This window comes from Corythoichthys intestinalis, chromosome 7 (genome assembly GCF_030265065.1).
Source record: "Corythoichthys intestinalis isolate RoL2023-P3 chromosome 7, ASM3026506v1, whole genome shotgun sequence".
Classification (NCBI taxonomy): Eukaryota; Metazoa; Chordata; class Actinopteri; order Syngnathiformes; family Syngnathidae; genus Corythoichthys; species Corythoichthys intestinalis.
In genome coordinates this window covers 58769141-59023829 of record NC_080401.1, presented here as the reverse complement: position 1 = coordinate 59023829, position 254689 = coordinate 58769141, and the positions used below count along the sequence as shown (strand labels likewise).

The window sequence follows — 254689 nt, the reverse complement described above, 5'->3', positions numbered from 1 at the left end:
ATAAATTGCAATTGTTATTACAATATGATTAACACCCACCCACACACCCACACAAATCTATAAAAAGACACACAGAACACTTTAAAAGAAACTTCTTTTTTTTTCACCTTGACCTATAACCTTACTCACCTTGTCTTCACTGATGCGAAAGCATCTACAGTGGGGCAAATAAGTATTTAGTCAACCACTAATTGTGCAAGTTCTCCCACTTGAAAATATTATCGAGGCCTGTAATTGTCAACATGGGTAAACCTCAACCATGAGAGACAGAATTTGGAGGGAAAAAAATCACCCAAAAAATCAACATTGTTTAATTTTTAAAGAATTTATTTGCAAATCATGGTAGAAAATAAGTATTTGGTCAACACCAAAGGTTCATCTTAATACTTTGTTTTGTACCATTTGTTGGCAATAACGGAGGCCAAACGTTTTCTGTAACTCTTCACAAGATTTTCACACACTGTTGCTGCTATTTTGGCCCATTCCTCCATGCAGATCTCCTCTAGAGCAGTGATGTTTTGGGGCTGTCGTTGGGAAACACGGACTTCCAACTCCCTCCAGAGATTTTCTATGGAGTTGAGATCTGGAGAGTTGCTAGGCCACTCCAGGACCTTGATATGCTTCTTACGAAGCCACCCTGGCTGTGTGTTTGGGATTATTGTCATGTTGAAAGACCCAGCCACGTCTCATCTTCAATGCCCTTGCTGACAGAAGGAGATTTTCACTCAAAATCTCTTGATACATGGCCCCATTCATTCTTTCCTTTACACAGATCAGTCGTCCTGGTCCCTTTGCAGAAAAACAGCCCCAAAGCATGATGTTTCCACCCCCATGCTTCACAGTGGGTATGGTGTTCTTTGGATGCAATTGAGTATTCTTTTTCCTCCAAACACGAGAACCTGTGTTTCTACCAAAAAGTTCTATTTTGGTTTCCTCTGACCATAACACATTCTCCCAGTCCTCTTCTGGATCATCCAAATGCTGGCTTCAGCAGGGGGACATGTCTGGCAGTGCAGGATTTGAGTCCTTGGCGGCGCATTGTGTTACTTATAGTAGCCTTTGTTACTGTGGTCCCAGCGTGTGTGGCTGTGGGATTTTTGCTCACCGTTCTTGTTATGATTTTGATGCCTCGGGTTGAGATCTTTGCATGGAGCCCGAGATCGAGGGAGATTATCAGTGGTCTTGTATGTCTTCCATTTTCTAATAATTGCTCCCACCGAGCGTTTTACCTATTGCAGATTCAGTCTTCCCAGCCTGGTGCAGGTTTACAATTTTGTCTCTGGTGTCCTTCGACAGCTCTTTGGTCTTGCCCATAGTGCAGTTTGGAGTGTGACTGACTGAGGTTGTGGACAAGTGTCTTTTATGCCGGTAATGAGTTAAAACAGGTGCCATTATTACAGGTAACGAGTGGAGCCTCGTTAGACCTCTTCGACAGCCAGAAATTATGCTTGTTTGTAGGTGACCAAATACGTATTTTCCACTCTAATTTGGAAATAAATTCTTTAAAAATCAAACAATGTGATTTTTTTAATGTATTTTTTTTTCACATTCTGTCTCTCATGGTTGAGGTTTACCCACGTTGACAATTACAGGCCTCTCTAATCTTTTCAAGTAGGAGAACTTGCACAATTGGTGGTTGACTAAATACATATTTGCCCCAATGTATCGCACTTTCATATGACAGTTACTTTCCTGGACTTGGTGGGCTTGGACTTGGTGCTGATGTGGATAAGTTGGCTGTAAAAGATGACCCAGGATGTACAGAGGTAGAAGGAAAATATTTCAGAAGAGCATCTATAAAGAGAAGAAAGTGGAATGTTACATTATATTAATCAAATAGCTGTTGTGAAACTAGCATGACATAACCATAATAGCGCCTAAATTCTTGCAGCCTACTGTACCTGTCTATTGGATCCGGCCACCATCTTTGATGGGTGTAGTTAAAAGAATATAAATTCTTGAAGCACTGCAACTACACAGGACTATCCAATAACAATGAATTAAATAATATATGATAGCAAAAAAAAAAAGACTATTTTTTTACATGAACGTGATCGCCATTTTAACGAATTAATGACAGAGATTAATCTATGCCACAGTATGAATCACCATTCATAGAGATTCACAGAAAATGAATCGGGGGATATTCAGATTAATTGTGTGAGAGTGCATCAGTTGATTGCAATCATTCTACTTTTTCAATTTAAAAGTTTATTTAGCAATTTTCTACGATCCTACAGAAATGAGGACGATGCACGATTAAAAAAAAATTTCAAGGTGAAGTCATTTGAGGACACGCAGACTTGTTTCTGCAGGTGACGTGAAGAGGGCGTGCGCAGTGACTCACGGCGCGGCTAACCTAGCGTGCTAAGTGCAATTTCCTTCAAGTGACGGCCAAGGACAAACAGACAAGACAGATACATTTACGCCAAAGAATTTCGGCTCACGGCGCGTTTGTGCGGCTCACCGCAAACACTTTAGTACACACTCACAGACAAAAGCGCCGACACGTTCTCGCACATAAAGGACGGAAAAAAAAAAACCGAAGGGTTTTCGCTTGTTCGTTTGTTTGTCCTTGTTCAAAAATGCTTTGCTTATTTTGTTTGTATTTTAATTCAAATGGGATGCTTTTATTTTGGGTCAGACTTCTTTGGCAATTTTGTTAAAATTCATTTTCGGGGGCCTGGGGGGGGGTGGCTGTCATTTTATCAGATTTTTAAAATGTGTCAATTTAAAATTGTCAAATTTTAAAATCAAACATGAAAAGGAACATTTCATTGAATTTCATCAGCTCTTCCCAAAACTTTTTTTAAAGTTTTACCAGATATTTTCAGATTTTCAAAGTTTTAGTAATTTGTTTGAAATAATTTAAAACTAAAATTTTCAGATCTTATTTGACCAGATATTTACAAATTTTTTTTTTTTTTTAATAAATGAAAATGTTTTCTATCATTTTGCCTGATATTTGTTGATTGTTTTTTTTTTGTTTGTTTTTTTTTGTACAGTTTCACATTTCCTTATTTTACTCTGCTGGATTTTTTTTTTAGTTTCACAATTTTTTTTTTTTTTTAAATGATTTTTTTTTTATTTGCCAGGTCTTTGTTGGATTCTCTAATGGTTTCACAATTTCTCCATTTTTAAAATACAGTAGATGGAAAAACAAAATTATGCCTGATTTTTGTCTTCTTTTTTTTATCATTTCACAAATTCTCAATTTAAAAAAAAAAACTTAAAAAAAAAAAATCAACGATATTTGGCTGATATTTGTTGATTTTATTTTTCACAATTTCTCTCACAATTTTTAACATAAATGGGGAAAAGTTTTTCGCCTGATATTTGACTTTTTTCACTGTTTCATGATTTCTCTTTTTTTTTTTTTTTTTTTTTAATAAATGGACAAAAATTGTTTTGTTTGAATTTTTCAATTTTTAAGTAAATGGGGGGAAAAAATCTAAAAAAAATTCCTGATATTTGTTGGATTTTTTTTTTTTTTTTTGGGACGTGTTTCATGTTTTCACAAATTTTTAAGATAAAAAATTTTTGGTTGGTATTAGTGGAATTTTTTAAAAACGGTTTCACGATTTGAAAAATATTTGCTGGATTTATTTTTTTGAGGGTTTTACAATTTTTTTTTGATTAATGAAAATTTTTTTTAAAAAAGTGATATTTGTTGGATTTTTTAGATGGTGTGACAATTTTTCAATTTTTAAAATAGATTGCTGATTTTAGTCAGATTTTTTTTTTTGTTTCTGTTTTTTTTAATAAATATGTCTATTTTCTATAAATGATGGTGATTCATTTTGCCAGATATTTGTTGATTTTTTTTTTTAAACGGTGTCACGATTTCCTTATTTATTTATTTTTTTTACTCTGCTGGATTTTTTTTTAGTTTCACAATTATTTATTTAAAAAATAAATGATTTAATGTTTCCAAAAAATTGCCTGATATTTGTTGGATTTTCTTATGGTTTCGCAATTTCGCCATTTTTACAATAGATGGAAAAACAAAATTTTGCCTGCTTTTTGTCGGATTTTTATGTTTTTTTTTTTTCACAATTTCTCAATTTAAAAAAATGGAAAAAGCGATATTTGGCTGATACATGATGATTTTTGTTCACAATTTCTCAATTTTTTATGTAAACAGGGAAAATCTTTTTTTACGGTTTCATGATTTCTCATTTTTTTAAATAAATGTACAAAAAATTGTTTTCCTTGGACTTTTTTTTTTTTTTTTTTTTTGTCGGTTTCACGATTTCTTAATTTTTTAAGTAAATTGGGGGGGAAATTCTAAAAATTTTGCCTGATATTTTTGGGATTATTTTTGGGACTGTTCACATTTTTTAAAAAATGTTTTTGGTTGGTATTTGTTTTGTTTTGTTTTTTTGTTTTTTTTACGGTTTCATGATTTGAAAAATATTTGCTGGATTTATTTTTTGAGAGTTTTACATTTTTTAAATAAATGAAAAAAGCATTTTAAAAAAGTGATATTTGTTGGATTTTTTTGATTTTGAAAATACATGCCTGTTTTTTGTGGGTTTTTTTTTTTTTTTTTTTTTTTTTTTAAATTAAATCAAATGGAAAACAATCTAAAAATGTTGCCAGATTTTTTTTTTGTGTGTGATGGTTTTACAATTTCTCAATTTTTAAAATAAATAAACAAAAATGGGCGTCCATCAAAATGTCTAGCGAACTCCCACGGGAACCCGGTCGACCGCTAACATTCCACACGGCGTGTTTGACATAAGGTTCTGATTTGGTAATGTGACTCACCTGTGAGCTTTGATCTCTTTCTACATTGAAGTTGTGGCGGCAGCGGCGTCCTCGCATGAACTTCCATTAAAGGACAATGCGGTCGGGAACCTAAATTCCGTATGATTACATAATTGTGCATCTTTTATTTTGTAACTGTTTCTGTGCCATTGGCGAAGATAAATGTTCAGTCAAATTCAACAAATGTTTTCACAATTGAGTTTGGTTATATTTTATTATTATTTTCATATTTGTCAAAATTACAGAAGAGCTGAATTGAAAAATTGAAATAAAAAAAAATTAAAAAATTCTCTAAATCTTAGTTCAATTTTTTTTTTTTAATTATTATCATTATTTTTAATTTAACAAAATCTTAGAACACGTTTGGTATTTCCCCCTTTTTTTTTTTTTTTTTTAAATATTTTTTCTTAATTTTCCTATTAAAAAATAATTTAAATAAAAAAAATTTTCTTAGGACAAAATGTTTTGGGAATATATTTTTTAAATTAATTTTCCTAAATCTTGGAACAAGTTTGGGATTTCCTTTTTTTTTTTTTTTTTTTTTTAACAAAATGTTTTTTCTTAATTTTCCTAAGTCTGAGGACAGTAAATTTTGTATTTACCTTTTTAAAAAATTGTTTTTCCCCCCTTAATTTTTCAAAATTTTGTATTAACCCCTTTTTAAAAACATAAAAATACATTTAAAATTTTCTTAGCATAACATTTTTATGTATTTTTTTAAATTTTCCTAAATCTTAGAACAAGTTTGGTATTTTTTTTTTTAACAAAATATTTTTTCTTAATTTCCCCAAGTCTGAGGAGAGTAAATTTTATATTTACCTTTTTTATTTAAAATGTGTTTTTCCCCCTTAATTTTTCTAAATTGTGTATTAACCCTTTTTAAAAAAAAAATAAAAACAAATAATAATAATTTTTTTCTTAGGACATTTTTTTTTTTTTTTATTAATTTTCGTAAATCTTAGAGTAAGTATGGTATTTCCCTTTTTCTTTTTATAAACTAAATATTTTTTCTTGATTTTCTTAAGTCTGAGTACAGTAAATTTTGTATTTACCTTTTTTAAAATGTATTTGTTTTTTCCCCCCTTAATTTTTCTAAATCTTATGACAGTAAATTTTGTATGTATCTTTTTCTTAAATTGTATTTTTCCCTTAATTTTTTCTAAATCTGAGAACAGTAAATTTGTATTTATCTTTTTTACTGTCCCTCTCACCCTTAATTTTCCTAAATCTTAAAATAACTAATTTGGTATTTACCTTTTGTTTTCTTTCTTTTTTTTTTTTTTTTAATTTTTTTCTAAATCTTACAATGGTAAATTTCGTATATCCTTTTTTTTTTTTTTTTTACTGCCCCCCCCCCCCTTAATTTTTCTAAATCAGAGAACTGTAAATTTTGTATTTTATCCCCCCCCCACCCCTTAACTTTCTTAAATCTTAGGACAACTAATTTGATATTTGCCTAATTTTTTTAAATGATCTTTCCCCTTAATTTTTGTTGTTTTTGTTTTATTTATCTTTATTAATATTTTTTCAATCTAAATTTTACTAAATCTTGGGACAAGTTTGGCATTTACTTTTTTTTTCTCCAAATTTTAGGACAGTTTTTTTTTTTCTTCTAAATGTTCCAAAATCTTTCTTTTTTTTTTCTCTCTCTCTAAATTTTCCTTAATCATAGAACATTAAATTTGGTATCTACCAATTACCGTATTGGCCCGAATATAAGATGGCCCTGATTATAAGACGACCCCCCTCTTTTTCAAGACTCAAGTTTAAAAAAAAAAAACTTTTTGAACACCAAATTAATTTTTATACAGAAAACAATTACAGTACATCCGAAACAAATGATTATAACAATATATTTGAGAGAAAAACATGTTAATTTGCCTCATTCAAATCTTAAAATCTGAACATTTAAATACCTAAACTAAAGTGCAATCACATTTGTAAATGAATAGCTTCTGGTTTTTGAAACGTAAATAAACCAATCTATTGCGATAAAACAACAAAATTGCAATAACTTCATTAAATAAAGTGAAGTCTAACTGTAACTAGTCTTGAAACAAATCTGAATAAGAAAAAACATTGCATTAAAATAATGCAAACTGGTTAAACTTCAGAGAAGCTGAGATCTGTCATGACAGAACATCGCTTCAATGAATTCTGGCGCCATCTAGCGTCGTGAATGGGTATAATGTCTAGACCGCGAATATAAGACGACCCCTTTTTTCAATCTTATTTCAATGCAAAAAACACCGTCTTATACTGGGGCCAATACGGTATTATTTTTCTAATTGTACTAAATCTTAAGACAGTAAATTACAGTATTTACCTTTTTAAAAAAAGTATACTTAATAGAATAAGTATGCTTAAGTATACATCAATTTTTTAATGGAGTGAACATTTCCACAGACGCACGCTCAAATGTCAAAGGCCAGCCCTCAGCTATCGCCAGGGAGTATGTTATCCCGCTACCTGGGAGTGCCGCGATCAAACATTTTCCTTTGAGGCCCGGCTCGGTAGCGCCTCGGTAGCTTCTGCGCGCACCTGTGACAACTTCACTGGAATGCGCTTGTTTTCACTCCCACGCTCTCAAAGACGAAGCGCCTTCACGCACCGCCTTCACCTTGTTCGATGCTTAAAACCAGATCGACGTCCAGCGCTGTCAATGATTTCAAAAAACGAAATTTGCTCATCTTCCGGTTAAGATGCACCTTCCCACCAACATGTTTATCACTAGTGGATGTCTGATCCATTTGAAGTGGGAAGGTTGTCAGGGAACTTCAAAATGAATTGGACGTCTAAAGCCGTCAATGGCAGACACTGAATAAATAGCAGATGTTTTGACATTGATAATCGGTTGAGAAATGCAGTCCCTGACAAAAGTGGTAAAAAACTGGTATCTGAATCGGTGCAACTTTAGTTAAAAGGTCTGTACTTGATGGGTATGAACAAAAACCCAGGACCCACAGCGGCCCTCGAGGACCAGTTTGGAGACCCCTGGTATGCTATGGGGGACAGAAAGAGAAAAAGAAAAGGAGAGAGATAGAAAAAAGAACAAAGAACAACAAGGAATACAGTCCCTGACAAAAGTCCTGTCGCTTATCCATTTTGTAGAAACAATTGCTAATAACCTGACTTTTAATGGTTTCAGAAATGGCTCATATAAAAGCTAAGACCCTCCCAAATGATGTTGAATGTACAAAAAAATATTTGTTTCACTTAAAAAAGATATCATTTATTAAAGACATAAAAGTCAAATTCTGGCAAGACAAAAGTTTTGTCGCCTACGGAAAGTAGTGTGAAAATTGAACAAAAAATGTACTTCAAATACAAAAATATTAGGGCTGTCAAAATTATCGCGTTAACGGGCGGTAATCAATTTTTTAAATTATTCACGTTAAAATATAAATATTTGACGCAATTAACGCACATGCCCCGCTCAGATTAAAATAACAGCAGTGTAATGTCTGCTTGTTACCTGTTTTTTGTTGTTTGGCGCCCTCTGCTGGTGCTTGGGTCCAAATGATTTTATGGGTTTGGGGAGTGAGCATGGTGTAATGACATCAACAATGGCGAGCTACTAGTTTATTTTTTGATTGAAAATTTTACAAATTAAAAAAAAACCGAAAACATTAAGAGGGGTTTTAATATAAAATTTCTATAACATGAACTAACATTTATCTTTTAAGAACTACAAGTTTTTCTATCCATGGATTGCTTTAAAAGAATGTTAATAATGTTAAAGGCATCTTGTTGATTTATTGTTATAATAAACAAATACAGTACTTATGTACCGTATGTTGAATGTATATATCCGTCTTGTGTCTTATATTTTCATTCCAACAATAATTTACAGAAAAATATGGCATATTTTGGAGATGGTTTGAATTGCGATTAATTACGATGAATTAATTTTTAAGCTGTAAAAAACTTGATTAAAATTTTTTTATTGTTTGACAGCCCTAAAAAATATTTTACATAACATTAAGTAGTGGTGCTGTGAGATCCAAATGAAATATTTTGTATGACTTCCATGGGCATCGGCAAGGATTCATACAATTTATTGATGAAGTCATCAGGAACATCAAAGAAAGCAGTCTCCCAGAGTTCATCAACATTCTTGGGTTTCGTCTTCTATGCTTCCTCTTTTATCCTGTTCATGTCTGTTGACTTGGCTGGTCAGTCCTGGAGGATCTTGATCTTCTTTGCCTTGAGGAACTTTGAGGTAGATATTGACGTATGCGATGGAGCACCAGAATTTGTCCCTTTTTATTGTTAGCAATGTAAGAGGCAGTTAAGATTTGTTGATACTTCAGACTATTTATGTTGCCTTCCACCCTGCAGATCTTTTGCACACCCCATACTGGATGTAACCCCAGACCATGATTTTGCCACCACCAAACTTGACTGTTTTCTGAGTAAAACTCGGATCCATGCGGGCTCCAGTAGGTCTCCTGCAATATTTGCGGCGACTGTGGTGTAATTCAAAGGAAGATTAATCTGAAAAATCCCAACTTTTGCCACTTTTCCAGCATCCATCCTTTTGACAGGCTGTGGGCCTTGGCAAATGCCACACATTTTTTTAATTGTCTGCACCCTGAGAGAGAAATAGTCTGAAATATCAACAAATCTTAGCTACCTCTTACATTCCTTACCATAAAAAGGGACAAATTCTGCAGCAGGATGGTGCTCTACCACATACTTCAATCTCTACCTCAAAGTTCCTCAAGGCAAAGAAGATCAAGATCCTCCAGGACTGGCCAGCCCGGTCACCAGACATGAACAGGATGAAAGAGGAAGCATGGAAGACGAAACCCAAGAATGTTGATGAACTCTGGGAGACTGCTTTCTTTGATGTTCCTGATGACTTCAACAATAAATTGTATGAATCCTAGCCGAAGCCCATGGAAGTCATACAAAATATTCAATTTGGATCTCACAGCACCACTACTGATACTAATGTTATGGAACATATTTTTGAATTTGAAGTACATTTTTTGTTCAATTTTCACACTACTTTCTGTAACTTTTGTCTTGCCAAAATTTGACCTTTATGTCTTCACTGAATGATCAATCTTTTTTCAGTGAAACAAATATATTTTTGTACATTCAACATCATTTGCGAGGGTCTTGGCTTTCATATGAGCCATTTCTGAAACCATTAAAAGTCAGGTTATTAGCAATTGTTTCTACAAAATGGATAAGCGACAGGACTTTTGTCAGGGACTGTATTCCTTGTTGTTCTTTGTTCTTTTTTCTATCTCTCTCCTTTTCTTTTTCTCTTTCTGTCCCCCATAGCATACCAGGGGTCTCCAAACTGGTCCTCGAGGGCCGCTGTGGGTCCTGGGTTTTTGTTCATACCCATCAAGTACAGACCTTTTAACTAAAGTTGCACCGATTCAGATACCAGTATCGGCAGGGGGCGCCGATCCGGCCCGAATTGGTGGTATCGGTATCGACGAGTACCAACATTTAGGGCGCCGATACCATCTGCTTGCATCACTTGAGCGCAAATGAACTGTCCCCCCCCACGTGAGCTAACTTCCCAAATCACGATGCATGACATCTTTATGTCTTTGTCTCGAAATTATCAAACGAAAATATCACCTTTGTCTTCAATATTCAGGATGTTCACCACAACGCATATCCGCGATGTAACGCTATTTTTCTAACATGCCATTCACAAACAATTAGCATGCGTACGCTAACGCCCGCTGTTGGGGTACCGATGGGATCAGAAAGGTTAAGACCGTGAGAGACTAAGTAAACTCATGGTTTCATGATGAACAATGAGTGGCAAATTAAGAGCGGCGTACTTCAAACTCATCCTGTTTATGAAAGTCGATTGTCATATGCTGGTGTTGAGCAGTAATGAGCAGAAGTGACTTCTGTGGCCAGAAAACACTCAAGCGGCGCAGCGCGCATACTACTGTAGATATCATCAGATAGCAACCTAGATGTCCTATGTTAAATCCCATGCTAACTCTCGTGCGCACACACTAGATATCATCAAATAGCAACCAAGATGTGCTACATTAGATCCCATGCCATTAGCTGCGTGAGCCCAGAGCAACGCGTAGTCCATATACTACATTGATGAATTAGAAACCGCCATGACTGAATGGAAGTTAAGCAGGCCAAATCAATCCATACCAGTGACTATAGATAATGCTGCAAATACTGTTAATTCAGCACATGTTACAGATGGACTCGGACCACAAATAGGATGTTTTGCTTATATGCTAAATATAGCTGCTAAGAGAGCTGCAGCAATCAACAGTGTGCCCCACTTTACAAATGGTAAATGGTGTTATACTTACTGGACTGTCTCAGGAAATTAGAATACACAATATTCTAATTTTTTGAGACAGTCCTGTGTATATATACAGGACTGTCTCAGGAAATTAGAATACACAATATTCAAATTTCCTGACTGTCTCAGGAAATTAGAATGTTGTGTATTCTATATATACAGGACTGTCTCAGGAAATTAGAATACACAATATTCAAATTTCCTGACTGTCTCAGGAAATTAGAATGTTGTGTATTCTAATTTCCTGAGACAGTCCTGTATATATACACAGGACTGTCTCAAAAAATTAGAATATTGTGTATTCTAATTTTCTGAGACAGTCCAGTATATAGCGCTTTTCCACAGTAGATTGTTCTCAGCACTTATATACAAAATTTCTTCTGATCAGTAAGAAGTAAGCACATAAATATTATGCACTAAAATGCTTGTTTATATGATGGCACTGTTATTTTTGCTTGTTAGCAAAAAAATAATAAAATAATAATAACAGTTGTATTTTCTGTTTCAGAGCATGAAATGTATTGAATTGTATCTAAAATCATACCGAACCGTGACTTAACTGTATCGTTGCATCCCTTATACGTATATATATATATATATATATATATATATATATATATATATATATATATATATATATATTAAGAGTGGGAACCTCAGGGCACCTCACGATCACGATACGATTCGCGATACAAGGCTAACGATAACGATTATATCACGATACAGCGATTATCGATATATTGGTCAGAAATTGGATACATGACATTCTACGATACAACTGTTGAAACGGAAAAAAAAAAAATTAAAAATAGAAAAAATACTGTTTAAGTCATTTATTAAACAGTGACACCTTTTCTGTGCAACATCGCTGTAAAATATAAATCTCAATTCTTAGACAATTCTTGCATACAGCAAAGTCCTTGTTCACCTTACTTCCTTTCTTGTTGGTGTAAAATCTAAAGTGTGTCCCCATGTGTGATTTGTAGCAATATTTTTCTCATTTTTTCCTCCACCGCTCTCACGGAGCTTTATTTTTTCAACCCACTTGGAGCTTCCTCTCTTCTTCTCTAGACAACTTGTGTGCACTTTACCCTCACCGCCACTCCCGAGCGCCCCTAGTGGACCGCCAAGGAATTGCTCTACAAACATTGAGCAGTTTACAGCATCCATACTCCATTGTATGGCCAATATGTTAAATAAAAGTATCGATTCTTGGCGGGAGCATATCAATAACCCATCGGGTTGGAAAATATCGCGATATATCGCTGTATCGAGATATTGTCACACTCTTAATATATATATTTTTTTTTTTTTTTGCAAACAGAGTGGTATTGGAATGGTATCGGTATCGGCCGATACTGCACAGCCAGGTATCTGTATCGGTATCGGGCCCAAAACATGGTATCGGTGCAACACTACTTTTAACCAATGTGGTTTGTTATAAAACAAGCAGCACCTGACTGCAATCAACTGATTACACTTACAAACAGTGTAGTTGCTAACGGAATTACTTTTTGGGAGAAGTAATTTGTAACTGTAATGAGTTACTTTTATAAAATAAGATTAACAACACTGCTTACAAAACACCAGATTGGTGAAAAGGTCTGTTCTTGATCGGTATGAACAAAAACCAGGACCCACAGCGGCCCTATGTGGAATAGTTTGGAGACCACTGGATAACCCGTTCCTGCTCGCTGCTTTCTCCTAATAAACAAGGCACGTTGAATGATCACAATGGAAGTATGTGATACTCCCATGTGATACTTTAAAACTGTTCAGACCAATAGGACACTTGGATTCCTATTCTCCGTATCAAGCAGCTGAACAGGACTGGGTAATTGTAAACACCTCATTTGAAGTGGACTTGTCCAATCCCAACGTGTGGAATGCGCAGCCACACAAGCAGCGGCGGCGGGGCTGCGGTCAGGCGGGATCCAGCGGGGTTTCCCCGATCTCCCTCTGATGACTTCCACATGTTCTTCTCTCTTCTGACGTCCCGCTCGTCAGGAATCCGCACATTTTTCTTCTCCTTTCTGTTCCCACTTTGGGAGCTTGTCCGCTTTAAGCCAACAACTTACTTTCTTGTCTTTTAACCCTTAAAAGTGCTATGAAATGGTGAACCTGTCAAAAAAATGAAAATGACCGCGCTATCATTTTACATGGAGAAAATGAATTTGACACTCAAATCCAGCTGCAAACAAGCATTTTCTAGTTATTTCACCAAAAACAATGCAACTGGGAACGCCCACTTTTCTTCACCAATTCTGGTTATGACATCACACGCAGAATTGATGATTGTGTCACGCTTTCAAGTGCTGCGCTAGTTAGCTAGCCACTGTTGACGTGTTGCTCACACAGCAACGAGAGATATGGATAGCATGCTAGCAGCCAGTGTTGTTTTTGCCAGCCCTTTTTCATCTTTGTCTTTTGGACGTTAATAGTCATTTTTTAGTCATTCCAAAATGTATTTGTCTTTGTCTAGTTTTTGTTGACGAAAACTCTTACTAATTTCGTTTTAGTCGACGTTGACTGAATACTTTTGTCTGTAAAATTTGAAAAGTGTCACTCCAAAAATAAATGAAAAGTTTCCAACTGTTTCGAATTAACATTGACAATCACAGATGATAGTGTCTACAAGGTTAACGCCATGTTGGTGATAATACACACTCAGCAGAACATTATTTTCAATGAATTGTACCCACCTGGACGCCACGAACTGCATGCAAAAAAAAGTTGCCCGAGAGTTGAAGAGGACGCTCGCCGTTAGTAATAGCCTAATGCTAACGCGAACGTGAATGCTATGCTAATGCTATGAGTTACATTAAGTGTGTGATGATCACTCAGCACAGATCTTTCAAGCAACTTTGCATATTCTCTCTTGCCAAGATAAGAAGACAAATCTTACCGCGTGTGTGTCAAAACAAGCAATGGGGAGACTACAGTCCCTGACAAAAGTCTTGTCGCTTATCCATTTTGTAGAAACAATTGCTAATAATCTGACTTTTAATTATTCATTGGTTTCGTCTTCCATGCTTCCTCTTTCATCCTGTTCATGTCTGGTGACTGGGCTGGCCAGTCCTGGAGGATCTTGATCTTCTTTGCCTTGAGGAGATTTGAGGTAGAGATTGAAGTACCATCCTGCTGCAGAATTTGTCCCTTTTTATGGTTAGGATTAGGAATGCACAGTCCCTGACAAAAGTCTTGTCGCTTATCCATTTTGTAGAAACAATTGCTAATAACCTGACTTTTAATGGTTTCAGAAAGGGCTCATATGAAAGCTAAGACCCTCCCAAATGATGTTGAATGTACAAAAATATATTTTTCTCACTGAAAAACGATTAATCATTGAATGAAAACATAAAGGTCAAATTTTGGCAAGACAAAAGTTTTGTCGCCTACAGAAAGTAGTGTGAAAATTGAACAAAAAAACCTACTTCAAATACAAAAGTATGTTACATAACATTAAGTAGTGGTGCTGTGAGATCCAAATTGAATATTTTGTATGACTTCCACTGGCTTTGGCAAGGATTCATACAATTTATTGATGAAGTCATCAGGAACATCAAAGAAAGCAGTCTCCCAGAGTTCACCAACATTCTTGGGTTTCGTCTTCCATGCTTCCTCTTTCATTCTGTTCATCTCTGGTCACTGGGCTGGCCAGTCCTGGAGGATCTTAATCTTCTTTGCCTTGAGGAACTGTGAGGTAGAGATTGAAGTATGCGATGGAGCACCATCCTGCTGCAGAATTTGTCCCTTTTTATGGTTAGGAATTTAAGAGGCAGCTAAGATTTGTTGATATTTCAGACTATTTATGTTACTTTCCACCCTGCAGATCTCTCGCACACCCCACACTGGATGTAACTCTAGATCATGATTTTGCCACCACCAAACTTCAGTGTTTTCTGAGTGCATCTCGGATCCATGCGGGCTCCTGTAGGTCTCTTGCAATATTTGCGGCAACTGTGGTGTAATTCAATAGAAGATTCATCTGAAAAAATCCACCTTTTGCCACAAAACAGTGAAGTTTAATGGGGGCAAAATCATGGTCTGGGTTACATCTAGTATGGGGTCATAAGCGGAGTTTAAGGGGGGCCAGACGCCTCCCCACCCTCCCCCGGTGGCCAAAAAGTGTCATTGCATGTAATTGACTTTCCGATATATGATTTAAAAAAAACAAATCCTGTAAAATATTGTCTGTAAAAGTTGTAAAGCAATAAAACAAACAACAAAAATAAATGAAATCAACAAAAGAATTTTTTTTATAATGGGTCAAAATTACTTTCTGAGTGAATCTCGGATCCATGCGGGCTCCAGTAGGTCTCCTGCAATATTTGTGGCGACTGTGGTGTAATTCAATGGAAGATTTATCTGAAAAATCCACCTTTTGCCACAAAACAGTGAAGTTTGGTGGTGGCAAAATCATGGTCTGGGGTTACATCCAGTTTGGGGGTGTGCGAGAGATCTTCAGGGTGGAAGGCAACATAAATAGTCTGAAATATCAACAAATCTTAGTTGCATCTTACATTCCTAACCATAAAAAGGGACAAATGCTGCAGCAGGATGGTACTTCAATATCTACCTCAAAGTTCCTCAAGGCAAAGAAGATCAAGATCCTCCAGGACTGGCCAGCCCAGTCACCAGACATGAACAGGATGAAAGAGGAAGCATGGAAGACGAAACCCAAGAATGTTGATGAACTCCGGGAGACTGCTTTCTTTGATGTTCCTGATGACTTCATCAATAAATTGTATGAATCCTTGCTGAAGCCCATGGAAGTCATACAAAATATTCAATTTGGATCTCACAGCACCATTACTTAATGTTATGTAACATATTTTTGTATTTGAAGTACATTTTTAACACTGCATGTTATATGAGTGACAGAACTAGATACTGCTACAATGACGCTAACTGCACAAAAGTCACACATTGTGAACATGTGATGGAAACGATGCCACATTTTCGTCTCGCTCTCGTCTTGTCAGACAAAAACTGGCATTTGGCTCGTTATGTTTTAGTCACCCAAAACATGTTTTTTGCTTGTAATCGTCTCATTATTGTCATGAAAAGTGTTCGTTGACGAAATATTTTTGTTGTAGTTATCCTTGAGGAAAACAACACTGATTTTTATACAAATTTGTGCCAGATGGGGGGCTGATTTCAAGATATAGTCCAGAAATGATGTTTGTGTTTTCTAGTGCTAGCTAGCTAGTTAGCTAGCCCATGTTGATATGGGGCTCACACGGCAACAAGAGAATAGCCTGCCTATGGATAGCATGCTAGCAGCTCATTTTGTGTGTGACATCATCTTCTGATTTTTTTTAGTGGGCGGGGCCAAGGCAGCTGGGAAAGAAAGACTAATTAGGATCGAATTTCATTATTTTTGGATGGATTTGTGTCATTTTAGAGTCACTTTATAGCACTTTTAATGCAGTTCAAAGGATGATTAAGTAATTTAAAAAATAATTCACATTAATGTCATTTATTGTTTAATTTTATTGATATTTTAAAAGATGAACATTTGAATTCTAATTACATAATGACATATTTTTTTATTATTCAATATTATTCTATTTTGTCAGTTTTTATGGTTAATAAATCCATTTATAAACTATAAAATGCAATTTCTGGAGAAATTTGCAAAGCATCCCCACAATGAACAAAAATGTTGTTGCCTGTACAATAATACTTTGACTATTATAGTATATATTAATTAGGCTATTATTATTTTTGCTATGAAAAAATGTTTTATTTTTGCTACTAAATGAATAAAACCAGCTTATTTTCATTCTTATGTTCTTTCTGGATTTAATGAAAACAACTTGATGTCACAATGACGTATTTCACAACAATTTGGGAGCTGCTCGAAGAAAGCGTATCCGATTCCGGCACGTGTTGCCGCGGCAACCGGGCCTCAACACGTGAAAACACGAGCGATGACTTAACGAACGCAACATGGCGTGTCTGTCAAACTACTACGCGGACGGTGGGAGTAAGGAGGAGTCGACGACAACCCCTTTTGTGGCTGTGACATCATCCTTGAGATGCTTTGCATGTTTAACTCGTTGGCTGCCGTTGACGGCGATGGACGTCCAATCTACTTGAACTTGGAGGGTTGGCGGCGAATGAACATTCCTTCCAAAAATATGGCTGGAATATCCTACAAAGTGTTGCAAAATCAGGCAAAGGGAAAAAAAAGGGAAATCTGGGGGCAAAAAATATGAACCAAAGGCAAGGGCGTAGGTTTGGTCTTAACATTGGCCTTCTTAGGGAGGCTCTGTTGTAGAGAACCTTCCTAGCAAACCTAAGTATCTTTCTATCGAAAATACTCCTAAATCGGCAAAAAATGGGAGCTTTTAACGGTTGATTCAGGGTCAAGGGTAAATTAGGGTAAAGAATTGGGCTAGGGCCAATTGTCCCAAAAACCTTTTAAACTTCACTTAGCGTGAACCTATGTTTTTTTTTTTTTTGAGGAAAAAAAAACAAAACATGAAAATAATCACCAGTTACTTTGCCGAGTAACTAATTACTCTTACATTCTAGTAACTGAGTTACTAACGCAATTACTTTTTGGGAGAAGTAATTTGTAACTACAATTAATTACTTTATAAAAATAAGATTAACAACGCTGCAGTGGCTGCTGCTGGCCAAAAAAAAACTTCTTTCTCTTCTGTTCGAAGGGGCCGGAGGAGGCGGCATGTTGTCGACATCTGTGCGAGTGCGAGCGTGCATATGTGTCAGGGGCGGGTGAAATCATCAACCAATCAAACGTGTGTTTGAGGGGGGGTGGACCGGCGCATTCAGCTAGTGAAAAGAGGTCAATGTAAGTTTTAACATATTGTAAATAATTCACTTCATAATGGTACGCTCAATTCTTTTCTTGCAACATATCAAATGACAATCTAAATTACCTTTATAACTGAACCCATTATATAATGCATCCTGAAAAGTTGGTAGTGTTATGTCCCTACGATCCCTATGCAAATCTACGCCTTTGACCAAAGAAAACGTACCTGCACCTCAGAAACTTTCACCGTGAATTTTCAATTCTCCTGTAGACGTGTAATTCATTTTAAGTGATGGCAAAAGACTTTCACTACATTTGAACTGGGAGTGGCTGGCAGCAAATGATCATCGTCACGGTTATTGAGATTAATATACCAAAAGTTTGACTGATAATCAATTCATGAATTTATGAAAACTAAATGGCAAAATTCGTGTTTTATTCAATGTTCCTCGCACTTCAAATGGGTTGGACGTCACCTAGTGATAAACTCGTTCCACTTCATGTCAAATGATTGGACGCCTAGCACCGTCAATGGCACTGAAGGCGTATAGGGCAAAAACAATCAAGCAAAAATGAATCGAGCAGTAAAAAGCCCGCCGTCGCTCGCTCGGTGTTTTCCCAGATTGGACGCCGACGCTTTGGAGCCGCTCACAAATCGTCTCCTCGGTCATATCGAGCTTTTCACGCAAATTTCTTTGCAACAAAACACACATCAAAAGTCCGCTCGGCACGTGTCGTCCTTTGGGCGAGCTCCGATGTTACTACTCTCGCCATGGAATGTTAGGGTTACCGTGGCGACGCCGAGACGCATCCAGCCGCGGGTGCCGGGCGGTCCGGACCGCCGCGTCGGCTTTATAGCGGAGAAGCGGCGTCTAGCGGGCCCACGCGCATTCCTCCAAGCCGCCGGCGCGGGCCGGCGTCCAAGTGGATTGGCGAGCGCCCACGCTGCCGCTGATAAATAAAGCGGGAAGAAAGTTCAGAGTCTGAGTGGAGGACACTGTCAAAAAAAATGCTCTCAACAGTCTGTAAAACAGTTGTTACTGTGAAGTACAATTTAACCTATCATTCAACTTTTTGGGTAGTCATTTAGACATATACAACCCCTAGCAAAAAGTATAAAAAACACCAGTCTTGGACGAGCACTCACAATGAAAAGTTCAAAAGTGCAACTCCTTGGCATTCAGGAAAACACTAAAAGAAATGAATCAAAAACATTGTGGTGGTCAGTAAATGTTTCTTTTATAGAGCAAGTGCAGGGAAATACAGTGGGGCAAATAAGTATTTAGTCAACCACCAATTGTGCAAGTTCTCCTACTTGAAAAGATTAGAGAGGCCTGTAATTGTCAACATGGGTAAACCTCAGCCATGAAAGACAGAATGTAGAAAAAAAAAAAAAAACAGAAAATCACATTGTTTGATTTTTAAAGAATCAAAGAAAAACGTAACTATGTAAAACACTATAACGGTCATGTAAAAATGATAATTTTCATGTAAAATCATAATTATCATGTAGAAATGAGAAAATTATGTAAAACATGATAATTATGTAAAAACAATGTAAAAAAATTGATCGAAATTGATTGAAAGGATCATGTAAAAATGTGAAAATCATGTAAAAACGTGTTAATTATCATGTCAAAACATAATTATGTAAAAAAGTGATAATGATCATGGGAAAACATGATAATTATAAATGTGAAAATTATGTAAAATTTTAAAACGTGTAGAAATGTGATGATTACAATATAAATTGTGAAAACTTTCATGTGAAAATGTAATGATTATGAAGTAAAACAATTTTTGTAAAAACGTGAAAACTATTTTGTAAAAACTATCATTATGTGAAAAAATGATAACGATCATGTAAAAGCGTAACAACTTCCATGTAAAAACATGATAATTATCATGTAAAAATGTGGTAATTACATGTCAAAACATGATCGTTATCGTGTGAAAATGTAATATTGTAAAAATGTGATGATGTTCATGTAAAGACATAATTATGTAAAAATGTTAAAATTATCATGCAAAAAAGTCAGAACTATCATGTAAAAACGTAAAAAAAACCATTTCAATATGATAATGATATGAAAAATGTGTTAATTTTCATGTAACGACATGATAATGATGAAAAAACGTAATTATCATGTTATCATGTAAAAATGTGATATCTTGTAAAAACAATGTAAAAACATGATATTACGTACAACGTGTTAATTACCATGTCAAAATGTGATGATTATCAAGTAAAACTATTTTTGTAAAAACGTGAAAACTATTATGTAAAAACATTATGTGAAAAAATGATAATGATCATGTAAAAGCGTGACAATTTCCATGTAAAAACATGATCATTATCATGTAGAAATGTGGTAATTACCATGTCAAAACATGATCGTTATCATGTGAAAATGTAATATTGTAAAAATGTGATAATGCTCATGTAAAAACATGATAATTATGTAAAAATGTTAAAATTATCATGCAAAAAAGTAAGAACTATCATGTAAAAACGTAAAAAAAAAGTGTCGTGATAACGATTATGAAAAATGTGTTAATTTTCATGTAAAGACATGATAATTATCATGAAAAAACGCAATTATCATGTTATCATCTAAAAATGTGATAATTATCTTGTAAAAACAATGTAAAAACATGATCATTATTACGTACAACGTGTTAATTACCATGTCAAAATGTGATGATTATCAAGTAAAACAATTTTTGTAAAAACGTGAAAACTATTATGTAAAAACATTATGTGAAAAAATGATAACGATCATGTAAAAGCGTGACAATTTCCATGTAAAAACATGATAGTTATCATGTAAAAACGTGGTAATTACCATGTCAAAACATGATCGTTTTCATGTGAAAATGTAATATTGTAAAAATGTGATAATGTTCATGTAAAAACATGATAATTATGTAAAAATGTTAAAATTGTCATGCAAAAAAGTAAACACTATCATGTAAAAATGTGGGAAAAAAACATGTCAACGTGATAACGATTATGAAAAATGATAATTTTCATGTAAAGACATGATCATTATCATGAAAAAAACGTAATTATCATGTTATCATGTAAAAATGTGATAATTATCTTGTAAAAACAATGTAAAAACATGATCGTTATTACGTAAAACGTGGTAATTACCATGTCAAAACATGATCGTTACCATGTAAAAATGTCATTATGTAAAAATGTGACAATGTTCATGTAAAAACATGATAATTATGTAAAAATGTGAAAGTGTCATGCAAAAAAGTAAAAACTCATGTAAAAACGTGAAAAATATGTCAACGTGATAACGATTCTGAAAAATGATAATTTTCATGTAAAGACATCATTATCATGAAAAAAAACGTAATTATCATGTTATCATGAAAAAAAATGCTAATTATCCTGTAAAAACAATGTAACAACGTGATAATAATCATGTAAAAATGAAAACTATCGTGTTAAAACTTGAAAACTATTTGAATTATTCTTATTTTTTTGCTGTTCACATGCGAATGCAAGGATGTTAGTTCTAAGTTCAAGTTTTTAGTTGCAACTTGTTGCTTTTTTTTGTGTGTGATACAGTGACACCTTTTTAAAACGATATATCGATTCTTGGCCGGAAAGTATCGATAACATTTTGATATACCTTTTTGCGATCTATCCCTGTGCCCTAACCCAATAGGGTTAGGGTTGGAGTTAGGGTTTAGGTTAGGGTTCCAGGAGGGCAGTCAATGACCCAAAATGTGATGTCACAGTATGAATGTGGACGCCATGGGGTTAATCATTATGTGCAAAAATAGTCACCAGCCCTTTAAACGGTTGGTTTTGCAGAGCGACACGTGCAGAAGCACAATAACAATACCACGTGTCCACACGCTATCAAGAGGAAACACCTTCGGCAGAAACAGGAAGCGCGGCGCTGCGATTGGCTGAGCGTGATTTGTCCACGGGCCAATGGAGTGTCTCTTATTTCGGGGCGACTATAAAAGGAGCAGCTGTTTATCGTCATCCGCTACACGACAGCACACAAATTCAGGTGGCAACTTGACGTCATGTTTTTCGTTTTTTTGTCATTTTGCAAATCAAGGGACCAAATGTCCTCATTTGTAGTCGTTTTCTGGTCATGGTCTTTTTTTTTTGTGTGTGTGTTCAGATTTGGTCAGACTTTTGTCTCATTTCGATAAGATGCTAGCATGATGTTGCTGTTCTATGGATGAACTTATTTTTCCTTGTTCTTTTGTATGCTTTAAAAGTGTTTTTGCTTTATTTTGTTGTATCTATTATTTGATTTCAGTGTTTGTTTTTTTTTGGTCCGATTTCAGTGAGAATTTCAGTTCAACTAAATTTTTCAACTTTGACAAATTTAGTTTTTTTCTTTGACAAGTTTTTGCTTTTTTTTCCCCAATGACATTTTATAAGACTTTTACGTGTCGATGTAATTACAAATATTTAACATTTTAAACATTTTTTTAATCCAATTTGACCAAAATTTGCACCAATGCATTTTTCTTTTTATTTGATTTTATTTTTTAATTGACCTGGACGCCAAGAACTGTATGTAAAATAAGACAAATTATTATTTTTTTTAATTGATATTAATTAAATTAATTAATACTTTATAAAAATATTTATTATTGTTTTATTATTATTATTATTATTTTAATTATTATTATGTTAATTATTTAGAATTACAATTAATCATTTTAAAAATGACAATTTTTTGATAGTTTAAGACAATGCTCGCCACACTAATTGCTAATGCTAAGGCAAATGCAATGCTAACGCTACGAGTTACAATTACTGTGTGATGATCACTCTTTACAAATTTAAAAAAATGACTAATCACTGAGTTCAAGATGACGCTCGCCATGCTAAATGCTAATGCTAACGTGAATTCAATGCTAACGCTACGAGTTACAATTACTGTGTGATGATCACTCCTTACAGATTCAAAAAATAAGTAATTCCTGAGAGTTTAAGATGCTCACCACGCTAAATGCGAATGCAAATGCAATGCTAACGCTAGGAGTTACATTTATTGTGTGATGATCATTCTTTACAGATTCAAAAAATAACTAAATCCTGAGAGTTTAAGATGACGCTCGCCATGCTAAATGCTTATGCTAACGTGAATGCTATGCTAATGCTACGAGTTACATTTATTGCGTGATGATCACTGTTTACAGATTTTAAAAAATGAATAAATCCTGAGAGTTTAAGACGATGCTCACCATCCTAAATGCTTATGCTAACATGAATGCAATGCTAACGCTACAAGTTACATTTATTGTGTGATGATCACTCATTGCAGATTTAAAAAATGATTATCTCCTAAGAGTTTAAAAAGACGCTCGCCACGCTAAATGCTAATGCTAACGTGAATGCTATGCTAATGCTACCAGTTACATTTATTGTGTGACGATCACTCAAAAAATGACTATTTCCTAAGAGTTTAAAAAGACGCTCACCACGCTAAATGCTAATGCTAACGTGAATGCTATGTTAATGCTACCAGTTACATTTATTGTGTGATGATCACTCTTTACAGATTTAAAAAATGATTATCTCCTAAGAGTTTAAGACAACGTTCGCCATGCTAAATGCTTATGCTAACGTGTATGCAATGCTAACGCTACGAGTTACATTTATTTCAAGATGGTCACTCTCTACAGAGTTAAAAAATGACTAATTCCTGAGCGTTTAAGACGATGCTCGCCACGCTAAATGCTAATGCTAACACAAATGCAATGCTAATGCTACGAGTTACATTTATTGTGTGATGATCCCTCTTTACAGACCGTTACAGACAGCGTGGGGTTGGTGAGGGCCACCACATCAACAAAAGCAAATGTACTGAGAGCATAATTCCTCGTGGCGAACCGTAATGCTAAAGCCAAGAAACCTTTCACGACTGGGGAAGAACTTATCATGCCTGTGACCTGTGAAAAAAAAGGCCAACCTCACACAGGTCAGTGGTGCAACAAAGGTTGGGGACCACTGGTATGAGGCACAGACAAAGTGGTGTGATGGCAAGAACCGCTATGCTACATTGGCTGCAGATGTTAGCTTGTCCAATCGTAATGCATCCACACATGAGCAGACAGTCAGCTGTCAGCAGACAGTAATTACACTTAGCGCCAGCAGGGGGTATCAAAACACCTGAAACACAGGCAGGCAATAAGTGGATATGACAGCGACGCCAATATGCATATTGGCCCAAAACAATGAAAAACCAATGCCGATATCATCTGATATCATTTTAAAATTGGGTAGCCGATAATATCTTACCGTGTGTTTTAAAACAAGCAAGTCTGGAGAGGACACTGGTGAGTTGATCAGTTTTGTGCTTTTCACAACTTCTCCATTTTGAAAATCAATGAAAATGTATGTGAATTTCAGACCTATTTTGAGCAGAGCTCGTATGTTTGTAGTTGTGCTTTTGGTAGGACGTTTCCCTCGTTTCCCACACTTGTGTTGCTCGCTGCGGCGCTGTGTTACATCATTTGGAGGGGCGCACTAACACATACGCACACATGCAGCTGACGAGGCCAAGCTAGCTGAGCTCATGCTCTCTAATGGTCTCGCTGGCCGTTTGATTGACAGCGGGAATGTTTGCGTTTCCCCTTCCGCCAGATTAAAAAAAAAATGAAACGACGCATACTCAACGTCCAGCACGGACTCCCTCAGCACTACATAAGAGGAGGAAACCAAAGCCAACCATGGACGGCAATAGATGTTTAAAACAGAAGGAACTAGGAAGAAAAAGTGCAACTTTTCTGCAATTGGCGTAATTTTCTGACTATAAACTGCTACTTTTTTCCTTGTATTTTGAATCCTGCAATTTATAGTCCAGTGCAGTTTATTTGTTGATTTATTTGGGTTAATAGGCAACACATCCCTCTTAGCATGCATTGCAGTGCTACAGATGTAAATAACCATCAAAATCCATGTTCTGTTCTAATTATTTATTCAGTTACTGTTCCAGTTGTTTCATTAATTGCTTGTTATGGTATTTGGTAACACTTTATTTGACAGCGGCGTCATAAGACTGTCATAAACCAGTCATAATTATGACATGACACTGCCATGAGCATTAATGAATGCTTATTACGGATGTCATTAATCTGGCAAATGATGTCACTAACTCCATTTACGGCCAGCTCGGATCTTTTACGTCCTTTCAAAAGTGATATCATTTGCTTTCATTAATGCTGATGACGGTGTCATGTCATAATCATGATTTGGGTACTATAAATAAATGGCATGAAACTTTGTTGCTCTTTTTTGCGCAATAGTAATAAATTTAGGGAATGTTTGCGGAAATGTGAGAATCCCTGGCTACGCTGTGTTATGGTGGAGGGGCCGACGGTCGTCACGGCAACCCGTGGGGAACCCCGCGCAGCTGTTTCTGATGCCTTCGGAAAAGCGCGGCGCTCTTGATGAAAACAAACGGCGAGCGAGCTATGAGCCAATGACGCCTAATCATTCGGATGGCGCGTGGACACAAAATATTCTTTTTGCTAACATGCTAATCAATAATCACATGTAGACATACCTGCTTCTATTGCTTTGGTACATCATCAAATAGATATATTAAAACCGTAGTGTAACATAGCAATAAAAGACATCTAAAATATGAGTGCATTAGAAGAATATGTGGACAGACAAACAAGACAAAAAAGACACCTACGCCATGTGATAACCGATGGACATAACTTTCTAAGCATTGTTTTAGTCAACAAGGACTATAAAGAAATATTTTGTCGACGAACAATTTTTTTCATGACAATGACGACACGATAACGAGCTAAGAATGTGTTTTGAAAGACTAAAACATTAACGACACGAATGCCAGTCTTCGTCTGACGAGACTAAAACGAGACGAAAATGTGCCATAGTTTCCGTCACGTTCACAATGACTGACATTTTATGTGTAGTTAGCCTATATCGTAGCACTGACTTGTTGTGTCACTCATGTGATGTGCTGCGTCACATATGAATAGAAGGTGCTTTGGTCAAATGAGACCAAGATTGAGCTTTATGGCAACAAACACTCTAAGTGGGTCTGGCGTGCCACAAAAGATGTGCATGCTGAAAAGCACCTCATACCCACTGTGAAGTATGGGGGTGGGTCAGTGATGTTGTGGGGCTGTTTCGCTTCCAAAGGCCCTGGGAACCAATGCTTTGAAATACCAGGACATTTGAATGCACTATTTGAATAAATGCACTTGTGTGGAAGGTTGGATTTTTCTCTTTTTTTCCATTAAGGTCCCATATTATTTGAATGAAAAAAAAAAAAAATTAGAAGCTAAAAAAACACATCTTTTTCAGGGGTGCCAATAATTATGGAGGGCACTGTAAATGTAAGATTTAAATGAAATATTTAGTTCTGGATTTAAACAATCAGGTCCAAAACTTCTTATTTAAAAATAAATATTTAAGTTGCTAAATAATGTTGTAAATGTGCAAAAAAAAGTGACTCTAAAAATTTCACACCACGTTTTAAACACACTGAGTAGTGCTAAATGTGAGAAAATGTTGTCGTAATTTTGAGCATGTGCTGCTTTACAAACGGCACCCCATAGAAGACAAACACATTTTGAAATGACTAAAATATGACTAAGAATAATAAGTATTATCGTCCAACAGACCAAGACTAAAAACTGTCCACCCTTTTACTTTTTAGGCTTGTACGTTTGTAAGATTTTCCTCTTTTTTAACCTGTTTTCAAGTCGTCGGATTCAGGAGGGGCTTTTGACGGCGCGAGGCGCGGCCAACCGGGTCCCCCGACTCCGGAGAGACGTACCGGGGGCGTGACTGCCGTCGGTATCGGGCTGCGTTTCGTCACGACGGAGGCTTTAACGCGAAGCAGATGTTCATGTATTGCGCGTATTGGTGATGTAAATACACACGGGAAACGTTGTACATTTCTTAAACATGATATTGCACTTGAACATCCACACGCACATAGTGGAAGTTGCCATGGCAGCAGAGAAATATTAGTTATTACAAGCTAGGTGTGTTGTATTGCATTTAAAAGAGTCACATCCAAATGAAGGTGTGGTCTCAATTCAGGTCGTTAGGTTATCGGCACCGCAACAAACACTTGTTTTCTAGTTGAAATCTGTATTTTTTTTTTTTTTTTTTTTGCTTCAAATTTATAGAACTAAACAATTTTAACTGACATATTATTTACTTTATTTATTTTTAAATAAAAAATATTGTATTTCAAATGATCAGGTTAATTTTTACTTAATTTAAAAAAGAGATATTAATTTAACTCAATTTTTGGTTCATATTTGTTGTATCATTAATGATTTTAATGATGAAATTATATCTCATATAATGGTATTTTATATACATTTTTTAATGTTTATTAATATTTTTTGCTCCATTTTTTTCCACGTCAAATGATCTGGTTAAATAGATTTTAATATGAAATAACAGTAGTTTTTGATCATATTTTTTATGTTACCCCCATAGACCTCGTCACCCCCCCCCAAAAAAAAGTATTGCATTTCAAATGCTCAGGTTAATTATTTAATTTAAAGAAAAAAAATTAGATTAATTTTAATATGGTATAAAGGTATTTTTTGGTATTCACATTTTTTATGTTATCCCCACCTTAAAAAAAATGGTATTGCATTTCAAATTCTCAGGTTAATTTTTGAATTAAAAAAATATTTAAAATGATAATTTTAATATAGTATAACTTTACTTTTTTAATTCACATTTTTTATGTTATCCCCCCAAAAATATATAGCACTTTAAATGCTCCGGTTAATTTTTTTATTAAAAAAATATATAAAATGTTAAATTGATTTTAATATGGTATAAAGGTAAAAATGTTTTTATATTCACTTTTTTTGTGTTATTAAAAAAAAAAAAAAAAAAAAAAAAAAAAAAAAAAAAAAGATGTATTGCATTTCAAATGCTCAGGTTAATTTCTTAATAAAAAAATATAAAATGTTAGATTTTAATATGGTATAACAGTTTTGATGTAACTGTTTTTGTTATGTCTGCTTCAAATCTGTATTTCTTTTTCACATTTTTTGTTTCATGTATAAAAATGACAGCAAATTAAAATTATTTTAATTCATATTCAAATAATTTTTCAAATTTATATATTTATTGGTGTTACATTTATATAAATATTCCATTATACAGTGTATATTTAAATATTATTATATTTTAATGAAAAAACACCAAAATTATCAAAATTGTTGACAGCAAACTAAATTTGTATTTAAATAATATTTAAATTTATTTAACAAAAAAATGTAAATGTTTATTTTTGTTTATGTAAATCTCTTATATATTTTTAACTTATATATTATTTATATTCATAGACATTTAATACAAAAAAAAAATGTCATAAAGCTGTATATATTACTATTTTCCAGTGGGAAAAAGCCATAAAGGTTAAAATGTTCAAATAATCTGATTATTTTTCAAAAAATGAGAAAATCTTTGTCACACTTAGTTTTGTCTTATTTTTGGTCAACGTGTTACTTTATTTGCCAATTTCGTCCCCCTTTTTTTGGGATATTTTTTGCTGTCATTTTACCAGATTAAAAAAAAGTATCTTTTTTTGCCATTGAACAGCCGTTTTCTTAAACCGGATAATTATTCCACTTGTAAAATATGTATTTGTGTGCGCGTAAACAAGGAAGTTGTTTAGTTGGTGATGTCAACAATGAGGATGTTTTTGCACTATCAAAGGGCACTATAAATATAATCAACTATTGTTTTGGCATCATAATTATAATCATTAATGATCGTTACTACTTAATGAGTACTTTGCACGACATGAGCGTGCAGGTGGGGCGAGGAGACTGGGATATTTTGGTCAAAAAAGTCAGGTGGCGATTATGTAAGGCCGGTTAGTTACGGGTAGTTATGGTGAGTTACGAACTGGAAGCTGGACATGATGTTGCATAATGTCGAGGTGATTTCATAATAAAAGTTGATTACGTGTTTGTATCAGGATATTGAGGGAAAATTTGTATTTGTAGTTCTTTTTTTTCTCCCTAAAATTGGTACAGTAAAATGCAGAGTTTTGAGTATGGGAGTAATTAGAGGTCCGCTACTAAGATTCACCATTCTTGTCCAGAACTTATTCAGAATTGTGTATTTACAGTTCCACAAAAATGAGAACTGTAACCTGTAACCTGATCGAAGTATATATGTAGGGCTTTTAATTCATTTTTTTTCTTCTAAAAATTGGTTCAGTAAAATGCAGTTTTGAGTATGGGAGTAATTAGAGGTCCACTACTAAGATTCACCATTCTTGTCCAGAACTTATTCAGAACTGTGTATTTACAGTTCCACAAAAATGAGAACTGTAACCTGTAACCAGATCAAGGTCCACATGAAGGAAATTTAATTCAAAATTTCAAAATATTGGCACAGTAAAAAGTAGTAGTTGTCAGAAAGGTCCACTACTTTACAGTACCACAAAAATGTGAATCAGAGTATACATGTAGGACTTCTAATTCATTTTTCAAAAATATTGGCATCGTAAAAAATGCATCATTTTGAGTTGATCAGTAGTCAGAGATGTCCACGACCAAAATAGGGCATCCTTGTCCAGAACCTATTCAGAGTTGTGGATTTACAGTACCACAAATATGAGAACAGTAACCAGATCAAAGTCCACATGTAGGACGATTAATTCAAATTTTCTAAAAATCGATACAGTAAAATGCATAGTTTTGAGAATGGGAATAATAAGAGGTCCACTACTAAGATTCACCATCCTTGTCCAGAACTTTTTCAAAGCTGTGGATTGACAGTCCCATAAAATGACAACTGAAACCTGTAACAGGAACAAAGTCCACATGTAGGAGGACATTTAATTCAAATTTTCTAAATATTGGCAGAGTAAAAAAAATGTAGTTTCAAGTGTGTGAGAGGTCTACTACTAAGAACTAACCTATATCAGAACTTATTCAGATTTGTGGATTTACAGTACCACAAAAATGAGAACTGTAACCCAATCAAATTATACATGTAGTACAATTAATTCAAATTTTCTAAATATTAGCACAGTAAAAAAATACTACTACTACTATTAACCTTGGCCAGTACTTGTTCAGATTTGTGGATTTACAGTGCCACAAAAATGAGAACTGTAACCTGTAACCAGATCAAAGTCCACATGTAGGACTTTTAATTCAAATTTTCTAAATATTGGTACAATAAAAATGCATAGTTTTATGTGTGTGAGTACTCAGAGAGGTCTAATACTAATATTCAACAACCTTGGCCAGTACTTATTCAGATTTGTGGATTTACATTACCACAAAAATGAGAACTGTAACCTGATTAAAGTTCACACGTAGGACTTTTAATTTATTTTTCCAAATATTGGCGCAGTAAAAATGCAGTGTTGAAGTAGTCTGCGAGGCCCACTACTAATAACCTTGGCCAGTACTTGTTCAGATTTGTAGATTTACAGTGCCACAAAAATGACAACAGTAACCTGATTAAATTTCACATGTAGGACTTTTAAGTCATTTTTCCAAATATTGGCACAGTAAAAATGCAGTTTTGAAGTCGTCAGAGACTAGTAATAACCTTGGCCAGTACGTATTCAGATTTATGGATTTACAGTACCACAAAAATGAGAACTGTAACCTGATCGACGTATACATGTTGGACTTTAAATTTTTTCTAAATATTGGTTGAGTAAAAATGCATAGTTTTGAATATGTGAGTAGTCAGTGAGTAGTCAGAGAAGCCTACTACTAATATTCACCATCCTTGTCCAGAACCTATTCAGATTTGTAGATTTACAGTCCCACAAAAATGCACAAACAAAAGCTTTTCCAGCACAAACGATTGACATCATTTTAGTTGACGCTAGCAAAAACAAGGCAAAACTGTCAAAAACAATGCCTTGAAAGAGTCACAACTCAAATGACTCATCTCAGCATATTTTCACATCATTTCATTTTGACGTCACGGCAAAGCAGCTCAGGTTTTCCCTCTCTGTCCGGCCTCGGAGGAGGTCCAAAGCGGGTCTCCCCTTCCCGCTTCCAAGTGGACTTCCTGAGGAAGCCCGCTCATACGGGGAAAGAGAAGCCAGGAGGCGGGCGTTCAAAAATAACCCGCCTATAAAAGCGCACGGCGCCGGCCCATTCGGCCGGCAGTCGCCACAAGCTCGCGCGTGGCTAAAAAGCTCCACAAAAAAAGTCAAGTCAAAGTGTCACAAGCGCCAAAATTCAACAGGATGTACCAGTTAGGAACACTGGAATGCGGTTAGAATCTTTGAAGAAGTCCCAAACGGGTTTTTCTTTTTTTACCTCATTGGCTGAAATTGAGAGCGACGGACGTCCAATCCGTTTGAAGTGGGAGGACGGCAGAAAATGACTAAAGATGAACTTATAATGAAATTCACATGAGAAGGATGAATGGCAGCAAATGAACGTTCATTTTTCTAATGGGGCGTTTCTTCCTGGCTAAAATGTCCTGCAATTAATCTTAATTTATCAACAGTTAATTATGCAACAGTTTGTTAGAACTTTTTTTAGGGGGGTAATTTAGAAGAAGGAAACTGGAAGTCATTTCTTTAGTCATGATTTCTCTACTAATCACAATTAATCTGTCATTCAACTTCTGGAGGAAGTCATTTAGAGATTTATTGTGAGAAAGAACCAGGAGGAAATGCAAATTTTCCCAAAATAAATCTCAATTAATCGCGATGAAGCCATCATTCAACTTTTTCAGGGGGTAATTTAGACGTTTATTGTAGAAGGAACTTTGAAGAAATGCAAATTTTTCCCAAAATGAATCTCATATAATCGCGATTAACCTACTCTGCAGGCCAAAAGTATTGGCACCCTTGCAATTCTGTCAGATAAGGCTCGCAATTTCTCCCAAAATGGGAGTAATGTCTTCAGTGATTTTCCTTGCAATGAAAAAACACAAAAGGGGCAGTTTTAAAATACTAAAGAGACAGAAGGGCAGTAATAAGTAAGAAAAAAAAATTATATATCATACAGTGCCTTGCAAAAGTATTCGGCCCCCTTGAACCTTGCAACCTTTCGCCACATTTCAGGCTTCAAACATAAAGATATAAAATTTCAATTTTTTGTCAAGAATCAACAACAAGTGGGACACAATCGTGAAGTGGAACAACATTTATTGGATAACTTAAACTTTTTTAACAAATAAAAAACTGAAAAGTGGGGCGTGCAATATTATTCGGCCCCCTTGCGTTAATACTTTGTGGCGCAACCTTTTGCTCCAATTACAGCTGCAAGTCGCTTGGGGTATGTTTCTATCAGTTTTGCACATGGAGAGACTGACATTCTTGCCCATTCTTCCTTGCAAAACAGCTCGAGCTCAGTGAGGTTGGATGGAGAGTGTTTGTGAACAGCAGTCTTCAGCTCTTTCCACAGATTCTCCATTGGATTCAGGTCTGGACTTTGACTTGACCATTCTAACACCTGGATACGTTTATTTTTGAACCATTCCATTGTAGATTTGGCTTTATGTTTTGGATCATTGTCCTGTTGGAAAATAAATCTCCGTCCCAGTCTCAGGTCTTGTGCAGATACCAACAGGTTTTCTTCCAGAATGTTCCTGTATTTGGCTGCATCCAACTTCCCGTCAATTTTAACCATCTTCCCTGTCCCTGCTGAAGAAAAGCAGGCCCAAACCATGATGCTGCCACCACCATGTTTGACAGTGGGGATGGTGTGTTCAGGGTGATGAGCTGTGTTGCTTTTACGCCAAACATATCGTTTTGCATTGTGGCCAAAAAGTTCCATTTTGGTTTCATCTGACCAGCGCACCTTCTTCCACATGTTTGGTGTGTCTCCCAGGTGGCTTGTGGCAAACTTTAAACGAGACATCTTTGAGAAATGGCTTTCTTCTTGCCACTCTTCCATAAAGGCCAGATTTGTGCAGTGTACGACTGATTGTTGTCCTATGGACAGACTCTCCCACCTCAGCTGTAGATCTCTGCAGTTCATCCAGAGTGATCATGGGCCTCTTGGATGCATCTCTGATCAGTTTTCTCCTTGTTTGAGAAGAAAGTTTGGAAGGACGGCCGGGTCTTGGTAGATTTGCAGTGGTCTGATGCTCCTTCCATTTCAATATGATGGCTTGCACAGTGCTCCTTGAGATGTTTAAAGCTTGGGAAATCCAAATCCGGCTTTAAACTTCTCCACAACAGTATCTCGGACCTGCCTGGTGTGTTCATAATGCTCTCTGCACTTTAAACAGAACCCTGAGACTATCACAGAGCAGGTGCATTTATACGGAGACTTGATTACACACAGGTGGATTGTATTTATCATCATCGGTCATTTAGGACAACATTGGATCATTCAGAGATCCTCACTGAACTTCTGGAGTGAGTTTGCTGCACTGAAAGTAGAGGGGCTGAATAATATTGCACGCCCCACTTTTCAGTTTTTTATTTTGTTAAAAAAGTTTAAATTATCCAATAAATGTTGTTCCACTTAACGATTGTGTCCCACTTGTTGTTGATTCTTGACAAAAAAAAAAATTAAATTTCATATCTTTATGTTTGAAGCCTGAAATGTGGCGAAAGGTTGCAAGATTCAAGGGGGCCGAATACTTTTGCAAGGCACTGTATATTATTATATATATGTTATATTCATTTCTTTAAAATTTTGAGAGGTCTTAAGACAAATGTTTATATTATTTGCATTCCTGGATAGTTAAGAGATTGTTAACAAGTTTGTATATTAATTGCTTATTTTAATATCATTTGAGTTATGTTCAAATATACAGTCCCTGACAAAAGTTTTTTCGCTTATTCATTTTGTAGAAACAATTGCTAACTAGACCTGCAAGCAGGACTGAATGGGCCCTTGCACTTTGGCGCAACTCGGACGTCACGCAGGTCGGGTGGTGGCAGACAGCCCCCCTCTAATCATCTAATGAGAACCTAACATGCTTTAAACTCGCTTCTTTTTTTGGGATGAGAAATTGTTTTGAGTTTTCGAGCATGCAATGGCCACAAATTCTGCTGCCACTAGTTGGCGCTACAGAGTCGATGCAAATGACCACTACTAACTAACTCCTTCTGTGACAAGGTCTCAAATGGGCACCCTGTTAATTGATAAAACATTTCACACTTGATCCAAAATACCCGATTTCCTGTTGGGTTTGGAATATGGGTTCAAGAGACATTTTGGAGCAGTTTTGCACAAGTTTCATTGCTCTACGTTAAAAAAACCTAATAGGAAACGCCTTTTTGAAAAATTCAAGGGGGCGCCACTGAGCCATTTTGTTACATTTTTTTGGTAACATGGCAAGATTATCGAAATCCACGCAAAGCCGCATGTATGTGCAAAATTTGGTGAGTTTTCGTGCATGTTCAGGCCTCCAAATGTAAACTATACTACAAATGGATAAAAATTTCACATTCGATCCAAAATACCCAATTTTCTGTTGGATTTGGAAAATGGGTGCAAGAGACTTTTTGGAACAGTTTGGCATAAGGTATGGACTCCCCAAATTTCATTGCACTATGTTGAAAAAACCCAATAGGAAAGGCCTTTTTTAAAACTCCTTTCTGTCGCCACTAGTTGGCACTGTAGAGTTGATGCAAATGACCCCTACAAGACCCTTCAGGGTATGACTCTCAACAAGCACGGGAAGTTTGGCGCAGATATGTTGTATAGCTGCCGAGTTATGACTGTTCGAAGTTTTTTGCGAGACAAATTGTTGACTGTCATTTTCACTTTCCTGTTTGGACACCTCCGCTTCAACGAAACCTCAATATTTTTCATCAGGCACCTGAACACAGGTCTTAACGCTCCGCTGATGCAGGTTTGAGGTCCACAGATTTTTTTCCCTTGGAGGAGGAACCTGTCTCGTTAAAAAAGGCATTTCCTGTTCTCACTATGGGGGGCTAGGTCTAATGGGTAATCTTTCAATGCACTCGTGTGAAGGGTGGGATACCGCACATACATGGCAGATATGAAAAAGATTGAACGTTGTGTTAATCATTTACTGAATTTGTCATTTTGCCGAAAAAATGGCCGACTTTGGCACCACGCCCAGGTCAGACCCGTGAATGAAAACACACCATTTTAGAAACTTAAGATCTCATATGTCTCCTGAACAGTCTCACCAATTTTAAAGATGATCCAACTAACTCCCTCGGCGAAAAGGTCTCAAATGTGCACCCTGTAAATCGTTAAAAATTTCATATTCGATCCAAAATAACCGATTTCCTGTTGGGTTTGGAATATGGGTGCCGATGCTTTTTTGGAGTGGTTTTGGACAAGGTATAGACTTAGAATTTCATTGATCTACGCTGACAGACCCTAATGTTATAGGCCAATTTTAAAATTTCAAGGGGGCGCCACTGAGCCATTTTGTTACATTTTTTTTTTTTTGCAACGTTGCAAAATGATGCAAATTTACAATTTTCCGCACGTATGTGCAAATTTTGGTGACTTTTCGTGCATGTTCAGGCAACCAAATTGGCCGTTTTCATTTGGCCTGAAAAAAATAAATAAAATCCTTTGCAAAACAATGGGGCCTTCGCACGCTTAGTGCTCGGGCCCTAATAACCTGACTTTTAATGACTCGATTGATTTCAGAAATGGCTCATAAGACCCTCCCAAATGATGTTGAATGTACAAAAATATATTTGTTTGACTGAAAAAATGATTTATCATTTAATGAAGACAAAGAGGTACATTTTTTGGCAAGACAAAAGTTTTGTCGCCTACAGAAAATAGTGTGAAAATTGAACAAAAAATGTACTTCAAATACAAAAATATGTTCCATAACATTAGTATCAGTAGTGGTGCTGTGAGATCCAAATTGAATATTTTGTATGACTTCCATGGGCTTCGGCAATGATTCATACAATTTGTTGATGAAGTCATCAAGAAATCAAAGAAAGCAGTCTCCCAGAGTTCATCAACATTCTTAGGTTTCGTCTTCCATGCTTCCTCTTTCATCCTGTTCATGTCTGGTGACTAGGCAGGCCAGTCCTGGAGGATCTTGATCTTCTTTGGCTTGAGGAACTTTGAGGTAGAGATTGAAGTATGTGATGGAGGTGCAGAATTTGTCCCTTTTTATGGTTAGGGATGTAAGAGGCAGCTAAGATTTGTTGATATTTCAGACTATTTACCAGTATGTTGCCTTCTACCCTGCAGATCTCTCGCACACCCCCATACTGGATGTAACCCCAGACCATGATTTTGCCACCATTAAACTTCAGTGTTTTCTGAGTGAATCTCAGATCCTTGCTAGCTCCAGTAGGTCTCCTGCAATATTTGCGGCGACTGTGGTGTAATTCAATGGAAGATTCATCTGAAAAATCCACCTTTCGCCACAAAACAGTGAGGTTTGGTGGTGGCAAAATCATGGTCTGGGGTTACATCCAGTATGGGGGTGTGCGAGAGGTCTGCAGAGTAGAAGGTAACATAAATAGTCTGAAATATCAACAAATCTTAGCTGCCTCTTACATTCCTAACCATAAAAAGGGACAAATTCTGCAGCAGGATGGTACTTCAATCTCTACCTCAAAGTTCCTCGAGGCAAAGAAGATCCAGATCATCCAGGACTGGTCAGCCCAGTCACCAGATATGAACAGGATGAAAGAGGAAGCATGGAAGACGAAAGCCAAGAATGTTGATCAACTCTGGGAGGCATGCAAGACTGCTTTCTTTGATCTTCCTGATGACTTCATCAATAAATTGTATGAATCCTTGCCGAACCGCATGGATGCAGTCCTTCAAGACAATGGAAGTCGTACAAAGTATTAAATTTGGATCTCACAGCACCACTACTTAATTGGCTTATGTTATGTAACATATTTTTGTAGTCAAAGTACACTTTTTATTCAATTTTCACACTACTTTCTGTAGGCGACATAACTTTTGACCTTTATGTCTTCATTTAATGATTCTGAAACCAATTGGATCATTAAAAGTCAGGTTATTAGCAATTGTTTGTACAAAATGGATGAGCGACAAGACTTGCCAGGGACTGTAGATTAAAAGTGCAAAAATAAATTTGACAATTTAATTGAGACATTTATTCTGGAAGTTTTAAAACGTTTTTTTAGTAGTTTTTTGGAGAAAAAAAAAAAAAAAAGTTGAATGGAACAGTGGTTAGGGTTAGGGTTAGGGTTAGCCAATAGATATGAGAGTTGGTAGAAGTCAATACGGATGTATTTTGCATTGATTATTTAGCCTATCAATTAAATAGGTTTATATTTGTGAGAAATGTAGCTTTGAAGAACACAAATTTTCCCAAATTAATCTCAATAAATGGTGATTAAGGTCTCGTTACATATATTTTGGGGGAAGTGTGTGTGTGTGTGTGTGTGTGTGTGGGGAGGGGGTATGTAAAAAAATGGTGAAAAAATGGGGGGTTGGGGGGAGTATTCAGACATTTATTGTGTAAGGAACCTGAAAAAATGTGAAATTTTTCAAAAATAATCTCTATTAATTGTGATTAAGGTCTTTTTTTCGGAGGGGGGGGGCGGGGGGTGATGAAATACACATTGCTCCAAAGTAAAATTTTTTTGGAGGGGTATTCAAACAGTAATTGCAAAACACACATTTTCCCAGATTAATCTCAGTTGTGATTTGTCTTTTGTGTGTGTGTGTGTGTGTGTGTGTGTGCAAGGGGGGGGGGGTCCGGTCTAGAAAAAAAAAAATCAGAATTAATCCATTATTATTTAATTAATTTATGGGGGTGGGGTGCAGACATTTATTGCTGAAGGAACCTGGAAAAAATGCAAAATTTTCAGAAATATTCTCAATTAATTGTGGTTAAGGTCTTTTTTTTGGGGGGGGGGGGGGGGTAAATAAATGCACAATTCTCCAAATAAATTTTTTTGGAGGGGTATTCAAACAGTAATTGCAAAACACACATTTTCCCAGATTAATCTCAATTGTGATTTGTCTTTTTTGTGTGTGTGGGTGTGTGTGTGCAAGGGGGGGGGGGTCCGGTCTAGAAAAAAAAAATTCAGAATTAATCTATTATTATTTAATTAATTTATGGGGGTGGGGTGCAGACATTTATTGCTGAAGGAACCTGGAAAAAATGCAAAATTTTCAGAAATATTCTCAATTAATTGTGGTTAAGGTTTTTTTTTTTTTTTGGGGGGGGGGGGGGGTAAATAAATGCACAATTCTCCAAATAAAATTTTTTGGGGGGGTGGGTCTAGAAAAAAAATGTTGAAAAAATGGGGGCGGGGGTGTATTCAGACATTTATTGTACAAGTAACCTGAAGGAAATGCATATTTTCCCAATCTCAATAAATAGTGATTAATCTATCATTCAATGTAGTTTATTTATTTATTTTTTTGGGTTCAGAAAAAAAATTCAGAATTAATCTTTTATTAATCTTATTTTATGAATGGGATGGGGAAGGGGGAAACATAATGTCAATTAATTGTGATTAAAGTCTTTCTTCCTGCCTCTTACATTCCTAACCATAAAAAGGGACAAATTCTGCAGCAGGATGGTGCTCCATCGCATACTTCAATCTCTACCTCAAAGTTCCTCAAGGCAAAGAAGAATCAAGATCCTACAGGACTGGCCGGCCCAGTCACCGGATGAAAGAGGAAGCATGGAAGACGAAACCCAAGAATGTTGATGAACTCTGGGAGGACTGCTTTCTTTGATTTCTTGATGACTTCATCAACAAATTGTATGAATCCTTGCCGAAGCCCATGGAAGTCATACAAAATATTCAATTTGGATCTCACAGCACCACTACTTAATTGGCTTATGTTATGTAACATATTTTTGTATTTGAAGTACATTTTTTGTTCAATTTTCACACTACTTTCTGTAGGCGACAAAACTTTTGTCTTGCCAAATTTGACCCTTATGTCTTCATTAAATGATCAATCATTTTTCAGTGAAGCAAATATATTTTTGTACATTCAACATCATTTGGGAGGGTCTTATGAACCATTTCTGAAACCAATTGAATCATTAAAAGTCAGCAATTGTTTCTACAAAATGGATAAGCGACAAGACTTTTGTCAGGGACTGTACACAAATTTTCCCTAAGATTAATCTCGACTAATTCCGATTAATCTATCATTCCATTTTTGTTTTTGTTGGTGGGCGGGATGTCATTTCAAACATTGCGTGTTTGTTTCAAATCTGCAGTTTGGGCGTTATAACGAGATCATCTTGGGTCAATGCTCAAAACGCTGTGAACTCATTGGCTGCTAGCCACTGACGCCTTAGACGTCTAATTTGCCTAAAAGGAAATCACTTTGCAAGTACCAGAGTGCTTTCTGGTCCAAGTACCCAATGTAGCCCTGCCAGCGAATGTAAGAATGGAAATCAGAAACAAGTACAGGTACTAGGCCTGGCATGCAAAAATGAGGACATGGCGCTCGTGTCAATGTCTTGAGTCACATAGCCCGAAGGCTCTCCTCGGAGCGGGTGCCAACGTCTGGTTGGCACGGTAGGGCGCGTGACGCACGGCCGCCGTTCTTGCTAGCCGAGCGATCCCATAATTAGCGACTTTCCTTAACAATCTAAGTACACGGCGTCCCCAGCCACATACGCCCAATTGCGTGTTGGACATTATCAGAAATGTAAACAAAGTGGAGAACAGGATTGTGACAACACCGAATCATTTTTTTCTTTCTTTTCTTGCATTATCCTGCAATAAATCGTGATTAATTTATCCGTAGATAGAATCAACCAGACTTTTTTTTTTTTTAATAGCAGGCAACAAGTTAACATAAGGCTAAATACTGAAATATTCTTATTTATTGAAATTATTTTAAAATTATTTATTTTTTTAACATTTATTTAGCTTAAATGTAAAAAAAAAAAGTAATATTATTATTTATTTAAAATTATATATTTAAATATATATATATTATATTATGAATACAAACAAAAAACATTAGATATTTAAAATGTCTTCTTGAATTAAATTTCTAAAAAAAAAAATGCAATGAATATTATTATTAATTTAAGATGCCTATTCATTTTTTAATTGTATAAAAAAAACAACATTAAGTTATATAGTATATATTTTCTTTTGTATTTTTTATGAACAAAATACCAATGAAAAAAAGGCAAATATTTTTACTTAATTTCTTTCAATTGTTAAATTTAAATTAAAAACAAAAACAGCAATTAATAATATTATCTATTTAAAATGTTCATTCATTTCTTATTTCATACTAAATATATAGTTAGTTTTTTTTCTTTACATTTCTTAATTAAAAAAAAAAATATTTTTATTTTTTAATTGTTAATTCAATTTAAAAAACTGCAATTCAGTTTTATTATGTTGTAAGTATTTATGTTTAGACATTTTTTTATTTTATAAATAAAGAGAATAGGAATTTAGATTTTTTAAAAAAAAAACATTTTTAATGAATAGAAATGAAAAAACAGTAAAAAAAAATTAAAATTTTTTAAATAGTTAAATTTCAAACACTGCAATTAATATCAGTTATTTAAATGTTTATTTTTTATTTTATAATTACAGATTATTTATAAAGTTAGTATACATATGTGTGTGTATATATATATATATATATTATATTTTTTATGAACAAAAAAGAAAAAGTAAATATTTCTATTTAGTTTCTTTTTGAATTGTTAAATTTTCAAAAAAAACTGCAATTATCCATCCATCCATTATCTTCCGCTTGTTCCAAACTGCAATTAATAATTTTATTTATTTGAAATGTTTCTTTTTTTCTTCATTTTATAATAAAAGAAAATATAAATTTAGAATTTAAAAAAAAATTTTTTTAGTGAATTAAAAAAAAACTAAATATTTTTATTTAATTTCTTTTTTAAATGGTTAAATGTCAAAACCTGCAATTAACATCAGTTATTTAAAATGTTTAATTTTTATTTTATAATTAAAGATTACTTATAAAGTTAGTATATTTTTTTCATTTTTTTTATGAACAAAAAAAGAAAAGTAAATATTTTTATTTTTATTGTTGAATTGAAAAAACTGCAATTAATATCATTTACTTAAAATGTTTGTTCATTTTTTATTCTATAATTAGAGAAATTATTCGTAAACTTATTATTATTTTTTTTTTTTATACATTTTTTAGGAACAAAAAACAAAATAAAAAAAGGGTGAATATTTTTATTTAATTTATTTTTTAAGTTGTTAAAAAAAACTGCAGTGTATATTTTTATTGCTTTAAAATGAATATTAATTTATTTTATAATTAAAGAGAATATAAAGTTAGTATACATTTTTTTTACATTTTTTAAATGAACCAAAAATAATAAAAAGGTAAATATCTTTATTTTATTTTAAAATAGTTACATTTAGAAAACTGTTTAATTTTTTTTAAAAATAAAATCAAAAGACGTAGTTTAAAAAAAAAGTTATTTATTATTAGTGCTATTTTATGCTATTTCTCAACTTTATAAGTGTTATTAAGGGTACAGCGTGTATATCTGTTTTCGTTCATTTTCATAACCATTTTGGACGTCTATCCCTGTCAATGGCGGGCAACGACAAATGATCTGAAACTGTGCAAGAGGAGCTTTTGATATTTAACTTGCTTGAAATGATTTATGTATTGATTATTGTATTGATTTAAATGTGATTTTTATGATCTTCATGTGATGTAAAGCACTTTGAATTGCCTTGTGCTATATAAATAAATGTGCCTTGCCTTGCCTTGAAAATCTTGTTTGGACATCTTTCAGCCTCAATTTGTGGCGCGGAGGAGGAGGGGCCGCAAAGGGGGCGCGGTCAAGGGGCGGAGTCAACCCGGCAAGGAGGAGAATAAAAGCAGCCGGTTGAAGACAGTTGTTCACATTCCACAGCTGCTCTCCATCTCGAAAGGAGCGAGCGGACGGCTCGCCATCGGCTAACTTTTTTGACAAGTTTTGCCTTTTAAGATAAAAGCAAATATGGCTGCAAGCGGAACCATTTTACCCTCCTTCTCCACTTTTTCCATGCATAAGGAAGATGTAAGTCATTCATTTTCCTTGACTCCATTATTTTGATAGTCTGTTAACTTGTTTCCTGCCATTGACAAGGACGGGATTTTTTTTTAAATGGCTGTGAATGATCATCTTTCAGAGACATTGATGGTAATTGCAATGGCAATTTATTTGGACTGGGAGGAAAAATGTGAAATATTCTCGTATCTAGTTATTTAGGTTTTTCAAATTTAATTAATAATAATTAATATTTGCATCTAATGATTATGTGCAGAACAAATTTTTGAATGATTATGAGGCATTTCCAGGTTACCTTCTTTTGATTTTTGGTCACTTTCTTAAGATTTTAGCCATTTCTGGGTACGTTTTGGGTCACTTTACTTTGAATTTTAGGGTACTGACAGGTCACTTCCTGTTGACTTTTGGGTCACTTGCTGATGATTTTGGTTAGTGGAATTATCAGGTTCCTTCCTGTACATTTTGGGGTCACTATATTTTGAATTTAAGGGTAGCTACGGATCACATCCTGTTGATTTTGGGTCACTTTCTGATGATTTTTGGGCTGAGGGATGCCCGGGTTTCTTCCTGTACTTTTTGGGTTACTTTATTGTGAATTTTAGCGTACTTACAGGTCTCTTTCTGATGACTTTGGGTCACTTCCTGTTGATTTTTGGTCATTTTCTGATGATTTTGGCGTAGGAGATTTCGGGGTACCTTCATGTACTTTTTAGGTTACTTTATTTTGAATTTTAGGGTGCTTACGGGTCGTTTCCTGTACATTTTGGGTCACTTCATTGTTAATTTTAGGGTACTTACAGGTCACTTGGTGTTGATTTTAGTTCACTTTCTGACGATTTTGGGCTGAGGGATGCACAGGTCTCTTCCTGTACATTTTGGGTCACTTCATCGTTAATTTTAGGGTACTTACAGGCCTCTTCCTGCAGACTTCGGGGCACTTCCTGATGATTTTTGGCTTGGGGGATTTCTAAGTACCTTCCTGTACATTTTGGGTCACTTCACTTTGAATTTTAGGGTAGTTACAGGTCACTTCTTTGTTGATTTTTGGTCATTTTCTGATCATTTTCACCTGGGGGGGATTAGCAGGTTCCTTCCTGTACATTTTGGGTCACTTCATTTTGAATTTTAGGGTAGCTACAGGTCACTTCCTGTTGATTTTTGGTCATTTTCTGATGATTTTGGCCTGTGGGGGTATCTGTGTCTCTTCCTGTACATTTTGGGTCACTTCGTAGTTAATTTGAGGGTACTTACAGGTCTCTTCCTGTTAACTTAGGGTCACTTCCTGTTGATTTTGGTCATTTTTTGGATGATTTTTGGCCTCTGGGATTTCTGGGTACCTTACTTTATTTTGAATTTTAGGGTACTTACAGATCACTTCCTGTTGATTTTTGGTCATTTTCTGTTGATTTTTGCCTGGGGGGATTTCTGGGTATCCTACTGTGCTTTTTGGGTTACTTTATTTAGTTTTAGGGTAGCTACGGGTCAGTTCATGTTGATTTTTGGGTCACTTCCTGTTCATTTCAGGTCACTTTCTAATGATTTTGGCCTGGGAGATTTCTGGGTACCTGACTGTACTTTTTAGGTTATTTTATTTAGAATTTTAGGGTACTTTCGGGTAGCTTCCTGTTGATTTTGGGTCACTTTCTGAGAAATTTAGCCTGGGGGATTCCCGGGTACCATCCTTTACATTTTGGGTCACTTTATTTTGAATTTGAGTGTACTTCCAGGTCACTTCCTTTTAATTTTGGCCTAAGGAACTCCTGTGTCACTTCCTGTAGATTTTGGGTCACTTCATTGTTCACTTTTGGGTACTTACGGGTCACTTCCTGATGATTTTGGGTCAATTTGTTTGAAAATTTTTGGGTACTTATGGGTTACTTCCTGTTGATTTTTGGTCTCTTTTGGAAGATTTTGGCTGAGGGGATTCCTTATACATTTTTTGTTCACTTCATTGTTAATTTTAGGCTACTTACAGGTCATTTCCTGTTGACGTTGGGTCACTTTTCTGATGATTTTGTTCTGGGGCATTCACGTGTCCCTTTCTGTACATTTTAGCTCACTTCATTGTTACTTTAAGGGTACTTATGTGTCACTTTGTATTGATTTTGGGTCACTTCATGTTGTGTTTGGGTCACTTTCAGAAGATTATATCCTGGGGCATTCCCGGGACCCTTTGAGTACATTTTGGGTCATTTCCTTTTGTATTCTAGTGTTCTTACAGGTGACTTCTTGTTGACTTCCTGTACATCTATGGTCATTTTCAGACGGTTTTAGGGCAATGCCAAGTAATTTCTTGTTCACTGGTTACTTCCTGTTGAGATTGACGTCCAAATTTTTTTCCCACAGGTGTGGAGGGGACCCGTAAAGGAGGACGAGGACATAGACACCTTCCTGGACTTTGACTTCATCCTGGCTCACAGCACAGATAACGTCGTCGACTCGTACCGGACGGCGGGTGTCGGGGCGCCCGGGTACCGAGGTCAAGACTTTGAGCCCTTGCCAGAGTTGGCCCCTCCCCCCGCGTGCCCCCCTCACCCCCCGCCGCCTTACAGCAGCCTGATGGCCGAGCTGCTGCGGTGCGACACGGACGTAGACGCGTACCAGTCCAGTGCTGTTCGGGGACGCTTCTTTGCGTGCCCCTCGGGAGCGTCCCCCAACCTGGGACGTTCCTTCCCGTGTGTCAAAATGGAGCCCGATGTCTACGGGCCGCCGCCGGGCGCCGTCCCGCAGATCTTCGAGGTGAAGCGGGAAGGCGGCGCGAGGTCTTGCGCTCTATCCAATCACCGACCCCAACCGACGAGCTCGCCGCACCTTGGCAGCGGACTCCCGACGCCGCCACTCAGCCCCGACGACGCGTTGACCTTCAACTGCCAGTTCCAGTTTCCCTTTCCGTGCCGCTATGCCACTTCATATGAGACGCCGCAGCCGCCAACACCGCCCTCGTCGCCGCTGGACGCCACGACCCGCAGAGGGCGGCGTTCCTGGCCCCGCAAACGCAACGCCACCCACTCGTGCACCTACGCCGGATGCGGAAAGACGTACACTAAGAGCTCACACCTCAAGGCGCACCTGAGAACGCATACAGGTAAGCTGGATTAAGCCAAGCCAAGCGGGACGGGCGTCGTCACTCGGCGGTCATTTTGAGACAGGGCTGTTCAATACACGTAGCATTATAGACAATGTTGTGTGTACTTTGAAATAGTTTGTATTTTAATAATTCTTCTATTCAAGTTAAAAGGCAGTAAATTTTTGTGCACTTAACTCACTCATTGCCATTGACAGCTATATGCGTCTAATCCATTTTGATTTATAGTCAGAAAATGCAAAAAATCCCCCAAAAATGTAGTTTTTTTGTTTTGTTAACTTACAACAATGTAATAAGGACTTTTTAAATTAAAAAAAAATGGAGAAAAATGTTTAACTCTTTGTTATGCAGTCATATTTAAAGAAATCTCTTGAACACATACACAAAAAATGGATTAAGAGAATGTTTTTAATTAAATTATTTTTTATTTATTTTATTCCTTTGCTTTTCTTTAAGATGTTTTAAAAAAATAACGAATGACAAGAATTTTCCCCCCCCTTGTTTGTATTTTTAATTTATAAAAAAATAAACGAGGTAATCATTACTATTATCGCAATCAATGCGTTTTTTTCTCCCAGTTTAAACAGATTGGACGTCTATCGCTGTCAATGGCAGCCATTGTGTACATCCATGAAATAACATTAAAACAGTTAAAAAATATATATATATATATGTTTATTCTTGGTTATATTTCTATGTGATATATTTATTCAATACAAGAAAACCCTTTTATATAAAAATATGTAATAGTTTTATAAATATGAATACTTTCCCGAAGTTTGAAAAAACTAACTATAAATTAGATTTTAAAAAAATATCTTAAATTTCTTCTCTAAAGGTTAAAAAAAAAACAATACCTTCTAAATATTTTTTAATGTGTAGTTTTGTTTAAAAAAATGTTTAAAGATAAATCTTGTGACCTTTCATTTTTTTCTTTTTAATCAATAATTTTATATAACTTATTTGTTGCCATTGATGGTGAAAGAAATGAGTTAAAAACATAGGAAATCATTGACTTAACCCATGCAGAGAAATCCTCTGTTGCAAGATGGCTGCCAATTAGTACATTTATGAAATAACATTACCGCTGTTAAAATATATATATATATATATATTTACTAATATTTTGAAGTTGTATTCCTATGAAATTTCCAGATTTTACAAGATTAAATCGAAATTATTTTTTATACAAAAAACCAGAATAAAATAATAAAGTTTCTTCTTTAATGGATAATTAAATTTTTGTGGTTACAAAAAAATCTGAATAATTGCAAAATCTGATTTTCCAAGATAAATCTTTTTCGCTTTGAGATTAAAAAAAAAAAAAAAAAAAATCCTTTTGGAACATGAGTTAAGAACGTACAAAACCACTCGCTTAACCCATGCGAAAAAGTCCTGTTGCAAGATGGCCGCCAATGAGTACATTAAAGCAGTTAAAAAAAAAAAAAAAAAACATTACAAATAATTTTATATTCCTGTGAGATTTCCAGATTATGGGGTTCAAGATTATAATTTTTAAACATATTTTCCCAGATTAAAAACAAATATTTCTAAATCATAAAAAAACATCTTTAAAGGATAGTGAGTGGTTAACTTTTCTAAATAATAATAATAAAAAAACAAAACCTTATTTGTTGCCATTGACTGTGATAGACGTCCAATTTATTTGGAATCTAGGTAAGAACGTTCAAAATCACTCACTTTACCCATGCTGTGAAGTTCTCTGTCGCAAGATGGCCGCCGATCACTTCTGCCGTCCGTACATGATACTTACGGGCTTTCTTTGGTTTGTTTTTCCTAGGAGAAAAGCCCTATCACTGCACGTGGGAAGGTTGCGGCTGGAAGTTCGCCCGCTCGGACGAGCTGACACGTCACTTCCGCAAGCACACCGGGCACCGCCCCTTCCAGTGTCACCTGTGCGAGCGCGCTTTCTCCCGCTCGGACCACCTGGCCTTGCACATGAAGAGACACATGTGAACCCGCGACTAGTGGCCGCTTCTTGACGACACAGGGAGCCGAGCCGCTACTTCACAAAGCCGAGAAGAAGACAAGCGTTGCACACCTGCTTCTCGTGCAGCGAGACGGCGCCCCCGCGTGGACAGGACAATAAAAACGACGTTTTGCTGCAAAACTGCTTTTCGTGACGGTGTCGAACATGAACTGAGAACATTTGTTTGTAAATACAAAGAGGAAAAATGTAAATAGTGCTATTTTTATGTGTGTAATTAAACATGAGACAACAAAGAGATTTTCGTTGAATTTTCTTGATGGGTTACATGACACATAATTGAAAGGACAAGACGATTATTAAAAGAGCCTTACATGCAATTATTATTATTATTTTTTTAGAGAACTGCACATTTCCCTAAATTAATATAATTCTTGATTAAGGTCTCCATTTTTTTTTTTTTTTTTACTGGAAAAGATGCACATTTCCAAAAATAAAAGTCGATCTATTATTTTTTTTTTAGGGGGGGGAGGTGTTCAGACATGTATTGTAGCGGTAACCTGAAGGAAATGCGAATTTTCCCAAAATTAATATCAATCATGATTAACAGCTCACTCAATTTTTCAGTTATTTTTGGATGGGGGGGCGGTCTGGAAGATTTCCCCAAATCAATATTAATCTATTATTCTTAGTTGTTTGTTTTGGGGTTCAGGGGGTTGGGGGTCTGGAAGAAATGCACATTTCTCCAAATTTATTATTAATTTTTTTTTGGGGGGGGGGGGGGGGTTCAGACTATTATTGTAGTGGAAATCTGGAGTAAATGCTTTTTTAAAAAATTTCTCTTGGGTGGAGGGCCGTCTGGAAGATTTCCCAAAATAATAACATCTATTATTGTTAGGTTTGTTTTGTTTTTGTTTTTTTTTTTGGGGGGGGGGCAGACAATTAATGTAGCGGTAAACTGGAGGGAATGCAAATTTTCCCTAAATTAATCTCAATCATGAGGGCTCACTCAGTTTTTCAATAATTTTGGATAGGGGGGCGGTTGTCTGGAAGATTTCCCCAAATTAATATTAATCTAATATTCTTATTTCTTTTTCATTGGGGGGGGGCATTCAGGCATCTATTGTGCCGGGAACCTGAAGGAAATGCAAATTTGTCCCAAATTAATTTCATCATGATTAAGGGTTTACTTTTTTTTTTTTTTTGTAAATTAGGGTTTTAAATTAATTACAGTTTAATTTTTTTTTCTGGAAGAAATGCACATTTCTCCAAATTATTTTATTATCAATCTTTTTTCTTTGGGGGGGGGGGTTCAGACAATTATTGTAGTGGGAACCTGGAGTAAATGCTTTTTTTTCCTTTTCTATTTCTCTTGGGTGGAGGGCCGTCTGGAAGATTTCCCAAAATTAATATTCATCTATTATTGTTAGGTTTTGTTGTGTTTTTTTTTTTTTTTTGGGGGGGGGGGGGGGGGGATCAGACAATTAATGTAGCGGTAAACTGGAGGGAATGCAAATTTTCCCTAAATTAATCTCAATCATGAGGGCTCACTCAATTTTTCAATAATTTAGGATGGGGGGGGGGCGGTTGTCTGGAAGATTTCCCCAAATTAATATTAATCTAATATTCTTATTTCTTTTTCATTGGGGTGGGGGGGGGCATTCAGGCATCTATTGTGCCGGGAACATGAAGGAAATGCAAATTTGTCCCAAATTAATTTCATCATGATTAAGGGTTTACTCTTTTTTTTAATTAGGGTTTTAAATTCATTAGTTGTTGTTTTTTTTTTTTTGGGGGGGGGGGGTCTGGAAGAAATGCACATATCTCCAAATTATTATTATTATTTTGGGCGGGGGGGGGGGGGGGGTCAGACAATTATTGTAGCGGAAACTTGGAGTAAATCCAATTTTTAAAAATTTTTATTTACTTTTGGGTGTAGGGCGGTCTGGAAGATTTCTTCAAATTAGCATTCACCTATTTTTGTTAGTTTTTTTTATTGGGGGGGGCGAAGAAATGCACATTTCACCACATTTTTTTTGAGAGGGGGGCTGGGGGTATTCAGACATTTATTGTAGAGGGAACCTGGAGGAAATGCAACATTTTCCCATAATTATTTTCAATTTATCATGATTAAGGGCTCACACTTTTTTGGGGGGTGGGTGGGGGGGTCTAGAAAGTTTCCCTAAACAAATACGAATCTATTAGGGTTTTTTTAGGGGGGGGGGGGTGTGAGAGAATTTACCGAAATTCTTTGCAATCTATTATTAATCTTTTTATTTTTGGGGTGTATTCAGACATTTATTGTAGAGGGAACCTGGAGGAAATGCAACATTTTCCCATAATAAATTTCAATTAATCATGATAAAGGGCTCACTCATTTTTTTGGGGGGGGTGAGGGTTTGGAGGATTTCCCCATATTGATATTATTCTATTATTCTTGGTGTTTTATTTGTTTTGTTTTTTGCTTGGGGGGGCATTTTTGGCAGAAGGAACATGGAGGAAATGCAAATTTCCCCCAAATAAATCTCAGTTTTATCGCATTTAATCTATCATTAGACTTTTTTTGGGTGATGATTTAGACATTTAGTGCAGGAGGAACATGTAAGAAATGCAAATATTCCCAAAATTAATCTCAATAAATTATGATTAAGGGCTCACTCATTGTCTTTTTAGGGTTGGGGGAGTTCTGAAAAATTTCCCCAAATTAATATGAATCTATTAGTTTTTTGCTTTTTTTTTCTCGGGTTGGGTGGTTATTCAGACATTTATTGCACACTCATCTGACCAAAGCACTCAGTCCGAGTTGAAGCCTGGGACCGTGTGTATTTTTGTGTGAGCCCAAGATTGAGCTTTTTGGCAACAAACACTAAGTGGGTCTGGCGTACCACGAAAGATGCGCATGCTGAAAAGCACCTCATACCCACTGTGAAGTATGGGGGTGGTGCTGTTTCGCTTCCAAAGGCCCTGGGAACCTTGTTAGGGTGCATGGCATCATGAATGCTTTGAAATACCAGGACATTTGAAATCAAAATCTGTTGCCCTCTGCCCTAAAGCTGAAGATGGGTCGTCACTGGGTCTTTCAGCAAGACAATGACCCCCAACATATGGCCAAATCTACACAGAAATGGTTCACCAGACACAAAATCAAGCTTGTGAAACATTATAGGAGAAGATTAGGTGCTGTTTTGTTGGCAAAACGGGGTTGTACAAAGTATTAACACCAGGGGTGCTAATAATTGTGAAACATTATTTGATGTCAAATTATTATTTCTTTATGTGGGATTTTTTTCCCCACTGAATAAATGCATTTGTATTGAAGGTTGGATTTTTCTCTTTTTTTTCCATTAAGGTCCTATATTATTTGAATTAAAAAAAAAAAATTAGAATCTAAAAAACACATCTTTTTCAGGGGTGCCAATAATTATGGAGGGCACTGTAAGCCACAGCTGTCGTCACTGTATTATGAGATATTTACACCAAAAGATATATCCGGTAACACTTCATTTGACAGCGGCAGCATATGACCAAATGAACCACCATGAACCTTTGAAGCGTCATTGCTTCAAGAAGCTTCATTTGGTCATCACTGCTCCCTTGGGAGAGACAATCAACCTCTGCTGCCACCTGCTGTCAACACTGTTGTTGTCCAGCATACCTCCTAGCATGCATTGCAGCGCTACCGATGTAAATAACAATTAAAATTTATGTTCTGTGCTAATTATTTCTTCAGTTACTGTTCCAGTTGTTACATTAATTACTAGTTATGGTATTTGGTAACACTTTATTTGACAGTGGCGCCATAAGACTGTCATTAGACAATTATAAGTATGACATAACACTGTCATAAGCAATAGTGAATGCCTATAATGGATGGAATTTAGCGTTATCTGGTAACTTAGCTCACTTTTGAATGGATGTAAAAGATCCGAACTGGAAATAAACGGAGTTAGTGACATAATTTGCCACATGACATCCGTCATAAGCATTCAGTAATGCCAATGATAGTGTCATATCACAATTATGACAGTCTTATAATGCCGCTGTCATATAAAGTGTTACCTATTAACCCCAAAAAATCAACAAATAAGCTGCATTGGACTATAAGCCGCAGGATTCAAAGTGACGGAAAAAAGTAGCGGCTAATAGTCCGGAATTTACGGTAGGTTTTTTTTTTCGGGATGGGTGGTTATCGACAGGATAGGAGCTGTAAATGCCCCAAAATTCAACAGGACGTGACATGAAATACCTCAAAATGAACTAATTGCCTGTTAACGGCTGCCATTGACGACCATAGACGTCCAATCCGTTTGAAGTGGGAGGGATGGCAGCGAATCAGAGAGTGACCTGTAAATGCCCTAAAATCAACAGGAAATGGCCTGTAAGTGACCTAAAATTAACAGAACGTGACGTGAAATGCGCCAAATTGAACATATTCCCTGACATTGGCTGCCACTGACGGCCATAGACGTTCAAAGGAAAAAAAATAAATAAAAGAGTCATATCATCAGGTTGAAGTTTTGTTTTCTTTCAACGCAAACGCCCATTGTTTGTCTACTCATTTGTTAGTGAAATTCAGCATCTGGATGGAGACAGCTCAGAAAAAAAACAAAAAAACCTTGAAATTCCACCCCTTAACACTGGTTAATATACTTAAACTGCAAGTGCATCAAAAGGGGATAATAAAAACATGAAGAAAAACATACATGACATCAAAATAAAACATCTATTGCACAAGGGGAGACAAATACAGCGTGAACGGTAAGGTCGCCGCTCAGAAAGCAGAATATACACGTTTCACAGTACCACATCGCCATTGACGGCTATAAACGTCCGTTTGAATTGAGGCTGTGAATGATTATGTTTCAGTGCCATTGACAACAATTGTTCAAAAGGGAAGCAGCTAGAAGAAATGCACTTTTTCCTGCATAAAATCAGTACATAAATGAACCGCGGTTCATTTCCTGGAATGAATTACAAATGAAATATCATAACTAAATGAGATTAATTTGTCATTGGATCAGCCGCAAAGATTTGACCCGTAGATTGATCGCGAACAAATTGTGATGAATCTACCCGTGATTGATATTATGTTTCTAATATTTTGTATTGTTTTTCCCTACATTTTTAATGATTTTTTTCCATATTAATCGCCCTTCATCACAATTAATCTATCCATAGATTAATCGCAATGAACTGAGATTCATTTCATGGAATGAATCACAGTAAACAATCACTAAATGCGAATAATCTGTGAATGGATCAACCGCAGAGACTCGATTCGCAGATTAAACGAGGACAAATTGCGATTAATCTAACTGTGGATTAATCGCAATTATTAATTTAGTGATTAATTGCTATTAGCCATGTATTTATTTCTCATAATTTGTAAAAAAATTTTTTTAAAAAAAATAATTCCAGATTAATCACCTTCAATCACAATCAATCTATCCATAGATTAATTGCAATGAACTGAGATTCATTTCCTGGAATGAATAACAGTTAAACAATCACTTAGTGCGATTAGTCTGTGAATGGATCAACCGCAGAGACTTGATTCGCAGATTAAACGAGGACAATTTGCACTCTACCCATAGATTAATCATAATTACTAATTCAGTGATTAATCGCTATTAGCCATTTATTTGTCATATTTTGTCAAAAAAAAATCCAGATTAATCACCTTTAATTGCAATTAATCTATCACTAGATTAATCTCAATGAACAGAGATTCATTTCCTGGAATGAATCACAATTAAACAATCACTAAATGCGATTAATCTCTAAATGGATCAACAGCAGAGACTCGATTTGAAGATTAATCGCAAATGCAATGAGATTAATTTACCTTTATTTCCAGATAAATCACTTTTTATCGCCATTAATCTTTCCATAGATGAATCACAATGAAATGAGATTAATTCCCTGGAATTAATCACAAGCAAACAATCACTAAATGCTATTAATCGGTCAATGAATAAACGTCAAGATTCAATCTGCAGATTACTCGCAGATAAAACTTTTGCACCTTAAGCGCAATGAATCTATCCAAAGATTAATCCCAATGAACCACGATTCCTTTCCTGGAATGAATCACAATTACACTACCACTGAAAGCGATTAATCTATCAATAGATCGAAACGCAGAGACTCGATTTCAGATTCTTCATGAACAAATTGAGATTAATCTACCCGTAGATTTATCAAAATGATTAATTTAGCGATTCATCGCTATTAACCATGTATTTGCTTCTAATTGTTGGTGTTGTTTTCCCCATTTTTTCCCCCAGATGAATCACCTAAAATCTCAATTAATCTATCCATTGATGAATCGCAATGAACAGAGATTCATTTCCTGGAATGAATCACAATTAAAAAAAAAAAAAAAACTAAATACGATGAATCTGTCAATTGATCAACCACAGAGACTCAATTTGCAAACAAATTAATCATGGTCAAATTGATCTTAATCTACCGTGGATTGATAGTAAATCTGAATTTAGTGATTAATCACTTTTAACCATGTATTTGTTGCTAATACCCCCCCCCCCCCAAAAAAAAAAAAAATCCATGTGGTTAACTTTAATCACAATTCATTTAGCCATAGATTAATCTAAATGAAGCGCGATTCATTTCCTGGAATGAATTACAAATAAACTATTAACCCCAGGAAATAAAATGTGGAAATCATTGGCTGCAACTGTCGGCAACAAACATCCAATCCTTTTGAAGACGGATGAGTCAGGCTAATCTCGATTAATCTATGAGTTAATATTTTTGGGTAACTTTAAACCAAAATTTATAACCGATTTACATCAAACCAACACCAAGAAATAAAGACTAAAAATATCAAATCATTGGCTGCCATTGTCGGCAATAGACGTCCAATCCATTTGAAGCGGGAGGAGTCAACCAAATCTCGATTAATCTATGATTTAACATTTTTTGGGGTAACTTTATACCAAAATTTAAAACATATCTTCGTCAAATCAAGACCAGGAAATGAAGACTAAAAATAGTAGACCAGGGGTTTTCAACCCAGTCCTCAAGGCACACTGTGGGTCCTGGTTTTTGTTCCAGCCGATCCAGCAGAGACAGTTGAACCAATGAGGCTTCTGCTAAAACAAGCCACACCTGACTGCAATCAACTGATTGCACTTGTAAAACACCAGATTGGGGAAAAAGTGTTGTCATCTTGTTTGGTAAGAATGAAATCCTGCACCCACAGTGTGCCTTAGTGGAATAGGTTGGGAACCCCTGTAGTAGACCATTGGCTGCCATTGACGGGAATAAGCGTCCAATCCGTTTGAAGTGGGAGGAGTCGGCCTAATCTCGATTAGTCTATGACTCATCATTTTTTGGATAACTTCACACCAAAATTTCAAACTGATTCATGTCAAATCAACTCTAAGAAATGAAGACTAAAAATAGGAAATCATTGGCTACCACTGACGGCAATTGACGTCTAATCCATTAGAAGTGGGAGGAGTCAGATTAATTTAGATTAACCTATGATTCAACTTTTTTTAGGGTAACTTTATACCAAAATTTATATACGCTTTACGTCAAATCAACACTAGGTATTGAAGATGAAAAATATGAAATAATTGGCTGCCATTGACGGGAATAGACGTCTAATCCATTTGAAGTGGGAGGAGTCAGATTAATCTCGATTAATCTATGATTCATCTTTTTTTTAAAGAGTAATTTTATACCAAAATTTATAACCGATTTACGTCAAATCAACACTAGGGAATGAAGACGAAAAGTATGAAATCATTGGCTGCCATTGACAGCAATGGACTTTCAATTTATTTGAAGCATGAGGAGTCAAAGTAATCTAGATTATTCTATGATTTAACATTTTTGGGCGTAACTTTACATGTGAAATTCAAAACGGATTCACACCAAGTAATGAAGATTTAAAATCGGATATCATTGGCTGCCGTTGACGGGAATAGACGTCCAATCCGTTTAAAGTGGGAGTTGTCGGCCTAATCTCGATGAATCAATGATTCAACTTTTTTTTTTTTTTTGGGGGGGGGGGTATCTCTACACCAAAATTTTCAAACTGATTTACGTCAAATCAACACCAGGAAACAAAGATGAAAAATATGAAACCAATGGCTGCCATTGACTTGAATGTACGTCTAATCCATTTGAAGTGGGAGGAGTCAGATTAATCTCGATTAATGTATGATTAAACTTTTTTTTAAGGGTACCTTTATACCAAAATTTATAACCGATTTACGTCAAATCAACACTAGGGAATGAAGACGAAAAATATGAAATCATTGGCTGCCATTGACAGCAATGGACGTCTAATTCATTTGAAGCAGGAGGAGTCAACGTAATCTAGATTAATCTATGATTTAAGATTTTTGGGCGTAACTTTACACGTGAAATTCAAAACGGATTCACATCAAATCGACACCAAGTAATGAAGATTTAAAATCGGATATCATTGGCTGCCGTTGAGGAGTCAGATTAATATATGATTCAATTTTTTTAAAAGGGTAACTTTATACCAAAATTTAAAACCGATTTACGTCAAATCAACACCAGGGAATGAAGAAGAAAAATACGAAATTATTGGCTGCCATTGACTGGAATAGACGTCAAATCCATTTGAAATGGGAGGAGTCAGATTAATATCGATTAAGCTATGATTCACCTTTTTTGAGGTTAAATTTATATCATAATTTATAACCGATTTAAATCAAATCAACGTCAAGAAATGAAAATTAAAAACATGAAATCAATGGCTGCCATTGACGGGAATAGACGTCCAATCCATTTGAAGTGGGAGTACCCGGCCTAATCTCGATGAATCAGTGATTCATTTTTTTTTTTTATTGGGGGTAAATCTACACCAAAATTTTCAAACCAATTTACGTCAAATCAACACCAAGAACTGAAAATTAAAAACATGAAATCAATGGCTGCCATTTACGGAAATATACGTCTAAACCATTTGAAGTGGGAGGAGTCAGATTAATCTATGATTTAATTTTTTTTAAAGGGTAACTTTATACCAAAATTTATAACCGATATACGTTAAATCAACCCTCGGGAATGACGACGAAAAATAAGAATAATTGTCTGTCATTGACAGCAATGGACGTCCAATTCATTTGAAGCGGGGGGAGTCAACGTGATCTAGATTAATCTATGATTTATCATTTTTGGGCGTAACTTTACACGTGAAATTCAAAACGGATTCACATCAAATCGACACCAATTATCAGTGATTCAACTTTTTTGGGGGGTTAACTACACACCAAAATTTTCAAACTGATTTACGTCAAATCAACACCAGGAAACAAAAATGGAAAAATATGAAATCATTGCCTGCCATTGTCGGCAATGGACGCCCCATCTTTCACAGGAACATTTGCATGAACTAAAATGAACAAAATATTTTGCTTGTTGTACAGTTCGTTACCTGTTTTGCAGGCGCATCCAGCAACCGACCAGCACCGTAATCACAGCATTAATATTTTTCTTTTAAAGTGGTTTTGATCTGCAACGTAAACCTTCCCGTCTGCAGGAATAAATACATTTTCAGAGAACGTGAATGACGGACAAAACAAATGTCCGCAATGTGTGTTCAGTCACGTCCATTCAGTCGCGGCTTCAAGTAAAATAAAATAAAATATGAAAACGTTGGCGAGTGGTTAGCAGGTTTCCAGTCGGACGAGATTGTCAGCTGCGTCGTCTCCCGAAAAATGGTTAGCTTAAAACACTCGTGTTAAAATACGATAACAAAGGATTCCCTCATCGACTCCTGAAAAGAATAAACGCGTTTTAATACTGCTTCGGTGCTTTTTTGCGGGAATGAATTGTGACTTGGGAGAGGTAGCTGTCAGTTTTTTTGCAGTCATACGTCAATTTCGTAGTTGGGATTTAATGTGTTAAGCATATTAGCTAAATACCGAGGACCAGGAACGCCAAAATCAAATTTATACATACATGATGAAATCACTTTGCCATAAATGAATGTTTTTAGTCAGTATTTATGTGTTAAATTCTTGCATATTTCAAAATTTATATATGTTTATTAGAATTATTTTTGTATTTCTAAACAATTTGTTTCCATTTGTATATTTTTCAACATTTATTGGAATCAATCTGTATGCATTTTTTGTCTTTTTTTTTTTTTTTTTATTATTTCAAATAATTTATTTCCAATTTGTATACATTTTTTATTTCAACACTTATTCATTTATTAAAATGTCTGTTTTTATTTTAGTATGGTTTTTTGGAATTTTTTTATTTGATTTATTTAAATTTTTATGATTTTAATTTTTTTTCATTTATAGTATTTAAACAATAATAAAAATTTTATACACTTAAAAATACTTATTGAATTATTTATTAATACATATAATTATATATATTAATATTATTTTATTATTAATGAATTCTTTTTTGTTTTCAAATTTTTAATTACTTAACAAAATTTAGTGTTATAGTTTAAGATTTATCTACATATTAAATATATATTTATTGAATATGACATTTTCTATAGTTATTTCAATTCATTTTTATTCAATTTATAGTCATTCATTTGTATTTATTTGAACATTTCATTTAATTTGTAGACATTTAAATTCTTTTAATTTTATCAATTTAAATGTTTCCATTTGTATTTTTCCCCAACATTTATTTAAATCAATTTGTACATATTTATTGTCATTTTTATCATTTAAATGTCAAGTATTTATCTCCATTTGTATTTTTTTTTTTAATTCCACATGAATTTATTAAAATGTGTTTTTTTAATCTAATATTTACGTATTTGTTTGTTTTATGTATTTATGAAGTTTAAAAAAATATATGTTTTCATTTACGTATTCATTTAATGATTTATTTAAACAAATTTTTTATACATTCGTTTTGATTATAAATTTATTTTTTATTTTAATTATTATTTTTTGCATTATCATTAATAACTAATTATTATTATTTGTTTTTGACAATTTATTTTCATTACTAATTTATTATTCAATTATTTAGTTTTTATATTGATTTATTTCATTTGTCATTGATGACATTTATTTAATATGTGTTTCATTTTTATTTATTCAAACATTCATTTTTATACGTCGATTGCAATTCCGTTTGTTTTTATTTCAACACATATATACAGCAGATTTATTTCCTTTATTAATTTGATTTAATATGTATACATAAATTTTAAGTTTTTAAAATTCAATTAACCTTCATTTGAATTCATTTTTAAAAAAATTATTTCCATTTGAATTAACCATTATTTTTCATTTCAAAAGTTATGCATTTTTTAAAAATTTCTATTGTGTGATAATGTATTAATTGTTTTTGGGTTTTTTTGGAGGTGGGGGTATATTTCAAGATTTATTTATATATTGTATAAACATATATTGACTTATTTCATTTATCAATTTTTTAAGACACTTATTCAACATTTCAATGGATTTTTATTCAATTTATATGAATTTGCATTTATTTGAACATTTTTGGATTCCATTTGTATACATTCAGTTCAATTCTTATTTATATGCATGCTATTATTTGCTTTTGGCGCTTCTGGTCCTTGTTATGAAATCCGTGAGTTAGCGTATCGTTGTTGAAGCGCTAACTCCCCATTTTATATCCTCCATTTTGTCAAATGGACAATTTAGTGTTCTCAATGAGGTATTTTTGGCCCCAGTAAAAAACCAACTCCACACAGATTGAAAAACCTGAAAAAGCGCCGCTAGCTAAACCGCACCGCAAATAAAAAAGCGTGTTAAAAGCTAGCCGGAGTCACGACGAGCTAACGTGTCCGCCTTCGGGGCGGAAAAAAAAAAAAAAGTTTTCCAACCTTTTCTTTTTTTTTGTCCTTTCGCATCAACGATGAAGATGATGAGCGCGTAATCCCGGTCGTTCCGGAGCGTTCTCTTGAAGCCACTGAGATCAAGTCGACGGGTTCCGCGCGAAAAAAAGTGGCTTTTGCGGTTGTGTTTCGTAGTCCGTCAGTGTTTGCGTTTTCACGCGTTGGACATCTCGGCTTTGCTGAGAGCGATGGCCAGCTCCAGGTCTTCCTGCTCCTGCTGCCGAAGACGCTTGAGGCGCTCCCGCTCGGCCCGCTCGCTCTCCCGCTTGGCCCATTCCAGCTGCTGCGCCTCGTTGTTGAACTGCCAAGAGCGAGCGAGCGAGCGCGACGTCAATGCTTATTTTTGCGTTCGAAGAGACGTCGGTGTCAAGTCGGACTCACCTTGACTTTGTCGGGTCCTGCCAAGGATGAGAGAACACATGTTAGCAACACACTGTCCAAATATGGCGACTGTTTTGCGCCATCAAGATGCACTTTAAACTCTTTGGATGCCATTGATGGCGCTAGATTTCCAATCTAATTAAAGTGAGAGGGTTAGCAGTAGGGATGTGATAATATATTAAAAGGTAAAACTTTGTAGCCCAAAAGTTTATCGATATTCTCCCGCCAAGAATCGATATATGGTTTAAAAAAAATCAAATAAAATTTAGAGCATTTAAAGGTTGCTTACTGTTCATTTGAGGACATTTACTGTTGATTTTGAGTCATTTCCCATTAATTTGGGGATATTTCTCAACAGGAAGTGACCCGTAAATAAAACAGGAAATGACGTGCTATGCCCCTGTAATGCAAAATCAACAGAGATTCCTTTTATAACATTACACCCACAGAAAGTGCACAACTATGGCAACAGCAGTGTGACATAAATACAGTATGTTACATCTGCAACACAAAAGAAGTTTTCTCTCAGAAAGTGGATTGACATTAAAGAAAGCCTTTGAAATAAGTGTGGCAATGGACATGCCTTCAAAGGAGGTTTGATTTCAATAGGCAGCTCAACAACTGAAAACAACGAGCAGCAGAAGTGACCCTTAAATACCCCAAAATCAACAGGAAGTGACCCATTGATGCTCAGAAAGCAACAAGAAGTGAGCTGTAAATGCCTCAAAATAAACAGGGAGTGACCTGTAAATCCCCCCAAAATAAACAGGAAGTGACCTGTAAATGCCCCAAAATCAACTAAAAGTGACCCAAAAATGCCCCAAAATCAAAAGGAAGTGACCAAAAATCAACAGGAAGTGATGTGAAATTCCCCAGTAACCCAAAATCAACAGGAAGCGACCTGTAAATCCCCGAAATTAACAGGAAGTGAGCCATAAATCCCCCAGAATAAACAGGAAGCAACCCATAAATGCCACAAAATCAAAAGAAAGTGACCCAAAAAAATGCCCCAAAATCAACCCAAAACAACAGGAAATGACCCAAAAATGCCCCATAATCAACAGGAAATTAAGTATAATTACCCAGTAAACCAAAATCTACAGGGAGTGACCTGTAAATGCCCCAAAATCAATAGGAAGTGACCAAAAATCAACAGGAAGTGACCTGAAATTCCCCAGTAACCCAAAATAAACAGGAAGCGACCTGTAAATCCCCCAAAATAAACAGGAAGTGACCCGTATATGCCCCAGAATAAAAAGGAAGTGACCTTTAGACGCCCCAAAATAAACAGGAAGTGACCAGAAATTTCCCAATAACCCATAATCAACAAAAAGTGACCTATAAATGCCCCAAATCAACAGGAAGTGACAGGAAATCAACAGGAAATCACGTCAAATGCTCTCGTAACCCAAAATCAACAGGAAGTGACCGAAAATCAACAGGAAGTGATGTGAATCCCCCAGTAACCCAAAATCTACAGGAAGTGACCTGTAAAATCCCCCAAAATAAACAAGAAGTGACCCATAAATGCCCCAAAATCTACAGGAAGTGACCTTTAAATGCCCCAAAATCAACCAGAAGTGACCCGTAAATGCCCCAAAATCAACAGGAAGTGACCAGAAATTTCCCAATAACCCAAAATCAACAAAAAGTGACCTATAAATGCCCAAAATCAACAGGAAGTGACAGGAAATCAACAGGAAATCACGCGAAATGCTCTAGTAACCCAAAATCAACAGAAAGTGACCGAAAATCAACAGGAAGTGATCTGAATCTCCCAGTAACCCAAAATCAACAGGGAGTGACCTATAAATGCCCCAAAATCTATAGAAAGTGACCCAAAATGCCCCAAAATCAACAGGAAGTGACCAGATATTTCCCAATAACACAAAATCAACAAAAAGTGACCTATAAATGCCCCAAATCAACAGAAAGTGACAGGAAATCAACAGGAAATCACGTCAAATGCTCTAGTAACCCAAAATCAACAGGAAGTGACCGAAAATCAACAGGAAGTGATGTGAATCCCCCAGTAGCCCAAAATCTACAGGAAGTGACCTGTAAAATCTCCCAATATAAACAAGAAGTGACCCGTAAATGCCCCAAAATCAACCGGAAGTGACCTTTAAATGCCCCAAAATCAACCGGAAGTGACCCAAAAATGCCCCAAAATCAACAGGAAGTGACCTATAAATGCCCCAAAATCGATAGAAAGTCACCCAAAATGCCCCTTAATCAACAGGAAGTGACCCATGAATGCCCCAAAATCAACAGGAATGCCCCAGTAACCCAAAAGAAACAGGAAGTGACCAGTAAATCCTCCAAAAGAAACAGGAAGTGACCCGTATATGCCCCAGAATAAAAAGGAAGTGCCCTTTAAATGCCCCATAATAAACAGGAAGTGACCTGTAAATGCCCCAAAATCAAAAGGAAGTGACCCGTCGATGCTCAAAAATCGACAAGAAGTGACCCGTAAATGCCCCAAAATCAACAGGAAGTGACTGAAAATCAACAGGAAGTTACTCATAGATGCTCCAAAATCAATAGGAAGTGACTGCAAAATGACCCATAATCAAGAGACCCAAAATCAACAGGAGGTGACCTTCAAATGCTCCATAATCAACAGAAGTGACCCGTAAATGCCCCAAAATCAACAGGAAATGACGTGAAATGCCCCAGTGACCCAAAACTAACAGGAGGTGACCTGTAAATGCCCCCAAATCAACAGGAAGTGACGCCAAAAATGCCCCAAAATTAACAGGAGGTGACAGAAAATAAAAAGGAAACAATGTGAAATGCACCAAAAATGAACTCATTGCCCGGCATTGGCTGCCACTGACGCCCATAGACGTCCAATGCGTTTGAAGTGGGAGGGACCAATGTTCATTCCATGCCACTTCAAATAGAATGGATGTCTACTAGTGATGAACACATTTGAATTCTTATTAAATGAATGATTGGATGCAGTGCCTTGCAAAAGTATTCGGCCCCCTTGAACCTTGCAACCTTTCGCCACATTTCAGGCTTCAAACATAAAGATATAAAATTTTAATTTTTTGTCAAGAATCAACAACAAGTGGAACACACTCGTGAAGTGGAACAAAATTTATTGGATCATTTAAACTTTTTTAACAAATAAAAAAACTGAAAAGTGGGGTGTGCAATATTATTCGCCCCCTTGCGTAAATACTTTGCAGCGCCACCTTTTGCTCCAATTACAGCTGCAAGTCACTTGGGGTATGTTTCTATCAGTTTTGCACATCGAGAGACTGACATTCTTGCCCATTCTTCCTTGCAAAACAGCTCGAGCTCAGTGAGGTTGGATGGAGAGTGTTTGTGAACAGCAGTCTTCAGCTCTTTCCACAGATTCTCCATTGGATTCAGGTCTGGACTGTGACTTGGCCATTCTAACACCTGGATACGTTTATTTTTCAACCATTCCATTGTAGATTTGGCTTTACGTTTTGGATCATTGTCCCGTTGGAAGATAAATCTCCGTCCCAGTCTCAGGTCTTGTGCAGATACCAACAGGTTTTCTTCCAGAATGTTCCTGCATCCATCTTCCCGTCAATTTTAACCATCTTCCCTGTCCCTGCTGAAGAAAAGCAGGCCCAAACCATGATGCTGCCACCACCATGTTTGACAGTGGGGATGGTGTGTTCAGGGTGATGATCTGTGTTGCTTTTACGCCAAACATATCGTTTTGCATTGTGGCCAAAAAGTTCAATTTTGGTTTCATCTGACCAGAGCACCTTCTTCCACATGTTTGGTGTGTCTCCCAGGTGGCTTGTAGCAAACTTTAAACGAGACTTTTTATGGATATTTTTGAGAAATGGCTTTCTTCTTGCCACTCTTCCATAAAGGCCAGATTTGTGCAGTGTACGACTGATTGTTGTCCTATGGACAGACTCTCCCACCTCAGCTGTAGATCTCTGCAGTTCATCCAGAGTGATCGTGGGCCTCTTGGCTGCATCTCTGATCAGTTTTCTCCTTGTTTGAGAAGAAAGTTTGGAAGGACGGCCGGGTCTTGGTAGATTTGCAGTGGTCTGATGCTCCTTCCATTTCAATATGATGGCTTGCACAGTGCTCCTTGAGATGTTTAAAGCTTGGGAAATCCAAATCCGGCTTTAAACTTCTCCACAACAGTATCTCGGACCTGTTCCTTGGTTTTCATAATGCTCTCTGCACTTTAAACAGAACCCTGAGACTATCACAGAGCAGGTGCATTTATACGGAGACTTGATTACACACAGGTGGATTCTATTTATCATCATCGGTCATTTAGGACAACATTGGATCATTCAGAGATCCTCACTTAACTTCTGGAGTGAGTTTGCTGCACTGAAAGTAAAGGGGCCGAATAATATTGCACGCCCCACTTTTCAGTTTTTTATTTGTTAAAAAAGTTTAAATTATCATATAAATGTTGTTTCACTTCACGATTGTGTCCCACTTGTTGTTGATTATTGACAAAAAAATTAAATTTCATATCTTTATGTTTGAAGCCTGAAATGTGGCGAAAGGTTGCAAGATTCAAGGGGGCCGAATACTTGTGCAAGGCACTGTATCTATCGTCGTCAATGGCTATGGAGGAGTTGGGGGTGAGTCTTACTGGGTGCTGAGGAAGGCGGAGCAAAGGGGTCCTTGCCGCTAAACGGGTCCCCTAGACCTTTTTTACTCTGGAAGGGGTCGACGGCGTCCCGGCCAAACGGTTGGAAAGGGTCGCACGGCTTGGTAGGTTCCGCCGTGTTCACTGGCGTCGTTTTACCTGCATGCATGCGAAATCTTTGTTTTTGCATTCATTTTTTATGACACAAGAATTCTTTTTTTTACATCTAAAAAAGGTAGAAAAAAAGTAGATCTCTTATTTGTTTATGAATATATTTTTTTCAATGTAACATATATATGGCGGAAAACAAAGACAAGACTGAAAAAGCAGTTTCTGCTCTTGCTTCCCTCTTTATAATAAACTGCTTGTATTTTAATCCAAAAGAACTGTTGTGTTTGACAGAACAATATGTCTATAGACCCCAATCATCAATTTTAATTTTTTCATATTTGAAATTAAAAAAGGGTATTTTTTTTAGAAAAAGAAATTGCCATAGTTTTCTTTTTTTAAACACCATTATGTTCAAAATGTTTTTTTTTTTTTTTTAACCTGTCCTGTTCAGCTGTTTGACACTGAGAATGGAAGTCTAAGGCTACGTTCATACTACAGGTCTTAATGCACGAATCCGATTTTTTGGTGTGCCCGTTCAGACTGCCTTTATCCATTGAGACCGTTCAAGTATTACGCATGCGCACTAATTCGCAGTCCGACACGCGCTAAGCAAGAAGACCCGCATGCGCAGAAGCATCAAAACAAATGACAGACGTCATCCGTCATACCAGGGATATCATATTTTGCTTTTCAAAAGGTGGACACAAATAACAGACATAAATAATCCCCGTTTAGGCTTATATTCAAAGTTTATATGGATCGATAGCATGCACGCACTGTCCGTGCACGTCACACACACATACGGGCAGTTTGTCCCGACTCTCGGCCGTGGAGGCAATGTTGAAATATTGCTCACTTGGAACAGAGAGAAAACTGAGCATTCTCAGGCTTATCCTCAACCCATTTTTATTTTTTATGACTGTTGTCAAGCTCAGCTCTTCCTCAAAAGCCGTGTTCACTGCAAGCTAGGCGCTAATAACGCACAGGTGCATCGCTACGGTAACGACTCTCTCGCTATTTGATGATGTAATTGCTGCATTAAATCCGATTTGCGGGACTGGACAGTACAGACCGCCGCGACAGTCTGGGAAAATGTGGCCCAGATCGGATTTAGACCACATACGAAAGTGACCCAGATCGGATTTGAAATGGTCCCGTTCTATGCGACTTGTCACGTTCAGACCGTCAAGTTAATGCCTCACTCGAGTCGGAAAAACACGAAAAAAATCGGATTCGTGCATTAAGACCTGTAGTATGAACGTAGCCTAAGTGCCCGGTTGGTGTGAACAGTTTTAATGTTTCACATTGAGAGTATGACATACAGTGGGGCAAAGAAGTATTTAGTCGACCACTAATTGCGCAATTTGAAAAGATTAAAGAGGCCTGTAATTGTCAACATGGGTAAACCTCAACCATGAGAGACAGAATGTGGGAAAAAAAAAAAAAACGGAAATCACATTGTTTGATTTTTAAAGAATTTATTTGCAAATCATCGTGCAAAATAAGTATTTGGTCAATAACAAAAGTTCATCTCAATACTTTGTTATGTACTCTTTGTTGGCAATAACTGAGCCCAAACGTTTTCTGTAACTCTTCACAAGCTTTTCATACACTGTTGCTGGTATTTTGGCGCATTCCTCCATGCAGATCTCCTCTAGAGCAGTGATGTTTTGGAGCTGTTGTTGGGCAACACGGACTTTCAACTCCTTCCACAGATTTTCTATGGGGTTGAGCTCTGGAGACTGGCTAGGCCACTCCAGGACCTTGAAAGGCTTCTTACGAAGCCACTCCTTTGTTGCCCTGGCTGTGTGTTTGGGATCATTGTCATGCTGAAGGACCCAGCCACACGTCTCATTATCAATGCCCTTGCTGACAGAAGGAGATTTTCACTCAAAATCTCTCGATACATGGCCCCATTCATTCTTTCCTTTACACAGATCAGTCGTCCTGGTCCCTTTGCAGAAAAACAGCCCCAAAGCATGAGGTTTCCACCCCCATGCTTCACAGTGGGTATGGTGTTCTTCGGATGCAATTAAGTATTCTTTCTCCTCCAAACATGAGAACCTGCGTTTCTACCAAAAAGTTCTATTTTGGTTTCATCTGACCATAACGCATTCTCCCAGTCCTCTTCTGGATCACCCAAATGCTCTCTAGCGAAACGCAGACGGGCCCGGACGTGTACTGGCTTCAGCAGGGGGACACGTCTGGCAGTGCAGGATTTGAGTCCCTGGCGGCGCATTGTGTTACTGATAGTAGCCTTTGTTACTGTGGTCCCAGCTCTCTGTAGGTCATTCATTAGGTCCCCCCGTGTGGTTCTGGGATTTTTGCTCACCGTTCTTGTTATCATTTTGACGCCACGGGGTGAGATCTTGCATGGAGCCCCAGATAGAGGGAGATTATCAGTGATCCTGTAAGTCTTCCATCTTCTAATAATTGCTCCCACAGTTGATTTCTTTACACCAAGCGTTTTAACTATTGCAGATTCAGTCTTTCCAGCCTGATGCAGGTCTACAATTTGTATCTGGTGTCCTTCGACAGCTCTTTGGCCTTGGCCATAGTGGAGTTTGGAGTGTGACTGACTGAATTTGTGGACAGGTGTCTTTTATACCGATAATGAGTTAAAACAGGTGCCATTAATACAGGTAACGAGTGGAGCCTCGTTAGACCTCTTTGACAGCCAGAAATCCTGCTTGTTTGTAGGTGACCAAATACTTATTTTCCACTCTAATTTGTAAATAAATTCTTTAAAAATCAAACAATGTGATTTTTTTTTCTTTTCCCACATTTTGTCTCTCATGGTTGAGGTTTACCCATTCTGACAATTACAGGCCTCTAATCTTTTCAAGTAGGAGAACTTGCACAATTGGTGGTTGACTAAATACTTATTTGCCCCACTGTACTCCCATTGTCAGCGCAGCCCATCCCTCCTCCCGCAGTCCAGCAAAGGAGCCATCGCCCCACCCCCATGATCCAGGGTAGTCCCCAGGGCAACCCACGCACCCATCAACCGGCCATCACGGATGGCAAGAGGGGACGCACTACCAGCCCCACGCCCAGCCCCGCCCGCCCACCAGGCTCACGAACCACAGCCGCAGCCCCCCAACCGCCACGGCATGCCCCGGGACCCCCAGCAGCCCGCCAAGCCCAGGGCAGTGCAGGGTCCCCCGCCGGAGCAGGCAATACACCGGCACCCAACCAGCCACCCGCGATGGAGCACAGGACGGATATCCAGTCAGAGAAGAGAGGGGAAGGCGGAGGCAGGAGGACGCCGAGGAGCCGCAACGGGGGGACGCGAGATCGGAGCCCCGACCTCCCCCCACTCCCGCGGCCGGCAGCCCAGGCAGAGGGGAGGCCACGCCCCAAGAGCCACGCCATAGAGAAAAAGTGTGGGACCCACCTACCACCCTATTACTGTGGCTGCCACGTATATATATATATTTTATATAAAGACACAAATAAAGACAAAAATTCTTTTTTTTTTTTTTTTTTTTTTACCTCTTAATAGAAAATATTGCCTTAGTTTTAATGTATTTCTTTTTTTTTTTTTTTTGAAAAAAAAAAAAATCTATATATATATATATTATGATTTCTTTAGTCATGGATGAAAGCAGATGAATGTATTATGAAAATATAAGATTACGGCAGCTCTGGTGTTGTTTTGTTTTTCACTGACGCTGATGATCTTTGTTGTTGATTTAAAATCATAGAGTAGAAGATGCGGTCGGAAGGTAAAATAACGAGGAAAAAAACAAACAAAACCAAACCAGCGCGACCGCTGTCAACGGTTTCCTGGTTGAAGAGCTGGTTTTGCTTTGTGGCCACAGCAGCACTCCGCAAACGTATTGTTGACGAGGAAAAAAAAAAAAAAAAAAAAAAAAAAAAAGCCTTATGCTCATAAATTAACGTTTTTTTCCAACACATTTCAAATACATTTAACTCATTCTCCGCCTTTGACAGGGATTATTGTGGCCATTTCGATGAAGCCATGCCGAGATTAATTGCATTTAAATATGATTCACCTAATTAATGTCAGAAACCATGGATAGATTCATTGAGATCAGTGGCAGAAAATATGCCTTCTGGTTGCTTCTGCAAATCTAGAACAAGTTTTGGTCTGAAGTTACACCCCACCCAAAAACAGAGAAGTAGGATCACCATCTAGAAATAGATTAATCGCAATTATTTTTTCATTAATTACACAAAATATGCATTCTTCCTGGTTCCTTCTGTAAATCTGTAACAAGAGTTGATCTAAAGCTATGGGGAAAAAAGTGGAATCACTATACATAGATGAGATTAATTACGATTAATTGAGATTAATTGCATAAAATATGAATTGTTTTTTTCTGTACATTTGGAGGGAGCGTTGGTCTGAAGTTGCCGCAAAAACCTGGAATCAAAATCCTATTGATGGATTGTGATTAAATGTGATTAATCTGCAGATTTGAGAAACCATGTAGATTAATTGAGATTAATGGCAGAAAATATGCCTTCTTTTGCGGTTGCTTCTGCAATTCTATACCAAGTGTTGGTTGGAAGTTGCCCCCCAAAAAACTGGAATCATAATCTATCACTTAAACGCGATTAATCTACAGATTTGAGAAACCATGGATGATTAATCGAGATTAATGGCAGAAAATTTGCCTTATTTCTGGTTCCTTTCGTAAATCTATAACAAGAGTTGATCTGAAGTTGTGAAAAAACAGTGGAATCACAATTTACAGATAGTGATTAAATGCGATTACTCTACAGATTTGAGAAACCATGGATAGATTTATTGAGATTAATGGTAGAAAATATGCCTTCTTTCCGGTTTCTTCTACAAATCTATCTACATTTTGGTCTGAAGCCCCCCCCCCAAAAAAAGTAGAATCCCAATCTAGGGATAGATTAATCACGATTATTTTTTCATTAATTACACAAAATATGCATTCTTCCTGGTTCCTTCTGTAAATCTGTAACAAGAGTTGATCTAAAGTTATGGGGAAAAAAGTGGAATCACTATACATAGATGAGATTAATTACGATTAATTGCATAAAATATGAATTCTTGTTTTTTTCTGTAAATCTGGAAGGAGCGTTGGTCTGAAGTTGCCGCAAAAAACTGAAATCAAAATCCTATTGATAGCTTGTGATTAAATGTGATTAATCTGCAGATTTGAGAAACCATGTAGATTAATTGAGATTAATGGCAGAAAATATGCCTTCTTTTGCGGTTGCTTCTGCAAATCTATACCAAGTGTTGGTTGGAAGCTGCCCCCCCCCAAAACTGGAATCATAATCTATCGCTTAAATGCGATTAATCTACAGATTTGAGAAACCATGGATGATTAATTGAGATTAATGGCAGAAAATATGCCTTATTTCTGGTTCCTTTCGTATATCTATAACAAGAGTTGGTCTGAAGTTGTGAAAAAACAGTGGAATCACAATTTACAGATAAATTGAGAAACCATGGATAGATTTATTGAGATTAATGGCAGAAAATATGCCTTCTTTCTGGTTTCTTCTGCAAATCTATCTAAATTTTGGTCTGAAGCCCCCCCACCCAAAAAAAAAAAAATGTAGAATCACAATCTAGGGATAGATTAATCGCGATTATTTTTTATTAATTACACAAAATATTAGGGCTGTCAAAATTATCGCGTTAACGGGCGGTAAATAATTGTTTAACTTAATCACGTTAAAATATTTGACGCATTTAACGCACATGCCCCGCTCAAACAGATTAAAATGACAGCACAGTGTAATGTCCACTTGTTACTTGTTTTTTTGGGTGTTTTGTCGCCCTCTGCTGGCACTTGGGTGCGACTGATTTTATGGGTTTCAGCACAATGAGCATTGTGTAATTATTGAGATCAACAATGGCGGGCTACTAGTTTATTTTTTGATTGAAAATTTTACAAATTTTATTAAAACGAAAACATTAAGAGGGGTTAAATATAAAATTTCTATAACTTGTACTAACATTTATCTTTTAAGAACTACAAGTCTTTCTATCCATGGATCGCTTTAACAGAATGTTAATCATGCTAATGCCATCTTGTTAATTTATTGTTATAATAAACAAATACAGTACTTATGTACTGTATGTTGAATGTATATATCCGTCTTGTGTCTTATCTTTCCATTCCAACAATAATTTACAGAAAATATGGCATATTTTATAGATGGTTTGAATTGCGATTAATTACGATTCATTATTTTTTAAGCTGTAATTAACTCGATTAAAATTTTAATATTTTGACAGCCCTACAAAATATGCATTCTTCCTGGTTCCTTCTGTAAATCTGTAACAAGAGTTGGTCTAAAGTTGTGGGGAAAAAAAGTGGAATCACTAAAAATAGATAAGATTAACTACGATTAATTGAGATTAATTGCATAAAATATGACTTCTTGTTCTTTCTGTAAATCTGGAAGAAGGGTTGGTCTGAAATTACCCCCAAAAAACTGGAATCATAATCTTTAGTGATAGATTCATTTAAATTTTTTTGGATAGTTATTTTGAGATTTGGGGGGGTATTTAGGGGTACTTAAAGGGTTAATTCCGATTTCCTCGGAAATTCAGGCTACGTCACCATTGTAGGAACGGAACTCGTTCGTAACCTGTATTCGCATTTAATGCTCTTCTGAACCTGCAATATTAGCATATTAATTATTAGCATTATTAGCATATTATACATACACACATATAATAATTATTATTATTAGCATAATAATTTATTCTGCAAAGCATGGAATGTTCCTAATCCAATTATGTATCCAATTAATTAAGTGAAAATCTGCCTTCATGCTAGGAGTGTTGGTCTGAAATTCCGACCACAAAAAACTGGACTCACAATCTATTGTGATAGATTAATTACGAATGAGATTAATCGCAAAAAAAAAAAAAAAAAAAAAAAAAAAAGCTCTTTTACTAATAGCGTTGGTCTGCATTTGCCAAAAAAAGTGGAATCACAATCTATGGATAGATTACATATAATTAAGATTAATTGCAGAAAACACGCCTTCTTTGAACATGACTAATTAGAATTAATAAATAATGAAATAGGAATTTAATATACACACAGAAGCCAACACAACACAACCCAACAGTTAAATTTAGCACTGATATCTAGCAAAGAAACATGACGTGGATGAAAATCATTAGCCAGGGCGTGCGTTACGCCGTGAACGATCCCGTGGGAAACTGTGTCGGCGCCGGGCTCCTCGACACGTGGAAAACCGCACCACCGGTCACGCCGCGTGCGAGGCCACTCGTCGAGAGAAGCGCAATCCGTATTCTTCCTCTTGAAGAATAGAACCGCGGGCGAGAAACCACAGTCATGCACTCCGCCCTGTTTTGCAAATGAGCAGCAACACATTTTGCACGGCTTGTTTTTCACCGCAAATTGCATGAAGCGGTTCAACCTGCTGACATCAAAGGTGACCCCAAACACCTGCTGCAGTGAAGGTTACAAAAACACCAGAAGAAAAATACTAACGATTCCTTCGAAGTCTCTGCCAGCGTGTCCTCACATTACTACTACTACTACTGAAAACAATTCGGGCAATGCAGCTCACCCCCTATTTAGCATTAAAGTGTAGTTAGTATTACTGTGACTCGCAATTATTTTGCAAAAAACAATAAAACATGACATACAGTAAATGACTTCAAAATGGCGGGCAATTTGTTAATAGAGATTAATCCATCAATAGGTTGTAAGTAAAGATCATCATATGAAACTTCACCGTCTGTCATTGATTTAAAGAAGGAACCAGGAGAAGGCATATTTTATGTAGGGTTAAGGTTAGAAAAACATTCATCCCTATTTTGTGATTTCATTTTTTATTTTAATTACAAAAAAATGCAAGTTTCAGAAAGAAACATGCATGCCTATGGACTGCAATTCATCTCAAATCATCTCAATTAATCTAACCATAGATTGCGATTCCACATTTTTGGGGCAACTTCTGACCAAAACCTGTTGCAGATTTCGAGAAGGAAGCAGGAAAAAGGCATATTTTCCACTAGGGTTGTTCCGATCATGTTTTTTTTGCTCCCGATCCGATCACGATCGTTTTAGTTTGAGTATCTGCCGATCCCGATATTTCCCGATACGACAGCTTTCTTTTTTTTGCTCCCGATTCAATTCCAATCATTCCCGAAATTTTTTCCCGATCATATACATTTTGGCAATGCATTAAGAAAAAAATGAATAAAACTCGGACGAATATATACATTCAAAATACAGTACATAAGTACTGTATTTGTTTATTATGACAATAAATCCGCAAGATGACATTTACATTATTAACATTCTTTCTGTGAGAGGGATCCACGGATAGAAAGACTTGTGACTTTGTATATCGTGACTAAATATTGCCATCTAGTGTATTTGTTGAGCTTTCAGAAAATGATACTGTAGCCATGCCCCAATGCATGATGGGAAGTGGAACCATGACTGTGCATAGTGCTACCAATTGATATATCTTCTCTGCGTTGGGAACTAAAATAAGGTGTTAAGAAAAAGATCAATTGCTACCTTCCCCACATTGCTTCCCATGATATTTCTAATCGCAGGGAGAGTGATTGTAAGGCTTTAGCCAATTAAAATAAGCCTCCAAAAGCTGCCAAAATTCACTCTATGCATTTTACGCTGCCTTTTATCTCTCTATATAGGTAAAATGGCGCCTTTACAGATTGAGCGCAACAATGCGTGAGTGGGTCGTGCAACGCATGCATTAATTGTGTTAAGTATTTTAACGTGACATATTTTTAAAAAAACTTATTACCGCAGTTATCGGGATAAATTTGATAACCCTACCTTAAGCCTAAACTAAAGACTCTGGATGAGGGTAACATATTATGTCTGTAACGTTAAATACAATTAGAAAACAATATATTTAAAAAATATATATACATTCAAAAAAGGCATGGCCGACATTTTTTTGCCGATTCCGATACTTTGAAAATGACGTGATCGGACCAGATCGATCGGGACATCTCTATTTTCCACTATTAAGCTCAATTAATTGTAATTAATCTATCCATATATTACAGGTCCCCTAAAGGGACATCGGCAGAAAGAAAAGAAATTTAAGCAATCTGGTGCGCACCAGATTGTTTCTAGTACGCACCAGAAACTATCTGGTAAACATTAGCATTATATAGGGTTTGAGACAGCGGACTTTTGCTGTGCAAGTGAGCCAGTTGTTGTACACATTAGCATTATATAGCATTTAAGATGACATACTTTTGCTATGCAAGTTAGCCAACTGTTGTAAACATTAGCGTTATACAGCATTTAAGCTAGCGGACATTCACTATACATTTTAGCCAACTGTTGTAAAAATTAGCATTATATAGCATTTAAACTAGCAGACTTTTGTGATGCAAGTTAGGCAATTGCTGTAAACATTAGCGTTATATAGGATTTAAGCTAGCAGACCTTTGCTATGCAAGTAAGCTGACTGTTGTAAACATTAGCATTATATAGCATTTAAGCAAGCGGACGTTCGCTACGCATGTTAGCCAACTGTTGTAAACATTAGCGTTATATGCAAGTTAGCCACTTTTTGGAAAGATTAGCATAAAGTTAGCCAATTTTTGTAAAGATTAGCATTATATAGCATTTAATCTAGCGGACTTTTGCTAATAAAGTTAGCCAATTGTTGCAAACATTAGCATTATGTGCCATTTAAACTAGCGGACTTTTGCTAATCAAGTTAATCAATTGTTGCAAACATTAGCATTATGTACCATTTAAGATCGCAGACTTTTACTAATCAAGTTAGCCAATTTGTTAAACATCAGCATTATTTAGCATTTGCGCTAGCGGACTTTTGCTAATCAAGTTAGACCATTTTTGTAAACATTCGCATTATATAACATTTAAGCTAGCGGACTTTTACTAACCAAGTTAGCCATTTTTTTAAACATTGGCATTATATAGCATTTAAGCTAGCAGACTAAAGCTATGCAAGTTAGCCAATTGTTGTAAACATTAGCATTATGTAGCAATTAAGCTAGCGGACAAAGCTATGCAAGTTAACCAATTGTTGTAAACATTAGCATTATGTAGCATTCAAGCTAGCGTACTTTTGCTATGCAAGTTAGCCAATTGTTGTCAACATTAGCATTATACAGCATTTAAGCTAGCGGACTTTTGCTATACAAATTAGTCAACTGTTGTAAACATTAGCATAAATAGCATTTAAGCTAGCAGACTTTTGCTTTGCAAGTTAGCCAATTGTTGTAAACATTAGCGGTATTTAGCATTTAAACTTGCGGACTTTTGCTATGCAAGTTAGCCATTTGTTGCGTTTTTGCAATTGCAACATCAGTTGGCTAACTTGCATACCAAAAGTTAGCTATCTTAAATGCTGTATAAAGCTAATATTTACCAGATAGTTTTTGGTGCGCACCAGATTGTTTTTTATTTATTTTTTTTAAATTTTATTTCTGTCGATGTCCCGTTAGGGGCTCCGTAATATATTTCATATATATATTTAGTATGTATGTGAGACAAATGCAAGTTACAGAAAGAAACCTGAAAAGTGCATATTTTCTGCAATTAATCTCAAATAATCTCAGTTAATCCATCCATCGATCTATCCTGAAAAAATGAATAAAAAGAGAATATTAACTGTTTTTTTTTTTAATCTTCAAAAATGTCCCTAAAGCAGAGATCTCAAACTTATGGCCCAGTGGGCGATTGAGGGACAATATTTTGCAGCCCATAATTTGACATTAAAAACGTGTTAGTATGGCATGCACGAATTTTGCCAAGGGCATTAAAAATAAGATGTCAATGACCGTCAACGGCAGCAAAAAAAAAAAAAAAAAAAAGTGTTACGCTTACCACTGGGGGGTTTGGGCCTGGGCGGAACCCCCTTTTTAGGCGGCAGGGCGGGCATGTCACTCTTCCTGCCGAACGGATCGTCCGCAAACGCGGCCTAGGAGCAAGGGAAAAACAACCAATGAGTCACCATCACTTTCCAACATTTTTTGTGTGTCCGAGCACCCCCTTCTGGTCGCTAGGCAACATTGCTTGTTGTGAAAGCCTAAGATGGGCAAGTTTTGTACAAAAAGTACTGTTTGTCTAAAGTGTCTAATATTAGTTAGCTTACGTTGCTAATGCTAAATTGTATGCGTTTTCAGTTTTACCATGGTCTAAACTAGGCAATGGACAGAGCGAGGACAGCATATCTGCGTATAAGTTGCATCTGCATATTGGAGTTTTTGAAGAAAATGTGAATAGTGTGACATGCAAGCCTCCTGCGCCGGCAAAGTTCCGCATTACCTTCTGGTAGTCCGGCATCCAGCTGGCGCGGCCTTCGAACGGGTCTCGAGACTTTGACATGTGGCTGAAGTCGGCGAAACCAGCGGAGGCACTGTTGGCGGCGCCGCCGAACGAGCCGCTGCCGAACGGATCCAGGGCGCCGAACAAATCTGCCCGAGACGGAAGGACGGCGTCAGGGGAAAAGCCAGAAATGGCAGACGGGAGACTCTTTACCTGCTCCTTTGGGTTTGGAGTTACTGGAGGCGAAAGGGTCGCTGCTTGTGAAATGACTCATTTGCTGCAGAAGAAACGACAAAAGTTTGACTTTCAAAATGTTTTAACTCATTGACGCTGCTAAAAAGTTACCCCCAAACCAAAAAAAGTGACCAAAAATTGACAGAGTCACATAGAAAGCCTCAAAATCAATAGGAAAGTGACGGATAGGTTCAAACAGTTAGGATGTCTATCACTGTCAGTGGCACTGAAGGAATAGATAAGTGAAGTTTCACCTTGGAGGGTAGCGTGGCACTCTTGCTGAAGGGGTCCGACATGGCGAAAGGGTCCGCCTTTGTAGTCTTCTTGAAGAAATCTTCAGAAGAGGCCTTGAACGGATCCGTCTCTTTGAAGGGGTCGGCGCCAAACGGATCTGAAAGTACAAATGATAGGATTAAGACTTCCAGCGTCTCTGGGTTTAAACGGATTGGACGTTGGACATTTATTCTCCCCGCCCTACACACACACACACACACACACACACACAATGCAACTACGTAACTTTCACTTTGAATAGGATTATACAAGAAGATGGTAGTTCCTGCTGGGGATTATTGCCTGTTGCACCTCTTCCGGTGCCCATTGGTCAGCTACAGGGTCATCAACCAGAAACCATTATACACCAGCGTTTCACTCCTTTAATTCTGGTACGTCTCCTGGTGGCGAAGCAGTGACAGGGACTGCAGCTGATGGGTGTTGTCCCCTGCGGCTGTTGTCTGGAGGTTACGTGTTCTTCCCCCAGGTTTTGTCCTTCCTCCTGAGCCAGAGCCAAAAGGTCCCCTTTTCAGCCTCTTCTGCCAGGTCCTTTATTGCTTTCCTGAGTCTTCTTCCTGGGAGTCCCACATCCTTCAGGAGGCATGTTGTTGACATCCCCACGCAGCCTCGGCATTTGACCTCCACTGGGTGAATGGTAGTCTTCCAGCCAGCCTCTCAGCACTCAGAAAGCAGCTCTGAGTACTTGGCCTTCTTACGTTTACAGACGGCCTCAATCCCCATCTCCATGGGAACTGTGACTCGATAAGGAACACTGCTCTTGCCTTGGCTGACCACACGACTACAGTATATCTGGCTGGAGATAGGTGATGGTGATCTCCCTGGGGAACTGCAGCTTCCTGCCAGGTCGACCCTCATACTCCACCTCTGATCAGGGGGAAAGGCCCTTGGTGTTGTCCTTGGCCTGGTGCTTCTCCTCACCCCTCTTTCTGCAACGAAGCTGGTGGGTCCTCTGCGGGTGTTTCTTCTTCCTGCCTTTGACCGGGCGGATGTGTTTCCTCCCTGCTCCTGCTATCTTCGTCAGTCTAGTCTGTTTGCTTTTTTTTGTATTTTTTCCTCTGTGGATAATCTGCTGCTGGTCTATCATACGAAAATGGATTTGATTAGTTGTTCTCTCAGCGCAATTGACAAGATTTTTTCAACAAGACACAGTGCACCAGGAGAGCAGTCTTGCCCAGGTGGGACCTTTGCCGCTTGCTACGTAAGAGATTCATAGGATCACTGGAAGCCAGTCTGTCTCACTGTCCTATCTGTGGAAGATATCGAGGATATTTGGCTGTTTGGCTTGATGGTTGTGGGGTTCCTTCTGCTTGGCTTAGGAGGTGCCCTGTTCTACCGGAAAGTTTCCAAGACTGCAGCTTTCAAGGAAATCAACAAATTGACGATGGATCAAACGGTGCGATTCGAGGCTTTGGAGGACCACGTCGAGGCTCTGATCGAGAACTGGCTCTGTGGACTCATGGTTCAGTCCGAGGAAGGATGGAGAATAGTGGATGCTACCTGGCGCCAGGTGGCGGAACTGTTGAGGCAGACCGCGACTATTGGCAATGACTTAAGGAACCTTACGTCTCACCTATGCCCTGAGGAGCGCAATTTTGACTGAAGACCAACTGTATTTGGACATATTAAATTACTTCTTCGGCTTAAATCGATTAAATTTTCCTTTTCCTTTCCCGAACACCCTTATCTCCCCCCTCAATTCTCCTGGAGAGAACTGCACAGATAGCTCTATCTGTTGCCTTTGATTCTCTTCCCAAGGCCGGTCACAGGCCCCTGCAACTCTTATTTTGTCTACAGACACGTACAAATACTAATGCACTTGTGCATACACACACTCACACACAACCTCCCCCCCTCCAGTCCGCTACCGCCTTTTCTTACCATCTATGGACACCCCCTTCCTCCAGCTATGACTGATAGTTTTACTTTCTTTCGTACAAAAAAATCCCTGCACATGACCCGTGCGTCGTGCCATATATCCCTGCTATGTTGTATGATATATGTGTGTACTGTAACTTCTGCAACTACTCTGTAATTCCTAAAGAGGAGAGAGTTAGTGGCGACGCGGTTAATCTGCAGCGGCTCGATGCTCACTCATTGGATTTCATCTCATTGTCACTTGTGTCAATGACAAATAAAGTTTATTGTTTTTTGTATCTTGTATAATCTGCTTCCCTGTTGACAGTCCTAAAGCACTTCAGCTAGCTTCCTCAGGACTTGGTCATGGCGCCACCTGTAGCGGCCCTGAGAGAGCGCGATCTTACAGCCTGACGAGATGTGCTGAAGACTTACGTTGGGAGCATTGCAGAGTGCAAACCATTCCTCCCCTCCTGAAGCACTGGTGGAGGTTCCGAGGGCAGGGAAGCGTGTCATAGGTTGCACGAATGAGGAAGCTGAGTCTTGCCTGTGGGATCTAACCAACTGATGTTCCTGTGTGTGATCCCTTCCCAGGTTGTCCAGCCTCTTTGCCGAACCTGCGACACAGATTTGATTTTGTAGCGGTCTTCTTCCAGCCTCGTCACCTCTGCTTCCACCATCTCCTTCCTTTACTTGCGGTTGGCCTAGGACCAGAAACGTTGTGTATCACCCCATCCTAATCCTACTCTCCCTATCAGGACTCTGCCCACGATCTCCTGGTGTTGTAATCCGCTGATGGCTTGGGCGACCACGGCTAGGGCATTCCACTTGCGGCCATTCAAAACCTTGGCATTAGCGTTCCGTACAGACTTTTCTGTGGACTCCCTAAACTCGAGGACCAACTTGGCCTTCTCTTGACATCAGTGGTAGCTGCAGTGTGTTTTTTTCAGAGAGGCCGACTTCAGAAAGGCAACGTGGAAGCCCCAACCACTTTCGGATGAATGAGTTGGTTTTCCCATCCATCTTGTTCACTGTCGATGAGATCTCACTCATTTTCAGGGGCCACATTATCCTCTGGTAGAGTGTAAATTGGTAGCACCAGACCTTGTATTTCCCAGGGAGGTGGCTTTGATCGATCCTTGCCAGGCCATTGCAGAGCTGTTTCATGACAGCTTTCCCCATCTGCTTGTCAGACAGCTCTGTGTTAACTGCCTCCACAGGCTTTTGATGGGCTGTTCTGCGAGAAGTGGAATCTTCTCCCACCTAACAACAAAGGTGGTGCTGTCATTCCCGACCCATCTCCTTAGTGGCAGGCTGCAAGAGGAGGGCTTGATCTTCTTTCTTGTCCATGACATCAAATCATCCATCCTCCTCAGCAGTCTTGATGTACATGCTGCTGTCTGGAGGAGGTTGGTGACGTCGTCCATATAGCTCCTTAGTGGGGAAAGCCTCTGGCCAGTTGGCTATTTCATCCCTCCTACCATTTACCTTGCACCAATGAGAGTAATCTCAAACGCTCTAACAAACAGTATTGGGGAAAGCACAACCCATCGCAATTCTGAATACATTAAAAATAAGCTACTTTTTAATTGGAGTAGATTTGTTCTCTAGTACTTTTACGTGGGTAAAAAAAAAAACAATCATCAGTGTAACAGTACTTTTACTTGAGTAGATGTTTTTGGTACTTTTTTTCCCCACCTCCTCTTCTCTGGAAAGTGTGAAAGTGGGTACCTGCAGGGGCTGCGGGCGGCTTCTCAAAGGGGTCGTTTTGGAAAGGGTCTCCTGCAGGAGGAACGCAAGATCAAAGCTTGAAAGGCATCAAAGCGAGCAAGCGATTCGGCGACGTTCGAAACCTTTGAAGGGGTCCGTCCTGAACGGGTCTTCTGAGTGGAAGGGGTCGGCGTGGAGCTCCTGAGGCTGACTGTTGAACACCGACGCTTTCACTTTAAAGGGGTCCTCCTGCCAAGAATATAATAATGAATGCTTTATTTTGGACATGAGAAAAAAATAAATAAGTAAAAAATCCAGCTAGTTACTACCAGTGACGACACGCATTCCATGAGTAACAACGCCCCCGTGTGGCAGGACACAGACAGGTACGATTGGAGGATTGAGCAATTTGAGCAAAGCGGGGGGCGCAACAATATTAACATTTTGTGTGGCCTTCATGACCCAAAATGTGATGTGCTAGCGCAAGGAACCGCGAACTAACAAAAGTGAGCGCAAGCTAGCTAGAGGGCCAATGATTTTTAAGCACGAGAACTAGCAGTGACGCCCAATGATTTTGCTAGCGGAAGCAGGCTAGTTCCTACCAGTCACACTGCGCATTCCATGAGCAGTAACATGCTCGTGTGGCAGGACGATATTAACATTTAGTGTGGCCTTCATGATCCAAAATGTGTTGTTGGCGCTACCTTGCGCTAGCACTAGCGCAAGCTAGCTAGTTGGCCAATAATTTTTAAGCACAAGAACTTGCAGTGACGCCCAAAGATTTTGCTAGCAGAAGCAGCTGATACTACCAGTAACGGTGCGCATTTCATGAGCAGCAACACCCCCATGTGACAGGATGCAGAGATTGCAGACAGATATGATTCCGATGACTGAGAAATTTAAGCTAAGTGAGCGACAATATTAACATTTAGTGTGAACTTCATGACCCAAAATGTGATGTGCTAGCACAGGGTAGCAAGAACTAGCACAAGCTAGCTAGTTGCCCAATAATTTTTAAGCACAAGAACAAGCAGTGACGCCCAATGATTTTGCTAGCAGAAACAAGCTAGATACTACCAGTGACGGCACGCATTCCATGAGTAGCAACGCCCCCATGTGGCAGATGCAGACAAAAATGATTGGACGACTGAGAAATTTAAACTGAGTGAGCGACAATATTAACATTTAGTGTGAACTTCATGACCCAAAATGTGATGTGCTAGCACATGGTAGCACGAACTAGCACAAGCTAGCTAGTTGGCCTATGATTTTTAAGTACGAGAGCTAGCAGTAACGCCCAATGATTTTGCTAGCAGAAGCAAGCTAGTTAGTGTGAACTTCATGACCCAAAATGTGATGTGCTAGCACAATGTAGCACAAACTAGCTAGTTGCCCAATATTATTTAAGCACGAGAACTAGCAGTGACGCCCAATGATTTTGCTAGCAGAAGCAGCTAGGTACTACCAGTGACGGCGCACATTCCATGAGTAGCAACGCCCCCATGTGGCAGGATGCAGACAAATATGATTGGATGACTGAGAAATTTAAACTGAGTGAGCGACAATATTAACATTTCGTGTGAACTTCATGACCCAAAATGTGATATGCTAGCACACAGGTGTCAAACCGATTCCAGAAAGGGCCTAGTGGGTGCAGGTTTGCTTTCCAACCAATGAAGAGGACACCTTTTCACCAATTAGATCTTTTACATGTGTAATCAGTTAAACTTTGTCAGGTGCTGCTTGTTTCAGCAGGAAGTTCATTGGTTAAACTCTCTGCGCATAATCGGTTGGAACAAAATCCAGCACCCACTAGGCCCTTTCTGGAATCGGTTTGACACCTGTGTGCTAGCACAAGGTAGCACAAACTAGCTAGTTGGCCAATAATTTTTAAGCACGAGAACTAGCATTGACGCTCACTGATTTTGCTAGCGGAAGAACGCTAATTACTACCAGTGATGCCATGCATTCCATCAGCAGCAACGCCCCCGTGTGGCAGGACGCAGACAGATACAATTGGGTAATTTAAGCTAAGCGAGTGACAATATTTAGTGTGGCCTTCATAACCCAAAGTGTGATGTGCTAGCGCAAGGTTACGCAAACTAACACAAGTGAGTGAAAGCTAGCTAGTTAACCAATGATTTTTAAGCACAAGAACTAGCAGTGACGCCTAATGATTTTGCTAGCGGAAGCAGGCTAGTTACGACCAGTCACACTGCGCATTCCATGAGCAGTAGCGCCCCCGTGTGGCAGGACAATATTAACATTTAGTGTGGCATTCATGACCCAAAATGTGTTGTGCTAGCGCAACGTAGCGTGAACTAGCACAAGCTGGCGCAAACTAGCTAGTTGGCAAATAATTTTTAAGCACAAGAATTACCCGTGACACCCAATGATTTTGCTAGCAGAAGCAAGCTGGTTGCTACCAGTGATGCCCCCGTGTGGGGGAACGCAGACAAATGCGATTGGCTGAATGAGCAATTTAAGCTAAGCGGGTAGCGGAGTCACCTCCTGGGCACGAGAGGGGAAGGCCCCGTTTTCAGTTCTGTCGCTGAAGCCCTCGCTCATGTCGGCTAGGTTGGTCATGCTTCCTCCGTGGGTCCCGTTGAGGGTGCTGTTGTACTGCTCGATGCTTTTGGACACTTCCTGCTGGCTGTCTTGGATCTGTGAGAGTTTACTGCGTGCCTAGCGAAAGACAAAGGCGTATCAAGCGAGTGCGGAAAAACGTAAGTGAGGCGCCCTCACCTGGTTGATTTCGTCCTGCGTGGCCTTGAGGGACTTGATGATGGTCTCCAGCTGGATCTTGCCAGCAGCCAGACTCTGCTCCAGTTGGTCCTCCTCCTGCTGAAGGCGGCCCAAGTCGGCCTTGGCCCGGCTGAGCTCCTCCTCCTGGTTCTGCAGGTCCGACTCCTGGGAGTGGATCTGGCTCTGCAGCGTTGAGATCTGGCGCAGCCACGAAAAGAAGAGATATTTGGCTTGCTATGAAACTCCATACATCAATCCATCTTCTATATTTGTTTTTTTCACTGTGAAATGTTAGCCTACTAAGGCCGTCGCGATATGAGTATCGAAATCAAAATGGCGGTCCTTGGAGTCATGATGCTGTCTCGTGGTGTAAGCACTTCTTCAAGCAAAGTAAAAGCCTTGCTGTTACGGTTGGTATATCGGGTAACTTCCTGTCGATTATGGGGCATTTCAGGTTCACTTCCTGTTGATTTTGAGGCAATTCACGGTCACTTCCAGTTGATTCTGAGCCATTTCGAGTTCACTTCCTGTTCATATTGGGACACTTCCTGTTGATATGGGGGGATTTCGGAGTCACTTCCTATTGACTTGTGGGCATTTCCGGGTTACTTCCTGTTGATATGGGGGGGGGGGGGGGGGGGGTTCGCGGGTTACTTCCTGTTAATTTGGAAGCAATCTCGGGGTCACTGCCTGTTGATATCAGGTCACTTCCTGTTGATTTGGAGGCAATTCAGGGAGACTTCTTGTTGATTTTGAGGCATTCTAGGGTCACTTCCTGTAGCTATTGGGTCACTTCCTGTTGATATGGAGGCATTTCAGTGTCACTTCCTGTTGATTTGGAGGCACTCCAGGGTCACTTCCTGTTGATATCGAATCATTTCCCGTTGATTTTGAGGCATTTCATGATCACTTCCTGTTTATTTGGAGGCACTCCAGAGTCACTTCCTGTTGATATCGGGTCACTTCTTGTTGATTTGGAGGCATTTCTGCGTAACTGTTGATTTTGGGGCATTTACAGGTCACTTCCTGTTGATTTGAAGGCATTTAGCGGTCACTTCCTGTTTATTTTGGGGCATTTTTTTAGGGAGGCAATCCATGGTCACTTCCTGTTGACCTTGAGCTATTACTTTGAGCTGTTCCTATTGGTTCACTTCCCATTGATATGGGGGGATTTCAGGGTCACTTCCTGTTGATTCAGGGGCATTTCAGGGTTACTTCCTGTTGATTTGGAGGTACTGTAGGGTCACTTCCTATTGATATCGGGTCTCTTCCTGTTGATTTGGCGGCATTTCAGGGTCACTTCCTGTTGATTTGGAGGCACTCTAGGCTAACTTCCTGTCGATATCGGGTCACTTCCTGTTGATATGGGGCATTTTGGGGTCACTTCCTGTAGATATTAGGTTACTTCCTGTTGATATTGAGGCATTTCAGGGTCAGTTCTTGTTGATTTGAAGGTATTCTAGGGTCACTTCCTGTTGCTACCGGGTCACTTCCTGTTCATTTTGAACCAATTTGGGTTCACTTATTGTCGATATTGGATCACTTGCTGTTGGTTTTTGGGCCTTTCAGGTTCACTTCCTTTTCATATTGGGTCACTTCCTATCGATAGGAGGGGGAGAAGGGGGAGGGGTCCCTTCAGGTTGATTTGGGGGCATTTCAGGGTCACTTCCCATTGATTTGTTTTCTTTCTAGGACTACTTCCTTTGGATATTCGGTCACTTCCTGTTGATTTAGGGGCATTTCAGGGTCACTTCCTGTTCCCTATTCGCCATTCATTTCAATAGCACAAACACTTACATTCACTCCTATTGATTTCCACCATCAATATCAAAGTTAAAGTCAAATCTTTTCACTTTCTTAAAAAATCGTTTTGTGTATTGAATCGCGGTTCAGGAATCGTGATACAAATTGGATCGTGATTTTTTTGTATCATTACAGTCGACTGTAAATGGAAATCCATTGAAAAATCGACCGATGTCTCACCATCTGCGACTCCTCCTGACACTTGAGACGGACCTCGTTGAGCATGTCCTCCAACTTGCGCTTCTGCTGGTCCATCTCGTCCAAGCGGTCCTGGGCGTCCTGCTTCTGTGCCTCCAGCTCCTGAAGGCAGGCCGCCTCCCGGTCCAACTCGTTCTGCATGTCCTGGAAAACCAAGGGACGGGTGAGGAAAGACTCCGGCGCCGCCCACAAGGGTCCACACCCGCTGACCTGCACTTCGCCGCTCTTGTGTCGGATAGCATCTTCTGCCTCCCTAATGTCCTGCTCCAAAGTGTACTTCTCCCTGTTGTTGCACACACACAAAGACAAAAAAACAACCGAAACACATCAAGAAATAAAAAACGGCAAGCCAGAACGTGAAGTTCTTCGGGGAAGACACTGGACTGGAATTCTACTAATGTCCATGAAAAGTAAGACCTCAGTTGGTGAGGAAATCTAATTAGCTCTGCCTCTGGTCTTCACCTTAGCTAGCTCAGCTAAGGCTACAATTTTCATCAGACCCAAACTATATTGAGTGATACTTGAAACTAGAGGCATGGGTGAGTTGATTCCGGATATATACTGTACGTTTTTCTTTTTTAATCAATGATTAGTCTTCACCTTAGCTAGCTCAGCTAAAACTACAATTTTCATTTGACCCAAACCATATCGAGTAATACCTCAAACTAGAGGCCTGGGTGAGTACATTTCAGATATTTATGTTTTTTTTAAAACAAGTATTTGTATTTGATACACTGCCAATGGGAAAACCCATTGGCAGTGTATCAAATACTTGTTTTCCCCACTGTATGCATGGTTTTCTTTTTTAAACAATGATTGGTCTTCACCTTAGCTAGCTCGGCTAAGGCTACAATATTCATCTGACCCAAACAATACCAAGTAATACCTCAAACTAGAGGCCTGGGTGACTACATTTCAGTTATGTTTTTTCTTTTTTAATCAATGATTGGTCTTCACCTTAGCAAGCTCGGCTAAAGCTACAATTTTCATCTGACCCAAACCATATCAAATAATACCTCAAACTAGAGGCCTGGGTGAGTACATTCCAGATATTTTAATAAATGATTGGTGTTCACCTTAGCTAGCTCGGCTAAAGCTACAATTTTCATCTGACCCAAACCATATCATGTAATACCTCAAACTAGAGGCCTGGGTGAGTACATTCCAGATGTTTTAATAAATGATTGGTCTTCACCTTAGCTAGCTCAGCTAAGGCTACAATTTTCATCTGACCAAACCATATCATGTAATACCTCAAACTAGAGGTCTGGGTGAGTACATTCCATAAATATACTTTTTTTTTTTTTTTTTTTTAAATCAATGATTGGTCTTCACCTTAGCTAGCGCGACAAACTACAATTTTCATCTGACCCAAACCATCTCGAGTAATACCTCAAACTACAGGCCTAGATTGAGTACTTTCCAGATATATACTTTTTTTTTTTTTAATCAACGATTGTTCTTCACCTTAGCTAGCTAAGGCTACACTTTTCATCTGATCCAAACCATATCGTGTAATACCTCAAACTCGAGGCCTGGGTGAGTACATTCCAGATATATATGTTTTTTTTGTTTTTTTTTAAATCAGTGATTGTTTTATCTTCGCTTGCTCAGCTAAGGCTACAATCTTCCTCTGACCCAAATCATATCGAGTAATACCTCAAACTAGAGGCCTGTGTGAGTACTTTCCAGATATGCAAGTTTTATATCAGACTGCCCGCATATGCTTAAGTAATGACCAAAATTATCATTATTTGAAATTCATGTCACAGATCATTGCTCACATTGTCAAATGTATGTGTGTTTGAATGCCAGTCCAGGTCTAGTGGGTGACTTGTGTGGTTTACCTGAGTGCATTCCACTGGGTAAAGGCAAGAGTGCTGACGCAGCATTATGGAGAGAATAGGTGATGAGCATAAACAAAATACACACACATTCAAGTGGTGTGTGCTTGCTTGGTGGCTGACGGACATATGAGAGGAAGCAGTGTGATGGGTAATAGGGGTGTACACCTCTGGGTAGCTCACGATACGATTTGCGATGCAAGGCTCACGATAACGATGATCTCAGGATATGGCGATACAAGTACTATTGATACATGGGTCAAGAACTCATTTGATGATATTCTGCAGCGTCAGTTCGTTGATATCCTGCCATCCCTCCCACATCAAACGTATTGGGTGTCAATTAGTTAATTTTTGAGCATTTCAGGTCATTTCCCGTTGATTTTCGGTTACATCCGGTCGATTTTTTTTTTTTAGGCAGTTCTAGGTCACTTCCTGTTGATTTTGGGTTACTGAACAGAAAGTGACCTGGGAATGCCGAAAATGTAAGTAAGTGACTCATTGTTGCCAGTTTGGGACCTGGCAGCCACAGAAATAGGGTGGTAGGTGGGTCCCACAGTTTTTATATGGCGGGGTTTCTTCATCAGGGCTGTTGGTTGCACGGGGTGCGGGGGTTGGGGCTCTGGTCCCGCACCGCCCCGCGGCAACTTCTGAGTTCTTCCGATTCGCCTTTCTCTCTCTTTTCTACCCGGGCATCCTCCTTGAACACTAGGGCTGATCGCTGGCTAGGCACTGATGGGGAGGTGGGGTGCCGCCCCCTCTGGATGGGTATCCTTTCCGGTCCCGGACTGGCCGTGCGGACCTGGCAGTGTGCGTCGGTTGAAGGGTTGCGGAAGTGGCTGGGTTATAGGTGGGCAGAGGTGGGGACGGGCGTGGGGGTCGGTGGCGCACCTGATTAATGGCGGTCGCCCTGAAGATAACGGTGACCCCTTTGCGCTCACTCCACCCCGATTGGCTGGGGTTTTGCCAAGACCCCAGGGGCGGACTCCGTGCAACTATCTAGGACTAAGACCCATCTGAGTGGGTTCACGCATGACTGGGCATAATGAGACACACTTAGGTATAGAGATTGTCGGTGACAAGACTAGCGATCAAGTAGCATAGAATAGGATGTCAACATAGCCACATTTACATGTCCATCCATCCATCATCTACCGCTTAATCCAGGGTTGTGTAGCGGGGGCAACAGCTTTAGCCGGGAAAGTCCAGACTTTCTCCCCAGTAACTTCAACCAGCTCCTCCCAGCAACTTCAACCAGCTCCTCCGGCAGGACCCCGAGGCGTTTCCAGGCCAGCCGAGAGACAGTCTCTCCAGAATGTCCTGGGTTGTCTCCGGGACCTCCCGCCAGTGGGACATGCCTGGAACACCTCTCCAGGGACGCGTCCAGTAGGCATTCGAACCAGATGCCCGATCCACCTAAACTGGCTCCTCTCAATGCAGAGGTAGTCCCTCCCGGATGAAGTAGCATCTCACCCTATTTCTAAGGGAGAGCCCGGCCACCCTGGGGAGGAAACTAATTTCGGTCGATTGTATCCGGGATCTTATTCTTGTGGTCTTGATCCACAGATCGTGACCACAGGTAAGGGTAGGAACCCTCGACTGGTAAATCGAGAGCTTCGCTTTTCGGCTCAGCTCCTTCTTCACCACTACAGACCCGTGCAAAGTCCGCTTCACTGCAGACGCTGCCCCGATCCCCCTGCTGATCTCCTGCTCCCTCCTACCCTCACTCATTAACAAGACCACAAGATACTTGAACTCCTCCACATGGGGCAGGATCTCATCCCCGACCCGGAGAGGGGACGCCACCCTCTTCTGACTGAGGACCACGGTCTTAAATTTGGTGGTGCTGATCTTCATCCCGACCATTTCAAACTCGGCTACGAACCGCTCCAGTGTGTGTTGGAAGTCACAGCTTGATGAAGCCAACAGCACCACATAATCTGGAAAAAGCAGAGATGCAATGCTGAGGCCCAAGAGTTAGCTTCTGTAGCTGGGGGTCGGACCACCGAGGCCCCGCCTTTGGCTGCCGCCCAACTCCCTACGCATCCGACCCCTTTGGTCGGTGAGCCCATGGGAATGGGGAGCCATGTTGCCTTTTCGGTCTGTTGCCGCCCGGGCCCCATGGGTACAGGCCCGGCCACCAGACTCTCACCTTCGAGCCCCACCTCCAGGCCTGGTTCTAGAGGGGGGACCTGGTAACCCGCGACCGGCAAGGGAAACCTGAGTCCATTATTTTTTTATTTACATGTCATTCAAATAATATTGGGTTCCACACCTCACATTGCTGATTTGTGTGCTCCAACCCGCTTAATCACGTCTCCTTTTGACCCCCCCCCCCTTTCTCCTCGGTTATCAGCCCGCTCCCCACACATAGTGTCCACAGGTAAATAGAATTCGCTAATGAAAGCACCACTATGTTTATAGATAGCATAGGCATATATTATGTATTTCTCATTGTTGTTTGTTCTTCTCCTCTTCTGTCCGCGTCCTTCTTTTCTATCCCCCATAATCCCTTCTTGCCCGCCAACCGCAATAACTTTGACAATCTTGGTCTAATACCATTGCAGCCAATGAGTTAGATGAGTGCCATATACAGTGAGGCAAATAAGTATTTAGTCAACCACCAATTGTGCAAGTTCTCCTACTTGAAAAGATTAGAGAGGCCTGTAATTGTCAACATGGCTAAAGCTCAACCATGACAGAATGTGGGAAAAAAAACAATCACATTGTTTGATTTTTAAAGAATTTTTTCCAAATTAGAGTGGAAAATAAGTATTTGGTCACCTACAAACAAGCAAGATTTCTGGCTGTCAAAGAGGTCTAACTTCTTCTAACGAGGTCTAACGTGGCTCCACTCATTACCTGTATTAATGGCACCTGTTTTAACTCATTATCAGTATAAAAGACACCTGTCCACAACCTCAGTCAGTCACACTCCAAACTCCACTATGGCTAAGACCAAAGAGCTGTCGAAGGACACCAGAGACAAAATTGTAGACCTGCACCAGGCTGGGAAGACTGAATTTGCAATAGGTAAAACGCTTGGTGTAAAGCAATCCACTGTGGGAGCATTTATTAGAAAATGGAAGACATCCAAGACCACTGATAATTTCCCTCGATATGGGGCTCCATGCAAGATCTCACCCCGTGGCATCAAAATGATAACAAGAACGGTGAGCAAAAATCCCAGAACCACACGTTGGACCTAGTGAATGACCTACAGAGAGCTGGGACCACAGTAACAAAGGCTACAATCAGTAACACAATGCGCTGCCAGGGACTCAAATCCTGCACTGCCAGACGTGTCCCCCTGCTGAAGCCAGTCTACGTCTGGGCCCGTCTGCGGTTCGCTAGAGAGCATTTGGATGATCCAAAAGAGGACTGGGAGAACGTGTTATGGTCAGATGAAACCAAAATAGAACTTTTTGGTAGAAACACAGGTTCTCGTGTTTGGAGGAGAACAAAAACTAAATTGCATCCGAAGAACACCATACCCACTGTGAAGCATGGGGGTGGAAACATCATGCTTTGGGGCTGTTTTTCTGCAAAGGGACCAGAACGACTGATCTGTGTAAAGAAAAGAATGAATGGGGCCATGTATCGAGAGATTTTGAGTGAAAATCTCCTTCCGTCAGCAAGGGCATTAAAGATGAGACGTGGCTGGATCTTTCAGCATGACAATGATCCCAAACACACAACCAGGGCAACAAAGGAGTGGCTTAGTAAGAAGCATTTCAAGGTCCTGGAGTGGCCTTGCCAGTCTCCAGATCTCAACCCCCATAGAAAATCTGCGGAGGGAGTTGAAAGTCCGTGTTGCCCAACAACAGCCCCAAAACATCACTGCTCTACAGGAGAGCTGCATGGAGGAATGGGCCAAAATACCAGCAACAGTGTGTGAAAATCTTGTGAAGAGTTACAGAAAATGTTTGGCCACCGTTATTGCCAACAAAGGGTACATAACAAAGTATTGAGATGAACTTTTGGTATTGACCAAATACTTATTTTCCACCATGACTTGCAAATAAATTTTTTAAATATCAAACAATGTGATTTTCAGTTTTTTTTCCCCACATTCTGTCTCTCATGGTTGAGGTTTACCCATGTTGACAATTACAGGCCTCTCTAATATTTTCAAGTGGGAGAACTTGCAAAAATTAGTGGTTGACTAAATACTTATTTGCCCCACTGTAAAGGGTTAACAAGGAGCCATATATGATGTTCCCGTGCGTGTTACCTCTGCAGCTGAGCAATTTCCTGGCTGATGTCGTCCAGCTCCTTGATACCCGTAAACTCGCCCGAACCCACCGAGCTGGAGCTGTCCTGCGCGGTAGAATGACATAGGGAGGGGGATCATGGGGAAAAAAAATGAAAAATAGGGTCAGTGAAACGCGGGGAAATGACGACAAGGGAGGAAAGCCACGTGGAGGGAAAAGTTCAGAAAAAGACAAAGGGTTGTACGAGTGGGAGTATGAAGGATCACTGGGGTCCCCACGTCTGTTTTTTCTGTCATTTCAGGGCTAGAATGACATTTATATGTAACACAAGCATGTCCCCATAATGTTGTTTCATGACTGAAACACAAGGTGTGAAAACGTTCAATATAGAATTCCATTTAGACTAGAAAATGCAATTTTGGAAATTGCGATTAGTAGCTTTGTTGTGCTGGTTGGTAAATTGGGTCACTTCCTGTTGATTTGGGGGCATTTCGGGTTCACTTCCTGTACATCCTGGGTCATTTCCTGTTGAAATACGGGGATTTCAGGGGGATTTCAGGGTGACTTCATGTTGATTTGGGGGCATCACGTGTCGACTTCCTATACTCGTTGGGTCACTTCCTGTTGATTTTGTATTACGGGTTCACTTCCTATACATATTGGGTCAGTTCCTGTTGATTTGGTAGCATTTCTGGGTCACTTATAGATATTGGCTCATTTCCTGTTTATTTTGTGGCATTTCAGGGTCACGTCCTGTTGATTTGGGGGAATTTCCAGTTTACTTCCCGTTCATATTGGGTAATTTCCTGTTGATATGGGGGGAGCTCGGGGTTTCAGGGTCAGTTCCAGTTGATTTGGGGGAATTTCGGGTCCACTTCCTGTACATATTGGGTCATTTCCTGTTGATTTTATGTATGTCAGGGTCATTTCATGTTGATTTGGGGGATTTCGGGTTTTCGTCCTGTTCATATTGGGTAACTTCTGTTGTTGATATGGGGGTTTCGGGGTCACTTCCTGTTGATTTGGGGGCATTTTGGGGTCACTTCCTGCTGATGTTGAGGTAAGTCAGGGTCACTTTGGATTTGGAGGCCACTTGTAAATACTGGGTCACTTCCTATTGATTTGGGGGCGTTTCAGGGTCAGTTTCTGTTCATGTTGGGTCACTTCCTGCCTATATGGGAGGATTTAAGGGTCACTTCCTGTTGATATTGGGTCATTTAGCTTGGAAATCAATAGGAGTGAATGAAAGTTTTTGTTCTATTGAAATGAATGGTGGGCAGCGGGCACGTAGGGCCATTGGAAATCAATGGGAAATTTGCCCATTAGATATGAATGGATATGTTTATGGCCAAACCCGTATGTGATATGAAAGCCAATCCGGAACGAATTTGTTCCATTTCTTGAGGCACTACATTTTTATTGTATTCATATTTATTTCGGTGTTTATTTTTAAATCAATTTGTGCTTCACTATTTAAAGATTTATTATTTCCTCGTTACTTACTTTTTAAAAATTGATTAGACATTTGCCTGTCATACTCATTCAAAACAAAAAATAAAAATAAATGTTGGAAAATTATATATATATTTGCTGCATCAATTAAAAATGGAAATAAAAATTCAAATATATGAATTAGGGCTGTCAAACAATTAACATTTTTAATCGAGTTAATTACAGCTTAAAAATTAAATTAATCGTAATTAATCGCAATTCAAACCATCTACAAAATATGCCATATTTTTCTGTAAATGATTGTTGGAATGAAAAGATAAGACACAAGACGGATATATACATTCAACATACGGTACATACGTACTATATTTGTTTATTATAACATTAAATCAACAAGATGGCATTAACATTATTACATTCTCTTAAAGTGATCCATGGATAGAAAGACTTGCAGTTCTTAAAAGATAAATGTTAGTAGAAGTTATAAAAATTTTATATTTTCATTTTATTAAAATTTGTAAAATTTTCAATCAAAAAATAAACTAGTAGCTCGCCATTGTTGATGTCAATAATTACACCATGCTCACTCATGGTACTAACCCATAAAATCAGTTGGACCCAAGCGCCAGCAGAAGGCGCCAAACACCAAAAAACAAATAACAAGCGGACACTGTACTGTACATTTTAATCTGTTTGAGCGGGGCATGTGCGTTAATTGCGTCAAATATTTCAACGTAATTTAAAAAATTAATTACCGCCTGTTAATGCGATAAATTTGACAGCCCTAATATAAATTAAATGAATATTGAAATAAATATATATTTGTTAAATGAATGAATTAATAAATAAATATAGTAAATAAATAAAATACATTTTAGAAACTATTTATTATTAAAATGATACATTTCTACTGGTTTGTCCGATGAGTTAGAAGTAGGAAAAAAAAAAGATAAAACCCACACACAATGTGATGCAAATGCTTTTTTAGGGTTGTGAAAGCATTAGCATTAGGTCCAAATAACTCATTGGCTGCCATTAACGGCAATAGACGTCCAATCCAGTTGAAGCAGATTGGACGTCCACTCATTTGCGAGAAGGATGATTGGACGTCTATCGCCGTCAATGACACTGAAAGAGTTACCTACCCACAACTTGAACATTATGGCCTGAAGAAGGAGAGGAGGAAGAGGAGGATGAGGAAGTCAGAGCAGCACACTTGTCAGAAAAAAAGGCAAGAAACCAAAACAGAAGAAGAAAAAGCGGGACTCACCCTCCTCATCTCTGACAGCGCCGCCATCTCCGATCCCACTGGCGTCATGTACCCCGACACGCCCTGTTCAAACCGTTAAATTTGGATCTGTGTAACCGTTTTCGTTAGCACGTCTCGCTACCTACCGCCACGGGAGTTCCTCTCTCCGAAGGTGGGATCATATCGGCCGTCAGCGCTTGAGGGGGGTCGGCACCCTTGCTGACCTTCTGCTGGATCAGATGCATGGCCAGGGCGAACTGCTCCCTAGTCAACTTGCCTATCTGCCTGGTGTCGGCCAGGGCCCTGCCGGGGTTACAAAGTGCATTTGTAGGTTAGTCGGATAGTCAGATGTGGGCTTGGCCAAATTCGAGAGAGCGAGATAGATGGATTGTTATGGTATGATTGACAGAATATGACGCAAAGAGCTGTGAGACGGCTAAGCTAAGCTAAAAGAAGAGTTACCATATATGCGCGAGGACACCTTGAGAGAGACCCGACTGCATGAAAATGTCCTTGACTTCCAGGCCGCTGACAAAACCGTCCAGGTCCGTGTCCGTCTTCAGGAAGATGTCGTCGTAACGACCGCGCTCCGATACTGGAACCACCCAGTTTACAGAATGCTGCAGAGTATCAAAATTAGAGCTGAAACGAATACTCGAGCAACTCGAGTAACTCAAGTTTAAAAACTGATCCGAGTAATTCTATTTACCTCGAGTAATCATTTATTTTAACAGCTCTAAGCATCACGTTTTGCTCGGACTACTTTTAATGCGGGACAACGCGCTGATGTCACATGCGTAGAGGAAGAGGTAAAAAAAAAAAAAAAAAAAAAAAAAAAACTTACTGCAGCCGACAGCCACTACAAACGATGCCGACGTTGCTAAAAACTAGCCCGCATGATGCTACGTTGGTAGCAGGTAGCGTCTGATGCGTCTCATAGAGATCACATGTATGTTGAACTAGATGCGAAATGACAGAGTCAGCGGCGTTAGTAAACAGCCGCCATCTTAAAGCAGTAGAGCGCTAAGCGCTAATAAAGAGCACTAAGCGCTAATAAATAAGATTAACGTTACTGTCACTAGTTCACGTAACGTTAGCCCTGGGGAGGGCTAGGTTTCTATTAATTATGACCACTGTCGATGTGTGGCTAACGTGTCTTACATACAGGTTTTAACATAACATAGCGTTGTGGAGTGATTAGGGTATAAAACAAAAACTTAATAATGCTAACTATCAATTTTAGCTCAGTAGTCATTGCTGGATAAAACACCAATTAGCACTGGTCCCTACTGTGCTCCAATACACCCTGTATCATACATTTATTTTGAACACTGCAAAAACTCAAAATCCTATCAGGACTTAGTTTAGACTAACTTAAAACTTAACTAGAACTTAAAAATGGCTTGACACAAATAGAAATTCAATTGAAACACGTGGGAAAAAATCCTAACTTTTAAGTGATGTGTGTTATCAAGCGTAATGGCATTTTTAGGTAAGAAATATATCTATCTATATCTATATATATATATATATATATATATATGTATACATATATATATATATGTATGTATACTAGAGCTGTCCCGACTAGTCGACGTCATCGATGACGTAAATCCGTCGACGAGCACAACATCCCGTCGACGGTTAATGAAGGGTTAAAAAAATATATGCGTGGAAAGTTTGTTTGCAAGCGGGGAAAGCGGCACAAAGCCAAAAAAAGCGCACCAGAGTGTCCAAAACATTGACTTATTTCAAAGAAACAAAGGAGAGTACACTCTTCTGTCCTGTCTCTTCAATGCCAAGCTTGGCTGCACGTCGGCCGTGAATAAACACCTCAAGCGCCTTCACCCAGTTTGTAATTTTGTTTTTTCATTTTTTGTACACCAGAGGGTGCTGTCGCCTTACTAAATAATACTGTTTCATTGACAATGGGCCTATAAGTGCTATTAGTATTGTTCTTAATGCTAATTGAAAGGTTTATTTCATGTTATGGTTTATTTTATGGTATAGAAAATTATATAAGGTTAAAAGGTCATAAATATATACAGTATATACAGTGATTGCACTCAAGGGAGAGATTGTCAATGATAAGGTAATAAATTAAGGTAAAGGCAATTCATATAGGCAATTCATTGATATATAAATAAGGTTTAAAAGGAAAAAGGTGAAAAGTTTTTGTTAATTTCTAATTGTGTTCTCTTACGGTGTGTTTACATCAAGGATGGAATAAAAGTTGTAAACCATCAGTTTAAGAGACCATCTTTTCAATCGGGATGCTACACTAGTTAATTCTATCAGCATTTGAACTCATTGTTTATTTGTGATTTATTATTGTTATTTATGTGTTTATTTGTACTTTAATAAATAATTTGAGTGTTCCAATATGTTTTTTGTGAATTGATAAGTGTCAACAAAAATTTAATTGCTAAATTAGTTTAAAAAAAAAAAATTAATTATTAGATTAGTCGACTAATCGTAAAAATAGTCGGCTGACTAATCGGGAGAAAATTAGTCGTTTGGGACAGCCCTAATGTATACAGTGCCTTGCAAAAGTATTCGGCCCCCTTGAACCTTGCAACCTTTCGCCACATTTCAGGCTTAAAACATAAAGATATAAAATTTTAATTTTTTGTCAAGAATCAACAACAACTGGGACACAATCGTGAAGTGGAACAAAATTTATTGGATAATTTCAACTTTTTTAACAAATAAAAAACTGAAAAGTGGGGCGTGCAATATTATTCGGCCCCCTTGCGTTAATACTTTGTAGCGCCACCTTTTGCTCCAATTACAGCTGCAAGTCGCTTGGGGTATGTTTCTATCAGTTTTGCACATGGAGAGACTGACATTCTTGCCCATTCTTCCTTGCAAAACAGCTCGAGCTCAGTGAGGTTGGAGGAGAGTGTTTGTGAACAGCAGTCTTCAGCTCTTTCCACAGATTCTCGATTGGATTCAGGTCTGGACTTTGACTTGGCCATTCTAACACCTGGATACGTTTATTTTTTAACCATTCCATTGTAGATTTGGCTTTATGTTTTGGATCATTGTCCCGTTGGAAGATAAATCTCTGTCCCAGTCTCAGGTCTTGTGCAGATACCAACAGGTTTTCTTCCAGAATGTTCCTGTATTTGGCTGCATCCATCTTCCCGTCAAGTTTAACCATCTTCCCTGTCCCTGCTGAAGAAAAGCAGGCCCAAACCATGATGCTGCCACCGCCATGTTTGACAGTGGGGATGGTGTGTTCAAGGTGATGAGCTGTGTTGCTTTTACGCCAAACATATCGTTTTGCATTGTGGCCAAAAACTTCAATTTTGGTTTCATCTGACCAGAGCACCTTCTTCCACATGTTTGGTGTGTCTCCCAGGTGGCTTGTGGCAAACTTTAAACGAGACTTTTTATGGATATCTTTGAGAAATGGCTTTCTTCTTGCCACTCTTCCATAAAGGCCAGATTTGTGCAGTGTACGACTGATTGTTGTCCTATGGACAGACTCTCCCACCTCAGCTGTAGATCTCTGCAGTTCATCCAGAGTGATCATGGGCCTCTTGGCTGGATCTCTGATCAGTATTCTCCTTGTTGGAGAAGAAAGTTTGGAAGGACGGTCGGGTCTTGGTAGATTTGCAGTGGTCTGATGCTCCTTCCGTTTCAATATGATGGCTTGCACAGTGCTCCTTGAGATGTTTAAAGCTTGGGAAATCTTTTTGTATCCAAATCCGGCTTTAAACTTCTCCACAACAGTATCTCGGACCTGCCTGGTGTGTTCCTTGGTTTTCATAATGCTCTCTGCACTTTAAACAGAACCCTGAGACTATCACAGAGCAGGTGCATTTATACGGAGACTTGATTACATACAGGTGGATTCTATTTATCATCATCGGTCATTTAGGACAACATTGGATCATTCAGAGATCCGCACTGAACTTCTGGAGTGAGTTTGCTGCACTGAAAGTAAAGGGGCCGAATAATATTGCACGCCCCACTTTTCAGTTTTTTATTTGTTAAAAAAGTTTTAAATTATCCAAAAAATGTTGCTCCACTTCACGATTGTGTCCCACTTGTTGTTGATTCTTGACAAAAAAATTAAATTTCATATCTTTATGTTTGAAGCCTGAAATGTGGCGAAAGGTTGCAAGATTCAAGGGGGCCGAATACTTTTGCAAGGCACTGTGTGTACCGTATGCTGAACGTATATATCCATCTTGTGTTTTATCTTTCCATCCCAACAATAATTTACGGAAAAATATGGCATATTTTATAGATGGTTTGAATTGCGATCAATTACGATTAATTTTTAAGCTGTAATTAACTCGATTAAAAATTTTAATCGTTTGACAGCCCTAATGTATATATATGATTTCTGTTTCGATTTATTCGATATACTGATTCTTATTTTTTTTTTCAAACATTGATTCTGATGGGAACGTCGCCCCTACCAACATGGCTGCTCTGATGCCATGTTGGCAGGGGCGATGAAAGCTCTTTTCATGCTTCTGCCATAAATTTAATACAAGTAGACGTCCAATCCATTTGAAGTGGGAAGTTTGGCAGCGAATCATTTGCTGCCAATCTTCCCACTTCAGAAGGATTGGACGTCTAGCACCACCAATGGCAGCCAACAGAGTGAGATAAGCTAAATTTGGAATTAAATAAGCTACTTTTGACGTGATTTAAATGTCAATACATTGTCTTTGTTGGGAATTTTGCCCCTACTAATGTGGCACCTGTAAAGCCATTTAGGTAGGGGTGACGAAAGCTCTTTTCAAGCTTCTGCCATGAGTTTAATATGAGTGGATGTCCAATCCATATGAAGTGGTAGGTTGGCACCAGTAAATAGCAGATGCTTTGACCCTGATCAAATCTTTTAAAGAAATAAGCTAGTAATGACTTCATTTTCATGTTCGGGAGGCCATGTTGGTTGTTAAATACTAGTGGATGTCCAATCCATTTGAAGCGAGAGGTCATTTGCTGTAAACCTTCCCACTTCAAATGGATTGGACATCTAGCGCCACCTATGGCAGCCAAAGGAGTGAAATAAGCCAGTTTTGACTCAATTTAAATGTCATTACATTGTCTTTGATGGGAATGTTGCCCCAACCAAAATGTCTGCCATGAGGCCATTTTGGTAAGGGCGAAGAAAGCTCTTTTCAAGTTTCGACCATGAATTTATCACTAGCAGACGTCCAATTCATATGAAGAGCGTTCCTTCATTCGCTACTAAGCTCTCCTCCTTCAAATGGATTGGATGTCTAGCGCCACAATAGCCAACGGAATGAAATAAGCTAGTTTTGACTTAATTTAAATGTCAATGCATTGACTTGGATGGGAATGTTGCCCCTACTAATATGGCTGCCGTGAGGCAATTTTAGTAGTGTGTCAATTAAACGTCTTTTCATGCTTCTGCCATGAGTTTATCACTAGTAGACATCTAATCAATTTAAATCGGGGGGCCAGCAGCTAATGAACATTAGTGAATTGGCTTCCATCATTCCCACTTCAAAGAGATTGGACTTCTAGCACCACCAATGGCAGCCAACGGAATGAAATAAGCTGGTTTTGATTTATTTGAATGTCACTGCATTGACTTTGATGGGAATGTTGTCCCTACCGAAATTGCTGTCGAGACAGCCAATGAGCTAAAACGGTATGTATGAATGCTAACTTAAAACACTAGCTTGTATAGTATTATTTTGTATAGTAGTTAAATGACGATGTTGGGCAACGTACCTGCGCCGACTTGAGGCTGTGTTTGGGCGACAGGCTGCCCGTGCTGTTGAGGGAATTGACGCTGCCGTGCGACGGCGTGGAGCGCAGAGAGTCTTTGGGCGGCGGCGGGCTTGCCGGTAGAGGGGGCACGCCGCCCGCCGCCGCCACCGAGCCCAGGCTTTTCTTCCTCTTGGACGGAGGGATGAGGGCGGCGGGCAGGTGGCCCGGGACCGGTTCCTTCTCCAAGGCGCGGTATACCAGGTGCATGGCCTGCCAGACACGGGTGGAAAAAATACCCAAAACAAAACAACCTAAGTACTTTTAAAGTTGTGAAATTTGACTCAGGGCTAAAAATCTTTCAAAGTAAAATACACTCAAAGTAAAAGTTACTTGTGTGTGGGGGCTGGGGGTGTATTTTGGATCACTTTCTCTTAATTTTAAGGCATTTATGAGTCCCTTCCTGTTCATTTGTCACTTCCTTTCGATTTTGGGCCATTTTTGGGTCACTTCCTTTTTATTTTGGGGCAATCCAGGGTTATTTCCAGTACATTTTGTATCAATTCCTGTGTATTTTAAGGCATTTCCGGGTCACTTCTTGTTCATCGGTCACTTCCTGCGTATTTGAGGCGATTTTTGGGTCACTTCCTGTTTGTTGGTCACTTCCTGCTGATTTTTGGGGCATTTCTGGATCACTTCATGTTGATTTCACTTCCTCTTGAATTTCATCCACTTACGGGTCAAATTCTCATTATTTTACCGTGTCATTGTTACTTACACGTCACTTTCTGTGCATTTTTGATCGATTCCTCTGAATTTTAGGGTATTTGTGAGTTACTTCCTGTTCATTAATCACTTCCTGTTGAGTTTGGGGCAGTTTTGGGTCACATCCTGTTTATTTTGGGTGACGTACTGTTAATTTCGGGACATGTTTGGATCGCATCCAGTTGATTTTGGGTCATTTCCTGTTGATTTTAGGACAGTTTTGGATCACTTAATGTTCATTGGTCACTTCCTTTTAATTTTGGGTGATTTTTGGATCACTTCCTGCTTGTGTTGCCATGTTCCGGGGTCATTTCCTGTTCATTTTGGATAACTTCCTCTGAATGTTAGGGTATTTTTGGGTCACTTCCTGTCCATTAATCACTTCCTGTTGAGTTTGGGGCAATTTTGGGTCACACCCTGTTTATTTTGGGTCACTTACTGTTGATTTCGAGACATGTTTGGATCGCATCCTGTTTATTTTGGGTCATTTCCTGTTGATTTTAGGACATTTTTGGAACACTTAATGTTCATTGGTCACTTCCTGTTGATTTTGGGTGATTTTTGGACACTTCCTGTATGTGTTGCCATATTCCAGGGTAATTTCCTGTTCATTTTGGATAATTCCTTTTAATTTTAGGGGCATTTATGGGTCACTTCCTACTGACTTTTTTTTCTGTACCGAAAATGAACCAAACCGTGACCTCAAAACCGAGGTACGTATCGAACTGAGATTTTTGTGTACCGCTCAGTTACACCCCTAATATACAGTATATATTAATTCTCACTATTTTGCAATGTATGTTTTGACCATAGTATGTGTAAAGGCCAAAAACGCCTACGACCATACCTGCTGTTTGTGTTGAATTGTCAAACATAAAGCTATTCAGTCTTATCTTTTTCTATTGAATGTTTATGCTAACAAGTTGAATAAATATTATCAAGCTTCAAAACGGTTGGTCGAGCATGTTTGGTTGTCAATGGGATATCAACATTTTTTTGTCTTTTTGGGTCCAAAATGTTGATTATAATTGGTCAGTGAAGAAAACAACAGACTGAAGGTTTTTAGTGTCCTGAAAAAAGGGACTCAACCTGGTCATTGTGAACGTTTTTTTTCTTTGAAATATAAAGGCAACATCAAAGGCATGCAAATTCAGCCAAAATAGGGTTAGGTGTTAAAGGCTTAAAGTGCATGTGACACGAAAAAGCATGTTTATTTCATAATACACGTGGTATTTTATGCTCCTGAATGATATGGACCGCTTGGATGTGTGTGGAAGTCATCGCTATATTTATTTCGTTTTTTGAATCCCGCACCATGAAAATGAGTGACTTCCGGCTTCAGTCTTGCATCGAGGAGGAGAGCGCTGTGACGTGTACGGGTGAAGGCATCCTCTTCACTATACAGTCGTACTGTTGTGTATGAGGACTAAGGATTCAGCTGATTTTTCGGATTAATACGTTTATTTTTCTAATCACGCCAGCCAAACGGCCGCAGAAAAATCTTGCTGTATGAGGGAGAGGCGTTTGCGCCTTTTTGGATATTGGCCAAAACAAGCCCTACTACTGTGGGACCGTTGGACTTATGAGGAAGTGAGTAAACATCATCTTTTGTATTATGTACGAATACAGCGAATACAAAGTAAACACTACAAACTTTCTTTAAATAAAGGACTACTTACGTTTGATCATTGATAGGCATGTAAAAAGCTCTCCTCGTGCACATTAGCTGCACGTTAGATGCACAACAACTGCAGCCGCCCTCCTCCAGGGAACGAACTGTAAATTGCTCTCCGCCGGGCGGTTTGCCGATCCGCGAAGACAATCGACAACCCAGTCGTCATGTCAAATAATCCGGGGTAGTTATGTGTGATTTTACGCTTCGAAGACTTTGAAACATCACTCGGTTCGGGTTAGCATGTTGGCTAGCTGTCACGGCTCTTGCTTTGTTTACATTCTCCGAAGCCGGGGAAGGGAAATGACATATGTCCGATTTAGGTGTCATAAAATATCGTTCGGGAGGTGCGACAGTCAAGGTGAAGTCGACAGTTTTGACCATTATGGAGTCATTTTGCCATGTTGTCCTGAATAAGTGCATTTTTATTATTTCATATTCCATTTAGCAAAAGACTGTTGTCATGACCATGTCATTTATTTAGCAATTGGGGAAAATACTTGGATAAAAAGAATATCCTGTAAAAATATTGAAGTAAAGAGACAGAAACAATGACATTTTGCAGCTCTCTTCGTCGCGTTTTCCTTGTTGTGAATAGTTCCCCCTGGACAGGCTGACTGGTCCTTCTCAAGCCATTAATTTAGCTATTGGGGAAAAATACTTGGATAAAAAGAATATCCTGTAAAAATATTGGAGTAGAGAGACTGAAACAATGACATTTTGCGGCTCTCTTCGTCGCGTTTTCCTCGTTCTGAATAATTCCCCCTCAATGGGCTACATACTAAATCGGATGAAATCGTGACTCCGCTGACGTCATCCACCTGTTGGGGACGCTAGAGCCCTATAACGGTAGGCGTGGCTAACCGGCAGATTAAAAGACTAATTTCTCGTCATCTCCGCTTTGCTAAATTGTTGTATATAGTCGAACAGTCTCAAAATATGATTGTAATTCACATAATAATGCTATTTAAGACGTTTTTTCTCATGTCGTATGCTTTTTAATGTGCCAATTGAAATTTAAATGGGTATGGGTAAGTTTGTCAGACATTGATCGGATTTTAAGTTTTCTTCCAAAATTGTCTCACCACAGCAAACTCGTCTCTATCCAGATGTCCGTCTTTGTCGATGTCGCTCAGGTCCCAGACCTTCCCCAGAATGTCCAAAGGCAGCTTGGAGTTGATCAAGACGGGGCGCACCTTCTCTCCCGACAGCAGGCCATTGATGGGCGACAGGCTTTCAAAAATGCCGTCAAATTTGCTTTTCTCCTCCATCTGAAATTATTATTATTATTTTTTTTTAGATGCTCTCTAAACCAACCACCTGAAGAAATGATCTCAACGTACCCTGACGGCCCAGTGAGCTTCAGTGGAAGTGTTGAGGGAGGGGCTGCTGCAGTCCTTCTGGAAATACAACAACAGACAACAATTTTAAGTCATCTGCCAACACTGATGACAAGTTTGCATTCACATGAAATGACTAATTTCCCTCTACCCCAATAAAAAAAAATTGAATCACAATTTATTGATAATCACAATTAACTCATTGGCTGCCGATGACGGATATTGACGTCCAATCCATTTGAAGCAGGAGGGACGGAAGCGAAAACATCCCTCCCGCTTCAAATGCATTGGACGGCTACAAGCGATAAACTCAATTCACTTCAGAATGATCGGACGCCACACAATGGGACGAATACAGTTGTGCAGAATTGACAATACGAGGTCGGCGACTCACAAATTTGGGCGGCGGCACGCTGAGGTTGAGGCTGGACACGCTGACGTCATGGCCGCTCTGCGCGCACGCCACCAGACGCAACGCCACGTAAAACCCCTTCGGCGCCGGGAAAAATCAGCAGTTACAGGACATGGTGGCATCCCGGAAGAAGAGCGACGTTCCCTACCTGCTTGTCCAAGTAACCTTTTGCATCCGGATCGGCCAAATCCCAAATCTGAAACGACAACAGCAGCCATCTTGAACGATTTGGTTCATTTGCTAGCATTTTGTAAACTTTTTAGCATATCCTATTATCAAATATTATGTTCAAAAGTGAATGTTTTCAAAAAGATTGACCTTCTTTTTAACAAGCTAGTTGGTTTTACGAAAGCCACAAAATATTCTCTGTATTAATTCATACATTAATATTGTATTAATTATTGGATTGATTTAATTATTTCTAGGGCTGTCAAAATTATCGCGTTAACGCGCAGTAATTCATTTTTAAAATTAATCACGTTAAAATGTTTGACGCAATTAACGCACATGTCCCTCTCAGACAGTATTCTGCCTTTTGGTATGTTTTACAGCAAGGTTTTTTGTGCTGTCTAACAGTGAACTCTTGTGGTCGCTTTGCGACATGGTTTATTGCTTTCTTGCCAGTTCAACATGGCTGCACGACGTCTCGGGCTGATAATGTTGTGCTTATATGATCCTTGGACAAGATTTGTCCGTAAGTATGGTTGTTGTAAAGAATGTACGTATTATGTTAGTAAGCGAAATGTTATATTTTTTGTATGAGACGCTTTTTGTGTATGTTTAGTGAACCTGTATAGTGTGCTAAGCTAACGTTGTTGCTAATGCAATGCTTGTGTACTTTTTTTTGTAGTTTTACTACGGTCTAAAGAGGACAATGTTTTGAAGCCATTTTATTAATAAATCAGATGAAAAAGGAAGAAGTCTGATTATTAAGGCGTCGTTCACTAGCTGTCTAGCCTTGGAAAAAGTAGACGCTTCGGAGTGAGGACAGCATAGACAGATTTAAATGACAATAGAGTGAAATGCCCACTACAGTCCTTATGTACTGTATGTTGAATGTATATATCCATCTTGTGTCTTATCTTTCCATTCCAACAATTTATTTTACAGAATATATATATATAATTTACAGAAAAATATGACATATTTTAGAGATGGTTTGAATTGCGATTAATAGCGATTAATTATGATTAATTAATTTTTCAGCTGTAATTAACTTGATTAAAAATTTTAATCGTTTGACAGCCCTAATTATTTCTTTTATATATATATATATATTTTTTTTTTTTAAATGACAAATTCCTCCAAATTAAATCGAGAAAACAAAATGCAAAAGGTTTTTTTTTTATTTATATTTTTGATTTTAAAAAACTAAATATGAAAATAGCAATGACTCTTTTTGTGTTTCATCAAGTGTATATTTTAAAATTGATAGATTCAAAAATTAAAACCGAATGCAGAAATTGGCAAATACATTTTTGTTTTTTGTTTTTTGATTGAGCTGAAAAGAATAAAAAAATAAATGATTCTAAAACATCTAAATAAAAAAGGAATATTTGCTTTTTTTGTTTAATTAGTTATTTAAAACAATTTAAATGAACAGGAAAAATGAAGGGGGAAAAAAATTAAATATTCTTTTTCAGTTTTTATAAGACTGCAAATCTAAGAAAAAAAATGTATTTATTTTTGTATGTCATTTAAAATTAACATTTTGTGTATATGTAAAATTTATAAAAATCATAGTAAAAAAACAAAAACAAAAAAACGGCAAATATATTTTATTTGGTTCATTATTTATAATTTTTTAGATTTGATTGAGCTAAAAAAAATTTAATGATAAAAACATCAAATATTTTTTACTGAGTGATTAATTTAAAATTTTAATTTAAAAAATGATGGGAAAAAACAACAAATATTCATTTTTTTTTATGTTAAAAAACAGTAAATATATTTTGTTTGGCTATTTATTTTTATTTTTAAAATTTGATTGCGCTGAAAATTTTACAAAAGGACAAAAATAGCAATTCTTTAAAAAAAAATTACATTTCAAAAATAAGGGAAAACTTTTTTATTCAGTTATTTTTCAAATTGAATTTATTTTAAAAATTAACTTTAAAAAAGGCCTTTAAAAAAAAAAAAAAAAAAAAAAAACATTTCATATAAAAGACAGCAAATAATCTTTGGTTAGCTATTTATATTTTCTACAATTTTTGTAAAGACCAAAAACCAGTAAAAAAAAAAAAAAAAAAAATCTGAAATATTTGTTAAATTTGATGGATTTAAAAAAAAATAAAGACAAAAATAAACTGCAAATTCTTTTCTTCCGTTTAATTTTGAGTTAACAAATTAACATAAATTGAAAATTAAATCTACAATTAGAAAAAAAAACAGTTTATTGATAGACTTCAATGAAAGCAGACTAAATAACTTTGTCAAAATTATATATACTTTATTCGGCAATTGCTTAAAGGAACACAAAGCGTAATGACGCCGCTACCTTTCCCAGCGTCACATCTGGAAGTCCCGACTTCTTCAAGAAAAGGGCGGCTTCTGTTGGTCCCACTCGCCCCGTGTTTCCCGGATCCACCTTAGATAGACGCACAGCCAAAAATAAGTCATTATTGACGTCACCGCTACCATGCTAAGCTAACGGCATGCTCACCTGTCTGTAAAAGTTGTCAAACACGGGGCTCCCGCTCGCCAACTGCGACGGACATAGAGCTTTTGTTACTATTTAATAGAGTTGTCCAATAATGGCTTTGTAACCGATATTCCAATATCGTCCAATTTCCAAAATCCAATACCGATATCAAACAGATACCGATATTTACGATCCGGGACTTAGCATATTAAAGCTAATTATATGGTGAAGTCCTACTGGATGCTTAAATAATTTCCAAATAAAATACATATTCAGTAAACTTCAACGGTAGATATAGAAAAAACTGCCAAAATAATGTCTCATATTCAAATTAGTGCTGCAACAATTAATCAATTAACTCGAGTAATTCAATTAGAAAAACGCTTTGAATCAAATTTTTCTGCTTCGAGGATTTGTTTTAATAGAGTGGCATTGTAACGGTTTGTTTAAAAGTGTTTGCATTTAGTTTGATTTGGGTTAATACACTGCCCTCTAGTGGCAACAGTAAATGACATAACCCAGGGGTGTCCAAACTTTTTGCAAAGGGGGCCAGATTTGGTTTAGTAACAATGTGGAGGGCCGACCTTGGCGGACGTCCTTTACGTAGAACAATATATTTAAACAAATTTTAGCAAGCCATTCTCATTTGCTTTATTATTATTATTTTTTAATTAATTTAGGGCTGTCAAAATTATCGCGTTAACGGGTGGTAATTAATTTGTTTTAATTAATCAAATAAAATATTTGACGCAATTAACGCACATGCCCCGCTCAAACAGACTAAAATGACAGCACAGTGTCATGTCCGTGTTAGGTTTTGTGTTTGGTTTCTCCTTGTGTGACTTGTCCCTGTGATTACCCATTGCTCTCACCTGTGTGTGTTTTCCCAGTGTATCCTGCAATCTGCATCCACCTGTGTTACCCAGCTGTTCCTCGTCTCGTTACCCCTTGTCTGCGTATATAATGACCCAGTTTCTTGTCACTCCTTGTTGCGTCATTGTCTATGTCAATGTCAGTGTCTGCGTCCAAGTTGAAGTCCTTTCCAAGCCCTCGTGTATTAGTCCCTCCGGTAAAGTAAGTTTTGTTTGAACCTTGCCTTTTTGATCCACAGTCCTTTTGTTTGTACTTTGTGCCTTTTGTTAGTTATCATTAAAGCCTTTTTGAGTTCTCTGCCACCTGCCTTGCATCTTTGTTTTCCCTGCAATTGGGTCCACACAACCTGCCTGCCCGCGTCCCTGACAGTCCGCTTGTTACTTGTGTTTTTGGGTGTTTTGTCGCCCTCTGCTGGCACTTGGGTGCGACTGATTTTATGGGTTTCAGCAAGATGAGCATTGTGTAATTATTGACATCAACAATGGCGTGCTACTAGTTTATTTTTTGATTGAAAATTTTACAAATTTCATTTAAAACGAAAACATTAAGAGGGGTTTTAATATAAAATTTCTATAACTTGCACTAACATTTATCTTTTAAGAACTACAAGTCTTTTTATCCATGGATCGCTTTAACAGAATGTTAATAATGTTAATGCCATCTTGTTGATTTATTGTTATAATAAATAAATACAGTACTTATGTACAGTATGTTGAATGTATGTATCCATCTTGTGTCTTATCTTTTCATTCCAACAATAATTTACAGAAAAATAATGGCATATTTTATAGATGGTTTGAATTGCGATTAATTACGATTAATTAATTTTCAAGCTGTGATTAACACGATTAAAAATTTTAATCGTTTGACAGCCCTAAATTAATTATTTCAACAATCTTGCAACTAGCCTTTGTGGCATTTTCTTTCGACTCTCGGGCTCTTGCGAAATACTGCTGCTGTAAAATTAAACTAGCTTCAAGTTGCTTCAATTTCTCGCTACATATCTTCCCTGTAATCTTGTCGTACATGTCAGCGTGTCTTGTTTGGTAATATTGTCTCACATTGAACTCTTTAAAAACAGCGACTGTCTCTTTGCAAATGAGTCAGACACAGTTGTTGCGTACTTTAGTGAAGAAATAGTCAAATTTTCACCTATCCTTGAAGGGTCGGCCGTCGCATCGAACTTTTTTTATTTGTTGATTGTCGCCATTTTGGAAAATTGGAAGTAAAGGGTCACATGGGGTACTGTTGGAAGTAAAGGGTCACATGGGGTAAAGTTGCTTAGAGTGCTGCTGCCTTTTAGTGGGTAAATGAGGAGCAGCATTTAGTGTGTAAGCTACTTCATATGCTGGTAGCAGTATTGCTGACCAATTTATTATGCTGTGTGCGGGCCAGACGTTATTGATTTTATGACAGAGGCTGGGGGCCAGATGAAATTTGACCACGGGCCGCATTTGGCCCCCGGGCCGGACTTTGGACATGTCTGACATAACCCATTTAACATGGCTGAATCCAGCTGCTCCCCATTAAGACCAACATAGGATCAGTTTTTGTTTGGGCTATGAAATTTTTATCCGTTCGCAATTTAGTTGACAGGTATATTTATATGATTTATATTTATACTTTTTTTGTGGAAATATGTTTTTGAATAATTTGTTAAAAGCATTGTTATAAAAAAAAGTTAGCATTTCATAGCATTTAAGCTAGCAGACTTTTGTCATGCAAGTTAGTCAATTGTTCTATTGTTTTTAGGCCTGCAGCTATCGATTATTTTAGTAGTCGATTAATCGATGAACTAGTTAGTTCGAATAATCGAGTAATCGGGAAAGGAACATGAAAAATTAAAATACCTGAGCTGAGCTGGTATTAAAAATAAAGAAATGAGGATCTATGTCCAACAAAAGAACAATTGGCTAACTTACGTGGCAAAAGTCCGCTAGCTTAAATGCTATAAAATGCGAATTTTTTTTTCAATGCTCTTAAATGGTTCAGACTCATATTCCCACAAAAAATGGCGAATGCATTAAAAAACATTAGCCCAAAGAAAAACTTTGCTTAAGTTGGTCTTAACAGGGAGAAGTTGGATTCAGCCATGTGAAATGAGGCAGTTCAGAGGGAAATGTATCCACCCTAATCAATAAACTAAATGTAAACACTTTCAAAATAACATTCATTAAACGAATACTCGAGGCAACAAAATTTTATTTGAATATTTTTTTTCTAATCGAATACTCGAGTTAATCGATTAATCGTTGCAGCACTAATTGTTTTACTTAGTCTTTTTTTTATACCATTTGAGACTAAATATACGTGGAATCCTGCCTCGTTTGAACTAATTGATTAATTGACTACTAAAATAATCGATAGCTGCAGCCCAAATCAAATTCAAATGAGTCAAAATGTCTGTAATTTGATCAAAGAATAACACAAGTTACCCCAAAGAGCCACTAGGGGGCGACCAAAGCAATACAAAAACAGGCAGGCAATTGTCGGACATTCTATTCCCAAATGCATTTTGCTGAGCTTTTTCTTCGATTTTTAATTATAATGCTGTCTTTTTTTTTTTTTTAACTTTATTTAGAGACTACTTCTTTCTGGTGATGCAGGAGTTATGTGATGAGTTTATAACTCATTTATTGTTTATTTTATTCGTGCATCATGAGTGATTAGGGTCTTTTCCCACTTAATATAGTATATAAATGTGTTCCAATACTATTTTAAGAGCGTTACTCAGCCAACTTGACTTTAATTTTCCCAGTAACTCTAAACTTTTACAATATATTATTGCTAATTGTATAGTGATGCCCCACTGGATGTTTTAATAATGATAAATGCAACAACTTCAAGGTTTTCCAAATAAAAGTGTAGTTATTGAAAAAAGTGCCAAAATATTGTCTCATTAAAATAAAATAAATTGAAAGGAGCCAAAATATCCAAACAAGCATGTCACGTTTACACTACTTACCCCATAGAGCCACTAGGGGGTGACCAAAGCATTACAAATACAGGCAGGTAAACACGCCATCCCTAAAATGCATTTTGCTGGGCTTTTTGCACAGATATCAGAATTAGAGTTGCTCGATAATGACTTTTCAACCGACTTATATTTTCCAATTCAAAAAATGTGGTCGTGGACTTTGCTTTAAAGGCAACATGCATATTGGTCCGCAACCGACAATGAAAAACCGACGCCAATATCATTGGATATCATTTTTGTGACGCTTTTATCGGCCAATATAATTGGCTTCCCAATAACATATCAACAGTTCTAATTACAATGATGTGATTTATTACTTTTCTTAGCGACTATGCGGTCTTTTATTTTTATTTATTTTTTTACTTTATTTAGCGACTACTTCTTTCTGGCAATGCAGTACTTATATGTGATGAGTTTATAATTCATTATTGTTTATTTTATTTGTGCACCATACGTGATTAAGGTCTTTCCCTCATATAACAAATCCCAAGCATGAGTTGGGAGACATCTATAGGTCGTTCTAAGCAAAGCAACATAATAACATAGTAACATCAGACAACTATTTAACTCTCACAGTAACTCTTGAACTCTTACATTTAACTTTCATTGCTATTGACGATGCTAGTTTAGACGTCCAATCATTTTGAAGGGACTTTCACATTCAAACGGTGCCATCTAGTGGCAGACAATAAGTGAAAATGACTTAGATGTCCAGTTCATTTCCATTCATTGGGAAGAAAAATGAATCAGCAGATAAATGTTTTTTATTCTATTTTTTCTATAATTAGATTTTTTAAAAATGGATTAGGCAGTAGATAATGGGTGGTTGGATTATTTTAGATATTGGAACGCTAATCATTTTCATGTATTTCTTAAATTTGAATGAAATAAAATGTAATTCCATTTTTTCTAAGATCGTTAACTCATCAACTGCCATTGACGTCGCTAGACGTCCAATCAATTTGGAGTGAAAATACTTTTTTGGATAGATTTATCGTCTATAGACGTCTCTGAACTCAATAAAAAAACTTGATGAGTACTGTAGTTTGTTATTTATTATAAATAAGTTTGATTATTATTTTATTTTTTTATGAAAACCTTGCATTTTTTAACTTATCGATTCATGACATTAGTTCAAATGACATGAATGTTCATTTTAAACACTTTCTTGTATGCATTACGCTTAATTTTTAGAATTGAATTTAAACGTCCACCGGCTTGAGCCGTTCAAATCGGTCGGAAAATGCCGATTTTTATTTAAATCAATCAGTTCTTTAAAAGGTTACACACGCAGCTTACTGTATGAACACGTAAATATCATCATAACACAATTCCAGCTCGCGGTCAAGCGTCTTAAAAACCACGACAAAAAGCCACTTAATACGAAATTTGTACTGAAGGACAAGACAGGCGGGTTTGGCTTCGCCTTTCCTCCGCAAATGAAGCCGGAGCGCTCGACTTCAGCATCAATTTGTCACCGCGACCAGATTAGCTCCGACAAGGCTAGCCAAGCTAGCCATGGGAGGCTAGCTGCGGGACTCCGCTGGTCGTCGGGACCACACCCGCGGGAAGACGGCATAGCGCCCGAGTCCGCCCGCCGCCAGCCTCGGTTAACTGGAGACTAGCCGGCTAGCTTGTCCCCGGCTAACTAACGAGCCCGCTACGTAACGGGAACGCCTCACTGGGCCTGGCTCGGTGAGAACGCCAAGCTTTAATTTCCCTCCTCCGGTTGGCGACGTCACGGCAGACGACGGTAACACGGTGTGTCATCGGCCCACGAAAGGCACACGTACGGTTGCGGTCGTGTGCTTGGAAGGAACCGGGGAAAGGAAGGGCCGCATCCTTTACCTGACTGAAAGATGTGAGCGCTGCCATCTTCCCTGTTGCTCCGGGAACGCACCCTCCCTCACTGGCACAGCCGGGAAAAGTGCGACCCCAAGCGGGCAGCGTGGGACTTGCTGCTCCTGCGCATACAGGCGGCCATCTTGCGGCAGGTGAGGGATTTACTTGAGTAAAAAATGACTATAAAATTGGTTTATGACAAAATATATTAACTTTGCAGTGATTCAGGTTGAAGATTTATTTTTTAAAAACTTTTTAGCTTAATAGATCTCTGCTAGCTCTCCTAGTCAAAATGAATTCGACATCTAAATACTACTTCTAAACTCTAAATGGTATACAATCGATCTCAATGAATTAATCTTTAATCTAAAAGCTAATATCTTAAACCATTGCTAATATTTAATTAATATACCAGTATATTTAAAATCAAAGAACAGAATATTACTTTTTTCAATTATCTAGCACTACGCAAGTTAGCCAATTGTTGTAAACTTTAGCATTATATAGCATTTAAGCTAGCGGGATTTTGCTATGCAAGTTAGCCGATAGTTGTAAACATTAGCATTATATAACATTTAAGCTGGCGGACTTTTGCTATGCAAGTTAGGCAATTGTTGTAAACAACAACATTATAAGTTAGCAAATTGTTGTAAATATTAGCACTAAGCGGTTGCGCAACATCTGTAAACGTGGGTTTCCAGGGTAAAACGGAGAAATTAAAAATAGTTTGGGGGCTTAATGCGCCATCAATCTGCTATGGCAGCATATAGACATATTGTTCTATCAAACACAACAGATCTTTTGGCTTAAACTACAGCAATTTATTTTAAAGAGGGGTGCAAGAGTAGAATCTGCTCTTTCAGACTTGTCTGTGTTTTCCACCATATATAAGTTCCATAGTGGCGGTGTTTACTCGGCATGTTCTTTTTTTAATTTCGTGCGGTACGCTATTGCCTTTTGCTATGCAAGTTAGCCAATTGTTGTAAACATTAGCATTATATAGCATTTAAGCTAGCCAACTTTTGCAATGCAAGTTAGCAAATTATTGTAAACGTTAGCATTATATAGCATTTAAGATAGCCAACTTTTGCAATGCAAGTTAGCAAATTATTGTAAACATTAGCATTATATAGCATTTAAGCTAGCGGACTTTTGCTATGCAAGTTAGCTAATTGTTGTAAACATTAGCATTATATAGCATTTAAGCTAGCGGACTTTTGCTATGCAAGTTAGCTAATTGTTGTAAACATTAGCATTATATAGCATTTAAGCTAGCGGACTTTTGCTATGCAAGTTAGCCAATTGTTGTAAAGAATTACATAGCATTTAAACTAGCGGACTTTATCTATGCAAGTTAGCCAGTTGTTGTAAACATTACCATTATATAGCATTTAAACTAATAGACTTTTGCTATGCAAGTTAGCCAACTGTTGTAAACTTTAGCATTATAGTAATTGACCTAGCGGACTTTTGCTATGCAAGTTAGCTCATTATTGTAAACATTAGCATTGTATAGCATTTAAGCTAGCGGACTTTTGCTATGCAAGTTAGCCAATTGTTGTAAAGAATTACACAGCATTTAAACTAGCGGACTTTATCTATGCAAGTTAGCCAGTTGTAAACATTACCATTATATAGCATTTAAACTAATAGACTTTTGCTATGCAAGTTAGCTAATTATTGTAAACTTTAACATTATAGTAATTGAGCTAGCGGACTTTTGCTACGCAAGTTAGCTAATTATTGTAAACATTAGCATTGTATAGTAATTGAGCTAGTGGACTTCTGCTACGCAAGTTGGCGAATTGTTGTAAACATTAGCATTATGTAGCATTTAAGCTAGCAGACTTTTGCTATGCAAGCTAACCAATTGTTGTAAACAATAGCATTATATAGCATTTAAGCTAGCGGACTTTTGCTATGCAAGTTGGCCAATTGTTGTAAACATTAGCATTATATAGCATTTAAGGAAGCGGACTGTTGCTATCCAAGTTAGCCAATCGTTTCTTTGTTGCAATTGACTAATGCTATGCAAGTGAACCAATTGTTGTACACATTGGCATTATATAGCATTTATGCAAAAATCCTCATTGCCTAGCATTGGCGGCGCTAAACATCCAATTGCCTAGCGCTGTCAACGGCGCTGAAACCAGAGCATTCACAGCCAGTTTTTACAGGTCACTTTCTGTTCATTTTAGTGCATTTACAGGTCATTTCCTGTTGATTTTTTCAAATCACTTCCTGTTCAGTAACCCAAAATCAACAGGACGTGACCTGTAAATGCCCCAAAAAGAAAAGGTCAGCTAATGAAATCAGATTAGATTGGAAGTCTACTTGTGATAAACTCACAGCGGATGTTAAGAGTTTGTTTTTCTGTTTATTAGTCATATTGTAGAATATCATAGAATGGTTTCCTGACCTATGTATCAGTAATTGTTGTATCGCCGTATCGTAAGATCGTTATCGTCAGTGTTTTACCGTAAATCATACCGTATCGTGAGCTACTTTACATTCCTAATATATATAGATCCACTTTTATAGCAGAAAATGCGCGGGTCATAGAAATACACTTTGATGTCCAATAGGTGGCCGTAAATGAATGTCCTAGGGCCCCATTTTGCCCCCAGTCCACATGTTTGAAACCCCTGCTCAAGAATATTCTCCTGGAAAACGCATTTTTTTTGAACCAGCAGTTTATCCAGCAATGCAGTTTTTCAACATGTGACAAAACGAACCTTGAAAGCAAACCATGAAAGGTGACATTTATTCAAGATTGGCTTCAATCCACCGCTCGAAGCCTGGCGGACGGCTCTGAAGGGGACAGCGTTTTCGAGACGCTGGGGTCCAAGGGGACTCGGGAGGACAAAAAAACAAACAGAACAAACTACTCGTCATCCCAGGCTTGCTGCAGCAGGAAGTTGGCGGCCAGGTTTTCGTTCTTCTCGCAGGCAAAGTACGCCTGAATGACCAAACCCTCGGGGAAGCCCAGCGCTTTTAACTGAAACCAAAAACAACATTTAGAGTCAAACAAAGCCACAAAATTTTACAGTCCTGAACTCGTTAGCTGCCTCTGTCCAATCCATTTGAAGCGGGAGGGTTAGCACTGGAGCAAATGAATGTTAATTGAGGTGAATTGTGGAAAATTTGCATTTCCTCCAGGTTTCTTTTGCACTAATGTCTTAATTACTCCCACAAAACGTTGAATCTTAATCCCTTGATGGATTAAACACGGTTAACTCATTGACTGCCATTGACGTGCTGCGTTAGCTAGCTAGCTAGCACATGCTGACACACAGCAACAAGAGAATAGCATGCTAGCAAAAATCTGTAGCTTATTCTGGGTGTGACATCATCTGTGTGGAGATTTTTTTAGTGGGGGGGCAAGGCAGCTGATAAAAGGAAGACCAATTAGTACTATCTAATTTCATTATTAAGCATTTTCCGTCACTTTTTTTTAAAGATGGATTTGTGGGTAACGTTTACTCTAGTGCTGCAACGATTGATCGATTTATTCGAGTATTCGATTAGAAAAAAATATTCGGGTGAAATTTTGTTGCTTCGATTATTCGTTTAATTAAAGTGGTATTGTTATGGTTTATTTTGAAAGTGTTTGCATTTAGTTTTATTGATTAGGGTGGATACACTGCCCTGTAGTCTGCCTCTTTTCACTTAGCTGCATCCAACTGCTTCCTGTTAAGACCAACATACGACCAAGTTTTAGTTTGAGCTAATGTTTTTTAATGCTTTCATAATTTAGTTTATAGGTATATTTAGCCGTTTTTTGAGGGAATATGTGTCCGAACCATTTGTTAAGACCATTGTAAAAAAAAAATTTGGGGGCATTTTATAGCATTTAAGCTAGCGGACTTTTTCTATGTAAGTTAGCCAATTGTTCTTTTGTTGTACATAGATAGATAGCCTTTTTTTATTTTTTTTATTTTTTTTATTAAACCGTTTGAGGTATTTTAATTTTTCATGCTCCTTATCCGAATATTCGAACTAACTAGTCCATTGATTAATCGACTACTAAAATATTCGATAGCTGCAGCTCTAGTTTGCTCAGCTATCATTTCAATAATTTTTAGTGCTGCGCTAGCTAGCTAGCAGACACATGTCGACACATGGGAACAAGAGAATAGCATGCCTATGGATTGCATGCTAGCAAAAATCTGTAGCTTATTCTGGGTATGGCATCATCTGTTTGGAGATTTTTTTTGTGGGCGGGGCTAAGGCAGCTGAGGAAGGAAGACTAAATAGGATCTAATTTCATTATTAAGCCTTTTCTATCACGTTTTTTATGGATTTTTGTCCAATGTTTGCTTAGCTATCATTTAAATCATTTTCAGTTCACATGTTGACACATGGCGACAAGAGATAAGCATGCCAATGGATTGCACGCCCGCAAAAATTTGGGTGTGACATCTTGTGTTTGGAGACTTTTTAGTGGGCGGGGCTAAGGTAGCTGAGAAACGAAGACTGATTAGGATCTAATTTCATTATTAAGCCTCTTGTGTCACTATATTTTATGGACATGTGTCCAAAGTTACTTCTCATTTCTAGTGGTGTGCTAGCTAGCTAGAACATATTAATACATGGCAACAAGATAATAGCATTCATGATGTCATGCACCCTAACAAGGTTCCCAGGGCCTTTGGAAGCGAAACAGCCCTACAGCATCCCAGGCTTCAACTGGGACCGTGTGCTTTGGTCAGATGAGACCAAGATTGAGCTTTTTGGCAACAAACACTAATGCCCCTTTCCCCACTGAAACTAGTGGGTCAACGCGCGTTTTTCCAAGCCGATGCAACCCACTAGCAATTGGCATTTGGCACCTTTCCCATTGACAAAAAAAGCCGTGTCTTTTTTTTTTTTCTCCCCACCCGTCTAACCCCTCGACAAGTGCGACCGAATTCATTTCAGTTCAAGGAAGTAAACAATGCAAAGCAACATAGAAGCTTCCTTTCCGTTTGTGTTCTCTGTTTTCATGCTTTTTACTGCCCTCAAAATGGTCGAAATGCAGCAAAGGATCAACACTCTGCTTGTGCTGAGGCAACGTAGGCGACGTGAACTTTGACTTTAAATTGAAAGGAGTCGTGTACGTTCACAGGAGGAGAAGAGCCTTTGTTTTATCTGTTATGGCTATTGCTAACGCTGCTACACTGACTGTTCGCTGTATTTGGATCCGGGCTAGAGCACATGGTTTTTGTTTTTGTTATGACGCATCACGTACTAGCCTACGTCACCACGTAGATTAGCGTGTTGACTGTTGACCCGGGGTTTTGCTTTCACACTGCATGGCGATCAGAGCCGCGGTGATTTTAACGCGGGTCGCTTGGCGGGTTGATTGCACGGGTCGAAGCGGGTCGCTGCACCTTTCCCACTGCCACCAAAAGCCGATTGTTAGCGGGTTGACACGGGTTTTTTGGCCAGTGGGAAAGTAGTCTCTGTGGGTCTGGCGTGCCGCAAAAGATGCGCATGCTGAAAAGCACCTCATACCCACTGCGAAGTATGGGGGTGGGTCAGTGATGCTGTGGGGCTGTTTCGCGTCCAAAGGCCCTGGGAACCTTGTTAGGGTGCATGGCATCATGAATGCTTTGAAATACCAGGACATTTCAAATAAAAATCTGTTGCCCTCTGCCCGAAAGCTGAAGATGGGTCGTCACTGGGTCTTTCAGCAAGACAATGACCCTAAACATATGGCCAAATCTACACAGAAATGGTTCACCAGACACAAAATCAAGCACCTCCCATGGCCATCTCAGTCCCCAGACCTTGTTTTGTTGGCAAAAGGGGGTTGTTCAAAGTATTAATTCCAGGGGTGCTAATAATTGTGACACACATTATTTGATGTCAAATAATTATTTCTTAATGTGGGATTTTTTCCCCACTGAATAAATGCACTTGTATTGAAGGTTGGATTTTTCTCTTTTTTTCCCATTAAGGTCCCATATTATTTGAATAAAAAAAAAATATTAGAAGCTAAAAAACACATCTTAACCAGGGGTGCCATTAATTATGGAAGGCACTATATCTTTTCTAGTGCTGCTCTAGCTAGCTAGCACATGTTGACACATGGCAACAAAAGGATAGCATGCCTATGCATAACATCCTAGCAGCTCATTCTGGGTTTGACATCTTCTGTTTGGAGATTTTTTTTTTTTAACTGAGCGGGGCCAAGGCAGCTGATAAAAGGAAAACAAATTAGGACCTAATTTCATTTTTGAAGCCTTTTATGTCACTCTTTTTTTCAAATGGATTTCTGTCCTAAGTTTGCAATCATTTTTAGTGCTTCGCTAGCTAGCTAGCACATGTTGACACACAGCAACAAGAGAATCGCATGCCTATGGATTGCATGCTAGCAGCTTATTCTTGGTGTGACATCTTGTGTTTGGAATTGTTTTTTGTGGGCGGGGCTAAGGCAGCTGAGAAGTGAAACCAAATTAAGATCTAATTTCATTATTTAACTTTTCCGTCACTTGTTAATGAATGTGCATCCAAAGTTTGCTCTACTATCATTTCTTGTGCCGAGCTAGCTAGCTAGCTAGCTAGCTATCATATATAAACACACGGCAACAAGATAATAGCATGCCTATGGTTAGCATGCTAATCATTCTGGGTGTGACATCTTGTGTTTGGAAATTTTTTTGTGGGGGGTGGGGGGGGGCTAAGGCAGTTGGGAAAGGAAAACAAATTAGGATCTAATTTCATTAATAAACTTTTCGGTCACTTTTGAATGGATTTGCATCCAAAGTTTGCGCTACTATCATTTCTAGTGCTGAGCTAGCTAGCTAGCACATATTAACACACGGCAACATGATAATACCATGCCCATGGATAGCATTCTAGCAGTTCTTTCTTGGCGTGAAATCCCTCTTCTGTTTGGATATTTTTTTAGAAAGCGGAGCTAAGGCAAACTAATTCGGATCTAATTTCGTTATTAGGCCTTTTCAATCACTTTTTTTCATGAATTTGCATCCAAAGTTTGCTATCATTTCTAGTGCTGCGCTAGCTAGCTAGCACATGTTAACACAAGGCAACAAGATAATCGCAGGCCAATGAATAGTATGCTTGCAGCTAATTCTGGGTGTGACATCATCTTTTTTTTAGTGGGCGGGGCTAAGGCACCTTATTAAAGGAAAGCTAGTTAGGATCCAAATTTATTTTTGTAGCCTTTTCTGTCACTTTTTCTGAATGGATTTGTGTCCAAAATATGCTCTGCTATCATTTTAAAGGTCACTTGCAAAAGTCATAGCACCTTTAGTGGTACCTTGAGATACGAAAGCTTCAGTACGCAAAAAATTCATTTCACAAAGTTTTAACAAGCTTTTATAACCTCATATTACAAAAAGTGATTCATCATATGTAAGATATGACGTATAGTAAATAACAGGTCATTCTTGCTGGTATTAGCTCGTCTTTTAGCACGCTGTGTTTGCTATGAGTTCCTGTAGTCATGTGATAACCTCTGTAGAATGCGCTGAAATCTACAAAACTAGTTACACTTAAGCGCCATTAGGGGGCGAAAAAGCATTACACATAAAGACAGGCGATCAGAGGGCGTGACAGCAAATTTAGTGTTTTTTTTTTTTTTTTTTTTTTTAATTGAACTTGGAACCAATTAGGCCATTTACATGTAATACACGATTAAAAAGCCACCCCGGAACCAATTTCGTATCCTGAGGTATCACTATAATGGATTAATTGAAAAACTTGCTGACCCTTTCGATAGCTTCCTTCTCTTGCGGCGTGACCTGGATGTAGTTGGAGCGGGATGCCGCCCGCGGTTCGGTGCTATCGCTTCCGCCGCCGCCGCCACTGCCGCCGCTGCCACCCCCTTGGGGCTCGTTCAGCATCTGGACGAAGCGTTCCTGATGCTGCGTGATTTGCTGCGTGACGACAAAGGACAAGACGTAAGACGAGGAGGTGGCGACTGGGTTAGGGATGGAATGATACACGAAGCTCAGGATGCGATACAAAGCTCACGATAACTATGATCTCACGACATGGCGATATAACAATAACACTGTTATTTTCAAGCTCGATGCGTATCCCGACGTTTCGTATCGCGATTTTATCCCCAATCTAATCTGGGAGGCAGGCGGTCACCTGCAGCAGTTGTGGGTTGTCCCGCCCCAGCTGCTGCAGAAGGGCGGGCAGCAGCGCCGGGTTCTGCTGGATGATCTGACGCATCTGCTGGAACTGGGGTTGGTTCCTCAGGAACTCCAGCGGGTTCCGTGAGGATGGGGAGACATCAGCGGGCGGGCCTGACGGGAATGGGAAGGCGTGAACAACACTGAAAAATATCGGCGAGTCTTGCGGTTTTTCGCACTTACGGGCAGCGGCATCCTCCGGCGCTGAAGGCGGAGCTGGTACGGGGGCCGGCACGACGGGCGCGTCCGATGGAGCGTCCCCAAGTGGCGCAGTGTCACCGGACTCGGCAGTGGGGAGACCCTGCTGGCAGGAATTTGATTAATTTGCTACCAATAGTCATCCAGTCTATTGCCCTCAATACCATTTTGCCCGATTTTTATTACACTTTTACAATACTTATAACACAAGGTGATAAAATGTAAAACTTCGACAGATATAACTGAAATGAACTCGTTCAAAACTTCATAATGATTTTGTATGAGGATTGCTTTTATTAAAAAATACACTTTTTAAAAAAATGTAAAATAAAAACAACAAAAACCAAAATCACCCCAAATCTAAAAGAAAATTGCCTGAAATCAACATGATGTAAACTGTAAATGCTCCAAAATCAACAGAAATTGCCCCAAAGCTAAAAGAAAATGACCTGAAATCATCAGGTAGTGACCCGTAATTTCTCGTGCATTTTCACCCAAAATGCTCTAGTGGTGAATGGAACTGCGCACTGACCGTTAGCAAATACTCGACGGCGCGGTCGGGGTTGTTGTAGCTAGCTCGGAGCGCCGACACCACGGCCTGGCGCTGGTAGCCCATGGCGGCGATCTCCGACACCAGGTTCTCGTAGGCCTGGCCCGTCACTGCCGGGGATGGACAAGCTGCGCTCGAGCCCCGTCGCCAAAGCGCGCGTCGGGCCGGGCCGAACGCTTTTCTTACCCAAAATGGACGCCGCCTCCTCCAGAAGGCCCCGCTCGTCCGCCGCCGGGCTGCGGGACCAAAAAATGCACTTTCAACTTGCCATTGTCGGCCGCTAGAACTATTTTTTTTTAACTTAAATTCCTCGATGAATCTTTTCAAATGGATTGGACATCAAATGGCAGCCAATGAGTTAAAGCGCAGTTGAATTAAGTGAGATTAATTACGATTAATCACTTTCTATTTCCTAATGAATTCAAAAGTGGTATTTATTAGTAGTAGTAGTTGTAGTAGTGGTAATATTAGTAGTAGTAGCAATATTAATAGTAGTAGTCATGGTGGTAGTAGTATCAGTGGTAGTGGTAGTGGTAGTAGTATTATTATAATTGGCGGTGGTGGTGGTGGTCGTAGTATTAATATTATTATTAGTAGTGGTAATTGCAGTATTGGAATTAGTAATAGTAGTGGTGGTACTATTATTAATATAGTAGTAGTGGTAATAGTATTAGTAGTGGTTATAGTATTAGTAGTAGTAATAATAGAGGTAGGAGTATTGGTAGTAGTGGAAGTAGTAGCAGCAGCAGCAGCAGCAGTATTATTAGTGGTAATTTTAGTAGTATAAGTGGTGGTAGTATTAGTAGTGGTAATGGTATTAGTAGTAATAGTGGTGGTATTAGTAATAGTTGTGGTATTATTAGTAGCAGTAGTATTAGTAGTAGTGGTGGCAGTCGTAGTAATTGTAGTAGTGGTGGTGGTAGTAGTAGTAATATTATTATTAGTAGTGGTAGTCTTGGAATTAGTAATAGTAGTAGTGGTAATATTATTAATATAGCAGTAATGGTAATATTAGTACTTGTTATAGTATTACTAGTAGTAGTAGTCGTGGTGGTAGTAGTATTAGTATTAGTGATAGAGGTAGTAGTATTGGTAGTAGTAGAAGTAGTAGTAGTAGCAGCAGCGGTAGTATTTGTAGTGGTAGTATTAGTAGTGGTAATAGTATTAGTAGTAGGAAAGGTGGTATTAGTAATAGTAGTGGTATTACTAGGATTAGTAGTATTTATTAGTAGTGGTAGTATTAGGAGTAGTGGTAGTCGTAGTAGTAGTAGCAGCAGCAGCAGTGATAGTATTAGTAGTTGTAATATTAGTAAAAGTAGTACTAGTGGTTTTAGGTAGTAATTGTAGTAGTAGTAGTAGTAGTAGTGATAGTAGTATTAGTATCATTAGTAATAGTGTTAGTATTGGAATTAATAGTTGTAGTGGTAATATTATTATTACTATACGTAGTAATAGTATTAGTAGTGGTTATAATATTAGTAGTAGTACTAGTAGTAGTGGTGGTGGTGGTGGTAATAGTATTAGTTATAGAGGTAGTAGTAGTAGCAGCAGCAGCGGTAGTATTAGTACTGGTAATAGTAGTATTAGTAATAGTAGTAGAGGTGGTATTAGTAATAGTAGTGGTATTAGTAGTAGCAGAGGTAGTATTTAGTAGTGGTAGTAGAGAAAGTAGTACTAGTAGCAGCAGGAGCAGTGGTAGTATTAGTAGTAGTAGTATTGGTATTATTATTATTAGTAGTCATGGTAGTATTGAATTAATAATAGTAATAGTGGTAATATTATTATTAGTATAGTAGTAGTGGTAATAGTAGTAATTATAGTATTACTAGTAGTAGTAGTGCTTGTAGTAGTATTAGAGGTAGTTGTATTGGTAGTAGTGGAAGAAGTAGCAGCAGCAGAGGTAACATTAGTAGGGGTAATATCAGTAGTGGTAATAGTATTAGTAGTAGTAGAGATGGTATTAGAAATAGTAGTAGTATAATTAGTATTAGTAGAGGTAGTAGTAGGAGTATTTATTAGTAGTGGTAGTAATAGTAGTAGTAGTGGTAGTAGCAGCAGCAGCGATGGTAGTATTAGTGGTAATATTAGTATTAGTAGTAATAGTGGTATTAGTAATAGTGGTGGTTCTAGTGGTAGCATAGGTAGTATTTAGTAGTGGTAGTAGTGAAAGTAGTACTAGTAGCAGCAGGAGCAGTGGTAGTATTAGTAGTGGTAGTATTAGTAGTAGTGGTGGTATTAGTAGTTGTAGTAGTACTGGTATTATTAGTAGTAGTAGTAGTGGTAGTATTGGAATTAATAATAGTGATAGTGGTAATATTATTATTAGTATAGTAGTAGTGGTGGTAATAGTAGTAGTGGTTATAGTATTACTAGTAGTAGTAGTAGTGGTGGTTGTAGTATTATTAGAGGTAGTAGTATTGTTAGTAGTGGAAGTAGTAGCAGCAGCAGCAAAGGTAACATTAGTAGTGGTAATATCAGTAGTGGTAATAGTATTAGTAGTAGTAGAGGTGGTATAGTAGAGGTAGTAGTAGGAATATTTAGTGGTAGTGGTAGTAATAGTAGTTAGTAATAGTAGTAGTAGTGGTGGCGGCGGCAGCAGCAGCACCGATGGTAGTATTAGTGGTAATATTAGTATTAGTAGTGGTATTAGTAATAGTAGTGGTATTATTAGTATTAGTAGCAGAAGAGTTGGTGGTAGTAGTAGTGGTAGTATTACCGTATTGGCCCAAATGTAAGACGGCCCTGATAATAAGACGACCCCCTCTTTTTCAAGACTCAAGTTTGAAAAAAGACTTTTTGAACACCAAATTAATTTTTATAACAAATATAATTACAGTACATCCGAAACAAATGATTATAATATATTTGAGAGAGAAAAAGCATGTTAATTTGCCTCATTCAAATCTTAATATCTGAACATTTAAATATGTAAAGTTACTAAAGTGCAATCACATTCGTAAATGAATGGCTTCTGGTTTTTGAAATGTAAATAAATCAATCTATTGTGATAAAACAACAAAATTGTAATAGACTTCACTTTGATGGTTAATTCAGTTAACTGTAACTGCAGTCTTGAGACAAATCTGAACAAGGAAAAACATTGCAATAAATGCAAACTGGTTAAACTTGAGAGTAGCTGAGATCTCTCATGACAGAACATCGCTTCACTGATATCTGGCATCATCTAGTGTCGTGAATAGGTATAACGTCTAGACCGCGAATATAAAACGGCCCCCTTTTTTTTCAGTCTAATTTCAATGTAAAAAAACACTGTTATATTCGGGCCAATACGGTAGCATTAGTCGTGGTAGTGGTAGTAATATTAGTAGTATTTATATATCAAATTAGCTCGCCTGGTCTCAATTTTTATACATCAGAAGTCAAATAATGAATTATGAACCACATTAAAATAATTATTTTTCATATTATAATTAATATCTGGGATAAATCTCATTATCAATCTTCAAATGCTGCCAGTCCTCCCAGTTCGAACGGGTTAGATGTCTAATCATCGTCAATGGCAGCCAAAGAGTTAACTCACCTGGAAGCCGATGACCTGACGGCGGTCGGACTCGCCGTTTCCTCCGTCGCCGCGGGCTCTTTCCGGGCCGGGTCTGCCGGCTCGCTTTGCCCGGCCGGGGGGTCTCGGGCGGTGCCCGACGGGGGGGACGTGTCCTCGGGAGAAGTGGTGGGGGTGTTCTCCGGGGCGGGTGGCGCTACTTCGGATGACTGCGTGGCGGCGGGCGTAACTGCGGCAGCAGCTTCTTGTGGAGGGACGGACGAGGAGGCGGAACTTGAAGATGAGGACGGCGGGTCTGATGTTGACGAGGGCGTCGCCGATTGGGGGGTGGACTTTGGTGGAGTTTGAGGGGCGGGGGTAGCTTTGGGCTACAAGTAAATACAGCAATTTAAAAGAGTAAAATGAGCGGAATTACACTTATGATTTGTGTTTATGATCCAAAATGTATCAGAAGCGACCCAAAATAGACAGGAATTGACATTGCCATTGACGGCGCTAGATGTCCAAGCCTTCCTAGTCATTATGTATTGGACGCTTAGCACTGTCAATGGCAGCCAAAGAGTTAAAAAGAAAGCAAATCTGACCTTGGTGACCATGACCACCACAAAGTTCTTCTCGCTGATGTTGTATTCTTTGAGCGCCGTGTCGTCGTTCAAGATTTTACCTGCCGCCGACGACAAGTCGCATCAGCTAGCGCTCTTTAGTCGCCGCAAACGGCAGTGGCGGCGACCGTCACCTGCATAGATGAGCTTTTGTCCCGCGGCGGGAAACGCATCCTGACCTCGCTCCTCCGCGATTCTCTCCTTCAACACTTTCACCTGACAAACACACACACAAAAAAACAGTCAATACATTCTGAAAGTGTGACAAAGTGGCGGCGCGGGGGCCAGATCTGGCCCGCCACATCATGTTGTTTGGCTTGTAAAAACTACCGGTAAATCATATTCATTACCGTAACTTTGTTTCTTGCTAAAATTCCATTTGTATAGTCTTCAATGAAAGATCAAGGACTCCAGAAATCACACAATATTTATTTTTTTCCCTTTTACTAACTAGCTAGCTAGCCATCATTGAAATGGTGATATATTGTGATATTTTGTATCCCAAAAGGCGATTGATATGCTCCCGCTAAGAATCGTTACGTTTTGAAACAGTGTCCCTGTTTAAAAAGAAACAAGTTGCTCCCAAATTTTCCACTCGAAGAGTGTCTCTGTTAACTCAATGGCTGCCATTGGCGGCACTAGACGCCCAATTCATTTAGACTGGGAGGGGCAATTGAAACCAAAGTATTTGCAGCTAGTCGTTCTGATTATCGGGACATTTACAGGTCACTTTCTGTTTATTTTAGGGCAATCACAGGTCAATCCCTATTGAGTCTGAGTTGCTGCATATTCAATCCCGGGTCACTTCCTGTTCTGTAACCCAAAATAAAAAATATTTAACTCACCTGGAAGTGACCCAAAAAAAATTGCCCCAAAATCTACAGTAAGCAACAAAAAAATCAACAGCAATTAACCTGATATGTGCAAAAATCAACAGGAAGTAATTAAAAAAAAAAAAAAATCAATAGGAAGTGACCCCAATATCAAAATAAAAAATATTTTGGGTTGCAGAATAGGGCCAGGAATGCCCCAAAATCCACAGGAAGTGAAACAAATCAACAGCAAATGACCTGAAATGCCCCAAATCAAGAGATTGTGACCTGGAAATGCTCTAAAATCAACAGGGAGTAACCCGGAAATGCCCAAAAATCAACAGGAAGTGAGCCCCCCCCCCCCCCAAAAAAAATGCCTCAAAATCAATCAACAGGAAATGACAAAAAAAAAAATTACACCAAATGACTTGAAATGTCCCAAAATGAACAGGTAGTGACCCGGAAATGCCCATAAATCAATAGGAAGTAACCCAAAAAAATGCCCAAAATCAACAGAGTGACCCCCAAAGTCAACAGGGAGTGACCACATTAACACCCCAAAATAAATAGAGAGTGACACAAAAAATGCCCTAGAATCAACAGGAAGTAACCCAAAAAAGGCCTCAAAATCAACAGGTTGTGACAAAAAAATTCACACCAAATGACCTGAAAAGCCCAAAAATCAACAGAGAGTGACCCCAAAAAAGGCCCCAAAATCAACAGGGACCGACCCCCAAAAATGCCTCAAGATCAACAAGAAGTGACCCAAAACAAATGCCTCAAAATCAACAGGAAGCGACCCTAAAACAATGCCCCAAAATCAACCAGAAGCAACCCAAAAATTACCCAGAAATCAACATGACGTGCCATAAAAAAATCAACCGCTAATGACCTGAAATGCCCAAAATCAAGAGATTGTGACCCGGAAATGCCCCAAAATCAACAAGAAGTGACACCCCAAAAAATGCCTCAAAATCAATCAACAGGAAATGACAAATTCACACCAAATGACTTAAAATATCCCAAAATCAACAGGGAGTGACCCAAAAAATGCCCCAAATTCAACAGGAAGTGACCCAAAAAATGCCCCAAATTCAACAAGAAGTGACCCAAAAAATGCCTCAAAATCAATCAACAGGAAATGACAAACAAATTCACACCAAATGACTTGAAATGTTGCAAAATCAACAGGGAGTGACCCAAAAAATGCCCCAAAATCAACAGGAAGTGACCCAAAAAATGCCCCAAATTCAACAAGAAGTGACCCAAAAAATGCCCCAAATTCAACAAATGATCAAACAATGCCCCAAAATCAACCAGAACTGACCTAAAAAAGCCCTAAAATCAACAGGAAGTGACCCAAAAAAAATTGCCCCAAAATATACAGTAAGCAACAAAAAAATCAACAGCAATTAACCTGAAATGTGCAAAAATCAACAGGAAGTAATTTAAAAAAAAAAAAAATCAATAGGAAGTGACCCCAATATCAACAGGTGACCCAAAAATGCCTCATAAACTACAGGAAGTGACCCAAAAAATGCCCCAAAATCAACAGGAAGTGACAAAAAAAAAAACAGCAAATGACCTGAAAGGCCCAAAATTAAGAGATTGTTACCCAGAAATCCTCTAAAATCAACAAGAAGTGACCCGCAAATGCCCCAAAATCAACAAGAAGTGATCCGCAAATGCCCCAAAATCAACAGGAAGTGACCCAAAAAATGCCCCATAAACTACAGGAAGTGACCCAAAAAAATGCCCCAAAATGAACAGCAAGTGACAAAAAAAATCAACAGCAAATGACCCGAAATGCCCCAAAATCAACAGAAAGTAACTGAAAATCAACAGCAAATGGCCTGAAATGACCCAAAACTAAACACATTGTTTGCCATTGACTGCCACAAACGTCCAATCCATTTGAAGAGATAAATGTGAGCTCCCCATATTGTGAGATCATCGTTATTGTGAACCTTGTGTCGCAAATCGTATCATATTGTAAGGCACCCAGAGGTTCCCAACTCTAGTAGTGACCACTGTCCCTGAAAAGGCTATTTAAGGCTATTGGGGTAGAATAACTTCGAGATAAGATTTGTTAGCACAATGACAAGGCGTGTAACGCACACACCATAGTTGGGTTAACGCATGTCCAATATAGTTTTAAACAGAAATACGCAGGAATTTCAGTACACAAACAATAAGGAATCTTGCAGTGTCATTCACTGACACCGAGAAGAGTCAAATAAATTGGCAGCGACACTTCGTTTTTTGTAGTTTTTCAAAATAGGACAAAACCAGACTGCGGTTTTTTTAATGACAACTGTTTATAAAACCTCGTTGCGACATCAGGCGTGTAATTTCCTTCTTTCTAACAAATACTTTCTATGAAGACGTAATCTAAAAACACCGTGGCGCAATTTAAAACCCGACATGTATTTTATATTGAAGGAAACCGACGCGTACGCCGCTCTGACTTCGGCTAGCTTCACTCCAGCGACTTCTCGCGCGCGGGTGACTTGAGGTCCCGCAAACACGTCTTGTTGTGTCCCCTCTCTCCCCTTGCACATTTTCCCGTTTCCCAAACATTTACAAATTGAAAATGAAGTTTTTGCCGAGGGTTTAAGAGGTCCAGGTAAACACACTTACCGCGCAGGTAAGCTAAGCTAGGCTAAAGCCAGCGTATGTTTCAAGCTAGCCCGCCGGTCCGCTGTGTTTACCTCGAGCAACTTTGACTCACCGTTTCCTCGTCGTCGATGTGAATTTTAAAAGTCTGCTGCTGGAGCGTCCTCAGCGTCACCGTCAGCATGGTGCCAGCCGCCACAAGCCAAAAAAGCACGCGGGAAAGGGGGAAACAAATATTCTTTTCGCACTTCACATTCGCTCTATGTTTCTCAAGAGTTAAGTGGACTCAGCGAGTGACTCAGCTGTCTGACTCAATGGAAGCTGGCCGAGGGCACGAGGGCGCCCTCTAGCCGGCCAGGGGGAGAATGGTAGGAACGCGTGGCCTTCAGGACGGTGGGAAAGGACACAACACAACACAACCCGCGAAGTGGCGGTAAATCTGTCTCAATAACAAGAAAATACAATTTCTGGAGAAAATAAGCACTTCCTGTAGATTTTCGGTCACTTTCTGTTAATTGTAGAGCAATGCTGGGTAATTTATTAACTCACTGGCTGCCTTTGACGGTGCTAGACGTCCAATTCATTTTAACTGTTGTAAGGATGATGAATGAACGTGAAAATCTTATTTTGTTTCAACAGAAAGTTACCCCTAAATGCCACTAATCAACAGGAAGTGACAATCTCAACAGGAAGTGACCCCAAATGCCCTCAAATCAATAGGAATTGACCTGATATCAACAGGAAGTGACACCGAAATGCCCCCCAGATGAATAGAAATTGACCTGGTTTCAACAGGAAGTGAACAGATATGAGAAGGAAGTGAACCTAAAATGCTTCCATTTAAACAGGAAGTGACCGGATATCAACAGGAAGTCACCCTGAAATGCTTCCAAATCAACAAGAAGTGACTCAAAATGCCACAAATCGATTGAAATTGACCTGATAGCAACAGGAAGTGACCTGATATCAACACGAAGTGACCCTGAACTGCTTCCAAATCAACAGGAAGTGACTGAAAATGCCACAAATCGATTTAAATTGACCTGATAGCAATAGGAAGTGACCCGATATCAATAAAAGACCATAAAATGCCCCCAAAACAAAAGGAAACAACCTGATATCAACAGGAAGTGACCCTGAAATGCCCCCAAATCAACAGGAAGTTGCCAGATTTTAACAGGAAGTGACCCAAAATGCCTTAAATTGATAGGAATTGATCAGCTAACAACAGGAAGTGACCCCGAAATACCCCCAAATCAATAGGAAGTGACCTGATATCAACAGGAAGTGACTGATATCAACAGGAAGTTACCCTGAAATACTTCCAAATCAACAGGAAGTTACCCTGAAATGCTTCCAAATCAACACGAAGTGACCCAATATATCAACCATCGCACCCAGAAATTGCTTTTACTATTTTTTTTCAGTACTTTCTTAAATTTTTAGATTTATTTAGCCCGGCATTTATTTACATATTTTCTTTCTTCATTTCAGTTTTTATTTAGTTATTTCAGCTTTTATGCCTGTATTTCAACATGTACTAATTTAAAATTTGTATTTATTTCAACAGTTATTTATTGTGTATTCACTCCAGTTTTGGCAAAAACTTATCGGATAACTAAATGTATCATTAATTTTTACTTCAGTGCTTTGATATTTATGTTTGTCAACATTTGAGCATGTATTTATCAAATACATAACATACAAATACAATATCAATTTATCAAAAATCAACCAAAAATTTGAAAAAAAAAAGAACATTCCAGTCATACAAACACAAACTGAAAGAAAAAATTAAAGCTGGCTGCCACGGATGGCGAAAGACGTCCAATCCGTTTTGACTGGGAGAGTGGCAGTGACTACAGTTCCGTTTTTTTAAAGGTCTGTGGTTTCTTCTCTTCGTCGTCACGCTTGTCGCCATCTTTGTCATCGTCGTTGTCGTTAAAAATATCTTGGCGGTCCTTCACCATCTGTTCCGCCCATTTCTCCCTGTCCAGCTCGTCTTGCTCCTCCTTCATCTTCTTCTCGCCAGCCTGCACAGAGCAAAAGGCACATAAGAGTCAGAAACGGACCCAGGTAGGCCTCAAAATCAAAAGGGGGTCACTCAAAACAAACGGGAAGTGACCAATAATGCCCAAAAGTTAACAGGAAGTGGCCAGTAATGCCCCAAAGTAGACAAGTAGTGACCCAAAATCAACAAAGTCAAACAGAAATGTACAAAAATCCCCAAATTGACAGAAAATCAAACAAAAATGCTACAAAATTGACAGGGCACTGACAATTAATAGGAAGTGTCAAGAAAATGCCGAACAATCAACAGGAAGTGACCCAGTGTTGACACAAAATCAACAAGAAGTGACATAAAATGAACAGTTAAACAAAAATGTCTCAATCAACAAGAAGTGACCTGGTACTAACTTAAAATCAACCGGAAGTGACCTAGAAATGTCCCAAAATCAACAAGAAGTCACCTGAAATTAACAGGAAGTGACGAGAAATTCAGCTAAACCAACAGGAAGTGACCCAGTGCTGACCCAAAATCAGGAAGTGACCTGGAAATACCCCAAAATCCATAGCAAGTCACCTGAAATCAACAGGAAGTAACCCAATATTGACCCAAAATCAATAGGAAGTGACCCAAAATCAAAAGGAAGTGACGCAGATATACACCGAAATCAATCGCAAGTGACCCAAAATTGGACAAAAAGTCAACCAGAACTGCCCTCAACATCAACAGGAAGTGACTTAGTATTGACCCAAAATCAATAGGAAGGGAACGAAAATCGACAGGAAATGACCCGACATGAACACAAAGTCAAGCAAAAGTGTCTCAAACTCAACAGGAAGTGACCTAGTACTGTCCCAAAACAAACCGGAAATGACCTAAAAATGCCCCAAAATGAACAGGAAGTGACCAAAAACCAACAGAAAATGACCAAAATGAACACAAAGTCAAATAAAAATGTCTCAAAACCAACAGGAAGTGACCTAGTACTGACCCAAACTCAACAGGGGCCCAAAATTGAAAATCAACAGGAAGTGACCCAAAAATTCCCCCAAATCAACAGCAAATCACCTGAAATCATCAGGGAGTGACCCAGTATTGACCCAAAAGCAGTAGGAAGTGACCCAAAATGAACAGGAAGTGACCCAAAATGAACACAGTGACCCAAAATAACTACAAAGACAAGCAAAAATGTCACAATATTAACAGGAAGTGACCTAGTACTGAACCAAACTCAACAGGAAGTGACCCGATATCAACAGGAAGTGACCCAAAATGAACACAAAGTCATAAAAAAATGCGGCAAATCACAGGACGTGACCTAGTGTCTACCCAAAATTAACAGGAAATTACCTGGATATACCCAGAAATCAATAGCAAGTGGCCCAAAAATGACAATCAACAGGAAGTGACTCAGTATTGACCCAAGATAAACAGGAAGTGACCCTAAATCAACAGGAAGTGACCCAAAATGAACACAAAGTCAGGCAAATATGTCTCAATATCAACAGGAAGTAACCTAGTACTGACCCAAGCTCAACAGGAAGTGACCCCATATCAATAGGAAGTGACGCAAAATCAACAGGAAGTGACCCAAAATGAACACAGTGACCCAAAATAACAACAAAGTCAGGCAAAAATGTCACAATATCAACAGGAAGTGACCTAGTACTGACCCAAACTCAATAGGTAGTGACCCGATATCAACAGGAAATGACCCCAAAATGAACACAAAGTCAAACAAAAATGTTTCAAAACCAAGAGGAAGTGACACTGTGTCTCCCCAAAATGAACAGGAAGTGACCCGGATATACCCAGAAATCAATAGCAAGTGGCCCAAAATTAAAAAAACCAACAGCAAGTGACCTGAAATCAACAGGAAGTGACCCAGAAATGTACAAACATCAACAGGAAGTGACTTGAAATTAACAGGACGTGACCCAGTATTGACACAATATCAACAGGAAGTGACCTAGTACTGACCCAAACCCAACAGGATTTGACCCAATATAAACAGGAAGTGGCCTAAAATGAACACAGTGACCCAAAATAACAACAGAGTCAAGAAAAAATGTCACAATATCAACAGGAAGGGACCTAGTACTGACCCAAACTCAACAAGAAGTGACTCGATATCGTCAGAAAGTTACCCGATACCAACAGGAAAATACCCAAAATGAACAAAAAGTCAGACAAAAAATGTTTCAAAACCAAAAGGAAGTGACCTAGTGCTGACCCAAACCCAACAGGAAGTGACCCAATAGAAACAGGAAGTGACCCAAAATGAACACAGTGACCCAAAAAACTACAAAGTCAAGCAAAAATGTCACAATATCAACAGGAAGTAACCTAGCACTGACCCAAACCCAACAGGAAGTGACCCGATATCAACAGGAAATGACCCAAAATCAACAGGAAGTTACTGTACTTGTATTTACACCGAAATCAAATGCAAGTGACCCAAAATTGGACAGGAAGTGAACTACAATTGCCCACAAAATCAACCCAGTATTGACCCAAACTCAACAGGAAATGACCCCATATCAACAGGAAGTGACCAAAAATGAGCACAAAGTAATTTTTCTTGTTGATATTGGGTCACTTCCTGTTGAGTTGTGGTCAGTACTAGGTCACTTCCTATTGATATTGAAATGTTACCTGACTTTGTGGTTATTTTGGATCACTGTGTTCATTTTGGGTCACTTCCTGTTGAGTTTGGGTCAGTAATAGGTTACTTCCTGTTGATATTGAGAAATTTTTGCTCAACTTTGTGTTCATTTTGGGTCACTTCCTGTTGATTTGTGGTTAATTCCTATTGATTTTCAATTTTGGGCCACTTGCTATTGATTTCTGGGTATATCCGGGTCACTTCCTGTTCATTTTGGGGAGACACAATGTCACTTCCTGTTGGTTTTGAAACATTTTTGTTTAACTTTGTGTTCATTTTGGATCATTTCCTATTGATATCGTGTCATTTCCTGTCGGGTTTGGGTCAGTACTAGGTCACTTCCTGTTGATATTGTGACATATTTGCTTGACTTTGTAGTTATTTTGGGTCACTGTGTTCATTTCGGGTCACTTCCTCTTGATATGGGGTCACTTCCTGTAGGGTTTGGGTCAGTACTAGGTCACTTCATGTTGATATTGAGAAATTTTTGCTTGATTTTGTGTTCATTTTGGGTCACTTCCTGTTGATTTATGGTTACTTCCTATTGATTTTCAATTTTGGACCACTTGCTATTGATTTCTGGGTATATCCGGGTCACTTCCTGTTCATTTCGGGGAGACACAATGTCACTTCCTGTTGGTTTTGAAACATTTTTGTTTAACTTTGTGTTCATTTTGGATCATTTCCTATTGATATCGTGTCATTTCCTGTCGGGTTTGGGTCAGTACTAGGTCACTTCCTGTTGATATTGTGACATTTTTGCTTGACTTTGTAGTTATTTTGGGTCACTGTGTTCATCTTGGGTCACTTCCTGTTGATATGGGGTCACTTCCTATTGGGTTTGGGTCAGTACTAGGTCACTTCCTGTTGCATTTTTGCATGAGTTTGTGTTCATTTTTGGTCTTTTCCTGACAATTTTTATTCACTTGCTATTGATTTTGGGTTCATTTGGTGACGACATTTTGATATGGGGTCACTTCCTGTTGGGTTTGGGTCAGTTATAGGTCACTTCCTGTTGATATTGGGACATTTTTGCATGAGTTAGTGGTCATTTTTGGTCATTTCCTGTTGATTTTTGTTCACTTTGTTCACTTCCTATTGATTTTGGGTTCATTTGGTGACGACATTTTGATAAGGGGTCACTTCCTGTTGAGTTTGGGTCAGTACTAGGTCACTTCCTGTTTATATTGAGACATTTTTGCATAAGTTTGTGTTCATTTTTGGTCATTTCCTGTCGATTTTTGTTCATTTCCTATTGATTTTGGGTTCATTTGGTGACAACATTTCGATATGGGGTCACTTCCTGTTGGGTTTGGGCTAGTACTAGGTCACTTCCTGTTGATATTGAGACATTTTTGCATGGGTTTGTGTTCGTTTTTTATCATTTCCTGTCGATTTTGTTCATTTCCTATTGATTTTGGGTTCATTTGGTGACGGCATTTTGATAAGGGGTCACTTCCTGTTGGGTTTTGGGTCAGTACCAGGTCACTTCCTGTTGATATTGTAGTGACCTAGTACTGACTCAAACCCAAAATGAACAAAAAGTCAAACAGATATGTGTTAAATCTACAGGGAGTCACCTGAAATCAACAGGAAGTGACCCAGTACTGTCCCAAAACTAACAGGAAATGACCCAAAATGAGCAGGAAGTGTCAAAATGATTGGACGTTTATATCCGTCAACGGCAGTATAACTTGTTACCTGCGTGAGTCCCCAAGTTTGGCGGGCAAACTCTTCGGCTTCCTTCTCGTCGTCACCGATGAAGAAGTTGTCAAAAATGCTTCCGGATTTGACCTGAAGGGGGCGATGCCTCATTTAGAGCGCATTTTGAACATCCTCTCTCGTCGGGAGGCGGGCACTCACCTGCCAAAGCTCTAATCCCAACGCGCCGATGTCGTCGAATTTGTACATTTGGTCGTCGGGATGGTAGTCCGGGTTGGGGATCTCGGGGTGGACCCAGGGGCCTTTGTAGTTGGGGTTGTCCAACTGCCTGGGCGTCCACTCGCCCTTGTAATCCGGATTAGGGATGGAGCGAGGCGCCCACACGCCGTCGATGGTGACGTCCCATTCGCGGGGCTTGCGGTGGTAGGGGTCCGGGATGTTTTCCGGCTGATCCCAGTCCTGCGCAAAAGCGGGAAAGGTTTTTTTCATTTTTTGATGATTTCGTTTTTCATTAATTTTTATAGTTAATTCCAATTTTAAAATACCAAATTTTTATCCGACAAGTTTTGAATTGGATTTTTTAATTCATTTTTTTGTAAGCCTAGAAACAGACTTTGCTATGTATTATATATATTCACTGATAGTGAAGTCTATGGCTTATAATAGATTATAAAATAAGAAGAAAATCACAAAAATCTCATTTTATAATATTTTTTCTTTTAATTTTTTGGGATGCTTAGATTTTTGTGAATTTCCCCTATTTTATATACTTTTCTGAATTCAAAAAATCATTTTATTTTGTATGCTTAGATTTTTTTTTCTTAATTGATGTACTCTTTTTATTAAATATTTTTTTCTTTCATTTTTGTTTGCTTATATTTTTGTGATTTCTTTTTCCATTTTATATGCGTTTTTTTTTTTCATTTCTTGTATGTTTTGATTTTTTTGATTTTCCCCCATTTTATGTTTTTTAAAAATTAAAAAATCATTTTATTTTGTATGCTTTGATTTTTTAATTGATTTGATTTTTTTCTCTCTCTCTCTCTTTTTTCTTTTTCTTTTTTCATTTTTTTGAATGCTTATTGTTTTGTGATTTTTCCCCTATTTTAGATGCTATTTTTTCATTTTTTTGTATGTTTTGATTTTTGTACTTTTCCCCCTATTTTATATGCTTTTTTAAAATAAAAAAATTCCTTTTATTTTGTATGCTCTTTTTTTAAATATTTTTTTCTTTTCATTTTTGTTTGCTTATATTTTTATAATTTCTTTTTCTATTTTATATGCTTTTTAAAAAAAAATTGTATGTTTAGATTTGTGTGATTTTCCCCCTATTTTATATGCTAAAAAATCACAAAAATCTCTTTTTAATATATATATATATATTATATATATATATATATATATATATATATATATATATATATATATATATATATAATTTTTTTTAACATATTGTTTTTTGTTCTTTTCTTTTTTTTCCATTTCTTTGGTATGCCTAGATTTTTGTGATTTCTGACCTACTTCATGTTTTGGTTTTATTTTGTACGCTTAGATTTTTGTGATTTTTTTATTAATTTTTATTCATTAATTTTTATGAAGGTTTTCAAAAAAATATTTTCTTTATAAAAAATGGGTTTTATTATTATTTTTTTTTTAAATTGTGTATGATTTGATTTCTTCCATTTTGTAATTATTATTATTTTTATGATTAGTTTATAAAAAAACTAAAAACAATAATGACGTGACAAAATATAAATAAATAATTATTAAAATCATAATTTAAAAAAAATCCCTGAAACTTAATAAAATAATTATGAATAAATAAAAAAATAAATATAAAACTAAAATAATATACAGAATAATAAAATTAAAAACATGTTTTTTAAATAATTTAAAAAATATATTTAAAAAAAATATAAGAGGAAATGAGTTATTTATCAAATTACAAAAAAAGGAAACTATTAAAAAAAACTGTAAAAGAAAAAAAGGTTTATAAAATAAGGGGGAAAATCTGAAAAATAATTAAATGCTGTTTGCATTTTATTTCAAATGTACAATTATTATAACTTCTAGAGGTGTGTATATATATATATATATTATTCAATAGGAATTTAAACTAGGTAGAATAATTAGTTACAATGTCCTCGTGGGATAAACGAAAAAATCTTGCGTACGCCTTTGGATTTAAGATTTGGAATTGGAACAAAGACAAAAATAGAAGTTGAAATGCTAGTAAGTAACATCCCACGTAGTAAGCTAGCAGGAAATACGACCATTTATCCAAGACTCAAAAGCAGTTGAACTGGTTTCCGGGCTGCTGGTTCTTCTTGCTGCGCCACTTTACAACTGCCTGCTTCACTTAACTAAAATGAGTTCCTTCAAAACGCTTTGCAGAGAAAAATAGGGCAGCAAAATCTTTCCATACATAATGGAGGGAGCCATTTTTGTAGTTTCTTTCCTGATTCTGTTTCTTCACCATTCATTCAATCATCATCTTAATTCATTCACTGCCAGTGACAATCTGATTTGACTAAGGGCTGTCAATAGCAAGTCACCCCAAATCAACAGGAATTGAACCGCAAATTCCCCATTATCAACAGGAAGTGACCCAGAATCAACAGGAAGTAAATCTAAATCTACAGAGTGTGACCCAGAGATGCCCCAAAATAAATAGGAAGTGAGCCATTATCAACAGGAGGTTGAAATATCTAAAAATCATCAGGAAGTGACCTTGTAATGCCCCCAGAAGTGACCGAAGATGAACAGGTAATGACCTTCAGAAATTAACCGAGCACAAAATTACTGCCACCCTCCTGCTTCAAATGGATTGCACCACTACCAGGGACAAACTTGCATAGGGTCGATTGGCACCGTCTTCATACAGTGGGGCAAATAAGTATTTAGTCAACCACCAATTTTGCAAGTTCTCCAACTTGAAAAGATTAGAGAGGCCTGTAATTGTCAACATGGGTAAACCTCAACCATGAGAGACAGAACTTGGAGAGAAAAAAAAACAGAAAATCACATTGTTTGATTTTTAAAGAATTTATTTCCAAATTACAGTGGAAAATAAGTTATTGGTCACCTACAAACAAGCAAGATTTCTGGCTGTCAAAGAGGTCTAACTTCAAGGAGATGTTTTTTTTTCTCAAATTGGAAAGGATAAGACTGACGCTATGTGGATCAGTTGCGTCCTTTGAGAACGCTTGGAACCCGTTTTTTGCATATGTCAGAAGCACAAATTGCCATCTCTGTGTGGATTCTTGAACTATGCCTGGAAAATTATGCCAATATAAAGGTGTATATATATCTATATATATGTGTTTTTTTTCTGTTTCTTGGTCTGTGCTCTTTTCCCTCTTTAAAGGGAAACAACTATATTAACAATACATTGCTTTTTGAGGATATGTGCCGTGGGTATTGGGTGAGTTTTTTTTTTTTTTTTTTTTTTTTTAAATTTAGTTTAAGTATGAAAAAAAAAGAATGCTCAAATGTTGTTACCTCATTTGCTTGTGCTATATTGGTTCAATAAACAAAGTTTACAAAAAAAAAAAAAAAAAGAGGTCTAACTTCTTCTAACAAGGTCTAATGAGGTTCCACTCATTACCTGTATTAATGGCACCTGTTTTAACTCATTATCGGTATAAAAGACACCTGTCCACAACCTCAGTCAGTCACACTCCAAACTCCACTATGGCCATGACCAAAGAGCTGTCGAAGGACACCAGAGACAAAATTGTAGACCTGCCCCAGGCTGGGAAGACTGAATCTGCAATAGGTAAAACGCTTGGTGTAAAGAAATCAACTGTGGGAGCAATTATTAGGAAATGGAAGACATACAAGACCACTGATAATCTCCCTCGATCTGGGGCTCCATGCAAGATCTCACCCCGTGGCATCAAAATGATAACAAGAACGGTGAGCAAAAATCCCAGAACCACACAGGGGGACCTAATGAATGACCTACAGAGAGCTAGGACCACATTAACAAAGGCTACTATCAGTAACACAATGCGCTGCCAGGGACTCAAATCCTGCACTGCTAGACGTGTCCCCCTGCTGATGCCAGTACACGTCCGGGCCCGTATGCAGAGCATTTGGATGATCCGGAAGAGGACTGGGAGAATGTGTTATGGTCAGATGAAACCAAAATAGAACTTTTTGGTAGAAACACAGGTTCTTGTGTTTGGAGGAGAAAGAATACTGAATTGCATCCGAAGAACACCATACCCACTGTGAAGCATGGGGGTGGAAACATCATGTTTTGGGGCTGTTTTTCTGCAAAGGGACCAGGACGACTGATCTGTGTAAAGGAAAGAATGAATGGGGCCATGTATTGAGAGATTTTGAGTGAAAATCAGCAGCAAGGGCATTGAAGATGAGACGTGGCTGGGTCTTTCAGCATGACAATGATCCCAAACACACAGCCAGGGCAACGAAGGAGTGGCTTCGTAAGAAGCATTTCAAGGTCCTGGAGTGGCCTAGCCGGTCTCCAGATCTCAACCCCATGGAAAATCTGTGGAGGGAGTTGAAAGTCCGCGTTGCCCAACGACAGCCCCAAAACATCATTGCTCTAGAGGAGATCTGCTTGGAGGAATGGGCCAAAATACCAGCAACAGTGTGTGAAAAGCTTGTGAAGAGTTACAGAAAAAGTTTGGTCTCCGTTATTGCCAACAAAGAACTTTTTTGGTATTGACCAAATACTTATTTTCCACCATAATTTGCAAATAAATTCTTTAAAAATCAAACATTGTGATTTTCTTTTTTTTTTTTTCTCCGCATTCTGTCTCTCATGGTTGAGGTTTACCCATGTTGACAATTACAGGCCTCTAATATTTTCAAGTGGGGGAGAACTTGCACAATTAGTGGTTGACTAAATACTTATTTGCCCCACTGTACGTGAAGTCCTTTTATTTTGAAAGCACGACTAATTACATGACTTTGAGACGTGTGACTACGCAAGCTGTTCTGCGCTACCTCAGGTTTGGTGTCATCGGGGTCGTCCAATGTAGGACGGTCGTCCCAGTCGGCCGGTTTGCTCGCCAGCGGGTCCGGGACAGTCCTGGGAGGCAGAAGGTCCCAGTCGTCCTCCAGCGAACCTTCCGCCACCCGCTCGTTGTCGATCTTCACCTCGTACGTTTGGTCCGAGCGGAGCACTAGCGTGTACAGGTGGCTCAGAACGTCGTCCTTCAAAAAATGATATCGGCATCAGGCTGCTGTATTTTTTTCAGTTTTTGACCAAATGTAAAGATTGGACTTGATGATGACAAAAGTTGGGGATTTTGAGAGAAAAAAAAATGTTCTTTTCGGTTTGAGAAGTCATTTTTGAGAGGAAAAGTTGATTAAATGATTGATTGATTGATTTATTGTTTATATTATATATATTGTATGTATTGTTTATAAGTTTCAAAACAATTTTTTTTTCCAGATTTTCTTATTTCTCTGAAAAAGATTTTTTTCAGCCTGTTACTTGCACTACATGTACTTGAATGTTCTTGTAGTACAACTACAAGTACTACAAATACGTGTACTTGTGCTACAACGACATGTACTACAAGTGCGTGTACCTGCGTCTACTTGTACTACAAATATGATTACTTTTAGTACAAGTGTGTGTACTTGTAGTCTACAAGTACTTGACTTGTAGTTGCGCGTACCTGCACCACAAGTGCGTGTACTTGTGCGTACTTTTACTACAGGTACGTGTACTTGCGCGTACTACAAGTACGTGTACTCATAGTAAAGTACTTGGAGTACAAGTATGTGTATTTGCGTGTACTTGTACTACAAGTACGTGCACTTGAACTACTCATATGTGTACTTGCCTCTACTTGTACTCCAAGTACATGTACTTGTGTGTACTAGTACTACAAGTACCTGTACTACCTCTACATACTTGTACAAGTATATGTACTTGTGTGTACTTGTGTGCACTTGTAGTACAAGTACGCGTACTTGTATTACAAGTACGTGTACTTGTGTGTACATTTACTACAAGTAAGTGTATAAGTACGTGTACTTGCATGGACTTGCACCACAAGTACATGTACATGCGTGTACTTCTACTTCTGTGTACCTGCTTGTACTTTTACTACAAGTACATGTACTTGCTTGTACTACAAGTATGTGTACTTTCTTGTACTACAAGTACGTGTACTTGCATGGACTTGCACCACATGTACATGTACTTGCGTGTACTTCTACTTCTGTGTACTTGCGCGTGCTTGCACTACCGGTATGTGTACTTGCGTGGTCTACAAGTACGTGCACTTGAACTACAAATACATGTACTTGCCTCTACTTGTACTCCAAGTACATGTACTTGAACCACAAATACGTGTACTTGCACATACTTGTATTACAAGTACGTGTACTTGTATTACAAGTATGTATACTTGCATGTACTTGTACTACGAGTACGTGTACTTGCGGGTACTTGTACTTGTGTGTACCTGTGCGTGCTTGTACTACAGGTATGTGTACTTGCGTGTACTTGTGCCAGAGGTACGTGTACTTGCGTGGACTTATGCTACAAGTACGTGTACTTTTTTGTCGTTGTACTTAAAGTATGTGTACTTGCATGTGTTTGTGCTTTGGTACTTCAAGTATGTGTACTTGCATGTACTTGTACTACAGGTACGTTTGCTTGTGTGTACTTGTGCTACAAGTACGTGTACTTGTGTATACTTGTTCTACAAGTATGTTTTTTTTCAGAGAAAAAAACAAACAATAAGAGAAAAAAATAGTTGAAAAAATTGCGAATTTTTAGAAATCTGCAATATTTTATCTATATAAGTTTATCATTCATTTTTTTTCCAGATAAATGAAAAAAAAAGTTATTTTGCATGAAAAATTAGAACCAAATTTTTGTTGTTTTAACCTTGCATTTGATGTCTTTTTTGATGAGATGTTCTCGTCCTTTGTAGTTGAGGATGACGTGAACCTTCTTGTTGCTGTTACCGCACATGTCGGGACCTCCAAAAAAAAGTCAAAAGTCACAAGTCAGACCTCCGCCGAAAGTGGTAAGAAAAATAAAATAAATAAAAAAGAGATCAGAGTTTTCTGCTGACCGAACATGATGTAGAAGGGCGACTCTCCGTTCATGCTCTTTTGGTCCATCTTCTCCGGGAAGATCTTGACGTAACCTCCTCCACAGTCCAGGTCCTGCTGGTGCTTGACGCTAAACTGGAGCACCAGAACTTTGCCCTCGTTGCTGAACGACGGGAAACGCGCCGACAGGGCGTAGAAACGTAGATCCTGGCTGGTCTGCAAGCCTGTATGCGCAAAAAAGGAGCCATATGTAAGATTTGCACTTCAATTACTTATGAAATACAGTATTTCAATAAACATTAAAGATGTTTCTTGGATATATTTCTAACACGGTTCTCAATGGTGAAGTTGAGATTTTCTCATTTTAAAAGTCAACAATCAGCCCGTTTTAGTCATTGTTTTGATTCTTAGTTTACAACGGATGTCCCGCCCTCCACACCAATCAGCCAATTATGAGATAAGTTCTTAGTTCTGTTCCAGTTGCCAGAGCTCTGTGAGATTCATAAACTAAGGTTGCAGAAATTAGACAAGGAAAGGCATATACGTTGTGTACTTGTACTGCAAGTACAAACACTTGGACTATAAGTATATGTACTTGCGTGTACTAGTACAAGTATATGTACTTGTACTACAATTACATGTATTTGCACAACATGTATGTGTCCATGCGTGTACTTGTACCACAAGTACATGCAGTAGTGCTACAAGTACATGTACTTGCACTACAAGTATGTTTACTCGCGTGTACTTGAACTACAAGTATGTGCTCGTGTGTACTTGCACTACAAGTACATGCGCTCGCGTGTACTTTTACTACAAGTACGTAGACTTGCACTACAAGTATGTGTGCTCGCGTGTACTTGCACCACCGGTACATGGATTAGCGTGTACTAGCTCCACAAGAACGTGTACTAGTACCACAAGTACGTGCACTCGCGTGTACTAGGACCACAATTACGTATACTAGCGTTTACTAGCACCACAAGTACGTGTACTCGTGTGTACTAGCACCACAAGTACGTATACTAGCATTACTAGCACCACAAGTACGTATAATAGCGTTTACTAGCGTTTACTAGCACCACAAGTACATGTACTTGTGTGTACTAGCACCACAAATACATGTACTCGCGTGTACTAGCACCATAAGTTTGTGTACTCGCGTGTACTAGCACCATGAATTTGTGTACTCGTGTGTACTAGCACCACAAGTACGTATACTAGCGTTTACTAGCACCACAAGTATGTATATACTAGCGTTTACTAGCACCACAAGTACGTGTACTTGTGTGTACTAGCACCATAGGTTTCTGTACTCCCGTGTACTAGCACCACAAGTATGTACTCACGTGTAGCAGTACCACCAGTACGTGTACTCACGTGTACTGGCACCACAAGTACATATACTAGCGTTTACTAGCACCACAAGTACGTATACTAGTGTTTACTAGCACCACAAGTACGTATACTCGTGTGTACTCGCACCACACGTACGTGTACTCGCGTGTAGTAGCGCCACAAGAATGTGTACTCGCATGTACTAGTGCCCACTACTAGTACTACAAGTATGTGTACTTGCTTGTAATCAGGGCCGGCCCAGGCCATTTTGGGGCCCTAAGCAAAATAATGCAAAGGGGCCCATATTTTTGGCCCACCATTTCGTCACAGTGTACTATGAAACCCATACATGCAATCCAACCTATACGTCCATATTTTGTATATTAATCAGATTTTGTTGCACTGCATACTTCAAACTTCTCACCCCAAATGATTGTCAGTACTTAGAGTAGATAGCGCCAAACCTTTTTCTAAAAGAGGAAAGAAAGAAGTTAAGGAAGAACTTTTATTCTTTTAAGCTTGTAATCAAGTATCAAAAGTCAAATAAAGCAAACTGTAGTAAACTAAATAGAATATAAATTAAACAATTGCCGGATTGGGGCCCCCCTAGTGGTCAGGGGCCCTAAACAGCTGCATAATCTGCGTATAGGCTGGGCCGGCCGTGCTTGTAATTGTACTACAAGTACGCAAACCAACACAGGAAAGTGAAGTGGGAGGGATGGCAGAATAAATGAACGTTCATTTGCCATTTACTCCCATGATTAAATAAATGTTTTCATAAAATAATCTTTTAAAAAATTATAATAATGTAATAAATGGAATTTTACTTGGAAGAAAATCCCCCCATAATTTTTTTTTTTTCAAATATTTTGTCTAGATTTATTTACTCTGTAAATCATATTTGAGCAAAAAAAAAAAAAAAAAGCACTTCCAGATTTTGCTAACATTGAAAAAATTTTGCCGTATCAACCAATGCACATTTTGGAGTTGATCTAGTTTTGGTTTGACTCACCTTTATCCAGTTCGGCGTCCCCGAAGAACTTTCCGGCGCTGAGCTCCCATTGGCCGTAATCCTTCTTGTGCTCGGACTCCACCCACCTGCTCTTCCAAGCATCTGGAAAAAAAAAAAGCAAAACTCTTAGCGACCTTGCTTAACCGGCTTGTAATGTCACAGCGGGAAATCCACGGCACGGCGAATAATTGCTGCCAACCCTCCCAGTTTAAAATAACTAGGATGTCCACCACTGTCAATGACAGCCCATGAGTTAAATTCTATGAAGTTTTTTTTTTCTTAAATGTGTTTATGGAGGCCTAAACAGTGTGTGACCATTGTGTTACTAGTACACGCAAGTACACATACTTGTTGTACTACTAGTACATATTAGTACACATACTTGTGGTGCAAATACACGTACATAGAGAACTGGTAAACACATACTTGTGGTACTAGTACACATAAGTATACTAATCGGAGTGCAAGTATACGCAACTACACGTGTTTGTAGTCCTAGTGCACACAAATACACGTACTTGTAGTACAGGTAAAGATGCTTGTGGTAAAAGTGCGTGTGTTAAAAGTACACATACAAGTAGTACTACCTGTACTACAGGTGCTTGTAGGACAAGCACATGCAAGTACATGTACTTGTACAACAAGTACACATATTTGGAGTACAAGTACACATATTTGTAGTCCAGGAACACGCACTGGTAGAACAAATACACACAAGTACACCCACATGTAGTACAAGCACACACAAGTACACGTACTACAAGTACACATATTTGAAGTACAAGTACACACACTTGTAGTACAAATACATGCAAGTTCAGGTGTTTGTAGTACAAGTACACTACAAGTACATGTACTTGCAGTGCAAGTACACGTTTGTAGTACAGGCACAAGTAGTACTACTTGTACTACAAGCCCACATATTTATAGAACAAGTACACCTACTTTTACTACAAGTACACATACTACAAGTACACACAAGTACACATACTTGTACTAAAAGTACGCATATTTAAAGTACAAGTACACATACTGTATGTAGAACAAGTACACGAACTTGTAGAACAAGAACATGGAAGTACAGGTGTTTGTAGTACAAGTATACTACAACTACACGTACTTGCAGAACAAGTACATGTTTGTAGTACACGCACAAGTACACATATTTGTAGTACAAGTACACACACTTGTAGTCCTACTTGTAATACAAGTACACATTTTCGTAGAACAAGTACACCTACTTTTACTACAAGTACACATACTAAAAGGACACATACTACTTGTAGTACAAGTACACATATAATTATTTGTAGACCATGTACACCTACTTGTAGTACAAGTACACGCACTTGTAGTACTACAAGTACACATATATAAAGTACAAGTACACATATACAGTGGGGAGAACAAGTATTTGATACACTGACAATGGGAAAACCCATTGGCAGTGTATCAAATACTTGTTCTCCCCACTGTATGAAGTATAAGTACATGCACTTGTAGTACAAGTACTCACACTTGTAGAGCAAATATACACAAGTACACTGACTTGTAGAGTACATGCAAGTACAGGTGATTGTAGTACATGTACAGTACAAATACATGTACTTGCAGTACAAGTACACGTTCATGGTACACTCACTTGTAGTACTACTACGAATACACATATTTGTAGAAGACGTACACCTACTTGTAGTAAAGGTACACACACTTGTAGTACTACTATTACTACAAGTACACGCAAGTACCCTTTCTTGTACTACAAATACACACACTTTAACTACAAGTACACATACTACAAGTACACATACTTCAAGTACATGTACTTGTACTAAAAGTACACGCAAGTACAGGTGTTTGTAGTACAAGTACAACACAAGTACACACACTTGCAGTGGAAGTGCACGTTTGTAGTAAATGCACAAGTAATAATACTTGGACTGCAAGTACACATATTTGTAGAACAAGTACACCTATTTGTAGTACAAGTACAAGCACTTGAAGGAGCGAATGAACTCACCCCTCCCGGTCAAAATGGATTAGACGTCCCTCGCCGTCAGCAGCAGACAGTGAGTTAATTGAACTTGTTTTGGAGTAGAAACCTAACTGATTTAATCTTTTTTATAGATTCCCGGGAGTGTCAAACCTGGCGCCCGGAGGCTCCCGGGATGATATTTTGCAGACGTCAAGCGAGGAAATGATTAAACAAAAAAAAAATTTTTTTCCCGATCAAATAAGTTATAAGTTTCTCAAAAAAATTAGAGATGAACAAAAAAATGTAACAAAGATAACTTAGTCGACATTATACATCATTGTCAATGAGTTAAATAACAAAAAAAAAAAGTCACATTCCTATAATTGTTACGAAAATATGAAATTCAAAAATCCTAAATCATAAAATATTGCGTTTAAAAATGATAAAAGTTCCATACGCCACCTCCATCCAGAAACTGCTCCTTGAAGTAGACCGTGCCGCCGACGCTCCAGGCGAGCACGGCGAGAAGTGCGAGGACAGCGGCCGGGAGAGGCATCACTTGAGTCGGCCTTGAGTTGAGGATGAAGACGCTCCAGCCGGAGCGGTAGCGGAGCTGATAAAGGCCGCCGAGCAACAGACAGCGTGCCGGGCACCTGTGGCCCGCGCTCATTGGTCGAGCGCTCGGCCAATCGGAAGAAACCACGAGTGTGCTTTTCGGAAAGCTTCGGAATATTTCGGGCGATGTTTCCTACTTCCGCCTTGTAACAGAAAGGAAAACATTTCCACGCTTTTTTGGGTCCTAAATAACAAAGCGATAAAAGTTGTTGTGGATTCTGTTTAGGAGGAACAACAGTGAGTGGAATTGTCTAATTTTAAACGCCAGAATTTAGCTAATTTACCGCCACTGGCGGCAACAGACGTCCCTGTCACGCTGCCAGAGTTGCTTTAAAAATGTTCTGTTTTTACATTGACCTCGAATAACTTTGTCTTATTAACGTTTACAACACTGAAATTCTGGAAACTTATTAACAACCTTGCTACTATTCAATCGGCTTCAATGTTTTTGTCATAAATAACTAAATGGTTGCCATTGACGGCGAAGGACGTCCAAAATATTTGGTCTGGCAACATTAGAAAATTCAAATATGAAAATTTTTTTGTTTGTTTCCAAAGTTATCTTTTTTTAAAAATATATAAAGCAAACAAACGCACATTTTTTATCTGTTAATATTTTTATGGAGGTTGACTTTCATTTTTATTTAAAACAAACAAACAAAAAAAGCATCATTTTCTTCATGTCATTTTATTTTATTTTTCAACCTGTTGGAACTGGGATGGCTTATCATGTTTCATGCCTGGTCAACCCTCAAATGGATTGGACGTCTATAGCCGTCAATGGCATCCTATGAGTTTAAAGTAACACACGGTGAGCCTGACTAAACTCCATTGAGAAAATTGCCAATTTAAGACCTGTTACTAATACAAACCACCCCTTCCTAGTCCAAATGGATTGGACGTCTGTCACCGTCAATGGCACCCAATGAGGTAATATATAAAAACGTCCTAGCCGATTGAATTGTAGGAAGATAGTTAATGTAGTTCCTTAGTTTGAGTGTCATAAGTGGTTATTTGACAAAGGTATGTATGCTTAATAAAAACAAGTGCATTTTTAAAGCAAGTCAGGTTCGTCTGTCCGTCTGTCGCCGTTAAAAATGTTGGTTTTTGAATCAAACTTAATTTACAGCATCGACTGACAAGCTAGTGCACAATTTGTTAAGATGATTAATCATTAATTCACGGAAGTCTTCATAGTTTAAACGTCATTGAAATAGTCAGTTTAAACTTATTTTTACGTGTTCGTGTTGCAAGATATTTAAAGGCTTCTGCAGGATGTCAGGACATCCACTCGGATAGCACGCCGTGATCGTATAGTGGTTAGTACTCTGCGTTGTGGCCGCAGCAACCCCGGTTCGAATCCGGGTCACGGCAATTTTGTAAGAACGTTTTAGTACTGTAACCTTTTTTTTGTACTCCAAGAAAGATTTTTCGTTCTTTTTGAGTCCGACCTTTTGTGGTTCTTTGACTGTCCACGGTCATCTTCCAAGTGGAGGTTTAGGAAGTAACCACAAGAGGGCGCAGCAGTACACAACAAGTCAAAAGACATTCTGCAGTTTTTTTTAACTGACACCTGAATTTACATTGAACAAAATCCATGACAACAACAATAATAATAATTTAAAAAATAAAATGGAAAAATAGAACAAAAAATTTGAAAAAAAAAAAAAAAATACATAAAAGAAATTGGACAGAAAAACTAAATTTAAAAAAAGTATCAAAATCAAAAGATTTAAAAAAGTTTTATTTTGAATATTTTTGAATTTACATTGAACAATATTCACGAAAATAACAATAATAATAAAGAAAATTAAAGGGAAAAACATAATTAAAAATTAGAAAATCCTTTTAAAAAATACATTAAAGAAATAGAACAGGGAAATTTAATTCATAATCAAAAGCTATGTCAAAAGATTTAAAAAAAAAAAAAATTTAAATGTTTTTTTTTTTTTTTTTTAATTTACATTGAACAACATCTATGAACATGATGATGGGGGAGCCAGCACAGCCCATCCCTCCTCTCGCAGCCCAGCAAAGGGGCCATCGTCACCCCCCAGTGATCCAGGGTGGTCCCCCGGTTCACCCGCGCACCCATCAACCGGCCTTCTGGGAAGGGGGGATGCACCACCAACCCCATGCTGACCCCCACCCCCATTTGCCCCCACCCGGCCCACGGGCCACAGTCCCCCCCGACCGGCATGGCACACCACGGGACCCCCAACGGCCCACCAAGCGCAGGGCAGGGCAGTGTCCCCTGCCGGAGCAGGCAATACCCAGCCAACACACCGGTGTCCAGGTCCAAGTGTCTGTTTTGGTTTTAGGACGCTAGCAGCTTTGGTTTTGAAAATATTTCAATTTAAGTTTTTGAAAATAGGTCTCTATGGATCGGCCCGAGCCCCGTGTACCCTCAACTGATAGAGAAATCTATGTAAAAACTTTACTTTTTCTCGTAGTATTATGTAAAATTACAAAACATGAAATTTTGTTTTTACTACTATTACGTAACGTCACACGTGCTAGTACACGTACTTTATCTCATAGTATTGCAACTTTCTTTTTCGTAATATTACGACTTTATTCTCTAAAAATTACATAAAATTACTTAACATTACATAATGTTGCAACTTTTTCCTCATAATATTCCATCAGGTTTCGTAGTATTATGACTTTTTCCTAATAATATTTAGTAGTTATGTAGTATTATGACTTTAATCTCGTAATATTAGGACTTTTTTCCAGTTATTATTACGACTTTAATCATGTGATATTACGTAACATTACAACTTTTTTTTGTCGTAATATTACTTAAAATTGCGTTGCATCATGACATTAATCGGATGACAACTCTTCTTCTCGTAATATTAAGTAAAATTGCGTAACATTACGACTTTTTCCTCGTAACATTATGTTGTATTGCAACTTTAATCTCGTAATATTACTGTTTTTTTTCCTGTTGTTATTACGATTTTAATCATGTAATATTACATAACATTGCAACTTTTTTTCCCTCCTAATATTAATTAAAATTTCGGAGTATCACGACTTTAATCTGATTTCAACTTTTCTCCTCGTAATATTACGTAAAATTGTGTAGCATCACGACTTTTTCCTTGTAATATTAAGTCGTATTGCAACTTTTATCTCGTAATATTACGTTTTTTCACATTATTATGACTTTAATCAGGTAATATTACGTAACATTACAACTTTTTTAAAATTGTAATATTACTTAAAATTTTGTAGAATCATGAAATTAATTAGATGACAACTTCTCGCAATATTATGTAAAATTGTGTAACATTCTGACTTTTTCCCCGTAATGTGTCGTATTGCAACTTATCTCGTAATATGACATTTTTCTGTTGTTATTATGACTTTAATCATGTAATATTACATAACATTGCAACTTTTTTTCCTCGTAATATTACTTAAAATTTTGGAGTATTATGACTTATCTGATGTCAACTCTTCTTCTCGTAATATTACATAAAATTGCAGAACATTACAACTTTTTTCCCGTAACATTGTCATATTACAACTTTAATCTCGTAATATTACGACTTTTTTTCAAGTTATTATTATGACTTTAATCATATAATATTACGTAACATTACAACTTTTTTTCTCGTAATATTACTTAAAATTTTAGATTATGACTAATCTAATGACAACTCTTGTTCTAGTAATATTACATACGATTGCGTAATATTACAACTTTTTCCCGTTATTATTACGACTATAATCAGGTAATATTACGTAACATTACAACTTTTTTAAAATCGTAATATTACTTAAAATTTTGTAGTATCATGACATTAATTAGATGATAACTTCTCGCAATATTATGTAAAATTGCGTAACATTACGACTTTTTCTTCGTAATATATTGTATTGCAACTCATCTTGTAATATTATGACTTTTTTTTCCTGTTGTTAGTACGACTTTAATTATGTAATATTACATAACATTGCAACTTTTTTTTCCTCGTAATACTACTTAAAATTTCGGAGTTTTATGACTTATCTGATGTCAGCTCTTCTTGTAATATTACATAAAATTGCAGAACATTACGACTTTTTCCCCGTAACATTATATCGTATTACAACTTTAATCTCGTAATATTGCGACTTTTTTCACGTTATTATTACTACGACTTTAATCATGTAATATTACGTAACATTACGTTTTTCTCGTAATATTACTTAAAATTTCAGAGTATTGTGACTAATCTGATGACAACTCTTCTAGTAATATTACATACGATTGCGTAATATTACTTTTTCCTATTATTATTACGACTTTAATCAGGTAATATTCCGTAACATTACAACTTTTTTAAAATTGTAATATTACTTAAAATTTTGTAGTATCATGACATTAATTAGATGTCAACTTCTCGCAATATTATGTAAAATTGCGTCACATTACGACTTTTTCCGTGTAATATGTCGTATTGCAACTAATCTCGTAATATGACTTTTTTTCTGTTGTTATTACGACTTTAATGATGTAATATTACATAACATTGCAACTTTTTTTCCCCTCGTAATATTACTTAAAAGTTCGGAGTATTATGACTTTAATCTGATGACAACTTTTCTTCCTGTAATATTACGTAAAATTGCGTAACATTACAACTTTTTTCCCGTAACATTATGTCATATTACAACTTTAATCTCGTAATATTACAACTTTTTTACACGTTATTATTACGACTTTAATCATGTCATATTACGTAACTTTACAACTTTTTTTCTCGTAATATTACTTAAAATTTTATATTATGACTAATCTGATGACAACTCTTCTTCTAGTAATATTACATACGATTGCGTAATATTACAACTTTATTATTACAACTTTCATCTCGTAATATTGCTACTTTTTTCACGTTATTATTACGACTTTAATCATGTAATATTACGTAACATTACGTTTTTTTCTCGTCATATTACATAAAATTTCATATTATGACTAATCTGATGACAACTCTTCTTCTAGTAATATTACATATGATTGTGTAACGTTACAACTTTTTCCCGTTGTTATTACGACTTTAGTCAGGTAATATTACGTAACATTACTTTTTTAAAATCGTAATATTACTTAAAATTTTGTAGTATTAAGATATTAATCAATGACAACTTTTCATCTCGTAATATTACGTGAATTGCGTAACATTTTTTTTTTCTTAATGTTATGTCGTATGACCATTTTAAACTCGTTAAGACTTTATTTTTGTAATACTACACTTTCTCGTGATATTACAACATACGACATTATTGTCATAATGTAACATTATCTATTAATTTTGCAATATTAACTTTATTCTCGTAGTCGTATTTGTTTTTCTTTGTTTATCCTTGACACTCCATAGTAAAAAGACACAAAAAACGATGGATTTCCCTTCAAGCGCAACTCGGTTTTATTGTGACAGTCTCAACAGGAAGTTCGTTAGCCGGCTAGCGCTAGCTTGACTCTCGTCTGGCCCGAGTGGGGGCTCGTTGGACTGCGGCGAGGCGACTGCGTTTTCGGGCACCATGGAGCGAATCTCAATGGGCTTTTCTCCGACGAGATTTTAACAAGCGAAAATGGCCGAGAGGTGAGTCCGAACCGAACCAAACCGAACCTTTTGGTCCGTTAGCGTAACGGGCGCCGCCGCCTCCGCCTCCGCCTCGGTAGGACTTCCACCGCGCTCGCTCGTTCGTTCGTTCGTTCGGCTCGGGCCAGCGTTGTCGCCGGCCGGCCGGAAAGCCCGCGGCAGGTGCGCCTTTCTCGGCGCGGGTTCTCCGCCGACTGTCGGCGGGCGGAAGGCTGCTGTCGTCCGGCCAAATCCACTGCGGTCACCGGCGTGCACCTGTCGGAGCGAATATATCGTCAGTGGAATGCGGCTAACGCTAACGGAGGATGCTAACGGAGCATCCGTGAAGGATGAGGAGAGGATGAGGAGGATTCTCCAGCCTCCTCCTCATCCTCACCGTGATGGATGCAGGAACTCAATCCCATTTTTCTCCATAAATCCTCATTTTTTAATAGGAAAAATATTACAATTCAGTCATTTCTCATCATTCAGAAGGACGACATCCAGCATTTTCCTTCCAAAAATCAGTTTTTTTTCTAGTCTGCTATTACATTTTATCGCGCAATAAATCATTCCTAAGTGGTCCGATGTGGACATTTGGACATACGTGTCAAGTTTTGGTGGCCTCACCCTCGTCCTGCAACTGGATGGAGGTGTCTCCTCCCGTCAGTGCGGCGCCCTTCTGCTTCCGTTCATTGGGTTCATGCCGAAAAGAAAAAAAATCATGTCCTTTCTTGTATGATGTCACAAAGCAGCTGTCTATAGGCTCACTTAGAGAAAAGTGACGGTGATAGACGTCCAATCTGTAAGAACAGGCCCCTCCCAGTTTAAATGAATTGGACTTTTATTACTGTCAGTTGCTCTGAAACATGATTAGTCGATGGCAGAATGAACATTCGCCCCTCCTAGGCAAAATAGATTGGACGTCTATTGCCGTCAATTGTGTTTTTCAATTAAATTTTAATAACGGGGCTAGCACATACCCTATGAATGCTATTTACATACCTGGGTGGCAGTTAATAATCAACCATTACTGTAAATGCCAAACATGTCAAAGTACAAGCTTTGGAATCCTCTAAAATTTGTTGGCTTCAGAGCAAAATGGCCGACTTTCTGTTCAGTTTCATGTATGGGTCCAAGAAACTTTTTGGTGGGTCTTGTTGTGACAAACATGCCAACTAAATATTTTGGTCCTAAGTTAAACCGGTCCACGGGGCTGAATTTTTTTGGAAGGTTCCCCATCAAATCCAAAGTCCCTGAATTCACTTGAAATGTTGGCTTCAAACCAAAATGGCAGACTTCCTGTTCGGTTTCAGATATGGTTCCAAGAGACTTTTTGGTGCGTCTTGTTGTGACAAACATGCCCCCCAAATTTTATGGTCCTAAGTTGAACAGGTCCATGGGGCTGAATTTTTTTGGAAGGTTCCCCATCAAATCCAAAGTCCCTGAATTCACTTGAAATGTTGGCTTCAAACCAAAATGGCAGACTTCCTGTTCGGTTTCAGATATGGTTCCAAGAGACTTTTTGGTGCGTCTTGTTGTGACAAACATGCCCCCCAAATTTTATGGTCCTAAGTTGAACAGGTCCCCGGGGCTGAATTTATTGGAAAGTTCCCCATCAAATCCAAAGTCTGGGAAATCTCTCAGAATGTTGGCTACAAACCAAAATGGCCGACTTCCTGTTCAAATTCAGGCATTGGTCCTAGAGACTTTTTTTTGTGTCTAGTTGTGATGAACTCGCCCACCAAATATTATAATCCTGATTGAAACGGGCCTCTGGGGCTACATTTTTTTGAAGGTTCACCATCAAATCCGAAGTCCTGGAATTCACTTGAAATGCTGGCTTCAAACCAAAATGGCAGACTTCCTGTTCGGTTTCAGACATGGGTACAAGAGACTTTTTTGTGGGTCTTATTGTGCCAAACATGCCCACCAAATTTTATAGGCCGAAGTTAAATGGGACCCCGGGGCTGAATTTTTTTGGGAAGATTCCCCATCAAATCTAAAATCTGGGAATTCAATTAAAATTTTGGCTACTAACCAAAATGGTCGACTTCCTGTTTGAATTCAGGTATTGGTCCAAGAGACTTTTTTGTGCGTCTTGTTGTGGCAAACATGCCCACCAAATTTTATGGTCCTAAGTTGAACAGGTCCCCGGGGCTGAATTTATTGGAAGGTTCCCCATCAAATCCAAAGTCCTGGAATTCACTTGAAATGCTGGCTTCAAACCAAAATGGCAGACTTGCTGTTTGGTTTCAGTCATGGGTACAAGAGACTTTTTTGTGCATCTTATTGTGCCAAACATGCCCACCAAATTTTATAGGCCGAAGTTAAATAGGACCCCGGGGCTGAATTTTTTTGGGAAGATTCCCCATCAAATCTAAAGTCTGGGAATTCAATTAAAATTTTGGCTACTAACCAAAATGGTCGACTTCCTGTTTGAATTCAGGTATTGGTCCAAGAGACTTTTTTGTGCGTCTTGTTGTGGCAAACATGCCCACCAATTTTTATGGTCCTAAGTTGAACAGGTCCCCGGGGCTGAATTTATTGGAAGGTTTCCCATCAAATCCAAAGTCTGGGAATTCTCTCAAAATGTTGGCTACAAACCAAAATGGTCGACTTCCTGTTCAAATTCAGGCATTGGTCCAAGAGACTTTTTTTTGTGTCTAGTCATAATGAACTCGCCCACCAAATGTTACGGTCTTGATTGAAACGGGCCTCTGGGGCTACTTTTTTTTTTTTAAGGTTCACCATCAATTCAAAGTCTGGGATAGTCTCCCAAAATTTTGGCTACAAACGAAACTGGCCGACTTCCTGTTCAAATTCAGGTATGGGTCCAAGAGGCTTTTTTGTGCATCTTGGTGTGCCAAACATGCCCACCAAATATTATGCTCCTAAGTGAAACGGGGTTCGAGGGCTGCATTTTTGAAAGATTCACCATCAAATCCAAAGTCCGGGAAATCACTAAAAATGTTGGGTACAAACCAAAATGGCCGACTTCCCGTTCAGTTTCAGGCATGGGTGCAAGAGACTTTTTTTTGTGTCTAGTTGTGATGAACACGCCCAACAAGTATTTTTCTCCTAAGTGAAACGGGCTTCTCGGGCTGCATTTTTGAACTATTCACCATCAAATCCAAATTCTGGGAATTCATTTAAAATACAAACCAAAATGGATGACTTCCTGTCCGATTTTGGACTTTTTTTGGACAATCATGTTTGGGTGCAACTGGTGTTGGGGGCTTTGTTCCCCCCGCCAAATTCCAGAGGTCATTGAAAACACTACCGAGTAAGAAAGAAGTGGCTTGTGATTGGCGGAGAACCAGGAAAAGAGTGAAGACGCAATCCTAGCTTAACACCCTAAACGCTCATTTATTGTTCTTGCTGCTGTACACGTGTTCAAGTTGACATTGAGAACTGAGTACAAGTGTAAGTGTTTGCAATCATCGTTGACTTGTTGGGGTGCTACGTGCTAATCTTCGCTAGTAGCTAGCAGCAGGGGTTCTTTGATTAGTGAGAGGGGGCTGCGAAACGGGTGAAGGGGGGTGCACTTTCCCACTCTAATAGGATTAAGTCTTCTTCTATTTGTTGCAATGTTGCTCCCCCAAGCACTGTGCGTGTGTGGTGATGTGTTTGTTGATGTGTTTTCATTCCTAGTAAAAAAAAAAAATATCAATACTTATTTGTTTTTTGCACTACTATAGATCAACAAAGATTTGATATCATGGGGTAAATTTGATTTTGTAGTACTCTTGATAGTAACGTTCATTCGCTTACTCACAGTCGAAAGAATTGGACGTCTACCACCGTCAATGGCTCTCCCAGTTTAAAAGAATCAAATGTCTATTGTTGTCAATGGAAGCCATTTTAATTCTTTTTTAACCTGTCCTATTCAGCTGCTTAACATGGAAAATGGAAATCTGAGTGTCCAATTGGTCTGAACAATTTTGATATACAGTGGGGCAAATAAGTATTTAGTAGGGCTGTCAAACGATTAAAATTTTTAATCGAGTTAATTACATCTTAAAAATTAATTAATCGTAATTAATCGCAATTCAAACCATCTCTAAAATATGCCATAATTTTATGTAAATTATTGTTGGAATGGAAAGATAAGACACACGACGGATATATACATACAACATACTGTACATCAGTACTGTATTTGTTTATTGTAACAATAAATCCACAAATGGCATTATTAACATTCTTTCTGTTAAAGTGATCCATGGATAGAAAGACTTGTAGTTCTTAAACGATAAATGTTATAGTTACAAGTTATAGTAATTTTATATTAAAACCCCTCTTCATGTTTTCGTTTTAATAAAATTTGTAAAATTTTCAATCAAAAGTAGAGTTAATATAATAATAACAATAATAAAAATAGAGTGAAAAGTTTTACGTGTATTTTGCAGAGCTATTTTGATATGGAATGCCAGTTAATTTTGCATTGTTGTTTAACTGTGTGTCAGAATAGGGCCTCATTACTATAGACTGAAGTGCTTTTCTTTTTGTCAACATATTTGTTTTTTTTTTTTGGAGAGAGATAGGAATATTATTTTTGTTGTTCTTTCACTAAACGATACTTATGTTTGTTGTGAAGGAGAAGCTTATGCCAATAAACGGCGTGGTCCAAAGAACGCCTGTGTCCACTCGCCTTTACTGTATAACATATACAGTATCTGTACATATCTTACCCAAAATAAAACGAGACACATAATTGCCACTAAAAGAAAGAAAACTTACCGAAATATGTGAGGAGCACAAATAGCAATTTGCATTGCATTGTGAATACAGCATAAACGTCTCACAACTACTAATTCTCCCACGTTTAGAAGAGATGAGTATGGAACAGCGCTGCCCACAAGCAGCCGGTGGCATTCTCTTACCTCTTAATGTCCATAAACGACCTCATTGTAATGTTTGAGGCAATATGCCAGCGGGTCATTCATTGCATGCGTTAATTGCGTCAAATATTTTAACGTGATTAATTTGAAAAATTAATTAACGCCCGTTAACGCGATATTTTTGACAGCCCTAGTATTTAGTCAACCACTAATTGTGCAAGTTCTCCCACTTGAAAATATTACGAGAGGCCTGTAAATGTGAACATGGGTAAACCTCAACCATGAGAAACAGAAAGTGGAAAAAAAAAACGGAAAATCACATTGTTTGATTTTTAAATAATTTATTTGCAAATCATGGTGGAAAATAAGTATTTGCTCAATACCAAAAGTTCATCTCAATACTTTGTTACTATAGCTGCAACGATTAATCGATTAACTCGAGTATTCGATTAGAAAAAAATATTCGAATTAAATTTTGCTGATTCGAGTATTCGTTTAATTAAAGTGACGTTGTATAATATTTTAGTAATCGAGTAATCGACTGTAAATTCTATCGATTAATCGAGTAATCGGATAAAACAAATATATTTTTAGGTGAAGAGCAATTATAGATATACTTGAGAAAACAAGACATTTTATAATTTTCAGTCAATCAATGTCTTTATTTTTTATGTATATTGTTGAAAACAGCCAACAATTGCATCTCAGATGTAACTAGAATTTAAAAAAAAAAGACTAATTCACTGCTTTCACTCAAAAAACCTTTAGATTAAAAAAATATATATATATATATTAGGGCTGCAGCTATCGAATATTTTAGTAATCGAGTAATCGACTGAAAATTGTATCGATTAATCGAGTAATCAGATAAAACTAATTTTTAGGTGAAGAGCTATTATAAATATACATGAGAAAACAAGACATTTCATCTAATCTTGAACCATTTTCAATCCATGTCTTTATTTTCGATGTATATTGTTGAAAACAGCCAACAATTGCATCTCAGATGTAACTAGAATTTAAAAAAAGACTAATTCACTGAAAAAACCTTTAGACCTTATTAAAAAAAAATATATATATATATATATATATATATATATACCTAAAAATGCCTTTACGCTTGATAACACACATCACTTAAAAGATTTTTTCCCACGTGTTTCAATTGAATTTCTATTTGTGTCAAGCCATTTTTAAGTTCTAGTTAAGTTTTAAGTTAGTCTAAACTGTAAGTCCTGATAGGATTTTGAGTTTTTGCAGTGTTCAAAATAAATGTATGATACAGGCTGTATTGGAGCACATTAGGGACTAGTGCTACTTGGTGTTTTATCCAGCAATGACTACTGAGCTAAAATTGATAGTTAGCATTATTGAGTTTTTATTTTACATCCTCATCAATCCACAACGCTATGTTATGTTAAAGCCTGTATGTAAGACACGTTAGCCACGCTTCAAAAGTGGTCATAATTAATAGAAACCTAGCCCTCCGCAGGGCTAACGTTACGTGAGCTAGTCACAATAACGTTAATCTTATTTATTAGCGCTTTACCGCTCTTTATTAGCGCTTTAGCGCTCTTTATTAGCGCTTAGCGCTCTTTATTAGCGCTTAGCGCTCTACTGCTTTAAGATGGCGGCTGTTTACTAACGCTACCCAGACGTGGCCGAGTCTGTCAATGTGCATCTAGTTCAACATACATGTGATCTGAGACTCATCAGACGCTACCTGCTACCAACCATCGTGCGGGCTAGTATTTAGCAACGTCGGCGTCGTTTGTAGGGGCTGTCGGCTGCAGTAAGTTGTTTTTTTTTTTGCTTCTTCCTCTACGCACCTGACATCAGCGCGTTGTCCTGCATTAAAAGTAGTCCGAGCAAAACGTGATGCTTAGAGCTGTCAAAATAAACGATTACTCGAGGTGAATAAAATTACTCGGATCAGTTTTTAAACTCGAGTTACTCGAGTTGCTCGAGTATTCGTTTCAGCGCTAATATATATATATATATACACACCTAAAAATGCCTTTACGCTTGATAACACACATCACTTAAAAGTTAGGATTTTTTCCCACGTTTTTCAGTTGAATTTCTATTTGTGTTAAGCCATTTTTAAGTTCTAGTTAAGTTTTAAGTTAGTCTAAACTGTAAGTCCAGATAGGGTTTTGAGTTTTTGCAGTGTTCAAAATAAATGTATGATACAGGCTGTATTGGAGCACATTAGGGACCAGTGCTACTTGGTGTTTTATCCAGCAATGACTACTGAGTTAAAATTGATAGTTAGCATTATTGAGTTTTTATTTGACACCCTCATCACTCCACAACGCTATGTTATGTTAAAGCCTGTATGTAAGACACGTTAGCCACGCATCAAAAGTGGTCTTAATTAATTAAACCTAGCCCTCCGCAGGGCTAACGTAAGATGAGCTAGTAGTGACAGTAACGTTAATCTTATATATTAGCGCTTAGCGCTCTTTATTAGCGCTTAGCGCTCTACTGCTTTAAGATGGCGGCTGTTTGCTAACGCTGCCCAGACGCGGCCGAGTCCGTCATTGTGCATCTAGTTCAACATACATGTGATCTCTATGAGACTCATCAGACGCTAGCTGCAACTAACGTAGCATGTGCGGGCTAGTATTTAGCAACGTCGGCGTCGTTTGTAGCAGTTGTCGGCTGCAGTAAGTTTTTTTTTTGCTTCTTCCTCTACGCACGTGACATCAGCGCGTTGTCCCGCATTAAAAGTAGTCCGAGCAAAACGTGATGCTTAGAGCTGTCAAAATAAATGATTACTCGAGGTGAATAAAATTACTCGGATCAGTTTTTAAACTCGAGTTACTCGAGTTGCTCGAGTATTCATTTCAGCTCTACATGGTTTATTTTGAAAGTGCTTGCATTTAGTTTAATTGATTAGGGTGGGTACACTGCCTTCTATTCGGCCTCAATTCACATGGCTGAATCCAGGTGCTCCCTGTTAAGACCAACATAAGCAAAATTTTGTTTGAGGACATTTTTTTTTTTAATACATTCGTAATTTATTTTATAGGTATATTTAGCCTATTTTTGTGGGAATATGTGTCTGAACCATTTGTTAAGAGCATTGTAAAAAAGTTTTAGCATTTTATAGCATTTGAACTAGCGGACTTTTGCGATGTAAGTTAGCCAATTGTTCTTTTGTTGTGCATAGATCCTCATTTTTTTTTTTTTTTATACCGTTTGAGGCTCAGCTCAGTTAATTGAATTTTTCTTGTTCCTTATCCGATAACACGATTATTCGAACTAATGGTTTATCGATTAATCGACTACTAAAATAATCGATAGCTGCAGCCCTATTTGTTACGTACCCTTTGTTGGCAATAAGGGAGGCCAAATGTTTTCTGTAACTCTTCACAAGCTTTTCACACACTGTTGCTGGTATTTTGGCCCATTCCTCTATGCAGATCTCCTCTAGAGCAATGATGTTTTGGGGCTGTCGTTGGGCAACACGGACTTTCAACTCCCTCCGCAGATTTTCTATGGGGTTGAAACCTGAAGACTGGCTAGGCTACTCTAGGACCTTGAAATGCTTCTTACAAAGCCACTTCTTGTTGCCCTGCCTGTGTGTTTGGGATCATTGTCATGCTGAAAGACCCAACCACGTCTCATCTTCAATGCCCTTGCTGACGGAAGGAGATTTTCACTCAAAATCTCTCGATACATGGCCCCATTCATTCTTTCCTTTACACGGATCAGTCGTCCTGGTCCCTTTGCAGAAAAACAGCCCCAAAGCATGATGTTTCCACCCCCATGCTTCACAGTAGGTATGGTGCAATTCAGTATTCTTTTTCCTCCAAACAAGAGAACCTGTGTTTCTACCAAAAAGTTCTATTTTGGTTTCATCTGACCACAACACATTCTCCCAGTCCTCTTCTGGATCATCCAAATGCTCTCTAGCGAACCGCAGACGGGCCTGGACATGTACTGGCTTCAGCAAGGGCACATGTTTGAGTCCCTGGCGGCGCATTGTGTTACTGATAGTAGCCTTTGTTACTGTGGTCCCAGCTCTCTGTAGGTCATTCACTTGGTCCCCCCGTGTGGTTCTGGGATTTTCGCTCACTGTTCTTGTTATTTTGACGCCACGGGGTGAGATCTTGCATGGAGCCCCAGATCGAGGGATATTATCAGTGGTCTTGTATGTCTTCCATTATCTGATAATTGCTCCCACAGTTGATTTCTTTACACCAAGTGTTTTACCTATTGCAGATTCAGTCTTCCCAGCCTGGTGAAGGTCTACAATTTTGTCTCTGGTGTCCTTCGACAGCTCTTTGGTCTTGGCCATAGTGGAGTTTGGAGTGTGACTGACTGAGGTTGTGGACAGGTGTCTTTTATACCGATAATGAGTTAAAACAGGTGCCATTAATATAGGTAACGAGTGGAGCCTCGTTAGACCTCGTTAGAAGAAGTTTGACCTCTTTGACAGTCAGAAATCTTGCTTGTTTGTAGGGGACCAAATACTTATTTTCCACTCTAATTTGGAAAGAAATTCTTTAAAATCAAACAATGTGATTTTCAGTTTTTTTTTCCACATTCTGTCTCTCATGGTTGAGGTTTACCCATGTTGACAATTACAGGCCTCTCTAATCTTTTCAAGTAGGAGAACTTGCACAATTGGTGGGTGACTAAATACTTATTTGCCCCACTGTATCACATGGGAGTATGATGTACTCCAATTGTGATCTTTCAAAATGCATCATTTTTTACTAGAAAGCAGCGACCCAGAAGGAGTTATGGGGGGGACAAAAGAAAAGAAGGAGAGAGACAAAGTACAAACAACAACAAGAAATACATTGAACGCCTACACTAACTATGAATATGTTTATGCTATCGTTAGCCAGTTGTATTTCACTGTGGCAACAGTGATGTCAATCTGCCCCGGCAGGTCCCACTCATCCCACAACCTAGGTGTGTGCAATAAAATCAAGGAGGAGCCGGCATGGGACTGTATGGCCCAGTTCTGACTCCCCCCGGAGGTATGAATGACTAAGGTGCCAGGGTGAAAAATATTTACAGTGCAAAGTGAAGCGTTAAGAGGCAGGCTCCCGCAGGCATGGCCCGGTCTGCCAGAACCACCAGCCGCAGAGAACCACCTGGGCCCTGACCAACCCCCGCCCCAGACCACCCCCAGCGCCTCCCCACATCAACCCCCCCAGCCCGCCGCCCAGGCACCCCTCCCACAACCCTGGACAGGCGCCATCCCGAGCGCCAGAGACCAGGGGATACCCACCCCACCGGCAGGGGACAACAAGCCCCACCCCAGGCCTCATAGGCCCCAGGAGGCCCTGCCGCCGACCCTGCCGACAGAGGGGAAGCGGCAGCCGCTGCAGGCCCGGTCAGAGAGGCAGATGGAGCCGGAGACAGGTTCCATCTTCTTCTCGCTTCCTTCTGCAACCAGAACTGTTGTACTGGTTTACGTTGCCAAAAAGCATGCAAGTATGTATCTGTAAAAGGAAGCATTTTCTAGGTAACTTCCTATGGATTCTGGTCTCTTACAGTTGGTTTTGAGGCATTTCAGGGTCACTTCCTGTTGATTTGGGGGCATTTCTAGGTAACTTCTTATGGGGTCTGGTCACTTCCAGTTGGTTTTGAGGCATTTGATGGTCATTTCCTATTGATGTCGGATCACTTCCTGTTGATTTGGTGCATTCGATTCAATTCAATTCAATTTTATTTGTATAGCCCTGGATCACAACAAGGTTGTCTCAAAGGGCTTTGCAGAGGCAATATGATACACAATCAGAAACAGCAAATGAAGCAACTTAGGCTACGTTCATACAACAGGTCTTAATGCACGAATCCGATTTTTTGTCATATCCGTTTTTTTGGCGTGCCCGTTCAGACTGCCTTTGTCCATTGAGACCGTTCAAGTATTACGCATGCGCACTAATTCGCAGTCCGACACGCGCTGAGCAAGAAGACCCGCATGCGCAGAAGCATCAAAACAAATGACACACGTCATCCGTCATTCCAGGGATATCATATTTTGCTTTTCAAAAGGAGGACACAAATAACAGACATAAATAATCCCCATTTAGGCTTATATTCAAAGTTTATATGGATCGATAGCATGCACGCACTGTCCGTGCATGTCACACACACATACGGGCCGTTTGCCCCGACTCTCGGCCGTGTAGGCAATGCTGAAATATTGCTCACTTGGAGCAGAGAGAAAACTGAGCATTCTCAGGCTTATCCTCAACCCATTTTTATTTTTTATGACTGTTGTCAAGCCCAGCCCTTCCCCAAAAGCAGTGTTCACTGCAAGCTAGGCGCTAATAACGCACAGCTGCATCGCTACGGTAACGTCTCTCTCGCTATTTGATGACGTAATTGCTGCATGAAATCCAATTTGGGAGAGTGGACAGTACAGACCGCCGCGACAGTCTGGAAAAATGTGGCCCAGATCGGATTTGAACCACATACGAAAGTGACCCAGATCGGATTTGAAATGGTCCAGTTCTATGCGACTTGTCACGTTCAGACCGTCAAGTTAATGCCTCACTCGAGTCGGAAAAACACGAAAAAATCGGATTCGTGCATTAAGACTTGTAGTATGAACGTAGCCAAAGATGAATAAATAAAGTTCAAGTCCTGGGTATCCCCCATCCTTAGACCCTCCATGTCGGCAAGGAAAAACTCCAGAGTCTTTGGGAGAAAATGAGAAACCTTGGGGAGTACCACAGTCAGGAGAGATCCACTCCCAGGACGGATATACAGGAAGCCCCAGGACTGCTAATGGGAATTAGCTGGCAAAGTTACAGTCCGTAGAGATGCAGTGGAGTAAAGGAACAAGAATAAGTCCATCTAGCCAGATGAGACGGGGGTAGCAACGAGGACGTCCATCCAGCCAGGGGTCCGTACAGTCAGGAGGCTGCAGCTGAAAAATAGCCCCTCCCCAGAGGGGAGGGGGGAAAGGGGAAACCGGGTGACTAGTGATGAAGAGACTAGACAACTAGATATTTACATTGGAAAATAGAAATAAAGTAAGACAAGTGGTAGGTAGAGTGAGAAAAAGGAGATAGAACTCAGTGGCTGTACTTCCCCCAGCATTATAGCTTCTACTGCAGCTTAGACTAAACTGTGAGTCTACTCCGACTTCAACTAGCCTGACCATAAGCTTTGTCGAATAGGAACGTTTTTAATCTAATCTTAAATGTGCAGACTGTCTCGGCTTCTTTAATATTAGCTGGAAGCTGATTCCATAAAACAGGGACTTGGTGGCTAAAGGCTCTAGCTCCGACAGTACTTTTAGAAACCCTGGGAACTACCAGTAGACCTGCATTCTGAGAGCGGAGTGTTCTCTTGGGGCGGTATGGAACCAGAGCATCGGTCAGATAAGATGGCCCCAACCCATTAATGGTCTTAAATGTAAGAAGGAGGATTTTAAATTTAATTCTAAACTCGACTGGAAGCCAGTGAAGGGCCTGGAGCACAGGGGTGATGTGCTCTCTTCTATTGGTTCCTGTTAAAAGTCTAACCATTTTGGACCAGCTGAAGACCTTTTAGAGAACTTTTAGGACAAGCTGCAAGTAGGGAGTTACAGTAATCCAGTCTCGATGTAACGAACGCGTGAATGAATTTTTCTGCATCGCTTTTAGATAAAATATTTCTAATTCTGAGGTCTTATCGTGTTATCAGATCACTTCCTGTGATTTTGGGGTCATTTATAGGTAACGCTCTATGGATTCTGGTCACTTCCAGTTGGTTCTGAAGCATTTCAGGGTCACGTCCTGTTGAATTCCGGTCACTTCCTGTTGATTTGGGGGCCTTCTGGGTTCTCATTTTGTTATCAGACCACCTCCTGTGAATTTAGGGTCATTTCTAGGTAACTTTCTATGGACTCTGGTCACTTCCAGTTGGTTTTGAGGCATTTCAGGGTCACTTCCTGTTGATTTGGTGAATTCTGGGGTCTTATCCTGTTATCAGATCACTTCCTATTGATTTGGGGTCACTTCTAGGTAACTTCTTATGGATTCTGGTCATTTCCAGTTGGTTTTGGGGCATTAAAGGCTCACTTCCTGTTGATATTGGGTAACTTCCTGTTGATTCGGGGGCCTTATCGGCTCTCATTCTGTTATCAGATCACTTCTTGTTGATTTGGGGGCATTTCTAGGTAACTTCTTATGGGTTCTGGTCACTTCCAGTTGATATTCGGTCACTTCCTGTAAGTTTGGGGGAACTTTGGTGCCATTTCCTGTTGATATCGGGTCACATGGTCCCAAATGAATAGGAAGTGACTCAAAATCCACATGAATTAACCTTTAAATGCCCCAAAATGAAGAGGAAGTGACCTGTGAATGCCCTCAAGACATGCTCTGGTTTCAGTGCCATTGACGGCGCTACACGTCCAAAGTCTAGCGCCGTCAATGGCAGCCAGTGACCTAACGTCAACACAATTCTAATGGAAAATTCGGATTTCTTTCTGGAAGCATATCGATAACCTTTCGGATGTATTGTCACACCCCTTGTGTGGCAGCCCGTGGAAATAAATAATTCTCCGCAACTCCCGTTGTTGTGGTCGCGGCGGTTGTAGATCAACACACTAAGCTGCAGTGGAACACTTGGATTCGCACACGCGCAATAGTCAGTGGGGGAGGTGGCGCGTTTTCTGTCAGGCTGCCGCCATCAAAGTGCTTTATGGGTGCCAAAATATTTGCCACCTGAAGGAAAATATTTCTAATTGATGCTCTGTGTGGAAAAAAGGACTCCAACAACAACAACAACATCACAACTAATGATATGCAGCGGGACTTTATCTCATGTTTTATGACTTTTTTTTTTTTAGCCTGCAACCAAGTTATGATGAAGTGTATGTAATCAAAGCCACAAAGAAGCTGCAATCAAGGTACCGGGTACTCTAAAATGAAACATAAAACCAAAAGAATTCCACTTTGTATATTCAAAAAAAGCACCCAAACCCACAAAGAAAGGCCATGAAGCTTAATGCTAATTAGCATCCTTAGCTACTCACAGCTGAGGTTTACTCTCAAACTAAACATAAAAACAATAGAATTGCACTTTTTTATATTTAAAACAAGCAAACAACCTCCTAAGTTCCCTGTTAGCTTAATGCACACGCTAATTAGCATCTATAGCTACTCCAAGATGAAGTTTACTCGAAAACTAAACATGAAAGCAAAAGATTTCACTTTTTTATTTAAAACAAGCAACGACCTCCTAAAAAACCTCCTAGCTTATTGTGCACGCTAATTTGCATCTTTAGCTACTACCAGCTGAAGTCATGCTAAAACTAAACATGAATAATATAAAAACCGATAAAATTGCACCTTGTGTAATTAATACAAACAAAACACGTTAATTAGCATCTATAGCTACTCCAAGCTGAAGTTTACAGTAAAGTTAAATCTAAAAGTACACATTAATGCTAGCTACACATTAATGCTAGCTACTGTCATCTGAAGTGACTAAACATGACACCAAAAATATTCTTTTTTTTTCTATTTAAAACAATCAGCAATCTCCTAAAAGCCCTGCTATTTAAAACAAGCAGACATCCTGTTAAAGAAGGGCCCTGCTAGCTTAATACTAACATTAATTAGCAGCCGTAGCTTCCCAAGCTGAAGTTTACCCTAAAACTAAATATGAAACCAAATTATTGCCACTTTTTCTATGTAAAAAAACACACACAAAAAAAAAAGCAACAACCTCCAGAAAGGCGTGCTAGCTTAATGGGCAAGCTAATTAGCATCCAAAGCTACACTGAGCTGAAATTTACTCAAAAACTAAGCATTTCTATCTAAAACAAGCAGGAATCTTCTTAAGTAAGGGCCCTGCTAGCTTAATGCTAACATTTACTAGCATCCCTAGCTGAAGTTTATCCTAAAACTAACCCCAAACGTATAAGAATTCCTCTGTAATGCTAATGCTAATTAGCATCCATAGCTACTCCCAGCTGAAGTTTACTCAAAAGCTAAACATGAAACTGAAATAATTCCACTTTTTCTATTTAAAACGAGCAACAACCTCCTAGAGGCCCTGCTAGCTTAATGACCATGCTAATTAGCATCCATAGCTATACCGAGCTGAAGTTTACTCAGAAACTAAAGGTAAAACTGATAGAATTGCACTTTGTGAATTAAAAACAAGCAGGTATCTTAAATAAGGGCCCTGCTAGCTGAATGCTAACATTAATTAGCATCCCGTAGCTTCCCTAGCAGAAGTTTTCCCTAAAACTAACCCCAAAAGTAATCAGAATTACCCTTTCATGCTAATGCTAATAAGCATCCATAGCTACTCCCAGCTGAAGTTTACTCAAAAACTAAACATGAAACCAAAAGAATTCCACTTTTCCGATTTAAAACAAGCAACAACATCTCTAACACCCTGCTAGCTTAATGTGCACACTAATTAGCATTTAGAGCTACTCCAAGCTGTTAAAGGTAAAGGCAAACCTAAAACCAAAAAATTCCAACTTGTAGGTTTAAAACAAGCAGGGATCCTTCTAAATAAGAGCCCTGTTAGCTTAATACCAACATGAATTGACAGCCATAGCTGTAAACCTAAAAGTAAGAGAATTTCACCTTCACGTTAATGCTAATTAGCATCCATAGCTTCTCTCAGCTGAAGTTTACTTAAAAACTAAACATGAAACAGATAGAATTTCGCTTTGTGTATCTAAAACAAGCAAGCATCCTGTTAACTCACTCCCAGCCATTTTCACCAGAGCAAGGCCCTTCGCTCCCGGCCGTTTTTCTGGATTTTGACTGATTTTGCAAGGCCCACAGAAAATTCTGTTCTATTGCTATATAAACATGTAACCCACCAAAAGAAAGATTAGACTCTTCTTTCAGCAGAAAAAAAGTACGTTCATATCTTTTGCCATTCTTTAGAAAATAGCTTAATTTGAGCAATTTTCCAATTTCTGATGAAAAATCTGAGAAAATGAGCTTTTTGTAAACGCATATATTTCAAACATAACTTTGACTTTAACAAAGCTATTTTTTGCATTAGTTACATCCCAAACATATCAGTAATGTTTTCCTTTTACAAAATACCATGAATAACCAAATAGAGCTTTTTATAGCAAAGTAACAATTTATTCACACATGACTACTGAGAGATGACGCTTTAGTCGCCGAGATGACGCCGTTGTCGCCACGTCAGCCGTGTAAACTTTTCCCTCATTGTTGTCTGTCTCACAAAGATGGATTATTTTTGCGTTTCTGGGGGTCTGCTCGGCGAGCCGCTGCACTGGGGGTCCCACTCGTTTTGCTCGGTCGTCCAGGGCCTGGCCTCCCAGGCGTCCTCTCAGTTGTTTTGTTCGGTCGGAGCGCCGCCTGGCATCATGCCGCCAGCGCACCGACCGTGCTGCCCGGCCGTTCATTGCTGTTGAATCGGGTTGCCTGGTCTTACAAAATATGCTCCAGTGGCCGGTTTTATTGCTTTAAAATGGGTTTGGAGCTTTGTTCTTTGTTTCTCAGATAGAGCGGAAGCTATATATGCTTCTTATTAGGGCAGTCAAACGATTAAAATTTTTAATCGAGTTAATTACAGCTTAAAAATTAATTAATCGTAATTAATCGCAATTCAAACCATCTATATGCCATATTTTTCTGTAAATTATTGTTGGAACGAAAAGATAAGACACAAGACGGATATATACATTCAACATACGGTACATAAGTACTGTATTTCTTTATTATAACAATAAATCAACAAGACGGCATTAACATTATTAACATTCTCTTAAAGCGATCCATGGATAGAAGAACTTGTAGTTCTTCAAAGATAGATGTTTGCACAAATTATAGAAATTTTATATTAATTTCGTTTTATTAAAATTTGTAAAAATTTCAATCAAAAAATAAACTAGTAGCTCGCCATTGTTGATGTCATTACACCATGCTCACTCCCCAAACCCATAAAATCATTTGGACCCAAGCGCCAGCGGAGAGCGCCAAACAACAAAAAACAAGTAACAAGCAGACATTACACTGCTGTCATTTTAATCTGAGCGGGGCATGTGCGTTAATTGCGTCAAATATTTTAACGTGATTAATTTAAAAAATTAATTACTGCCCGTTAACGCAATAATTATGACAGCCCTACTTCTAATAAATTTTTTTTAAAAAAAGCAAAATACGTAAATACGTTTTTGGGACAATGAAGCATTTCAAAATAGAACGTATTTATACGTTTCTGGGAGCAAATGAGTTAAAGAAGGGCCCTGCTAGTTTAATGCTAACATTAATTAGCATCCGTAGCTTCCCAAGCTGAAGTTTACCTGAAAACTAACCCCAAAAGTCAGAGAATTCCACCTTAATGGAAATGCTAGTTAGCATCCACAGCTACTCCCAGCTGTTTTTTTACTCCAAAAACTAAATTATTTCCATTTTTTTCTACTTAAAACAAGCAGCAACCTCCTAAAGGCCCTGCTAGTTCAGTGCGTATGCCAATTAGCATCCCTAGCTACTCTGAGCTGAAGTGTAGGCCTACTCATAAACTTAAAGTGATCCTCTAACTTAAATACATGTAGGCTCTAATAAACCACAATTGTTCTCTTGTACTAAAATATGTTGTTAGAAACACATAAAATGTTAACTCAATGGCAATATTTTATAATATTTACTACATATTTTGACCGTTAGTTGGCGCCATGGTTTGCGGGCTCGCAGTGATGACGTCATTGGTATCTTTCCAAATTTGTAGCATGTTAAACAATTGCTTATTGCTGCCTAAACTCGCGAAGTAAAATGCCACGTAGTGCTGCTTTTGGATGCAATTTCCAGTCAAATGGAAACAAGGGGAGTGAAGTGAGTGGTCAAGGTGGAATTATTATTTTTAGTGAATAAATGTGCATAAGTGGAAGCTTCTCCCCCTTTTTGTGGTCCCTGTATGCACGTATCCTACCCACCACGCGTTACAACTGGCGCCCGAACATTTTTCCTGGATCCTCAGTCAAGTAAGGGATCCGTCTATTTTCTGGATCCGACGGTCCCTCCGCGTCTGCAATATTGGTTTCAGATCTATTTTTCGCATCAGTCTATTTTGTGGAATCGATGGCTGCGACATTGCCATGGGATCGGTCTAATTCCTGGATCTTCGAGTGAGTAAAAAACACGGATTTGGATTACTATTGCTATATTTTATGTTGACTATTCTTCGTGGGAGTTTTCCCCAAATCATACTAAATAATTAAAGCACTATGGCACGCTACAGTGACTCTGACGTGGACCTTACAACAACGTTGGAGGTCGTCAGGGAACGCGTGTTTGCGTACTGCTGAGCTCCCGAGTGAAGAGTGGTCAAGGTGGAAATATTTTTTGTGAATAAAATTTGCATAGGTGGAAGCTTCTCCCCTTTTTGGTACTTTTATACACGTATCCAAGCTACCACGCGTTACAATGTACAAGACATGGATTACACAAGGTGTGCTCTTTGGCATGTACTGTAAGCACACGACAGCTCTGGATGCTAACAATCTACATAATTATATTGGGATAAGTTTGAAAACGCAATATGCTTACCTTGAATATCTGCTAATAAAACCGGACAGCATACACTCTCGCTCCCAACCGGAGTTCTCAACAGGACTCTCTCGCATCACCAGTTTTGCCCAACTTTTGTCTTATCAGGTATTTGCTGCACACATTTTTCCCTGAAGCTCGTCTTGTGAACTACCGACAGTGCTGTCCTGCTCTTCACTTTTCAGATCTGGTTCAAATAGGAAGGGTAGAACCGACGACATGTTGGAAAAGCTAACGAGTGACACGCTGGAATTTCGGCAACGGGACCGGTGACGTCACGCACTGCGACGTAACAAGAATGGCGACCTATCACTTAAAATAATTTAACAAACTTTATTAAAACAAAAACATTAAGAGGGGTTTTATTATCAAATTATTATAACTCATACTAACATTTATCTTTTAAGAATTACTTGTCCTAAAAAAAGAGGATCGCTGTAACACGAACAACCTGCTAGCTTAAAGTGCATGTGACATGAACAAGCATGTTTATTTCATAATACACACGGTATTTTATGCTCCTGAATGATACGGACCGCTTGGATGTGTGTGGAAGCGATCGCTATTTTTATTTAGTTTTTTTAATCCCACGCCATGAAAATGAGTGACTTCCGGCTTCGGTCTTGCATTGAGGAGGAGGGCACTGTGACGTGTACGGTAGAAGGCATCCTCTTCACTATACAGCGTACTGTTGTGTATGAGGACGAAGATTAATGGATTAATACGTTTATTTTTCGCATCACGCCAGCCAAACGGCTGCAGAAAAATCCTTCTGTATGAGGGAGAGGCGTATGCGCCTTTTTGGAGTTTCAAAAGGTTCCCATTCACCGTGGATAGTGGCCTAAACAAGCCCGACGACTACTGTGGGACCATTGGACTTACGAGGAAGTGAGTAAACATCTTGTTTAGTATTATGTCAAATATTAATACAGCTATTACAAAGTAAACACTACAAACTTTCTTTAAATAAAGGACTACTTACGTTTGATCATTGATAGGCATGTAAAAAGCCCTCCTCATGCACATTAGCACGTTAGCTGCACAACAACTGCAGCCACCCTCCTCCGGGAAACGAACTGTAAATTGCTCTCCGCCGGGCGGTTTGCCGATCCGCGAAGACAATCGACAACCCAGTCGTTATGTCAAATAATCCAGTCTAGTTGTGTGTGATTTTCCGCTTGGAAGACTTTGAAACATCACTCGGTTCGGGTTAGCATGTCGGCTAGCTGTCACGCCTTTTGGTTTGTTTACATTCTCCGAAGCCGGGGAAGGGAAATGACATATGTCCGATTTAGGTGTCATAAAATATCATTCGGGAGGTGCGACAGTAAAGGTGAAGTCGACAGTTTTGACCATTATGGAGTAATTTTGCCATGTCGTCCTGAATAAATGCATTTTTATGATTTCATATTCCATTTAGCACAGACTGTTATTTGTCATGACCATGCCATTTATTTAGCAATTGGGGAAAATACTTGGATAAAAAGAATATCCTGTAAAAATATTGAAGAGACAGAAACAATGACATTTTGCAGCTCTCTTCGTCGCGTTTTCCTCGTTGTGAATAGTTCCCCCTCGACGGGCTGACTGGTCCTTCTCAAGCCATTTATATAGCTATTGGGGAAAAATACTTGGATAAAAAGAATATCCTGTAAAAATATTGGAGTAGAGAGACTGAAACAATGACATTTTGCGGCTCTCTTCGTCGCGTTTTCCTCGTTCCGAATAATTCCCCCTCAATGGGCTGAATAGTAAAACCGATGAGTCCAGTCTCCCGCTGACGTCATCCACCTGTTGGGGACGCTAAAGCCCTATAATGGTAGGCGTGGCTAACCGGCAGATTAAAAGACTAATTTCTCGTCATCTGCGCTTTGCTAAATTGTTGTATATGGTCGAATCGTCTCAAAATATGATTCTAATTCACATAATAATGCCATTTAAGACTTTTTTCTCATGTCGTATGCTCTTTAATATGCACGCTAATTAGCATTTATGGCTACTCCAAGCTGAACTTCATGGTCAAGCTAAACCTAAAATCAGAAAATTCCACCTTGTTGGTTTAAAACAGGAGATCTTCCTAAATAAGGGCCCTGGTAGCTTAATGCCAACATTAATTAGCATCCATAGCTTCCCTAGCTCAAGTTTACCCTAAAACTAATCCTAAGACACTCCCACCTTAATGTTATTGCTAATTAGCATCCATAGCTACTCCCAGCTGAACATTGCTCAAAAACTAAACATGAAACCAAAAGAATTTTCTATTCAAAACAAGCAACAACCCTGTTAGCTTATTACGCACGCTAATAGATTGGACGTCTATTGCCGCCAATGGCAGCTAATGAGTAAAACTCAAGTTAAAGTTAAAGTTAGAGCGGAAGCTATATATGCTTCTTATAAAAATTTATTTTTTTTAAAGCAAAAGATGTAAATATGTTTTTGGGACAATGAAGCATTTAAAAATAGAACGTATTTATACGTTTCTGGGAGCAAATGAGTTAAAGAAGGGCCCTGCTAGTTTTATGCTAACATTAATTAGCATCTGTAGCGTCCCAAGCTGAAGTTAACCCGAAAACGAACCCCAAAAGTAAGAGAATTCCACCTTAATGGAAATGCTAGTTAGCATCCACAGCTACTCCCAGCTGAATTTTCCTCAAAAACTAAATTATTTCCATTTTTCTTCTACTTAAAACAAGCAGCAACCTCCTAAAGGCCCTGCTAGTTCAATGCGTATGCCAATTAGCATCCCTAGCTACTCTGAGCTGAAGTGTATGCCTACTCATAAACTTAACATGAACAACCTGCTAGCTTAATATGCACTCTAATTAGCATTTATAGCTACTCCAAGCTGAACTTGAAGGTAAAAGGTAAACCTAAAACCAAAAAAATTCCACCTTGTTGGTTTAAAACAAGAAATCTTCCTGAATAAGGGCCCTGGTAGCTTAATGCCAACATTAATTAGCATCCCTAGCTTCCCTAGCTCAAGTTCACCCGAAAACTAAGACACTTCCACCTTAATGTTAATGCTAATTAGCATCCATAGCTACTCTCAGCTGAGCATTACTCAAAAACTAAACATGAAACCAAAAGAATTTTCTATTCAAAACATGCAACAACCCTGTTAGCTTATTACGCACGCTAATAGATTGGATGTCTTTTGCCGCCAATGGCAGCTAATGAGTAAAATTCCAGTTAAGGGAGTGTAGATGTACCTCCAATATGACGTTATAGGAGTAGACCTTCGGAGGATGCTGCAGTAGAAATGCAGCAGACGCATTTAGCGCGCTAATGGCTGCGATTGGTCCACAGGGTGTAGGCAGAAGGGTCAGAGTGGTCAAATAAGCCCACTCAAGTCTTTCACTTGCTATTCAAAGCCACTCAACCCCCACAATCTGTGTGTGTGATTGTGTAATAGAGCTGTAAAAGACACAATATGTCTCTTGATGGCCTTCTGGCTCTTCACTGTACTCTACTGGACCGGAGGAAGTGCAACACAAAAGGAAAATCAGAGCCGCTAAAGTGCTCGGAGTTAGCTTTTAAAGCAAGGCGTAGGGTTTTTACTTTAGCGGACATTGACGGCGATAGCCGTCCGATCCGTCGGATAGGAATGGCGCTTTTCAGTTCAAATGGATTGTACAGCTAGCGCCCTCAATGGCAAAATTATCTTATTTTCTTTGTCGAATTTCCTGCCATTTTATGGCAGGTCATTAGCTGATTGATATGAAGCGTAGGTGGTGGTGGGGGGCTTGTTGTATCTCTTAATTGGTATTGACCGTGAGCGTACTGGTCCACGCACTGATTGGACGCAGTTCTGCCCACTGACACGGAAAGTTATCGCCGCGGGACCGCAGCCGCACATTGTGACCTCGCTCGAAAACTATTCTACTACAGCTTTTTTCATTCAAAAAAAGGGGAAAAACTCCAATAGTTGCTTTTAGCTATTATTTAAAAAAGTGAATCATATAATTCATGCATTAAATATTTCAGGAAGTTAAGGGGTACAAAAGTCGTACAGGTTTTGCAGGAAAAATGTACTGTTAGGCCAATAATTTGCCCAAAACTTTCCCATTCGCCATTCATTTCAATGTCACAAAAATGCCCCAAAATCAACAGGAAGTGACTTGATTTCAACAGGAAGTGAACTAATAACGACAGCAAGTAAACTTGAAATGCCCCAGCTCAAAGTGACCCAATATAAACAGGAAGTGACCCCTAAATGCCCCAAAATCAACAGGAAGTGACCTGATAACAACAGGAAGTGGCATCAAAATGCCCCGAAATCAAAAGGAAGTGACCTGAAATATACAGGAAGTGACCTTGAAATGCTCCCAGATCAAAAGTGACCCAATATGAACAGAAAGTGCCCTCGAAATTTCTCAAAATCAACAGGAAGCGACCTGGTATCAACAGGAAGTTACCTGATATCAATAGGAAGTGACCCCAAAATGCTCCCAGATCAAAAGTGACCCAATATGAACAGGAAATGCCCCCGAAATCCCGAAAATCAACAGGAAGTGACCTGATAACAACAGGAAGTGACACCAAAATGCCCCAAAATCAACAGGAAGTGACCTGAAATATACAGGAAGTGACCTTGAAATGCTCCCAGATCAAAAGTGACCCAATATGAACAGAAAGTGCCCTCGAAATTCCCCAAAATCAACAGGAAGCGACCTGGTATCAACAGGAAGTTACCTGATATCAATAGGAAGTGACCCCAAAATGCTCCCAGATCAAAAGTGACCCAATATGAACAGGAAATGCCCCCGAAATCCCGAAAATCAACAGGAAGTGACCTGATAACAACAGGAAGTGACACCAAAATGCCCCAAAATCAACAGGAAGTGACCCTTAAATGCTCCCAGATCAAAAGTGACCCAATATGAACAGGAAATGCCCCCGACATCTCGAAAATCAACAGGAAGTGACCTGATAACAACAGGAAGTGACACCAAAATGCCCCAAAATCAACAGGAAGTGACCTGATATCAACAGGAAGTGACCCCATAACAACAGGAAGTGACCCCGAAATGCCCCCAGATGAAAAGTGACCCAATATGAACAGGAAGTGCTCTTGAAATACCCCAAGATCAACAGGAAGTGCTGCCAAAGCAAAGCTAGCTCGTATATTTTCAACACTATAAATAAAAAACAGAAAAATCCGCCCATATGGGCATATTAAGGAATGGATAATATGTTCAATGACTCACTCGGCGACGTTAGCGTGACTGCAGCTAGCTAGTGTCGCGCGTGTCGGGGGGAAAGCGCGGCTTATGAATTTGACATGAGCCGTCACGCTAATGGAGAGATCAATGTTTAATTAGACGCCTTTATTAGGCACGCTTGTCACATGACATTTTTCTTCTTATTTTTTTTTTTGTTTTAAAAGAATGACAGCAGAAGGAAATAGTAATTATGAAATTCATCTTTTGATTTAAAAAAAAAAATTGGGTCAAAATTAAATATGGCCCGATGATGCTGTCACTGTCAGTCCATGAAAAAGGCTATTAGCAAACTTTTTGCTATCATTTTTAACAGTTGAGAGTTCGGGACAGGTCTTCTCGGGGTCACCTGCGTGGGGCTCTCGGGGACGTTTGTCCTGGCCGTCCAGTTTTTAATTATTATTTCCTTGATAAATGTATTTATCTTAGGTGATTACCGTATTGGCCCGAATATATGACGGTGTTTTTTGCATTGAAATAAGACTGAAAAAGTGGGGGTCGTCTTATATTCGCGGTCTAGACATTATACCCATTCACGATGCTAGATGGCGCCAGATATCATTGAAGCGATGTTCTGTCATGACAGATCTCAGCTACTCTCAAGTTGAACCAGTTTTCATTATTTTATTGCAATGTTTTTCCTTATTCAGATTTGTTTCAAGACTAGTTACAGTTAGACTTCACTTTGATGGTTAATGCAGTTATTGCAATTTTGTTGTTTTATCACAATAGTTTGGTTTATTTACAATGCCCTCCATAATTATTGGCACCCCTGAAAAAGATGTGTTTTTTTAGCTTCAAATTTTTTTTTTTTTAATTCAAATAATATGGGACCTTAATGGAAAAAAAGAGAAAAATCTAACCTTCAATACAAGTGCATTCATTCAGTGGGGAAAAAACCCACATAAAGAATTATTTGACATCAAATAATGTGTGTCACAATTATTAGCACCCCTGGTGTTAATGCTTTGTACAACCCCTTTTTGCCAACAAAACAAGGTCTGGGGACTGAGATGGCCATGAGAGGAGCTTGATTTTGTGTCTGGTGAACCATTTCTGTGTAGATTTGGCCATATGTTTAGGGTCATTGTCTTGCTGAAAGACCCAGTGACCACCCATCTTCAGCTTTCGGGCAACAGATTTTGATTTCAAATGTCCTGGTATTTCAAAGCATTCATGATGCCATGCACCCTAACAAGGTTCCCAGGGCCTTTGGAAGTCAAACAGCATCACTGACCCACCCCCATACTTCACAGTGGGTATGAGGTGCTTTTCAGCATGCGAATCTTTCATGGCATAGAAATGAATTTGGTGTTCAAAAAGTCTTTTTTCAAACTTGAGTCTTATAATCAGGGCCGTCTTATATTCGGGCCAATGCGGTATATATATATTAGACAAAAAATATTAAAAACATTTTTTTTTCTTTGATTGAAAATATTTTTTTGATTGAAGCAACTTTTTTTGCGATTGAATGATTTAGAAACAAATGTACTACCCATAGTAGGGGTACACAACACACAAAAAGGATTGCTTCAATCAAAGAAAACTTTTTCAATGAAAAATGAAGTGTTCAAATTTTTCAATGTCAAATATTTTTTCGCATTCAAAAAGATGTTTCTTTTTTTGATTGAAGTGATTTTTCTTTTTGAAAATCTGTATTTTTTTTTGGAAGCAACTTGTTTTTTGATTAAATAATAAAGACAAAAATGTCCTGGCAAAAATGTGGCCCAAACACAAACCAAGATTACTTCAATCAAAAAAGTTGCTTCAATCCAAAAATAACTTGACTTCAATAAAAATAAATAAATAGATAAATAAATAAATAAAATAATAATAAAGAAAATAACTTTTGCATGCATTTTTTTGACTTTTTTGAGTTTGAGATTTATTTTTGCATTCAATCACATTTTTTTTGATTGAAGCGACTTTGTTTTTGGTTGAAAATATATATTATTTGAAAACATATTTTGATTGAATAATAAAGACTAGAGTTGCAGCTATCGAATATTTTAGTAGTCGATTAATCGATGGACTAGTTAGTTCGAATAATCAAGTAATCGGATAAGGAACATGAAAAATTAAAATACCTGAGCTGAGCTTCAAACGGTATAAATAAATAAATGATCGACAGTATGTACAACAAAAGAACAATTAGCTAACTTAAATCGCAAAAGTCCGCTAGCTTAAATGCTATAAAATGCTTTTTTTTTTTTTTTTTTTTTTACAGTGCTCTTAACAAAATGTTGAGACACATATTCCCACAAAAAATTACTCAATATACCTATAAACTAAATTATGAATGCATAAAAAACATTAGCTCAAACAAAAACTTAGTTTACGTTGGTCTTGACAGAAAGCAATTGAATTCAGCCATATGAAAAGAGGCAGACCAGAGGGCAGTGTATCCACCCTAATCAATAAAACTAAACCATTTCAACCCCACTTTAATTAAACGAATACTCGAAGCAGCCAAATTTAATTCGAATAATTTTTTTAAATCGAATACTCGAGTTAATCGATTAATCGTTGCAGCACTAATAAAGACGCAAATCTACCTCCATATGGCTCCGCCCAGGGGATACAATTTTGACTGGGGTAACTACATTGGCACGACACCAGCGGGCGCACCGTATTCAATGGATGACGATTTTGGCGAAAAGTATTGCCTAAGCAGCCTGATTTAGAATTCCCCTCAAGAATGATGAGAAACAAAAAAACGCTCATTGTAAACTTATTATAAAATAGGGCTGTCAAACGATTAAAATTTTTAATCGAGTTAATTGCAGCTTAAAAATTAATTAATCGTAATTAATCGCAATTCAAACCATCTATAAAATATGCCATATTTTTCTGTAAATTATTGTTGGAATGGAAAAATAAAGACACAAGACGGATATATACATTCAACATACGGTACATAAGTACTGTATTTGTTTATTATAACAATAAATCAACAAGATGGCATTAACATTATTAACATTCTGTTAAAGCAATCCATGGATAGAAAGACTTGTAGTTCTTAAAAGATAAATGTTAGTACAAGTTATAGAAATTTTATATTCAAAGCCCTCTTAATTAGGGCTGTCAAACGATTAAAATTTTTAATCAAGTTAATTACAGCTTAAAAATGAATTAATCGTAATTAATCGCAATTCAAATCATCGATAAAATATGCCATGTTTTTCTGTAAATTATTGTTGGAATGGAAAGATAAGACACAAGACGGATGTATACATTCAACATACTGTACATAAGTACTGTATTTGTTTGTTATAACAATAAATCAGCAAGATGGCATTAACATTAACATTCTGTAAAAGGGATTCATGGATTGTAGTTCTTAAAAAATAAATGTTAGTACAAGTTATAGAGATTTTATATTAAAACCCCTTTTAATGTTTTCATTTTATCCCTTTTTTTTTTTTTAATTTTCAATCAAAAAATAAAATAGTAGCTCGCCATTGTTTATGTCAATAATTACACCATGCTTGCCCATTGTGCTAAAACCTAAAAAAATCTTTTGGACCGAAGCACCAGCAGAGTGCGCCAAACAACAAAAAACAAGTAACAGGCGGACATTACGCTGACTGCTGTCATTTTAATCTTTTAAGCGGGGTATATGCGTTAATTGCGTCAAATATTTTAATGTGATTAATTTTAAAAATTGATTACCGCCCGTTAACGCAATAATTTTGACAGCCCTACTCTTAATGTTTTCATTTTAATAAAATTTGTACAATTTTCATTCAAAAAAATAAACTAGTAGCCCGCCATAGTTGATGTCAAAAATTACACAATGCTCATGGGTGCTTAAGCCCATAAAATCAGTCGCACCCAAGCGCCAGCAGAGGGCGACAAAACTCCAAAAACCACAAGTAACAAGCTGGCATTGCACTGTGCTGTCATTTTAATCTGTTTGAGTGGGGCATGTGCGTTAATTGCGTCAAATATTTTAACAGGATTAATTTTTTTTTTAAATTACCACCTGTTAACGCGATAATTTTGACAAGCCTATTATAAATATTCTTGTAAGTTAATTTTATTGCTGACACTGCGTTTCGGGGTCATCAATAGAGGTGTGCAAAATTTCCGATTCTGAGATTATTCGCGATTCGGCCGTGGAAGATTCGAGAACGATTCACAAACATCCAAATTCCGATTATTGAATTATACTAGGTAAAGCGGAAATAAAACGCAGTCAGCGCGGTCTTCGGGACGCAATGAGGAAGAACGCAGCGAGAGTAGCTAAACATCATGCTTCTCATTACCCGGCCCCTCGGGTAATGCCAATGCTCAACTCACGGCTCTAGCTCAACTCATGCAACGAGATAAAAAACACAACAACAACATACCTGACTGCTGCCGAAAAGCTGCTACAAAGTACGTCATCCACATAATGTTACGGTAGATATCATTTATATAGGACTAGATGCACCACCAATATGGTAGCGTTGGCAGCACATCTACAAAAAGCTAGATGCGGGCGTTAGTAAACGACCGCCATCTTAAAGCAGTACACTTCCCTGCAAGGCTGTTGTAGCGAACCTTCCAAGCAAACCTAATTAACTTTTTATCTAAAATACTCCTAAATCGGTAAAATATCGACTTGAATCTATCTTTAAAACAGTTTTAAAACTTTCACATGTCGAAAGTAGACAAAAGGGAAATTATGGAATAACGGGAGCAATTTTAACAACTTTAACGGTTGATTCACAACATTAAATTAATTGAATGTAGTTTAAAGCTGCTGATACAGAATGGGGACTGAAGTTTTTTATTTACTGTTATTTTTGTATATTTGTTTACTGCTATATTATGTTAACTTGATACTGAAATAGTAGTTTGGTTTAGCCTGAGAGTATTTTTGAACAATTTTGGAACTAATGTACAAAACATTTAATAAAAAAAAAAAAAAAAAAAAAGAGGGTGGGGCCTCTGAATCGTAATCGTAATTGAATCGTTAGGTGCCCAAAGATTCCCAGCTCTAGTCATCAACATGTTATGCCCCCCCCCCAAAAAAAAAAGCCTCTCATGATGTGTTTGGGTTGCAAGTGGAAATTTTTTTGCGGGGCCCCTCCAGATAACCGGCTGGCAAAGATATTTTAACACTTAAACACTCTATTACAGCGCTGTGCATCATCTTACCTTTCTGTTTGACCCTCCCCTAGCCCCACTACGCCCACTTTACGCCCGCAAACCGGGCGTGGGGTCGCAACCTCAGCACCCCCTTAAGTTCCACCCCTGCTTCCATATCCTTACTGCTAATTAAAAAAAATATAAAATGTGATTTTCTTTTTTGGGTGTGTCTGACTAAGTGACTTCTGCTGCTACGAAAAATGCTCCAAAATGAGCATCCGCCGGGCTTTGAACGACTGCGACAGAATGACTGGAACGCGGCAGATGGCGGCAGAGGGGGAGGGGGAAAAAGGGGCGGAGCTCTCCTCGGAATAACTCCTCAGAGGACATTCAAACCTACCTTCTCCTCTGCTTTCCTGTCAACACTTTCTACATAAACTGAAGCGCCAGGCGCTACCTTCAATTTCTCTGACTTTGTTTGTTGTTGTTTTTTGCGCCGCCCGCAAAAGTACATCACGTTCCCCGCTAGAATAAAATTTGTATCAAATTTAACGACTGAAATCAGTGAAAATGTACCGTATTGACCCGAATTTAAGACGGCCCTGATTATAAGACGACCGCCCCTTTTTCAAGACTCGAGTTTGGAAAAAAAAGACTTTTTGAACACCTAATTAATTGTTATACAGAAAATAATTACAGTACATCCGAAACAAATGATTATAAAAATATATTTGAGAGAAAAAGCATGTTATTTTGCCTCATTCAAATCTTAATATCTGAACATTTAAATATGTAAACTAGGGCTGTCAAACGATTAAAATTTTTAATCGGGTTAATTACAGCTTAAAAATGAATTAATCGTAATTAGGGCTGCAGCTATCGAATAATTTAGTAATCGAGTAATCGACTGAAAATTCTATCGATTAATCGAGTAATCGGATAAAACAAATATATTTTTAGGTGAAGAGCAATTATAAATATACATGAGAAATCAAGACATTTCATCTAATGTTGAAACATTTTCAGTCAATTAATGTCTTTATTTTCGATGTATATTGTTGAAAACACCCAACAATTGCATCTCAGATGTAACGAGAATATAAAAAAAAAAGACAAATTCACTGCTTTCACTCAAAAAACCTTTAGATCTTTTTAGAACCTTTTAAAAAAAAATATATATATATATATACACCTAAAAATGCCGTTACGCTTGATAACACACATCACTTAAAAGTTGGGATTTTTTCCCACGTGATTCAATTGAATTTCTATTTGTGTCAAGCCATTTTTAAGTTCTAGTTAAGTTTTAACTTCGTCTAAAATAAGTCCTGATAGGATTTTGAGTTTTTGCAGTGTTCAAAATAAATGTATGATACAGGCTGTATTGGAGCACATTAGGGACCAGTGCTAATTGGTGTTTTATCCAGCAATGACTACTGAGCTAAAATTGATAGTTAGCATTATTAAGTTTTTGTTTTACACCCTAATCACTCCACAACACTATGTTATGTTAAAGTGCTTGTGACACGAAAAAGCATGTTTATTTCATAATACACGCGGTATTTTATGCTCCTGAATGATATGGACCGCTTGGATGTGTGTGGAAGCGATCGCTATATTTATTTAGTTTTTTGAATCCCGCGCCAGGAAAATGAGTGACTTCCGGCTTCGGTCTCGCATTGAGGAGGAGGGCGCTGTGACGTGTACGGTAGAAGACGTCCTCTTCACGCTACAGTGTACTGTTGTGTATGAGGAGGAAGGATTCAGCTGATTTTGCGGATTAATACTTTTATTTTTTGCATCACGCCAGCCAAACGGCTGCAGAAAAATCATTCTGTATGCGGGAGAGGCGTATGCGCCTTTTTGGAGTTTCAAAAGGTTCCCATTCACCGTGGATATTTACTGTGGGACCATTGGACTTACAAGGAAGTGAGTAAACATCTTGTTTTGTATTATGTCAAATACGAATACAGTGATTACAAAGTAAACACTATAAAATTCCTTTAAATAAAGGACTACTTACGTTTGATCATTGATAGGCATGTAAAAAGCTATCCTCACGCTCATTAGCAGTTAGCTGTTAGCACGTTAGCTACACAACAATTCCAGCCACCCTCCTCCAGGGAACGAACTGTAAATTGCTCTCCGCCGGGCGGTTTGCCGATCCGCAAAGAAACTCGACAACCGGGTCGTCATGTCAAATAATCCAGGCTAGTTATGTGTGATTTTCCACTTCGAAGACTTTGAAACATCCCTCGGTTCGGGTTAGCATGTCGGCTAGCTGTCACTCCTTCTGGTCTGTTTACATTCTCCGAAGCCGGGGAAGGAAAATGACATATGTCCGATTTAGGTGTGATAAAATATCGTTCGGCAGGTGTGACAGTAAAGGTAAAGTCGACTGTTTTGACCATTATGGAGTAATTTTGCCATGTCGTCTTGAATAAATGGATTTTTATTATTTTATATTCCATTTAGCACAAGTTATTTGTCATGACCATGCCATTTATTTAGCAATTGGGGAAAGTACTTGGGTAAAAAGAATATCCTGTAAAAATATTGAAGTAAAGAGACAGAAACAATGACATTTTGCCACTCTCTTCGTCGCGTTTTCCTCATTGTGAATAGTTCCCCCTCGACGGGCTGACTGGTCCTTCTCAAGCCATTTATATAGCTATTGGGGAAAATACTTGGATAAAAAGAATATCCTGTAAAAATATTGGGAGTAGAGAGACTGAAACAATGACATTTTGCAGCTCTCTTCGTCTCGTTTTCCTCGTTCTGAACAATTCCCCCTCAATGGGCTGAATAGTAAAACCGATGAGCCTAGTCTACCGCTGACGTCATCCACCTGTTGGGGACGCTAAAGCCCTATAATTGTAGGCGTGGCTAACCGGCAGATTAAAAGACTAATTTCTCGTCATCTGCGCTTTGCTAAATTGTTATATATAGTCGAATCGTCTCAAAATATGATTCTAATTCACATAATAATGCCATTTAAGACTTTTTTTCTGGTGTCGTATGCTCTTTAAAGCCTGTATGCAAGACACGTTAGCCACGCATCGACAGTGGTCATAATTAGCAGAAACCCAGCCCTCCCTAGGGCTAACGTTGCGTGAGCTAGTGACAGTAAGGTTAATCTTATTTTTTAGCACTTAGCGCTCTTTATTAGCGCTTAGTGCTCTACTGCTTTAAAGAGCCTATGACACCAGAAAAAAAGTCTTAAATGGCATTATTATGTGAATTAGAATCATATTTTGAGACGATTCGACTATATACAACAATTTAGCAAAGCGCAGATGACGAGAAATTAGTCTTTTAATCTGCCGGTTAGCCACGCCTACCATTATAGGGCTTTAGCGTCCCCAACAGGTGGATGACGTCAGCGGTAGACTGGGCTCATCGGTTTTACTATTCAGCCCATTGAGGGGGAATTGTTCAGAACGAGGAAAACGCGACGAAGAGAGCCGCAAAATGTCATTGTTTCAGTCTCTCTACTCCAATATTTTTACAGGATATTCTTTTTATGCAAGTATTTTTCCCCAATAGCTATATAAATGGCTTGAGAAGGACCAGTCAGCCCGTCGAGGGGGAACTATTCACAATGAGGAAAACGCGACGAAGAGAGCGGCAAAATGTCATTGTTTCTGTCTCTTTACTTCCATATTTTTACAGGATATTCTTTTTATCCAAGTATTTTCCCCAATTGCTAAATAAATGGCATGGTCAAGACAAATAACAATCTTGTGCTAAATGGAATATGAAATAATAAAAATCAATTTATTCAAGACGACATGGCAAAATTACTACATAATGTTCAAAACTGTCGACTTCACCTTTACTGTCGCACCTCCCGAACAATATATTATGACACCTAAATCGGACATATGTCATTTCCCTTCCCCGGCTTCGGAGAATGTAAACAAACCAGAAGGAGTGACAGCTAGCCGACATGCTAACCCGAACCGAGTGATGTTTCAAAGTCTTCAAAGCGGAAAATCACACAAAGCTATCCTGGATTATTTGACATGACGACCCGGTTGTCGATTGTCTTCGCGGATCGGCAAACCGCCCGGCGGAGAGCAATTTACAGTTCGTTCCCCGGAGGAGGGTGGCTGCAGTTGTTGTGCAGCTAACGTGCTAATGTGCATGAGGAGGGCTTTTTACATGCCTATCAATGATCAAACGTAAGTAATCCTTTATTTAAAGGAAGTTTGTAGTGTTTACTTTGTAATCTCTGTATTAATATTTGACATAATACTAAACAAGATGTTTACTCACTTCCTCGTAAGTCCAACGGTCCCACAGTAAATACCCACGGTGAATGGGAACCTTTTGAAACTCCAAAAAGGCGCATATGCCTCTCCCTCATACAGAATGATTTTTCTGCAGCCGTTTGGCTGGCGTGATGCGAAAAATAAACGTATTAATCCGCGAAATCAGCTGAATCCTTCGTCCTCATACACAACAGTACACTGTAGCGTGAAGAGGACGTCTTCTACCGTACACGTCACAGCGCCCTCCTCCTCAATGCGAGACCGAAGCCGGAAGTCACTCATTTTCCTGGCGCGGGATTCAAAAAACTAAATAAATATAGCGATCGCTTCCACACACATCCAAGCGGTCCATATCATTCAGGAGCATAAAATATATGTATTATGAAATAAACATGCTTTTTCGTGTCACAGGCACTTTAAGATGGCGGCTAGTAGCATCGTGCGGGCTAGAATTTAGCAATGTCGGCGTCATTTGTAGCGGCTTTTGGCTGATGTAAGTTTTTATTTGTTGTTGTTTTTGCTTCTTCCTCTACGCACGTGACATCAGCGCGGTGTCCCGCATTAAAAGTAGTCTGAGCAAAACGTGATGCTTAGAGCTGTCAAAATAAACGATTACTCGAGGTGAATAAAATTACTCGGATCAGTTTTTAAACTCGAGTTACTCGAGTTGCTCGAGTATTCGTTTCAGCTCTAATCGTAATTAATCGCAATTCAAACCATCTCTAAAATATGCCATATTTTTCTGTAAATTATTGTTGGAATGGAAAGATAAGACACAAGACGGATATATACATTCAACATACGGAACATAAGTACTGTATTTGTTTATAATAACAATAAATCAACAAGATGGCATTAATATTATTAACATTTTCTTAAAGCGATCCATGGATAGAAAGACCTGTAGTTCTTAAAAGATAAATGTTAGTACAAGTAGAACTTTTATATTAAAACCCCTCTTAATGTTTTCGTTTTATTCAAATTTGTAAAATTTTCAATCAAAAAATAAACTAGTAGCTTGCCATTGTTGATGTCAATACTTACACCATGCTCACTCATGGTACGAACCCATAAAATCAATTGGACCCAAGTGCCAGCAGAGGGAGCCAAACACCAAAAAACAAGTAACAAGCGGAGATTACACTGTACTGTCATTTTAATCTGTTTGAGCGGGGCATGTGCGTTAATTGCGTCAAATATTTTAACTAGGGTTGTTCCGATCATGTTTTTTTGCTCCCGATCCGATCGTTTTAATTTGAGTATCTGCCGATCCCGATATTTCCCGATCCGATTGCTTTTTTTTTTTGCTCCCGATTCAATTCCAGTCATTCCCGATAATTTTTCCCGATCATATACATTTTGGCAATGCATTAAGAAAAAAATGAATAAAACTCGGACGAATATATACATTCAACATGCAGTACATAAGTATTGTATTTGTTTATTATGACAATAAATCCTCAAAATGGCATTTACATTATTAACATTCTTTCTGTGAGAGGGATCCACGGATAGAAAGACTTGTGACTTTGTATATTGTGACTAAATATTGCCATCTAGTGTATTTGTTGAGCTTTCAGTAAATTATACTGTAGCCATTTAACTGTTCTGCCCAAATGCATGATGGGAAGTGCAACCATGACTGTGCATAGTGGTACCAATTGATATATCTTCTCTGCGTTGGGATATAACATAGGGTGTTAAGAAAAAGATCAATTACCACCTTTCTTCCCCACATTGCTTCCCACGATATTTCTAATCGTAGGGAGAGGGATTGTACGGCATTAGCCAATTAAAAACAGGCTCCAAAGGCTGCCAAAATTCACTCTACTCATTTTACGCTGCCTTTCAGCTCTATTTATAGGTAAAACGGCACCATTACAGATTGAACGCGACAATGCGTGAGTGGGTCGTGCAGCGCATGCGTTAATTGCGTAAAATATTTTGACGTGATACATTTTTTAAAAATTAATTACCGCCGTTAACGGGATAAATTTGATAACCCTACCTTAAGCCTAAACTAAAGACTCTGGATGAGTGTAACATGTTATGTCTGTAACGTTAAATACAATTAGAAAACGATTTAATTAAAAAATATATATATATATTAAAAAAAGGCATGTCCGATATTATTTAGCCGATTCCGATACTTTCAAAATGACGTGATCGGACCCGATCGATCGGCAACTTCAACATACTGTACATAAGTACTGTATTTGTTTATTATAACAATAAATCAACAAGATGGCATTAACATTATTAATATTTTCTTAAAGCGATCCATGGATAGAAAGACTTGAAGTTCTTAAAAGATAAATGTAAGTACAAGTAGAAATTTTATATTAAAACCCCTCTTAATGTTTTCGTTTTATTAAAATTTGTAAAATTTTCAATCAAAAAATAAACTAGTAGCTCGCCATTGTTGATGTCAATAATTACAGCATGCTCACTCATGGTACTAACCCATAAAATCAATTGGACCCAAGCGGAGATTACACTGTACTGTCATTTTAACCTGTTTTAGCGGGGCATGTGCGTTAATTGCGTCAAATATTTTAACGTGATTAATTTAAAAAATTAATTACCGCCCGTTAACGCGATAATTTTGACAGCCCTAATGTAAACTAAAGTGCAATCACATTCGTAAATGAACGGCTTCTTGTTTTTGAATGTAAATAAACCAATCTATTGTGATCAAACAACAAAATTGCAATAACTGCAATAACCAACAAAGTGAGGTCTAACTAACTGTTGTATTAATCCATAAATAGATTCACTCGTTGAAAATAACGTACGATCGATAAATCCGGAGTGATTAATCAACAGATAATTACGGTTAGTCCAAATGAATCTGTTAATGAGTCATTGTGATTGATTGCAATTCATTTCAGAAAATGAATCACGGTTGATTGCAATGAATCCATAGATATGTTCAGGTGTTGAAAACAAGCTAAAACCGATTCATTGTCTGGTGTGATTAATCGGCGGATAGATTATTTGCGGCTAGTTGAAATGAATCTGTTATGGATTCTTCGTGATTGATTGCGATTCATTGGTGAAAATGAATCTCGGGTAATTGCAAATAGTCCATAGATTCACTGTGGGTAGCTGAAAATAACGTACGCTCGATTAATCGGCTGGTGTGCCTAATCTATGGATAGATGAATCGTGGTGAGTTGAAATAAATCTGTTAACAATTTGTCATTTCATCGCTGAAAATGAATCACGGTGAATTGCAATTAATCCATAGAGTCATTAGTTGAAAATAATGTACGATGGATAAATCGGCTTGTGTGATTAATCGATGGATGGATCGATTAATTCATTGTGATTTGATTGCGATTCATTGCAGAAAATGAATCCCGGTTATTTGCCATGAATCAATTGATGGATTCACTTGTTGAAAATAATGTACGAGTGATTAACCAGATGGTGTGATTAATCAGTGGATAGATTAATCGCAGGTCGTTGAAATGAACCTGTGATCGATTCACCGTGATTGATTGAGATTCAGCTGAATCTTAACGATTCATTATGACTGCGATTCATTGCAGAAAATGAATCATGGTTATTTGCAATGAATCCATAGATAGATCGAGTAGTTGAAAATGTACGGTTGATTAAACAGCTGGTGGGATTAATCAATAGATAGATTAAAAAAAAAAAAAAGACTACAAGGTGACCTGCAAAAAAGAATACAAAATAAAACAAAAATTAAAATTTAAAAAAAGAGAGAAAAAAATCAAACAAAATAAATAACTTAAAAAAAAAAAAAAAAAACAACAACCACCAGTTGGCCTGCAAGAAAAATAAAAACATAAAACAAAAACAAAACAAAAATAAATGAAAATTAAAAAAAGACAGGAAAAAATAAAACAAAATGAATACATTTTAAAAATATCAAAACAAATAAAACAAAATTATAAAAATAATAATGTAAAAGCATAATTAAAAAACACACACACAAACACACAACTGCCAGGGCCCACAACAAAGAATTAAAAATGAAAACAAAAAATAAATTAAAAAGAAAAGGAAAAAAACTACGGAAGCGTATTGCATTCACTTGAAAAATAAAAAAATGGGAGGCTGTTTTTTGAAATAATTTTTTTTTCAACCCTCCGTTTTTCTGAGTAATTTATTTTTGGGGCTGTTTTTTGAATTAATTTTTTTCAACCCTCCGTTTTTCTATTAATTTATTTTTGGGTTTGTTTTTTGAATTAATTTTTTTCCCTCAACATCGTTTTTCTAATTAATTTATTTTTGGGTTTGTTTTCTGAATTAATTTTTTTTCCAACTTTGTTTTTCAAAATAATTTATTTCCGTCGTAATTTTTGGGTTTGTTTTTTGAAATTTTTTTTTTCCTAACTACGTTTTTCAAAGTAATTTATTTTTGGGTTTGTTTTTTGAATTAATTTTTTTCCCTGAGCTTGGCTACCGAGGAAAAAATATTTATTCAAACTTCAAGCACTTGGAAGTCTCGCACGAACTGCATCCTGCAAGTCCAATACTGGAAGACACGTCTCGCGACACCTTCAAGCGGCCGTTTTTCAAATAAATATTTTTTCCTGAGCTTGCTAATGCTAATGCTAAAAAAAAAAATTAATTCAAAATTCAAGCACTCGTGAGTTATCGAGGTACTTGGAAGTCTCGCGCGAACTGCGTCCTGCAAGTTCAAGACTGGAGAGAGGAGTCTGTAGGACAGGACACCTGTCGCCTACACCTTCAAACGTCTTCTATTTTCGTTCAGTTAAGGTAAGTCATCAATATGAGTCATGCTAAAACTGTCCTTCTGTGTTAAGCCTTTATATTCTGATAAAGCAGTACTAGGTAAATTAAAGAGTTACGGACTAAGATATGCGATTGGCTGGAAACTGTTCGAAGTGCATTCGTTTTTTAGACTAGCAAACTTCGTCGGTCAAAGTAACTTACCCGAATAGTTATTTTAGCGCCTTTCCACACATAAAATGGAATGGTTTTATAATGCCATTGCCTATACCGTAATACAGTACTGTATTTGTGTAAAATAGATATTATCCACGCCACGTGGACATGTGTCGTCCATTGAACTGGCTGCCTTCTTTACAATGAAAACACGATTGCACAAGTATGAGGTTTCTCCTACGACGGGTATGTTGATGTGTCTGAACTCGAGATTGGGAAAAATAAACTATGTAGAAAAAGAATGGATGGATTTGCGTTATTTATTTGAGTGACCGGACTGTTTTATGTTGTTGTTGGCGGCTTACTAGACACGAATTTTCTTGGCACAGGAAAAACAAAGCCCAAAACGTATCTTACAGCAATCAATTCATGTTTATCATGGGACATGTAAGCAATTAAATAATACTACCGGTACACACAGTAACTTACTATATATTAGTGCACAATGATGAGTTGCCCAGGTTACAGCACAGAAGGACACCAACCAAACCAATTTTGGCAGTAATTTGAATAAGCACATTTTCTCGGTTGACAGTTAAATGATTGTATTCCTCCTTTTTCTCTCATTTGCCATGCCAGCATTGCAATGACAACCGCTGCTGATGTTCTACGCAGAATATGTGTTTCGGAGCAGAACTACAAGATTGCATAAGTCAAAAGAAAAATTCCAGGGTAGGTTTGTCAAAAATATGAAAAAGTGTCAAAGTATTGTTTTGGAAATTTTGTATACTGTTACGATATTTGATCACAAAAGTACGATATTCAGCCTAATATTCAGCCTATCAATAGCTGGATAGTTTTCAACAGTTGCTGCTGCTAATACAGCATTGCAATGTGTATGTTCTGATGTTAACTGGTTGGCAACTTGTTTTATTGTCATATAGTTTTAGCAAAATATGAACGGTTTGGTTAATTTTTCCAATGTTTTTTTTCAGCCAGTTAACATTTGAGTGTATTGCACAGCATTGACCCTAAAATATTGTCTCATTGGAGACATTTGTTTTACTCGTTTTTGCATTTGTTGTCATGCGGAAATGATTTGCACTACTCTTAATTTCGATTGAATTTTTTTCTTATTAGTAAAAAAAATTCTGGCTTTTTAATGTATCATTTTTTAAGGATATAGAGCTGAAAATGTATTTTGACAACCCTACTGCATGGCATATTAAATATAAGCTGATCTTTTCTACTGTAATATATATAATTGTTTACTAAGAAATGTTCACATTTTACTCCCTTAAATTGAGCTTGTGTATGTCTAATGCATACTTTTTAATTTTTGTTATAGATTGAAAGCACAATAAATGGACAATTAGATGCTGCTGCTCTGTCGTCATATATTCCAGCCTGGTGGAGATCAATCCAAAAAAAAAGACTTTCCCTGTTCCCTAAACTTGGGGGGGGGGGGTGAGCAACAAAGATTCTGATCAAGGTTTGAGGGCAATCCGTTAGACGTTGGTGGGCAGGCAGGGATCATTCACTGCTTTATTGCCCAGCAACATTCAGGCAAAATACATTGCATGAACATTTGTTTTGGAGTTGAGAATGTATTGAATAAATACTTTGGTGTATTTCTCTGTTCTTTTCCTTTCGGCTTTTCCCTTCAGGGGTGCCCACAACGAATCAGTTGTCTCCAGCTAACCCGGTCCTCTAATAAATTTTAGTATTGGAAGTTCTACCTCATGTGAAATTAATTCCAAAAGTGTTTGTAAATGTTTTTCTTTTTCAAAAGGTACATTAATTTTTGCCAACTGATCGTGTCTTTACTGCTGAGTCAGGTAGTTCAGTACTGCTCTGCATGATGCATTTCTCTGTACTGTCACTGTCAGTTGAGCCAATGAGGCAAACTTATGAATATTTCTGCCAGTTCTTGCATGTTAGCAGTCTACAATGTGTGAAATAATGATAATACCAAGTTTCACACTTTTTATTTGCCATTTGCTATAAAATTTAGAAATAGTTTACATATGTGTTACAATACAATGTGTAATATATAGATTAATTTGTTTTTGATTGAGAGACTGCTTGATAAAATATTAGTATTCAAAAATTATTGTTACTATTAATTGTTTGGCTGCAATTTAAAGAAAACAAGTTGACAGTAAATGTTTCAGTCAACATACGATTATGGGCATTGCTGTAATTTTTCCATAGTTATTGCACTGTCAGCACATGTTGATGTACATTAAGACAACGTATAGCTTGTGCAGTTTATTACACTTATCAGAAATGGTATGTAAGAATGTAAAAACATAAAAAGGTCAATGGCTTCCTCTGGAAAAGTGAGTGGATGAAGACCATTTTTTTGTCATGGCAAGGCAACAAATCGAAAAAAAAAAAATTCATCACAGGGATAGGGTCCTCTCTGCAGTCAATCTTCTCTGTAGGTTATCTTTATATGAGATTCCTCTTTTAGATACTCTTTGGCACCAAAAAGATGGGGTAATGGAGGTACTAGATTCCCAGCCGGAAGTACAGCATTCCTGCTTGGTAAAATTCTGGTTGTTCCAGCGGTGAAGAACTTCCTGCAGTTCTTTCTAAAATAAAATGGACACAACACGAGAGAAAAATTCACAAATTAAAGACATCTGTGGAAAAATATTTTGATGCGTTTAAGCACTGCAGTATAACTTTGCTCGTACTTATAAACATGCAATAAAAGGCGAATTTGCTTCCTGAATTCAAAATTTGTATTTGACAAGAAACGTGTTGGTATTTGTGAGTGTAAATTATTTTTTTTCGAGTTAAATAAGGCGAATCAATGCCATTTGCTAGCGCCTGAATAGCGCATTCCATTGTAGGTTTGCATTAAGCTAGCGGGACACATCAATATATCCAGTGGAAGAGGAGATGCCTCACGTTTGTGCAAAAGTATATTCTTCGAAAAAGAATGCAGCCACTGCAATGAAACCCGCTGCTGTAAGCATTCGGTTATGTTACTCGGACAGAAGAAGTTTGATGTTCTAAAAAACGGGGACGCTTCGAGCAGTTTCCACACAATTCCAGCTCCTAGCTGGTTACGTTACAACTAGGACAGAATAAGAATAACTCATATCGATATCTTACCTTAATTGAGCCAGTAGTGTGACCGTCATAAGTAGTTTGGGGTGTACGCGAGAGGTGTCCCACTGTCCGCCAGTCTTGAACTTGCAGGACGCAGTTCGCGCGAGACTTCCAAGTACCTCGATAACTCACGAGTGCTTGAATTTTGAATTCTTTTTTTTTTTTTAGCATTAGCATTAGCAAGCTCAGGAAAAAATATTTATTTGAAAAACGGCCGCTTGAAGGTGTCGCGAGACGTGTCGTCCAGCATTGGACTTGCAGGATGCAGTTCGCGCGAGACTTCCAAGTGCTTGAATTTTAATAAATATTTTTTCCTCGGTAACCAAGCTCGGGAAAAAAAAAAAAAAAATTCAAAAAACAAACCCAGAAATAAATTATTTTGAAAAACAAGGTTGGAAAAAAAAATTAATTCAAAAAACAAACCCGAAAATAAATTATTTTGAAAAACAAGGTTGGAAAAAAAATTAATTCAAAAAACAAACCCAGAAATAAATTATTTTGAAAAACAAGGTTGGAAAAAAAAATTAATTCAAAAAACAAACCCGAAAATAAATTATTTTGAAAAACAAGGTTGGAAAAAAAATTAATTCAAAAAACAAACCCAAAAATAAATTAATTAGAAAAACGGAGGGTTGAAAAAAGATTAATTCAAAAAACAAACCCAAAAATAAATTAATTAGAAAAACGGAGGGTTGAAAAAAAATTAATTAAAAAAACAGCCTCCCATTTTTTTATTTTTCAAGTGAATGCAATACGCTTCCGTAAAAAACAAAACAAAATGAATAAAAAATAACAAAAAATAAATAAATAATAACTAGAAAAAAAAAAGAAAAAAAAAATGTAAAAAATCACAAACAAAACACAACCACCAGGTGGCCCACCACAAACAATTTAAAAAATTAAAAAAATAGAGAGAAAAAAATAAAACAAAATAAATAAAAAAATAAAAATAAAAAAAAAACACCAGGTTGCCCGCAAGAAAAATAAAAACATAAAACAAAACAAAAATAAAAAAAGACAGGAAAAAATAAAACAAAATGAATACATTTTAAAAATATAAAAACAAATTTAAAAAAATTATAAAAATAATAATGTAAAAGAATAATTTAAAAAAAAACACAGACACACAACTACCAGGGCCCGCAACAAAGAATTAAAAATGAAAACAAATTAAAACAAAACAAAAATAAAAATTAAAAAAGAGAGAAAAAAACCCAAAATAAATAAAAAATAACAAAAAATAAACAAATAAAATTAAATAAAACAAAAAATAATGTAAAAAAAAAAAAGTTGTAACAAAAAAACAAACAAAACACAACCACTAGGTGGACCACAACAAAGAATTAAAAAAAATAAAAATTAAGGAGAGAAAAAAATAAAACAAAACAAAAAAATCTAAAAAATAAATAAAAATAAAATAATAATGTATATAAAAATAAAAATACAACCACCAGCTGACCCGCAACAAAAAATCACAGTTTTAGCCGTCGCAATCATCCCCCGACTGCCGACTGAAATCGCGCCAGTCTCCAGTTTCTCCCTTGTTAATATTTCATCCCGCGTCATCGACCAAAGTGGGTCATTTGGAACGCAAACGTGTGAAGCAATTACGGCCAATTAATCCCGCCGTCGCCCCCGCGGATTAAGACTTTCAGCTTCGTTTGACGCGGAGGCTTCCGACGCGCGCCAATGTCTGTCGAGGACAGACGAAAAGACCCAACTTGTTGACAAAAATGCGATGACGCGATACGAGACGTGTAACGGAGACTGTGAGTAAGATGCTAGTGGCACATTTCACTTGGCTGTTGCCGGCGTGTCATCTAATTAGATCAACGCGTGAGGACGCAACAGCTGCGCAAACTCGGAAAGCTTTCGCCACGGTATTTAAAAAATTAAAATGCCGTTTGGAAAAATTAAATGGTAGCTTTCCTGTGGGAGGTAACACTCAGGACACTTCCTGTTGATTTTGTGGCATTTTGGGGTCACAAACTGTTGATTTGGGGGGCGTTTTAGGGTCACTTCCTGCTGATTTGTTTCTATCGAGTCACACCATTTTTTAAAAAACTGTTTTGTGTGCTTTTGCAGGTTGGAGTGGGTGGAGATCATCGAGCCGCGTACGCGCGAGCGCATGTACGCCAACCTGCTGACGGGCGAATGCGTGTGGGACCCGCCGGCGGGCGTGCGCATCAAGCGCACGGGCGACAACCAGTGGTGGGAGCTCTTCGACCCCAACACCTCGCGCTTCTACTACTACAACGCCTCTACGCAGCGCACCGTCTGGCACCGCCCGCAAGGCTGCGACATCATCCCGCTGGCCAAGTTGCAGACGCTCAAGCAGCACGCCGACGCCGCGGGGGGCGTGGCCAACGACGACGACCGCGACGCCAACGAGGATGACGACGACGGCCGGGAGGGGAGCGCCTCGTCCTCACTGGACCGAGAAGGAAGCCGTAATCGGGCCGGGAAAGACCAAACCGAGAGGTGAGCGAGCGCTTTGCCCCCACCAAGATGGCCGCCACGCAGGCATGTGACTACAGGTTGCCTATTCAAATTCATTAAATATTCACTTCATATTGGTTTTTGGGGCATTTTGGGGTCACTTCCTGTTGATTTGAAGCTGCCTGTTGATTTTCGGGCATTTCCAGGTCACTTCCTGTTGGTTTTGGGTCACTTCCTGTTGGTTTTGGGGCATTTCGGGATCACTTCCTGTTCATTGGAAGCTGCCTGTTTATTTTGGGATATTTCCTGGTCATTTCCTGTTCATTTTACATCACTTCCTGTTGGTTTTGGGGCAATTCGGGGTCACTTCCTGTTCAATGGTCACTGCCTGTTGATTTTGGGGCATTTCCAGGTTACTTCCTGTTGATTTTGGGTCACTTCCTGTTGGCTTTGGGGCACTTTGGGTTCACTTCCTGTTGATTTCAGGTGACTTCCTATTGGTTTATGGGCATTTTGGGGTCGTTCCCTGTTCATTGGTGGGGATATTTCCGAGTCACTTCCTGTTGACTTTGCATCACTTCCTGTTGGATTTGAGGCATTCCAGGGTCACTTCCTGTACATTTTGGATCATTTCCATGTAATTTTAGGGCATTTCTAGGTTATATTGGTTTTGGGGCATTCCAGGGTCACTTCCTGTTTAATGGGCACTGCCTGTTGATTTGGGGGCATTTACAGGTTACTTCCTGTTGATTTTGGGTCACTTCCTGTTGGTTTTCGGGGTATTCCAGGGTCACTTCCTGTTTAATGGGAACTGCCTGTTGATTTGGGGGCATTTACAGGTTACTTCCTGTTGATTTCGGGTCACTTCCTATTGGATTTGGGGCATTTCGGGGTCATTTCCTGTTTATTGGTAGCTACCTGTTGATTTGGGGATATTTCCAAGTCACTTCCTGTTGACTTTGCATCACTTCCTGTTGGTTTTGGGGCATTCCAGGGTCTCTTCCTGTTCATTGGTAGCTGCCTGTTGATTTTGGGGGATTTTCCCATCACTTCCTGTTGATTTTGATTCACTTCCTATTGGTTTTGGGGCATTCCGGGGTCACTTCCTGTACATTTTGGATCATTTCAGTGTAATTTTAGGGCATTTTTAGGTTACTTCCTGTCGCTCTCGGGTCACTTCCTATTGGTTTTGGGGCATTCCAGGGTCACATCTTGTTCAATGGTCACTACCTGTTAATTTGGGAGAATTCCCGGTTATTTCCTGTTGATTTCAGGTCACTTCCTGTTGATTTTGGGTCACTTCCTGTTGTTTTTCGGGGTATTCCAGGGTCACTTCCTGTTTAATGGGAACTGCCTGTTGATTTGGGGGCATTTACAGGTTACCTCCTGTTGATTTTGGGTCACTTCCTATTGGTTTTGGGGCATTTCGGGGGCATTTCCTGTTCATTGGTAGCTGCCTATTGATTTTGGGGGTTTTCACGTCACTTCACACACAGTTTTGGGTTACTTTCTTTACATTTTTTATCATGAACTGTTGATTTTAGGGCATATCCGGGCCACTTCCTGCTCAGTGGTCACTGCCTGTTGATTTTGGGGCATTTACAGGTTACTTCCTGTTGATTTTGGGTCACTTCCTGTTCATTTTGGGGCATTTACAGGTCACTTCCTGTTGATTTCGGGTCACTTCCTGTTGGTTTTTGGGGTAACCCAAGGTCACTTCCTGTTTAAGGGCCACTGCCTGTTGATTGGGAGGCATTTACAGGTTACTTCCTGTTGATTTTGGGTCACTTCCTGTTGGTTTTGGGGGCAGTTTTGGGTCACTTTTTTTACATTTTTGATCATGAACTGTTGATTTTAGGGCATATCCGGCCCACTTCCTGTTCAATGTTCACTGCCTGTTGATTTTGGGGCATTTACAGGTTACTTCCTGTTGATTTGGGGTTACTTCCAATTGGTTTTGGGGCATTTCGGGGTCTCTTCCTATTAATTGGTAGCTGCCTATTGATTTGGGGATATTTCCTGGTTACTTCCTGTTGATTTTGAGTCACTTCCTATTGGTGTTGGCTGCATATATGGGTCATTACTTTATTGACCCATTGACCCACTCCAAGTATATGGATTGGACGTATGGATCGCCGTCAATAGCAGAAATGCTAATTTATCAGATGACAGTTTTCGGTTGCAGCACTACTTGATATATTTAGGTGTCATAATTCTTGTAAAAGCGAAATTCTATTGTGGCATATCAATATTGTGGTTTTTTTTTTTTTTTTTTTAACTTTTTTTAATCACACAGTTAGCGTGTTTTGCTAACTGAGCAGATTTCGTGACCAGGTTATGTAAATGTGGCATTTGGACTCCGGGAAAATGGGCGGGTGGGCTTTTTTTTGTTTTGTTTTGTTGTTATGCCATTCTCACGCCGGCGCCATTCGTTGGCTTCCGGGCTGGGAAAGTGTCAGGTGACCAATCCATTTCACACCGGGGTCTTCTTTCTGGGAGCTAGCCAGAGCCACTTCTTTGTGTTCCTGGCAGAAAAGTGGCAAAAGCTTACGTGGATATGAACTCTAATGAACCGGAGTGGATTACACACTGGTATTGAAGTGCCATTCATTTGCTTTTCACCTTCTCTTCTTCTCATCTCCTTCCATTTTCCAGTTGCTCCTGTCCTTCCTCACCCTTTACAGGGCAAGTAGTACAGTACAAATAGTGATTCAATGTAACTAATAGTGTTTACCCGCCATTCATCTACTAACCGATTGAGAAATGATAGTTTAATTCCGATCAATTGTGACCAATCCATCCGGTAGATTCATTGCGGTTGGTGGCGATCAAGGTACCCGTGTACACATTCCCTTCCTGTTGACATCAGTTCACTTCCTGTTTATATGATGTCACATCCTGTTGATTTCATGGCGTTTTGTGGGTCACTTCCTATTGATATAATGTCACTTCATTTTGATATGAGGTCACTTCATGTTGATATGGAGGTGTTTCGGGGTCACTTACTGTTGACATTAGGTCACTTCCTGTTGATATGATGTCACTTCCTTTTGATTGCATGGGGTTTTGGCGTCACTTGTTGGTAACGGGTCATTTCCTGTTGATTTGGAGGTGTTTTGGCGTCATTTCCTGTTGACATTTCACTTCCTGTTGATTTGGAGGCATTTTGGGGTCACTTCCTGTTGAAATCAGGTCACTTCCAGTTGATATTATGTCAATTCCTGTTGATTTGGAGGCGTTTCTGGGTCACTTCCTATTGATATGGAGGTGTTTTGGGGTCACTTCTTGTTGACATCATTTCACTTCCTGTTTATGTCATTTCCTGTTGATTTGGAGGCCCTGTGGGGGTCATTTCCTGTTGACATCAGGTCATTTCCTTTTGATTTGTAGGCGTTTTGGGGTCACTTCCTGTTGACATCAGGTCACTTCCTGTTGATTGTACGACACTTCCTGTTGATTTGGAGGCGTTTTGGGGTCACTTCCTGTTGATATCAGGTCACTTCCTACTGATTTGGAGAGGTTTTGGTGTCACTTCCTGTTGACATCATTTCACTTCCTGTTGATATTATGTCACTTCCTGTTGATTTGGAGGCCTTGTGGCGTTACTTTCTGTTGTTATCAGGTCACTTTCTGTTGATTTGGAAGTGTTTTGGGGTCACTTCCTGTTGACATCAGGTCGCTTCCTGTTGATTGTATGACACTTCCTGTTGATTTGGAGGCGTTGTGGGGTCACTTCCTGTTGACATAGGGTCACTGACTGTTGATTTAGATGTGTTTTGGGGTCACCTCGTGTTTATATGGAGGCGTTTTGGGGTCACTTCCTGTTGAAATCAGTTCACTTCCTTTTGATATGCCACTTCCTGTTGATTGCATGGCATTTTGGCGTCACCTGTTGAAAACGGGTCACTTCCTGTTGATATGGAGGCGTTGTGGGGTCACTTCCTGTTGACATCAGGTCACTTCCTGTTTATTTGGAGGCATTTGGGGGTCACTTCCTGCCTTCACCTGGTCACTTCCTGTTGATATCGGGTCACTTCCTGTTGATTTGGAGGTTTGGGGTAACCTCTTGTTGATATGATGTCACTTCCTGTTGATTGCATGGCGTTTTGGGTGTCACTTGTTGAAAACGGGTCACTTCCTGTTGATTTGGAGGCGTTGTGGGGTCACTTCCTGTTGATATTATGTCACTTCCTGTTGATTTTTGAGGCGTTGTTGGGTCACTTCCTGTTGACATGAGGTCACTGTTGATTTGGAGGCGATTTGGGTTCACTTATTGTTGATATCAGGTCACTTCCTACTATTATGGAGGTGTTTTGGCGTCACTTTCTGTTGACATCATTTCACTTCCTGTTGATTTGGAGGCCTTGTGGGGTCACTTCCTGTTGATTTGGAGGCGTTTTGGGGTCACTTCCTGTTGACATAAGTTGACTTCCTGTTGATTGCATGGCGTTTTGGGTGTCACTTGTTGAAAATGGGTCACTTCCTGTTGATTCGGAGGTGTTTTGGGGTCACTTCCTGTTGACATCAGGTCACTTCCTACTGATTTGGAGGTGTTTTGGCGTCACTTCCTCTTGACCTCATTTCACTTCCTGTTGATTTGGAGGCCTTGTGGGGTCACTTCCTGTTGATTTGGAGGCATTTGGGGGTCATTTCCTGCCTTCACCAGGTCCTGTTGAAAATGGGTCACTTCCTGTTGATTCGGAGGTGTTTTGGGGTCACTTCCTGTTGACATCAGGTCACTTCCTACTGCTTTGGAGGTGTTTTGGCGTCACTTCCTGTTGACATCATTTCACTTCCTGTTGGAGGCCTTGTGGGGTCCCTTCCTGTTGACATCAGGTCACTTCCTGTTGATTTGGAGGCATTTGGGGGTCACTTACTGCCTTCACCAGGTCCTGTTGATATCGGCCCACTTTCTGTTGATTTGGAGGTGTTTTGGGGGTAACCTCCTGTTGTTATCAGGTCACTTTCTTTTGATATCGGGTCACTTCCTGTTGATTTGGAGGTGGTTTGGGGTATCCTCTTGTTGATATGATGTCACTTCCTGTTGATTGCATGGCGTTTTGGCGTCACTTGTTGAAAAGGGGTCACTTCCTGTTGATTTGGAGGCGTTTTGGGGTCACTTCCTGTTGATATCAGGTCGCTTCCTACTGATTTGGAGGTGTTTTGGCGTCACTTCCTGTTGACATTTCACTTCTTGTTGATATGTCAGTTCCTGTTGATTTGGAGGCCTTGTGGGGTTACTTCCTGTTGTTATCAGGTCACTTCCTGTTGATTTGGAAGTGTTTTGGGGTCACTTCCTGTTGACATCAGGTCACTTCCTGTTGATTGTATGACACTTGCTGTTGATTTGGAGGCGTTTTGGGGTCACTTCCTGTTGATATCAGGTCACTTCCCACTGATTTGGAGGTGTTTCGGCATCACTTCCTGTTGACATCAGTTCACTTCCTGTTGATATGATGTCATTCCTGTTGATTGCATGGCATTTTGGGTGTCACTTGTTGAAAACGGGTCACTTCCTGTTGATTAGGTGGCATTTTGGGGTCACTTCCCATTGATTTGGAGGTGTTTCAGGTCACTTCCCGTTGATATTGGGTCACTTCTTGTTCATTTCAGTTCATATATTAATATCAGGTAAACGCAATGAATTCACAGCCCGATTGTGATTAATCCATGGATATCTTAATCCTGGTTGATTGCGTTTCATTTCAGAAAATGAATCGCAATAATTGCAATCAGTCAATAAACAGATTACTCAGGATGACATGCAATTAATCTAAGGACCAAGTAATTGTGGTTAATCCATGGATAGATTAATCGCGATAAAGGTAATTAATCTACCGACCGATTAATAGCGATTAGTTGATTGCGATTCATTTCTGAAAAAGGAATGGCAGTTTATTGCGATTAATCCGCGGATGGATGATCTGCGATTAATCTATCGTTTGGGCTATAAATTGATTAATTGCGATTAATCCATGGGTAGATTAATCACGAATCCGAATAATCTATGGAACTGATTATTTGCGGTAATCCATGGGTAGATGATCGCAACCAATTCGATTAATCTACGATTGTGATTTATTCTTGGATAGATTAATCGGTGGACAACACCAACGAGCGCCCGATTTTTAATCTGGAGTTTTCTCACTTCTCGTCTTCTTTTCAGGACGTCCCCGTTCAGGTGGAACACGGGCACCAAGGAGCGCATGCTGATCAAGGTGACGGAGCGGGAGCCCGCCTTCCCGGCCCGACAGGGCAACGGCTACTCCCCGTGCGAGCTGCCCGGCGGGGGCGCTCGCGAGACCGCCTCAGAAGGCGACGCCCAATCGGAGCGGCGGCGCTCCCCTTTCCCTAAGCGCGCGGACCAGCGGCGCCCCTCGGCCGACTCGCAAGCCTCGTCGCCGCGCTACGGCTACGAGCCGCCGCCGCTCTATGAGGAGCCGCCCTCAGAGTACCAGCCGCCGCCCATCTACGAGGAGCCGCCCGCCGACCCGTCCTTCTACGGCGGGAAGTCGCCGGCCCGCAAGACCTCGGCGCCCATCTACCACTCCCCCAAGCAGTCCCCTTACGGCCAGCTGGTCCTGACCCGCCAGAAGTGTCCGGAGAAGACCCAGAGTCTGGAGTACAGCCCCGCGGGGAAGGAGTACGTCAAGCAGCTGGTCTACGTGGAGCAGTCGTCCTCAAGCCCCCGCTTCAAGACGGCCGAGCGCCTGCTGCGCTACGGCACGTCCTCCGGGGGTTCCTATGGGGGGTCCTACACCCTCCAGCACAGCCAGTCCCTGATCCGGGACCCCCGCCTGCTGCTGGACTACAGCGGCGATGGCGGTCAAAGGCTCCTCTACGAGGACTCGGTCTCCTGGTCGTCCGGCCAGACTCACTCTTTGTCCACGTCCCCCGGCGGGAACCGCAAACGCAAGAGCCGCAAGCCCTCGCTGCCTCAGGAGTTGGCCCGCGGCCAATACGGGGGCACGGCGTCCGAGGCCATGCTGGCGCAGGCGCGGCTGGCGTGGGAGGCGCAGCGGGTGATGAAGCAGCGCAGCAGCTGGGACTCGGGGCAAGGCGGCGTCGAAGACGAGGGCGGCCGGGGGTCCAAAGACGGCTACGAGAGCGACGGCGCCGTGCCGCCCCCCTTGCCGGGGCCCGTGGTCAGGGCTTTCAGCGAGGACGAGGCCTTGGCGCAGAGCGACGGCCACCTCTGGAAGAGGAGCACCTTCGAGCGGTTGGGATTTCCTCAAGCGCTGTTGGAGAAGAGCCTCTCCATGCAGACTAGCTTAGCCTCTCCGGAGAACTACCTCCACCCCTCGCAGGTACCCTCCCTTAGGCTATACGTTATCGCCATATTTGGCTGCCGTTGACAGCGCTAGCTAATTAACCTCATGTTTAATCTCACCCAAACATTGGTGAAGTCAAGATTCACTGGGCCAGATTAGGCCCATGGGCCGCAAGTTTTAGACCTGTGCTCTATTGCATGTTGCAAAACGACATTTCCACTAATTTACTAACTAATCACTATCAATGTAATTTGCAAATCTATGTTAGTGGAGTAAATCATATCTGCGGCATTAGTGAAGTCTCCTGTCACAAGATGGCCGGCAGTTCGTTATGCCAACTTATTTAGGTGATATCTACGTTTATCATGTTGACTTTTGGCTTGTTTTCCGTCACAGTCGGAGGACCTGGGCGCCTGCGCCCAATTCGAGGCCAGCCGCAACGCCAGGAATATGATGCCCAGCGCCAGCTGCGGCGTTTTCCCAGAATTCACCCTGAGGAAACCGTCCTCCGAGACCGACATCGAGAACTGGGCGTCCAAGCACTTCAACAAACACACGCAGGTGCGCCAACGCTAACTTCAAACAACTTCCTATTAATTTTGGGGCATTTTCGGTCATTTCTGACTTTGACGGTGATGGATGTCCAATCCATCGCTGTCCTTACGTTCCAAATGGATTGGACGCTGTCAATGACATTAAACGGTTAGCATTTAAAGCCAGTACTCCCAGTTTAAATGAATTGGATGTCTATCCTTGTCAATGACAGACAATGTGTTCATTTTGGGTCACTTCCTTTTGAATTTTAGGGCCACTTTTTGTTGATTATTGGCCACTTGCAGGTCACTTTCTGGATTTGGGGGCTTTCCCAGGTCACTTGTGGTAGATTTGAGATCGTTTCCTATTGATTTTAGTGCATTTCCAGGTTGCTTCCTGTATATATTGGGTCACTTCCTGTTGATTTTTAGGCATTCCAGGGTCACTTCCTATTGATTTTGGGGCATTCCAGAGTCACTTCCTGTACATATTGGGTCACTTCCTGATTATTTTGGGCCATGCCAGGGTCACTTCCTGTATATATTGGGTCACTTCCTGTTGATTTTGAGGCATTCCAGGGTCACTTCCTGTACATATCGGGTCACTTCCTGTTGATTTTGGGGCAATTCAGAGTCACTCCCTGTACATATTGGGTCACTTCCTGTTGATTTTGAGGCATTGCTCGGTCACTTCCTGTTCATTGGTCACTTCCTGTTGATTTTGGGTCACTTTTTTAGTTGGTTTTGGAACACAAATCATTAGGAAGTGACCCTGGAATGCCACAATATCAACAGGAAGTGACCGAATTTGTACAGGAAGTGACTGGAATGCCCCAAAATCAACAGGAAGTGACTCGATATGTACCCAGGAAGTTACTCCAAAATGTCACCCAAAAACAGGAAGTGACCTAATATCAACAGGAAGTGACCCCAAAATAACAGGAAGTGACCTAATATCAACAGGAAGTGACCCTGAAATGTCCCCAAATAAACAGGAAGTGAACTGATATAAACAGGAAGTGAACCCAAATGCCCCCAAATGAATTGTTTCTTGCCCATTTGAACATGAAAAAAATCTGGTGTTGAATACGGATACATTTGCTTTGCCTTGCATTGCATAGGGTCTGTTCAGGAGGAAGGTGTCCATCGCCAACATGCTGGCGTGGAGCAGCGAGCCCATCAAGAAGCCCATGATCGTCACGTCGGACCGCAGCGTCAAGAAGGAGGCGGTGGACATCTTCAAGCTCATCCAAACCTACATGGGGGACCGCCGCACCAAAGCCGACCCCCTCTGCGTAGCCCTGGAGGTAACCGGGTCATTTTTTCCAATAGAGTGCCATAGGTGTCCCCAGTATAAATGAAGAGAAGGGAAAAACAAGCTATTTTCCTCCTATCGTCAACTGAATTTTTAACTAGAAGACGTCCAATTCGTTTCAAGTGGGAGGGTGGCAGCTGCCCCCAGAAGAAAATTAGACTTAAAAGTGTGGTCCTGGGACAAAATCTCTTCTTACTGCAAAGGCATCAGAGATGGAATTTCTAGCTAGAAAATCTTCAAAAGCATTCAAGGAGCTTCGTCATGTTAGACAGCAGCGCCCTCTGCAGGCTTGCTTGGCATTTACAGCGTGTTATCGCAAATCAATAACTGGTTTCTTTCAATGTTGTTTTAGTATACATTTCAAGTTTACTGTTTTTTATGAATGACATTGGCAAGAATTGGAAAGAATAAATAATATAAATGAAAAATAATCATTATTCTGTGCTAATAATAATTTGATCTAACCCAATTATATGGGATAATTAGCGACCTAATATGAACAGGAAGTGACCCCGAAATGTCCCAAATCAACAGGAAGTGACCTGCTATCAACAGGAAGTGACCCCAAACCACCACGAAATCACCTGGAAGTGATCTCATACCAAAATGAAGTGATCTGATATAAACAGGAAGTGACCCCGAAACGCCACGAAAAACGGAAGTGACCCAGAAATGTCCCCAAACCAACAGGAAGTGGCATAATATTAACAGGATGTGATCCTAAAATCTCCCTAAATAAACAAAAAGTGAACCTATACAAACAAAGTGACCACTGAAATGCCCCTAAATCAACAGGAAGTGACCCTAAAATACCCCCAAATTAACAGGAAGTAAATTGATACAAACAGTATGTGACCACTGAAAAGCCCACAATTCAACAGGAAGTGACACGAAAATATCCCCCTAAAAATAGGAAGTGACCTAATATCAACAGGAAGTGACCCCAGAATGTCCCTGATTCAACAGGAAGTGGCATTATAGCAATAGGAAGTGACCACCAAAACACCGCCAAATTTACAGGAAGTAAACTGATATAAAAAGGAAGTGACCACTGAAATGCCCCCAAATCAACATGAAATGACCTTCAAATATACCCCAAATCAACAGGAAATGACCAAATATTAACCGGAAGTGACCCCAGAATGTCCTCAATTCAACAGGAAGTGGCATTATAACAACAGGAAGTGACCCCAAATAAACAAAGTGAACTGATATAAACAGGAAGTGGCCACCAAAATGCCTCCAAATCAACAGGAAGTGACCTGCAAATATCCCCCCAAAACAGGAAGTGGTCTGATATCAACAGGAAGTGACCCGGAGATGTCCCCAAATCAACAGGAAGTGGCATTATAGCAAAAGGAAGTTATCTGATATCAACAGGAAATTAGCCCCGAAATGTCCCCAAATTAACAGGCGGTACACTGATATAAACCGGAAGTGACCCAAAAATATCCCCTAAAAACAGGAAGTGGCCTGACATCAACAGGAAGGGACCACGAGATGTCCCCAAATCAACAGGAAGTGGCATCATAGCAACAGGAAGTGATCAGATTTCAATAGGATGTGACCCCAAAATGTCCCCAAATATACAGGAAATGACCAACCCCAAATCAACAGGAACTGATATAAACAGGAAGTGACCACCAGAATGCCTGCAAACCAACTGGAAGTGAACTGTTACAAACAGGAAGTGACCACTGAAATGCCCCCAACTTAACAGAAAGTGACCTGGTATCAACAGGAAGTGACCTGAAAATATCCCCCCAAAACAGGAAGTGACCGAATATCAACAGGAAGTGACCCCAAAATGTCCCCAAATTGACAGGAAGTGACCTAAAATCAACAGTGCCCCCAAATTACATGGAAGTGACCTAAGATCAACAGGAACAGACCCTGAACTGTCCCCAAATAAACAGGAAGTGATCTAAAATCAACAGGAAGTGACCCCAAAAAGTAGGAAGTGACCTAATATCAAAAGGAAATGCCCCCAAATTAACAGGAAGTGGCCTAATATCAACAGGAAGTGACCCCAAAATGCCCCCAAATCAATAGGAAGTGACTCCAGAAAGTAGGAAGTGACCTACTATCAACAGGAAGTCACCCTGAAATGTCCTCAAATAAACAGGAAGTGAACCCAAAATGCCCCCGAATTAACAGGACATGATCCCAAAAAGCAGGAAGTGACCTAATATCAAGAGGAAGTGACCCTGAAATGTCCTCAAATAAACAGGAAGTGACCACTGTAATGCCCCCAAATCAACAGGAAGTGACTTGATATCAACACGATATGACCCCGAAATGTCCCCAAATAAACAGGAAGTGAACTAATATCAACAGGAAGTGACCCTGAAATGTCCCCAAATCAACAGGAAATGGCATTCAATCAACAGAAGTGATCTAATATCAACAGAAGTGACCCCGAAATGTCCCCAAATAAACAGGAAGTGAACCTATATAAACAGGAAGTGACCACTGAAATGCCCCCAAATCAACAGAAAGTGACCCGAAAATATCCCCCAAAAAACAGGAAAAGACCTGTTACCAACAGGAAGTGACCCTGAGATGTCCCCAAAACAACAGGAAGTGGCATTACAGCAACAGAAGATGATTTGATATCAACAGGAGGTGACTCCAAAATATCTCCCGAAAAACAGGAAGTGACCCCAAAATGCCCCCAAATCAACAGGAAGTGACCCTGAAATGTCCTCAAATAAACGGGAAATAAGCCCGATATTTTTTTAAAACACTGATTATGAAAGGCAATTGAAGCACTTGATATGTAAATTTAGATGTTAAATTTTTCTTTGGCCACTAGTTGGAGCCAAATCACAATTACTCAAGATAAACAATCAAACAGTGAACATAATAGTTCTACTACTTTACGAGTATATTTTAAATAAAGCTCCATGTATCGGTGCGATGTATTGGTCAATAATTACATGTTGGATGATGAACGAATGAGCCGATTGGCTGCACCTCTCCATCCATGGACGCAGGTGGTGGTTCGCGGATGGAGCAACCAGGGCCTTCGCGACGAGCTGTACATCCAGCTGTGCCGTCAGACCACGGAGAACTTCCGCTACGACAGTCTGGAGCGCGGCTGGGAGCTGATGGCCGTCTGCCTGGCCTTCTTCCCGCCCACGCCGCGCTTCCACAGCTACCTGGAGGGTTACATCGCCAGACACATGGACCCCCTCAACGACACCAAGGGTAAACACCGGAAAATTTACTTCAAATACCATTGATGGTTATGTTCCACGGACAGGAAGTGATCTGATATCAATAGAAAGGGACCTTAAATGCCCACAAATCATCAGGAAGTGACCATGAAATGCCTCCCACTCAAACTGAAGTGACCCCAAATTAACAGAAAGTGACCCCGAAGTGCTGCCAAATTAATAGGAAGTGACCTGATATCAACAGGAAGTGACCTTGAAATACCCCCAAATCAACAGGAAGTGACCCGATAACAAGGTCACCCTAAAATGCCCTTAATTCAACAAGAAGTGACCCAATATTAGCAGCAGGTGACCCCAAATTGCCCCCAAGTTTACAGGAAGTAACCTCAACATCAGCAGGAAGTGACCCAAAATGTTCCCAAATCTACAGGGAGTGGTGAGATATCAATAGGAAGTGACCCAAAATGCTCCCAAATCAACAGGAAGTGACCCAAAATGTTCCCCAAATCTACAGGAAGGGACCTGATATCAACAGGAAGTGACCCAAAATGTTCCAGAATCTACAGGAAGTGACCCAAAATGCTTAAAAAACTATCGGAAGTAACCTGATATGAATAGGAAGTGACCCAAAATGTTCCAAAAATCTACAGGAAGTGACCTGATATCAATAGGAAGTGACCCAAAATATTCCCAAATCTACAGGAAGTGACCTAAAAATGGTCCCAAATCTACAGGAAGTGACCTGATATCAACAGGAAGTGACCCGATAACAAGGTCACCCTAAAATGCCCTTAATTCAACAAGAAGTGACCCAATATTAGCAGCTGGTGACCCCAAATTGCCCCCAATTTTACAGGAAGTAACCTCAACATCAGCAGGAAGTGACCCAAAATGTTCCCAAATCTACAGGGAGTGGTGAGATATCAATAGGAAGTGACCCAAAATGCTCCCAAATCAACAGGAAGTCACCCAAAATGTTCACCAAATCTACAGGAAGGGACCTGATATCAACAGGAAGTGACCCAAAATGTTCCAGAATCTACAGGAAGTGACCCAAAATGCTTAAAAAACTATCGGAAGTAACCTGATATGAATAGGAAGTGACCCAAAATGTTCCAAAAATCTACAGGAAGTGACCTGATATCAATAGGAAGTGACCCAAAATATTCCCAAATCTACAGGAAGTGACCTGTAATCAACAGGAAGTGACCCAAAATGCTCCTAAATCTACAGGAAGTGACCTAATATCAACACGAAGCGACCCAAAATGCTCCCAAATCTAAAGGAAGTGACCTGATATCAACAAGAAGTGACCCAAAATGCTCCCAAATCTACAGGAAGGGACCTGATATCTACAGGAAGTGAGCCAAAAATGTTCCCCAAATCTACAGGAAGTGACCTAATATCAACACGAAGTGTCCCAAAATGCTCCCAAATCTACAGAAAGTGACCCAAAATGCTCCCAAATCTAAAGGAAGTGACCTGTTATCAACAGGAAGTGACCCAAAATGCTCCCAAATCTACAGGAAGTGACGTGATATTAACAGGAAGTGACCCAAAATGTTCCAAAATTTACAGGCAGTGACCTGTTATCAACAGGAAATTACGCAAAATGCTCCCAAATTAACAAGAAGTGACCCAAAATGTTCCAAAATTTACAGGCAGTGACCTGTTATCAACAGGAAATTACGCAAAATGCTCCCAAATTAACAAGAAGTGACACCGAAATGCCGCCAAATCAACAGGAAGTTACAAGCTAACGTAGACACTATTCTAATAGAAGATATAAATATTATGCTAGCAACCTGTTGCTTCCTGTTATCATTTTTAAAACAGTGACACCATCATTTTATGTGTGTTATTGATGCACTCAGGAGTGGCTATTAGCACATACGCTAAACACTGCTACAGGAAGTTAACCAAGGCGGCGCTAACGGGAGCCAAGAAGGTACTACAACTCCTCACCAGGTCCAATTCGGTCCAGTTTGGTGACGCGCATTCACCCATCCATCCTCAGGGTCTTCAAAAGCCATGCCTGGAGGAGATCCAGCACGCCCGCAACGCCATCTTCAGCCCCTCCATGTTCGGCTCTTCTCTGGAGGAGGTCATGGCTCTGCAGCGGGAGCGCTACCCGGACCACCAGCTCCCCTGGGTCCAAACCCGCCTCTCCGAGGAGGTCCTGGGCCTCAACGGGGACCAGACCGAGGGCATCTTCAGAGTCCCGGGAGACATCGACGAGGTCAACGCGCTCAAGCTCCAGGTGGACCAGTGGAAGATCCCCACCGGGTTGGAAGATCCGCACATTCCGGGTGAGCGCTCGCCGATCACGCGTTGCCGGTTCTTCTCGAACTCGGTTCTGATTTGACGTGGAACCCGTTAGCGTCGCTGCTGAAGTTTTGGTACCGAGAGCTGGAGGAGCCGCTGATCCCGCACGAGTTCTACGACGAGTGCGTGAAGAACTACGACAACGCCGAGGCCGCCGTCCAAGTGGTGCTGGGACTGCCGCACATCAACAAATTGGTGCTATGCTACCTCATACGATTCCTGCAGGTGACTGACCGCGCCCCATATCGCAACAGCAGAAATTAGCTATATTAGCAATATTCCTGGAATGCCCCAAAATCAACAGAAAGTGACCTGTATATGCCAAAGAATCAACAGGCAGCGACCAATGAAAAGGAAATGGCCCGGGAAGTAACCAACTAACAGGAAGTGGCCCAGAAATACCCCAAAATCAACGGAAATGGTCCAAAATGTACAGGAAGTAACCTGGAAATGCCCCCCTCCCCAAAAAACAACAACAGGAAGTGACCCAAAATCAATAGGAAGTAACTCGGAAATGCCCTAAGAAAAGCAGGCAATAAACAGGAAGTGGCCTGGAATGCTCTAAAATCAACAGGAAATTATTCAAAATGTTTAGAAAGTAACCTGGAAATTCCCTGAAATCAACAGGAAATGATACAAAATGTACAGGAAGTGTCCCTGGAATGCCCCAAAACAAACAGGAAGTGCCACTTCATAAACAGGAAGTAACCTGGTACCCCCTCCCCAAAAAAAGAACAGGAACTGACCCAAAATCAACAAGAAGTAACCTGGAAATGCCCTAAAATCAACAGGAAATGATCCAAAATGTACAGGAAGTGACCCAAAAATGCCCCCAAAACCAAGAGGAAGTAATCTGGAAGTGCCCCAAAATCAATTATTCAAAATGTTTAGAAAGTGACCTGGAAATTCCCTGAAATCAACAGGAAATGATACAAAATGTACAGGAAGTGTCCCTGGAATGGCCCAAAACCAACAGGAAGTGCCACTTAATAAACAGGAAGTACCCTGGAGCCCCCCCCCCAAAAAAAACAGGAACTGACCCAAAATCAATAAGAAGTAACCTGGAAATGCCCTAAAATCAACAGGAAATGATACAAAATGTACAGGAAGTGTCCCTGGAATGCCCCAAAACAAACAGGAAGTGCCACTTAATAAACAGGAAGTAACCTGGAACCCCCCCCCAAAAAAAACAGGAACTGACCCAAAATCAACAAGAAGTAACCTGGAAATGCCCTAAAATCAACAGGAAATGATACAACATGTATAAGACGTTTCCCTGGAATGCCCCAAAACCAACAGGAAGTGCCACTTAATAAGCAGGAAGTAACCTGAACCCCCCCCCCCCAAAAAAAAAGAACAGGAACTGACCCAAAATCAACAAGAAGTAACCTGGAAATGCCCTAAAATCAACAGGAAATGATCCAAAATGTACAGGAAGTGACCCAAAAATGCCCCCAAAACCAAGAGGAAGTAATCTGGAAGTGCCCCAAACTCAACAGGCAGCGACCAATGAACAGGAAGCGGCCCAGAAATGCCATAAAATTAACAGGACGAACGTGGAAATGCCCTAAAATCAACAGGAAATGATCCAAAATGTACAGGACGTGACTCTGGGATGCTCCAAAAACAACAGGAAGTAACCTGGAAATGTCCTAAAATCAACAGGCAGTGACCAATGAACAGCAAGTGACCTGGAAATGTCCTAAAATCAACAGGAAATGATCAAAAATTTACAGGAAGTGTCCCTGGGTTGCACTAAAAGACAACAGGAAATGACCCAATACCAACAGAATGTAACCTGGAAATGCTTCCCTCCAAAAAAGCAACTGGAAGTGACCCAAAATCAATAGGAAGTGACCTGTAAGTGCCCCAAAACCAACAGGAAATGATCCAAAATGTACAATAAGTATCCTTGGAATTGCCCAAAAACCAACAGGAAGTGACCCAAAATCCACAGGAAGTAACCTGACAATGCCCTAGAATCAACAGGCAGTGACCAATAAACAGGAAGTGACCTAGAAATGCCTTTAAATTAACAGGAAGCAACCCAAAATCAACAGGAAGTAATCTGGAAGTGCCCCAAAATCAACAGGCAGTGACCAATGAACAGGAAGCGGCCCACAAATGCCTTAAAATTAAGAGGAAGTGACCCAAATCAACATGAAGTAACCTGGAAATGCCCTACAATCAACAGGAAATGATCCAAAATGTACAGGAAGTGACTCTGGGATGCTCCAAAACCAACAGGAAGTAATCTGGAAATGCCCCAAAATCAACAGGCAGTGACCAATGAACAGCAAGTGACCTGGAAATGTCCTAAAATCAACAGGAAATGATCAAAAATGTACAGGAAGTGTCTCTGGGATGCCCTAAAAGACAACAGGAAATGACCCAAAATTAACAGGAAGTGACCTGTATATGCCCTAAAACCAACAGGAAATGATCCAAAATTAACAGGAAGTGACCCAAATCAACAGGAAGTAATGTGGAAATGCCCTAAAATCAACAGAAAATGATCAAAAATGTACAGGAAGTGGCCCTGGGTTGCCCTAAAAGACAACAGGAAATGACCCAATACCAACAGGAAGTAACCTGGAAATGCCTCCCTCCAAAAAAGCAACAGGAAGTGACCCAAAATCAATAGGAAGTGACCTGTAAATGCCCCAAAACCAGCAGTAAATGATCCAAAATGTATAAGTGTCCTTGGAATTGCCCCAAAACCAACAGGAAGTGACCCAAAATCTACAGGAAGTAACCTGACAATGCCCCAGAATCAACTGGCAGTGACCAATAAACCGGAAGTGACCTAGAAATGCCTTTAAATTGACAGTAAGCAACCCAAAATCAACAGGACGTAACCTGGAAATGCCCCAAAATCAACAGGGAGTGACCACAGAACAGGACGTGACCTGGAAATGTCCTAAAATGAACAGGAAATGATCAAAAATGTACAGGAAGTGGCCCTGGGATGAACCAAAGACAGCAGGAAATGACCCAATATACAGGAAGTGACCCTGGAATGCACCAAAATAAACAGGAAGTAACCTCTAAGTGACCCAAAATAAACAGGAAGTGACTCTGGAATGCCCCAAAATCCAGGAAATTCCAGAAAGTAACCTGGAAATGCCTCCCCCCAAAAAAGCAACTGGAAGTGACCTGTAAATGCCCCAAAACCAACAGTAAATGATCCAAAATGTACAAGTGTTCTTGGAATTGCCCAAAAACCAACAGGAAGTGACCCAAAACCATAGGAAGTAACCTGACAATGCCCCAGAATCAACAGGCAGTGACCAATAAACAGGAAGTGACCTAGAAATGCCTTTAAATTAACAGGAAGCAACCCAAAATCAACAGGAAGTAACCTGGAAATGCCCCAAAATCAACAGGAAGTGATCTTGGAATGCCCAAAACCAATAGGAAGTGACCTGAGATCAACAGGAAGTAACCTTGAAATGCCTCAAAATCAACAGTAAGCGACCCAAAATCAACAGGAAGTAACCAACAGGAAATGATCAATGAACAGGAAGTGGCTTAAAAATGGATTGAACATCTAGCCCCGTCAATGATATCAATCAAACATGATCTCTTTTTTGTTCAGGTGTTTGCGCAGCCGGCTAACGTGTCGGTGACCAAGATGGACGTGAGCAACCTGGCCATGGTGATGGCGCCCAACTGCCTGCGCTGCCAGTCGGACGAGCCGCGCGTCATCTTCGAGAACACGCGCAAGGAGATGTCCTTCATCCGCCTCCTCATCCACACGCTGGACACCAGCTTCATGGACGCCGTACTATAGCCGAAAGCCCCTCGCCAATGACTCATGGCGGCGGAAGGCCTTTCCAGCCACTCACCACTGATTTGCGAATGTGTCTTTTATTTTGTTTACTCACCGTTCCACACCGATATGCTTCTCAAGCTCCGCCCCTAAAAAAATACATTGGGGATAAAAAAAAGAACAAGACGAGTAGATTGAAGCCCTTGGAAGAGCTGGGAGAAAAGGGGGGAGGGGCTTCAGTTAGACCAGGGGTCACAAACTTGCAGCGCGGGGGCCAATCGAGGCCCGCCGGACAATATTTTGTGGACTTTTAATTGATGTTCGCTTTGCAGTTTTTGCCCAAAAATGTAGTTTGGCCAACATTTGCCCAAAACATATCCATTCATTTCCAATGGCCCAACTTGCCTGAAACTTCCATTTCTACAAATCGACAAGAAGTCACCCAGAAGTGACCTGGTATCAACAGGAAGTGACCCAGAAATGCCCTGAAATCAACAGGATGTGACCTGGTATCAACAGGAAGTGACCCGAAAATCCCCCCAAACTAACAGAAAGTAGCCAAAATCCATAGGAAATTACCTAGAAATGACCCAAACTAACAGGAAGTTACCTGATATCAACAGGAAGTGACCCTGAAATGCCCCATAACCAACAGGATGTGACCCGATGTCAACAGGAAATGACCCTCAAATTCCCCAAAATCTACAGCAAATGACCCAATATGGACAGTACATGACCCTGACATGCCCCCAACAGGACGTGACCCTGACATGCCCCCAAGCCAACAGGAAATGAACTGACATCAACCAATAGTGACCCTGAAATGTCCCAAAATCAACAGGAAGTGACCAGATATGAACAGAAAAGAACCCTGAAATGCTCCAAAGTCAAAAGTGACCAAATGTTCACAGGAAATGACCTTGAAATGCCGCAAAATCAACAGGAAGTGACCCAATTTCTACAGGATGTGGCCCTTCAATGCCGAAAAATAAACAGGAAGTGACCTGATATCAACAGGAAGTGACCCTGACATATCCCAAACCAACAGGATGTGACCTGATGTCAATGGGAAGGGACCCTGAAATTTCCTATAACCAACAGGAAGTGACCCTATACCATTCCAACAGGAAGTGAGCCTGAAATGCCTCAAAGTCAAAAGTGATCCAATCTCAACAAGAAGTGACCTGATATCTATAGGAAGTGACCCTGAAATGCCTCAAAATCAACAGGAAGAGACCCATTGTCAACGGGGACTGACCCTGAAATGCCTCAAAATCAAGAGGAAGAGACCCGATGTCAACAGGAAATGACCCCAAAATCAACAGGAAGGGACCCAATATGAACAGGAAGTAACCGTGAAATTTCCTAAAACCAACAGGAAGTGGTCTGATATCAACAGGAAGTAACCCGATAACTACAGGAAGTGACTCTGGAATTTCCTTAAACCAACAGGAAGTGACTTTGAAATGCCCCAAAATAAACAGAAAGTGACCCAATATGTACTGGAAGTGCCCCGGGAATGCCTTAAAATCCACAGGAAGTGACCCCAAATCAACAGGAAGTGACCTGATATCTACAAGAAGTGACCCTGAAATGCCTCAAAATCTACAGGAAGTGACACGATATTTACAGGAAGTGACCGGTTAATGCCCCCAAATTAACAGGAAGTGATCCGATATTTACAGGAAGTGCCCTGGGAATGCCTCAAAATCAACAAGAAGTGACCCATAATGAATAGGTATTGACCTTGAAATTTCCCAAAACCAATGTCAACAGGAAGTAATCTGATTCCTATCGGAAGTGACCCCGAAATGCCCCAAATCAACAGGAAGTGACCCTGAAGTGCCTCAAAATCAACAGGAAGTGACCCTGAAATGCCCCAAAATTGACAGGAAGTGATCCGATGTTTATAGGAAGTGACCCATAAATGCCCTAAAATCTACAGGAAGTGACCCGTGAATGCCCTAAAATCTACAGGAAGTGACCCGATATCAACAGGAAGTGACCCGTAAATGCCCCAAAATCTTCAGGAAGTGACCCAATATTTACAGGAAGTGGCCCAGGAATGACCCAACATCAACAGGAAGTGACCCTGAAATGCCTCTAAATCAACAGGAGGTGACCCGATATGAACCGAAAGTGACCCTGAAATTTCCTAAAACCAACAGGAAGTGACCTAATGTCAACAGGAAGTAACCCTGAAATGCCACAAAATCTACAGGAAGTGACTATTACAACCATTACAGTTTTCAAAATAATAATTGCAAAACATTACAATTTGATGTCGGCGAAATACCGTCCAACGGGCCGCAAGTTTGACACCCCTGATGTAGATTGAAACTGATTTGAGTTACAAACGCATTACGTAACAAGCTCATATCTCAAGGCAGCACTCTATTCAACCTCTGGTTCATTTGTATAGAAACAGTCACATTTGAACCGTGTAAATGTGAAGAACCGAGACTTGTTTTTTTAAAATCTTTGTATCAATTGATAATTTATTTATTTATTTGATGCCTTCCGGTCAGACGAATGTGTGTATGTGTGCGTTTGTGTGTTTAAACACTAAACAAAAAAAGTGAACGTTAACGGCGTACTAACGAGCTCTTAAAGACGGAAATTTCCTCACGTTGATCCGAGTTTGGAGGCGGGGCCAAGCCGGTAGCCAATCAGCGGATTGGTTACATATGAAAAGTGAGGAAGTTATGTGTTTGTGTCACTGTCACTTCCTGTTCCGACTGAAAGATTTGCTTTAATAAAAAGAATATGAGCGACTTTCTCGATTGGCTTGTTATTTCAAATATTTAAAAAAAAAAAAAAAAATAGAACAAAAAACATTTTTTTTGTTTTTAATTTAACTTTTGTTATTTTAAAAAATCCTGTTGAGTTTGGGGCATTTACAGGTCACTTCCTGTTGATGTTGGGGTATTCCTGGGCCACTTCCTGTAGATTTTGGGGCATGTACGGGTCACTTCCTGTAGATATCAGGTCACTTCCTGTAGATTTTGGGGCATTTCAGGGTCACTTCCTGTAGATATTGGGTCACTTCCTGTTGATTTTTGGCCATTTCAGGGTCCCTTCCTGTTGATTTTGGGGCATTTACGAGTCATTTCCTGTTGATGTTGGGTCATTCCTGGGCCACTTCCTGTAAATACTGGGTCACTTCCTGTAGATTTTGGGGCATTTACGGGTCACTTCCTGTTGATATCGGGTCACTTACTGTAGATTTTAGGGCATTCACGGGTCACTTCCTGTAGATATTGGGTCACTTCCTGTAGATTTTAGGGCATTTATGGGTCACTTCCTGTGGATATAAGGTCACTTCCTGTAGATTTTGGGGCATTTCAGGGTCACTTCCTGTTAATTTTGGGGCATTTACAAGTCAGTTTCTGTTGATGTTGGGTCATTCCTGGGCCATTTCCTGTAAATATCGGGTCACTTCCTGTAGATTTTGGGGCATATACGGGTCACTTCCTGTAGATATCAGGTCACTTCCTGTTGATTTTGGGGCATTTACGAGTCGCTTCCTGTTGATGTTGGGTCATTCCTGGGCCACTTCCTGTAAATATCGGGTCACTTCCTGTAGATTTTGGGGCATATACGGGTCACTTCCTGTAGATATCAGGTCACTTCCTGTTGATTTTGGGGCATTTACGAGTCGCTTCCTGTTGATGTTGGGTCATTCCTGGGCCACTTCCTGTAAATATCGGGTCACTTCCTGTAGATTTTGGTGCATCTACGAGTCACTTCCTGTAGATTTTGGGGCATCTACGGGCCACTTCCTGTTGAGTTTGGGTTACTGGGACATTTCACATTATTACCGGTGGATTTTTGGTCACTTCCAGTTCCTTTTGGGGCATCTACGAGTCACTTTCTGTTGATTTTGGGGCATCTACGGGTCACTTCCTATTAAGTTGGGGTTACTGGGAAATTTCACGTCACTTCCTGTTGATTTACAGTGACTTCCAGCTGATTCTGGGGCATTTAAGAGTCACTTCCTGTTGATTTTGTGGCATCTAAGGGCCACTGTCTGTTGACTTTTGGGGCATCTACGAGTCACTTCCTGTTGATTTTGGGTTAACTGGGGCATTTCACATCACGTCCTGTTGATTATGGGGAGATTTCAGGGTCACTTCCTGTTGATTTGGGGGCATCTACGAGCCAGTTCTTGTAGATTTCGGGGCATCTACGACCCACTTCCTGTTTATTTTGGGGCCTCTACAGGCCACTTCCTTTTAATTTGGGGCTGCTGGGGCATTTCACTTCATTATCTGTTGATTTTGGGTCACTTCCTGTTAATCTTGGGGCATCTACGGGTCACTTCCTATTAATTTGGGGTTACTAGGGAATTTCGCGTCACTTCCGGTTTATTTGGGGCATTTCTGCATCACTTCCTATTGATTTGGGGCATTTACAGGTCACTTCCTGTTGATTTTGGGGCATCTACGGGTAACTCCCTATTTTGGGTTACTTGGGAATTTCACATCACTTCCTGTTGATTTTTGGTCAGTTCCTGTTGATTTTGGGGCGTTTAAGGGTCACTTCCTGTTGATTTGGGGCATTTCTGCATCACTTACTATTGATTTGGGGCATTTACAGGTCACTTCCTGTTGATTTTGGGGCATCTACGGGTAACTCCCTATTTTGGGTTACTTGGGAATTTCACATCACTTCCTGTTGATTTTTGGTCAGTTCCTGTTGATTTTGGGGCATTTAAGGGTCACTTCCAGTGATTTTGAGGCATTTACAGGTCACTTCCTGTTGATTTGGGTTACTGAGACTTTTCACATCATTACCTGTGGCTTTTTGGTCACTTCCGGTTCCTTTTGGGGCATTTACGAGTGACTTCCTGTTGATTTTGGGTCACTTGCCGTTAATCTTGGGGCATTTACTGGTCACTTCCTATTAATTTGGGGTTACTGGGGAATTTCACGTCACTTCCTGCTGATTTTGGGGTATCTACACGTCACTTCCTGTTGATTTGGGCGCATACATGGGTCATTTCCAGTTGATTTTGAGGCATTTACAGGTCACTTCCTATTGATTTGGGTTACTGGGGTGCTTCACATGATTTGCTGTTGATTTTCGGTCACTCCCTGTTGACACTGGGGCATCTACGGGCCACTTCCTGTTGATTCTGGGTTCCTGAGCATTTCACGTTATTTTCTGTTGATATTGGGTCACTTCCTGTTGATTTTGGGGCATCGACACATAACTTCCTGTCGATTTGGGGGCATTTACAGGTCACTTCCTGTTGATTTTGGGTCACTGGAGACTTCACACGTCACCTCCTGAAGATTTACAGTCACTTCCTGTTGATTTTGGGGCATTAACGGGTCACTTCCTGTTGATTTTGGGGCATTTACGGGTCACTTCCTGTTGATTTTGGGGCATTTACAGGTCACTTCCAGTTGATTATTGTTTACCGGGGCATTTTACCTAATGTAATGTCCTGTTGATTTTCGGTCACTTCCTGGTCCTTTTGAGGCATTTACGAGTCACTTCCTGTCAATTTTTTTCAAATGGAATGCCGAAATCAAAAGAAGTATATAAAATTGTTGAAATACATAGGATACATAGGAAAAATATATATTTTTTTAAAAATGGCAAAAGTTAAATTAAAAACATTGAAACAAAACAATCTTCAAATACATAAAAATTGAGTATAAAAATGAAACCCATAAAATTCAAATATAGAGATATGTGAAATAGACCTTGAAATAACATGTTTTATTTACTTATGTATTTATTGATTGAATTTTGCCACTCCAAAACAGATGATCAATTTTCAACGCCAATGACGTTAAACGTCCAATCTGTTTAGAGTGGGCGGGGCTAACCGCCCTTTTCACTGTATATGTACAAACTTTATTTATGGAAAAAAAAAGAATAGGAAATAAATACATGTCATACGACGCCCCTGCGGTCCTCGTGGGAGCGCTGGTGGAAAACGAAGGAGACGGTGGCGGCTGCGGCGTCCCAGGAGGCCTTGAGGACTTGGTCCCGTAGCCCCTTCTTGTCCCATGAGTGCTGCCACTGCGACAGGTTGCTGGTGCAGTCGGCCTCGGGGGCCGGGGGGCGAGTTTGGATGCCGTTGACGCAGCGCCGGCAGCGGAATCTGCCGGAAAATTGCAGCAGTTACCTCTAACGGGAACATAGCGGTGCCATCGTTAGCTAATTATGTTTACTCGTGGAGACCATGTGGGGGCCCTGAGGGAAGGAGATAGGAGACGTGATTGGGCGGGGTAGAGTGTACACAACTCAGCGATGTGAGGTGGGGAATTATGTAAATCACCTATAAGTGTGGATATGTTAACATCCTGTTCTACGCTACCTAATTGCTAATCCTGGGACTGACAGTCTCTCTACCTGAATGTGTTTAATTACACCCAGTCATGCGTGAACCCACTCCGGCGTGTGTTAGTCCTGCAGAAAAGTGGAACTGCTGTGCGGGGGAAGCCCCAGGGCACCGGCACTGCCCCAGCCAACCAGGGCGGAGCATGGCTTGCTCCTCAGTCATCCGCCATGAAACAAGGCGAGTACCCCAGACTATTCGCACCCCCATTAACCGGCCATCACATAAAGGATGAGGGGATGCGCCACTGCCTCCCACGACTGTCCCTAGCACCCCGGACCCCCATGAACGACTAGGCAGGAAAGGAACCCCACCCAGAGGAGGTGACACCCTGCCGTTCCACCGGAGTCCAGCCAGTGATCCTTGCCAGGGCCTAAGGAGGATGCCCAGCAGAAAAGACAAAAGAAGGTGGAAGCGGGAGAATTCCGAACCCTCCCACCATTGCAACCTAAGCCCAGACGAAGACGAGACCCCGCCCCGGGAGCCCTGCCGTCCATCCATCCATTATCGACCACTTAATCCGGGGTTGTGTCGTGGGGACAGCCGCTTCAGCAGGAAAGCCCGGACTTCCGTTTCCCCAGCCACTTCAACCAGCTCCTCCGGTGGGATCGAGGGACGAGTGGATGCATCACTGCCTCCCACTTTCCCCCACCACCGCCCGCCCACCTGGACTTCCAAACATCCCCGTGGCACACCGCAGGACCCCCATGGCCCACTAGGCAGGAAAGGATCCACACCTGGAAGGGGTGACACCATGCGGTTCCACCGGGTTCCAGCTGGCGATCCTCGCCGGGACCCAAGGAGGACGCCCAGGCAGCAAAAAGAAGTTGGAAGCGGGACAACCCTTGCAACCGACAGCCCAGACAAAGACGAGACCCCGCCCTGGGTGCCCTGCCATACAGAAAAGTGTGGTACTCACCATCCATCTATTATCGACCACTTAATCTGGGGCCGGGTCATGGGGACAGCAGCTTTAGCAGGCAAGCCCAGACTTCCCTTTCCCCAGCCTCTTCAACAAGCTCCTCCAGCGGGATCCCAAGGTGTTCCCGGGCCAGCCAAGAGACTGGTGGGACATCCCAAAACACCTCTCCAAGGAGGTGTCCAGGAGGCATCAGAACCAGATGCCCGAGCCACTACATCTGGCTCCTTTCAACACTTGACCCAGAGTCCCTCCTGGATGACCGAGCTTCTCCCATCTCTAAGGGAGAGCCCAGACACCCTGCAGAGGAAACCAATTTCGGCCGTTTGTATCCGGGATCTTGTTCTTTCGGTCACGACCCACAGCTCGTTACCATAGGTGAGGGCAGGAAAGGTAGTAACCTATTACTGTGGCTGCCAGATCCCCAACTGGCAACCACTATCCAGCAACGTGATGGGGTTGTTTGGGGAGGGTTGTGCAGTGTATGCAATAAAATTGGACAGCCCGGCCGACAGCCCCACCGCATGGAACTCCTTCCCTGCCCCACAACCCAAGCCCCCTCATCGTAGCTACCCCGTGGAGTATAATGTATTTGTTGCATTAAAAGAAGTCCCCAAAATCCCCGACCCAACCGACCAATGCTGCCCCACAGCCTCAGTGTAGGATGCATAAAAATCAAGGTGGCCCAGGACTGTACAACTCTGTTCAGACTCTCCCCGAAACCCCTGAATTCGTGTGTAGATCTCCCGTAGAGCGGGCCCCACTGCCGGCCACAGGGCGAGAGAAGCACCAGGGCCCCGACCACCCAGTGCCCCCTCTGCCACAGCAGTTTTTCCCCCCTCAGGGTTCTGATTTGCAATGTTTCTCTTTTGGGTTCTAGATAAAAGACCTTTAGGGGACGCGATGGACTCACTTGTCGTGGGTGTCGCTGGCCGTGTCCCCGTTAAGTGCAAAGAGCTCTCGGAGTTCCCCCAGAGAGAAGTGTCGCTCCACGTCCTGCTCTTCGTCCACCACGCAGCTGCTCAGCGCCTTCTTGTGCGCCTGCCGCTGCAGGATCTTCTCCTCGATGGTGCCCGTCTGCGGAGGAGCGCCGTCAGTACCACAAAGCGAGTAGGGAATGGACGGAACACTTAAAGTCATGATACGGTGCATTTTGATACACGGGTAAGAGAATCTTTTCAAGGATATTCTACAAAACAAGTAATGAACAGAAAAACAAGCTCTGTTCATCCTTCTGCTTTAAATAGGAATGACTTTGTCACTACCACTGGGGTCTGCAAGTCCGGTCCGCTATTCAGTTGGTTTTCCATGTCTCCCTCCTTTAAATCACCTGAATCAAATTATCACGATCGTTATCAGGCCTCTGCAGGAGGACAGGACTTGCAGACCACTGCACAAGTGTAACGAACGTCCTTCATTCATTGCCATACCTTCCACTTCAAACGGAGTGGACGTAAAGGCAATGAGTTAATTTTCGTTCACTTTTCGTTTTGGGGTAACTTCCTGTTGATTTTAAACAACATATTAAACAAACCTGCAGAACGGCCTTTTTTCACCTGCGCAACATAGCCAAAATTAGAAATATTTTATCTAAAAACGATGCAGAAAAATTAATTCACGCGTTTGTTACATCTAGATTTGATTACTGTAACTCCCTACTTGCAGCTTGTCCTAAAAGTTCTCTAAAAGGTCTTCAGCTAGTCCAAAATGCAGCAGCAAGACTTTTAACAGGAACTAATAGAAGAGAGCACATCACCCCTGTGCTCCAGGCCCTTCACTTGCTTCCAGTCGAGTTTAGAATTAAATTTAAAATCCTCCTTCTTACATTTAAGACCATTTATGGGTTGGGGCCACCTTATCTCTCCGATGCTCTGGTTCCATACCGCCTCAACAGAAAACTCCGCTCTCAGAATGCAGGTCTACTGGTAGTTCCCAGGGTTTCTAAAAGTACTGTCGGAGCTAGAGCCTTTAGCCACCAAGCCCGTTTTATGGAATCAGCTTCCAGCTAATAATAAAGAAGCCGAGACAGTCTGCACATTTAAGATTAGATTAAAAACGTTCCTATTCGACAAAGCTTATGGTCAGGCTAGTTGAAGTCGGATTAGACTCACAGTTCAGTCTAAGCTGCACTAGAAGCTATCATGCTGGGGGAAGTACAGCCACTGTGTTCAGTGTTTCCCACCAATGAAAGAGACTGTGGCGGCCCGCCACAGTCTCGTTTGCGCCCCCCCCCCCCCCCGCCGAAAAACAAAAAAAAGATACTAATCAGATGCGTCAGTCAGCCGATTACACAGCTGTAGCCCACTCCACTCTACTACCTGCGCGAGTGAGAGCAGCATTTTAGAGTAGTATTTTATTTATTTATTTATTCATTTAAGAGACGCAAGGGGAACGAGTAGGAAGAATGGGAGAACGAGCGAGATAGCGAGAGATAGCGGTCGCATGTCGTAGCAGCCCGCTGTTATTTTGTTATTGTTTTTCTTTATTATTGTTACCACAATCCAGTGGGTAAGCAAATACAGACTTCTCTCCTTCTTCCCCATATCCGGGGCATTACAATAGTTTGGATCGGACTTTTCGGCGAAAGTGAGCGGTGGACGGCCGTCTTGGACGGAAAGCAAACTTTGATTGAACTTGCGCAGAGAGGCGGGGCCCAAAATAAAGCCTTGCTCTATTTTCAGAGCGTTGGTCACAGTAAAGTATTTATTAGTTCAAGCAGAGTAAAATGATACATATTCACGGTACAAGAACGACGTTTCCGTGTCCATCGATTGGTAAGAAAAGGCTGTTTGTACGAGTGACGTGTGGGCGCTCCCGTCGGGGGGACATTTCGCGTGGAGTGGCTATTTTTCGGCACAACACCGACGCGCCAACTTCAGACAATTACGGCTGACGAAAGTTGGATAAATGCGCCCCCCCCCCAATTTCGCGAGCTCTGGGACACTCGAAAAATGACTCTCATACCTCTCCTTGCTAAGTTAATGGTACCTCGATGTGCGTTTGTGTGGAAATTTAGTTCACGAACAACGGGGAAAAAAACTATTCACCTTCTCACCGAATCAAGAAAAACTTTACACGGCCATTAGAATTCCCCCAGTCCTGTAAATGGGTCAGTTGACAGAAGGACTGTTATTGTTGTGGTAATGTAGTACTTATGAGGGTCAAATAAAAAGGAAAAAGGAGGGCTACGACGGCGGTCTGAAACCCGCGGCTCTTGGGCCGCATGCGGCTCTTTAGTGCTGCTTCGGAGCTTTTTTTTTTTTTTTTTTTTTTTTTTTAAATGGAAAAAGATGGGGGAGGGAAATATATTTTTTGTGTTAATAGGATTTCTAGGAGGACAAACATGATACAAACATTCTTTCAATTCATTAATATTGTAATGAAGTTAAACTTTTGGTGTCATCGTACAACAGAGTAGTCACGTGGTGCGCTATAGGATCCACTGCAGGGAAAATAAACATTTAATCATGAAGGCTAATTATGTATTTCTAGCCAACTTATTCATTTTTATAGTAGGCTAATATAGCTAGTATTGATAATTATAAGGCTTGTACAAGGCTTTTAATTTTTTGCTGCTCCAGACATACTGTATCAGTTTTTTTTTTTTTTTTTTTTTTTTTTTTTGGGGGGGGGGGGGGGGGGGGGTCAAATATGGCTCTTTCAACAGTTTGGGTTGCCAACCCTGAGTCACTACGAGATGTAAGTCGTACTATTGCTACGAGAAAAAAAGTCGCATTATTACATAGGGTAACGTAGCTGTAATCAGCAACGCATTTTACATACATGTACCATAGCTGAGAGCTATAACATTAGCCTAGCTAATGAAATATTTCAAATATATCTTTGTTATGGTTCTTCTTGGGGGAAAAAAATAATGGGAAAAAAAAAAAATTTCGCCGTGGCACGACATGGTGTGGCTGTCCGACTCCGATGCAGCCCACCACCACAGTTTCAAAAAATCCTATGGTCAGAGAGCCTCCCACCACAGTCTCCTAAAATCCTGTGGGGAAACACTGGTGTTCTATCTCCTTTTTCTCACTCTACCTACCACTTGTCTTACTTTATTTCTATTTTCCAATGTTAATATCTAGTTGACTAGTCTCTTCATCACAAACGCCGCTGAAGTCACATCTGCTCATTACTGCACAACACCAGCATATGACAATCGACTTTCATAAACAGGATGAGTTTGAAGCACAGCGCTATTAATTTGCCACTCAATGTTCATCATTTCCATTCAGCTGTCCGTTGTCAAAGCGAGGTTGTTCGTAGCAGCCAAGTCGGTAACAATGTTTTGGCGGACTTCGTTGTAAATATGCGGCGGTGAGCCGAAAAATAGCCACCCCGCGTGAAATGTCACCGCTGACGGGAGCGCCCACACGTCAACAACACCGGCGTGCCGGGGATTTCCACAGTCAATCCGAAGCACTGACGCGGCCGGTATACGTTGAACAATAGAATATAATGGAAACGAATGGCTCCGGCGCTATTTTTTGCCGGACCTGGAACAAAGATGCATTTTGCGCAGTTGGTAACAAGGAATCCGAAATTTTAACAGCACGTCTGCCACACGCGCGCGCACACGTGCACTCGAGGCGATAAATCGCACCGGAAAAATTACCGCCTTCATTTTTATTTATCGTGCGTAAATGGAATGATTGCATATTGCGACAGGCTTAGTCTAGATATAACGATCCTTTTCTCCCCCCCCCCCCCCCCAAACACGATGCATATCGTGACGTTTCATACCACGATATCTCGTCAAATGATACTTCAACGTTGGAGACGCCGAACTCACCGACAGCAGCCTGTACACGTAGCAGGTCTTCTTCTGGCCGTCACGCCACACCCGAGCCATGGCCTGCTCGTCGTTGGCCGGGTTCCAGTCGGGGTCGAACATCACCAGGCGGTTGGCGCCGATCAGGTTGAGGCCGCAGCCGCCCGCCTTGCTGCTCAGCATGAAGATGAATTCGGGGTTCTGCCACATGCAACGTCTTTTTTAAGCTTGAGAACCATAAACCGATATGACCGAATATCCGGTTTTACAGGTGTGAGATACAGCTGTATCGATAGAAAAGTTACCATTCGACAGTAATTAGCCATTAAATATTCAATGAACCGATAGTAGAGATAGAATTCGGCTTTCGCAAGCACAAGAATGTAGAGCCGAAACGAATACTCGAGTAAGTCGAGTTTAAAAACTGATCAGAGTAATTTTATTCACCTCAAGGAATCGTTTAAAGAGCACATGACACGAGAAAAAAAGTCTTAAATGGCACTATCGTGTGAATTAGAATCATATTTTGAGACGATTCGACTATATACAACAATTTAGCAAAGCACAGATGACGAGAAATTAGTCTTTTAATCTGCCGGCTAGCCACGCCTACCATTATAGGGCTTTAGCGTCCCCAACAGGTGGATGACATCAGCGGTAGACTGGGCTCATCGGTTTTACTATTCAGCCCATTGAGGGGGAATTATTCAGAATGAAAAAACGCGACGAAGAGAGCCGCAAAATGTCATTGTTTCAGTCTCTCTACTCCAATATTTTTACAGGATATTCTTTTTATCCAAGTATTTTTCCCCAAAAGCTATATAAATGGCTTGAGAAGGACCAGTCAGCCCGTCGAGGGGGAACTATTCACAACGAGGAAAACGAGACGAAGAGAGCGGCAAAATGTCATTGTTTCTGTCTCTTTACTTCAATATTTTTACAGGATATTCTTTTTATCCAAGTATTTTCCCCAATTGCTAAATAAATGGCATGGTCATGACAAATAACAGTCTTGTGCTGAATGGAATATGAAATAATAAAAATGCATTCATTCAGGACGACATGGCAAAATTACTCCATAATGGTCAAAACTGTCGACTTCACCTTTACTGTCGCACCTCCCGGACGATATTTTATGACACCTAAATCGGACATATGTCATTTCCCTTCCCCGGCTTCGGAGAATGTAAACAAACCAGAAGGCAGGACAGCTAGCCGACATGCTAACCCGAACCGAGTGATGTTTCAAAGTCTTCGAAGCGGAAAATCACACATAAATATCCTGGATTATTTGACATGACGTGGATCGGCAAACCGCCCGGCGGAGAGCAACTTACAGTTCGTTCCCCGGAGGAGGGTGTCTGGAGTTGTTGTGCAGCTAACGTGCTGCTGCTAATGAGCATTAGGAGAGCTTTTTACATGCCTATCAATGATCAAACGTAAGTAGTCCTTCATTTAAAGGAAGTTTGTAGTGTTTACTTTGTAATCGCTGTATTCGTATTTGACATAATACAAAACAAGATGTTTACTCACTTCCTCGTAAGTCCAATGGTCCCACAGTAAATATCCACGGTGAATGGGAACCTTTTGAAACTCCAAAAAGGCGCATACGCCTCTCCCTCATACAGAATGATTTTTCTGCAGCCGTTTGGCTGGCGTGATACGAAAAATAAACGTATTAATCCGCAAAATCAGCTGAATCCTTCGTCCTCATACACAACAGTACACTGTAGCGTGAAGAGGACGTCTTCTACCGTACACATCACAGCGCCCTCCTCCTCAATGCAAGACCGAAGCCGGAAGTCACTCATTTTCATGGCGCGGGATTCAAAAAACTAAATAAAAATAGCGATCGCTTCCACACACATCCAAGCGGCTCATATCATTCAGAGGCATAAAATACCGCGTGTATTATGAAATAAACATGCTTTTTCGTGTCACAGGAACTTTAATTTTGCCAGCTCTAAGCATCACATTTTGCCCGGACTACTTTTAACGCGGGACAACGCGCTGACGTAACGCTGGTAGAAACAATAAAAGCAAATAAAAATTTTAAAAAACTTACTGCAGCCGACAGCCGCTATAAACTATGCCGACGTTGCTAAAAACTACGCCCGCATGATGCTAGTTTGGTAGCAGGTAGTGTCCGATGCGTTTAGAACTAGATGCGAAATGACAGACTCGGCCGCGTTTGGGCAACGTTAGTAAACAGCCGCCATCTTTAAACAGTAGACTTCTCAGCGCTAATAAATATAACGTTACTGTCACTCGCTCACGTAACGTTAGCCCTTCGGAGGGCTAGGTTTCTATTGATTATGACCACTGTCGATGCGTGGCTAACGTGTCTTACATACAGGCTTTATTTCATCTGTAAAAACACAGCGCTGTAGAGTGATGAGGGTGTAAAATTAAAACATAATAAAGCTAACTGTCAGTTTTAGCTCAGTAGTCATTGCTGAATAAAACAAGTAGCAGTGGTCCCTAATGTGCTCCAATACAGCAGATATTATACATTTATTATGAAAACTGCAAAAACTCAAAATCCTATCAGTTCTTACATTTTAGACAAACTTAAAACTTAACCAGAACTTAAAAATAGCTTGACACAAATGGAAATCAAATTGAAACCCGTGGGAAAAGCACATAGCTTTCAAGTGATGTGTGTTATCAAGCGTAATTACATTTTTAGTTAAGAAATATGTTCTTGTTTGTTTTTTTTTTTAAATAAGATTTCAAGTTTTTTGAGTGAAAGCAGTGAATTTTTTTTTCTAGTCACATGTGAGATCCAATTGTTGGCTGTTTTCAACAATGTACATTGGAAATAAAGACACTGATTGACTGAAAATGGTTCAATATCGGATTAAATGTCTTTTTTTCTCATGTATATTTATAATTGCTCTTTACCTAAAAAAATGTTTTATGCGATTACTCGATTTATCGATAGAATTTTCAGTTGATTACTCGATTACTAAAATATTCGATAGCTGCAGCCCTACAAGAATCGGCTTCTAATGACTAGTTCAATGCATTGCTTCATATGAGAATTTAGCTTTTACTTCACATGCTGCGCTTGTGTCATTCACCACACAGAGCACTTAGATTGTGACCGCCGTCGTGTTTGCCTCAACTTCCCATGCATTTCGGCAGAACCGCTAGTAGTCGCCGTTATTAACCGATCATCACGGGTGTGTCATAACAACGCGAGAGCGAACAAAACCACTGTAGCGTTTTCTTCACAGTCCAAAACCAAACTACTAGTGGCAACGAAGCAACATGCTAAAACTAGGGTCGGGAATCTCTGGCATGAAGCCGATTCGATATGTATCTAGATCAGGGGTGTCCAAACTTTTTGCAAAGGGAGCCAGATTTTGTGTGGTAAAAATGTGGGGGGGCCGACCTTGGCTGATGTCTTTTACGTAGAACAATATATTTAAGCAAATTTTAGCAAGCCATTCTGTGTGTCACATTTACTTTATAATTTTTTAAAATTAATACTTTCAACAATCTCGCAACTAGCCTTTGTGGCATTCTCTTTCGACTCTCGGGCTCTTGCAAAATACTGCTGCTGTGAAATTAAACTAGCTTCAAATTGCTTCAATTTCTCGCTGCGTATCTTCCCTGTAATCTTGTCATACATGTCAGCGTGTCTTGTTTGGTAATATCGCCTCACATTTAACTCTCTAAAAACAGCGACTATCTCTTTGCAAATGAGGCAGACACAAATGTTGCGTATTTTAGTAAAGAAGTAGTCCAATTTCCACCTATCGTTGACGTGTCGGCCATCGCAGTCAACTTTCTTTTTTGTGTTGATTGTCGCCATTTTAGAAAATTGGGAATAAAGGGTCACACGAGGTAATGTTGCTTAGAGTGCTGCTGCTTTTTAGTGGGAAATGAGGAGCGGCATTTAGTATGTAAGCTACTTCATTTTTTGGTAGCAGTACTGCTGACCAATTTATTAAGTGTGTGCGGGCCAGACGTTATTGATGTTATGACAGAGGCTGGGGGCAGGATTAAATTTGACCACGGGCCGCATTTGGCCCCCGGGCCGCACTTTGGACATGTCTGATCTAGATACACAGGTTACATTTCGATTTAAAAAACGATACATTTTTCAGGCAGAGTGATTCAATACGATTCGATACAGTTTAAGAACGATACGGTTCGATACAGAGTGAAAACGATACGATGGTAAACATTTGTTGTGTGTGTTCGTACAGTATTGTAAACATATAAAAAAAGATTAAAGATTAGATTAAACAACAAAATTTCATACCAATGTTATGTTTTATTTTTTTACAACAAAAAAAATAAATAAAGCTTACTATATGACCCTCATTTTGTTGGATGGGATTGATAGTAAAATAAAACTCCAGTGACACAACAATAAAGTGCAGTAATTCAATTACCCACTTCCACCGTAGCATCATGCGAGCTCGTTTTTAGCAACGTCGTCGTCCTTTGTAGCGGCTGTCGCCTGCAGTAAGTTTTTTTAATTATTTTTTTTAAATTGCTTTTTTTTTCTTCCTCTACGCACGTGACATCAGCGCGTTGTCCCGCATTTAAAGTATTCCGTGCAAAACCTGATGCTAAGAGCTGTCAAAATTAAACGATTACTCGAGGTGAGTAAAATTACTCTGATCAGTTTTTAAACTCGAGTTACTCGAGTACTTGATTCAGCTCTACATATAACACATGTTTTTGGAAAGTTATTTTGAGATATAGGGGTTATTTAGAGGTACAGTGCCTTGCAAAAGTATTCGGCCCCCTTGAATCTTGCAACCTTTCGCCACATTTCAGGCTTCAAACATAAAGATATGAAATTTAATTTTTTTGTCAAGAATCAACAACAAGTGGGACACAATCGTGAAATGGAACAACATTTTATTGGATAATTTAAACTTTTTTAACAAATAAAAAACTGAAAAGTGGGGCGTGCAATATTATTCGGCCCCTTTACTTTCAGTGCAGCAAACTCACTCCAGACGTTCAGTGAGGATCTCTGAATAATCCAATGTTGTCCTAAATGGCCGATGATGATAAATAGAATCCACCTGTGTGTAATCAAGTCTCCGTATAAATGCACCTGCTCTGTGATAGCCTCAGGGTTCTGTTTAAAGTGCAGAGAGCATTATGAAAACCAAGGAACACACCAGGCAGGTCCCAGATACTGTTGTGGAGAAGTTTAAAGCCGGATTTGGATTTCCCAAGCTTTAAACATCTCAAGGAGCCCTGTGCAAGCCATCATATTGAAATGGAAGGAGCATCAGACCACTGCAAATCTACCAAGACCCGGCCGTCCTTCCAAACTTTCTTCTCAAACAAGGAGAAAACTGATCAGAGATGCAGCCAAGAGGCCCATGATCACTCTGGATGAACTGCAGAGATCTACAGCTGAGGTGGGAGAGTCTGTCCATAGGACAACAATCAGTCGTACACTGCACAAATCTGGCCTTTATGGAAGAGTGGGAAGAAGAAAGCCATTTCTCAAAGATATCCATAAAAAGTCTCGTTTAAAGTTTGCCACAAGCCACCTGGGAGACACACCAAACATGTGAAGAAGGTGCTCTGGTCAGATGAAACCAAAATTGAACTTTTTGGCCACAATGCAAAACGATATGTTTGGCGTAAAAGCAACACAGCTCATCACCCTGAACACACCATCCCCACTGTCAAACATGGTGGTGGCAGCATCATGGTTTGGGCCTGCTTTTCTTTAGCAGGGACAGGGAAGATGGTTAAAATTGACGGGAAGATGGATGCAGCCAAATACAGGAACATTCTGGAAGAAAACCTGTTGGTATCTGCACAAGACCTGAGAATGGGACGGAGATTTATCTTCCAACAGGACAATGATCCAAAACATAAAGCCAAATCTACAATGGAATGGTTCAAAAATAAACGTATCTAGGTGTTAGAATGGCCAAGTCAAAGTCCAGACCTGAATCCAATGGAAAATCTGTGGAAAGAGCTGAAGACTGCTGTTCACAAACACTCTCCATCCAACCTCACTGAGCTCGAGCTGTTTTGCAAGGAAGAATGGGCAAAAATGTCAGTCTCTCGATGTGCAAAACTGATAGAAACATACCCCAAGCGACTTGCAGCTGTTATTGGAGCAAAAGGTGGCGCTACAAAGTATTAACGCAAGGGGGCCGAATAATATTGCACGCCCCACTTTTCAGTTTTTTATTTGTTAAAAAAGTTTAAATTATCCAATAAATGTTGTTCCACTTCACGATTGTGTCCCACTTGTTGTTGATTCTTGACAAAAAAATTAAATTTCATATCTTTATGTTTGAAGCCTGAAATGTGGCGAAAGGTTGCAAGATTCAAGGGGGCCGAATACTTTTGCAAGGCACTGTACTTAAATGGTTAATTCAGACTTATGTAAAAATTCGGGTTACGTCGCCAGCGCAGGAATGGAACTCGTTCGTAACCTGGGGACTACCTGTATTCTCTTTATATACTATAAATTATACATTCTTTTAAACTTAAAAATAATAAAATATCATTTATTTTAGGGCTGTCAGAATTATTGCGTTAACGGGCGGTAATTAATTTTTTGAATTAATCACGACAAAATATTTGACGCAATTAATGCGCATGCCCCCGCTCAAACAGATTAAAATGACAGCACAGTGCAATGCAGACTTGTTATTTGTGTTTTTTTGGAGTTTTGTCGCCCTATGCTGGCGCTTGGGTGCGACTGATTTTATGGGCTTAAGCACCCATGAGCATTGTGTAATTTTTGACATCAACCAATTCGGGCTACTAGTTTATTTTTTGATTGAAAATTTTACAAATTTTATTGAAACATTAAGAGGGGTTTTAAAATAAAATTTCTATAACTTGTACTAACATTTATCTTTCAAGAACTACAAGTCTTTCTAATGATGGATCGCTTTAACAGAATGTTAATAATGTTAATGACATCTTGTTGATTTATTGTTATCATAAACAAATACAGTACTTATATACCGTATGTTGAATGTATATATCCATCTTGTGTCTTATCTTTCCATTCCAACAATAATTTACAGAAAAATATGGCATATTTTATAGATGGTTTGAATTGCGATTAATTACGATTAATTAATTTTGAAGCTGTAATTAAATCGATTAAAAATTGTAATCGTTTGACAGCCCTAATTTATTTCTTTTATTATCAAGAAATTTGAATGTTTTTCATTCCAAAAAAATACTTCCATTTTAAATCCATTTTCTATTTGGACTTACGTCAGGACTGTTGAACCTCTCCACGATCTTCGCCCTCTTCTTGATGGACATGGTGCCGTCTAGGCGTACGTACGGGTACCTCCTGGAGTGGCATAGCTTCTCAAAGAGATCCAGCGTTTGCGTGTAGTTGGACACCAGTACTACCTTGTCGTTGCTGGTGGCCCTGGTCACGGCCAGGATCAAGTCCAAGACCGACATTTTGCCTGGAAGAAGAGGAAAGGCCATCATCAATATGGTGATAATGACGATAGACATGTAAAATGTCAAAAGTGTGATCTCTTACAGCACTTATCGGTGGCAACATTCCCTAAGCCTGCGTAGCTTCTTACCTGAAAGCTGAGGCTCCACGCTTTTAGCAGAGTAGCCGGCCGGGAAAAGATCTAAAGTGCCTTGGAAACCCTCCTCGCCTTGCACGCACTTGTCGTAGATGAGAGCTGGGTCTAAAACCACGAAGAAAGGGCTTCTTAAGGAAAAGTCACATTTCAATCTCTTTACGTTACATAGATGTCTTTTGGTCTAATCCCCCAAGGTAAGGAAGCAGAAGAGAACTCTTACGATTGCAGAGCTTCTTGAGCGAGGTGATAGATGACAGTGAGGAGACGCTGATTTTGCCACCCTGCAGAGCCTCGACGGGCTTGGCCTGCCTCAGGAAGCGCTTGTAGAGCTCCGTCTGCAGTGGCGTCAACCTGTCAGGAGACGCTTTTAACACTCGGTTGTACTTACAACCAAGAACATGCCAAATAATACGACGAGGGCTATTAAGATGAACCCGCAATTTGAAAAACTAATCGATGATAAAAGAATACACTATTTTGATGGTCAATTTATCATTTAGAACCACACGATTGTCGAAAGTCTTTTAAAGTCTTGATAGCAAATAATGTCTTATTTAATAGTCTTTTTTTCTTTTTACGTTTCCCTTCCCCAATTAAAAATAGCAAAAATTCTTTATTACATTTTCAAAATATTTCAGTCTTATTTTTCCTCATAGTTTTTCATGTTTTAATTTTTATTTAATTGATGTTACTTTTTCCAATTAAAAACGGTAAACATGCGCTTTTATGTCAGTAAAAAAATATATTTTTTTTAAAGAATCTTAATAGTAAATCTCGTTTATTTTTTTATTGGATACTGTATTCATTTACAAATAATATAAAAAATAAAGGTTATTCTTTTAATTTTTAAAAGATTTTGAAAGAAAAAAAGGAAAAAACCTAAAATTCCTAGACATTATTTTTATTTTATATATTTTTTTAAATATGATTTTAACATTAAAAAGACTTAATTATTAAAAAATGCTTTACAAACTTAACAGTTTGTCTTAATAGTTTGTCATTTTACTTTTTATAATTTAAAACATTTTTTACATTTTTAATAACTAAAAAAAACTAAGGAAATATTAAAGAAATATTATAAATGGAAAAACAAAAGGAAAAAAACCCTGTAAATATTTTCTGAAATAAATTTCACATTTTTATAAAAAAAAAATGATGTATTGACTTTTGCATTTACAAAAAAAAGGTCTCTTTTGATTTTTAAAAAATATTTTACAATCTTTTTGAGCCTCTGCATAGTTATTTTACTTATTCATAATTTTAAAAAATGCAAATTTACATATTTTTAATAATAAAAAACAAGTGAAAGTTCAATCTTTTTAAGCAATAAATATTAATAAAAACAAGTATTTTTGTTTTGTGTGCTACCTTGCTGTTTAGAAGAAAAATCATAAAAACGTTTATAATAACGACTAAAACCTAAAAAAGTTTTTTTCAAATTATTGTGATTAATTTTTTTTTTTTTTTTTAATTTTGGGTGATTTAAAAAAAAAAAATCCCAGAATTTTTGTTTTTGTTTTTCATTTTTCTTTTGTTCGTGTTTTTTTTTTCAGTTTTGCCAATTTTAGTTTTTTTGCTGGTTTTTGCAGTTTGTCACAGGTTTGCCATTTTTTTAAGCAGTTATATATATATATATATATATATATATATATATATATATATATAATGTATATGTTTTTAGCTGCTTTTTTTTAAATTTCTATTGCGTTTTTCATGTTTTTTGTATTTTTTTATTTTTGTGGGGGTTTTTTTGAAAAATTTTTTTTTACTGGTTTTGATGTTTTTTGGTATGCTTTTGTATGTATTCCTTTTGAGCACAACAAACTTTTTAATGTACAAAATAAATATGACAAAAAAAGGATTCAATAATTGTAACAATCACTTATGCTTGAGAAATGAAACTTGTTATTGACCTCTAGCACCCCCTGCTGAGAGGTTTCTGTCTTTACGACTGAAGACTTGAATCCTTGTATTCGGTCCGGTCACCACCGGTTGCTGAGGCACCGATACCAGTTTGATATTTCGGATTTCAGTACCCAACTCTTGTGGCGGTTCTACTTTCAAACGAGCCCTGAATTTTCCTGTCAAATTGTACTCACTTGCAGCAGACCACCTGCTCGATCTTGACGGGCAGATACTTGGACAGGATGTCGGACGTCCTCCTGATTAAACACCTGAAAACGCGGAAGCGTTAAATTTGCTCTTACCCCGAAGCGTACGCGAGAAAAGAACGGCGTTGAAAACCTGTTGACGATGCCGATGAGCTCCTTGAGTTTTTCCTCTCCTGTCTGTCGGTCCTTGTCGCTGGCATCGGCGTCGCGGCCCTTCAGGATGGGCAGCTCGAAGCGCTTCTTGAACTCCTGCGCCGTACCTGTCGTGAGGGGATGCCGAATTCGCATTTGGACAATCCGTAACAAGACATTGACTTCAGAAAGGAAATATAAGGAAAAGTGTGCTAATCGTTTCCAATGCTAAAGTTTGATGTTGCATAAATTACATGACATAAGCAGTACGGTGAATGTCGCTACATTAGCTGCTACGTTTAAATCAACAATACTGAGAGCATCTTGTGAGATTGTTTTAGAATCTGTTTCATAAATAGGTAAATTCTTCATCTTTTAGCTTATCTATATCAAATTTCACCAATAGAAGGATTTATAATAATACTATGTTGTAGCTCCCAGCTAAAGCTAATATCCGGAAAGTACGTAGCAGCTAATTGAGCGAAATTAGCTGCACTAGGGACTTTAAACACGCGCTCATGCGCCGTCTTCCTCCTCGCCGCATTGGCGAGCAGCATCTTCCGCAGCGTGCTAACGTGGCATCTTCCGCGGCGCGCTAACGCGGCGACTTCCGCGGCGCGCTAACGCGCCGACCAACACAGCAACTTCCGCGGCGTGCTAACGCGCCGTCTTCCACAGCGCGCTAACGCAGCAACTTCCTTGTTGCCGTGGCGTGCGAGTCCTTACATGGACGAGGGGGGGCAGCGGGGCTCTATGCATATCGGTGACAAAACACTGCTCCCGCATCAACGTCGACTAGTGCTATACTCAAAATGCCTGTGGCCTGGCATTCAGTACCCGTTTCGATCGGACTCCATCACATTTGCTTGTATCGTTAGCATACCCGCTGATAGCATCATGCTTCTGTTTGTTTGATTTTCCGTTAGCCGCGTGACTTCACATGTAAGAACACTGGCTGCTTTCTTACAGGGGAATGAACATAGCTAAAAAACACACAGCAAAGCGGGCTGAAAAGTCTTTTTTTTCGTTTCATTAAAAAAACAAATTTACCGACACAGTCGAAATTATGTTTGTCATCGTGAACGATCTTGCGAACGGTAAATTTTCGGTAAACCGCCTGGCTCTAAGTACTAGTAGTCAAAACTTTATTCTCGTACAAATAAAACTATTTTAATTTGGTATTCCTATTTTTTCCCCTTTCTTGGTCCAAAAACTATTGTTAAAAAAATATATAGTAAAGAGTATGTCATGCCCTGGGAAAATGTTAATATTCCATCATTTATCCATAAACGCATGCCTTTTGTATTCATATCATGCCACTTCGTGTAATTACACACAAGAAAATGAGAGAAATTTGGCTCGATTATCAAGCTAAAACGACCGGCGCCCAAGATCTGGCAGATTGTGTGCGTGACGTCACTACAAGTGAAGAGAGTGCCACCGGCCACTAGGGGGGGCAGCGCCTGTCTGCATCAATATCATTCCTTCTAGTGAGGGGAGAATTAGGGGTGTTTTGAGCTGTTTATGCTGATGCATTGTGTTCGTCCTGCACATATTCCAGGTTCCCTCATGAAGAAACACCCCTCGTTGTCAATAAAAGAGAATTCAGAATTGTTTCTTCAACAAGAAAAAGGCTCAGTGCTTTAATACTGAATGGCGGCGATGATGGCAGACAATTTCGTTTCTAGTTTCAGCGACGAATCCGACGTAACGAATGTTCATCTAATGGTGACGAGGAGAGTTACGAAGCTTTAATCGGTGTTTTAGGTTACCAATTTGAGCCCAGACGAACGCCAAAGCAGCATAATGAAACGGTCATTGAGGGGAGCAATGACACTGATGAAACATCGGCAGCAGATCGTGTGGGAAACGCCAATGATTTGTTTTGCATTTCTTTTTGTGAAGCTGATACACCGTGACCGCAAAATAAAGTAATGCATAGAATAATTATCATTTATTGCGCTATCATAACTTTTCGCTCTGCCAACGGACACAAATATGAATGGGATCAGAGGATTTGTTCTATATATTTTCCGAGCGATAATTTATACATGTGTCCAGTCCTGTATCTAATGCGTGGTATTTTTTTACTATAAAAGAGTACTCACTCTGGCCATTTCGAGCTTGGCTGCTCCCCTCCTTTGCTTAGCCTTAGCCTCCTTTGCCAGTCATCGTCCTCTTTCTTGATATCTCGGGACATTTAGGTGGCTGCGCGTGTATGGTAGGCACCGCATCTCCTTTGAGCAGCAATCTTTTAGCAAAACCCGATTTCACTTGTCCATAGTTCGAGAAGCTTTCAGGTGGAAAATGGACACCACAGGAAACCGTGCCGGAGGCTGTGTCTAGAAAATTAGCCCTCTTTGCACGGACGAACTTTACCCATTGTCTGCGTAGTCCAGCTTTTTTTTTCGCGTTCGGGAACTCATGGATACTATATTCCGATAAATAGCTATTTGTACACCACATAGCACAGCAGTTTTGAACCATTTTAGTGATGTTTTGGTCAAACAAACCCGAACGCTACTCTCTCGTCGATACAAAACAATGGCAACTGGCTCCGCCTAGACTTTCATTCACTTGTCGTGACGTCCTCGCCCCATTCGGCTGTTTCCGGAACACTTTCGGAGATGTTCGTCATTTTCGATCTATTTTCGATAATTGCTCATTAATGTGATTGATTTTTTTGTTAACTTTATCAATATTTGTTATCTTGGCACATAACGGTTCTATTGATGTCTCACACCCCCTTTGCCGTTTCATACCCTTTAAATATGTAGCTAGTTTTTTTTTATTTGTTTTTTTTTCCCCAATTCAAACAGTTTAAATGACACTTTATTTTTTAACTAATTATTTTTTCCATTAATAAATACATGATTTAAAAAAAAAAAAAACAATAGCAAATATTTTCTTATTTATGTTTTTTTTTTTTTTTTTTTTTTTTTTTTTTTTTAATATAAGTGTATAAAAGATCATTTGCTGTCAGCCTCTCCATGCGCAAACGTATTGGACATCTAGCGCCATCATTGGCAGCTGTTAACTGATAATCACGGTAGGTTATTATCTCAACTCACCCAGAATGCCGGAGTTGACAAAGTGCACCAAGCTGAAGTACTCAAGCAGGTCGTTCTGGATGGGTGTGCCCGATATCAGCACTCTCCTCTGGGCCCGCATGGCATTGAGGGCCTGGTATGTCTGGTTGTCGGCGTTCTTCAGCCGATGTCCCTGCAGATGACGCGTCGGGTTAGCTTGGCGCCGCAAATGCAAAGCTCGTCGTAAATGTACCTCGTCGCAGATGATGAGTCCCACTTGGCCTTTGTGCAGGACTTGGGCGTGCAGCCGGAAGGTTTCGTAGGATATGATGAGGATCGGCGTGGGGACGCGGAGGCCGCGCTGGGAGATGAAGTTGACTGGGGAGGAAAGACACATGCACTTCGTTTTATTGTATGCTATTAGGCTCGAGCGTTTACGTCACAGCAGCACGGGATCATGCGAGATTTGCGACAACGCAACCATTGCGGAAGCATCACGGGACATTTAAACTTAGCGGCAACCAAAGATGGAAAAAAGTAAGGAATACTTGCCAGTTCGATACAGAGACAAACTTGTTACCACGGCGAAGGACAGATATGTGAGCAATTTTAAGGATGTGAACAATGTTGACCCTCACGAGCAAGCCGAACACAAATGGAATAAAGATGTCGACAAGCTTCCACCACTACGCGAAATGGACATCATGCTGTATTTAGTGTTTGGTATATGTTACTACACTCATCAGCAATTCCGAAACTACAAATCGCTACAAAGCTACGAACAGTTTTGCTGCGGATGGGTGCAGGATCTTCACTTTATGACCATAGCAAACGGCAACACATCTTTCTAGCAAAGGTAGGCAATGTGTGTTTACATTAGTCTGTGACCACGGATGTACAAATCTTTTGCTGCATAAAATGTAGCCTGTGTACAAATTCTTTGCCACTCTCTCACGTCAAAATATTACAGCTTTTTCATTTAGCAACGACATGAATTATGTCTTATGAAGACAATGCACATGTATGCATGCTAGTTGTTTAGCTTTAGCAATAGCTAACAACAGGCCGACTTAGGGCGTAAAGTTACTGAAATTTGCGTAAACAAACGAAATTAACTTACCGGAGTGGAAGTGCATAGAGCAAACTCAGTGTGTAACTGGAGAATCAAACGTTATGCCCTTCCTTCTGATCGAGGCCACCCATGCCATTCTTCGACGTTTGGTAAGTTCAGATATGAGCTTTCCCTCGCCTTTTCTCCATGTAGGGATCCGGAAGAAACTCAATGGTGTTCCGTCGAGCTGTACATTCTCCTTTCTATTCGATCGGTTGTTGCATTTCTTTACCGCACAATAATTTCCAACCATTTTTAAAGAGCGACCTGTGTTGAAATGCCTCATTGCTTATGTTTCTCGCTTCCACAATGGCGATAGCGGCGGAAACCTCGCGAGTGCCACGTCATACGCTCGAGCCTAATTGGTGACAAGGGTTGTAACAATATATGGAAAAGGTGATATATCGCGATACTTTGTAGTCCTAAAGGTTATCGATATGCTCCCGCCAAAATCGATTTATCTTTTTAAAATGTGTCATTTTTGCTAATTGTTGCACTGTTGCAATTGGCTAACATGCAAAGCTAAAGTCCGCTAGCGTAAATGATGTATAATGCTAATGTTTACAACAATTGGCTAACTTGCATAGTAAAAGCCCACTAGCTTCAAGGCTATATAATGCTAACCATATGTGCTAACGTTTGCCAAATTGCTTCTCGTGCGCACCAGATTGTTTCTAGTGTGCACCAGAAGCTATCTGGTAAACATTAGCATTATATAGAATTTAAGCTAACTGCTGTATGGACGTCCTCGTTGCCCCCCCCCCCCCCCCCCCCCATCTACCTAGATGGACCTCCTCCTGTTCCCTCACTCTATTGCATTTCTACTAACTAACTCCGTCTGCTATTTCCCATTAGCAGTCCTGGTGCATCTTGTCCATGCGTCCTGGGAGTGGATCTCTCTTGACTGGTTCTACCCAAGGTTTCTCATTTTTTCCCCCTTAAGAGTTTTTGGAGTTTTTCCTTGCCAACATGGAGGGTCTAAGGATGAGGGATGCCCAGGACTTGGACGAGAACTTTATTTAATTCATCTACTGTTTTTGACTCTGTATCATATTGCCTCTGCAAAGCCCTTTGAGACAACCTTGTTGTGATATAGGGCTATACAAATAAAATTGAATTGAACTTTTGCGATGCAAGTTAGCCAATTGCTACAATGCAACAATTTGCTAACTTGCATAGCAAAATTTTGCTTCCCTAAATGCTACATAACGCTAATGTTTACCGGATTGTTTCTGGTGTGCACGAGAAGCATATGTGCTAAACATGAGTATTATATAGCATTTAAGCTAACGGACGTTTGCTATGCACATTAGCCAATTGCAACAAGGAAACAATTTGCTAACTTGCATAGTAAAATTTTGCTAGCCTAAATGCTACATAACGCTAATGTTTACCGGATTGTTTCTGGTGCGCACGAGAAGCATATGTGCTAAACATGAATATTATGCAGCATTTAAGCTAGCGGACGTTTGCTATGCACATTAGCCAATTGCAACAAGGAAACAATTTGCCAAGTTGCATAGCAAAATTTTGCTTCCCTAAATGCTACATAACGCTAATGTTTACCAGATTGTTTCTGGTGCGCACGAGAAGCATATGTGCTAAACATGAGTATTATATAGCATTTAAGCTAGCGGACGTTTGCTATGCACATTAGCCAATTGCAACAATGCAACAATTTGCTAACTTGCATAGCACAATTTGCTAGCTTAAATGCTGGAAAACACCAATGTTTACCAGATTGTCTTCCGTGCGCACTATATTGTTTCTCGTGCGCACAAGAAACATATCTGGTAAACATGAGCAATATATAGCACTTAAGTTAGCGGACTTTTGCTCCGTACGTTAGCCAATTGCAACAATGCAATAACTGGCTAACATGCATAGCAAAGGTCTGTGAGCTTAAATGCTATATAATGCTCATGTTTACAACAATTAGCGTACTTGCATAGCTAAAGTCCACTAGTTTAAATGCTATATAATGCTACGGTTTACCAGATAGTTTCTGGTGCGCACCAGATTGCTTAAATTTATACTTCAGGGGCTCCGTAATTTTCTGACGGTCGTATTGATAATTGTTACCGCTATATTGTGAGATTGTTATCGTAAGCCTTGTATCACAAATCGAATTGTATCATGAGCTACCCAGAGGTTCCCACCCTTATAGACCCTACCCACCGACGTCATAAAACCACGTGCTCGCTGTATGGTTCCGCCCACTTGTCCGTCATTTTGTCTCTGTATTAGCATTGGTTTCAATTGCTCGAGGAATTTAAAATGCATTTCATGGAAGACCCGGTGCTTTCTGATGCCGTAAACTCACTGGATGTGTTGCATAAAAGGCGTTATGTGGAAAAGCTTCGTTCTATACAGTCGCCAGATCCATATTTGATGCCTAAATCGATGATTTTTGACCGGCTGCCCTCGCCGTCTCTGCCTGACCCTGATATTTACAACTATCTTGTCCACACAAAATCAGCCTATTCTCACAAAAGTTTGAAAAACTTTAAGAGCTTGGAGGCTTATAAATGCTACGTTGCTGGTTGGGTGAAACAGGTCCTCGTACACGAAAATTCGGCAGGAATCTTGAGCTCGGAAGGTGAGTTACAAAATTTTCAATTCAAAATCTTTTGTTCTTGCTAACATCCACTGTCAAGTCTAATGTATTTCATGTCGTTTGTCAATGGAGTTAAGGCTTTTAATGTTTATATATATCTGCCAAACAGACAAATAAAATGGACAAATACGAACAACAGTGGGAAACGGTCGCAAGAATGATGAACATAGACTAAGGATTCTCTCTCACCTGCGAAGGAATGCCACAAAAATAATAAAATTGTATACATAAATGGATGTATGCGGGGTGTCCAGGGAAGTTGTATGCATCCTTCTGCAGCTGGAAACTGGACATGTTTAAATCCGAACTGTTTTATACACTCCCAACAGCATGTAATAAATAATTTTTCTTCCTTCACAGTTTAGTCGGTCAATGGGCTTATTTTACAAGGATACTCATGGACAATTTGGTTTCCAGCTGCTGGGGATCATATGCAACTTTTTTTGGAACACCCTATATATTACTTATCAGACTTGGAACAATTAAGGAACTATGTGTAAATAATACACTTCACTGGTCCTTGGCATACATCTAATGGTGTTTGATAAACCTCTTCTTCTATCAGCTTTACAGGTGGAGTTTGTTGGCGTCCTGCCCTGGGCCGTCCCGCCGCCGGTCTTGGCCCCCGGGATTTTCGGCCGAGGCTTGTCCGGTTGCGTCTGGCTGTGCGGGGGGTCCCGTCGGGCGCGCGCTGGTGTCGTGGGCGGGTGGGGGGGCCGTGCGGGTGCCGGTCCGGGGCCGCGGCCCTTCCCCGGCCGGCCGGGTTGGGGTTGGGGTGGGGGCCGGGGGGTGTATGCGGCAGCCATGGTTCCCTCCCAGGTCCGCCCGGCCGGAGCCGCGTCTCCCTGTACCGGGTGCCGGGGAGGTGCCCTCTGGTGCCATACCGCGCGCCCCTCTTGGCCCAGGGGTGGGTTGTGGGGGGTGCGCTTCTCTCCCCTTGGTCTGTTTCCGGCCCTGTCTGCCTCCCTGGGCCGCGGCGGCCGCGGCTGCCCCCCGGCCGGCGGGGTCGTTAGCGGGGCCTCTTGGGGCCCGCGGGGCCTAGGGTGAGGCTTGTTGTCCCTTGCCGGTGGGGTGGACGCCCCCTGGTCGCCGGCGCTTGGTGTGGCGCCTGCTCGGGGTGCGGGGTGGATGCTCGGTGGGTGGGAGGGGGGTGGGCGGTCGCGGAGGCGCCGTGGGTGTTCTGGGGCGGGGATTGATCGGGGCCCTGACGCTTCTTCCGCCCTGGGGCCGGTGGTTCTGGTGGACGGGGCCACGCCCGCGGGAGCCTGCCTCTTAACTCACGCACTTCTCACTTCGGCACTGTAAATATTTTTCACCCTGGCACTTACATGCTCATACATTTCTCCGGGGAGAGTTGGGACGGGGCTTTACAGTCCCAGCCCGACTCCCCCCTGTTTTTAATGCACCACACACCAAGGTTGTGGGATGGTTGGGACCTGCTGGGGGGGGGGGGGGGGCCTCACGGCTGCCTCCTCACCACAGGCCCCGCCATCCCTGCACCTTTTTTAAATGCACCACACACATCATACTCCACAGGAGAGCTCTGGCAAAGGGCGGTGGGACGGGCGGCTGGACAGAAACTCCATGCTGCGGTCCCACTGCCCCAAGCCAAGCTCTCCTATTTTAATGCATACATTGCACTACCCTCCCCTCACACCCCCATCACGGTGCTGGGTGATGGCTGCCAGTCGGGAACCTGGCAGCCACAGTAATAGGGTGGTAGGTGGGTCCCACACTTTTTCTATATGGCGTGGCTCCCGGGGTGTGGCCTCCCCTCTGCCTCGGCTGCCGGCCGCGGGAGTGGGTTGGGGGGTCGGGTCTCCGATCTTGCGTCGCCCCATGGCAGTCCCTGGGCGTTCTCCTGCCTCCGCCTTCCCCTCTCTTCTCTGGCTGGGCGTCCGCCCTGCGCTCCGTCGCGGGTCGCTGGCTGGGTGCCGGTGTATCAGCGGGGTGTCGCCTGCACCGGCGGGGGACCCTGCCTTGCCTGGGGCTTGGTGGGCCGCTGGGGGTCCCGTGGCGTGCCGTGCCGGTTGGGGGGCTGTGGCTCGTGGTCCGGGTGGGCGGGCGGGGGTGGGTGTAGGCGTGGGGTTGGTGATGCGTCCCCTCCTGCCATCCCTGAAGGCCGGTTGATGGGCGCGCGGGTGGCCCGGGGGACCACCCTGGGTCCCGGGGGGGGTGACGGTGGCTCCTTTGCTGGGCGGTTGGAGGAGGGATGGGCTGCGCATGGATCCCCCCGCCCCCCCGCCCGCCCTCCCTCCCCGGGCTGGCTGGGTGTGGGCCGTGGCCCTGGGTTGGTGCCCGCGCGGTCTCTCCGCCCGTCTGCGTGGCTGTCGCGCGCCCGGTGGGGCTTGCGTGCTGCTGGATGTGGTAGGGCATGCTCGGGTTGGGGGTTCCGGTGCCGGGATTGGCGATGCGGCGGCGTAGGGTTGGTCGCCAACGGGCTTTCACTCATAAGAGATTCACACGATTACTGGGTTCTAGATCACAGAACTGATTTGTGTACACTCTACCCCTTTCAATCACTTAGTTTATAGTCTTATAGACAACCCCACCCTCATTCTCCTCTTTCACTGGCCAATAGGCCCCCACATGGTGTAAACCGGAAATACATCTCGCTGACGATAGCACCAGCATATTAGTAACTAGTTTAGATGTTCAATGTATTTCTTGTTGTTGTTTGTGTATGTGTTTCTTTTCTTTCTTCTCTTGTATTTCTTTTCTTCTGTCCCCCCATAATCCCTTCCTGTTCGCTGCTTTGTCATAATAAAAAGGTATTTTGAATGATCACAATGGGAGTATGTCAGACTCTCAATGTGAAACATTAAAACTGTTCAGAATCCGGGCACTTAGACTTCCATTCTCTGTGTCAAACAGCTGAACAGGACAGGTTTAAAAAAAAAAAAAAAAAAAAAGTCTAATGTATTTCATGTCATTTGTAAATGGAGCTAGGGCTTTTAATGTTTATATGGATTAGCGATAGCACTCTCACTACATACATACGTGTATGTTGTCGGCGATTAGCCTAGCAATGATCTTAATTGTGGTTGTCAGCCCAAAACCCTCTAAATATATATTAAATGCATCTTACCAGATATAAAATGACTACTACATAATCTGTGGTAATCGTTTGGAGCCCAGTTTTCTTGTCGAATTGCAGCAGCCCATCTCGCTCTCTCCTCTCTGTGTCTCTCGGAATCCGGTAGAACTTCAAGTCTCTCCGTCTATCTTCTCTGTTATTGCAACCGACCGCCACACACGCCTTCACCATTTTGATTATTAATGTTAACGAGCAGAAAAACACGCCGTAAATAGGAGGAATGTACGTAGCCATAACAGGTCAACACGATGTGTTGACGGACAAGTGGGCGGCACCAGTCAGGAGAGCGGAGTTGTGACGTCACGTGGGTAGGGTCTATAGAGGAGTTAAAAAATAAAAACATTGAAAAGTAATCAACATACCAAGCTGTCGGTCGATGTCGTCCTTGGAGCCTCCGTCGATGGCCACGGGAGCCACGCGCGCCCCCAGCCACTTGGCCACCTCGTTGTACCAGTTGCGCACCAGGCTGGAGGGCGCCACCACCACCGCCTTGTCGATCTCGGGCTTGGCGTCGGCGCTCTGTCGCAGCAGCGTCCACACCAGGGCGATGCACTGCAGCGTCTTGCCCAGGCCCATTTCATCGGCCATGATGCAGCCGAAGGAGCCGGGGATGCGCCGCCCCGTCACGCAGTCCCACAGGAACTTGACGCCCTAGTCGGCATTTAATAAAATAAGTTTTATGTTAAAAATGTAAAAATATATTAAAACTTTTTTTCAATATTTTTGCACTATTTTTTTTTTATTTTAAAAAATATAAAGAAAATCATCAAAAATTCATGTATTTTTATGAGAAAAAGAATATTTACAATTATTTTTTGCTGTTTAAAAAAAAGACACATAAACATGTAATAAAAGTAGCTTTTTTATGTTAAAAAAATAAAATAAAAAAATATAAATAAAATAAAATAAGTTTTTCACTGTTTTTACACTTTTTTTTATTAAAAAAATGTAAAAAGGTGCATATATTTTTAAAAGAATATTTGCCATTTCAGTGAGTTTTTTATTATACAAAAAATTTAAAATATTCTAATCTAAATTAAGACATTTTTTAAGTATAAAAAAAAGAATATTTACCATTAGTTTATTGCTTTTTTACCATTTTAGTATTTTTTTTAATTTAAATCATTTTTAAATCAAACAACAAATTAAAAATATAAAAAAGTAATTTATGTAAGTTAAAAAACGAATATTTACCATTACTTTTTGATTTTAAAAATAAAACGCAAAAATAAATAATAAAAATAAAATAATTTAAAAATATATATATACTATATTATATATACCTGTATATATAATAAAAAATAAAATGATAATTATTAAATAATAATAATAAAAAAAATAAAAAATAAAAAAAAAAGCTTTATTAGGTTAAAAAAAATAATATATTCAAAAGGTTTTTTCCACTATTCTTACATCAAAAATAAAATTTAATTTCAAACACAGAACAATGAGTATGATTTTGAAACTGTAAATTTAAAAAAAAAAATCAAAGCAAAACAAACAAGTATTTACTCTTATTTTGATTTTAAAAAATATTAACAATTTAAAGTTTTATTTAAATACTTTGAAGTTAAAACACCTAAAAATAAAGCCAAATAAATAAGATTTTTTTTGTTAAAAAAAATTAAAAATAATATTAATGAAAAAGCTCAAAATGTTTGTTTTTTTTAAAACTTTTTCAATTAAAAAAAAAAAATATCAGTAAATACAAAGCAAAATAAAAAGGTAAATATGTATTTTGCCCTTTAAGTTAAAAAAATAAAACAGGCTAAAAATATATATTATTGAGAGGCTCAACAATAGTATTTTGAAGATTTTCAAATCAACAAAGTGGATTCATCGACTTATCAAAAATCGTTGTGGATTCATTGAATTAACAGTTGGTCGATGAACTGTGGCAACCCAAAAAGGTGACAAATCCATTTGGATTGGACGTCTATAGGCGTCAATGGCAGTGAATACTCTAAAATAAGTGGATTTTACCTCTCTCTGGTGAGGTCGAAGCACTTTCCCCAAGATGGGATCCACGACCACGTGGACTGGAATTTTGTCCCTACGTAAGTCAAAATGACAAAGAAAAAGTCAAGCTATTAAATACGCAAGTAAAACGTGACTTGATTTGTATTGTTTTGAAGCATTCGGCGGTCCTACTTGTCTATTTTAAGTTGCTCGTGGGCGCTGAGCGATTCGGGCTCAAACAAAACCAAGGCGTCTTCGGCGAATGGGTCGTGAAGCGCCCGCCTCACCCCGGCTCGCCTCAGGCCGAGCGTTCGGATGCCTAACGGGCCTGCATTCAGAAAACAACTCACTCTAGTGTCGTGTCAACTATCAGTCGACTCAGCCACTTCAAAATGAATGAATGATCGAATGAAACTATTTTGGCTGTCAGTTCAACAATTAGACACTGTCCAAAATCTTAAAAAAACACTTCATAGTATTGTTTTCTCAAAGTCTTATTCTATTCATATATTTAACATACTATAATTACAATATTTCATTATTATTTACATTATTATTATTATTATTAAATATTGATAATAATTATATCTTGTATAAAAAAATATTATAAATATATAATTATTATAATAAATATAAATATACATGGAGAGATTTATGTTTTTTTTTTTTGTTTAAAAAAATATTTGAAAAAATAAAATTGAAACCTGTTAATACACTCGTATGAAAAAATATCTGAACCTTTCGGAATTTCTCACATTTCTGCATAAAATCACTATCAAATGTGATCTGATCTTTGTCAAAATCACACAGATGAAAAAACAGCATCTGCTTTAACTAAAACCACCCAAACATTTATAGCTTTTCATATTTTAATGAGGATAGCATGCAAACAATGACAGGGGGGAAAATAAGTAAGTAAAACCCTCTGCCTAAGAAGACTTAAAGAGCAATTGAAACCAATTTTTACCAAACAATGTATATGCCTAATCACTGATGAGTGGTTTAAAGCTGCCCTGCCCACTATAAAATACATACCTGGTAAGAATTGTCTTGATGAAAAGCATTGCCTGATGTGCATCATTGCTCGGTCAAAAGAGCTGTCTGAAGACCTGCGATCGAGGATTGTCGATTTGTAGAAAGCTGGGAAAGGTTACAAAACCATCTCCACCAAAGATGACACCAAGAGTTCAGCGCAGAATACTCAGAGAGGTAAAAAAGAACCCTAGAGTGTCTGCTAAAGACTTACAGAAATCACTGGCACAGTCCAATATCTCTGTGCACACATCAATTATATGTAAAACAGAGTTCATGGGAGGACTCCACGGAGGAAGCCACTGCGGGCTAAAAAAAGACATTGTTGCTCGTTTAATGTTCGCAAAAAGGCACTTGGACACTCCACAGAGGTTTTGGCAAAACATTTTGTGGGCTGATGAAACCAAAGTTGAATTGTTTGGGAACAACAAACAATGTCATTTGTGGAGGAAAAATGGAACAGCTCACCAACATCAACACTTCATCCCAACTATGAAGCATGGTGAAGGGAGCATCATGATTTGGGGCTGTTTTGCTACCTCAGGGCCTGGAAACCTTGCAATCATTAATGGAAGAATGAATTCAAAAGTTTATCAGAATGTTCGCAGGAAAACCTGAGGCCGTCTGTCAGACAGTTAAAGCTAAAAAGAGGATGGATGTTGCATCAAGACAATGATCAAAAACACAGAAGTAAATCAACTTCAGAATGGTTTCAGAAGAACAAAATACACGTTCTGGAGTGGCCAAGTCAAAGTCCAGACTTGAACCCTATTGAGATGCTGTGGCATGACCTAAAGACAGCGATTCATGCGAGACATCCCAGGAATCTGACTGAACTACAGCAGTTTTGTAGAGAAGAATGGGCCAAGATGAGTCCTGATCAATGTGTCAGACTGATCTTCAGCTACAGGAAGCATCTGGTTGAAGTTCTTGCTGCCAAAAGGGGGGGCCACAAAATATTAAATGTGATGGTTCACTGACTTAGTTTCCCCCTTCTGTCATTGTTTGCATACTCTCCTAATTAAGAACCTATAAATGTTTGGGTGGTTTTAGTTAAAGCAGACACTTTTTTCATCTGTGCGATTTTGACAAAGATCAGATCACATTTGATGGTGATTTTATGCAGAAATGTGAGGAATTCCAAAAGGTTCAGATACTCTGTATCAACATCTATTCATCGGGAACAGGAATGGTCAAGTCAAGGGGTTTGGGAGCCAGGATGTATCTAATCTCCCAAGGTAAGGAAGCAGAAGAAAAATCTTACGATTGCAGAGCTTCTTGAGCGAGGTTTGTTGTTTTGGCCTGGGCTTACCCTGAAGCCGCGCTTCTTCCGCATTTTCTATATGTCCATCGCGAGTTTAACTGTGTAAATAAATTTGTGCCACTTGTAAACTTGCGTGGCTCGTTTTATGTTACGCCCTTAGCAAGCCGTCCGTGGGACGTACCAAAAACCTATAAATGTTTGGGTGATTTTAGTTAAAGAGCATACGACAGGAGAAAAAAAGTCTTAAATAGCAATATTATGTGAATTAGAAACATATTTTGAGACGATTCGACTATATAAAACAATTTAGCAAAGCACAGATGACGAGAAATTAGTCTTTTAATCTGCTGGTAAGCCACGCCTACCATTATAGGGCTCCAGTGTCCCCAACAGGTGGATGACGTCAGGGGGAGACTGGGCTCAACGGTTTTACTATTCAGCACATTTGAGGGGGAATTATTCAGAACGAGGAAAACGCGACGAAAAGAGCCGCAAAATATCATCGTTTCAGTCTCTCTACTCCAATATTTTTACAGGATATTCTTTTTATCCAAGTATTTTTCCCCAACAGCTAAATAAATGGCTTGAGAAGGACCAGTCAGCCAGTCGAGTTGGAACTATTCACAACGAGGAAAACGCAACGAAGAGAGCTGCAAAATGTCATTGTTTCTGTCTCTTTACTTCAATATTTTTACAGGTATATTCTTTTTATCCAAGTATTTTCCCCAATTGCTAAATAAATAGCATGGTATATGCTATTTACAAATACAAATAACAATATAATAATATACAAATAAGTCTTGTGCTAAATGGAATATGAAATCATAAAAATGCACTTATTCAGGACGACATAGCAAAATTACTCCATAAAAGGTCAAAACTGTCGACTTCACCTTTACTGTCGCACCTCCCGAACGATATTTTATGACACCTAAATCGGACGTATGTCATGTCCCTTTCCCCGGCTTCGGAAAATGTAAACAAACCAAGAGGCGTGACAGCTAGCCGACATGCTAACCCGAACAGAGTGATGTTTCAAAGTCTTCGAAGCGGAAAATCACACATAACTAGCCCGGATTATTTGACACGACGACTGGGTTGTCGATTGTCTTCGCAGACCGGCAAACCGCCCGGCGGAGAACAATTTACAGCTCGTTCCCCGGAGGAAGGCGGCTGCAGTTGTTGTGCAGCTAACGTGCAGCTAATGTGCATGAGGAGAGCTTTTTACATGCCTATCAATGATCAAACGTAAGTAGTCCTTTATTTAAAGGAAGTTTGTAGTGTTTACTTTGTAATCTCTGTATTAATATTTGACGTAATACTAAACAAGATGTTTACTCACTTCCTCGTAAGTCCAATGGTCCCACAGTAAATATCCACGGTGAATGGGAACCTTTTGAAACTCCAAAAAGGCGCATACACCTCTCCCTCATACAGAATGATTTTTCTGCAGCCGTTTGGCTGGCGTGATGCGAAAAATAAACGTATTAATCCGCAAAATCAGCTGAATCCTTCGTCCTCATACACAACAGTACGGCTGTATAGTGAAGAGGACACCTTCACCCATACACGTCACAGCACGCTCCTCCTCAATGCAAGACCGAAGCCGGAAGTCACTCATTTTCATGGCGCGGGATTCAACAAACTAAATAAATAGCGATCGATTCCACACACATCCAAGCGGTCCATATCATTCAGGGGCATAAAATACCGCGTGTATTATGGAATAAACATGCTTTTTCGTGTCACACGCACTTTAAAGCAGAGGCTTTTTTTCATCTGTGTGGTTTTGACAAATATCATATTTGATGGTGGTTTTATGCAGAAATGTCTGAAATTCCAAAAGGTTCTGATACTTTTCCATACCACTGTATAGTATGAGCCAATGAGTTGTCTCGTACCAAAAAATAGCGCTTTATGATTCAAGTAAAGTTTGAGGATTTTATTTTATCAAGACGTCACCTGTGTAATTTGGGATGGGGACTTTAAACGGCTTGGAAAGGATCCGACGGATGAATTCCTCCTGCCGGAAAAAGTTTGCCGTTAAGACTCAAAGACGGCGCTCGAGTAAACCTTCCCTCGCACTCACGTGTTTGTCGCCGTCGGGGTACGCGGGGCGGACGTTGAGCTGGGTCAGCGGCCTCCTGAACGGCGAAGTCGTCACCGCTTGCTCTCCTTTACTTCGTTTTTGCACCTGCGGACGGCAAACTGAATGAGTTCGGTTAAGTTGACATGTTCCTGCAATGCATATTTATGCCAACGGGTGGTGCCCAATTCACGCTAACTTGCCACATTGATGGGATTGCGTAGGCTATTACATTTGCAAGCAAGACTTAACTTCCTGATCGATTGATTGATTGATCATGCAATATTGTCTTGTACAGTAGGGTTGTGATCATATTTCGATGGTGATACTGAAGTGGGAGGGATGGCAGCAAATGGCCTTCGCTGCCATCCCTCGCAGTTCAAACAGATTGGACGTCTACTAGTGATACATATTCACAGCAGAAGAGGGAAAAGAGCATGTTTTTCCATTTATGATGTCGATTTTGTCGAGCGCCGTTACTTTTTCAAGGCGATACATCGGTTCTTGGTGGGAGCTTATCAATCACCTTTTCAGCTGCAAAGTGTCGTGATTAGGCCTGTCAAACAATAACGCGTTAACGAACATGATTAATCTGGAAATATTAACGCATTTTTAAAAAATGCAACACCGCAAACACAAGCTGCAGTCATCAAGCTACACTGGCAGAGTGCAGACTCGGACTTGTCAACAAAAGGACAACAAGTAGGTTGACTACTGCTGTCGCTAGATGGGTAGCCAGAGACTGTAGAACCATTAACTTAGTCGAAGACAAGAGCCTTGAAAATCTCATCCAGTTAGCATCGGGCGACCCAACATACAGAACACCTTCACGGGCAACTATTGCCACAAAAATTCATGAACTTTTTGAAAATGAAAAGGCAACGAAGGTGGAGCAACTAGCCAGAGTTACGTTTGTTGCACTGACAGGAGACCACTGGACCAAAAAAAAAAAAAAAAGGGTATGACTGGCTAACTTAAGCAGTGTTTCTAAACACCTTTACACACATTTTAGTGTAATGTTTTTCAGTTAAGTTTGTGAAAATTGACAAATTATTATTATTATTATTTTAATCTCACACAGTTTTCAGGCCATTTAGTGTAAAACTGCAAATGCCGCATTTATTTGTGTGAAATGTTTAATTTAACAGACAAGTTGTTTAAACATTTTTTGAAACACTAGCTATTGTAACTGTATTGTGCTTGTCTACTCTTTAAATTGGCAGTTAATTTTGGGCAATATGCCAAACGGTACTTGAGACACAATGTTAGTCTGAGGCACTTTAATCTGTTAAACTCTTTTCTGTATAATACTGACATTTTATTTTATACGTGCCGAGTTGTTAAATAACCAAATAGAGTTTTAAATTTTTAAGTATTAATTCATTCACACATCATACATTTAATCTAAAAACAAATTTTAAGTCAATTACAGTATTTTCCTAGATTTTTTTTTCCTGAAGAGCAACTTTATTCATCCCGAGGGAAATGTGATTAATCATGATTAATCACACAGTTGACATATGATTGACTAGAATTTTTTATTTATTTATATTTTTTTTAATCATTTGACAGCACTAATCGTGATATATCACCTTTTCGATATGTTGTCACACCCCTACTTTTAGTAGATAATTAGATATCACTCGAGCACAAATATGTATGCTACTGTGCTGCTTTTACACTTGATAGTTTTAGGTTGCAGCACTACTTTATGCAGTTACCATTTGTTACAGGTCACTTTAAGACCTATTAAAAATGAAGCCGTCATAATTCTGGTATCATTTTTCTTCAAATAAATAAATATATCGTGGCATATCGTGATGAGGTTTTCATTTATCCATATCACACAGAATTTCAGCGTACGAATGCGTTGTTTTACCGCCGTGCACGACCACTCTTCATCCTCCCCATGCTTTCGTTTAGCGACCTGACTCGGAGCCAAACTTCTTCTCTGGGACGCGAAGACAAACAAAATAATAAATATGAAGACTTGGCAAATGAAGTAATAGAAAGTGCGCTGTGTTTTTCTAACTTACCATGTCCTCACTTGACTTGACGTCGTTGCTTTTCGGCTTGAAGTTAGCCGGCTAGCATCCTTACCGGCGCTTCGACAATCTTTTTAAGGGGCGTAAGACTCCAAAAAAGGACGTTTGAGTTGACTTTTTTTCCCCCAAAATGGTTGCGTTTTGTTTTCATAAACGCGTAAATAAAAACTACTACGGGCAAAAAGAGTGAGTTGAGAGGCAGAATCTTAAACCGCGCGCTAAACAACTACGGAAAGAGTGAAAGCCCAAATTAGGTTTTTACATAATTACAGTTGTTTTATGCTTTGTTTTTATGAAAAAGACACACAAATTAAATATTGAATATAAAACTATTACGGAGTCATATCTAATATCTGTTACTACCCGAAAAAAACGCAGTTAACCGTTAATTAATGTCGACGTCCACACATATATCACCTGTAAATACAAATAGATGCGAAAAGTAGGACTCGGCGGCGTTAATATCTGTCGGCCATCTTAGAGCACCTTCTCCGGGCTCTGTAGCATTTAACAACTTACATTTTGAAAAATTTAAATGTTTTTTGCTTTTTGAAATGAATTTTTTTTGGTCATTTTTTTTTTTGGGGGGGGGGGGCGTATCCGTAAATTTTAGAGGCGGAACTGAAAGAGAGCCTGCGTCTCATGAATCTTTGGATACTGGATAGTGTCCACGTTAACCTAGCGCTAGCCGTTAGCATCTCCGTAGCATTACTCGAATGAGAAAAAAAAATGGCATAAATCTTAATTTTGGCAAAATTCCACATTCATAGTTTAAAATATATAAATCAAAGACCAAATTTCAGGTTTTTTGAAGAACACCTGGATGATTTAAGTTTCATTTGAACCCTAAGGCTAATAAAGACCAAGAGACTTTGCAAATAATACAGCTTGTGTTGAAAAATAAACCCGAGTCTTTTATTTATTAATTGCCAATGCGGGCTACGTACGTCAATGCCATTGACGGCCATGGGTGTCCAAATTTCCTATTATTTCCAATGACATTTACTTTGGTTAATGCCATTGACAACCATGTATGTTGATTCTGTTGATGCCAATACACTTGGATTCCATTGACGCATATTTAAGTCGATGGCACTGACGGCCATGGACGTCCAAATGTCCCATTCATTTTCAATGGAAAAAAAACAATGTCCGCAAATCAACAGGAAATGACCAGATATCAATAGGATGTATCCTCCAAATCTCCTCAAATCAACAGGAAGTGACCGTATATGCCCAGGACATGTCCCCAAATCAACAGGAAGTGACCTGATATGACCTCGACAAGTCCCAAAATGTCCCCAAATCAAGAGGAAATTACCATATATCAATAGGACATGTGCCCGAAATGTCCCCAAATCAACAGGAAATGACCTGAAATGACCAGTGGCCTATACTACGAACCGAGTTCAACCTCCCCAGAAGTAATCCAGTTTACCAGCGGGTAACCGGAGTTGACAAAACCTGGTTGTCTAGTTTGTGCTCAATCGGTGCTACGACGCTGATTATGAGGTTGATTAGTCGAACCTGTATCAACCCAGTCAGAGTTACTGCGCGTTCACATAAA

The 254689-nt window shown here is 39.4% G+C and overlaps 6 protein-coding genes and 1 non-coding gene across 13 annotated transcripts; 3 read left to right on the top strand and 4 right to left on the bottom strand.

Annotated features, from left to right (window-relative positions):
* The first annotated feature begins 41671 nt into the window (after nt 1–41671).
* On the top strand, nt 41672–47188 carry LOC130919130 (Krueppel-like factor 2). The gene is made up of 3 exons (XM_057841585.1): nt 41672–41817; nt 44155–44893; nt 46695–47188. Exons 1-3 carry the CDS (start codon nt 41758–41760, stop codon nt 46868–46870), a joined length of 975 nt encoding a protein of 324 aa, XP_057697568.1. The 5' UTR covers nt 41672–41757; the 3' UTR covers nt 46871–47188.
* Nucleotides 47189–53397: 6209 nt separating this feature from the next.
* On the bottom strand, nt 53398–111996 carry eps15l1a (epidermal growth factor receptor pathway substrate 15-like 1a). Of its 7 annotated transcripts, none has more exons than XM_057840721.1 (27): nt 110907–111996; nt 105230–105271; nt 105065–105154; nt 102716–102763; nt 102550–102645; nt 102159–102215; nt 101901–102086; nt 98403–98651; nt 93141–93298; nt 92825–92981; nt 92700–92762; nt 92575–92595; nt 89998–90083; nt 85767–85799; nt 84130–84202; nt 83902–84063; nt 81919–82116; nt 81682–81858; nt 79317–79422; nt 79195–79245; nt 75570–75706; nt 75295–75358; nt 75082–75230; nt 74641–74734; nt 63689–63844; nt 59077–59093; nt 53398–58996 (listed from the first exon to the last, which is right to left on the bottom strand). In XM_057840721.1, exons 1-27 carry the CDS (start codon nt 110931–110933, stop codon nt 58850–58852), a joined length of 2844 nt encoding a protein of 947 aa, XP_057696704.1. In that variant the 5' UTR covers nt 110934–111996; the 3' UTR covers nt 53398–58849. The 7 variants fall into 7 exon arrangements, with proteins under 7 accessions (XP_057696704.1, XP_057696703.1, XP_057696708.1 ...); XM_057840720.1 differs by having other exon boundaries at nt 110852–110920; XM_057840725.1 differs by lacking the exon at nt 92575–92595 and having other exon boundaries at nt 110907–111995.
* Nucleotides 111997–113636: 1640 nt separating this feature from the next.
* Nucleotides 113637–127690, bottom strand: LOC130918737 (UV excision repair protein RAD23 homolog B-like). The gene is made up of 10 exons (XM_057840728.1): nt 127464–127690; nt 124055–124136; nt 123903–123982; nt 123340–123686; nt 119985–120034; nt 119781–119908; nt 119234–119351; nt 119007–119164; nt 118619–118786; nt 113637–113898 (listed from the first exon to the last, which is right to left on the bottom strand). Exons 1-10 carry the CDS (start codon nt 127530–127532, stop codon nt 113785–113787), a joined length of 1314 nt encoding a protein of 437 aa, XP_057696711.1. The 5' UTR covers nt 127533–127690; the 3' UTR covers nt 113637–113784.
* Nucleotides 127691–128973: 1283 nt separating this feature from the next.
* On the bottom strand, nt 128974–145644 carry LOC130919008 (calreticulin-like). Its single transcript, XM_057841360.1, has 8 exons — nt 145521–145644; nt 143084–143185; nt 140754–140957; nt 140564–140658; nt 138661–138870; nt 133885–134142; nt 133723–133815; nt 128974–129381 (listed from the first exon to the last, which is right to left on the bottom strand). The coding sequence occupies exons 1-8, from the start codon at nt 145612–145614 to the stop codon at nt 129208–129210; spliced, it is 1230 nt and encodes a 409-aa protein (XP_057697343.1). The 5' UTR covers nt 145615–145644; the 3' UTR covers nt 128974–129207.
* Nucleotides 145645–146975: 1331 nt separating this feature from the next.
* Nucleotides 146976–147047, top strand: trnah-gug (transfer RNA histidin (anticodon GUG)). Its single transcript has one exon. It is a non-coding gene; the product is annotated as a tRNA-His (tRNA).
* Nucleotides 147048–151153: 4106 nt separating this feature from the next.
* Nucleotides 151154–215884, top strand: arhgap39 (Rho GTPase activating protein 39). The gene is made up of 10 exons (XM_057841047.1): nt 151154–151276; nt 194272–194667; nt 200792–201932; nt 202293–202457; nt 203551–203736; nt 206741–206954; nt 208798–208871; nt 208941–209232; nt 209304–209473; nt 212847–215884. The coding sequence occupies exons 1-10, from the start codon at nt 151266–151268 to the stop codon at nt 213039–213041; spliced, it is 2844 nt and encodes a 947-aa protein (XP_057697030.1). The 5' UTR covers nt 151154–151265; the 3' UTR covers nt 213042–215884.
* A 2855-nt stretch (nt 215885–218739) lies between these two features.
* Nucleotides 218740–253544, bottom strand: rad54l (RAD54 like). Its single transcript, XM_057841048.1, has 17 exons — nt 253114–253544; nt 252957–253028; nt 251081–251185; nt 250954–251014; nt 246888–247023; nt 246720–246789; nt 245099–245387; nt 238165–238289; nt 237954–238104; nt 234884–235010; nt 234739–234813; nt 232860–232990; nt 232634–232744; nt 232305–232507; nt 225093–225272; nt 221208–221371; nt 218740–219138 (listed from the first exon to the last, which is right to left on the bottom strand). The coding sequence occupies exons 1-17, from the start codon at nt 253114–253116 to the stop codon at nt 218928–218930; spliced, it is 2214 nt and encodes a 737-aa protein (XP_057697031.1). The 5' UTR covers nt 253117–253544; the 3' UTR covers nt 218740–218927.
* Between the last annotated feature and the right edge of the window lie 1145 nt (nt 253545–254689).

Excerpts from the sequence above, each read along its gene's own strand:
- arhgap39 (XM_057841047.1), top strand. Across the intron at positions 203,737-206,740 it reads CCCTCTGCGTAGCCCTGGAG|GTGGTGGTTCGCGGATGGAG; the intron begins GTAACCGGGTCA and ends CCATGGACGCAG. Across the intron at positions 209,233-209,303 it reads GGAAGATCCGCACATTCCGG|CGTCGCTGCTGAAGTTTTGG; the intron begins GTGAGCGCTCGC and ends GGAACCCGTTAG.
- eps15l1a (XM_057840720.1), bottom strand. The coding sequence starts at position 110,899 with ATGCGGCCCTTCCTTTCCCCGGTTCCTTCCAAGCACACGACCGCAACC. Across the intron at positions 84,203-85,766 it reads ACCCAGTGGAATGCACTCAG|GGAGAAGTACACTTTGGAGC; the intron begins GTAAACCACACA and ends GTGCAACAACAG. Across the intron at positions 75,231-75,294 it reads CTCCAAACCCAAAGGAGCAG|ATTTGTTCGGCGCCCTGGAT; the intron begins GTAAAGAGTCTC and ends CGTCTCGGGCAG.
- rad54l (XM_057841048.1), bottom strand. Across the intron at positions 251,015-251,080 it reads ACCCCGACGGCGACAAACAC|GAGGAATTCATCCGTCGGAT; the intron begins GTGAGTGCGAGG and ends TTTTTCCGGCAG. Across the intron at positions 219,139-221,207 it reads GCCAGCGACACCCACGACAA|ATTCCGCTGCCGGCGCTGCG; the intron begins GTGAGTCCATCG and ends ATTTTCCGGCAG.
- LOC130918737 (XM_057840728.1), bottom strand. The coding sequence starts at position 127,532 with ATGCTGACGGTGACGCTGAGGACGCTCCAGCAGCAGACTTTTAAAATT. Across the intron at positions 123,687-123,902 it reads TGGTGGTCATGGTCACCAAG|CCCAAAGCTACCCCCGCCCC; the intron begins GTCAGATTTGCT and ends ATTTACTTGTAG. Across the intron at positions 113,899-118,618 it reads AGAAGGAAGCTATCGAAAGG|TTAAAAGCGCTGGGCTTCCC; the intron begins GTCAGCAAGTTT and ends TTTTGGTTTCAG.
- LOC130919130 (XM_057841585.1), top strand. The coding sequence starts at position 41,758 with ATGGCTGCAAGCGGAACCATTTTACCCTCCTTCTCCACTTTTTCCATG. Across the intron at positions 41,818-44,154 it reads TTTCCATGCATAAGGAAGAT|GTGTGGAGGGGACCCGTAAA; the intron begins GTAAGTCATTCA and ends TTTTTCCCACAG. Across the intron at positions 44,894-46,694 it reads GCACCTGAGAACGCATACAG|GAGAAAAGCCCTATCACTGC; the intron begins GTAAGCTGGATT and ends TGTTTTTCCTAG.
- LOC130919008 (XM_057841360.1), bottom strand. The coding sequence starts at position 145,614 with ATGCCTCTCCCGGCCGCTGTCCTCGCACTTCTCGCCGTGCTCGCCTGG. Across the intron at positions 140,958-143,083 it reads GGACGCCGAACTGGATAAAG|GCTTGCAGACCAGCCAGGAT; the intron begins GTGAGTCAAACC and ends TTGCGCATACAG. Across the intron at positions 140,659-140,753 it reads GCCCTTCTACATCATGTTCG|GTCCCGACATGTGCGGTAAC; the intron begins GTCAGCAGAAAA and ends TTTTTTTTGGAG.